The following is a 256576-nucleotide window of genomic DNA, read 5'->3' as shown; positions in this document are numbered from 1 at the left end:
TACACGTGTTTAGTTTGGCGTGCGTCTCTCGATGTTAACTGGCGAGAAAGAAAGTCTATTGTCGTAGAGAGAGAGAGAGAGAGAGAGAGAGAGAGAGAGAGAGAGAGAGAGAGAGTCTGTGTGTGTATGAGTGTTTCGTCCAAACGCATCCATTTCATTTTAGAATAAAGGGGTCACCATCGTTTGTTGAGGACTAGGATATATAAATCCTAATCCCGTTACAAAAGAAAATAATGAAACGAATGGAATTGAAGGAAACAAACACTCAATTGATGGATAAGATAAACGTCGTTTATTTACTGTTGAAAGAATGAATGTTTTAGATATAACACGTGTTCATGTCCGCCCTCGAGTGTAACCATCGTTTGTTGCGGGACTGGTGGTGTATAAAGAAAAAGGAAATGTGTGTTTTCATCTCACATTCGGGTCACTATCGTTTGTTCGTGCGTGGGAAGAGAAGTGAGTAATGTAGTGGAGATGGGAATGATAGTCCAGCGTGTAGACAAAGACATGTTAGCAGTCAGCTACGCGGAGGTATTCTCAGGGACAAGTTGTATATATATATATATATATATATAGAGAGAGAGAGAGAGAAAGAGTGAGAATGTCAATCCAGTTCATGGAGAGAGAAAGCGTATACAGTGTACGTACTGTTTGTTAGCTTTTTGTCCCACATAGTAGCAAGTGGCGTGAGGCACGCGCGTGCGCGCGCCTGCCGAAACAGCGGCGGTTGGTGCGCCGACCACTCACCTAGGAAAGTGAGTTGGAAAAGGAAGATGCTGCTTATTGCTCTTGCTTTTATAATTGTTTCCAGTGGTCTTTTGCGCATGTGTGGATTTTCTTTGACAGTGGAAGTGACGTTGTCTATGTGTGCGTACATGTGCGTACGTTAGCGTGTGTGTGTGTGTATACATGTGAATGTGAGTGTATATACGCGAATGTGAATATATGTACGCGTGTGGACGTGCGTGCGTATGTTTGTGTGCGCGTATGTATATGACAAGTAATATGGCTTGAAATGTGAACGCATGTTTTTGTGTGAGACTAGAAAAGGCAAGTTATAATAACCATTCACCTTTATTTATTTCTTCTTTTAATATAAAAAGATCGTTCGATAGTTCGTGACAACGTAGGCTATTTTTCTTTTTTGAAATTACATTAAAAAATTAGTAGCCCGCATGGGGACCCGAACCCCAGACCCTCAGATTTCTTCAATGAATAGATTTCTTAAAAGTCTGATGCTCTACCGACTGAGCTATGAGGGCTGACATATTTGAAAGATCCAGCCACATTATTTTTCCGTTATAACGTCTGTAACACTATGTGTGTCTGTGTGTCGGTAAAGTGTTCTCTTTCTCTGCTCTCTCTCTCTTTTCTTTTACACACACACACACACACACACACACACACACACACACACACACACACACACTTCTTTTTTTTCCTTATTTCTCTCTCGCTTTGCCTCTGTGTGTCTTTGTTTTATTTTTATTTTTATCATAACTAAGCGTCGTCGTAAGTCGGATACATCATAACTTTATGATTTGGGGTATTAAAAACAAATAACCTTTTTGTTTGTCTTTACACGCTGGTGGTGTTATTGGAAAATCTAATGAACTCTTATTTATGTAACTGAAATCATTTAGGTTAAAACGGTTGTTACTTTCAACTTACTCATTGTTTGCGGTTGGCTTCCAAAATAGCTGTCAGATTTTAGGAGTTTGTTTTACAATCCACAGAGCTACGGAAAAGTTGTCAAAAAACAAATATGCAACAAGTAAATGTTATCAAAGGCAAAATAAGTTACTTTTATATCTATCTGGATAAGTTTTTATTTAATGTAAAATCTTTATTCGCTTTGAAAAACACGCCGTAGCTGAGTAGCTCAGCTACGTGCAAACAATAAAAAAAATGGTAATCGTGAAGAAAGAGAGAGCCTGTTTTCTCCGTTTGTCTATAGGTGGCGTTAATGTCTGTCCACCCAGTTACGGAAGCACAAAATGTATATAATGGCACCGTTGAAATAAAAATAAATGTTTAATTTTAAACATGTTTTTTTTTGTTTGTTTGTTTTTTGCAAACATATTTAAGTTTGTTTTTGTTTTTTTTTTCAAACATATTTACGTTTGTTTTTTTGTTGTTGTTTTTGCAAACATATTTAAGTTTTATTTTTCCAAACATTTACGTTTTGTTGCTAGTTTATTTTCAAACATTTACGTTTTTTTTTGTTTTTACGTTTTTTTTGTTGTTTTTTTTTTGCAGGCATAAACTAAATATTTTTGAAATATTTTTCTTTTAGAAAAGTTTGCTTATGCACTTATTGTACCGCGCTATTTTTTTTTTTTTTTTTTTATAGTAGTTTCAAGTAATATTCAGGTTTTACAATATCCCTTTTCAAACATATATATATATAAATACTCGCGGAAAAAGTAAAATAAGTCCAGAAAAATTAAGAAAAAAGAGGGGGGGGTCAATAAAAAAAAGATAAAAGAAAAAACGTTGACTTTTTTTATTATAAGAACGTAAAAAATACTCGCGGAAAAACGGTTGTACCCATAAATATGTTTAAAAGAAAAATATAGCAAAAACATTTAATTTATGCTTGCAAAAAAAAAAAAAAAATTAAAATTAAAACAAAAATAATGTAAATGTTTGAAAATAAGCCAGCAACAAAACGTAAATGTTTGGAAAATAAAACTTAAATATGTTTGCGAAAACAAAACAAAATTAAACTTAAATATGTTTGCAAAAAAAAAAAAAAAAAAAAAAAAAAAAAAAAACATGTTTAAAATTAAAACATTTATTTTTATTTCAACGGTGCCATTATATACATTTTGTGCTTCCGTAACTGGGTGGACAGACATTAACGCCACCTATAGGCAAACGGAGGATACAGGCTCTCTCTTTCTTCATGATTACCAAAAAAATTCTGCGATACCTTTTAATCTGTGAAGTTTTGACAAATATTTAAAAATAAAAAATAAAGCAAAATGATGATAGAAACCCTCCCAATAAATGTCACAGTAACACTTATTGAGTGGGTTTCTACCACCATTTTTTATTTGTAAGTATTTGTCGAAACTTCAAATACATTGCGGCCATTTTTTTCTTGTTCGCACGTAGCTCTTAACATGACGTGTTTCTTCCAACCGAATAAACATTTTACATTAAATAAAAACACTAAAAACTTATTCAGTTAGGTAGAAAAGTAACTTATTTTGCCTTTGATAACATTTATTTGTTACATATTTGTTTTTAACAATTTTTTCGAACCTCTGTGGATTGTAAATCAAACCCGATTTTAGTAACTAGTTTTATTTTCAAAACGGTACTGTTTTTTCAGCATTTCTGTCATGGTCGACCAATAGGTGTATCTGAAATTTGGCAGAAATTTTGACACCCCTAACAGAAAAATGCGGATAAAATATTTTTAAAAAACTCGTAATTTCTCTTTTTAAAGTGAGTTTTTATTTTCTGTATGGAATATACTTCCAAAATAAACTATTAAACTTATTTGAAAAATAATAGAAATATTGGGTTTTTTTATTTAAAAAAAAAACAGTGTTTGCAAAATGTTTACAAAATGCCGGCGTGCCTTCAGGCAGCCATTTTTTTACGTAATAAAATCAATAGAAGTTTCCGAGTTAAATATTTTTCAATTTTTAAACATTAAAAATCTATCTAAATTTTTCTATTGGTTCAAATTTTACAATATTTTCAGGGTCAATGTGAAATTTATTCCTATTTCCAATAAACCAAATATAATATTTTAGAGAAACGTTTTTTTTTTTCAAATTCGCCCCCCTTATTTTGCAATGTCTATTAAAATTTTAATAATTAATTTATGTGCCAAAGTTTTATATATCACAAATTTAAGATAAAAGATCAATAAAGAAAATATTCCAATTAAAAAAAAAAAGAAGTTTTTTTGAAAATTTACCTGTAAAGGCCAAAGTGTAAAAAATCTGAATCTGTTTTTTTAAAGCACTTTGATTTTCTTTTTTTTCTTTAAATGAAAGCTCATGTTATGCTTACATCGTCTAGTCAATACCAGACGCTAACGGCAAATATTTCTATTTCATTGAATGTTTTCTTTTTTTAGATATTAAAAAAAAAAAAAATAGTCAATAAAGAAGCATTAAAATATATCAATCAAAATCTCATGTATTTTATTAAAAGAATTAAAAAAAAAAATCGACGGAGCGGATTTTTTGTTCTAGGGGAAAACTTGTAAGTGAATGTGCGTTTCCTTTCTAAATACGGAGGATGAAAAATACTAATTTGGTTAACACACGCAATAAAAAAGAGACATTATTTATATCCCTTGGACTCATCTGTATTTCATAAATTTCATTTTAGCAGATCTCCAGCTACGGTATAGCAGGAAATGTCTTCTCAATTATTGAATTATTTCTCTCTGGTAGGTTCATAAGAGTAATGGTTAATCGGCAGAAATCAGAAGCTCTTAGTATTAATGCTGGAGTCCCTCAGGGGTCCATCCTGGGCCCAACTCTCTTCATGATCTATATTAATGATCTTCCAAATCATCATTTGTAGACATTTATGCTGATGACACTAATATCTATGGTCGCACATCTAAGACTGTAAACGATCAAGTTCTCTCTGATTCTCTTTCCTCTGATCTTGAGCAAGTGGTACAATGGGGAAAGAGGTGGCTTGTTACTTTTAATGCATCTAAAACCAAGCTTTTATCTTTACATCATCAACGCTCTGATCCCTATCTGGCATTAATTGAAATGAATAGTTCTCGTTTTGGGGGAGGCCTCATGTTTTGACAAGCTTCTTGACTGTTACTCCTGATCTTAAATGGAACACATACATTAAATCCGTTGCCAAGGCCACTGGAAAAATGGTGGGATCCTTCTATCGATCCAGTAGATATCTCACTGCTGATGCAATTCTCTATCTATATAAGGGCCAGGTACGTCCAAGGATGGAGTAATGTTGCCACATCTGGGCAGGAGCTGCTAGAAAGGACTTATCCTGACTTGATATAGTTCAAAATAGACTTCGTAGCCTTGTGGGGGATGTCCTTTTCTCTTCCCTGCAACCTCTTTCTCACAGAAGAGATGTTGCGAGTTTGTCTCTACTTTATCGTTATTTACATGGCAAGTGCTCGGCTGAGCTCCATTCTATAGTCCCCCCTCGCCCAACTTTTACAAGAAACACCCGTCTAGCAGAAAACACTATCACTAATTTCCCCCAGTCTTTATCTGTGCTTAAACCTAAACGTAGATTCCATGAGCAAAGCTTCTTTCTTAGAACTGCACGCCTATGGAATTATCTTCCATTTTTCTGCTTTCCAGCTGACTACAATATGGTTGTTTTCAAGTTTAATGTAAACAAGTTTTTGATGAGCCGTTCCATATAAGTTAACAAATTTACTGAATCTCCATTACTAACGGTTACTATATTGTCCAATTTCTACTGTACACTTTTTAACCCTTATCCTCGAGTGGCCTCTTGTCCTTGATAAGTGATGATGCCTATGTAAAAAAAAAAGCAGCTTCGCACAAAACACGTTTCGAAAATGCGATTTTCTACGACCCTCGATTTAAAAAATCCTTTTATTTAAAAAATACGTGGAATTTAAAATATAAATATGGATAAATTCTCAACAATTAAGGATAGGACTACCCATTTAATAGTATATTTTTTAAGTGATTTTTTTGACATTTATATATATACATATATTTATAAGCAAGTCAAAAGGTGTTGATTTTCTTTATATTTTTTTTAAAAGAAAACCGCTTTAAAAAAACATATTGCATAATAACTGTTATTTTTTTTAAATTTGGTCTTTTCTCCTTCAATTGAAAAAAAATTAGGGTTTGAATTACATTTTTCAAGTAGTTATAAGCTTCGAAAATACTAAGTTGAATTATTAAAGTTCTGATCTTCATTTTTAATGGCCACTTTCTGATACACCTACTCCACCAAATGAAGACTTACAATTAATAAGTGTTGGAATTCATTCTTGCTTAATCTTTCTTTCTTTTCTTTTCCTCTTTTTCTGTTTTTTTTTTTTCTTTATTTCTTATGATAATGACTGTTGTATCACGTGACTGAATAGTACTTGCAGATTGGCTCGGGAAGTTCCCACTTGTATTTTGAAGGTTGCAACATTTTCGTTCAGTTGAGAATTCGCAGTCCACCTTATACGGACGTGTGAGCTTTGTCTCCGTCAATAAAGACGTAAAAATTAGAAGATCAAGAAGAGAGTTGGGCCCAGATTAGATCCCTGATGTACACCGACATTAATACTATGAACTTCGAATTTCTGCCCATAAAGGACTATTGGATAGGCATTTCAGAGAGAAAGGATTTGATGGTTGAGAGGACATTCCCAGCTATTCTGTAGCTGGAAATCTAATGAAGAAGACCTTTGTGCTAGACCCTATTAATTGCCTTATATAGGCCAATAGCTTTTGCTTCAGAAATAAAGATAGATTTACCAATCCCGCGAAACATTACCGCCAGCACATCGGCAATTGATCTCTCCGAACAAAAACCGTATTGCCTGTCGCTGAATAGGTTGCTTTTGTGGAGGTTGTTGACAACTTCTCTATTTATCACAGATTCAGGCAATTTACTCATGACACACAGGAGGCTGATTATTCTTTACTGAGATGTAAAAGACCAATCCTCCATATTTGTAAATACTGGGCAGACTGTCGAGGTTTTCCAAGGTGTTGGACTGTTGGGGTAGCATTTTTCTTTAAGGCAGTGATTGAATAACTTTGTTAATATTGGAGCTAGTTCAGCTTGTAGCAGTTCTAATATTGCAGGATATGGTTTAGGCGAAAGTTATTTCCTCCGCACGGCGCACAGGTGTTTTCTTACTGAACAACGTATTAATCACTCTGAGAAAAAGAACAAGTAAGCACAAAAAGAAAATAGATCGAAATTATGTAATGGATACAGATGTTTTGATTTTAGCGTTTGTACAAGTAATTGGCCAATTATTGCATTCATTCATTTAGATGTTAAATAATGATTGTAGTTATTAATTTCACAATTTATTTATTTCTTGTTTACTATAAAAAGGTCGTCTGCTGGCTCATGAATTAAGTATTTTTCTTTTTCTGAAATTACATTAAAAAATTAGTAGCCCGCATGGGGACTCGAACCCCAGACCCTCAGATTTCTTCAATGAATAGATTTCTTAAAAGTCTGATGCTCTACCGACTGAGCTATGAGGGCTGACATATTCAATTGATTCAGCCACATTATTTTTGCGTTATAATGTCTGTGTGTCGGTAAAGTGTTCTCTTTCTCTGCTCTCTCTTTTCTTTTACTTTCTCTCTCTCTCTCTCTCTCTCTCTCTCTCTCTCTCTCTCTCTCTCTCTCTCACACACACACACACACTTCTTTTTTTGTCCTTTTTTTCTCTCTCGCTTTGCCTCTGTGTGTCTTTGTTTTATTTTTCTCATAACTAAGCGTCGTTGTAAGTCGGATACGTCATAACTTTATGATTTGGGGTATTAAAAACAAATAAACTTTTTGTTTGTCTGTACACGCTGCCCCTGCCGTTATTGGAAAATGTAACGAACTCTTATTTCTGTTGTTGAAATCATTTTGATTAAAACCATTGTTACTTTCAAGCAACTCATTGTTATATTGAAGCGGTTGGCTTCCAAAAATAGCTGTCAGATTTTAGTAGTTTGTTTACGAAAAAGCTGTCAAAAAACAATATATAACAAGTAAATATTACCGTGGTGACATAGGCTGGCATACTGAGTGAGTTTCTAAAAGTATTTTGTATTATTTTTAGTTTTAACTCATTTTCCCAAACTTAACGTATTCAACAAAGACTTTGTCGCCTTTGTCTGTTTCAAATATATCAATAAACACTGTATGATTTTCGAGCCGAATAAACATTTTGCTTTGAATAAAAACACTAAACACTTATCTAGTTAGGTAGAAAAGTAACTCATCAGGCCTTTGATAGAATTTATTTGTTGTATATTTGTTTTTTTTTAACAACTTTTTCGAATCTATGTGTATATTAAAATAAACCCGAATAACACTGAAGATGAGAACAGTTGTCTTAATAATTCAAATGAACCAAAATTATAAATCCTTTATTAAAAAAATAACAGAAACATATATTATTTCATATATATATATATATATATATATATATATATATATATATATATATATATATATATATATATATATATATATATATATATATATATATATATATATATATATTAGTCTAAAGAAGTTTTGAATAAAAAAATGCAAAAATAGAAATAAAGAATGCAGTTTAGATTCCCGGAAGGAAGAAAAAAAAAAAAAAAAAATTAATTTTAACCTATAGCACCTACATAATCCGATTTCTAAAAAGTTTATAATGACGAAAGAGAATTCATTTATATATGGATGAAAAAAGCTATATATATATATATATATATATATATATATATATATATATATATATATATATATATATATATATATATATATATATAGTAAAACTATATATATATAGTAAAACTAGTAATTAGTAAAAACCTGAAGAGAGTACTCAATACTATTGCAGAGCAAATATATGTTTTATTTTTTATTACCGTTTTATCTGTTTGATTACATATGTTTCGGATGTTAAACCATGTTACGATCCAACAGCCTCGTGAAACCTTACAGAAATGGTTGTTTATATTTGGAAGAAGTGTTTTCCAAATATTCTTCCAAATATTAACAACCATTTCTGTAAGATCTGACGAGATTGTTGGATCGCAAACATGGTCCAACATCCGAAACATATGTAAGCAAACAGATAAAACGGTAATAAGAAAATGAAACATATATAGAAATATATATATATATATATATATATATATATATATATATATATATATGTATGTATGTACATATATATACATATATATATGTACATATATATATATACATATATGTACATATATATGTATATAAAAATAAAAAAATAAAAGTTACAATAAGTTTACTAAGGTAATCAAAATGGTAAACTTAAAATATATTATAAATATTAAAGAGTTAATATTTACAAGTAAAAGAAACTCAGCCAGATATAAAAAGCTCAATAAAACCGAAAAGGAAATAGAGCTTAATAAAATATGTTAAAAGACATCTTGAAAAAGAGTTAAAAACATATTTAATTTTAAAATTTGGAGTTTACCATTTTTGGATTTTTACCCTTCACCGGACTATCCATTCATGTGAAATCTTTTTATTATTTTTCTTTTGCCTCCTGTTCCCCTTACCTCACCCTTTTCTTAATCAAGTAAGACCTTTGACTTACTTGTAGTTTCATTAAATACTTTTATATGCAAAATCCGATCCTGCATTTTGCTAATTCCTGCCCTCTGATGAGAAGGAGAGTATTTCTTCGAAACTCCGCGGATTAAGGACTATCCACTTATCTTGTGCTTCCTTTTTTAAAATTAAATATGTTTTTAACTCTTTTTCAAGATGTCTTTTAACATATTTTATTAATCATTTGTTCATATATATGTATATATGTACAAATATATGTATATATGTACATATATATATATATATATATATATATATATATATATATATATATATGTACATCTATATATATGTGTATATGTACATATATATATATATATGTACATAGACGGAAGTGTTTTTGTTGAGATAAGTGATTTCAATATTAATCGTACTTTTTATTTTTAGATTCAAATATTAATAACTGCATTTTATTTCAGTATTTAATGTATGTATTTCTGTTTTATTAAATGCTAGCTTTTTTCTCGTCCATAAATGTTTATTTATCTACCGAGTTGATCTTAAATATTGTATAGACTCAAATCCATTATATTATCCTTTTCAGTCCCCACCCCTTAATTCCGGCTTCCATCTTATCTTGCAATTACTTATAACGTCACCAACTAATTTTATGAAGAACCCCCCCCTCATCCGCTTTTCTTTTATATCGTAAGTTTCTTAAAACGTGACTAGCTAAAGTTCAGAATAAAATCACGCTTTTCTTTTAACGGTTAATTTAAAAAAAAATCTTTTGAATGCTGTTAAAACTTAAATTCTTCACTACAGTTTGCATTTTGGAGACGGAAGTGTTTTTGTTGAGATAAGTGATTTCAATATTAATCGTACTTTTTATTTTTAGATTCAAATATTAATAACTACGTTTTATTTCAGTATTTAATGTATGTATTTCTGTTTTATTAAATGCTAGCTTTTTTCTCGTCCATAAATGTGTATTTATCTTCCGAGTTGATTGCTAAAATAGATTACGAAATTGTACTCATTTTTAGTTCATGAGAGGGGAATCTATCACCATACTTTCCCTTAAACACGTCTGTTGGACTTTTATAAGTAGAATACTTAATAATTTTTTTGTTTTTGTTTAATGGAGAGCAGAAAACGCATTGTGGATGCGTTTTCGGCAGCTCCTGTTACTCTCGCTTCTTCTTATTTGTCCCTCAGTCCTCATTTTTTAATGAGTTATTTTTCTGACAAAAGGAGAAGAAAAAGCTGTTTTCTAGGTTGGCAGTATTTTGCGCGAACAGTTGGCAGTGATGGCGGAAATTATCTGTTTCTATGTCTATCCTTGTAGCCATGTCACTAGTAAGGGTGCTGGAGGTAAACGTTTTGTCTGGGCTGACGTTATCCGCCTGATAGTCAGGGACCCGAACATTGGATTAACCACTAAGGAGGCTGTCCTATTAGCAGGTGCAAAGTACTGGGGCTGCTGTATTGCTATTTGGTGAATGGATTCTGGACCATGCAGTAACTTCTAGTGGGGCCTCTCGATGCCATACTAGTGGGTAATTGTTACGGCTTTACCTTATCATTAGCTACAAATAAAAAAAAAATTCTTCATTTCTTTTTCTCTCTTAGTTTCCCCTCTCTGTCCTGCTCTAAGTAAATCTGATGACCTAGTCCACAAATTCCAAAATTTCATCATGACAAGTTTCAAGAAAAATACACGATAAAACCCGGTTCTCCAACTTCCAACGTAGACCTCTACTACCATGTCTCCTTCTCCAACATCAGGGGTCTACGTTCTAACCTTCCAGAGGTTGAAACCCAATTACAGGAGACTAAACCAGACCTTTTATTTTTAAGTGAAACTGGCATTGGACAGGCTATTTCCCTAGAAGAGTTCGCAATTAAAGGATACTCTAACTTAACTTCTAAATCTGACCTCCAAGATCGCCATGGGCATGGAATATGTGCCTATATGAAAGATAGCTTTCCATGTGGTAGGGACATCTGCAGGGAAGATCTTAACTTACCCTATATGTGCTTCCGGGTTGCTTTACCTCACACTACTGCATTTATATTTACTCTCTATCGCCCCCACAACAGCGGAGTTACTATCTTTAAAAGCATATCTGAGAAAATTGACCAAGTCCTATCTGCTTATCCTTCAGCTAACATTCACGTATGTGGAGACTTCAATGTTCACAACGTCGAATGGTTGACCCACTCAAACAAGACCGATGATGAGGGGAGATTCTGTCATGATTTCTCCATTGCCTATGACCTCACTCAGATTGTTCAGGAACCCACCCGTATGCCCGACAATGACGGCCAGTATGCGAGCCTACTAGACCTTTTTCTCACAACTTGCCCTGAACTATGTTCAGTTTCTGTTCTGCCGCCTCTTGGATCTTCCGACCACTCTGTTGTATCAATTAAGATAAAAATGAAATGTAATAAGTCCCCAGACGTACCTCTCCATCGTACAGTATATCGATACACTAAGGCTGACTGGGATAGCTTCCGTACATTTATATCTGATCTACCTCTGCATTCCATGTTTAAAAAGGATGTGTCCTCTATAGTATCAGACCTGACGGAATGGTTAATTGTAGGTATAGACCGTTTCATACTCTTGAAAAAGTTTCAGCAAAAACCTAACAGCCAGCCATGGTTCTCTCCAGAATGTGCTGCTGCCATTGCGCACAGAAATCACTTTTTCCACTGCTTCCAACGTAATAGATGTATGGAAACTAAAGCCGCTTTCAGGACTGCCAGCAACCATTGTAAGAAAGTAATAAAGAACGCAAGAGAGTTGTATGCTCAATCCGTTAAGTCCAAAGTAGCTGAGCAACAGCTTGGTTCCCACCAGTTTTGGCAAATAGCAAACAGAATCCTGAACAGAAGCATGTGCTCCATCCCAACTATTATCAATGGACCTGAGGTAATCTCGTCAGCATCAGACAAAGCCAAACTCTTTGTTAAGAACTTTGCAGCTAATTCTACCCTTTGCGACCAAGGCCGCCAACCCCCAATATTTCCTACTGTATCAGAAAACACGCTATGTGATATACGTATATCTGTACGTGATGTTGCCAAGCTAATCAAAACCTTGATTCCAGTAAAGCAACTGGCCCTAACGGTATTCCAATTATAGTACTCAAAAAACTTCAACCTAAACTAGCGCCCATACTTACAAAACTGTTTAAACGTTGTCTAAGGAGAATAGTTTCCCATCTCCCTGGAAACTTTCATCAGTATGCCCTGTATTTAAGAATTCAGGTGATCGCTCATCCCCCTCTCAGTACAGGCCAATAAGTCTCCTGTGCGTCATGAGTAAGTTGCTGGAATCTGTGTTAAATACAGAAGTAATCAACCATCTCAACAAAAATAACCTTCTTAGTGACACTCAATATGGTTTCCGTTCTGCTAGATCTACAGCAGATGTGCTTACAGTTATATCTCATAGGATTAGCAAATCTCTCGACGGAGGCAACCTTTCTAGGGCTATTGCTCTTGACATATCTAAGGCCTTTGATAGGGTATGGCATAAAGGTTTACTTCATAAGATCTCTAGCTATGGTATAGCTGGAAATGTCTTCTCAATTATTAAATCATTTCTTTCTGATAGGTTCATAAGAGTAGCAGTTGATGGGAAAAAATCAGAAGCTCACAGTATTAATGCTGGTGTCCCTCAGGGGTCCATCCTGGGCCCAACTCTTTTCCTGATCTACATTAATGATCTTCCAAATCACATCCTTACATCATTTGTAGACATCTATGCTGACGACACTACCATTTATGGGAGCACATCTAAGACAGTAAACGACCAAGTTCTCTCCAATTCTCTCTCCTCTGATCTTGAGCACGTAGTACAATGGGGAAAGGAGTGGCTGGTTACTTTTAATGCATCTAAAACCAAGCTTCTCTCTTTACATCATCAACATTCTGATCCACATCTGGCATCAATTGAAATGAATGCCTCTCGTCTTCAGGAGGTCTCAAATTTTGACAAGCTTCTAGGCTTGACCATTACTCCTGATCTTAAATGGAACACGTACATCAAATCTGTTGCCAAGGCCGCTGGAAAAATGGTGGGATCTTTCTATCGATCCGGTAGATATCTCACTGCTGATGCAATTCTCTATTTATATAAGAGCCAGATACGTCCAAGGATGGAGTACTGTTGCCACATCTGGGCAGGAGCTGCTAGAAAGGACTTGTCCTGCCTTGATAGAGTTCAAAATAGACTTCGTAGCCTCGTAGGAGATGTCCTTTTCTCTTCCCTGCAACCTCTATCTCACAGAAGAGATGTTGCAAGTTTGTCTCTGATGTATCGTTATTTTCATGGAAAGTGTTCGACTGAGCCTCAGTCTATGGTCCCCCCTCGCCTAACTTTCACAAGAAACACTCGTCTAGCTGTAAACACTATCAATAATTCCCCCCACTCTTTATCTGTGCCTAAACCTAAACGTAGATTCCATGAACAAAGCTTCTTTCTTAGAACTTCACGCCTGTGGAATTGTCTTCCATTTTCCTGCTTTCCGGCTGACTACAATATGGTTGTGTTCAAGTCTAACGTAAATAAGTTCTTGATAAGCCGTTCCATATAAGTTATCAAATTTACCAAATTTTCATTACTAATGATTATTATATTGTACAATTTCTACTGCACACTCTTTAACCCTTATCCTTGAGTGGCCTCTTGGCCTTGATAATGTGGTGATGCCTATGTAAAAAAAAATATATATATATATGTCCACATATATATGTACATATATATATATGTACATATATATATATGTATGTATATATATATGTATATATATGTATATATATATATGTATATATATATATGTATATATATATGCATATCTATATATATACATATATATACACGTACATATATATACATATATATATATATGTATATTTATGTACATATATATGTACATATATATACATATATATATGCATATATATATGTACATATATATATGCATATATATATGTACATATATATACATATATATATGTACATATATATACATATATATATGTACATATATATATATATACATATGTATATATATATGTACATATACATATATACATATGTACATATACATATATACATATGTATATATATATATGTACATATACATATATACATATGCATATATATATGTACATATACATATATACATATGCATATAGATATGTACATATACATATATACATATGTATATATATACATATACGTATATACATATATATATACATATACGTATATACATATATATATACATATACGTATATACATATATATATACACATATACGTATATACATATATATATACATATACGTATGTACATATATATATATACATATACGTATATACATATATATATACATATACGTATATACATATATATACATATACGTATATGCATATATATATACATATAAGTATATACATATACACATATATATATATATACATATATACATATATATATAAATATACATATATATACATATACATATATATATACATATACATATATATATACATATACATATACATATATATACATATACATATATATATACATATACATATATATATATATATATATATATATATATATATATATATACATATATATATATATATATATATAATACAATTAAAAATACTAATTTTAAGCAAATTTCGTTTAACATTTTTTTTTTTAATTTACTAGCGGGGGTGTAGGGGTTCCCGTGCGTAAAATACGTTTAAATATGATATTTTTATTTTTCCAGATTCCATATATAATGTCATAGAGTCGTGATCCCAAAAGTAAAAAAAAAAAAGTATTTGAGTGCCATCAGCTATTCAGACCGTAGCATCCAAAACTGGTGACGCTATCACTGTACAAAAGTGACACGTATACAGATTTATTAAAAATTAAAAATAAACTAAGATGAATGTACAAAATGTATAACGATTTTTTAAATTTTGACCCATTTTTTTACGCCTTAAAAACTATTTTAACCAGCTAAAGACCCATAAAAGAACGGTCAGTAAATGTTCCAATCATTTGAGACCCCTTGTGTCACTCTGCGACTTTTAGTTTCAGGGGAGATACAGTTTGAAAATATGGACACTCAGACAGATATTATATTTATTTATTTATATATTAGATTTCTTAACAGGGGTTTAAAAGTAGCTTGTGTTTCGATATTAGAAATTCTATTTGAGAGATACTTGAAATAATTTTAACGTTAAGTTTAAAATACTTCTTAGGCCTGCATGGAGACTGAAACCCCGCATTTCTTCGTTAGAGTCTGATGCTCTACCGACTGAGCTACGAGGGCTGGCGTTTAGAGCATCAGCAATATCCAATATTTGTCTTGTGTTTGCGTGTTCGTGATGTATTTTTATGTAATAGATAATTGTTAAATTTTTAAGTTATATCTTGCTTTGTGCGTGCGCGCGCGCGCGCGCGCGTGTGTGTGTGGCTACGATTGCTTTGTCCATTCCAAGCCACTTCGACTTTACTTCTTTGTTCAAGTGTTTCTATGAATAATAATTTCGTCAAAATACAGAGCGCCTTTTAGCAATTTAATATTTTTTTATATACAAAGTGGTTTCAAAAGTCTTTTGACATTGAATATCTCGAGAACTATTAAGGATATGGAAACGCATCTGGTATATTCGGAAAGCTTGGAATCTCAAGTTTTTTATGGAATGTTAAAAAATGTTCAATGTTAGCGCCATTGTATACACGACACACATCAAGCCGATAGTACACCAATTCTTGCCAAACGCATTCGCATTACAGCATTGCGTTGTCAATAGTTGTAACAGATTCTGTTATTCGGGTCTTCAACTCAACCACATCTCTTGGAATGGGAGGCACATAGACCAGTCCTTTCACTCCCCCCCCCCAAAAAAAAATCGCAAGATTTGAAGATCTGGGAGGCCAGGGTATGAGATCGTGATTATCTTGTCCAGCTCGTCCAATCCATCTGTCAGGCAGTGTTGTGTTCAGAAACCGTTTAACCCTATCTCCAATGTCTGCCTCATGCTGTTGAAAAATGAAGTCGTCAGACTCTTTCTCACTCAATTTATCCATTAACTTGAAATGTGCTCAGTTTTATATTGAAAGTTCGAACCTTCGTGTGGCGACTGAATGTGACGTCAGAACTTTCAGGCCGGTGTTAGTCTGGAAATAGTATTGAGCTTACAAAGGCTAAAAAATCGTACTTTTGTTTGTTTGTTTTCTTAATAAAATAACCCAAAACAATTAGTGGCGCGTTTGCAATCGTCGTCATTATACTGAGAAGGATAACTTCATTTTACTACTAGATTCGTTCAGTTTTTCTTCATACGAGAATTTAGGACGCTAATTGTTATTTTTTCGACTACTTCTTTGAGGTTTGTTTTACAATTCCCAGAAGTACGGAATATATACAAAATACTGTTAGAACTGCACATACGATATCGTGACACATAATATGTGGATTTCTAACAGTAATTTGTATAATTTGTTATTTGTAAGTCATTATCAAACTTCTACATACCTAGGTGTCAGTTCGCGGCCATTTTTCTTGTTCTCACCTAACGCTCGACACTATGTGTTTCGAACTGAATAAACGTTTTAAAGTGAGTAAAAAAACTACTAAAAATTTTCAAATAGATAGAAGAGTAACTTATCTTTCCTTTGATCACATTTTTTTGTTATATATTTGCATTTAATGTTGACCGAGTTTTTATCATGGGATGTGATTTGGCCCAACGAAATAGTTCGTCTTAAAGTTGAATTAAGACAGCAAAATATCGAACCGGAAATGAAAATATGAAACGAAATGAAACATACTTTCTCTTTTTTTTTTTTTTCATTTTTGTTTCAGCGAATTATTATCGAAATGAAAGGAAACATAGCTTTATTTGTTTTTCTTTTTTCTTTTTTTGTGGACCTGTATGTTGATATCAAGGATTAAAAAGAAAGTTCATTATTAAAATAAATAATGGTTCTTTGTGATAATTGGGGCACCTCCGAACAGTTTACAGGATCACAAACTGATTTTATACTGTTTTGTAACGAATGCTATTTTCAAATGTTTAGCAGTAAAAAATGAAGAACAACCACAAAAACAAAAGTTATCGTTTAATAGATTAGCAGAAATAAAGCAAAAGTGAAAGAAGTTGAAAATTGGCGGTATTCATATGAGAGAGAGAGAGAGAGAGAGAGAGAGAGAGAGAGAGAGAGAGAGAGAGAGAGGGGGAGAGGGGGACGAACACACAGACACAGAAACATAAGTTAAGACTTAATAAAATTAATATAACATGTGATGCAGCTTGGGGTGGAAATGTCAGCCCTCATAGCTCAGTCGGTAGAGCATCAGACTTTTAAGAATAATTGTTTCTAATAAAGAAATCTGAGGGTCTGGGGTTCGAGTCCCCATGCGGGCTAAAGACTTTTTATAAAATCTGTAAATTTATAAGTTGCTCAATTCCGGTTTATATCAAAATATTGCATTCGCAAACTCGGTGGCTTTAGTCTGTAGTCTGGCAGAGAAAATTAAATAAATAGATGATAAAAATTCCACTAACAATGTTATAATGTAAGTCTTCTTTCCTTTTAAACTAGAAACGCGAACACACACATACACACACACATAATATTAGTGGCCTGGCAAGACCAGAGGGGATACAGCTGAAGCAGCAAAACTGAAACTAGCCTGCAGGAAACTATATATATAAATGTAGGCAAATTCGAGCATAATTTATTGGTTTTAAAATATACCTTCTTTATTATCAATTGTCATAAAATTTTAACCATAGAATAGTATTATAATCTTCAAAAAGCTCACAAATTTTCATCTAGTTCCATAGAACCAAAGATAGGAGCATTTCAATATTCAATTTGCCTACAAGTATAAATATATCTGTAGATATACCACCTCTTTTGGCAATTTTATAGGTTCGAACTCTCAGCGACTATTGATCAGAATTTAATAAATGAAGGCTCGTTGGTTTGTTACCTGAATTGTGTAGTGGGTTATGTGCCATTTGCCCTTAAGGTCGCACATTAAGTGGATCATCCATCATCCAGAGCCTATTTTTGGCACTTTTTTACAACCATAAAATGTTTCAATCATAGTCATTTGTTTTCCTAGTTTTGCATATAAATTACAAAATATCTGATATTTCTCAAAAACCTCTGGTGTTATGGAGGGGAGACTGAAACATGCAGCTATGGCTTCAACTGATCTGAAATAACAGCAAGGGGAGACTTGATTCCAAATATTTCTCATATGTTATATCTCTCCTCTCTGGTTTTCAAACATAAAGTAAATTTCACAGTGTATAAAAATTATTTGATACTGGAGATATCCATAATCGTACCCTATTTCCAAAAGAGGGGAGAAATATTTGGAATCAAGTCTCCCTTTGCTGTTATTTCAGCTAATTTCAAACCATAGCAACAAGTTTTAGTCTTCCCTTCATCAAGTCCAGAGGTTTTGGGAATATATATATATATATATATATATATATATATATATATATATATATATATATATATATATATATGAGCAAACAGTTAATGAAATATGTTAAAAAACACTTTGAAATGAGTTAAAAACGTATTTAATCTGAAAAGGAAACACTAGATAAATGGATAGTCCTTAATCCGCGGAGTTTCGAAGAAATACTCTCCTTCTCATCAGAGGGTAGGAATTAGCAAAATGCGGGATCGGATTTTGCATGCAGATCTATTTGATGAAACAACAAATAAGTCAAAGATCTTACTTGAAAACAAAATAAGTTAAGCAGAGGGAATATGGTAAAGAAAAAGGTGATTACACATTAATGGATAGTCTGGTGGAAGATAAAAAATCCAGTGACGGTAAAATCCAAATGTAAAACTTCAAGAAAGTTAAAAGAATTTCTATTTGTACAAGTAAAATCCAAGGAAATCCCGTAATTGGAAGAAGATGGTCCAAAGGCAGAAATTCATGGAATAATTCACAAAAATGTGTACAAGAAAAAAATATATATGTTATTGATTTGTTTTTGTTCCTAATATTTTTTGAAGGAATTCAATTATTTATATGAAAGTGCATTTTTACCTAAATGCGAGTTGGAAATAATTTTTCCATTTGACAAATTTGGCACCCCCAAATGGAGAGCGGCATATGCATTGTTTAAAATATAATTATCCACTGACACGTGTTTCGTCATCTACAACTCATCAGAGTCGCTAGATTCAACCACTCTAATGAGTTGTAGGCGACGAAACACATGCCAATGGATAATTATATTTTATGTATATATATATATATATATATATATTAGTACAAAGTTTTGATGAAATTCAAAGACTTACATTTTTTTCTTTAATATAACCCTTGTTTATTTCATCTTAGATCTCTTCATTACAGCCGTTTCGTTAATGAGATGACAATTTTCATAAAAATTTTCTTTCTCACCAACTCATCAGATGTGATTTTCATCCGATATTACGAACAAAAAGTTAATTTTGTACATGATTTTTATATATATATATATATATATATATATATATATATATATATATATATATATATATATATATACTCGGGTTTTTTTTATATTCAAAAGTAATGGACTAATGAATTCAACGAGGTTGTTAGATAGTGCTCAATAAAAAGAGCTGATAATACTTGTTTATTGTTATATAAACATGCTCACATCCCGCTGCTACAAACAGCCACTTGTTTCAATCAAACAACAGATATCATCAGGCAGCGACTTGACTATTCAAAAGTTCAATGAATAAACTATTATAAAAGATTATTCATTGAACTTTTGAATAGTCAAGTCGCTGCCTGATGATATCTGTTGTTTGATTGAAACAAGTGGCTGTTTGTAGCAGCGGGATGTGAGCATGTTTATATAACAATAAACAAGTATATATATATATATATATATATATATATATATATATATATATACACGGTTATCCAAAAAAAAACAAAAGCTAAATGGAGGCCATCTAGTACATATGCTGTAGAACGGAGAAAAAAAGGCCAAAGACCCTAGTGTTTTAATGTGATGTTTGGAATATGATAAACTAGTTATGACCAAAGTTTAATTTCATTTGGACAAAACACTAAGAATTGGGGCCTAATTAGATTTAGGGCCCGTTTTTTTTTGGGGGGGGGGTCACCCTGTATATATATATATATATATATATATATATATATATATATATATATTACAAATTAGTTAAATGGGTAAAAAGTGGTTTACTTTCTTTTGAGGTAGCTAGTGAGATTAGACCCTCGGGCTCTATCCGTCCAAGATTATATGGCCTACCCAAAACACCCAAAGCGGATATTCCCTTAAGACCCATTCTATCTATGGTAGGATCCTCACAACAGAAGGTTGCAAAATGGATCTTCAATATTCTTCAGCCAGTATCAAATTATTATAGTAAATACTGTCTGAAAGATTCATTTCATTTCGCTGACTACATGCAAAAATCAACAAGTTTCGTTTTAATGATGTAATGTACAGGCAAATTTATGGTGTGTCGATAAGCTCCATGTATACACGCTGGGATTCATTCTACCCTAACAAGCGCAAATATAATTTAATTTGGACATTAACACATCGTGCCCTAATGATCTGCTCGCCAGAAAAATTGGATGAGGAATTAAATACAATTACAGATGCTTTGTCTAATAATGGGTATCCTTTAGATGTAATTGAAACCACCATTAAAAAGAAAAGAGCAGATTTTTTACGAACAAAACCCAATATGGTGGATAAATGTCGATTGCCGTGGTTGGGGAAAGTAAGTGAAAAATTTACCAAACAAATTAGTTCAACTGTTGAAGGATGTTATTTTGCTTCAAATGTTCATGTTGTGTATAATACAAAACCATTAATGGCTTCCAATAAAAAAGATGTTCCACCCCTTCATCATATTAGTAATGTCATTTATTTATTTAAATGTGGTTGCGGTGCTGACTACGTAGATCAAACATCTTTTAAATTGGTAAGTCGCATACAACAACAGGTACCGAGCAAAATCAGGAATGGAACATTCCTACCTACCGACGCTGTAAACAACACATATGGATCCGCTATAACGGACCACTTTATTAAATACCGGGATTGTGCAACGAACTTCAGCATCGACTCTTTCTCCGTATTGAGTCGAGCTCACTCTGTATATCATCTAAAAGTCTTGGAGACTGTTCACGTTCGCTTTAGGAAGCCTTCCCTTTGTAAGCAAAAGGACTGCTTGTTGGGTTTGAACGTGATCAGCCTCTAAAATTCATCCCCATACTATTGCTTTTGCTACCATCTCTTTTTTTAGATTTTATCATTAAGGAAAACAAATTACTAAAAAATAAATCCCTCGATTCCAATTTTCATGAGTGAGGGCGAAACATGTCAATTGACTCGTTTTGATTTTTTTTTTATTTCCCTACTTTTATTTTTTAGTCACTATCCATTTTCCTTTTCTCCTAAGTCTTTTTTTTTTTTTAATATAAAATGAATTCCGAAGGAATACGTCTTCCCTTTATGATTGCCTTAATAAAGTTTTGTACCCCCAAGAAAATCATGAAATATACATATATATATATATATATATATATATATATATATGTATAGAAAATCAATACGAAAAATATATAAATGTTTATATCTTTTCTGTATTTATTTCCTAGTTGCTGACATGTAGGAATACAAAAGTCTTTCGAAAAACAAAAACGTTTTGTTTTGAGAGCACAAAATTCTTATCAATCCTTTGGTCTTCTTCAGTGTGAATCGAAACACAAGTGCAGGGCGAGCAAAGCGAACGGCAGGAGAAGAATGGGTATAGCCAATGAGGTTAAGATGCATCTGAATATGATCATCCCAATATTTTTGATTTGGAATGGTGTGTGTGTGTGTGTGTGTGTGTGTGTGTGTGTGTGTGTGTGTGTGTGTGTGTGTGAGTTTCTGTTTTAAACAATTAAGATTTACATTAAAACATTGTTATAGCCTGCATAGCTCAGTCGGTAGCACATCAGACTTTTATATACGGTATAATCACGTTTGACACACCGGTTCCAATCAGATCACTGAAGTTAAACAACAATGAGCCTGGCCAGTACCAGATGGGTGACCATTTGGCACTTCCAGGTGCTGTATGTGCTCTCCGTTTATATCGGTATTGTTTCCAGTCATCCTGAACTTCTCCTTGCCACAGGACTCAAGCAGTGCCGATTAAGGAGAGGTGTGGTTGGGATTACGCAATCCTTGGCACATAATTAAATGTACAGCTGCCCCTACAGGAGGTATCTATTGTCTTTTGAAAATGAATGGAGACTTTGATTGTTATAGGAATTTTATCATCTATCTAGTTTTTACTAGATAAAGGCAAAATACTTTTGATAGGGCTATCAAGTTTGAAAATTTAGATATAAATCGAAGTTTAGCAACTTATAAATTTACAGGGTTTAAAAAATATCTAGTCTGCATGGGGACTCAAACTCCAGACTCTCAGATTTCTTTACCACATATAATCATAACATTAAATATAACGACTGGTGTCAGGCATTCAGCAAGATCAAGTCAGACAGTTTAGGACTTAAATATAAGAACTGGTGTCAGTTAAACCCGAATAGGATTAGTACCGACCGACACGCATTAAGCTTGTACCCATCCTTCCACTAGAATATCCAGTTTATTATAGCAAAGAATTATTGGGCAAAACAACAAAATAGCTACACTAAGAGAGAGAAGACCAGAAAAATTTTGACAGATGAGATACGAAAATATGTAATAAAATATTTGTAAAATGACTACAAGTAACAAACAAACGTGAACTCCGGGAAACAAACATTCCCTCACAAGGCTAATTGTGACATTGCAACATAATGACGACAAAATATTACCCCAACTACATCCGCACGCACAGTATATAAGGGTTTGCTTCATCTGTCACCAGCAGTTGGTAGCGGAGATTTTCAGGATGACTCATAAGAATTACTCTTTCTCTTTCTAACAGCAACAACTAACTGAACATCTTCGCTCTTTCTTTCTCAAAGCAGCAGAAGCCGTTTGCTCAATGTTGGCAACAACAAATCTTAATGACAAAGACTTCGTAATTCTCCTCTTCTCGGAAACCTCTTGTCAACAAAAGACGTTTTCATTCATTTAGTTTCTTCAATAAATATTTAATTTAATACTCTGTCTGTCTTTCTTGCTATCATACACCATATTTGTTATTGTGGCAGTCATTATCAGGTATTGAGATACAATAGATTGTAACACCAACTATAACAAACATATACATTAAAACTAGGTACAGGTAAAAATGTTGGAAAAAAGATAGGGAATATAGTTTTGAAAACCGGTTTATCATAATTTTGGGTTTTTTTTTTTTTTACTATACACATAGATTCGAAAACTTTGTCAAAAAAAAAAAAAAAAATCAAATGACTTGATATTCACTTCACAATAAGAAATCAAACAAAACGGTGTTAGAAATCCACCCAATAAATGCGACAGTGACATTTATTGGGTGGGTTTTTACCACCATTTTGTTTTATTTCATAGTTTGAAGTGAATATCAAGTCTTCAAATACCTCGCAGCCATCTTTACTTGTTCGCTGGCAGCCTTCAATATTACCCGTTTTCAAACCGAATAAACATTTTACATTAAATAAAAACTTATCCGGTTAGGTAGAAGACTAATTTATCTTGCCTTTGGTAACATTTATTTGTTATATATTTGTTTTTGACAACTTTTTCGAATCTATGTGCATAGTAAAACAAACCCTCTAGGGTTTATTTTTCGTAATGTTCCTGAAAAATTTTGGCAGACATTGTCGAGATTGCCCCCACCCCCCTTCTAAGTTCCACAAGTTTCACTCTTTTTTTACTTTACTTTTTTCCTCTTAATATAATCGATTACAGACTTAAGTTTCAGATTATAAAAAAAAAATGAAATTTTTTATAACTTTTCACGTGGGGGTTCAGTTTTCAATTATAACGTTGTACTAAATTGAACACGAAATTTGTGGCCACGATGAAAAGATAGATAGATGCATACATAGATGAGAGAGAGGGTGGGGTAAAGAAACCTTCCTTTCATTAACCCCTTCGTTCTAAGTCCTAATTTCCGGTCACATCAGAGAGAGAGAGTTGCCATTTTTTTTATCCATCGTGGTCACAAAGTTCGTGTTCAATTTAGTACCATGTAATAATTGAAAACTGAACATCCACGTGAAAAGTTATAAAAAATTATTTTTTAATTTTTTTATAATCTGAGTCTGTAATTGGTGATAATAACAGGAAAAAAGTTTTTTTAAAAAAGTGAAAATTGTGGAATTTAGAGGGGGGGCAATCTCGACAACGTACGCCAAAATATTTTCCTTTTATTCATTGTTACAATTTACGATGCTTTATTTCCGTAAAAAAAAGCAAAAATAAATTCATTTCGTTTTTTTTACTATTGAAAACCATAACTTTAGTAAATGTGTTTTTTGTTTAAACAAAATAATACATTTTCACTAAGATTCAAATAAAAATAATGGTTTCATTTATATTCCAGGATCATTATTCGATAAACACTGGAAATTTCATTAAAATTGGTTAATTTCCTGATTTTTGGTGACTTTTCAAAATTTTGAGTATCGGCTATTCACGTACCTATAAGACAGAAAGAAAGAAAACATGGAAGCAGTTGGGAGTTGAAAATTGGCGCCATTGCCCATTCATTAGAGAGAGAAAAACATATGACGAACACACAGACACATAATAGAATTGAAATAAGATGTGATGAAGCTTATTTGTAAAATGTCAGCCCTCATAGCTCAGTCGGTAGAGCATCAGACTTTTAAGAATGGTTGTTTCTAATAGAGAAATCTGAGGGTCTGGGGTTCGAGTCCCCATGCGGGCTAGAGACCTTTTAAACTCTGCTGAATTACAATTTATATCCAAAAATTACATCCATATACTTCATGAAGCTACCTGGTAAAAAAATTAGAAAATTATAAACATTCCTATATGTACTAGCAGAGAGACCCGTCGGTGCATGGATTAAATGAGAATCAACGAATGGTCAATGACTTCCGTCACTTTTATTGCCATTGAAATCGATGAAAATGTAAATTTTCCAATTAAATCAATTAATTACCTGATCTAGACGGAGACTCACCATGGTGCATCAGAAGTAAGCTCTGCATGCCCCCTTGTCGTCCAAAATGCATTGTAATTTACATTGCACTGTAGAGAACCTACTCTTTATTTTATAAAATTATTTTTTTAAAGTTTGAAATGCAAAAGTCAAGTAATGTGGTTTCATAGTGCTCTAAGCAAAAACATTCATTTTGAATGCGCCCCAGTCTCATCAAAGAACCTACTGTTGATTTTACACGTTGGGCTCTTCTGCTTGTGCGATGATAAAACTTCTTAAATGCACTTTTGATGTTAGGCTGGTCAAAATCGAACTGTGCCTTCTTTAATCAGATTTTTTCGATTATCGATTTTCAATAATTATTGGAAGCTTTCCGATATAAAAAAAAATCTCATCTAAGAATACTCCCAGACACATTAAGTACATTTGTATAAAAAAAAAATTTATATATCGGCCCAGCCGTTTCAGAGTCCATAGGGAAAGAACACACACGCATGCTTGCACGCACATACACACACCTTATATATATACTAGCAAAGATACCCGTGCTTCGCACGGAGCTTTGTTGCGCACTCGGGTACCAAAATCTGTGGGCACCTTTCCAGTAAGTTGATGTTGTAAGAGCAACGATTGCATAAGGTGATTAACATTTTAACTACCTCTTGTAGTGACTGAAATTCAATCAGGAACTTCACAAAACATTTTCATCAAAAAGGAAGGTTACTTGATGTTACATAGTAAATTTTTCATTGAAGTCATTTTCAACTCTTGCTTAAATTTTATCTTGCACATTCAATACTAAAAACTTACCACAATCAGATCATGTCAGTTTTTCCTCATATCCATTTCTCGAACTTTTCACTAAAGAGCCTCAGGGTAAACTACATTTCTGCTGCTTTGATTTGGAGCCAGAATGTAGAGTTTTTCTGAACTTCCTGTCCGGCTGATGGAGACGTAGAACATACCGTGACTGAAGCAGTCTGATGTCAAGTCTACGCCAATGATGTTAAATGTCTGACCTTGACTTTTGTTTATGCTCATTGCAAAACACACCTTCACAGGAAATTGGAGTCTCCGGAATTTAAATGGAAGTACTGAGTCCGATGGAACTAAGGGGATCCTTGGCAGTAGAACGGTTTCGCCTTTGTAGGGACCACAGGAAATGGTGGCCTCAAGTACATTGGTGTGCAATCTGGTGATAACACATCTGGTTCCGTTTGTTATTTTTGGCGGTTCCAAGGATCGAAGAATCATGATTGGCGATCCAATTTTGAGATTTAAAATGTGTGGAGGCATTCCAGATATCTCCAAAGAGTTTAAAAACTCCACAGGGTAGTGAACAGCTTCATATTCATTAGTAGCTGAATCAACTGACTTGTATTGCTTTGTGTCTCCTGGAAATTTATCCATTATTGAATTGTTCAAATGATTCACATTGCTGTTTAATGGCGAAATAATAGCCCTCTCAGCAAGCCAATCCGGTGATTTTCCATTGTTTTGCAGGTCTGGGTACACTTTGTCTTTCAGTTGCTTCTGATTACCGACACATTTACCAAGCGCAGTTGGAATCTTAATTGTGTCAGGTGAAGAAGTGATAGGAAACTGACCATTACCGATTTGGAGAAGCAATTTTGAGAAGTCTGCTGCAGCTGTGTTATCAGAGATATAGGCTCTCATATTAGTAGTCAGTCTCTTCACTATAACGTGCCTCCAGAGATAGGATTGTTTCAAACTTGCATTGACAATGTTAGCCCTTGTGCCATTTTTAACCACTGGGAAGATTTGACGGAAATCACCGCAAAATAAGGTTGGAATGCCACCCATGGGATTCTTGTTTCCTGTGATGTCTTGCAGTGTTCGGTCAATTGCTTCATAAGCACTCTTGTGCGTCATTGGGGCTTCGTCTACAATGATTGCAGAGGTGTCTCTAATTACATTTGCCAAGGCTGAGTTACCAGTAATTTTGCAAACTGGCTGATCCATTCGATGAGTATCCAAGGGTACTTTAAAAGTGCTGTGAAGAGTGCGGCCACCTTGTAGTAGAGTAGCAGCAATGCCACTGAATGCTGTTGCAAGCATTATCTTTCTCATGGATCTAATCTTTGCAAGGATCAAATTGATTACAAAAGTCTTGCCCGTACCACCTGGAGCATCAAGAAACATCATGTTTTTGTTCATTTCACCTTGTGCTTCCAACATTGCCATGAATGAATTGTAAACTTCTCTTTGAGAATCGGTCAGTTTTTCTTGCATATTTTCTGCTTGTAGGGAAGTTCTTCAAGATTATAAGTAACTTCACGTTGATACTCTCTCGCGAGTCTTTCATCTCTCCCTTGCATTGGTGCAGGTAATCCATAGCTTGCCAATGGTTGACCGCACATAAGGAGAACTTTTTCTTCAATTAGACAAAGAGTTTTATTGTAGATGTCCTCATTAAAATCTGCTTCTGGATTGTTAACTTCTTGCCTGTATCTGTGAAGAATGTCTTCAGATATTACATCACGAAAAGCCATCCAGATCTCAAGAGGATTTCTTGGCTCACAGGCTGTTAAAATTATCACAAATAGGCTTCGCAAATTTGAAGGTGATTGAGTGGCACTTGCCTCTCCTACTGCTTGATGCAAGTGATGGTCATTTTCTAGAAGACCTCGAGCAAGGCACGCTGCTCTGTATGTTTCAAACACCTGACCATTGTATGCTCGCAAATTTTGAAATGAAGTTGGACCAGCAACCTCATTGAGCAACAGGCGTAAGAAATAACACTCCCCTGCTTTTGGACTAATCGTGTAGATTCTCCCAATGCATGGTGCCTTCCATACATCATCATTTTCAGTACCTTCAACTTGTACCCCACGCATTCTTCTCATCCATTTCTTTGTCGATTTGTTCCAAGTGTAAAACTCAGGGACTTCTACGTATTTGAGACCCCTTGCAAAGTCATCCTCATGGCAGAGTTGAAAAAATGCTGTCAAAGTTGTGGCAGGCGGTGGACCTTGGGCTCGTTCCAGAGCAGTATCAGCTGAGAACATGACACGCTGCCCATTTTCAAGATGAACAGAAAGTTGTACAATTGGGGGGAAATGTTCATGGATGGGATGTTCCAATATCCTCCAGGCTGCCTCTGAACTGCCGACATACCTTGCATTCTGGAACTGCTGGATCTCATCCACAATGTGACTTTGTACTTGGCCTTGTTGGTTAGCTGCTCCATCAGTTCTTTGTAGTTCAAACACTGCTTGATCACATCCTTTATTCACGTATTTGAGGACATATTTGATGCTTTGGATCGAGCTGCAAATTTCTACGTTAATGTGAGCATTGAACTGCTGAAGGAGGACCTTGTTGTACGGAACAATCCACTGGTTTGTTATTTCTTGATTAACATACCGACCATTTCTCTTCATCCTTATTGTACCAGCCTGGCCTCCATCTTCTGGTTTTCTTCGCCTGTACTTGGGGTAAGAGTCTTGGCCTTGCTTGGTACACTGAAGAAATTCTTTTGGGTATTTTTTGGAACATTTGTTGTCAATCATACATGGACAATTTGGATCAAATGGTCCACAAGGTCCATGCACCATATGTGCCATCACTTTAGCATGAAGATCAGGATCTTCCTCTTTGTCAGGGATCTCTGCAGATATGCAGAGATCCATTTTTTCTGGTAGAAGTTTGTCCTCTGGGGCCTGCCAGGTGAGGATGTGTGCATGCGGCAGTCCTCTTTTTTGATATTCAATACTGTACAGGAAAGCCCTCAACCTGCCAAATCCTCCCTTTTTAATAAATTCAAGTAACTTTTTTAGCTTCTGCCTGAAAACCCTGGCAACAATATCTGGACGATCCTGAGGGTCTTGCCCTTGAAGACAATTTTCTGTAATTTCTGTCCACTTTGGATTTGTTGTGAACATGATGAAGAGGTCGGCTCGGCCCATTCGCCGAACATATGCCATGGCATCACTTTGACGCTCAAACATGTATCGAGGGCCTCCTGTATAAGTTGCCGGAAGTACAACTCGTTGACCAAACTGTTCTGGATTCCCATCCTCCCTAAGAATTGAATCTCTCAAGTTGCTATAATTGTCAGCTCTCAGGGTCTGTTGCTCACGCCTCAGGAACTGTAAACGTTCTGTTTCAATCTTGCAGTACACATCCACCAGCCATTGTTGAAATAGCCTTCGGTACCAGAGAAAATAGTTTCCAGGCCGAGTCATTAAATGGTACGAATAAAATTGCTGTTGGGTAACTTTTCGCCCATTGGATGCCTTCATGTAGATGTTGTAAGATGGAGAACCATAGGGGTACATTAACGGGTACATTAAAGTATCGTAGAGGGGATGTAGTTCGGAGATCCATTTTAATGTATCATTTCTAAAACGCAAGACAATATCCCGGTTAGCTGTTGGTTCATTCTCCATTAATATTCCAATCTCATACGTTGTTGTTGGAGCATTGAATCGCCGTGGATGCTCTTCTTGCGGCCTTCGGTCTTCCCTTATGACAACTTTATGTTCTACCAAGTGTTCTTCTTCAATCCTCTCCTTTGTTGTTTTCAGCTGACAAATAAAGCTGTTGTTCTCATGTAAAAATTCAGTCAGACTTTGGAGAATGTCTCTATTGAGTCTACTGTCACGTCCCCGATTATGTAGTTCCTCTTCCAGACTATCCAAGAAGTAGACTTGAATAAACTTTGCTGTTTCATCTTCAGGTGGTAAAAGACTCCCAATCTGGTGGCAAACCTGGCCTCGAATTCTAAAAGAAGGATTCCACCCATGTACTGCCGCAATTTTGTGACCAAATGATGTCATTGCAAAACAATTGTTATAACTGCGTAGATTTTGCAGAAAATCTTTAGAGATGGGACCATTGCCGGAGAGCAAATCTTGAAGCAACTGAGGCAGTGGTGGAAAGCTATCAAGCACAACTTTGCCAGAAGAACAACAACAACCAGGGGTTTCTCCTTTAAATTTTACAGCTGAGCAATGTTGACATACTTTGTCCATTTTTCCTATATCAGCTGTAGTGAGAGAGTCATTTTTGTTGTAGAGCAATCCTTTTCTATTGCAGTGTTCTATTTCATGGTGTCTCAAAGCAGTCATTCGTTGTCTAGCTGCCTCGTTTTCTGTCAATTGCTGGGGCAAAGTCATACTCTCTCTCCATGCAGCCTCTCGTTGTTGCCCTTGGTATAGGCGAAAGCTTCGTTGGGTTTCCGATTCATTCTGATGTCGTTGAGCCACTCTCAACTCACCTTGTGTACGTCTACTTACCTCATATAATTCATTCGATCGTAATATTGCTTCTCTTTCCAGTGCATATCTTTGCCTTTCTTGAATTTCATCTTGTGATGAATTTAACCGCCTTACAGCATGTCTAGTTCTGTCAGCTTCACGTTGGGTTTCTCTTTCCAAATCTGACAGTCTTGCTCTCCTTTCTCTTTGACGTATCCTGTTAAGTTCTAGACGTCTTTCTCTATCTGAATTGTTTTCATTGGAGCGAATTGCAGCAACTCTTAGTCTATTAGCTTCCAATCTTTCCATTCTTTCTTCCTCACTTTCGTTTCTACTTCGTTTGGGTGGCATAATTTCGGTTTTAAACGGAATTGTTTAACGATATTAATGATTGTAAATTAATTAAGCGTAAAGGAAATGTATACTAACTGAAATGGACGAACTATAAATAATATTTCTGAATAGTACAATTATAAACAATTATATTGTACCTATTTACTATGCCTCCCCACGGGACAGAGTTAGACACCAGGGTCGTTTTTTAACGTGGAGAAAAGGTACAAAAATAAAAATTGTCTCAGTCGTGAAGGATTTCTCCTCCACCGAAAGAGAACAAGAAAATGAAGTGCAGCATCTGAAGAACAGATGGTGTTTATTTGCTCCCCCACTGAGCAAATTAGGCACAAGGCCGTTTTTAATGTGAGGTAAAAACCAGCTCCCCTAAAAGAAAGGGGGCACTCTGGTTACCAAAAATAATAATTGTCCCAGTATAGAGGGTTTCCCCTCCATTGACTGGTACAAATTATCTTAAGTGCAGCATCTGAAGAACAGATACTACACTTTGATCTTGACCAAAAGGAATGAATAAAAGCGACCTACGTGTGACTCATTACTTCCGGGTGTAAACGTCACAGTCTAAAAGTAATAATTAAAAAAAAAAGTAAATGTAAAATAAATGTAATACCAACTTAGGTTAACTAAGTAAACAGTACAATTAAAACAGTTCTATTAAAACAAATAATTACTAAGATCTAGGTAATTGTTAGTCTCATTGTTATGGTTTTAAAGAAAAAAATGTGTAAAAAAAGTTCTGCTTTTGTGAGTACGTGTATTTCTTTTAAATTACATAACCTTTTTATTTTATTATTTATATCTCTTTTAAATTTATATATTTTGTTAGTAAACTGGAAGAAATTCAGTTGAATAAAACCTTGTTCGTGTTCTTTACGTTAAACTCATATTTTTATAAAAGGTTCATCCGGTTTAAAGAAAGCACTAAGTTTAAATAAGACTGGAAATAACTAATTCAATATATAAATAGAAAAATGAAATAAATATAAGCTTTAAGTCTTAAGATAGTAATAATCAAAATGTAATAAATTATTTGTAGTTCAAATCTATGATAAACAGGCTTTCGAAATAGGCTCGACCAGAAAGATTAAATTGGAACGAAATTATAATCTCCGTGCCATTTTCAAAACAACCCCACAAAAGTAACGATATCCTGCAGTTGGTTAAATGACAATGGTTGTAAGAAAAATGTAAAAGAAAATGCGCTTATCTGTTTATTTTGACCTGTTTTATTTAATTAAAAAAAAAAATTGGCTATAACTGGAAGAGAGCGTTATGTTTTGGGGGTTGTTTAAAAAATAGAATGGAAATAAAGTTAGTTCCGTTTTAATTGTGTTTAATTGCGGCAAGCGCTAACAAAATCGAAAAATCACTGTTTACATTCGAAATGTTAACTTTTATAGGTTTACAGGTTTGCTGACAAGGCTGGGGGTGTTTAATACAATTATTTTACTAAATTGATTTTTTTCATTTAAAAATAAAATTATTTATTTTTTAATAAAGTTTTATTTTAAAATATTTGTTTTTGTTTATTTATATAAAATTACGATAGTTGAATTGTATTCTTTCAATTATATTGGCAAGTAAAATATAAAAGATTAAAACGGAACGAAATTGAAATTTCCATTACATTTTCAATACAATCCCAAAACATAAAGCTTTGCTCGCCAATGAATTGTTTTGATAATATACGTAAAGTGAAATAAATCGAATATAAAATTAAATGAAAATATATTAAATAATTAAATGTTAAATAGATTTTGTAAATAGTACAGTTGAAATGATTAGAATATTTCCAATATGTAATAAGGTCGAGGTAATTAGTTAAAGAGATTTAATATAATGTAATATGCAAATGAGCATAAGTCATTCGATATGGGGGTGGTTTGTAGACTAGTATATAAAGAAATTAGGCATATATTCTTATGTCTCCTATAACAGAAACATCCTAAAATGGGTTCTAATGTTTCTCTACCAGGAGAGATCTACCCTCTTACCTCCTTTATATTTCGTTGATGATGGAGAGCTGTACAAACAGACAGAAACACACGAACCCTATTACTTTATAAAAATATATATATATATATATATATATATATATATTTCATAATGTTTTTAGGGATACAAAATTTAAATATTGCAATTAGGAAGGGAAGACTATTATGATTGATGATTAAAAGTAAATTTGTATATATATAAATATATATATATTCCTTTAATCTTCTCTCCAAAAAAGGGGGAGGAACAGGAGAGGAAAGAAAGAGAAATGGGGAGCCAGCTGACCGGTTTCAACTCTCGCTTCTCAAAGCTGTATCGAGGGAATTTTTAAAACAAAGAATGAAAAAGTGATTAAAATTGCGTTTTATTCAATTTACGGGGAGAAAAAAAAAGTGGAAAAACGATTAAAATAAAACAACGTTATGGTCGAATACCCTCGAGATTAATCAAGTTCAAACCCAGGAGGCATTCCCTTTGCTTGCAAAGGGAAGGTTTTCTAAGTCGAACATGAATAGTCTCCAAGATCTTAAGGTGATGTAATGAATGAGCACGACTAAGAATAGAAAAAGAGTTTGTGCTAAAGTTCGTTGCACAAGACGGGTTTTTAAGTAAATGATCAGTGATTGAGGACCCGTATGTGTTAGTAACAACATCAGTTGCCCGGTAGGTTCAATTCCTAATTTTACTGGGTATATATTGCTGGATTCTTCCATCTAATCTTAATGCCGTTTGACCCAAGTAGTTGGCACCGCAACCACATTCAAAATTGTAAATAACGTTACTATTATGGTGGGGGGGGGAGTAGACCGTCTTTTCGAGAAGATGGTAATAAAGTTCTTGTAGAGAACACAACATGCACATTGCACATTGGCAGCAAAATAACATCCATGAACTGCTGAACTTATTTGTTTGGCAAATTTCTCACTTACTGTACCCAACCAAGGCAAACGAAGATAAATTGGACATTTGATCACTATATTCTCTTTAATTCGAGAGAATTCAGCCAATTTCTTTTGAACAACTGACCTAATCACATCTAGTGGGTACCCATTTTTGGATAAAGTATCCGTAATTGTTTCCAATTCCTCATCTAATTTTAACTTGGAACAAATCATAAGGACACGATGTGTTAGGGTCCAAATTAGATTTATCTTACGTTTTTTAGGGCAAAATGAATCCCAACGAGTGTACAAACCTGTAAATGTTGGTTTGCGGTATATAGATGTATGATAACTAGATGGCGTTTTTGTTACTAATGCATCAAGGAAAGCTATGGATGAATTGCACTCTCCCTCATAGGTGTACTTTAACGTGGGATGCATTCCACTAAGTAAGGAGAAAAAGGTGTTTGCTTCCGTTTGGTTATTAAATAAACAGAATGTGTCATCAACATATCGAAAGTACACCAATGGTTTTATGGGTCCAGATAATAAGCGTTCTTCATAGAACCTCACAAAAATATTCGCCATGGTCGGTCCAAGTACTGACCCCATGGCCACGCCATATTTTTGCCGATACATAATATTGTTGAAACTAAATTTCACAGATGTCATGGCAAATTTCATAAGTTCAATAAAGATGTTTTCAGGAATAGGAGGAGGTGATATCCAGCCCCGATATAAAAAATCTGCACAGATATCTATAGTTTCCAAAACAGAGACACAAGTAAAAAGATTGCTAATGTCATAAGAGCACATAAACTTATTAACAATTTTAGACTTTTTAATAAAATCAGCAAAATAAAATGAATCTTTAAGACAATATTTACTATAATGTTGTAAAACAGGTTGTAAAATGTCAAAGATCCATTTTGAGACCCTTTGTTGCGATGACCCTACCATGGAGAGAATGGGCCTTAATGGGATATTCGCTTTGAGTTTTAGGGAGACCATATAACCTTGGGTGGATAGATCCAGAGGGTCTTATCTCACTAGCTACGTTCATCGGAAGTACACCGTTTTTGACCCACTTGACCAGTTTCTTTTGAAATTTGGTTGCGACAGGGCCCAATTTTTCAATTGGCGGTGGCAAAAGAGGGATAATCTTCAAGGCTTGCTGTCCAGTATTACGAGTGGGATGGCAGCTGTGTGGCGACTGTGGAAGCGTAGTAATTTTAATAGCTGTTGTCGCTGGTGAGGGATTAATAGCTTCTGGTTGGTGATGGAACGAGGTTCACAGCTTGACATACTGACCGATCTGCCTGCTTGTCGAAAAAGCTGTTGTATTTATACTCATGTTGCGGACGTAGTTGTAGACAAAGGTGGCTTTTATCACTGGTTGTTGTTTTCGCTTTTTATTTGTGTTTGTTTTTTGTGTTTTAATGTACTGTAGGGAGTCGTCCATATGATTTTTGTATACATGCGTCATATCAATTTAAAGCTAAGAAAGTTGTGAATGAGTTCTAGTAGGTGTTGTACTGTTGCAGTGTTTTATTAGATAATTATTCGCATTTATATGTTGCTGGAGTTGCATCTGTTGTGATGTTTGTGTTTTGTATTTTGATTTTTCTTTCGATGTACAGCTTCCTCTGATGGTTTTCTTTGTTGAGGTGAGTTGCGAGTTAATCTGTTGATGTGTGTATATAAAGAAATGATGTTGTGGTGTGCGTTTAGTGTAATCATTTATCTTGTATCGACGAACAGGGCTCGTCTTAGCATCGCCTTTATTGTCACCATCACTGCTCCTGCTGGTTTCTGGTTTATTCATGTAAATATGGAGGGATATGCAATATAACAATGCCCCCACCCAGATCTCGATCATATTTATATGATAAAGTCTATTAAACGCATGGGGAGTTGTCCCCTTGTCGTTCTTGCTGGGATTTTTGGTAGAAAGGTGAAGTAGGCGTGGAGCTATACGTCGGATATGGTGTGTCTACGTTGTGGTGCCTGTTGCTGCAGATATAACGGTTGCTGTTGCATCGGTAACGATTGTAACTGTTGTTGCGGTGACTTTGGTCATATGATGCTGGCTGTGTCCGTCAAACTTCCTTGGGCGGTTGTTTGTATCTGCGTCTGTATTTGAAGAATAGAGGGTCTTTGAGGTATCTCTGGCATACGGGGAAACTTTGTACCTGTTGACGAGCTTCTTGGTGTTGCTGTTCATGGGGATGGCTTTGTTTGTTAGTGCTTGTACAGTTAGGGCAAGGGTGTCTCTTGGGTCAGTAATGTCGGTTCGTTGTGTTTCTCTGAATCGGGTGTTGTTCTTGGGAATGAAATGCGGTGTCTTGTGGGGTATCAACGTCAGATTTACACCGCGATCCAAGTACCTTTGAACTTCAGACGCTATGCCAGTTGCAGTATAGTGGCTGTTCATCCTCTTGACAAGGTGGGGGTAAATGATAGAGTTCCACACTTTGACTTTTTTGCGTTTATGATCGAAATAAGCCCGTCGACAGATAGCTCAAAGTTCCTATCCTTCTTGAATTTGCTCTTAATGTGGACGGCTGTGTCTCTAAGTGCATTTTCAAGTTGGCCTTCAAAATCCGTCAGTTTATTGTCCTCTCACTGTTCTAGGTACCAGGCTCAGCTTAAGTGCTGAAAGGTAGTCATCTGGCTGCCATGGGTTGTTAGGAGAATGAAGGTGGCTGTGTCTTGTTCATAGTCGAGCATCTGTTGGAATATGCCTTGGTCCAACAAGTCTTTTGTGGACTTGACAAATTCACCTTCCAGGCTGGGGTGAGTTGCTAGCTCTGGTGTGACGTGAATCGTATATAATTTTGTTTAATGCTGTGATAAATTGACTCACGTCGTTTCCTGGGCGGAAGGCCTTTTAGTGTCTCATGGCATCTTGAATCGTTTGTTGACACATGAGTAATTTATAATCGCCGTTAGCCTGAGCGGTAGTGGTTGTAATTGCAGCTGATTTTAAGGCAGTTGTCATGACATCTATATCGAATCGAATTTCCCGAAGTGCGTCTTCGGATAGCTGTGTGGGTCTGGTCATTAGGTTGAAAAGAAGCTGTTTTTGCTCCCTGATTAGCATAAGCAGTTTGGATCGTTAGATCAAATTCTGGTGAAAATGAACAAACGGTGCAGTTTTAGGCCTTACCATATGTAAATTTGACTTCTGCACCATGCTAAAAAAGAAATGACTAGTCCATTATTTGTCCCCCTTTTCCCATTTAGCCCCAAAGTTTCCAAGGCCGTAATATATTTACGAGGGTGCAATAAGTAATGCCCCTGACCCACTTCCCATAGCAGTAGAGCAACGAAACTTGGCACAGTTATTAGTCTTTCTCTAGATAGGAACCACCCAGAGTTATGCATTTCTCCCATCGCTTGATGCAGCTCTGGAGGCCGTTTTTGTAGAAAACCCCAGGTTGGTCCTCCAACCACGACATGACTTCAGAAATCAAGGCTGCATCATCTGGGAAACACTTTCCTTTCAAAAACAACTTCATGGCTGGGAAGAGGGTGCAAGGTCAGAAGAGTAGGGAGGATGGGGGAGGATTTCATAACCACATGCCCGTGCTTCTGATCTGGCGACATGCGAGTTGTGGACCAGAGCGTTGTCCTGCAAGAGGAGGGTACCTTTGCTGATCTTGCCCCGCCTCTTGATTTTGATAGCTTCCCTTAATTTCCTCAAAAGTGAAGCATAATAGGCTCCTGTAATTGTGGTACCCTTTGCCAGGAAATCTGTCATCACTACTCTGTCCTGGTCCCAGAAGACTGTGAGCATGACCTTGCCAGCGGAGGGCTGCACCCTTGCCTTCTTTGGAGGTGGTGAGTCCAAGTGCTTCCACTGTATTGACTGGGCTTTGGTCTCTGGATCATAGTGATGGACCCAGATTTCATCCTGTGTAATCAGTCTTTTGAAAAACTTTGACTCATCTTCTTGGCACATCTCCAAATTAATTTTCTTTACCCTGCAACCTCTCTCCCACAGAAGAGATGTTGCGAGCCTATCCTTGTTTTATCGTTATTTCCATGGCAGGTGCTCGTCTGAACTCCAATCTCTGGTCCCCCCTCGCCAATCTTTCACAAAAAACACCCGTCTAGCTGAATCCACTGTGAAAATTTCCCCCCACTCTATATCTGTGCCTAAATCAAAACGTGGATTCCATGAACAAAGCTTCTTTCTTAGAACTGCATGCCTGTGGAACTCTGTTCCGTCTGCCTGCTTCCCACCGGACTACAACTTGGATGTCTTCAAGTCCAACGTTAACAAATTCCTAATGAACCGCCCCCTTAAGTAAACACTTCATCAAATCTCCACACTAACGTAATGTACTTGCAATAACCCTTATCCCTGAGTGGCTTCCGGGCCTTGATAAGTGGTGATCACTGTGTAGAAAAAAAAAAAAAAATCCTCGAGCACTCGACGCGTTCTTGCTTCTGGAATGGTGTGAGCAACCTGTGAATCCATCTGGCAGACACCTTATGCATATTCAAATGGTCATGAATGATAGTTTCCACAGACCCTGTACTAATTTTGACATCTTGGGCTATTTGGCGAATAGTAATGCGCCGATCTTCCAAAATGGCAGCCTCAACTTGACGGACAGATGCCTCATCAATGGCAGAAGAGGGAGATGGGGGGGGGGGGCGACCAGGTCTGGGAACTGTTTCCACAGACTTCCGGCCATGTTTGAATTCACGATGCCAGCGTTTTACAAGGCCATATGATGGGGCATTATCACCGTAAGTTTCTTTCATTTCATCAAAAGTCTCCTGTGGTGTGCGTCCTTTCAAATACAAAAACGGATCACTGCTCGACATTCAACAGGCTCCATTTCACACCTGACTCAGTTCAAACACCTGTAAAACAGAAACCACAATTAGTTCAGAGCTGTAATTTACCACATAACCTGTAGAAATATATATCATTGCACGTGCAAAATTTCAGCTAGATCAGACAACTGGAAGTGGGTCAGGGGCATTATTTATTGCACGCCCTTCGTAAATATAAGTTTAGCACCATGCAAAACTACTAAATAGACATACACAGGAAATTTTGGACAAATATGGTAAAATAGTCCCCAAAATGGAGTGTTTTTATTAACCCAAAAAGAGCCCTTGGGATACACCCAAGAGTTATCGCGAAGTATAGACAAACAAAATTATATAGAAATCAGTTAGTTACAAATTTACAGAAAGTTTTATAAAAATCCAAGGCATCAATTTTTTTTAATAAGCACAAAAGTATCAATTTTAGTCATTTTAACCTGAAAAGAATCCCTAGAGAGGTGTGCGAGCCTTTCCTAGTCTCACACAAAAACACGCGTTCACATTTCAAGCTATATTACTGGTCACATACATACGCGCACACAAACATACGCGCCCACATCCACACACGTACATATATTCACGTTCGCGTACATACACTCACATTCACGTGTATATACACACACGCTAACGCACACACATGTACTCACACACGCGCACACGAACGCACACATGGACGACGTCACTTCCGCTTTCAAAGGAAATCCACACATGCACAAAGACCACTGGAAACAAGTATAAACCAAAGAGCAATAACCGGCTTCTTCCTTTTTTAGGCCCAGCTTTCGAGCTGGTCGGTTCGTAGACCGACCGCTCGTACCTCACACCACTTGCTATTATGTGGGACAAAAAGCTAACAGACCGTACGTACACATTCTCACTCTTTCTCTCTCTATCTACTACTGGTCCCTGAGAACACCACCGCGTAGCTGACTTCTAACATGGTGCGCAGTTTAACTGATGTCAACTCTCTATCCTCTTCTTTGTCTACACGCTGGACTATCATTCCAATTTCCACTACATCACTCACTTCTTTTCCTATGTATGAACAAACGATAGTGACCCGAACTTGAGATTAAAACACATTTCCTTTTTCCTTCTATAATACCAATCCCTCTACAAACGATGGTTACACCCGCGCGGACATGAACACATGTTATATCTAAAACATTCATTCTTTCAACAGTAAATAAACAACGTTTATCTTATCCATCAATTGAGTTTTTGTTTCTTTCAATTCCATTCGTTTCATTATTTTCTTGTGGCGAGTTAGGGTATTTTATATCCTGGTCTGCAACAGAGGTAACCGGAGTTTTCCTGGAAAATCCGTTCTGTTGCTTTTTTTACTCATATCATGTTTAACGTTTGTGTAAAATTAAAAAAAATTACAAGGTGTAATTATTGAGAAAAGTGTGGACAGACGAACGGAACAACGGACAAGAGTGAATTTTCAGTATTAGTGGTGTTGGCTGACGTACACGAATGAGGAAAGACCCTTTAACGAAATACGCATTGGCTCCGATGTTGTAGGCATCACGTTCAGGGGAGCCCGGGAGCGCTTATTATTTTGCGTGTGTGGTCTTGTTTGTTCTTGTTTATTTTGGCTTTAACTTTGCGCTGTTCAGATTATTTTGTTATGTGTTTTGGCAAATGCGTATTGCAGCAGCGTAAATTATTTGACAGACAAAAAATTATAAAAATTATTTATTTTTATATAAAACACATTACACTAAGGCTGAAATAAAAAAAAAAAATTAATTTTTATTATTTTTTCAACATTTTTTATTATACTAAATGTACAACAATCGAGGCCGCCATCTTCTTGTGAAAATTTTGGCCTTTCTAAGGCTTGCCAAATTGGCATATTTTTTAGGCCAAATTTGGCTTTTGGTACTGGTCGCGATTAGAGTTCCCTGCCGAACACCCTAAAAAAACACTGACTTCTCCCCACGCATGAGCAAAGGACATGTTTTAGTTGCCATAGTAACTAAACGATCATGAATTTTTATCGACTTTGTTTTACTGTTTATGAATATTGAAATAAAAGACATTACTACACATTTATTAATAATATCTCACTTTTAATCACTTTTATCGACTTTTTTTTTTACTGTTTTACTGTTTATGTGTCACTTTTATCGACTTTTTCTTTTCTTTTTTAAAAGCATTTTCTTAAAATGAATATTAAAATAATTTCCCAACTTTTTTCATTTCTATGTGTTTTAGTTTTTAGTTTTGTGTGTTGAATGAAACTTTTTTTTTTTTCATTACAACAATAGTTATCGACCCCGGTCCTTTGGCTGACAAACATCTGTCGGCGGTTCTTGAAACTAAATTACATGCATTCGCTTACGCTCCTCCTGCATGGACCATGGAAAACCAGTGAAGGAAAGAATTTGTGTGTGTGTGGGCCTTTTTTTTTTTTTTTTTTTTTTTGACTTATTGATCCGCGCTACTTTTTAAATAGTTTGTTAAATCGGTGGTTAAATCCGGCTAAAAAAAAAAAAAAAAAAAAAAAACTTCGCAAAGTTCAAGCAAAAATGAAATTTTTCCGTGCTGAAATAATGACGTTATTATTTAGAAAGGCATTTTTAACATGGAGACGAGAGGGTGTTGTGTTGTGATGTTTTTCGATATGGGAAAAATCATCGAGAACAATTCGTGATTAGTAGGTTTTTGTTTATCGCCGCAAGTGTTAATCTGGACCAATTTTCCTGTTAATAATTACCTATAACTATAATCTCCGGCAAAAAAAAAAAATATCCACCCCCCCCAAAAAAAAAAATAATAAAATAAAATAATCCGAACAGCGCAAAGTAAAGAAACAAAAACAAGCAAGGCCACACACGCAAAATAATAAGTGCTCCCTCGAACGTGATGCGTCGGAGCTGATGCGTATTTCGCTAAGGGACCTCACTCGTCCACCAAGGTGTTTTTTGTTTAAACAAAATAATACATTTCCACTAAGATCCAAATAAAAAGAATGGGTTCGTTTATATTCCGGAATCATTGTCTAATAAATACTGAAAATTTGATTAAAATTGATTAATTCTCTAATTTTTGGTGAATTTTCAAAATATATATACATTTTGAGTATTCACCTATTAGACAGAAAGAAAGAAAGAAAACATGGAAGCAGTTATATGTTGAAAATTGGCGCCATTCATTTGAAAGAGAGAAAGAGAAAAACATAGGACGAACACACAGACACAGAAACATAAGTTAAGACTTAATAAAATTAATATAAGATGTGATGCAGCTTAGGGTGGAAATGTCAGCCCTCATAGCTCAGTCGGTAGAGCATCAGACTTTTAAGAATAATTATTTCTAATGGAGAAATCTGAGGGTCTGGGGTTCGAGTCCCCATGCGGGCTAAAGACTTTTTAAACTCTGAATTAGATATATATGTAAAAATTACGGTCACATACATATTAATAAAAGTACAGAAATAAAAATATTATAAAAGTTCCGGTATGTACTAGTAGAGAGACCCGGAGTTGCCATGGATTAAATGAAAATCAACGCATAGTCGAGGAGGATTTCCGTTAATTTTATTGCCATTGAAATCGATTAACAAAGTCAATTTTTCAATTAAATCAATTGATTGCTTGATCTAGACGGAGACTAACCATAGTGCATCAGGAGAAAGCTCTGCATGCCTCCTTGCTGTCCAAAATGCATTATAGTCTACATTGCACTGTAGAGAACCTACTGTTTATTGATGGACTTTTAGGGTCGTCATCAAAATCCGTTTTTTTTTTCTTTTTGTTTCTTTTTTGTTTTTGTTCTTTTTGCGTGATGACTTGAAAGAGAAAAAAAAAAATAAACATATAAAGGAAATTTTCCGGAAATGGGAAACTAAAGAAATGAGCAGATGAAGTAGATCCAAAATGTGACTAAAATGATCCGAATTTTATTAAAAGTAAATAAAATGTTATTGTTGGTTTTATTTTCCAAAGCTCGGGTTTAAAAAACCCCATAAGAAAAAAAAAAAAAAAAAAAGGAAAAAAAAAAGGAAGAAAAAAAAAAAGCCTTATGAAATAAAAAAACAAATACAAGAAAACAACAATTCTAATTGAAGGAAAGGCTGAACGGAAAATAACATACAAAAAACAGAAAATAGTTCTTTTAAGTCTTTAAATTCAGTCTTTCAACAAAAAAGCTTGTTTTTTCAGAAAAAAAACATGCAAGGCTGAGAAACAGAAAAGAAACATTTGTAATGCGTACACTGCTTTATTTTCTCATATAACCTTAATACGTTTTGAAAGGATTTCGTCCATTTCCACTAAGATTCAAATAAAAATAATGGGTTAATTCATTAATATTTCGGTATCATTATTCGATAAATAGTGAAAATTTCATTAAAATTGGTTAATTCTCTAATTTTTGGTGAATTTTCAAAATATTTATACATTTGGAGTTCACGTATCTATTAGACAGAAAAAAATAAATAAATAATAACCCTTATCCCCAAGTGGCCCTTGGGCCTTGATAAGTGGTGAACTCCATGTAAAAAAAACATGGAAGCATTATAAGCACTATAAGTTGAAAATTGGTGCTATTCATGAGAGAGAGAGAGAGAGAGAGAGAGAGAGAGAGAGAGAGAGAGAGAGAGAGAGAGAGAGAGAGAGAGAGAGAGAAACATAGGACGAACACACAGACACAGAAACATAAGTTAAGGCTTAATAAAATTAAAATAACATGTGATGCAGCTCTATGTGTGATTGTCGGCCCTCATAGCTCAGTCGGTAGAGCATCAGACTTTTAAGAATAATTATTTCTAATGAAGAAATCTGAGGGTCTGGGGTTCGAGTCCCCATGCGGGCTAAGACTTTTTGAACTCTGCTGAATTGCAATTTATATCTAAAAAAAGTACATCCACGTACTTGATGAAGCTATCTGGTAAAAAAAATTAATCTATATCGATATATATAATTATAAAACTCAACTGACATTTTAACCGGTGTTTAACTCAACATCCGGTTTACGACTTCCGGTTGCACATGCGTGCATAAACAAATAATCAATGTGACAATAAAACGTATTGTTTTACTGTGTACGTTTTCAGCGTCCTAATTGTGTTTTTTTTTTCGCGTTTAAATTATCCAAATAAAAATTGTTAATACTTTCTGCATTTTTTTTTTTTTACACCGTTCATTTCTGTATAACGTTTGAGTTATTTTAACGCAATTTTCTTACAAATAAATCTACTTTAACCTGCTGACAAGCATACAAGCATTTTACAACGACGATTTACCCACTGCCTTCCTTTTTTTTTAAATTTATTCTCCATTTTTTAATGCACCTTTCTTAAAAAAACATTCATACATTTTCTTCTACACTACCAACATAAATAAATAACCCCGAAAATGTTTTTTTTTTTAATTTGCGTTACAAATAAATAAGCAACGCGGCAATAAAACATATTGTTTTACTTCGTACATTTTCAGCGTCCCAATTGTTTCTTTTTTTCGTGTTTAAATTAAAAGATATATCAAAATTTAAATTTAACTGTAAGTATTATGGTATCTGTTCAGTGCACATTTACCTAGAAGTATGGCAAACCATTTATAATTCAATGGCTGTAAGTTTTTTTTTTTTCAAAAATAAACAATTATAAACAGAACGACTCATAGAAATTTATCTATATTCTTTTTTCATTTTAATATACTTTCACCGAAATGTTTCTGTTATGTCACAAAAAACTATTTTCTTTGCATCACAAGTGTCACGCTTATACATTATTTCCATAGCTAATATAACATACTGACCCAACGGGTCACGGGTAGTCTAGTAGATGATAAAAATTCTTATATTTACTAGCAGGGACACCCGTTGTTGCCTGGATTAAATGAGAATCAGCGAATAGTTGATGACTTCCATTACTTTTATTGCCATTAAAATCGATGAAAAAGTCAATTTTTCAATTAAATCAATTGATTGCCTGATCTAGACGGAGACTCACCATGGTGCACCAGGAGAAAGCTCTGCATGCCTCCTTGCTGTCCAAAATGCATTGTAGTCAACATTGCACTGTAGAGAACGTACTGTTTATTTTTATGAAAGTATTTCATATAATAGCTTGAATTAAAGTTTAAAATGCAAGTCAAGTAATGTGGTTTAACTGTGCTCCAAGCAAAAACATTCATTTTGAATGCGCCTCTGTCTTATCAAAGAACATACTGTTGATTTTACACATTTAAATGTCATTTGATTGGCTACTAAAATTGACGTAATTATTTCAACAGAATTAAAAAAAAAAAAATTATTGTTAAGGAATTTAATTATTTTATAATTATCAATCAAAAAATATAATTATATCCAATTTACATTTGTTGGAATTTGTGTGTCGGAGAAGAAAACCAAATCCGGTATTTTCTCGTATATTATTATTATGTATCCGAGAACAATATCATTTGTAATTACGTTCATTTGTTTGTTTGAGTATTTAATAAAAATCATCTATTAAAAAATTTCTGCATTCAATAAAAATCATTTAATAAAAAATCTTCTGTTTTCTAATATTGCTTCAATTTAATTTTATTTCGTCAATTTCAATATTGTTTCATTTTAATTTCGAAATTCTGTTACAATAATTGCATCATTTTCAATAGTCAATCAAATAATATTCTTACAGACGATGTAACCCCAAATATTGGTTTATCTAAACTGCAATAGGGCCTATATATATATATATATATATAACTACTTCATTTATTCGCATAAATTTAATATACTAAAGTATAGATTTATGCGTAAACTTTTTTACTTCAAAAGTGCTCAATACGTAGGTAGAGCTAGTTAGTAATTTATAAAATATATATGGCGATTAAGCTACACTGAATATTCTGCGTTTCATCCAACTATAGGATTTGTCAGGCTTATGCGCGAATTCTGTCGTTGCTTCTTGTTTTTATATATGTTGAGGATTTCTAGTCGGCCAATCAGCTTTCTAGTATCCACCGCGCCCCTTCCTACCAGCCAATGGGCATGCATTTTATCAAACAAAGGATCTGTTTTAGGTTAGTGGTTTTAGGTGGTCGTTCTCCTTTTTTTTTTTTTTTATACATATAAATATACCTATGTGCACACAACAATGCACATACGTATACATATATACACATACATATATATATATATATATACATATATATACATATATGTATGTGATCGTTTATGTATATTCATGTTTATTTAATTTATTTATTTGTTTTTTTTTTCCTATTGTTATTGTTAGTTTTAAAGCTATTTTGTATCGCTATCCTAGAGTAAGTTTTATTTTGTGAACACAGTTGTTTGCTGGAAAGGCGGGAAAAGCAAACAACTGTGTTCACAAAATAAAACTTACTCTAGGATAGCGATACAAAATAGCTTTAAAACTAACAATAACAATAGGAAAAAAAAACAAATAAATAAATTAAATAAACATGAATATACATAAACGATCACATACATATATGTATATATATGTATATATATATATATATATATATGTATATGTATATATGTATATGTATGTGCATTGTTGTGTGCACATAGGTATATTTATATGTATAAAAAAAAAAAAAAGGAGAACGACCACCTAAAACCACTAACCTAGTTCTAAAACAGATCTTTTGTTTGATAAAATGCATGCCCATTGGCTGGTAGGAAGGGGCGCGGTGGATACTAGAAAGCTGATTGGCCGACTAGAAATCCTTAACATATATAAAAACAAGAAGCAACGACAGAATTCGCGCATAAGCCTGACGAATCCTATAGTTGGATGAAACGCAGAATATTCAGTGTAGCTTAATCGCCATATATATTTTATAAATTACTATATATATATATATATATATATATATATATAATTAGTTTTTTTGGAAAAAGAAATCCAGCAGAGTGCTCAATTAAAAGGAAAATCCGAAATCGAAATATAAGCGCGTATTTATATTTTGTGTACAGAAAGTTTTTAGATGAGACAAGTCATTGGTACCGTCGGTTTCAAGCCCGATAGTTAGGACCGTTTAAGATATACATATTAATTTTTACTCTCTTTAGCCAATACTCGTCTATTTTTAACCGGAAGTGTGAAATATATATATACCTCACTAGTTCACGTTTAACTCTCGTTTAGTTAAATCCCTGCCCCGTTTATTTATCGGATGATGATAATTTCATTAACTTTAACATTTGAATTATTTTAATTTTAAAATCTAATTTCGATTGAAAACTTATTTTATAAAAAAAAAAAAATTTTAATATATGATATGGATATCTTAAACGGTCCTAACTATCGGGCTTGAAACCGACGGTACCAATGACTTGTATCATCTAACAACTTTCTGTACACAAATATATATATATATGTATGTATGTATGTGTGTGTGGCTTCCTTCAGTCTTGACAGACTATGGATACCCACTGTAAGGGTGCCTGCGCATGAAATTTATGTGGCAAGAGTTGCGCACTCTCCAACCACGCCTCTTCTGCGTCAACATTGTTCCATGCCAGTAGCAAGTTGAGGTACAGGACGACTGGAAACAATACCGAGATAAACGGAGAGCACATACAGCACCTAGAATTCCCAAATGGTCACCCATCTGGTACTAGTCAGGCTCAACATTGCTTAACTTTGGTGATCTGGTGAGAACCAGTGTGTCGACGTGATTATGCCGTATCATAACGATACGGCATGCATATATATATATATATATATATATATATATATATATATATATACATACACACACACACACACACACACACACAAGCGATGTTTCTTACAAGGAGAAGAATTGCTGCTTTCTGGCTTGGGATTGTTATATTAGGTTGGTGCAAAAATAATGTTTTTTGACGTTTAACTTCAAAAGATCATAACTCCTTTCATAATAAACTTTATTAATCGAAATAAGAACCATTAAAATCGACACATTTTTGCCAACGAGAAACAAGTTTATTCCAGAGTTCTGGAACCGATGAAGTCATTGAAAGCCGATTCAGCATCATCTTGGCTTTTGATGCATTTTTGATGCAGGAAGTTGTCGAGACGCTAAAAAAAGTGATAATCAGTGGGTGAGAGGTCCGGTGAATATGGCGGATGAGAGAGTCTCGTAGCCCAATTCGTTCAGCTTCTGCAGGGACAGTTGAGCAACATGCAGGCAAGCGTTGTCATGGAGGAGAATTGGTCCCTTTTTATTGATTAATCTTGGGCGCATACGTTGGAGCTTCTGGTGCATTTCATCAATTTGTTGTCAGTACTTCTCTGCCGTAATCGTTTCGCCCAGATTTAAAAAGTTGAGATAGATAAGACCGGCCACAGACCACCAAACAGTCACCATAACCTTTTTTTGGTGCAATTTCGGCTTCTGGAAGTGTTGTAGAGCTTCGCCGGCATCCAACTACTGTGCTGAATGTCACCAGTTGTCATAGAGGATCCATTTCTCATCACACGTCACACTCCACTCGAGAAATGGGCCGTTATTGTTGTGTAGAAGACACCTCAAAATAACGATTTTTTTTTTATTATTTACTTCGTGCAGCACCCGTTTATCCAACTTATTTGACTTCTCTATTTGCTTCAAATGGCGAACGACTGTTGAGTGGTCAACTTTACGTTCAACAGCAATTTCTCATATGGTTTTGCGAGGATAGGATTCAATTAAGGCTTTCAAATGTTCGTTATCAATTGCAGTCGGCCGATCTCTACCATCATCTTCGAGGCTCTCATCACCATTGCGAAATTTCTCAAACCAGCATTGTGCCAAACATTGGTTAGTTGTTTCTGGGCCAAACGCATCATTGATATCACAAGCTCTCTCGGCAGCTTTTCGGCCTAAATTGAACTGGAACAAGAAAATCGTGCAGATTCGAATTTTGTCCATGCTGTCAAAAAGCCTGCAAAAAAAAAAAAAAAAAAAAAAAAAAAAAATAGATGAAGAGTTTGAGAAGAGAAACATGATTTGATAGAGTGAAAAATGCGCCTCTAAATGATATATGTCTATATATATATATATATATATCAATGAATCAATCCAAATGATATATGTCTATATTTATATATATTGATGAATCAATTCAAATGATATATGTCTATATTTATATATATCGATGAATCAATTCAAATGATATATGTCTATATTTATATTTATATATATATATATATTATATATATCAATGAATCAATTCAAATGATATATGTCTATATTTATATATATCGATGAATCAATTCAAATGATATATGTCTATATATATATATATATATATATATATATATCAATGAATCAATCCAAATGATATGTCTATATTTATATATATATATATATATCAATGAATCAATCCAAATGATATGTCTATATTTATATATATATATATATATATATATATATATATCAATGAATCAATTCAAATGATATATGTCTATATTTATTTATATATATATATATATATATATATCAATGAATCAATTCAAATGATATGTCTATATTTATATATATATATCAATGAATCAATTCAGAAATCTATAATATAAATCTCACCTGTCTGTATAAATGTATGTATGTATGCCTAAAACTTGACAAAGGCGATGGATTTTCACAAGATCGGTATCGTTTTGAAGCTCGACCCTTTGCATGACAAATATCGAAAAATTGGCTTAAAAAATGTATTCCTTCACCTTTAACTGGGCACGTTTCTACAAAGAGAGGTCGCTTTTTTTTTTAAAAGTCATCGCCTCTTGATTGACTAGCCTTAATTTAGACCTTCACCATTTTTGGTTTGGTGATGGACGCTACGGTAAAGACATCACATTTTTTTTTCACTTTCTTTTCCTCCTTCGTGGTACGGGTTCGAGCTAATGCTGGGTACTCAGGCTAGTCATATATAAAAGTAATATCTATATATAAAAGTGAACGTGTGTGTGTGTGTGTATACATTTCCCTATGCAATAACTGTCAATTTTCAGTCTACAGACTCGAAATTTGATATACAGGGTATTGAGATTTGGGAAAATCTTAGTAATCCGTTTTTGGCCAGAAATTTAGCCATTAAGGGTCAAAGTTCAACGATTTAACTTTTGAGAACTCTATCAAACTCCTCCACCAATTTTGGGTCTAAACACTTGAAATTTTAGATATAGGTTCCTTGGACATGGATCTAACTTAATAACTTGATTTGAGTCCAAAGCAATAAATGTTTTGGGGTCATAATAGGGGTCAAAGTTAAAAATTTGACAGCTTTTTTTTTTTTGCTCAACATACACCTCTAAACACCCGGCTGAAATGCTAGTACGTGAGAAAACAATAGTTTTTGCACCAACCTAATGTCATAAAAAGGCGTATGGTGATAAGAAAGAAGTAGACAAACACAGGATGGACTTTTAACTGATTTTTATTCAATCATTATATTTCAGGAATAAATTTGGAGAAAAGAAGGATTTGTCAGTTCAATGACAAAGATTCAATTAAAGAGAGTTATCCCGGCTGACGTCTTTTTGTGCTAATATAGGTATGCTTTAATCGCAATGTACAGAGAAATATTTTTGTTTAGCAGGAGGCCTTGTGGTAATATTGAACAGGTTGTAATTGTGAGATTTGTCTTTTATCTGCTGAGAAAATAAAATATTGGTTTTGTTGGGGTTATCGATTCATTGTGATGATGATACCGCTTTTGTGTAAATTCAAATGTTTGGTTGCTGCGTGTCAAAGTTTAGAGGAAATTATATTGGTTAGAATTATGGGTTCTGTAGCAGACGAAATTGCAAGGAACACAAGCAGGAACGAATCGTCACGGCTGGAGATTTTGAATATACTTCTTTCTAGCTTATCCAATAAGAAACTAGCTCTCAGTCACGTGACTAAGTTTATAAAAGGTTAAACTGGCAACACACACTCTCTTTCTTCCAAGATCTGGAAAGAGAGAGTGTGTGTGTACTCAAAATTTTGATTTTCTTACCTAAAAATAAAACTACTTGATCAGTCTACATGGTTTTGGGAAAATTTTGTTTCAACGAAGATAAGTACATCATACAGATTTTTCTTTATTTTTATTTTACTTTACTTGCAAGACTCAAACCTACTTTGTTGAAAAAAATAAATAAATAAAAAAATTAAAAAATGGGCTGAAGGGCGACACTCCAAGGCGAGCAGGCAAACATCAGGGTTGCAAAAAAGAAATACTCTATTATCGTTGGTCGGAGTATAACTCACCAAGTAAAGAAAGTAGAAAGTAGAGAAAACAAACTTGATCTTGAAGTTGTATGCTTTTAGGGAAAGATAGTTTGCTTGAAGCATTGCTGGTAAATAAATATGGAGGAGTATAAAGCTATAGCAATGCGGTACTTGCATTGCTATAGCCTTCATATACTTCACCATATTAGTATTTTTATTTTTAGCTCTTTACATTAAGTGGCTTCATAACTTGTATGTAATAATTTCCATAAAAAATAAAAAAGGAAATTGTGAAATAAAATTTAAAAAAAAAATTCGAGAATTTAAAAAAAAAAACATCAGCAACAAAAATGGTAAATTACTTGAAGATTATTTTATTGCGAAAATGAAATTTCATTTTTTCCTTTTCTCGTCCAGATGTAAATACATGTTTATTCTCTAAAGAAAATAACTGCATGCATGCGAGCTTTCCTGGTTAAGCGGTTGGTGAAAGGGAAACAGGACATGCTCCATCGGAAAAAATAAGCTCCAGGTGCGTAATGTTAGATAGTTTATCAGTCCCACATATCCAAACCAGTGAAATGTGGTGTCGAACCATTATAGTCAAGAGCTGCAGGGTAGGTGGGAGTTAATTGAAGACAACATAAAGAATTTTTAAAAGGTTGGCCGCCTGCATTAAGTAGAGCAACAGTTTTGTCTTCATTCTTTTTCGGGTTAGCAGGGTATGACATACTCCCAACTTCAAAATTTTTTTGTTTTAATTCTAAATTTTGAGATTACATTTTTTTTTCTTTTGTTTGTTTTTTTTTTTAAATTACCTGTCCAATTTTAGAAGGGGAGGTTCAGGTTGATATTTAACATAAAATAAAACTCTGCCCTTCAGTTTCTCACTGCCCTTATTTTGTCCTTTAGTCTTCACAAAATTAGCAATGTTTCTGACAAACGGGGAAGAATTGCTGTTTTATGGATAAGGGTGTAACACTTATTGTTGATTAATTTTTAACCTTGAAGTATTTTATTTGAATTAGCTCTTTACATCAGGTGGCTTCATGACTTGTCTGGTACAATTTCTCTTTAGAGTAAAAAAAAAAAATAAAAATAAAAAAATAATCAGGATTTTTTTCAACTAATATTTAGCCAAATAAATCCATAATATGCTCTCACTTCTTTATATAGTCATTTTGATTATAGTCAGCTAACGTACTTCCTATTAGGTTGATGCAAAAATGTCATTTTGTTTTATATATATAGTTGAACATCAACCCTAACCCTAATAATTTCCGGCGTAGCGCTACAGGGGGTGGTAGGTATCTATTTGCTTCTCCACGTAAGCAAAATATGACACAAGGTCGGTTTTTATGTGGAGTGAAGGGGGGGGATATAGGGTTGCCCCTACATGGACCACTAACCAATTGCCACAAGGGCAATGGTCTCAAAGTGCAGCATCTGCCGGAACAGATATTACACCACTTTGATCTTAGCTAAAAGGCCGAGTATCAGTTCTTTTACTTTTATTAATTTTCAGTATTCTTAAAAAAATAAAAAAAATTTTAAAAAGTGTTTTCAATAATTCTTAACAAAAAAAAAAAAAAAAAAAATCGAAATAAAAAAAAAAATAAAAATAATTTCAATAATCCTTAATAAAAATAAGACCGAAAAAACTTTTCAATGATGATTAAATGAAAAAAAGAAAGATCAGAAAAATGTAATATAAAATGAGTATATGGGCAGATGCTTTTCGGACTGATATGCTCTCACGCACACACAAACGTATCTCAATTATGCACCGTTATCTACCCTTGTCATGATTTCCGATTTGTCCCACAGGTGCCGTTCTCTACTTTCTGTTACATTCTCTATACCTCTCTCTTTCATTCGAATCGGCAATATGAACATTCGCACATTATGCACACGCCTCGACAGGGCGTTTTCCTTTTCAAGGTAAGAAAGAATGCACGTGTATACCTTAACAAACTCTTGCATACACAATGAAGATTCAACGTATACTTTAATGAAACCTTGTGATCACATGCAAACATGCATTTCTCAACAAGTGACGACTTTCGACTATCAATGTAACAGCCTTTACGAAATATTGAACATGCTTGCTACAGATCAATAATCCCAACCTCCACAAATAGTGACCCGTCGACGTTCATACACCATCTAGAGATTCTTGATCACCCCACATGCACAGGGAAGAAATGTGAGACGTGTGGGGAAAAAAAAAGCAAAGGAAATGATTTGCCATGTCACTGTTTCTGGTAGCGCTCCGCGGAAAATTAGGGAAGACATTAGTTGACTGTAACCAAAAGTTTTGTTTCAAGTATTTCAACAAAAGTATTTTGCGAAGCCATCTTGCGTTTTTAAATATTCTGAGGATTTAACTATAGTGATTCTTTTTTTTTTTTTTTTAAATTTAGGTACTTGTACATTCAAAAATGAAAATATCGAAAAAAGGTTATATTGCACGTATCCGTTATGGATAAAAAAAAAAAAAATTTCACTTAATTTCATCAAATAGTTTTGTTTTTTTTACAGCGAAAAAAAAAAACAATTTGTTGTGATACCGAGCAAAAGGTTCGATTTTTAGGAAGAAAAGCTAGTATTAAAGATGGGGAGGGAGTGTCGGCGCTTTGCATTGAGTTATCTCCCTGTGGCATGTTCTTAAAATTCCATAATGGCTGACTTCAATGCACTCTCATAAAAACGTGTTTTTCCGCTGTAAAAAAAAAACTACTCAATCAAAATTAAGTGAAATTTTTTTTTGAGATCTTCAGTTGAAAACAGATACGTACAATATAACCCTTTTTCGATATTTTACTTTTTGAATATCTTTATTAAACTGTACAAGTACCAAAATTTAAATAACGGTTGAAAAAATCCTCTAGAGTGATGCTAAATGTTAAACTCCCACAGCATACTGAATTCCCTGCTAAAAACTGAACAAATGAATTTTTATTTTTGGTGCTTGTTAAGCTATAGTCGACAAATCAATTTTTTAAATATGTTGTTTTCAACAAAACAGTACTTACTTGTGATGTCGAAAATAGTAATATATCCAAAAATTACAAAAATTATCGAGTAAAAGAACTTATTGTGTTTTCAGCATTAAAAGGTCTATTGCTATGGTCTTGAAAAAAAGTCCATTAAAGTGTTTAAAAGGGAGATAAGTATGTTTCCTGTATTCACAATCCTCAAGGTGTTTATATCTAGAGAAAATGCAATTCCCCTCAATTTTCCGTAAAAATTACCTTTAACTATAAAATAATTTTCAACTCAATGGATATTTCTAATTTTTGGATATATTACTATTTTCGACATGGCAATTATATAATTACTGTTGTTTTTGGTTAAAACAACATTTAAAAAAAATCAATTTCTCGACTCAAACCTTTCTTTTTTTTTTTTTAAAATAATCTGAACGCTGAACTGCTAGAATAAAAAACAAAACAAAAAAATTTAACCTAATCAAAAAAAAAAAAAAAAAAAAATGCTGAAAAATCTTTATAATGAATGTATCCATCACAAAACGAAAATGTCACATTCCAAAAATCACGTAAATTGATCAAGTAGTTTGATTTTTTTAGCGAGAAAATCAAATTTTACAATTTGTAGCGATTAATACTTCATAGCCATTACAAGGCTAATTAAAACAAATCTCAGTAGTTGAATTGAGTTATCTCCCTTGATTTCAAAAACATGACAGATTTAAACACAATGTCTCCCTTTCTCATAAAATTTAATTTTATTAGTCAAAAAAAAAAAAAAAAACTATGTGACCAAATTAAATGATTTTTGGAATATGATATTTTCGTTTTGTGAGAGGCACATAGATCATAAATATTTTTTCTGCACTTTTGTTTAATTAGGTTCAATTCTGGAGGAGCACCAAAGAATTAAGTAATTAAAGAGGAAAGGGCAGGATGTAGCAGACACGCCCGTCTTTTTTGTGTGTTTGGGGTTCATGACTCTGGTCTAAGCAGGCGGTTTCTCTGCAACTGGTTCGTCTGGATTTGTTTTCGGACGTTTCTTCTTTTTGCCACCATCTTGACTCGGATCGACTTTCTTTTTCTTAGTCTCTTCTTCCTAGAAAGAGAAAAATAAAAAACAAAATGTCAGTCAAAATATATGTAATGGTCTCTGCAATGGTTAACTATTACTCCATACATGGACAGTTTTAAATCAATTTGAAAATCTATTAAAAAGATGCGATCAAAATGAAGAAACAGATTTTGGAAAAGGAGGAAAAAAATAATACATAAATTAAAAATATTTAGGACCAGTGAGGGAGGAGGGGGTGGCCTTGCTCGATCGTAAAATATGCTTAAACATATTTTAATTCATACGGATTTCATATTTATTATTACAGAGCCAATACTCTATTGAATATTATATTGTACCTAATATATAATGCTGATTTCAAAAGATATATATAAAAAAAAAGATGGCTTGAATGCTATCAGTTAAAATTGAAATCAAAATATTTAGCACTTCAGTCACGTTCCCTGCTCTTTGAGCTATCAACAGAAAAATAAGATTTAAAATTAAACCATTTCAAGCTATGAATGAATTTGCATATGTGCAAAAGTAATAGAAATAATATTTTTATTATTGGAATTCTTTTGAGACAAGCAGTTTTTTACATTTATTTATTTGTGAACTATTATCTTCATCGTTTAGTTGTTAGGTCACAACGTTTCGACCAACTATTCCTCTGGCCTTCGTCAGGTGGTAAACCACGACGGGATAAGAATGTCGAGTCTCTTAACTGTATCCTCAGCAATTACTGCCTTCCATAGTTGTTGTCTTTACTCTAGATTGTGAGTGGAACAGTCGCATTTGTGAGTGATTTTTCAAAGTGAAATAATGAAACGCTTATTTATTTCTTCCACTGACAATCTTCCAAAGCTCACTACAGAGTGAAAAATATCTTTTCAACTTTTTTTTTTTTTAATAAAAGAAAGTTAAATTATTTAAACAATAAAAGTTTAATAGAACAATATACTTTTTTTTTGCAACGAAGGCTGTTTAAAAAAAAACATCTGAAGAAATCAGAATGCTTATACCTTCAAGCATCAACATAAAATTTGTTGTATATTTAGAATTACACTTAAAAAAAAAAAAAAACTCTTTCCGACTTACATAATCATCACAGAACTAAAATGTCATATTCTAAATGTCATCTGAGTTTGGCTAGTAAACGAAAATCTTTAGTTGTCAAGGTCAACTAAAGATAAACTTGTCCATAGAACCCTGAATTTATCCAATAATTTTTTTTTTTTTTTAATTATTTGCAGACTATTATCCTCATCTTTTCTTAGTTGTTGTTTCACGTTTCGGCCAACTATTCCTCTGGGCTTCTGTTATATTATAAACCCTTTTTAAGAATTCAAAACACAACAACCATTGGTGTAAGCAACAGTCTGTTTTTTTTATTTCTCCTGTTGTTCTTGCTTATGGTAGATAGAGAGAGAGTGGGAGAGCAACAGAGAGAATTATCGTGGCGTCCACTCGGTTGACAATCAAATCTCCAACTGCTATCTTTTTCCTTCTGTCACTTTCTGTTAATCTTTTCAAAACATCCACGTAACCAGATTCCTTTCTGTTACATTTTTCATAATAACAAGGTTTGTTTATATTTGTGAGAAATATTGAAACAATTCCCGTTTAGCTTGTCAATTTCTGACATTTCATCCAGGGATGCGTGCCACATTTTAATTCATGACCATACCAATATGTATATACACCTATACACATATATATATACTAGCATGTCAACCCGGCTTAGACCGGGGCATTCGTATAACACTTCTTCAGGTGGTAAACGGCAACGGGATAGGAATGCTGAGTCTTTACTGTATCCTCAGTAATTACTGCCTTCCATAGTTGTTGTCGTATCACCACATTTTGGCCAACTAAGCCCCTGGCTGGTTTTGGGTACGATTGAAAATGCTATCTTCAGACAATGTTCACGTGGAGCCATAGAGATTCAACGTTTCTATCCACTGCATCACAGACCTCGAAGGGCAATAAAGATTGGATTTTTTAGTTTTATATCCAAGTTTTTTTTAATTCTTATCTGGTTTTCCATCACAGTTTATCACCGAATGAAGGCCAGAGAAATAGTTAACTGAAACGTAAGACAACAACTAGAAAATGAGGATAATAGTTGCAAATTGAACAAGTTGAGAGTGAGAGAGGATGAGAGAATAAGAGAGTGAGAGAATGCGAGAGAGAATGAGAGAAAGCGAGAAAAAAACGAGAGAGGGCGAAAAAAAAAGATAAAGAGGATGAGAGAACAAGAGAGAGAGAGAGAGAGAGAGGTAGTCAGAGGGAAAAGTAGGAAGAGAAGTTTTAAAAGATGTTACACTTTTTTTTGAAAGCTTTTCCATGTTTTCAGGCAATGCCAGACAGCTCTGCTGATATTAAAATAAGCAATCTTTTAGTAAAGATGAAACTCATGGGCATTTTACCAATAGTTAAATGGAAAATATTAGGACACAAAAATATCACGAGTGAAGAACCTATGTCTAGAAAGAATGGCGGAAGGGTGCAGAAACAAAACAACTCACAGGCATGATAACATATGTTCCAGAACTTGCAGATCAATTAGCTAAATAAAGTCATTTGAGATAGGAGGTTGTGGAGAAAGTTGATAATAGATGATGTTCTATGTTATGTTTAAAAGGAAAGGTGGAAGGGTGCAAAAAACAAGTAATCCCAAAGAAAATGCTGATATAACGTGTATCAATGGACTTTCAGATTGATCATCCAGCTAAACAAGGTTTCTCAAACTTTTTCAGGCTGGCACCCCCTTGCCTTCTAGAATAGACTGTTAGCACCCCCCTACCCCATAAACACATGGAAGTTTTTTTTCCAAAGTGAAAACAACAATATTATAAACAAAATATGTATTTAAAAAAAAAAAACAGGTCAGTTCTAGTTGAATGTAATTAAAATGTCAGAATTACACGATTAAGAACGAGCGCAGGAACTCATTATCAAAAGAAGCTACAATAGGAGTGCTGACTCTTGAAGTTCACTGACACCATGCAAACATAAATTTTGTGTACTTATTATATATAGATATAAATGTGTGTGTGTATATATATATATATTTATATATATATATATATATATATATATATGGAAATCCTTTTAACTTTCTTGAAGTTTTACATTTGGATTTTACCGCCACTGGATTTTTTATCTTCCACCAGACTATCCATTAATGTGTAATCACCTTTTTCTTTACCATATTCCCTCTGCTTAACTTATTTTGTTTTCAAGTAACATCTTTGACTTATTTGTTGTTTCATCAAATACTTCTGCATGCAAAATCCGATCCCGCATTTTGCTAATTCCTACCCTCTGATGAGAAGGAGAGTATTTCTTCGAAACTCCGCGGATTAAGGACTATCCATTTATCTAGTGTTTCCTTTTCAGATTAAATATGTTTTTAACTCATTTCAAAGTGTTTTTTAACATATTTCATTAACTGTTTGCTCATATATATACATATATATATGTGCACACACACACACACGTTGCATTCTTACAAAACACACAATTTTATGTATATATATGCTTGCGCATAAAAATGTTCACTTCTTTTTTCTATATATATATGTGTGTGTATATTTTTAGTTAGCATTCCTGATATCAAAGCATCTCTGTCTCTCTTTAGGAAACATTGGTTTATTAAGTCAGTTTAGTCACATAAATTAATATATGAAAGTATAAATTTATGCGTAAACTTTAAGTATTTACTTCAACAGTGCTCAATACGTAGGTAGAGCTAGGTAGTAAGTTATATATAGTAAGTATTGCAATATATATTTTATAACTTACTATATATATATATATATATATATATATATATATATATATAAAAATGAAAGGTTATCTTGGAATACTCTGTAAATCATGACTGGTGTGGTGCGTATGTATATATATATATATATATATACACACACACAAATATAGAATGCAATTGAGTGTGTATGTAAATATATATATACACACACTTAATTGCATCATTGCATTCTTACAAAATGCACACCCAATATAACCTACATACACACTTTCATATGTGTGTATTCTTTAGCATAAAAAGGTTTGCCTATTTTTTCTCTCTCTCTCTCTATATATATATATATATATGTGTGTGTGTGTTTATTTTTTAGTTACTATCCCCAACCACCAGTTTTTGCATTACTGCCCACCCCCTCTGATCAAAACATACAAATTAAGACAAATTGTATTCAATATGAAAGTCTGGATTTATCAGGCGATCCTTCAAATGATCGTTCTCTACAGCTGCAAGACGTGGCTGATAAGAATGTCAGATCTCAAAAGATTAGTAATGTTCGACCTATATTGCCTCTACTGAATTCTGCGGGTCCACCGACACAATATTGTCTTCAACACAAAAATCTAGACACAATGCAGGATCATCTGCTTCAAACAATCTCTTTTAAAGAGGAGACTTTGTTAGTTCGACCATGTTGCATGACACAATCCAGGAGAGTTCATCCACAAAGCAATAGTTCCAGAACCCCTCTAAGATTGGCGAAAATGCCTGGATGGTCAGCTGAAAGCGTAGTTACACACCATCAAAGTCAACATTGAACCTCTGGTCCACCAGTCTATAGTGTTTGCTGCTGGTCCCAGGGTTTACTGCCTGTCACTATCTTAGCCACTGCTGACCATTATGTGTGGCCTGCATTTGTCCAGGACGTTGTGTGTTCTATGGGAGGAACCAGCTCTACCTATTCTGGGTGAAATCAAGATTGTTTTGTGCAGTATGTCTAGAAGGTATAGTAGAAGGTTGCAGAAAAGGAGGCAAACCACAAGAAGATGGTGTAGTAGTGTATGACATTGAACTTCAAGATCACCCAGTCAACTAAACAAAGTAGAGATAAACTAAAGGTTTTGGGAATATATTCTGCAGTATGTCATGAAGGAATAGTGAAAGGGTGCAGAAAAAAAAGGTAGACTATAGACAAAATAGGACACATATGAAAATTGCATTCTAAATAAAAATTGTTCGATATAATTGTGTATCAGGTAACAAATAAATATCCACAATAAAAAATAGGAAAAATTATCGAATAAAATTTTAATATATATAAAAAGCAAAACTGCCAAGAAAGGCATTTTTTCACTGGGCTTCTCAACAAGGTTACTATTTTGGAGACCTTTCCTTATACTTTCTAGATTGTAATATCTCTATTTGCGAACGGGAGTCGTCTCTATCTTTATTTTGACCAACTTTTAAAAAATTCCTGCCATCCCATCCTTTCCAGTGTTTGTTTGTCTTTTTCATATAAATAAAGTGAAGTAAACGCACTCACCTGGCCTTGCCGGCCGGCACGTCTAGAAAGCAATCAGCTTTGATCAATGTGGGGGAAAGCCTTCATATCAGACAATTGCTATTCATTTCAACACTGCCAGAGTTCCCCCTTTTTGACGAGGAGCTGATTTTCCCCAACAAAACGTCAGAAAGCCAGACGTTCATTTCTACACCTGCGTGAACTCATTCACTTAGCAAGTCAACTTTTTGATTGACATTGTTAAATTTGAATGCTTTTCACTTCCTGCTGCGTCATGGCCTAGCAGTAAGATGTCAGTTTCCCTTTCACTTTCTTTTTCGCCTTCGCATCACAGGCTCGAGCCTGCTTGCCTACCTGCTACCACTTTTTTCTTTTTTTTTCACACACCTACAAACACCCCCTGGGCACCCCAGCTAGTTAAAAATAAAATAATTTTCGTATTTTGCTGATCCACCATTCAGAATTTACTTGATTGAATGACAGACTTACTTACCTCCCCTTGATTTATGATATTTTTGCTATTATCAATGGCAGATCAGCAAAATATGAAAAATGATTTTTTTCTTTTAACTAGCGTGACTACCCAGCATTGCCCGGGTGGAGAGAGGTGGTATACTTAAGATATTGAGCAACCCAGCTCCAAAAAAATAAAAAATGTTTTGATCAAAATAGCAGCGAGTGCCCGTGTGAGTGCAAAAAAAAATTACTCGCAGTAGGCAGGCAGGCTAGAACCTGTAACGCGAAAATGGAAAAGGAGGTGAAAAAAGCTAACGCACTAGCTGTCTTGACCACCACAACTTATGGCATCACAGGCCTTCGAAATAACGTTTTATAAACGTACATTGAGATTGGTAGGGATATGACTTGCAAAAATGTTGACACATAAACTGACCCCTCCTTGAAAAAAAAAAAAAAAAAAAAAAAAAGAGGCCAAAATTAATCTTTTTGGCTAATTTTTACATATTTTTCATCAGAGAGATTGATCTTTCTAATGATACAGATTTTGTCATGGTCCAATACTTCTGTCAAAAGATTTTGGCAAACATACAAACTAACACACATTTTCCCTTTTATATAGTAGGTTAAAATTCTATTTGATAATTTTCCTAATTTATTATTTTTACCTCATATGTAAGTGTATTGAAAAATTTTTATTTGCAATTTTCATACACAACCTATCCTGCATAACCAGTGAAAACAGTAATAAAACATAACTGATTACATTACAAAGAATGGTGGAAGTATGCCGAAAAATGTTTGATGATGAACATTACCTTTTCATTGGTTTCATTCCTTCGGGATGGACGCAACATTTTCACCTCCGTTTGAACCATCAATTGTGTACTTACAAATTGCTAGAAAAAGAGAAAGAGAAGAAAAGCAAAAAAAATTTTAATTAAAGCAATTATTCACAAATGTAACAATGAAAATTACAATTATATTAGATATCCTAAACCAACTTATTTTATGTGAAATTTCTTTGGACTTCAACTTGTGATTACTCGTTTATTTTTGAGGGGTTATTTGGATAAAACTTAGAAAATAAAAAAAAAGAAAATAATTCAGCAGGGTATTGTCATTGCAGTCTAAAAAAAATCAAGCCCTTTATGAAGATGATAGGATGTACAAGCATAAGTTACGTTGGTTGAAAGCGTGTAAATAACACTCAAGATGAGAACAGTCGTGCAAATAATGCAAATTATCCTCATTCCCAAAATTAAAAAACATGAGTTGATGAATCTTGATCAAAAAAATAAAAATAATAATTAAAATAAAAAATTATAAGAAAAGTTTTTAAATAAGTAAAAAAAAAAAAGATACAAATGATAAAAAATTAAAATAAATTTGAAATTTTTGAAAACTGAATACAATTTTTTTATACAATTTTTAAAATGATTAAAATAATTTTTTTTTGTTTATTCTAAAATATTTGTTAAAACAATTTATTCATAAACAACTTGGTATTTTTTAGTTTTTTTTTCTCTTATTTAAATAAGTTTAAAACTTGAAATAAAATATAAAAATTATAATAAATGTAAGAAAAAAACCATTTTAAATATAAAACAATTTTTAAATTTTTTTTTTAAATTAAAAAACAAATTATAAAAATATTGTAATTTACAAACACAAAAATTTTAACATGAAAAAGAATATATAAATTTAAAAAAATTTTTTTAAATAAAAACAAAAATTTTTAAAATTAATTAAAATATTAAACAATAAAACAATATAAAAAGTAATAAAAAAAATTTTTTTATTAAAAAATAAAAAGTTATTAAAATTAATTAAAAAATAAAACAAAAATATAACAAACAATAAAAAAAATATTAATAAAATTAAAAAGAAAAATTTTTTACCTCGATGTGCTGCATGACATCATCGTACATCTCGCGGGCCATTGAGTAAACGTTGTGGTCAGAACTGTTGTACATTATGGCATTCGTAAACATCAGCATCATATCTCGCTGGAATTCTGTGGTCGATCGGATCACGCCCGTTTCAATGTTCTTTTTGATGGCACTTAGATCCATTGGCCTAATAAAGATCAAACAGGGAGGTTTAAAAAAAAAAATGTCGATATGGGAATTTTGATAATTTCTTTTTTATTTTATTTATAGACTAGCATGGATACTCAGTGTTTCCCGGGTGGATAAAGCTGCTATACTAATGATATTGAGCATGTTTATCAATACCCCTCCCCCCATAAGAATTAAAAAAAACAAAAAAAAACGGAATCACCCAAAAAGAAGAAATACATGACAATTTCCCTACGAGAAGAGGTACTGAGCAGACTAAACATTGCTCAACTTTGGTGAGAAAACGAGAAACGGTTTATCAATGTGATCATGCCATATTAATTTAATATAAGATGGCGATACTTGTACAGTTTAATCAAGACATTAAAAAATGAAAATATCGAAAAAAGGTTATATTGTATGTATCCATTTTGGACTGAAGATCTCTGAAAAGAAAAAATTCGCTTAATTTGATCATGGGGAGGGGAGGGTGTTTTGTACCTATTCTATACTTTAACCTTACAATTAAATAAAAAAAAACATAAAACTTTAATTAAACTTGGAAATACGATTTAAAAAATAGCGCGGATCAGTAAGTGCACTAGCACTGAAAATAGTTCAGACAGGTAGATGTCATCAAGTATTTGTACCTGTGTACGATACTGTGATAGCCTGGTGCAATTTCTTCTTTCACAGGATGCAGGAAGACATTTGCATATCTGAAAAAAGAAAAAAAAAAAATTTTTTTTTAAAACAATTATTTAAGATGAGGAAATTTTATAATTTGTTATTAACTTTGTATGCTTAACTTAATACTTAATAATTTTTAATTTTAGTATTTTTATCACGATTGCTCCAATCCACACAAGGAAATTATTTTTTTTAGAAGCGCGGGGGGGGGGGGGGGTCATTTTTATTCATAGCAGCTGCCACTACTCCCTGCTTTTGGTGCTCCCAATGAAATTATAAATGAAAGCAAAAATAGAGGCAGATCTGCTCCTCCCCCAAGTGAAAATAAAAAATTGTTATAATTAAACACTAGGCCGAAAAAAAATGGAGTTACATCCCTTTATCACAAAACTACCAAAAGTAGTTTTGTGATAAAAGGACATAACTCTTGTATCCACAATACTACTATGCAATTTCAGAACAACGTATTTCGATTTTATTTTCAATATTTTAAAAAATATTTTAATTGTATTTTTATTAATACTTAAAAATAATTTAATAGTATTTATTTCTATTTTTAATATTTCAACACAAATAATAACTGAGCATAAAGAATGCAATTTTCAAGACATTTTCTATATTTGAAAGGATTTTTTAAGGTAATGATAAAAACAAGCTCTTTAGAAGGCAAAAGTCAAAATTCAAGGACTTTTTTCAAGTCTGTGCGAACCCTGTAATACTTAATACTATTAACTCTAGTATATATACTTAATACTTAATTGATATTATTAACTTTCGTATATATACTTAATCAATAATTATAATAGGCTTTGTAATGTTTGGCAAACAAGAATCCCAAAAACAAACTTCACATTAGACGGTCAGATTTGGTTTCTGATATTAAATTTTATCCATTCCAATTTTTCAAATAATATTTTTATTTTTAAATATTTTGCCTTGACAAAATCAAATCACTCATTTTACAATCTGACAGTACTATGCCTGATAGAAAAATATTCATTTCTTTTTTTTTTTTTTTTTTAAATATTTTTCCCCCAGAAGAGCAAATGAAATATTTGATTAGTTTTCCAAATTAATTTATTTAAAATTCAAAACAAAAAACATCTATACTATATTTCTCTTAATTTGCTGTCTGCCCATTCCAATTTTTCTTGGAAAGTACTGGGCTGATCTGGTTGAAATTTTGTATGGATCTTTGTTATGAAGATGCAGTGAACTAAGTATTATGGTATCTGCTATGCACTATTAGGGATTAATAGCGATTAGTATTTAATGCAAAAATGAGCACAAATTTAACTATATTCAATGATCAATTTGGCATACAGCACTCATTCTCAGTCATCAACTATAAGCCCCCCTCCCCCCGTTTGGAATGGGATAAAAAGTCTAATTTTATTATATAATCAAAGAAATTGTTTTTTTAACAACCTATTTGAATAATTATTTTTGTAAAAAAAAATTATTTAGAAGAAAAAATTATTTAAAAAAAAATTATTTAAAAGAAAAATCTGTACAAAAGTTTTCATAATTTTCTTTAACACTTATTTAATTATTTGTTTTTTTTTTTAACCAAAACACGAACCGATTTTAACCCAACACCATTTACTGCGGACTTTGAGCCAAATATTCTAGTTTACCTAATGTTTGGTGAAAAAAAGTCAAGGGAAAAAATTATGGAAAGGAAGAAAAAAGAAATATGTAGAGTGAAAAAAGAAATATGGACTGATGCAAAGATTTACAACAGGTGTTAATTATTTCTTCCTTCAAATCAATATTTTAAAACCCATTTGATTAATAACAGACATGTTAAGAATAAAAAAAAGGAAAAATCTTTTTACATTAATATATTTTTTTTGAACTTTTACCTGCAATGCAAATAAATGTAATTTAAAAAAAATGTTTTTGTCCACAATTTCCCTTATATTAAAAACAAAAATTAAGAAAAATCTGTAGATATTCCAAAAATCATGTAAACTGATCAAATAGTTTAATTTTTAATTAAGAAAATCAAATTTAATGAAGATCTGAAGAGTGACTGTCTCGCCCACCATTCTGAAAAATAGCTCAAGAAACAAGGGAAGATAACTCAATAAGTTATACTTATCAGATTTATGTTCTAATGCTAAAGAATTGAAAATAATTTTTTTTATAAAAATAAAACTATTTAATCAATTTACATGATTTGGGGGATTTTCGTTTTGCCACAGCTACATACACAATACAGATTTTTCTTTAATTTTTTTTAATATAGGGAGAATTCTAGACAAGAACAAAAAAAAAAAAAAAAAAAAATGGTGCTTATTCAGATTGGCACTTAAGAATGACAAAAAACTTTTGTTGTACCTACTTGTCACGGAATGAAGATTATATATTCCAAAATCACAAAAATTGATAAAGTAGTTTTTTTTATTCACAAAAACAAATTTTCTGTTTTTACCGATAAGTGACAGATGAGGCCATGTTTATCTAGAGAAGATAAAGGGAAGTAATCAGTGATCATTTTGACAGTTTCCATATGCATTTGGGTTGTCTGCCCTTGTTTATTGATTCATTGATCTCATATTTTTCATCCTCATTGAAACAGTTAAATTTGATTTTCTTGAATAAAAAAAAAAACAAACTACTTAATAAAATTATATGATTTTTGGAATTTTTCACCTTAGTCCCATGACTGGTACATACATCATACAGACATTTCTATATTTTCTTTAATTTTAAATGCCACCAATTTGGACAAGAAAAAAAAAAAAAAAAAGTTAAATGAATTTGAAATGTTGATTGTGTTTTGATTTTCTTTGACTTAATTCTGGTGGATAAAAATATATACTGATGAAACCTTTTTGAAAATTCCTTGATTTTAGTTACATCTCAATTTTCAAAATTGCCACAATCTAAAAGTATTTTTTTTCTTTTGACTGAAGACAGAACAGATACTACAGTTTGATCCTAGCCTTTGAGTAGAAATGACTTACTTGTGAGTGGCTGCTTCTCGATAGACCAACATGATTGACTTTTTCCAAGTTCTGTACGCCTTCTCGTCCTCCGTGTCACTGCTGGGAGAGGGTCAAAATGTTAAATCAAGAAACAAACAAACTCTAAAGAAATTACAAAAATTCAATGTTTACTGATCTCGCCTCTTTGGTATATCATTTATTTTCATTTCAGCTTTTAACAAGAAAAAATATATGGTGCTTGTCAGAATTTAACCTAAAAAAAAAAACACACACACACACAGAAAAATCTTTATGTACGTACCTGTCATGGAACAAAACTGCCACACTCCAACAATCAGATAAATTGATCAAGTAGTTTTTTTTAAATTTTTAACTAAGAAAATCAAATATTTTTTAGGAAGCTAGACAGATCTGCCATGTTTTATAATGTTTTAGAAGTCAAGTAAGACAACTCAATTAAACTACTGAGATTTTTTTTGTTTGTTTTAAGCAACCTTTTAATGGCTGCAAAATATTAAAAACTAACAATAAAATTTTTTAATTTTCTTAGTTAAAAACAAACTACTTGATCAATTTACATAATTTTTGGAATATGATATTTTCGTTCTGCAATGGGTATATACATCATGAAAATTCTGCATTTTTGTTTGTTTTAATCAGGTTAAATTCATTAATTCCATTTCTTTTTTTTTTTTTCATAGTCATCACCACTTATTAAGGCCTGGAGGCTACTCAAGGATAAGGGTTAAAGAGTGTACAGTAGTCAATGGGGCAATATCGTAGTAATCGTTAGTAGTGGAAATTTGGTAAATTGGATTACTTAAGGGGAACAGCTCATCAAGAACTTGTTTACGTTGGACTTGAAGATGACCATATTGTAGTCAGCTGGAAAGCAGGCAAACGAAAGACAGTTCCACGTGTAGTTCTAAGAAAGTAGCTTTTTTCATAGAATCTACGTTTAGGTTTAGGCACAGATAAAGAGTGGGGGGGGGAATTATTGATAGTGTTCTCAGCTAGACAAGTGTTTCTCGTGAATGTTTGGTGGGGGGGGGGACCATTTCTGTTAGGCGTTTAACATGGTTGAGAAAACTCATGAATGTGAACTCAGATATGGAGAAAGTATATCTGGATGGCAAAGCAATGGCGGTTGTTTACAAGTTTTATTACCTGGGTGATATTGTAACGTTATTATTTAAATAAATTATATTTCAATATGTGTACGTATTTAAATGACGAAGCACACAACTATGTTTCAATACCATTGGAATAGGTGCTAGTGTGATTGCAAGAGTCAGAAGTGGATGGCGTATGTTCCGGGAACTTTTGTCATTACTAACTAGCAGAGCATTGCCATTATTGACTAAAGGAAGTATCTATGTGTATGCATATGCAATGTGATGATGTATGGAAATGAACCTGGTCAGTGAAGGTTGAAAACATGTTGCATGAATAAAAAATTATCTTCTTTTTCTTTCTGTGTCTTTGAAGTATGTTGTCATACAACAGTTTCTACACATTTTATGCAGTCTTTCGTATTATTGTTGTATTCGGTAAGATCTTTCACACTGCACCAGTTGGGTAGTAGACAACCTGAGCTTCAATCTATGGTCCCCCCCCCTCACCAAATTTTCACGAGAAACACTCGTCTAGCTGAAAACACTATTAATAAATTCCCCTACTCTTTATCTGTGCCTAAACCTAAACGTAGATTCCATGAACAAAGTTTCTTCCTTAGAACTGCATGCCTGATTTCCAGAACAAGGGGAAATGTTAAAAACGGTTTTAATAAAGTCATATCTCATGTTTCTCTAATCTAATACCTCTTTAAAAAAAAAAACATTTAAAGGAGGGGTAGAGTGAAAGGGGACCAGTTTCTATAATTTTCATTTCTCCCTAAAACAAAAAATATACTCACTAATGAGAAAAAGACGCTGGACTGTTAGGGATGGAATCTGATAGTACAGATGAGGAGAGGCCAGACAGCGCCAACATATTCATCATATTGGCAGGGTCATCACTTTCTCGGGCGGAGTCATCCTCTGTCAGTTCGGCTTCACTGTGTTTCGAGCTACCACCATCTTCCTTTTTGTCATCTTCCTGAACAAGAACGAAAAAATTAAAAGGAAAGAAAAAAAAATATTAAACACGAATGAACACAAAGGTGAGAGAAAACCCCATTAAACCTCAGAACAGGTCATTAAAACTTAATGAAAAATTTGAGAAATATAATTAAACATCAATGAAAAAGAAAAAACTTAAGGATGCGTTCATTAAATCTTTAAAATTAGTAACGAAAAGTTTATTTTAAGCTTAATCTTGACAGACTAAAAAAAAAAAACAAGAATTCAAAACTTGAGTCATTCCAAAGAATGATCTATTTGCGGGTCATATTTTCTTTTCAAACTGAAAGTGTAACTGATATGTTTTAAAAAGTCATTCACCAATGAGACAATTCTTTTACCTTTCTTACTTATGATTTTTTTCAAATATCACAACATATTGGTTATAGTCAGCTAACGTACTTAATTTTCTGCGGAGCGCTACTGTTAGCGGTGACAAGGCAAATCAATTCCTTCACTTTTATTGTTCTTCAGCATTTCTATTGTGAAGCGATTTATTGAAATAAAATATAAAAAGACATTATCTAAAAGTATACAATAAAAATTAACAAAATTATAAAGATAAAAATAACACAATTAGTCTTTAAGATTTAATGGTTAAAAAAACCAGACGAGTGTAAAATTGTTTCTAATAAAAATTGCTATTTATTAAAAATAAATTTGAAGTTTTTTTCTTTCAAATTTTTGAATAGTAAAATATCGTCAGGAAACTGGACCGTTGTTCTTTTGTCGTTTTTCTTCTTTTTCTTCCTCTTATATGCCTGGTGGTGATAAGTCCTGGCATGATTTGAGGTGCTTGGAATTAAGTCAAAATGACATTTATAAGTCCGATTACAGTTTTTGATGTTTGTCGGACGCATGTGAAATAAAAGGAAATTCACTGTTTGAAACCCTCAATAATAATTTAAAATTTAATGATTAGAAAGGTCAGATAATTAGTCTTTATTCACACTTTTAATAACAAAATTAAAGAAATAAGTTTTTATTTTATTTGAAATTTCATAAAAAAATGTATGTTTATGGAATTATAAAAATAAAGGTTTTCTTTTAAATTTTAAAAATAAGTTTTTTGATTTGAATTTATATAATAAATATACGTTTATGAAAGTATGAAAATAAAATTATTGAAATCCAAATAAATGAAATTATTGAAATCCAAATAACAAATGAAATTATTGAAATACAAATAACAAATGAAATTATTGAAATCAAAATAACAAATGAAATTACTAAAATCAAAATAACAAAATTTCAAACATCATAACAAAAAAGTATCCAATACATAATATTCTCAACATAGTTGGATTTGATTCACCACCGTCACAGGAATTTTTGCAGCAGACTATCAAAAAAGACTAATTGTGTTATTTTTATCTTTATAATTTTGTTAATTTTTATTGTATATTTTTCCAATAATATCCTTTTGTATTTTATTTCAATAAATTGCTTCACAATAGAAATACTAAAAGAAGAATAAAAGTGAAGCAACTTATTTGCCTTTAAATGTTTCGAGTAGCGCTACACCGGAAGTTAGGAAGTACATTTTTTTTGTTTTTTTTTATTATTCAATTTTCACCCCAAACAAGGAACAGTGCCACTTTGAAGTAGGGGGCTACTATCGAGTACATAAGTTGCAGGAACATTATGAAGGGAGATGAGTAGCAAGATGTCTGTTCACATTACACTTGAACTTCTGCGTGTCAGTACAGTTGGGAAAGCAGAATCTCGGAAAGGAGTTCCAAAGTCTAGCAGTTCTGGGGAAGAAACTATTGGTGTAGAAGGCTTTCTTACACCTAGGGATCTCTACTGTGAAGGGGTGAGATTTAGCTGCTTGTCGGGTTTGTCGGGGGTATTCATGTCGAAGGGGTACAAGTGCTTGTAGTTCTTCAGAGCATTCAGCATTAAAATACTTGTAGAACAGGCAGAGGGATGTAACATTTCGTTAGTTATGTTTAGTTGACAATAACCCTAAAGTTGAGATTTTCAGAGAAAGAGGCAAAGCAAGGAAAGACAAGTCTAGATGGAGAGAGGAAGAAAGAAAAGAGAAACATAATCAGGAAAAGTGAAAGAAAGATCAAGCGAGAAAAATAGAGGACGAAAGAGAAATAAAATTAAGCCAAATAGCAAAAAATAAGGTAAAACTCTAGCGATTTGATCATTTCTTAACTAGTATGTGTGTGTAAGAAAATATTTAACCGATAAACGCTTAAATTACTCGTCACATGATACTGAAATTAACAGAAAATAGTAATCCTACACCAAGGATACTTCATAACAAATAAAATCTTTGTTTGGATGGATGAATAACGTGTACAAAAATATGTTGGCAATTTTTTTTTTTTTTTTTTTTTTACATGGGAGTCACCACTTATCAAGGCCCAGAGGCCACTCGAGGATAAGAATTAAAGAGTGTATAGTAGTCAATGGAACAATCATAGTAATCGTTAGTAGTGGAATTTTGGTAAATTGGATTACTTAATGGGAACGACTCCTCAAGAACTTGAAATGCAAAAATGTTCATTTCAACTTGCTGACATTTCTATTAAAATATATTACTTTTGTGCATGCACAAATTTAATCACAACTACAATTGGTTTATTTTAAATCTTTCTTATCTGTCTATCGGATTAGCTCAAATAGTCAGGAATGCGGTTGAAGTGCTAAATGTTTTGGTTTCGATTCTAGCTGATGGCACTTATGTCTTTTTTTTTTTTTATCACTTTTGAAATCAATTCTATAGCGAATTGACTCTGTAATAATAAACACAAAATCTGCATGAATTAAAATATATTTAAGCATATTTTACGACTGGACAATGCCGGGTGCCCCTCGCTAGTTAGTGCTTTACAAACAGTGGATTTCCTATTATTATTTAACCTATACATATGACTAACGTTTCACACTGTTATCAGACTTTTACACCTCATTCAGCTCCAATTTCCAACCTCTGAGGACGTGCCAGGCTTTATCTCCAGCATGACTCAAAATCAAAAAAAAAGAAAACTGTCTGTATTTTAATTTTTATAATTAGATATGTTTATTAAATTAAATTTTGTACTTGTCTGGTCTTTTCAAACATTCATACATGCATATGCATATATAGCCATCCACACACTGTTTCGTTGTATCACAACTCATCAGTGTGGCTAGACTAGCAACTCTCCCTAGCTGAGGATATATACATGTGTGTGTGTGTGTGTGTGTGTGCATGAATTCAAACATATTTAAGTACTAATTTTTAAAGATTTCTGGATTTTGATCTAAGGTGGATTTCTTTCTTATCTATCTGTTGATAGCTAAATGTTTTGGTTTCGATTTGAGCTGATAGCACTCAAATTATTATTATTTTTTTTAACTTTTGAAATCAAGGCTATATATTAGGTACAATATAATATTCAATTGAGAATTGGCACTGTAATAATAAACAGAAAATCTGCATTAATTAAAATATATTGAAGCGTATTTTACAACCAGGCAATGTTGAGCATCTCTCGCAGGTTAACAAAAAACACAAAAAAAAAATGTAATTCTGCTGTTTTTCTAAATTACAAAAAACAGAATTCCACTAAAAAAGCAAAGATGCTCCTGTAACTGTATTTATATTGAAATATGGCAGTTCAAAACAAATTAAGAGGAAAACTTATGGATATGCTTACTTGTTAGTGAAAAGTATTGATCTATACCAAAAATTACAGAAAATTATCAAGTACAATTTTAATAAAAAAAAAATAAAATGAATTTACAAGGTGCCTTCAATAAGTTTCCAGACTTTTTTTTTCATACGGCCCTTTTTATTGATAGTACACACACGAAACTCCTCTTCAAAAGTAATCTCCTCTGGCTACAATGCACTTGTACCATTCCAACCACTTCTGGAAGGCCCCATGGAAATCCTCTTGTGTCAGCATGCCAATGACTCTCACTACAGCCTCTTTCATCTCAATTGTTTCATAACAACAGTCTCTAAGGTTTTCCTTGAGCTTAGGGAATAAGAAAAAGTCACAGGGAGCAAGGTCTGAACTATAGGGAAGGTGAGGGACTGTCTTGATGCCCATCTTGATCAAATAGTCTGTGACAAGGATGGAGTTGTGGATTGTACCCTTGGAACAGACATCCTGCAATTCTTCTGCATCTTCAGTTCCTCATGAATAATTGTGTATACAGTTCCCACACTGACATCAAACTGTGCACTTATTGTCTTTATTGACACATGGTAATATCCATGAAATTCTTTATTTGGCCAATCAACTCTGGTGTTCTGACTTCTTTACTCCTCCCACACCTCTCATAATCTCTCACAGACTCCCTGCCTTGCTTGAATCTCTTATGCCACTCAAAAACTGATGTTTGATTCATGCAAAATTGTCCAAAAGCAGTCTGAAGCATTCTATACGTTTTTGTGAAATTTTTCCAAGTTTAAAACAAAATTTTATTGCATATCGTTCTTCTAAAGTGTCCTCATATTCAGATTGCATTTTTGAAATTCACCAGTTGTGGCAATCGGGTTTTTATTCCATATCCTGCTATAGCTGTTTATTTGAACCTCAAATCATAAATTAGTCATCTCATAAGATGTATAGCAATAACATACTAAATTTTCAAGAGTCTACGACAATTTTAAATGCATGTACAAAAAAGTCTGAAAACTTATTGAAGGCACCTCATACGATTCCAAGTCAACAAACTCAGAACTACAAGACTTCATAGGATTTTTAGGGAGATAATCTTCTACAATGCACTGATTTAATTGGAATGTCATTCAGAGTTAACCAACACTAGAATCCTGACACGGCCAATAAAAAAAAAAATAAAGATGACGAAGAAAAACTACAGCATGTGTTTAAGTGTGGAGGCATGAATATAACTTTACAATGATGTCCAAATAAGGTTATTTAGTTTCAGACCTCTGAAATTCGAGTTTATTGGAAAAAAAAAAAAAATTTCACTTCAAGCTAACCCTCGACTATTCTCAGGTGATAATTTTTAATCAAAATTAATTATTTTTTCATTTTCTGCAATAATCAGCACAATTCAGAGACTCTTATGCAAATGTGTAAATGCATTTAAAGATGCATTTTTAGATGAAGAAATGAAATAAGATAAAGAAAAATGTTTCTTTTATAAACGTGAAGAACAGAAAAAGATATGCTTTAGTAGGGCAGGTTATCTCAATATTCCATAAGAATCTTTCATTTAGTGATACAAGCACCAAAATAAGTACAAATGATGTTCAGAACATACATTTTAAGAAAAGAACATTAGCCATCAGAAAATTCAAGATGGCTGCAGAAGAAAACTCGACAAATTTCAATTTTGGTGCTTGTATCACTCAAGTGAACGACTGTTTTAGCAATCTGCCCCACTATTTAGCTGTGCGAACATATTTAAAATAAAATGTGTCAATTATAATCTGTGTGATTAATGATGGAAAAACTATTTTACAATTAATGCATGACAGACAACAAAAATACTATTTCAGGCTGAAAACTGTTCCCATTAAAAATAAACAGAAACAAAAAAAGAAACAAGGAAAAAGTCACAATTTAACAGCAAAAATTTTAACAAAAATTTTAAGAAAATGTAATTTAAAAATTTTTTTAAATTTAAATTAAAATTAATAAAAATTAATAAAATTTTAAATTAAAAAGGAAAAAATAAATGTAATCAAAAAATTTTTAAAAAACGAAAAAAAAAAAAGGAAAAAAAAATGGAGAAAAATAGAGATAAAATGCTATTGAAAATATTTTAAAAGAAAACAAAAAAACAGAAAAATAAAAGGTGCTTATTCAGATTGGTACTTATGGCGATAAACAAAAATGAAGAAAAACTTTCATCTAATTTTCATGGAATGAAGATGGTATATTCCAAAAATCACAAAAATTGATCAAGTAGTTTTTTTTATTTTTATTTTCAAAAAAACAAAGTTGCCATATCTTTTAGTGATAAGTGAAGGTCAAAACCATTTTAATATTCTTCAAATTTTGTTTTTAAAATATATAAAATGACCCTTCTAAAACAAATTGTTTTCATAATTTGCAAAATTTTATTTTCTGAAAAAATAAAAATAAAAGTATGTTAATAAATTATTTGGTTTTAAATTTTACATTTCAGTTGTTTTTTATCAACATCATCCAACAAACAAAAAAAAAATAAATAAAAACTAATAGTTTCACATGAAAATTGGTTGTCTAACTTTGATTTTACTTTCGCGGTTACTTTTTTCACCTTCATTGGCACAGAGAAACATTTGATTTCCTTAAAAAAAATATAAATATATATATATATATATATATATTTGTAGTCATCGACATACAGTCCTGTTTCGTTGTATCACAACTCATCAGTGCCGCTAGACTAGCATCTCTCCCAAGCCAAGGATTGAACCTAGAACCGTAGTGTTGACAGTCGGCGATTCTCCCACTCGACCACAGAAGCAATGCCCGCAAATAACTCGTCGGAATGTCTATTTAAATAGACATGCGGCACCACATTATATATATATATATATATACACGTGATGAAATTATGTGATTTTTTTAAATATTTTATCTTTGTTCCGTGACTGATACATACAGACTTTTGTGTATTTTCTTTATTTTTAATTGCCATCATAAGTGCCAATCTGAATAGGCACCAAATAAAAAATAAAAAATACAATTTCAAAAAATTTTTGAAGGCAAAATGAAATTTAACTTACAATAATTTTTCTTTTTACTGACCGTCGATTTATTCCACCTTTTTTCCGACCTAAAAATTAACAAAAAATTATACAGTAAACAATTGCATAAAAAAAATGACATTATTTCAGATATTTTTGAAGAGTGAAAAGATTTGACTTTTTTTGAAGAAAAGTTTCAATATACTAGCAGGATGACCCGATGTTGCCCAGGATTGAATGCTAATCAACGAATGTTTCAAACTCCCATATTTGATTGTCATTAAAATCAATGGAAATAAAACTTCAACACAAGAAAATTTGTTGTAAGTTTAAATATATGAAAGAATTTTTTTTTTTAAGAAAAGTATATCAGGACTCTACGGACAAATTTATCTTTACAACTAATATTTAATAACTTTGACAACTAAATATTTCTGTTTACTAGCCAAATAGAAAAGTTACTTGCAAAACCTACGTGATTCTTGGAATATGACATCTTCGTTCCATGATGAATAAGTACAAAGATTTTTCTGTATTTTTTTTAAATAAATAAGTCTAAATATTCACAAAATTTTGTTAAGACTCGAAAGTATAAACTTGAAAATTTCTTCAGATGTTTTTTTTTTGAACAGCCCTCATTAAAAAAAGTGCATTGTTTTATTAAATCTTTTATTGTTTAAGCAATTTGACTGTTCATTTTATTAAAAAAAAAAAAGAAAAGAAATAAAAAAGGTTGGAAAAACATTTTTCACTCAGCAATAAGTTTCGGGAGATTATTGGTGGAAAAAAAAAAAAAAAAATCGACAAAGATAAGCATTTTGTTATTTCTAGTCGACGCTTGAAAAAATCTCTCGCAAATGTAACTGTTTCACTCGCAACGTAAAGCCCTGTTTAAGAAAAACGCGAACAAAAATACAGCAAGTGGCATCACGATTTGTCTGGAGCAATTTCCATAAAAACGGAATGAAAAAAAGAATAAAAAGATTTGATTAGTCCCTCATAAAGAAAAGAGAATATCACCACAATTAGTAATTCAGTTTAAACTGTAACTAAAGAGAGAGAGAAGAGAGGAAGAAATAGAGAGAAATGGTGGGAGTGACAAATGCGAGAGTGATAGATATACCCTATATATTAAGTTTCATGTCTGTACACCAAAAACTGCCAAAGGAGTTTGTCATGAAAATTTTTTTAAACGAATATATATATATATATATATATATATATATATAGGAAGAGATTTGTGTTTACTATAACTATTTTACGCAAATATTACGCAAGTGTAGAATATCTGCATGAATATAATTATACATAATAGTTAATTAAAGATGATCATCCCATAAGAAAACTGAAAAAACTAATAGAGAATTAATTAAAATGAATGTTTAATAGAATATACAAATTAGCTAGATCGTTTGCAGATGAATGCAATTCCACAACTCATATATAACAAATCAATAAATTTGATTGGTTACTTAGCTGAACACTTATATATAGACTCCTTCAGTCTTTAACAGACTATGGATACCCACGAAAGGGTGCCTGCGCGTGGAATTTTTGTGGCAGGAGGTGCGCAATCTCCAAGCACACCTCTCCTGAGTCGACATTGTTAAATACCAGTGGCAAGTTAAGTGTACGTACAGGACGACTGGAAACAAATGCCGAGATAAACGGAGAGCTCATACAGTGCCTAGAATTCCCAAATTCTCACTATTTGGAATAAAAGCAGCAAGTTTTAGTCTCCCCTCCATCAAGGCCATAAGGTTTGGGGAAATCTATATATATAAAAGGCAAAAGTGGTGTGTGCGTTTTTGTATGCCCATGAAAGGTTTTTTTCGGGGGGGGGGGGTCTCGAGAGGGTTACGATTTTCTAGAACTTTTTATATATACTCCCTAGATGATAATATTTACGATTTTCTAGAACTTTTTATATATACTCCCTAGATGATAATATCTACGATTTGCGGACGGACACCGTCTCTACATTTATTTTGATCGACTTTCATAAAATTCCCTCTATTCCGTCCTTTCGCGTGTTTGTTTTTCTTTTTCGTATTATAAATAAAGCGAAACTAATCAAAGCGAAGTAGGTCGCCTGGCTTTCCTGCCAAGAACGTCTTGAAAGCAATTAGCTTTGATCTGTGTTGGGAAAACTCTTCATATCAGACAACTGCTATTCATTTGAGAGCTCCCCCTTTTTGGGGGAGCCGGTTTTCCCCAACAACATGAGAAAACAAATACGGCGAGAAGCTTGACTGGCCTCATTTCTGCACCTACGTGAACTCATTTCTGCAAGTCAACTTTTTAATCGTTAAATTTGAACATTTTTCACTTCCTCTCACGTCTTAGCGTAGCGGTAAGATCTCAGCTTTTCTTTCATTCTCTTTTCCGCCTTCGCATCATGGGTTCGAGCCTACCTGCCCCCCCCAACAAAAACAAACACCTGGGCAGTGCCAGGCACCTGCGCTAGTATATATATATATATATATATATATTACGTACATATATTTTCAGTATGTACTTTAACAGTACCCAATAGAGGAGTAGAGCTTAGTAGTTGTAATAGTAGTATATATGTTTATGGCAAGTAAGCTATGCAGTTGTTTCACTCTCAAAGGAAATCATCGAGCTAATTGTGTGGATGCATGGTTTTTGGTTGCTTTTAAATCAAAATAGTGTTATATACAGCATAACACTTGCATTTGGAAAAAAACTCCCTGCTTCCCCAACCGTATCAAAATGCAAAAATTTAAATGCAATGTAAGCAAACGTCTTGCTGCTCATCCAGGTTGACCACTTATAAATCTGACCCCTATCACAGTTACCCTTTATTTTATTTAGCTCCATTTTCAGGAGGTTAGGCACAAGGTCAAGTGAAAGTGTTTTCGTGAAATGAACTGGATTCGAACCAGCACACACTGGTTTTCAGTCCGTGTTTTTAGCCACATTCATCTTCCCCCTCCGTCTTTCTGCTTTGTAATATGAACAAATATCTTGCCACCAAACTCCCCACCTAGGTTGGCTACTTATAAATCTGGCTCCTATCATGGTCACCTATTGTCCTCCAGTGTCAATATGTCTTGTTTTAGTGTGAACAAAAGTTTAAAAAATAAAAAATAAATAAAAAAAACGGGCTTTAATATTTACCTCTGCCACGTCCCCTGGGGCGACCTACACTGGATGTCGGCTCACTAAGCTTGGAGGAGATACTGCTTGATGGTGAAGACGGTTCATCTTTTATCGATATTGAAATCTCATCATCGACACAGATGAACTTATTCCCCAACGTGCAAACGGGGGAATCGGCCTCATCAGCTTCGGGCTGTAACGTTTCATCCAAGCTGTGTTTACTGGATTCCTGGACATTAAAAAAAAAGAAACAAGACAGTGTGTCACAGTTTGCTTGAAGCATTGTGTGGAATATATAAAGTAGGAGATGTTCCCATCCTTACAAAACAACTCTCAGGGACTTTAACATGATTAATTTATATATAGACTAGCAGGCTGCCCGGCATTGCCTGGTCATAAAATATGCTTAGATATTATATTTTAATTTATGCAGATTTATTATTATAGAGCCAATTCTCTTTTGATGATTATATTGTACCTAATATATTGTAGTGATTTCAATAAGTAAAAAAAAAAAAAAATGACTTGTTTGCCATCAGCTAGAATTGAAACCAAAACATAGATTTCCAGCTTTATCTGTTAATGTATGCCCTAAATCCATATGCATACAAAACCACAAAAACTAACGCTGTTTAACCTATAACTTTTAATTAATGCAAACGCAGAAAAAAAAAATGGGTGTACTTGACTTACACTAAGCCATGGTCAATGTTTTTTTTTTTTTTTTCAATTTTTCTCCCTTAGCAGCTATTTTACCGGCTAAAATACAAATTGAAAATGTGTTACACGTACAAATACCCTATATATCAAATTTCAACTCTGTAACCAAATATTGAGAGAGGTGTTTGATAGATTTTTCGCAAACATACCGACAAGGTCACTTTTTAACATACATATATAAATTTCTGTGTGCTAGAACATTTTCATCTTAAATTCTATGCAATTATGCAGAATGTAGAAACTATGCATAAATAGAATTAAGTGTAAAAGTAAAATGAAACCAATCATCTAATAAGGAACCGTAAACAACGAATAAGTGATTAAAGCCCACTTTTCTAAGGAATATGCAAATTAGTTAACCTTTATGTAATTGCTCGTATATCCATGACTGAGTATATTAAAAAGTTTGTTTTAATAATTTTTAGATAGAAAAAGAATAGGCTTTTAATATCAATGTCAAAGTGAGAAAACAAATGTATCGATATATAGATATGTAATTGGCAGAAATAGAAACTAGTTTTTTTTTCTTTTTGTTTTTTTTTTTTTGAGGAGGACGTGTAACATTAGGTAATCATCAAGGCCATCCCTATAAAAGGCCCAGAGATCTAACATTTAAAGTCTCTTATTGGATGCAAGATTTACAATCAGCTAACATATCTTTTCAGTTGTTAACACTACCCTTATTGCCTGATATGGGTCCTGAACTGTCAACCTCTGTCCCATCGACGAAATGTTGCATCCCTCTGCCTGTTTTACAAGTATTTTAATGGTGGATGCTCCGACGAACTGTAAGCCCTTGTACCCCCTCGACGTAAATATCCTCGACAAACAACAAAGTTCCACCCCTACACAGTGTAGATCCCTAGATGTAAGAAAGCCTTCTACTCTAATAGTTTCTTCCCCAGAACTGCTAGACTTTGGAATTACCTTCTGCTTCCCCAACTGTACTGACATGCAGAAGTTCAAGTGCAATGTGAACAAACATCTTGCTGCTCAACTCCCTACATAGTATCCCTTCAACTTATGTCTCTGATAGTAGCCTCCTACATCAAAGTACACTGTTCCTTGTTTGGAGTGAAAATGTAATAAATAAAAAAATAAATTGCTCCTAGAGAATTTCATTCTGGAAAAGAATTTAACAGGTTAAAAAGTCTAGCGGATTAATAGTGAATAAGTCACGTAGAGGCGAGAAGCACAAACACGAGAAGTGGCCACACAATTTTATTAATATTATAATTGATATTATATAAATAAGTAGGTTTTTCTTTGTTATTGACGCAAAATTCAAAAATTGAAATATTGAATTTCACGTAAAACTGATGATATCTACTAAATTGTCATGTCACAGTAATGAAAATATCCAAAAATTACGAAAAAATGATAAGGTAGAAATTATTAATGTAAATTGAGTTTTGTGATATTGGCCAAAGATTTTAAGTTTTCAGAAAATATTTACCTTCCCTTTTATAATTCGAAGTTTGATTTCTTTTTTGAGCAAAACTCAATTTTTGGCAACTGTCTTCAGAAACTGTTTTCATCAATAACTATTTTTTTACCTTATCGTTTTTCGTAATTTTTGGATATGTTCATTACTACGACATGACAATTAAGTAAATACTAATGGTTTTACTTGAAATTCAATATTTCGAGTTTCAAAATTCACAACAATAACGAAGAAGCACCAAGGATTCTAACCATGGCACGGATTAAACTTAGGTTATCTTAAAAAAAAAAAAAAAAAAAAAAAAAAAAAAGAATTCATGCATTGAAATATACATATTTGCCTTCGTTTATTTTGTATCTTTGTTTATAGGAATTTGTCAGTGTGTTTGCAAGAAATCTATCAAACTCCTCTCTGAATATTTAGTCTTCAGAGTTGAAGTTTGATGTTTAGGATATTTGGACCTATAACACACTTTCGATTTGTATTTTAGCGAGTAAAATACCTGCTAAGGGAGCAAAATTGAAAAAAAAAAAAAAAATTAACCTTGGCCTGGCATAAGTTGAGTACGTTCGTTTTGTTTTTGTTTTTTTTCTGCGCATGCGTTAATTAAAAGTTATAGGTTAGATAACATTTTCGTTTTTGCAATTTTGTATGCATATGGATATAGGTCATACGCTAATGGATAAGGCTGGAGATAAAGAGTTTTAGTTTCAATTCTAGCTGATGGCACACATTATTTACCTGTATCTTTGTTTATAGGAATTTGTCGATTGTTAAATTTACCGATTAGCATAATGCATTTTTTTTATTATTTGGTATATTAAACATATAAAAGCATCAAGCTAATCTTGCAGGAGAATTTTCCCAGTTTTTAACTGCTACCTTGATTAGCTTAGAAAAAAACAGCTTTCAGTAAAAGTTCCCAGTTGCATGATTGTCTGACTCGTCATAAGAATGACCATGGTTAGCACTCATTAAGGTCAAGAGTCACTCAAGGATAAAAGTTAATTTCAAGAGATAAGGGTACCTATGCATCTTTTGAACCAGATGTAACTTAGCGTTTGCTTGACTTTCTCTAGAGCATGACGTTAACAGACGGATAATGCTGAGCATTGCTGATGAAATCATGGTCATTTAAGGCCAAATAAGTGTTTTTTTTGTATTGGGGTTTGTTTTAGTAGAGTAGGTATTCTTTATTTTCCAGTATGTCGAGGTGAGTTTGGAGGAAGTTTAATGAGGAATTTGGGTTGAACATTTTTTTTTTTAGGTAGATTTATATTTTGGAGAACAGATTTACTTCTTTCAAGTAATATTGAAGTTTTTTTTTTTTTTTTTCATTTATATTTCCAAACGAGATCTATAATGTTGTTAGTGTTGTAATGTTTGTGGTGTAAGGGAGCTAGGTCGATGCAGTTTATTAGAAAATGTTTAACAGTGTAGTTTTCTTGGCAAAGTAAGCATTCAGGTGGGTTTTCTCCTTTCAATAGGTTGTTTGGTTGTTTTTGTTTTACGGCATATCAACCCTTTTCGGGTTATTTAATGCCGAATCCAAAGATTTTGAAGAAAAAATTTTTAATAGAATATATTTGTTGTTTTCAAGTCGGTTTCTATTTAACCCATAGTTGGAACTCTAACAGGTACTACCACTCTGGGTCAGAGTGTACCTGGGAGCAATGGCAATTAAAGGGTGGTTCCACACTCCCTAAAGCCCACAAGCTGGGGCCTTACCATTGGATATAGTTTAAGGTCATATCCAGGACCCCCATTGAGGGACTTCTACCCTCTGCAGGGGGACAGTCGGTGTATTCTAATACCCCACCGACAGGGCCATCCTTTCAATAGGAATGAATGAGTGATATTTGTGTGCCCTGTTCTTAATCTTGTAATGATCACCTCTTCTTTCCGATTTAGTTTGGATTAGGAACTCCATTCCCCAAGTGTGGGTTTGATTTCTTGTAGCTTGTTTTTTGTATAAGTGCTCCATTGTTGCTGCCATTTTGTTTTGATGTATGGGTTTATGGTTGGTTTTAAGTCAGTGTAAGGGATTTTTATGTTGGATATTTCCAGGTTTAGTGACTCTTTAGCAGCTAGGTCAGCTTTTGTGTTTCCTAACTGCTATCTTGATTAGCTTAGAAAAAACAGCTTCCAGTAAAAGTTCCCAGTTACATGATTGTCTGACTCGTCGTAGGAATGGCCATAGTTAGCACTTATCAAGGTTAAGAGCCACTCAAGGATAAAAGTTAATGTCAAGAGATGAGGAAAACTATGAGAGTGCCAACATCCATCAGAGGTATTCTTGAATTGAAAGCCATATTTAATATCAGAAAAGTTTTTCGTTGGGTAGCTATTCTGTACAAATCTCAGACTTTAAAATTTTGCATGCAAAAAGCAAAAGATTTTTCTTGTGTTGACATGACAAATTATGTACTAAAATGCTAAAAGATTCAATATTTTAATGGAGTAATTCTGGTTTCTGATTGGTTGTGTGCACCCTCGACACATGACATTGTCCCAATTCATTGCAGGATTTTTCATTTGAGAAAATGTCTAAAAATTAAAGCTTAATCTTAAGGGGTCTTAAGAAGAAACTGAAACGCAAGGAATCTTGCTTGATTGATGTCTAACGGCTATGCAAATCTGAAAGAGGTAATGATGGGGTAAGCGAAGGATTGATATGATTTTAGAGTTTTGCTTCTCGTACTTACATCTGTTTTTATCTGTATTATTGGTGTCGGAATGCCAGATGAAGATTCCGGAATGCTTGCAGCAGGTGAGGACGACGTTTCAAGGAATGCGGCTGCTGCACAGGCTTCATCCAATTCAGTCTTTGGGGAGAGCATCGGCGCCTGCTGCTGTGTTTCTTCATCCTCTGTTTCAATCTTCGATGATATGGCAGCGGCAACTGAAGCCAGCTTCTCATCGTCCACATCGAGAAGGTCTTTGGCCTGGTAACCCATCGATGATGTGTCTTCGTCTTGGATGTTACCAAGAGGAGTCGGCTTTTCTTCAGGACATTCTGTACGGAAGAAAAACGAAAAAGTTAATGAGAGTAATGTCATCAATACTGCCTCTGACAAGATTTCAGCATGAGAATTTACTTTTTAGTACAAGGGTTTCCAAATTACAGCCCATGAGCCTGATCCAGCCTACCAAAGTCTTTAATCTGGCCCATGGAGCTCTCATAGAAAACATAAAAATATTCAGGAAAAAGTAAAATATTAGTCTTCAGGAAATTGGACAGTTGGTTTTTTCATTTTTTTTTTTTTTGGCATATAAGAAAAAGAAAAAGAAAAAGAAAAGAAAGAGAAAAAAACTACAAAGAACAAACTGTCCAATTTCCTAAAGATGAATATTTTATTTGAAAATTTGAAAGAAAAAAAAATTTTTTTTTTTTTTTTTACTCACATTCATCCCCTAACAATGCATATTGCCACTTGGACATTAGGAGCTACTATTTGAGACAATGCCTAGGAAAGATTAATAAGATGTTGGTTTACATTACATTTAAACTTCTGCATATCAGTACAGTCACTCTTTTACAATGATTTGTAGCATCTATGAATTTTTGCCTATTTGTATTTGACTTATGACATACAAACCGGTGGAATGCATGCTGTCTTAGTGTAACTGCGGCTGCATAATTTGTAGTGAACCATGGGGATGAGTAGGGCTTGCTATAATACTTTCGTGTGGGAACGTGCTTCAATGTCCGCTTTGCACCATTCAGTTGTCTCCTTGGCATACTGTTGAGCAGGAAGAGAGAAGATATTGGTCCACCAGGCATCTCTGATGTGTTTTCTAATGGCTTCCCTGTCAGCCCAGTAGTACCTTGTGGTTTTGAGCAATAGTTCCTCACCTTGGGGTTGGGATTCAAGTGTGATGTTAACTGATACCACTAGGTGGTCTGCGTTTCCAAATAGACTGTGGGCATTAGTCACACAATCCTTGGATACTGTGGTGAGGAATAGGTCTAGAAGTGAAGCCTGCTGGGTTTCATGATCTGGTAAGTGGGTTGGGAGCATTACTGTCTGTGTGAGGGAATGGGCTAAAGAGAAGCTATAAGTAGAGCATCCAGCTGCATCTGTGTAACCTGAGAAACCAAGCCAATTTTTATGGTGGGCATTAAAGTCACCAAATACATGTATTTGGGCGTTACTATTTAAGAAGTGCTACATCTATACTATCAGAGACATGATCGATTAGGGTACAGTCCTGACTTGAGGGAGAACGATAGAGAAAATATAAGTAATTAACGCAGTGATGAAAGGCTAGTCGAAAGCACATAAAAGCCTGGTCATCCAATTCAAGACGATCTCTAGTTAAAGGGCGGATGCTACAAATATAGACTCCAAGCTTGTGCCTATAACTATCCAAGTTCTTATGGCAGAGAAGGAAGTATCCTGTCATGTTAAAATAGTTAGGGGGAATTGAGGAGTGTAACTTTGTTTCACTTAATGCTAAGATATCTGGGCAGTTTACTAAGAGGTAAGACTATACATCATCTAGATTACTTCTAAACCCATGGATATTTGTGAAAGCAAGCCTTAAGCGAGGGAGCGAATTAGTTTTGTTTGGGTGGTTGTCTAGTTTAATTGTGATATTTGTTTGGGTTGTCATTTCATTACGTTTTGTTTAATTTCAGGTTAAGGAAAGAGTGTTGAGCAAAGTGGGCCATTTTTGACGCCAAGTATACACACACACACACACACACACAGTCCTGCCTAGAAAGTTGTGGCCTCGTGAAAGCCCACCAGAGTTATAGCAGAGTCCTTTTCCATGCGCAACATGGCACTACAACTATTCCGATATCATACAACTGATGATAGAGCAGCCACTCAAAGTGCTACCAAAGAATTAGGGCACCTGTACTATCAGTTGGAAACAGCAACCAGACAAACTGTCAATCATGTACCCTCAACCTCTCAGACAAGACCAGCGCAAACCAGCCGAGAGAGCACAAGTGGCATGCAAGCAAACTCAATTTGCTTAGTTTCTGAAAGAAAGAGAAATTTAAAATAGGGAATAGGGGAACGGTGTTCAATGTTCTAGTTAGGAAATAAGGCCAAGCATAGGGTAGCTCAGGGGAGTCCCTGGTATTGTACCTCTGTGCCTAGCTAATAGACAAAAAAGGAGTGTCTGGTCTTTCTAACCATCAAATCTTAATTTATTATCAAGTGTTTCCAACAGTGAATTTCTTTTTATTCAGGAAAAAAATTTTAAAATGTGTGAAAATAGTGCATTGGTTTTTCTTTTTGTTTAAAAAGACAATTAAAAGAATAAGGTTTTGGAGAACCAGTTTCACTAAAAAAGCAAAACTAAGAAGAAAAAAAAGTATAAAATGTGTCCAGGTCACTTTTTCTTTTTTTTTGCTACCGTAGCTCTAAAAAAATCAACCATATGCCAGACTGTTTAAGACATGAAGGGGATCAGTTAATAACGACTTGATTATGGGACAAGATGAAAAGTTTATCATCATCAAGGGCGACCCAAAGGCTCCCTTTTAGTTAGCTGCTACACCGAGATATAGGGGAGGGTGCCATTTGATTTCCAGGATGACTATACTTGTCCTTGAGCCTCCCTTTATAATGCTGAGTGTTTAGCAAGGGGGGGGAGGGGGTATCAACTTTCATTTTCTAAGTCTTTAGTATGATTGAACCCTGGGCTTCCGGCCCATTAGCAAATACTCTTACAATTATACAGTTAAAAACGAAAATGATGATAAAATAAAAATAAAAAAATAATAAATAAGTGAAGAATTACCTTGAGGTGTCGATAGGTTTTCTGTGGTTTGCGTATTAACACTCTCCGTAGACTCTTCTCTTACGGAAATGAGATCTTCTATTTTTAACTCTGTCTTGTCTTGGGTTAATTCCGGAATGGATGCAATTTCTAAGAGACTCCGAGGATCCACCACATGAATCTTACTCTGCGCAGGAGTTCCTAGCAACTTTGACAATGTCGGAGCAGCTAAACAGGGGGAAAAAAATATATATTTAGGAAAACATCTGACAAATTCTGAAGATGCGTACAGAGTGGAAAAATACTGTTCTTGTTCAGAATTTCCCCTATATTAAAATACAAAAATAAAGAAAAATCTGCATGATATAAAAATCCATGTTGAAAAAAAATGATATTCCAAAAATCACGTAAATTGATCAAGTAGTTTTCTTTTTAAATAAAGGAAATCATTGTTAAGTGATTAATACAAATTTGTAAACATTACAACATAAATCTTGCAAGTTTGAATTTTTTTTGAGTTGTCTCTTTGTTTATTGATTTTTTAAATTGCTTTCAAAATGGTCGACAAGATAGAAGCTCTTCTGTTACTTATAAAATTTTATTTTCTTATTTAAAAATAAAACTATCAATTTGTGATTTTTGGAATATGATATTTTCGTTTCTTCACGAATATGTACACCATACAGATTTTTCGTTACTTTTGTTTTTTAATATAGGGGGAATTCTGGATAAGAACCAAAAACTCTTCTACATTTGGAATGGGCAAAGCATGTATTGTTGAAGAATGAGTTAGGTCTCACTTGGAAGGCTAGGCTTTATCATTTCCGCATTGATTTTAATAACGATTTTTCTATCATCAAACAAAATGCGACCAATCTATATATTATTTTTGTCCCTTCCTTAGTTAGTCTGTACATTACACTTTGAAAAAAGGCTGAATACAATTTTTGAAGGCCAAAACTGCTTAAAAAAAAGGCCACATTTGGCTTTGAAAAGGTCAATCTGGCAACCCTGAACAAGAATATGAGAGTGACCTCTTTTGATGTAGCCTCGTTTTCGAATATCATAATAATATATGATCATTTTTGTGATGAGGGGTGAGAAAGGAACTCAGAGTAATCTCGATGTGCAATGGTTAAAAAGGGAACATTCAAAAGAAACAGAGTAAAAACAAAAAAGAACATTGTCTGCCAAAAGGTTATAGACTGAAGGAGTAAATTGTAGATTCTCTTTTATAATGTGATTTTATTATCTGTATTGAACTATGTAGCACAATATTACTTTCTGAATATTTATTAGTACATATTAATTTACCTCATTTGGTCAGTTCTATGTTTAAAATACAATGGCCATTATTTTCATAAAAATGTTAAACTCATATTTGCTGTGTGTCATTGGTTTTTCTGTTTAAAAAACGATTTCTTTGCCCTATCCAGAAAAATATCAGCTTTATCAAAACATATTTGTCAATAAGACATATTTCTCGTTTTCTGGAATCTCAACGGATCCTACTACTTTGGATTATTTGGATAACCTTGTTAGTAATTTGGAAAGGCCAAGTCAGAGCAATCAAGAAATGATTTTCTGACAAACAATCATATATTTTGTTAATCTATGTGAGTAAAAATATCCCTAAATAAAATTGTAGATCTATCCAAGTACTTCAGAATGATATATGAATGAACTTTGTAGGTCCATAAACAACAGAGATATCGTCTTTTATAGTTGGTCACTTCTTCATAAAAATTCACATTTTTGCAAAAAAGGTCAAGGTCATATCTTAGGAACCCTCTTGACCTTGAGATGTGTAACATGTGCCACTCAATTCCTTTCATGGAGATCTATAAGTGTAGCAAATTTGAAAAAAAATCCGTGTTGGGCATGGTATTTGCGCCACCAAAATTTATTGATTCGACCCAGAAGGAACCCATTATATATTTTGTTAATTCGTGCGAGTAATCTTCCCTGAAGACTCACCCAGCCGGTGTGAAACAGCTTCCGTCCAGAAGTTGTATGGTCACCATTACTGTAAATAGATATAGCTAGAAGGAGCAAGAATAAAGATATTCTCTCCGTATCAATTGTTCATTGTTTTACGTGATTTCTTTAACAGTTCTTGCTTTTCTATTAACATATTTTTTTATATTTTTGGAATCCTTTGAGAGGTGGTTTCATAATTTGTGTATTCATTCCTTTTGCATACTTTTATCCTTTATCTTTTTTTTTTTTTTTTTTACATAGGCGTCACCACTTATCAAGGCCGAGAGGCCACTCAAGGATAAGGGTAAAAGAGTATACAGTAGTCAAAAGGACAATATTGTAATCGATAGTAATGGAAGTTCGGTAAATTTGTTAACTTAAGTGTAACGGCTCATCAGAAACTTGTTCACGTTGGACTTGAAGAAAACCATATTATAGACAGCTGGAAAGCAGGAAAACGGAAGACAATTCCACAGGCATGCAGTTCTAAGAAAAAAAGCTTTGATCATGGAATCTATGTTTAGGTTTAGGCACAGATAAAGAGTGGGGGGAACTATTGATAGTGTTTTCAACTAGATGAGTGTTTCTTGTGAAAGTTTGGTGAGGGGGGACAATAGATTGAAGCTCAGTCGAAAACTTTCCATGAAAATAACGATAAAGCAAAGACAAACTCGCAACATCTCTTCTGTGAGAAAGAGGTTGCAGTGAAGAGAAAAGGACATCTCCCACGAGGACACAAAGTCTATTTTGACCCCTATCAAGGCAGGACAAGTCCTTTCTAGCAGCTCCTGCCCAGATGTGGCAACAGTATTCCATCCTTGGACGTACCTGGCTCTTATATAGATAGGGAATTGCATCAGCAGTGAGATATCTACTGGATCGATAGAAGGATCCGACCATTTTTCCAGCGGCCTTGGCAACAGATTTGATGTACGTATTCCATTTAAGATCAGGAGTAAAGGTCAAGCTCAGAAGCTTGTCAAAACTTGAGACCTCCCCAAGATGAGAGCCATTCATTTTAATTGATGCCATCTTCCTAGTTGTTGTTGTTTCACCATATTCTGGCCAACTCATCCTCTGACCTTCTTCAGGTGATTAACTGTGACAGGATAGGAATGCTGAGGCTTGTAGCTGTATCCCCGTAGTGCAGTGGATAGAGGCGTTAAATCTCTACGGTTCCAGGTTAGCATTGTTTGAAGAGAACAGTTTCAATCCTACCCAAGCAGACCAGGGGTTTAGCTGGCCAAAACTTGGTGAGACAACAACAACTATGGAAGGCAGTAATTACTGGGGATACAGTTACAAGACTCAGCATTCTTATTCTATTGCGGTTAATCACCTGAGAAAGCCAGAGGATGAGTTGGCCGGAACTAAAATGGAAAATGTACATCAAATCTGTTGCCAAGGTCACTGGAAAAATGGTGAGCTCCTATCGATCCAGAAAATATCTATTTGCTGATGCAATTATCTACCTATATAAGAACCAGGTATGTCCAAGGATGGAGTATTGTTGCCACATCTGGGCAGGAGCTGCTAGAAGAACCTTATTCTGCCTTGACAGAATTCAAGACAGACTTCGTAGCCTAGTGGGGGATACCCTTTTCTCTTCCCTACAACCTCTTTCTCACAGAAGAGACGTTGCGAGCCTGTCTCTGCATTATCGTTATTTTCATGGCAAGTGCTCGTCTGAGCTCTACTCTATAGTCCCTCCTCGCCAAACATTCAGGAGAAACACTCATATAGCTGAAAACACTATTAATAATTTCTCCCACTCTTTATTTGTGCCTAAACCTAAACGGAGATTCCATGAACAAAGCTTCTTTCTTAGAACTGGACGACTGTGGAACTCTCGACTGTTTGCCTTCTTTCTAGCTGACTACAATATGGTTATCTTCAAGTCCAATGTAAGCAAGTTCTTGATGAGCCGTTCCCCTTAAGTAATCCAATTTACCAAATTTACACTTCTAACGATTACTATGATATTGTCCCTTTGACTACTGTGCACTCTTCAACCTTTATCCTTGAGTGGCTTCTGGGCCTTGATAAGTGGCGATTCCTTTGTAAAAAAAAGAAAAAAAAGAAAACTTGGTGAAACAATAAGAACTATAAAGATGAGGATAACAGAATGAATTTTATGTTGTTAAATTAAAACGATCGCAAGAACACACTTTCATATCTAACACATATAATTACCTCTCAATTGATAGTAAGGTTTGCTAATTTTTAAACGACCCAATATTTGGGGGCTCAGAATTAAGGTCAATCTTTTTTTTTTTTGTAAAATAATGGTTTATCCACAGGGACACGTGGTGTAGTGGATAAAGTACTTGATAAAAATTCAGTTACACTCTTATGGGGGTTGAAAATTCAATCCTCAGTACGAGCCACACTTAAAATACAATTGAAATGAATGGTTCTTGTCTTGGGGAGGCTCCATGTTTTGACAAGCTTCTAGATCTGACCTTTACTCCTGATCTGAGATGGAACACATTCATCAAATCCATTGCTGCTAGAAAAATGGAGGGATTGTTCTACCGCTCCAGTAAATATCTCACTGCTGATGCAATTCTCTATAAGAGCCAAGTATGTCCAAGGATGGAGAACTGTTGCCTTGGCAGAGTTCAAAATAGACTTTGTAGCCGAGTGGGTGACGCCCTTTTCTCTTCCCTGCAACCTCTTCCCCACAGAAAAGAAATGAGCTTGTCTCTACTTTATTGTTATTTTCATGGCAAGTGCTTGTTTGCGCTCCAATCTATGGAACCCCGGCCTAAATTTCACGAAAAACACTTGTCTAGCTAAAACCACTATAAATAATTTCTCCTACTCTTTATCTGTGCCTAAACCTAAACGTAGATTCCATGAACAAAGCTTCTTTCTTAGAACTGCATGCCTGTGGAACTCTGTTCTATTTTCCTGCTTTCCAACTGACTACAATATGGTCGTCTTTAAGTCCAACACTAACAAGTTCTTGATGAGCCGTCCCCTTAAGTAATCCAATTTACCAAATTTCCACTAACGATTACTACATTTTCCCATTGACTACTGCACACTCATTAACCCTTATACTCGAGTGGCTTCAGGGCCTTGATAAATGGTGACTCCTTTGGAAAAAAAAAAAAAAAATATTGTGAATTACGTAGGACTTCTATAAAGTTATGGCTGATGGAACGAGAGCATGCTACCCCTGTGGATTATATAAAGGATTCTTCTCAGAATTCTGTGCAAATTTCCAAATTTGACAAGATATACCTTAAGAAGGTTGGAGGAGGTTACATCGTCCGAAATATTGTGAAAATAACACTCAAGACGAGAATATGCCGAAGAATTTAAATAGCACGCATTAAAAATTTGCCACTGCTCAACCAATCATAAGAAAGCAGAAAACGCAACATGAATTATGAATTGGTAGCAAATCACACACCTCATCTCAAGTTAATGTTCCGAATAAAAAACATACATTTGGAGAATTCGCCTAAAGACCATTGGTCAGCTCAGCGAGACGAGCAGACAGATGACAGCTGATCGAGGAGAGAAATTTAAAAGAGGAGAAAGAATTCTTTTATAAATTCATCCTCCTCTAAAGATGGTAAATCATCATCATAATCATCTTTGGTTTAATGTCTGTTGTACATGATGGCAGATGTTGGACAGCTTTAAGAAATGAACTCGCAAACTAACTTGTCTCTGGATAGATTTTTATTTCTCCTTCAGCTCAATTTTCATCTCTTCCTCCCACATTTTCCTCGGACTTCTAAGAACTGGACCTGTCACCTCAACTGTTCTACATCTATGAATTTAAAAACTCTCATCCATTCTTCCAACATTCAGTTTAACATTGTTTTTGTTTTTTATAAACTGACTTCTAAATTAATCTATCTCTGGCCAAATCTTTATTTATCCTTTTTGCAATCTGGTCCATTCTATCATTTCCTCCTATATTTTCCTTGGTGTTTCCCTGTGAACAGAACCTGCTACCTCAACTGTTCTTCATCTACTAACCCAAGAACTCTCATCAATTCTTTCGATGTGACCATACCATCAAAGTATATTCTTAAAAGAAATTGTATTACCCAAGAGGATGGCTCAACAAATATTTGTTCCTCTTGTCTTCTTCGGCCTTCCTTTGTGAACCGGACCTTCTACCTCAACTGTTCTACAGCAATTAATTTCTCAACTAACTTATCTCTGGCCAGGTCTTTATTAACCCCTTCTTTCACTCAAATCTATCATCCGTTTTTTAGAAACAGACTTCTAAATTAATCTATCTCTGGCCAGGTCTTTATCCCTTTTGCAACCTGGTCCATTCTATTTTTTCCTCCCATATTTTTCTTGGCCTTCCCTGTGAACTGAACCTGTTATTTTAATTGTTCTTCATTTACTAGCCCAAGAACACTTATACATTTTTTCAAGGTGACCATATCATCAAAGTCTCCTGTTCTGCACACAGCTCTCTAACTCAACTATTCTACATCCAACTAAAGAACTCCCATCTATTCTTTCACCATCATATTCAGTTTAACATCTGTTTTTTTAGAAACTGACCTTCAAAATTTTCTGGATTAGGATCTATTTGATCTAACACTTTTCGTTGGCAAGTTTTCCGGAGCAGTTTTCATAAAAAAAAAAAAAAGAAGAGAGACTTGCATTACATATGTATCGTATCATTCTCATATCATTTCTCTTCATGCAACACATGTCCTCAACTCTCACTGGCCAGGTTTCACTCTCGTAATTCTTACTTCATGCACACATGCCTGATAGACTCTTCCATTGGTTAACAATGGTAACGCTTTGCTGGTTAGCAATGACAGAAGTTCTCTGGATTTATAGCAAGCGATCATATTAGCACCTGCTTCATACCGTGCTCCAAGAAAATTGTAAAATCCTTTAGCACCAGTCAAATTTCTCAACTTGTGTTTTTCCCAAACAAGAAAAGCAACAGAACTTCTCTTCTTTATTATCGTAACACACCTGTGTTCTAATATTTGTTATAGTTCGTAGTGAGCTTTTCCTGTTGGATTATCGAAAGAACTGACCACTTACACCAAATACCCAACAAAACTGCACCAACACCAAAGTTTTGAAGACCTTCAAACACAGCGTGGGCATAGAATTATTGACACAGTAACTAGTTGGTTGTTTGGTTTTGTTTTACGGCATATCAACCTTTTTCAGGTTATTTAATGCCGAATCTAGTTATTTTGAGGAACGATTTTTAATGGAGTATATTTTTTTTTAAGTCAGATTCTATTTAACCCATAGTTGGGACCCTAATCGGTACTACCACTCCGGGTCAGAGTGGACCTGGGAGCAATGGCAATTAAAGAGTGGTGGGGCTTCACCATCGGATATAGTTTTAGGTCATATCCAGGACCCAGTAATTAGTTGGGACACATGCAACCCTTATGGCATTGTAATAGGTTTACTGTCAAGTCACATCGAACAGAACACAGGTTGGCTCTCTGGGTCGCGCTCGTACGACAATATGTTTATTTCCTTTATTGATCATCATGAGTGTTAATGGACGTCTTTTCCAGCAGTTTAATCTCTTTAGGGAGAGATCTAGGTTAGCCACCACCATCATCATATAAGGAATAAATTTTCACTCCAAAAGTAGATTATATAAGAAGGAAATATTCAATTTAAAATTAAGGTAATGTGTCAAGGGAAGTGACGTAAGAAAACAGAAAGGAGGTATGTGGTGGCAGGAGAGATTTTGAGTAGATGAAAATATTTGTAAAAAAAAAAAAAATAAAAAAATAAAAATTGAAAAAGCAAAAAGTGTAATGGAAAGTGCTAAGAAATAAAAGCGAAAAGTGCTATGTTATGGAGGAAAAAAAAAATCTACTTATCGTTTAAAAATTTGCGTGTTTCTTTGCAAGCAATAAAAAGTATGAAATCTCGACAATCATTAACGGACAAATATATTTATCATTCATGAATTGCACACAGTAGAGTAATAGTAAATTCTAAATCATGTCCCCTTGTAATAGTTAGTTATAAGTAATCCTTACTTCTCCTTTCATGTACAGTTATAAGTCTTCTTCCCAATAATAGTTACAGTAATTTTCCTCTATAATCATTGTTAATAAGTCGTCTTCCCTTGTAATGGTCGGTTACAAGTCGTCTTCCCTTGTAATGGTCGGTTACAAGTCGTCTTCCCTTGTAATGGTCCGTTACAAGTCGTCTTCCCTTGTAATGGTCCGTTACAAGTCGTCTTCCCTTGTAATGGTCCGTTACAAGTCGTCTTCCCTTGTAATGGTCCGTTACAAGTCGTCTTCCCTTGTAATGGTCCGTTACAAGTCGTCTTCCCTTGTAATGGTCCGTTACAAGTCGTCTTCCCTTGTAATGGTCCGTTACAAGTCGTCTTCCCTTGTAATGGTCCGTTACAAGTCGTCTTCCCTTGTAATGGTCCGTTACAAGTCGTCTTCCCTTGTAATGGTCCGTTAAAAGTCGTCTTCCCTTGTAATGGTCCGTTAAAAGTCGTCTTCCCTTGTAATGGTCCGTTAAAAGTCGTCTTCCCTTGTAATGGTCAGTTAAAAGTCGTCTTCCCTTGTAATGGTCAGTTAAAAGTCGTCTTCCCTTGTAATGGTCAGTTAAAAGTCATCTTCCCTTGTAATGGTCAGTTAAAAGTCGTCTTCCCTTGTAATGGTCAGTTACAAGTCGTCTTCCCTTGTAATGGTCAGTTACAAGTCGTCTTCCCTTGTAATGGTCAGTTATAAGTCGTCTTCCCTTGTAATGATCAGTTAAAAGTCGTCTTCTCTTGTAATGGTCAGTTACAAGTCGTCTTCCCTTGTAATGGTCAGTTAAAAGTCGTCTTCCCTTGTAATGGTCAGTTACAAGTCGCCTTCCCTTGTAATGGTCAGTTACAAATCATCTTCCTTTCTAATTACAAACTTTTAAAAAGTTTTCTTATTAAAAGCGCATATAAAGTCTAATTACATTATTTTTATCTGCATAATTTTATTAATTTTTATTGCATTTTTGTCAATGATGTCCTTTTCTTCTATTTTATTTCAATAATTCACATCACATTAGAAAAACTGAAGAACAATAAAAGCGAAGGAACTGATTTGCCTTGTTACCGCTTCCGGTACTACTACGCTGGAACTTAGAAAATATGTTAACTTACTATAACCGATTTTTTTTTCTGCAATGTTTTTAAGAATAAGCGGGTCAAGGAAGTGCAACTTACAGGTCGAAGGTGAGGTGATGTCTTGTGCAAGTCTGTTGACCCCTGCGGATAGCTCTGGTGAAATAGTGCTCACTATGGCGGGCGTGGCAAGCGTTTTAGGTATGGTCAGAGAAACCACGGCAGGTAACTGTGCCGGCAAAGTTACTGGTGAGGGTAGAGTTTGCAGTGGAGGGGCACTGCTGCTTAGTGTGGCGATATTAGGGAGTGCAGTAGGCATGTACTGCAGATGATGCTGCTGCGGATGATGCTGCTGCGGTTGCTGTTGTGGTGGAGGAGGAGGTGGAGGTATGGATGTAGGCTTACTGGGCAATGATATGGTCAGTCCTGTTGAACCAGTCGTCATGGTTATGGGAAGATCAACTGAAGCCAGCACTGATGTGGCAGAAGACGAAGATGACGATGATGATGATGATGTGGTGGATGATAGGGATAATAACGATGGCGTTGAATGGATGCTGGCTGCATCGGTCACCTGCAGATGTTGATATGCTTGGAGGGCCGCAGAATGTTCTAGTTCAGCCTCCTGGAATTGAAAAAGAACACATAAAAATATGTTTAAAAGTTAGAGTTTTTCTTTTTTTTAAGTGCTTCTGTAGATTGGTTATCCTTTAAATCAACACATTTCAAGTGAAAATATTATATACAAGGTGCCTTCAATCAGTTTTCAGACTTTTTTGTACAGGCATTTAAAATTCTCATAGACTCTTGAAAATTCATTATGTTATTACTATACATCTTAATGGGATGACTGACCAATTTTTATGATTTCAGGTTCAAATGAACAGCTACAGCAGGAATTGGAATACACCCTACTAAAGCCTGATTGTCACAGCTGGTGAATTTCAAAAATGCAATCTGGACGTGAGGACACTTTAGAAAAACGATATGCAATAAAATTTTGTTTTAAACTTGGAAAAAATGCCACAGAAACATATGGAATGCTTCAATTTGCTTTTGAACCATCTTGCATAAATCAAGCATCAGTTTTTGAGTGGCATAAGAGATTCAAGGAAGGCAGGAAATCTGTGAGGGATAATGAGAGGTGTGGGAGGAGTAAGGAAGTCGGAACACCAGAGTTGATTGGCTAAATAATGAATTTAATCTTTTTTTTTTTTTTTTTTTTCTTCGTTTGAAGATTGTAATGCTGGGTATGAGGCAGCCAAACCAGCTGCCAACATTTCCCTGCTTTTTATTGAAACCAACCAAGAGCTCTTTTTAGTATCCTCATTGTTCCCTTAAGTGTAATTGTCTGGATCTCTTTTGCACTTGGTTCACCAGGAATATTAGTTAGGTAGGACTTCAGGTTCTTCTTCATAAGCCCTGTGGCACCTATAATAACTGGAACGATTGATATCTCTTTAAGATTCCAGTTTCTTTTCATATCATACATGAGACCTTGATATTTGGTCTGTTTCTCCCTTTCAGCTCTGTTCAGACCTCCATCAGTAGGCACACTCACTTCAACCAAGGTTGCAACTCTCTTTGAATAGATAAGGATCGTCATGTGTCTAAAAAGACAAGACCATACATTTCTGTGGCATTTTTTCCAAGTTTAAAACAAAATTTTATTGCATATGCTTCTAAAGTGTCCTTACGTTGCATTTTTGAAACTCACCAGCTGTGACAATCAGGCATTAGTAGGATGTATTCCAATTCCTGCTGTAGCTGTTCATTTTAACTTGAAAATCATAAAAATTGGCCAGTCATCTCATAAGATGTATAGCAATAACATACTGAATTTTCAAGAGTCTACGACAATTTTAAATGCCTGTATAAAAAAAGTCTGGAAACTTATTGAAGGTAAATCATATTACCGATTTAAAATTTTTTAATTTGCATGTTTTTTTTTGCTAAGATGTGACACACACATTTATAAACGGATAACAGAATGCCTGTGGTTTACATAGATGTGTGAAAAAAAAAAAAAAAATTGAAAAGATTACCTATTGAAAATAAACAAAAAAAAAGAAAAAACTGCAGGAAACAAAAAAAATACCTTTTTAAGTTGTTGTAAACCATCTGCACTCTTAAGCTTACTTTGAAGGAGCGAAGAAAGCAGTGGTGAGGATGGAAGTGTCGACTTAGGCTTCTGCTGCTGCTGTTGTTGTTGTTGTTGCTGCTGCTGCTGCTGTTGCTGCCGTAACTGTTGTTGCAAAAACAAATGTTGAAACTGCTGTTGGACTTGTTGCGCCTGCGGGAGTTTCAACTGCTGCTGCTGTAACGGGGCTTGAACCTGCGCATGCTGCTGCTGCTGGGGTGGTGGTGGTGGCGGAAGAGTAGTAAGAGGTTCCGGAGTGGTGACAGTAGTAATCGGAGCTGCTACTTCCACAGACGGTATCACTGAGGTTACCATCGCTGGGGTGGTGGCTGTAGTAGTCGCTATTGGTAAGCTGCTCACAGCACTTGAATTGTCCAACTCAAATGGCTAAAATACAAGTAAAAAATAAGAGAATGCTATAGTTTGCTTGAAGCATTGTGTGTATTGTATAGATAGATTTTAGAAGGATATGATCCTGTAAAATTATGAATCGTAATAGACTGAAAGAATGGTTGAGAAATAAATCTAATATATATAAAGCTGAACAACCACATGCTTCCTCGTTCAACAACAATCACAGACACCAATGCTGTGTACAATGGCTTTCTTCTTTTTAATCTTCTCTTTTGGCCATATCGATGTCTTTCCAATTGGTGACTGCCAAGGGGGCAAGCAGAGTGGCTCACAAGTATAGAAATACAAAATTCAAAACAAACTCAAAAGAAATTAAAGAAAACAGACGCCAACATATTCTCTAGATATTAGTTGGACTTTGGGCTTTGTGGGAAACGACCCTCTATATGCTGACGTCTATATCTTGTCATCTGCAGATGCCTTTTTGCTGTCGGTTAACATTGGCTCATCTTGGCTTCCTAAATTTTCATAAACTAACCTAAGCCATAACTTGCCATCGACTACCAAACTGAAAACTGTCTTCAACTGCCACAAGCTGAAGACTGTCTATAAACTGTCTATTATTTTTATTGGAATCTTTTGAGGAGTAATTTGTGTATTTATTTTATATTTTTATTTTTTCACGGACTGTTATCTTCATAGTTTTTGTTTCACCATGTTGCGCAGTGGATAGAGGAGTTGAGTCTCTATGGCTCCAGGTGAGCATTGTCTGAATATAGCAACTTCAATCCTACCCAAAGCAGGCCAGAGGATTAGTCGGCCAAAACATAGTGAGACAACAACTATGGAAGGCAGTAATTACTGGGGATACAGTTACAAGATTCAGCATTCTTATCCCGTCGCAGTTAATAACCTGAAGAAGGCCAGAGGATGAGTTGACCAAAATGTAGTGAAACAACAACTATGAAGATGAGGATAACAGTCCACAAAAAATAAATAAATAAAAAAAATACAGTCTGTAAACTGTTCCAAAACTCACTCTCACCTCCTAAAACTATCCGTAAACTAACTCTAAATATATTGAACTCTGTCAGGTCTTAAAATTTTGCACAACATCGTTCCAGAGCTGACATATAGATGGCGCCACTAATAAAAAAGAATTTTTTTTTAAAAGAAAGGAACATCCATATGACGTACATTACCCATGACGAAACGAAAATATATTCCAAAAATCACATCAAAGTAGTTTTATTTTTAAATAAGACAATCAAATTTTATAAGCAACCTAAGAGCAGCTGTCTTGTCCGCCATTTTGAAAAACAATCTAAAACAAATGAGATAAACTAACAATAATTCAAACTTGTGGAATTTATGTTGTAATGTATGTGAATTCCCAGTAATCACTTAAAAATGATTTTCTTTCATAAAAATAAAATTGCTTGATCAATTTAAGTGATTTTTGGAAAATTTCCGTAAGATATTTCATAAAGATATTTTCTATAGTTTTGATTTTTAATTAGGTTAAATTCTGGACCCCTGATATTTCTTGTAGGACACCACCTTGTACATAAAAGCTTTTAAAAGTGAGCAAAGAAAAAAACTTACAGATGGAATTTCCATTGTATGGCTTGTTGAATCGTTGCTTTTTTCATCGGAGGTTTCTGAACCAGAAGTGCGGCTTTGTTTTACAGGAATTTGTTTGATTTTGAGAATTCCTTGGAGAAAAAAAAACATCAAATTATATTAAATTAAATGCATAGAAATATCCAGTGTTTCTGAAATATGTGTAATTTAGGTGCTTGTTTTAAACTAATGCATTTCAGGTGAAAACATTATTACGTACTTCTGTATCCTGGTGAAATTAGTATGAATTTCAAAAATTACAGAAATATAATCCAGTAGAAATTAATTACTAGTAAAAATAAATTTATTAAATTATTGAGGTTTACAATATGTTTTAATGCGGAAAAGTTACGCAACTAATTCAATGCGACAAACAAGGGAGATAATCCTCAACTTAAATTAAGGGTCCGTCGTTTTAAATTGTGGATGATTTTTTTGTTAACAAATCTTCTATTGGATCATTTTTTTGTAATTTTGAGAATGCCTTCATTCAGTCTCAAAAGACAAAGGATACCCTTTGTACGGGCAGCTGCATGTGTAATTGTGAAGCAAGGGTTGTACAATTCCCAACCACATCTCTCCTGAATCGGCACTGCTCGAGTCCAGTGGCAAGGAGAAGTTCAGGAAGATTGGAAACAATGCCAAGATAAGCAGAGAGCAAGCCTCAAATGGTCACTCATTTAGTACTGAACAGGTTCAACATTGCTTAACTTCGGTGATCTAGTGAGAACTGGTGTATTAACGTGATTATGCCATATCTATATATATATATATATATGTGTGTTTCAAAGTTCCAAAAATCAAGTTTTTTCAGTTGGTAGTTTACTATATTTCAAAATGAAAATTATTGCAATATCGTTTCATTTGTAACTAACAAGTAAACAAAATTATGTCTTTGTCGCATTTTCAGTGGTTTACTCAGATATATTCCTTAAAAAACATAGGAAAAAAAAAAACAACATTATTTTGAACAACTTTCTAGCGTGTGTCAGTTATATGAACCATGTAAGTTGTTCAAAATAATGTTTTTTTTTTCCTATGTTTTTTTAACATCAATCCAGAGAAGCTGTGAATTTTCAAAGCTAAGACGAAGATAAATAGGGTTTCCAATTGAATAGATAATCTGGACAAGTCTTGAATATAAAAATTTGCAGACAAAGAGCAAACTTCCTTCTCACATGAACACAAAAAATGATGTGTGGGAATTCTAAGATATCTAGTATGTTTTATTGAGTGATGCCGGTTTCTGAGTGATTTTTGGCAAAACATGGTTCAATTTGACTAGTCAGTTCCTATCACCTCTATCGATAAATAGAACCTTCCAATATTTTTTAATCATATCCTCTTAGTTAATATTGCAACAAAGTACATTTGGAATGGCAACATCTATAAATATAAAAGCGAAAATGTGTGTGTGAATGTATGTATGTTCGCTTTTTGTGTATGTCCGCAAAAGGCTTTTTTCGCTGGGCTTAAAACTTTTTATATGCTGTCTAAATGATAATATCTATAAGTTACAAACGGGGGTCGCGTGTGTATTTAATTTTCCCGACTTTCACGCGCTATTTTTTCCAGATTTTTAGACCGCCGCGTGTTTCTTTCGCTTTTCAATATAAAAAAGTGAAACTGGATCCGAATAGGCAGTTCCCTGGCCCACGGTCGGGTGGTCTCCGGAAAGCAATGTAAACGTTTGGTCAATGTCGGCTTTTCACCATCATACCAGACAATTGCTTTTATCTGGACACTCCCCTAATAAACAAGGAAGCTGGTTTTCCCCAAAGTTGGGTAAAAACAAATAAACCGGATTTTGACCTCATTAAAAACTGTCCCGCAGAAAATATTCTGCGACCTCATTATTTGACCTCATTAACTCATTAAGTGCAGGCACCAGTCAATTCTCTTCCTACTTAAATAAATGCAAACGTTTTTCAGTAACTCTTTCTTGCTGGCCGAGCGGTTAACGTGTCATGTTATTTTCACATTTTATTTTATAACTTCGCCTCAGGGCTTCGGGTTCAATCCTACTTACGTACCAAAACTTGTTTTTACCCCAACCCCCCTCTGTTTCTTCTTGATTTAAGAGCACACACACCTCGAAACACTCAGGCAACGCCAAGTACCCCTGCTAATCAATAATAAGCACAGCTCTTTCAGGCTTGTTTCATTTTACATGACAGTGTGTAGAAAAACAAAAAAAAAAAGGAAAAGAAAAAGGTACTTGTGCAGTTTAATGAAGACATTAAAAAATGAAAATATTGAAAAAAAAAAAAAAAAAAAAAAAGTTATATTGTATGTACCCATTATGAAATTAAGTTCTCCGAAAAAAAAAATTTCACTTAATTTGATCAACTAGTCTTTTTTTTTTTTTTTTTTAGAGCGGAAAAATAATTTTTCGTTGACAGCAAGCTGAAGACAGCCAGGTTTTAGGGGGGGGGGCGCCACGGGAGATAACTCAGTCTAAAGCACCGACATCCCTCCTCCACATGTTAAATAATAGCTTCTCTTCCTTCTTCATGGTCTAAAAATTGAAACATGGCTACCTTTTGCTCGGTGTCATAATTGTTTTTCCGCTGTAAAAAAAAAAAAAAAAAAAGAAAAAAAAACTACTCGATCAAATTAAATGAAATTTTTTTTTCAGTGAACTCCATTTCATGACGGGTACGTACAATAATATAACTTTTTTTTCAATATTTTCATTTTTTAATGTCATTATTAAACTGTACAAGTACCAAATAAAGCATTTGCTTACCTGGTGTAACTGGGGTTTTGTTGGCAGCTTCGGACATTTCATACCTCCTCTCACAAGCAGCTGCAACTGCTTCCTCTTTAGCACGAGTTTCCCTAATTAAAAAAAATTTTTTTTTTTTTTAAATAATTATCTACCTAATATTTTATCTTAAAACTTAAACTAACAATCTCAGTTATTGTCCAGAATTCATTCTATTTTAAACATCAAAAATAAAGAAACATGATGTACATCCCCATGACAAAATGAAAATACCATCTTCCAAAAATCAGTTTTAAAAGAGAGAGAGAGAGAGAGAGAAACGGGTAAAAAGGAGAGAGAGAGAAACGGGTAAAAAGGAGGGAGGGAGAGAGGGAAGGGTAAAAAGGAGGGAGAGAGGGGTAAAAATGAGAGAGAGAGAGAGAGAGAGGGAGGTAAAACTGAGAGAGAGAGAGAGAGAGGGGTAAAAATGAGAGCGAGAGAGAGGGGTAAAAATGAGAGCGAGAGAGAGGGGTAAAAATGAGAGCGAGAGAGAGGGGTAAAAATGAAAGCGAGAGAGAGGGGTAAAAATGAGAGCGAGAGAGAGAGGGGTAAAAATGAGAGCGAGAGAGAGAGGGGTAAAAATGAGAGAGAGGGGTAAAAGAGAGAGAGAGAGAGAGAGAGAGAGAGGGGTAAAAATGAGAGAGAGAGAGAGAGGGGTAAAAATGAGAGAGAGAGAGAGAGGGGTAAAAATGAGAGAGAGAGAGAGAGAGGTAAAAATGAGAGAGAGAGAGAGAGGGGCAAAAATGAGAGAGAGAGAGAGAGGGGCAAAAATGAGAGAGAGAGAGAGAGGGGCAAAAATGAGAGAGAGAGGGGCAAAAATGAGAGAGAGAGGGGCAAAAATGAGAGAGAGGGGCAAAAATGAGAGAGAGAGGGGTAAAAATGAGAGAGAGAGGGGTAAAAATGAGAGAGAGAGGGGTAAAAATGAGAGAAAGAGAGAGAGAGAGAGAGAGAGAGAGAGAGGGGTAAAAATGAGGAAAGGAGAGAGAGGGGTAAAAATGAGGAAAGGAGAGAGAGGGGTAAAAATGAGGAAAGGAGAGAGAGGGGTAAAAATGAGGAAAGGAGAGAGAGGGGTAAAAATGAGGAAAGGAGAGAGAGGGGTAAAAATGAGGAAAGGAGAGAGAGGGGTAAAAATGAGGAAAGGAGAGAGAGGGGTAAAAATGAGGAAAGGAGAGAGAGGGGTAAAAATGAGGAAAGGAGAGAGAGGGGTAAAAATGAGGAAAGGAGAGAGAGGGGTAAAAATGAGGAAAGGAGAGAGAGGAAAAGTGAGAGAAGTTAGAGATATGGAGAGAGAGATAAAGTGAGAGAATGAGAGATAAAGTGAGAGAAATAAAGTGAGACAGAGATAAAGTGAGAAGTGAGAGAGAGAGATAGAGAAGCGAGAGAGAAAGAGAAAAAAAAAGGAGAAAGAAGAAAAAAAAGAAAACAGAGATATATAATGTAAAAAAAAAAAAAAAAAAAAAAAAAAAGGGGGGAAAAAGAGAACCGTTTCACATACCTAACAATATTCTCCCACATTTCCGGCAAACGATCATCAAATTGACCACTTTGGATGCATTCAATTTCATGCTTTAATTTTCTAAGAAAAATAAAATAATTTAATAAAATATTTCCAAATGATTATCAGCATCAATCACTTAAAAATGCAACAAGTGTTATCGATTATGATAACTAGAGATGATGAGGAGAATAAAAATTTAAACCACACATTTAAGACAGAAATTTTTAAAAACATTCAAGTTTTAAAAAATTAAACAAAAATTAGATTAGATTTGTTTAAATAAATAAATAAATAAAATGAAAAAAAAATTACATTAGGAAATTTACTTGTGAAAATTAAACACGTTTTAGCTGACAACTATTGAAGCTTATGCGATAATTTGAATTTTAGGCCAGAAAAGTAATTTGTCGAAAAGAATAATAAAATGCAATTGTATTAAAGGTATGTTTGTGCCATAAAATATAAACATTTGGAGATAAAAAATTAAGGACAAAATAAAAGGACCCCAGTCAACTTCACTAAGAAAAGGACAGATTTCGGTCGACACCAGTTTAATCTTCACCTTGGCACGTTAGAGCAGATTTTTGTGACCAAGAGTGCTTTTTTTTATATATTTGTACTCCTTGATATTTTTTATTAAAAAAAAAAATTAATTAAATAATAACGAGTTATATTATTTATTTGCGACAAGGATTGATTGTTTTTATGGAGAGTGCATTTATATGTTTACATTTATATTAGACTAGCAAGCCGCCAGTCGTAAAATATGCTTAAAAATGATATTTTGATTAATGCAGATTTCGCATTTATTATATTACTAGCAGTGGGTACCCAGCATTGCCCGGGTTTTTAGATGTGTGTGTGATTGGGGGTGGGAGTAAAATGAAAAAAAAAGCGAAGTAATAACCTTGTTTAAATATTATAAAAACAAATAATGTTAAAACTATCAAGGGGGGGGGGGCTCGAACTCGAATCATTGAGGCGAAAGCGCAAAAAAAAAAAAAAAAAAAAAAAAGTGATGAATTAACTAAAAAGTGAATTGGGTCAAATATCAATTCCACAGTGAAGTTTGTTTTGGCTTAGTTTCAGTAGTCCCGCATCATACTCGATTTCTAAATGAATTATTTTGTTTTCTGAAATTCTAAATGAATTTATTTGTTTTAATTTTAATTTAAGTGTAATGCAAGTGGATTCACGATATCGTTGCGTTGTAATAATCAAACAGTAAAGAATGAATTCTTTGTGTAAAAATAAATGTTTAGTTGCAAGCAATAATAAATAAAAGGTAGAGTTATATTTCAAAGTTAGAGTCGTTAAAACTGGAAGTAAGAACTGGTTAGTCCCGCAGGTTGCGTCTAACATTAACTAAAAAAAAGCAAAAAGAAAACAATAATATTAATCGCGTTTTCTTTTTATATTTTTTTAATTTTTATTTTATTTGGGGTAAAGACAGAAAGCATAAATCAGGGAAAGAAGATACAAAAAAAAAAAAAAAAATGACATAAATAGCCTTATATGATTCCAAACCGGTGTTTCCTTGTACTGTTCCTTGTGAACGCATTCAATGTAAATAGGGAGCGGGGAAAAGAGGAATCTAATAGAGAGAAAAGATGTTGCAACTTCCATTGAATCTAACCGATTTTGGCAGTGGACTTTCACCAGAAAAAATATAGGAATGTACCATTGTCGAGGAACTGGTAATAGGCCTAGGTAATAGGCCTATAGCACACCTCAGATAATATGCTACAGTTTGTGCGCATTACATTTGCATATAATGTCATTATTTTTAATCCTATTAAGGTCAAAGTTGGAGGGGAGAAAATGAGTTGATTTTATTTATATAGAGAAGAGAAGAAGAGAAGATATTGGACCCAATATATAGTAATGATTTAAAAAGTTAAAAAAAAAAAATAAATAAATAAATATATGACTTCTGCGCCACAACCGAGAATCAAAATCAAAACATTTAGCTTACAATTTACTTTTTCCTTTGATGTTAATGCCTGAGTTATGAAGACATGTTTGCTGCAAGTTAAAACATGAACCAATACCTATTATGTTACGCATGCATATTTGTAACGCCATCATTTGACCTTCACCTGGCAAATTAAAAAAATTTTTTTTTTTTTAAATTTTCACACTTTTTCACTGACTTTCCCAGGCTAAAACCCAAATATAAAGTTTTGCATGAGTTCAAATACCCTATATATTAAGTTTCATGCCTGTAGACCAAAAACTGAATGAGGAGTTTGGTAGGCAAAATTTTTTAAACAAATATATCAATATATGCATACATAAATATATATATATAAAAAAAGTTTGTGTTTACTATAACCTTTCACACAAATATTACACAAGTATAAATCATGTAGAATATCTGCATGAATTACACGTAATAGTTAACTAAAGATGATCATGACATAAGAAAACCGAAAAAAACTAATAGAGAATTAATTAAAATGAATGTTTAAAAGAATATGAAAATTAGTTTGATCTTTTTGCAGATGAATGCAATTCCATGACCCATATATAACAAAGTTGTATTTTCTTTTTAAATAAATAAAAAAAAAAAATGGTTCTGGAACTTGTACAGTTTAGTCAAGACATTAAAAAATGAAAATATCGAAAAAAGGTTATATTGCACGTATCCGTTACGGAACAAAGTTCTCTGAAAAAAAATTTCACTTAATTTCATCAAGTAGAAATTATTTTTATAGCGGAAAAACAATTTGTTATGATACCGAGCAAGAGGTTTGATTTTTAGGAAGAAAAGCTAGAATTAAAGATGGGGAGGGAGTATCGGCGCTTTACATGGAATTATCTCCTTGTGGCGTGTTAAGCAAATTTCACAATGGCTGACTTCAACGGGCTCTCATAAGAACGTGTTTTTCTGCTGTAAAAAAAAAACAAAAAAACTACTCGATCAAATGAAGTGAATTTTTTTTTCGGAGATCTTCAGTCCAAAACAGATATGTACAATATAACCTTTTTTTTTTTTCGATATTTTCATTTTTTAATGTCTTGACTAAACTGTACAAGTACCATGGTTTTAATATGAATATCAATACACAAAAAGAAACCAATTTATAGAAGTATAGATTTGGGTTTGTTTTGAATGCATATCGTATTTAAAATTGTCGCCAACAAGTAGTTGTTTACAAGTAAAAACAATAAGTTAATCCGGCCTTGTTTTCAAAAACAAATGAACTTAGTTGTTTTCAGTTTCCGATATTGGAGAGTACCGACCGCACAAAGATTTTTTTATATTTTAGCTGGACAGGTGGGGGGGGGGAGGGGGGTCAAATCTGATTTTTTCCCCTCTCATTTATAGGGGGGGGGGCAAAGGAGGGGAATGGCGACCCCCCCCCAAAAAAAAAAAAAAACTTTCCTTGCACAGACGGTGGTAATTTCTCTTCTAAAATAAAAGTTTGGAAAATCGAAAACGAGGCCAGATTAACTTGTTTTTTACTTGCAAACAACTATTTGCTGGTGACAATTTTAAATGCGATATTCGTTCAAAACAGACCCACATACTCCTAAAAATCAACTTTATAATTCTAAGTCTTCATTCCGTCTACCAGGCAAAAATACTTAATATAATCCCTTTCTTTTTGTTTTTTTCATTTTATTGTTTGTTTGTTTTTTCTTGTAAAAATATCAATCCAAATTTTAGTTTAAATAGTTTTATTAAAAAAATATTTTGTAAATATATAGACGCACTCTCCATAGAAAATCAGTCTTGGTTGTGAATAAATAATATAACTCATTAATATCATTATTATTTATTTATTTTTAATAAAAATATCAATCCAAAGATTAATTAAAGTTGTGCAAATATATAATAAACGCACTGTTAGTCACAAAACTCTGCTCAAACATGTCAAGGTGAAGGTGAAACCAGTGTTAAGAGAAATCTGTCCTTTTCTTAGTGAAGTCAGTTGGGGTACTTATTCTATACTTCGTCCAAAGTAATTTTTATTAGTCAACCATGGTAACACTCTGCTGTTTAGTACTAGAAGTTGCCGGAACTTATTCTATTCACTTTTTGCAATCACAGTAGAACTTCTCCACCTTGTGCTGGAATGATATCCCTAAGGTAACAAGACTTCTCGATAACCTCAATCCAGGGTGTAGCCAGGAAGGACCAGGAGGGTTGTTCGTTTTTTTTTTTATAATTTGGCAACTTAAAAATTGCAATTAATGCTCATTCAATGTTATTATAATGTGAAATTTAAATATTTTGATTTATGAAAATTTTTTATATCATTACTTTGTCAAATTGCTCCACCTGATTAATAAATGCAATTTTTGGGTTGCCCTAATTATGACTTTTCAGGTTTCATATTTTTTTTTAAAGCCTTAGTACTTTTTGCCACATTCTGGTTGTAATTAAATGTTTATAGATGTACGAAGGAAAACAAAAAAAATAATGAAACAAAATAATATGGAAAGTTTTGTTTTGTTTTCATACAAAAAAAAAGGAAAATAAATTAGTAAATATTTTGAACAAAACAAAACGAATCCAATCCTGCAAAATGTATATGTAGGTAAACTTTGAGATGTAAACCAACATTTTGTTAATCTTTCCTAGGCATGGTCCCAAATGATAGCCGCTTACGTCCAAGTGGCGAATATGCCTTTGTTAGGGGGTGAACGTGAGTAAAAAAAAAAAAAAAATTTTTTTTCAGTGACTCCAGCTTACTCCTGCAGTGAAGATCTGACCAGGTTTCACTTCTATACACCATCACATTGCATACACATACCTGATAGACTTTTCTCTTGATTTACAGTAGTGACGCTCTGCTGGTTAGTAATGGCAGAAATTCTCTGAACCTACCCCATCCACTCCTAATTCTTGCAATCACACTGGCACCTGCTCCACCCTGTGTTCCAATGTTATCATCAACGTAAACAAAACTTCTTGACAACCTGAATAGTTTCACCATCCAGATATACTTTTCTCCACATCCGAGTTCTCATCCATCATCTTGGTTATCCTCTCTCAACCTACAAATGCCACAAAAACTTGAGCTGCACCTTTCCGCAAACTGAACCAGGGGAAAGTTTCTCTTTAACCCTGCATTAGTCCCATAGGATGTTTTGTCATCCCAATTTTTCTTAAGTGCTCATAATTCCTAGTTGGCAACTTATTTCTTTTTCTCCCGCTCAGTACTCTCCTGACTCAGTGAGGGTATAGTACACATGGTATGGCACAATTGTATCTGAGTTTTCCTTGGAGGTAGACGTCACTTTGTCCTCTTGGGGAGTCTAGTCACCCCATTGGACTAATGTAGGTATGATTTTATGATTTATATATTTTTATGTTTTTCCAGTGGGAATGAAAATTTGTAGATATAAGCGCATATTATGTCTCATTAGGCTACTCTTTAATAATTAATATGGAATTAATGTGTTTTCGTATTTTCTTTATCATAAGTTTTGATTGGATTATTATTTTATTTACAATTTATTACTCTTTCAGTCTTGTAACTATGAACTTGGCCTTCGAGTCGAGATCAAAGTGTAGTATCTGTTCCGGCAGATACTGCAAGCAAAGACCATATGTGGGGGAAACCCCACATATAAGACCTTTGTCAATGTAGGGGCAACCCTTCATACCAATTGTCACTATCCAGCTCCCCTACTCCCTGGGGAGTTGGTCCCCATTTCCCCATCACTCCTCACTTTAAAAATCAGCCTTGTGCCTAATTTGCTCAGTGGGGGAGCAAATAAATACCTCAAAGTGTAGTATCTGTTCTCCAGATGCTACACTTCAATTTCTGGTTCTCTGTCAGTGGAGGAGAAATCCTTCATGACTGAGACAATTTTTATTTTTGTTCCTTTTCTCCACATTAAAAAAAGACCCTGGTGTCTAATTCTGTCCCGTGGGGAGGCAATGTAAATAGGAACTATGAGCTTAGCTAATGTAATACCTTAATTTTTAATAAGTTTTATAACTTCTTAACGTGAATAGTTTCACCATCCAGATAGACTTTTCTCCACATCCGAGTTCTCATCTAACCCCATTGTTTTACAATTCTTTTACACAAATTAAAGCTGCTACCAACACGTTATGTAGTATAAAAAATGAAAATGTATTAGTACAACCATTTATCTATATATATAAAAGCGAAAATGTATGTATGTATGTTCGCTTTTTGTGTATGTCTGCAAAAGGCTTTTTTTCGTCTGCCTTCTTGCTCGGCTCGCTTCTTCTTAAAACTTTATATCACATCTAAATGATATCTACGACTTAAGAACGGGGGTCACATGCGTATTTAATTTGCCTGACTTTCACGCGCTATTTTTTACCAAATATTTTGATCGCCACGTGTTTCTTTCGCTTTTCAGTATAAAACAAGCGAAAACTGGCTTGCAGCTGCGTCATATTTCAAGGTCAAACATCACACGACTTAAGTTTCTCACACCTGTTAATTTCATTTTATAAACATTAAATTAAAATGCTTTTCATTCCTCTTCTCTCGTGGCCGAGACGGTTAGGTCCCAGGGTTTTTTTCCATTTCGTTTCCACCTCCAGGGTTCAAGTCTACTTTCCTACTAAAACTTTTTTTTTTCTTTTACACATCCAAACACCCAGCCAACATTTTTTTTTTAAAACAGGGTTGTTTTGATCACCCCCTCCCCCAACACACACCTACAAACACCCAGGCCACGCCAGGTACCCTGCGCTAGTTACTATTAATGGAATTTTCTGCTGATAGTAAATATGGCTTCAAATTACATTTGCTGCTGAAAAGAAAGATGGTCTCTGTGTGAAAAATATTTTGAGCAATTTAAATGTAATGTAAACCAACATCTTGTTAATCTTTCCTAGCCCCTTACGACCAAGTGGCAATATGCCTTGTTTAAGGGTGAACGGGAGTAAAAAAAAAAAAAAAAAAAAAAAAAATTCTTTCAGGGACTCCAACTTACTCCTGCAGCGAAGATCTGACCAGGTTTCATTTCCATACACCATCATACACATGCCTGATAGACTCTTCTCTTGATTGACAGTAGTGATGCTCTGCTGGTTAATAATGACAAAAGTTCCCTGAACCTACTCCATCCAATCCTAATTCTTGTACTCATGATTCCTAGTTGGCAACTTAATTCTTTTCCTCCCTCCCAGTACTCTCCCGACTCTGTAAGGGTACAGTACACATGGTATAACACATTGTATCTCAGTTTTCCTTGAAGGTAGATGTCGCTTTGTCCTTCTGGGGTGTCCAGTCACCTCAGCTGACGAACATAGGTATGATTTTATGATTTATATATTTTTGTATTCTTCCAGTGGGAATGAAAATTTGTAGATATAAGCGCATATTATGTCTCATTAGGCTACTCTGTAATAATTAATATGGAATTAATAGGTTTTCATATTTTCTTTATCATAAGTTTTGATTGGATTATTATTTTATTTACAATTTATTACTCTTTCAGTCTTGTAACTATGAGCTTAGCTAATGTAATACCTTAATTTTTAATAAGTTTTATAACTTCTTAACAACTTGAACAGTTTCACCATCCAGATAGACTTTTCTCCACATCTGAGTTTCATCCATCTCCATTGTTTTACAATTCTTGTGCACAAATCAAAGCTCTCACCAACACGTTATGTAGTATAAAAAAATGAAAGAACGTATTAGTACAACCATTAATTACTATAAATGGAATTTGCTGCTGATGGTTTCCATTTACATTTGCTGCTGAAAAGAAAGATGGCTGCCACGTGAAAAATATTTTGAGCAGAATAACAAAAATAAAGCGAAACATTCTTCGGTCAACACCAAGTAGGTATTACTAGTAAGACAGAAAAAAGTTTTTACTAACTTGTATTTAATTTCTTCTTCCGCAATTATCATCTTTAACTCCTCCAACCTCTCTATCGTCAACTTCCTGACGATTTGTTCCCCCGGGGTTTCGTTAATATCTTTATCGCCACGCTTCCTTCTGAAATAATGAAATGCGAAAAGGAAATTATTCTGAAAAGTTTGGTGCATATGAAAACACAGGGTGATCCGAAAACAATACTAATACTTCAAGTTAGCTGTTGCTTACACTTGGAAAAAGATACCCCTTTCCCACTCCCTAAAATAAATTACAGACATTAATCATATTTTTGAATGTTTGAGATAAGGATTGATAATTTGTATTATTTGGACTACTGCTCTCATCTTGAGTGTTATTCTCACATTTCAGCCTAGGAACCTCCGACCTTCTTCAGGTGTACCTTGTTTAATCCTTTAACAGAGCATGTATAAGTGCGTGTGAAAATAGCAGCAGCCGAAGGATAGATGGCTAGCGAAGGTATTAGCAGCAGCAGTCGTTTGAGCATGTATGCAAATTAGCAAGTGTGCGCAGGCTTGCATGACAAGAAAAAAAAGGACAACACATATCAAAGAGAGTAAAATGCTTGCCAGTAAAGATGGACATGTAAAGTCGAAGGCGAGAAATGGCTGGCTATGGTTAGTGTGAGGTCAAAAGAAGTATGAGCTGAGCAAGATGGACATGTGAGCCCATCATGGTGGTAGTGAGAAACTTTTAAGCTGGTATCAAGATGGCGGGGTTTTGTTAATATCATGGCAGTGAAGAGTAAAAATAAATTAAAAAAAAAAAAAACAAGAAGCAAACATTGTTTGGAAAGTAACGGCAATAAATGCCTTTTGCTAAAACAGAAAAACAGCCGAGTTAGATTTATTTATTTTTGTTCATTCATTCTTTTGCGATGGTACCAGACGGCGTGGGGGGTCCGAGGGAGGTTTGAAGTGTAACGAGCACAGTCTGAGTGTAACAGCTACATTACAACTCTTGAATCTTTCTGTTGAACTCATGAATTTGCATGTAATTTTGAACAGAGCTGTTTATTTAATCATATGACAGTAGCATGCTCTTGTTCTGTCAGCCATCTTAAATAATTTGCAATTCTGTTCTTAGTATCGCCTGCACTGAGGACTGAACTTTCAACCTCCTGAAGGATGTTACTTAGAATTGATTTTTATTTTGTGTTTATCTGTATAATGGCTGAAAGTTATATGGAAATCTGCCCTTTCGGATTAGATAAAGAAAAACTTTTTTAGAAGTGAAAACGAAGTTGCTTTATGGTTCATCAGCATGGCCTCTCAGTAAAAAAACTTGAAATTAAGTTAGATGGAACTTACACTAGAATGCTCCAGGCAGTGTTAACCTTGAACCGGAAAACACACCCAACCATGTATGGTATGGTCAGTTGCCCAAAATCTCTTTAGTAATGGGAGAAAGAAAAACACGATATGCCGGATATTGCTACAGAAGAAAAGATAAGGTTGTCAAGAATGTGGTACTGTAGGATTCTAAACACAGAACCACTAAAGTCGGAAGACCTGTTAAAACATACACAAAATTATTGATAGAAGACGCTGGCTTACAACTTGAAAATCTTCCTTAGACCGTGGAGGATAGAGACCTCGGGAGGGAAAGAGTCAATCTGTTACAGAGAAGGTGTCCTAGGAATCACCAAAACACAGTGAGTTAATCCCAAGAATAAGGTGATCTGTAATTCATGGTCCCGGGAGTGAGCTGGGACAGTCAGGGGAAAATGCATCATGATGACGTCAATCCCAGGAATAAAGTGACCTATATTCATGGGGCCTGATACCTGGGATCATCGGAAAAGGAATTTGTCAAGATGACGTCAATCGGCCAGGAAAGCTAACTGATATTAAAATGGGTTAGACCAAAACCAGCAAAAGAACAATAAACAAAGCTGGCGAAAATAATCGACATGGGAACTCTTACGCAGAGAGTTTGGGAAACAATAAACAAAGTTGGCGAGAAAAAGGTTATCAGGTCAATCGTTACAAATAAAAAGGAAAGAGAGGGCAGAGACACAGAGCGATAAATACAGGTCGACAGAGTTCTGAAAACCCATCCTACTCCACTAACCTCCACCATGCTCTGATGTTAATTGTCAATTTTATTTTGATGTATAAATAAATCTATATTGAAATCATAAAAAGTGTCTCATATTCATTTTAACACAAAAATAACTTTTTGTTTATACGGCCTGAATACAGTTTATACTGGCTGAAACTACTGTCAATAATTTTCCCCACTCTCTATCTGTGCCTAAATCCAAACGTAGATTCCATGAGCAAAGCTTCTTTCTTAGAAACTGCACGCCAGTGGAACTCTCTGCCGCTTGCCTATTTCCCACCTGACTACAACTTGGACGTCTTCAAGTCCAACATAAACAAACTCCTGACAAACTGCCCCCTTAAGTAAGACACTATCAAAACCCCCAATACTAATGATTGCTACAATACTATCTCATTGATTACTGTACACACAATAACCCTTATCCATGAGTGGCCTTCGGGCCTTGATAAGTGGTGACCCCCCCCCATGTAAAAAAAAAAAAAAAAACGTCCGAGAGAATCTTGTTGATCACAGCACATTCATGTATGTAACAAATTTGGTTCAGGCAACCTGTTCAATGCAATGATTTTATCTGTTATGGGTTCTTGTGTATAAGGTAGTCTTCTAAACTAATAAGTGCATCATTATAAATTGGAGAAGTTATATATTTTTTTTTTTTTTAATGTTAATATTTAGGGAGTACATACATATAAAGTTTTTATTCTTAAGTTTGTTTCCTTTCTTTCTCCTCCTCTCTTTTTGCCCCTCTTTCTCTCTCTCTCATATATATATATATATATATATATATATATATATATATATATATATATATATCCTCATCTCTCTATTTCTCTCCCCTTGTCTCTCAGTCTTTTCCACATTTCTCGTTCTACCCCCCCCCCCTTTTTTTTTCTTCATAAAAGCAATCATAATGAATTTTGGAATATATATTCTCAGAAACATGCTCAGTAAAATGGGTACATTATTTTTTTTTTTGGAAACTTTACCATTTAGAAAGTGCACCCACCTGAACTTGCATGCTCTCCTAAAAAACTTTTAAAATAAGTTAGATATAAAATATTTAATAAAGAAAAGTAATATATTTTTTTTAAAAATGCTTGTATGAATATCAACAATATGCGTTTGGCAAAATCCTAAGGTATTGAACATTGTGAATTATGAAATATGTATTATAAGCAACAGGGTAAGTAACTTGGACACATTAACACTCACTTCAACCAAGGTTGCAACTCTCTCTGCCTTATTCCATATAACTATGTCAGGTTTGACAGCAGCATTTTCAAGTAGGGATTACATGATTGTAATGTATGGTATATAAGTCATTTGCAACTGTTCTTTCAAGTTGACTAGCGAGGGATACCCACATTGCCCGGGTGTTTGGAGGTGTGTGTGGTTTTGGATAAATCAAAACTCCAGGTGGGGTGGGAGTGAGGGGCGGGGTTAAAATAAAAAAAAAAATGTTTTGGTAGGTAAGTATGAGGATCGAACCCGAACCCTTGAGGCAAAGTTGGAAATTAAAGTGTGAAAAAAAAAAAAGAGTATGACGTTAATCATTGTGCCACCATGAGATGCTAACGGAAACACGTTTGAATTTATTTAACTTTACTTAGATTTTGCAGGTGCACGTTTTAATGACTTAATGAGGTCAAGTTTGACTGCGGGATAGTATTTCATTTATTGCGGGAACGCCGTTTTTATTTTTATTTTACCGAGATGTTGGTGGGAGGGGGGGGGGGGGCAGCTCCCCTTGTCCAAATTGAATAGCAATTGTTTGATATATGGAAAATATTTCCACATTGATCAAAGCTGATTGCTTTCGGACATTTCGGCTGATAGACGGAAAATACCGCCAGAATTAGTGTCGCTTTTATTATAGGAAAAAGACTAATCTACATGCGGCGAGCGACAAATGTTGAATATTTATCTTCCCGAAGTCAAGCAAATTAAATAGAAAGGCAAGCTCCATTGTTAACTCTGAGATATTATGATTTAGATGTGATATAAAAAGTTTTAAAAAGTTGTGAAGCGACCGACCACTTCTCTGAAAAAAGCCTTTTGTAGACATACAGAAAAAGCAAACACATATACACACATACATACATACATACATACATTTTCGCTTTTATATTTATAGATGTCCCTAGGATTTGCTGCTACATTGGATGTTTAATTTTTACAGATGATCCAGTGGATGTACTTACATACTCCATCATGTCTCGCTGTGTAGTAGCCATCCCCTAAAAGAACCTTGCAACTTGATACTCGAGGACTCATACTTTCCAATTCCGTGTGGCAGAATTTACATTTGTTGTCATTAGTGAGACCTGCCACCTTCTTGAATGCATTGGTCATCAATCCCTGGTCTTGAGCAGCCATTATAACCATCTCCTTATCGTAGTAAAGGGATCCCCTTTTGAGCCAGTCCAACGAACCGTCTTTGATTAAATACATTTATTGCTAATTTTAGATGGCGGCATACTGAATCTAAGCAATGGACAGTTGCAATCTGGAGATGCCTGGCATCTACCCAGATACTGAACTAATATATACAAGGCGTATTTGAATCAATTCCCACTTTATTTATACAGTTATATTAATTTATTTACGACTGAACAAATTATTTCAACCAAGTCATAAAGGGTAATTGTTTTTGTAAACGTTACCATTTAAGGGAGTACCATCAAAACCATACTATATCCCACCAAAGAAAGAAAAAGAAAACATTAAAATATAGAACTAATGCAATATTTATTGTTTACTCTGATTCTGGAACGGGTTTTCTGCTAGTTAATTAAGTATAAAGATAAAATCTTACTTTGGAGTTTCAACTTTTTCCAATAAGTCCGCATACTGCAAGGCACAATTCTGGAAAGAAAAAGAAAAATGTGTAAACGTGAAAAAAAAAAAAAAAAAAAAAAAAAAAAAGAGAATCTCATTTCCCACATTGCTAACCCTAACTGGTTGTTAGAGTCAGCTAACGTACTTCCTAACTTCCGGCGCAGCGCTACCAGAAGCAGTCACAAATCGCGTCCTTTGCTTTTGTTTTTTAGTATTTCTATTGTGAAGCGATTTATTGAAATAAAATAGAAGAATAAGACAAGAATTCCTGCGGTGGTAGAAAATCAAAGTCAACTATTTTGGGAATATTATGTATTGGATATGGGTTTGTTTTTTTTTTGATATTTGGAATTTTGTTATTTTGATTTCAATATTTTCATAACATATATTTATTATATAAATTAAAATAACTAATTTTTATTATTTCATAAACATTATATAAATTAAAATAATTTTTATTATTTCATAAAAGTATATTTTTTATAAGATTTCAAATAAAATAAAAACATTTCTTCTTTTAATTTTGTTATCAAAAGTATAAATAAAGAACAGTTATTTTTATCTGTATAATTTTATTAATTTTTTATTGTATAGTTTTATTAATTTTTTATTGTATAATTTTATTAATTTTTTATTGTATAGTTTTATTAATTTTTTATTGTATAGTTTTATTAATTTTTTATTGTATAGTTTTATTAATTTTTTATTGTATAGTTTTATTAATTTTTTATTGTATATTTTTTATTGTATAATTTTATTAATTTTTTATTGTATAATTTTATTAATTTTTTATTGCATAGTTTTATGAATTTTTTATTGCATAGTTTTATTAATTTTTTATTGTATATTTTTTATTGTATAGTTTTATTAATTTTTTATTGTATAATTTTATTAATTTTTTTATTGTATAGTTTTATTAATTTTTTATTGTATAATTTTATTAATTTTTTATTGTATAGTTTTATTAATTTTTTATTGTATAATTTTATCAATTTTTTATTGCATAGTTTTATTATTTTTTTATTGCATAGTTTTATTATTTTTTTATTGCATAGTTTTATTATTTTTTTATTGCATAGTTTTATTATTTTTTTATTGCATAGTTTTATAATTTTTTATTGCATAGTTTTATTAATTTTTTATTGTATAGTTTTATTAATTTTTTATTGTATAGTTTTATTAATTTTTTATTGTATAGTTTTATTAATTTTTTATTGTATAGTTTTATTAATTTTTTATTGTATAATTTTATTAATTTTTTATTGCATAGTTTTATTAATTTTTTATTGTATAGTTTTATAATTTTTTATTGCATAGTTTTATTAATTTTTTATTTCATAGTTTTATTAATTTTTTATTGTATATTTTTTAATAAAGTCCTTTTCTAATATTTTATTTCAATAAATCGCTTCACAATAGAAATACTGAAGAACAATAAAAGTGAAGGAACTGATTTGCCTTGTCACCGCTTCCGGTAGCAGCAATGCTGGAAGAAGTATGTTAGCTGACTATAACACTTCCTAACCTCTATCCTTATTTCCATGGAAGGTGTGCTCCAATGTCTGGTTCCTCTATGTAAAAAAAAAAAAAAAAAAAAAAAAAAAAAAAGGATAGGAAAAAGTTGATCTTGGGTTTATTTTCAGCAGCTGCATAACTCTCACTTCCATTATTTTGTCCTTTAGTCCTCACATTCCATGAGTGAAGTTTCTGACATTCTGCTGTTTTCTAGGTCAGAATCTATTCTATCTTATCTTTGTCTTACACGTGTTGCACGCAAATTAGTTATCCTCTCTCAATCTACGACTAATTTCACTGCAGTTCTTGTGTTCTTACAGGTACTACCACAAAAAATTGAAGCCCATATTCTTTTATCTTATATTCTATTCTTACCTTTGGCAAGTTTTTGACCTTGAAGTAGTATTTTTTTTTTTTGAGCTTCTTACTTCAAGTGGCTTCATGTCTTGTCTGGAGCGATTTCCATAAAAAAAAAAAAAACATTCATAGCTAGAACTCGTTTTCTACCATTTCAAAGAAATTTGTTTTCTTCAGAAAGTACCAAATCAACTCTGCAATTTTACGAAAGATGATCTCATCTTTTCCTTGCATTACCTATTTCTATGCTGTGTGCTTGACTGAGCTCCAATCTTTGGTTCCTCCGTGTAAAACATTCATAGCAAGAACTTGTCTTAGTTACTACAACTTAAATAAATAAATAAATAAGCAACATTCTTTTCTCCTCCATGTGACTAGTGCCAGGCAGAGTTTTCATGGATAAGACTTCTTTGCAAGGGCTTCTCAACTGTGATACACATTCCCACCTGACTTATTTTTTTCTTTTTTACAAGGGAGTTTCCATTTATCAAAGTCCAAAGAGCACGTATGGATGAGTGACAAAATCAGCAGCAGCTGAAGGATAGCTGGCTAGTGAAAATATTAGCAGCAGCAGCACTTAAAGCAGGTATGCAAATTAGCAAGTGTATCACAAGGAAAGGAGAGAAAAATACACCACATGGTCGAGAAGAGAAGCAAAGTGCGCACTGGGAAAGATGGACATGTGAATATGTGGGTGAAGAAAGTGCTGGCTAGCACCAGTATCAGGTGGCAGGGACAGACACTTTTAAAAAGCATATGTGTGTGTGTAAAGACTTTGAAAAGATAATGAAATGAGTGTTTTTGGAAGAACTACTAATAAATGTATTTCTATTTGCACATAAAGAAATGCTGAGTCAGATTTTTTATTTCTTTCCCTTTTTTTGTTATTTGTTTGGAACTTTGTGACGGTACCAGACAGTGTGTAGGTCTGAGAGGTTTGAAGTGTAACGACACAATTAAAAAGTAATGGCCACGTTATACTCGGGGATAAGGGTTAATGGATATAAGGTGGTAGTCTGGTAATCATTAATGGTGTAGATTGAATGCAATTTGATTAAGGGAAGGGCTCAACAAGAACTTGTTTACATTAGATCATATTGTAGTCAGCTAGGAAGTAGACCAATGGAACTGTGTTCCACAGGCAGGCAGTTCTAGGAAAGAAGCTTTGTTCATGGAATCTGCATTTAGATTTAAGGACAGATAGAGAGTGAGGAGGGAGGGAACTGTTGATGGTTTTTGTAGCTAGTTGAGTGGGTTTTGTGAAAGTTTGGCAAGGAGAGGGATCATGAAAATAATAATAGAGCAGAAAAAGGCCAGCGACATCACTTCGGCGGGAAAGAGGCTGCAGGACCTTTGAAGGTTATCCTCAAATGGTTTGAGCCTTGATAAACGATGACTTGGTAAAAAAGAAGAAAAAAAAGAAAGGAAATATACAAAAGTCTGAAACTAAAAACAAGTGTTGCAAAAATAGTGGGAAAAGAGGAAGAAAAAGAGAAAGGGAAGGAGAGAATGAGAGAGGGGAAATAAAATAAGATGGAAAAAAGTAAGAGATGGAGAAAAAAGAGAATGGGAGATAGATATAGAAAGAGAGAGAGAGAGAGAGAGAGAGAAAAAGAAAGAGAGACAAAAATGAGAAAACCTGTAACAGATTTATTTATCAGGAGCTTACTAAAGTTTTAGATTTAAAAACATTGTATTTTCTCATCCGGGGATCTAATCCAGCGTGTGTAACAAGGTTGGGTGTCGGTGTGTAAAAATAATGTTAAAAATGGAATTTTTCACACAAGGTTAGAATACGTAGAAATGTGGAAAATTCAACTGGATGTTAAAGATTAGAATGAGAGCTTCATGTACAAGAAATTGCATCATGGCAGGAAGTCAACAGAGCACAGAACAAGATAGATTTAGTTTCTTAAATGTTCCATGTCGAAGCGAATGGACAGCTTTTATTAAGTTATTCTTCCATCACTTCAACAGGTGATGAAAATCAACATAAATTTTCCAACCTGAGGGAGGGGAGGGGGAGGTGTGCGTGCGTGTGTGTGTGTGTGTGCGTGCGTGCGTGTGCGTGCGTGTGTGTGTGTGCGTGTGTGCATGTGTGGAGATAGGGCAGCACAAAAAACAATGTGTTTCCAAAAATAACTAGGATCAGTTTTAACTAATAGAGTCAAAGTTAAGAGAAAGACACAGAGTGCATATAGTACGGCACAATCACGTTGACACACCGATTCTTGCCAGATCACCAAAGTTAAGCAATGTTGAGTCTGGCCAGTACCAGATGGGTGAGTATTTGGGAAGGCTAGGCAATTTATGTACCTTCTGGGAAGATTGGGTGTGGGGCTAGCACCCTCACCCCCCAAAAAAGAACTCCTCGCTACAAAAGCATCTACTAAGTTGTGGATGGCTTATGCCCCTTTAGGGGCTCAAGGCTATGGATGGATAGACAGAGTGCATATGAGGAAAGAAACAGGAAGTCATTCTTTGATCTAATAACATCTAACATATAACTCCCTTTCCCTTTTTATGAATTGATTGAAGTCTTAGTCTTCATTGAAAAATTAGCATTTTCAAAGAGAACCGTCATAAGACTAAAAATCAGGTTTTTCTTAAAAAAAAACAGACAGATTTTGGTCCAAATGCTGAGAACTCACAAATATGAGGTTTGAGCGATTCAAATGGAAATCCACTTTTTTTGGATAAAAAAAGAAAAAAAAAAAAAAAGAAAAAAAAAAAAAAGAAAAAGAAAAAAAAAAAAAGAAAAAGAAAAAAAAAAAGAAAAAGAAAAAGAAAAAAAAAAAGAAAAAAAAAAAGAAAAAGAAAAAAAAAAAAAAAAAAAAAAATTCTGCTAAAAATCAGTGTGAGCCATGTGCTCCCTCTCAACCATAACAATGTTTACTATCAGTTTCTTCTTCATCTCATCGTTCCCGTTCTGGCAGTGTCGTTGTCTCTCAGATTGGCGACTGCTGAAGAAGCAAGCACTGGTTCACAAGTAAAAACAAAATATAAAACAAGAGAAAACACAGACTGACACATTCTTTAGATATCAGTTGTACTCTGTGTGTGTGTGTGTGTGTGTGTGTGTGTGTGTGACACCACTACAGAAAATGGTCTTTCAAATGCTAACACCCACATCTTAGTTGTCTGTCAAGTTATTTTGGGTTTGTCAAAGCTGTCCTGATCTACTCCAAGCCACAACCTGTTCTTAACAGCTGCCAACTGCAAACTGTCGTCAACTCAAGACTGGCCATAAAACTCGCTCTCACTGCTAAAGTGTCTGTAAACTCTGAAATATCTAGACCTTTAATATCCAATCTTTTTGTCCCAGTCACTACCACACTTTGATTAACCATCTTATTTCTGGTCGCCTTTGTGTGCCTTGGTGACTAAATTCACTTCCTTTACTTTTGCCCTGCTGATCAACTATTTCCTCTTTTTGTTATACGTTTTTACTGTTTTGAATCACTTCCTAACACTTTGGGAAGGTATGTCTATAGAATCACAGTGGAACATTTACATCCCTGGTACAAAAAGAAAAAAAAAAGATCAACATTTCTGTGACTGACACTACTTTCTAAGCTGATTACCTACAACGTTTCGATGAGACTCCAGTGTTATGGAGGTCATGACATGGTTAGCACGGTATTGAGCGAACACAACTTGTGCCAGGGAGTAAAAAGGGATTAACAAAGGTTACCAATGACATACATCAAATTCAGGGACTTCCGTTGACAGTGTGCACCTGGTGTTATGAGACAGGTCAGTGAGTGCATGTTGGGTGTGAGTGGTTAACAGGAATTACAGCCTCACACACACACACCCATATAAATCACACACACACACACACACCCATATGAATCACACACACACACCCATATAAATCACACACACCCATATAAATCACACACACCCATATAAATCACACACACACACCCACATAAATCATACACACACACACCCACATAAATCATACACACACACACACACCCACATAAATCATACACACACACACACCCACATAAATCATACACACACACCCACATAAATCACACACACACACACACCCACATAAATCATACACACACATACACTCATATAAATCACACACACATACACCCATATAAATCACACACACACACACCCATATAAATCACACACCCACCCACACATATAAATCACACCCACACACCCATATAAATCACACACACACACACACACAAATCACACACACACACACACAAATCACACCCATACAAATCACACACACACACACATCCATATAAATAGAAATGCAAGTAGAGAGTTCAGTTCGAGTTTGTCAGTTCGTTAGTCTAGAGTTAACAGGATAATCTTGATTCAAGATGAGAAAACGAAAAAAGAACTGAATCGATTCAGCGATGCAAGGCTACTCGTCAGCGATGAAATCCGAATAAAAACTTCTACAAACAATAAAATCAAGTCGTGTTTTTTGAAATCCTCATGAGGTGACACCAACCAAGAACCAAAAAAGGTACGTGCCTCGAGATCCTATTTATGACACACACAAAAGAATAGCACGCATAAAGAGACATACGTACATAAACAAGTTATATAGACCCCAGTAAATAACAGGTAATCTGGTCACATTGAAAGAATTGCCTAGGGAACGATACAAAATGGCCTATTCACACCACATGACGTTACAAGGGATCTGTTCCCAGACAGCATTCCATCCTAATATCTAGGGCATGATGTGACTGGCTGATTGATTGATCTCTGATCTTTCATTTAGCCAAAAAAGAATCAAAGTGGAAGAATAGCTTAGCCACCAGGTTACCATCGTAAGGCACATAGGTCACTATCCAGTCTATGAATGAATGGCAGTCGATGAATTCATATCTCTAACAACCGGATGAAAAAAAAAAAAATTTTAAGCAAAAAAGAAAGCATATATAACGCTAAAAATTTTTTTTTACCTTTTGTGAGAACCAATCGGGTGGCCTATTACCCCCTTCAGCAAATGGTTTGATTGCACGACTGACGGACACCCTACAAACAGAAATAGAAATTATTAATGAGATTGAAAGCAGGAAAAAGGAAAAGAAAAGAAAGAAAAAGGAAAGAAAAAGGAAAGAAAAAGGTAAAAAGGAAAGAAAAAGAAAAGAAACAAAAAGGAAAAAGAAAGAAAAAAGTAAAAAGGAAAGAAAAAAGAAAAAAGTAAAAAGGAAAGAAAAAAGAAAAAAGTAAAAAGGAAAGAAAAAAGAAAAAAGTAAAAAGGAAAGAAAAAAGAAAAAAGGAAAGAAAAAAGAAAAAAGTAAAAAGGAAAGAAAAAAGAAAAAAGGAAAGAAAAAAGAAAAAAGTAAAAAGGAAAGAAAAAAGTAAAAAGGAAAGAAAAAAGTAAAAAGGAAAGAAAAAAGTAAAAAGTAAAAAGGAAAGAAAAAAGTAAAAAAGAAAAAAGAAAAAAGTAAAAAAGAAAAAAGTAAAAAAGAAAAAAGTAAAAAGGAAAGAAAAAAGAAAAAAGTAAAAAGGAAAGAAAAAAAGAAAAAAGAAAAAGGAAAGAAAAAAGAAAAAGGAAAGAAAAAAGGAAAGAAAAAAGAAAAAAGGAAAGAAAAAAGAAAGAAAAAAGAAAAAAGGAAAGAAAAAAGAAAAAAGGAAAAAAGAAAAAAGAAAAAAGGGAAAGAAAAGAAAAAAGGAAAAAAGAAAAAAGGGAAAGAAAAGAAAAAAAGGGAAAGAAAAGAAAAAAAGGGAAAGAAAAGAAAAAAGGGAAAGAAAAGAAAAAAGGGAAAGAAAAGAAAAAAAGGGAAAGAAAAGAAAAAAAGGGAAAGAAAAGAAAAAAAGGGAAAGAAAAGAAAAACAGAAAAGGAGAGAAAAGAAAAGAAAAAGAAAAAAGAAAAGGAAAGAAAAAGAAAAGAAAAGGAAAGAAAAAGGAAAAGAAAAGGAAAGAAAAAGGAAAAGAAAAGGAAAGAAAAAGGAAAAGAAAAGGAAAGAAAAAGGAAAAGAAAAGGAAAGAAAAAGGAAAAGAAAAGGAAAGAAAAAGGAAAAAAGGAAAGAAAAAGAAAAAAAGAAAAAGAACAAAGGGAAAAAGAAAAAAAGAAAAAGAACAAAGGGAAAAAGAAAAAAAGAAAAAGAACAAAGGGAAAAAGAAAAGGGAAAAAGAAAAGGGATAAAGAAAAGGGATAAAGAAAAGGGAAAAAGGAAAAGGAGAGAAAAAGAAAGAAAATTAAAAAGTTTGCTTTTTCAAATATACCGATAAACACTGTATGATTTTCGAATGGATTACATGTTTTAAAGTGAGTAAAACCACTAAAAACTTTTGCAGTTAGGTAGAAGAGTAACTTATCTTGCCTTTGGTAACATTTACTTGTATATATTTGATTTTTGACCACTTTTTCAAATCTGTATATAGTAAAACAAACCCAAGGGTTCTGTTCGATATTCTGTGAGAATAGTAGTCTAAATAATACAACAATAATTTTTTTTTTCTCCAAAAATTTTCCAGGAGAATCTGACTTTTTGCAGGCGGGGAGACGTCCTTAATGTTGGCAATAGTAAAAATACAATTGTAAATTGCTTTAACTTTCTACCAGGTCATGGTTGATGGAACAAGAGCCTGCTACACCTGTGGATTAAATAAAGGGTTCCATTTGAAATTGTGTGCAGATTCCCAAGTTCAACAAGCTACACCTGAAGAAAATCAGAGGTTACATTGACCACAGCATTCTGAAATTAAGGTTATAGTCAGCTAATGTACTTCCTAATTTTCTGAAGAGCGCTACCAGAAGCACTGACATGGCAAATCAATTCCTTCACTTTTATTGTTCTTCAGTATTTCTATTGTGAAGCGATTTATTGAAATAAAATAGAAAAGGACATTATTGAAAAGTATACAATAAAGATTAACAAAATTATACAGATAAAAATAGCACAATTAATCTTGTTTTACTTTTAATAACAAAATTAAAAAAAAAAAATTTTTATTTGTAATTTTATAAGAAATATATGTCTATAAAATTATAAAAAATAAGTTGTTTTTTTTAATTTTCAAAATAATTTTTTTAATTTGCAAGGCTCTATGGACAAATTTATCTTTAGTTTACCTTTGATAACTAAACATTTTCGTTTACTAGCCAAATAGAAGAGTTACTAGCCAAACCAACGTGATTTTTGGAATACGACATCTTCGTTCTGTGATGATTATGTACATATTAAAAAAATATGGAAAAAACTTTATTAAGTATAATTCTACATATACAACAAATTTTATATTGATACTTGAAGGTATAAACATTCTAATTTCCTCAGATGTTTTTTTTAAACAGCCTTCGTTAAAAAAATTTTTAGAAAAGAGTATACTGTTCTATCAACTTTTATTGTTTAAATAATTTAACTCTGTTCGTTTTGTTAAAAAAAAAGTTGAAAAAATATTTTTCGCTCAGTAGTGAGCTTTGGAAGATTGTCAGTGAAAGAAATACAATTGCCAAAAGATAAGAGTTTCATTATTTCTAGTCACCACTTTGAAAACTCACTCGCAAATGCGACTGTTTCACTCACAATGTAGAGCCCCGATTTGAATTTTATATAAATTCAAACAAATAAATATATAAATACGTTTATGAAATTATAAAATAAAATTATTAAAATCAAAATAACAAAATTTCAAACATCATAAAAAAAAACATATCCAATACATAATATAATAAAAGTGACGGAAATGATTTGTCCAGTAGCACTCCGCAGAAAATTAGAAAATACGTTAGTTGACTATAACTGAAAATTACACTCAAGATGAGAACAGTAGTCAAAATAATCCGAATAATCTGGATATTCTTACCAGTTTTGGTCTCCGTTTTTCACGACCGAACATGCTAACGAGAGCTTCTCGCGAGACGACCAATCATCCAGATGAACTGGTTTTAGCTTGTGTTCTGGAAAAAAAGAAAAAAAAGAGGAGTTATCAGGAATCACAAGCTCAAATTTAAAAAGTGGGAAGGGGAGTACGAAAGGGGGAGTACAAGAGGACACACAAAATATAGGTCAATAAGAGTTAACCACATCCCTTAAAAGCATAACTTTGTAGGATTAAAAAGAAAACTTTTGAAAACACTAGAATTTTTTTTTATTAAAATTTTTGAATGGCATAAGAGATTCAAGGAAGACGGGGTCTGTGTGGGATTGTGAGAGGTGTGAGAGGAATAAGGAAGTCAGAGCACCAGAGTTGATTGGCCAAATAAAGAATTTCATGGATAAGGACCGTCGTGTATCTATAGAGACTAAGTGTAGTTTGATGTCAGTGTGGGAACTGTACACACAATTATGCGTGTCGAATTGAAGATGTGGAAAATTTGCACAAAGATTATACCAACAGCGCAGTCCACAACTCCATCCTTGTCGCAAACTATTTGACCAAGATGGGAATCAAGACAGTCCCTCACCCTCCATTATAGTCCAGACTGTTAAGTGTTGAGACATTATGTTGAACAAAGATGGCAGTGAAGATTCAGTGCAGTTCTGATCTTGATTGTTAAGTAATTCTTAGTAACAAAGATGGCGACGAAAAATCAAATGCAGTTTCGTGACGGCGAACTGATTGAATCCAAAATTCGACAATTTTTATAGTACCTTTGGAAGCTTCTCATCGGTTGTTTATTATACCTTGTGGTTATAAAAACGATTGTCGAAATCATTGGTGTCATACCCCCGTTAGGAGTCAAAAATATTTAACACAGATCTTGCTCTTTTTGACTTTTGGTTATTCCCTAAGCTCAAGGAAAACCTTAGAGGCTGTCGTTATGAGACAATGAGATGAAAGCGGGCTATGGCAAGGGTCATTTACATGCTCACACAAGAAAACTTCCATAGAACCTTCCATAAGTTATTGGAGCGGTACAAGAAATGTATTGTTATTACTTCGAAGGGGACTAGAGTTTCATGTGTGTACTATCAATAAAAGTGTCCATACGAAAAAGTCTGGAAACTTATTGAAGGCATCTCGTAAGTTTCATGAATAAATATTTATCTTTTTGAATAACAAACAGAAAAATATTGGGGGGGATTTTTTGTTCTTCTTATGATTTGTTTTGTTCAAATGAAGATAAATATTTAGGTTCTTTGGTTCTTCTTCAGTATTAGGAAAAAAGTCCAAAAAATTGAATTTTCATTAAAAAAAAAAAAAAAAAAAAAAAAAATCATATCTACTTATTTTTTTTATGTCAATTTCAACTAAAAGCAATGTTATCTACCTAATTGTCATGCTGCAATTAGTTAAATATTATTGTATCTCTATCTTTACTATATATATATATATATATATATATATATATATATATATATATAAATAAAGTAGTGTTCATGTGTGTGTGTCTGTGTGTACAACTCTCCTACAGCCCACAACACTGGACCAATCATGACTAAACCTGACTAAACCTAGGAATGGTGCACACCATTTTTCAAGGTCAAGATCAAAGGCTAAGGTCATATTTAGTACGGCTCTTAAATTCTCCAACCTGGCAATGGTGTGGTTTGTGACCGTCCCAGGGCGCTGGCCAACTTCTTTGTGAATTTTAATCCGATCACTCTCCTCCTCCCCCATCACCTCAACCAATTAAACAAATGTTAACCATTGTGATTCTTTGTAATTATTTCAATTTTTATGTGTAACAATATAAGTGTCGACTTTGATATAACCTATTTGTTTTAAAGTTCATAGTTGAATTTCAGTCACTTTAGAAGGTATTAGGTTCTGCAAAAACAATATCGTTTTCTTACCTATGTTCATTTTTATATATGATTTCTGAATTAATTCATTGAGACAGATATATATATATATATATATATATATATAGTAATTTATAAAATATATATATATGGCGATTAAGCTACACTGGATATTCGGCGTTTCATCCTAGGAAGGATCCTAGAGTGGAAGAAATGCCGAATTAATCGCCATATATATTTTATAAATTACTAACTAGCTCTACCTACGTATTGAGCACTTTTGAAGTAAATACTTCAAGTTTACGCATAAATCTATACTTTCGTATATTAATTTTATGTGATTAAATTAAGTAGTTATATATATATATATATATATATATATATATAGCCATGTTATATATAATTTTGAAGCAGTTGATAACGAACATTTGAAAGCCTTAATTGAAGCCGATCCTCACAAAACCACACGAGAAGTTGCTGCAAAATTAAAATCCACACGATTTTCTTGTTCCAGTTCAAACTAGGTCGAAAAGCTGCAGAGACAGCTTGTGATATCAATGATGCATTTGGCCCATGAACAACTAACGAGCATGTGGTGCAACAGTGGTTCAAGAAATTTTGCAATGGTGATGAGAGCCTTGAAGATGAAGACAGTTGTGGCCGGCCAACTGCAGTTGATAACGAACATTTGAAAGCCTTATTTGAAGCCGATCCTCACAAAACCACACGAGAAGTTGCTGTTGAACTCTAGGTCGACCAGTCAAAAATACAGCAATTTTAAACTGTCATATGAGATGTTCACAAACGGAGTTGTATCTCTTTCTTCCAGTTGAGAAATACGAAGGCCGAAAACTGCCATAGTTAATTATTTCAAAAACGTAAAAACAACACATTAGACCAAATATATTTCCCGGTAGTAAATATATAAAGAAAACATTTGAAGTACTGATATGTGTCTTATCTCCTCTTTGAATTTCTGGCATTTGTTTGCTGTCAACAATCAAGTTAGTCAATTATAGGTCACCGTATTTGAAAAATGATCAAATTTCACTCTCAGTTGAATAATTAAGTTTACTTAAAAAAAAAAAAAAAAAAAAAAAAAAAAAAACGCCAACAAATTTTTCCATTTTTTTTTTCTTCTCTTAAAGAATTACATGAGTTTTTGATTGAAAATATTTTATTTCTTCTTTATACAATTAATTTTTTTTCTCAAAAATCTATTTAAAAAAAAAAAAAAAAAATACAACATTGAATGAAATAGAAAAAATTGATGTAGGTGTCCAATTTTTACAGGATAATATTTTCAAAATATGAGGTTTCACTTAAAAAAAAAAAAAAAAAAAAAAATCAACGTGGTTTTTTTAAAAAAGGTTTTAAACTTTTGACTTTAAAGGTAAATTTGCACATCACTATTTTTTTGTTTTAAATTAGATTTTTTTATTTATTGATATTTTATCTTCAATTTGTGATATATAAACCTTAGGTGAGAAAATTAATTATTTACTTTTTAATGGACATTTCAAAATGGGGGGGGAGGGGGGTTAAAAAAAAAGAATATTATATTCGATTTATTGAAAAAAGCATAAAATTTCACATTAAACCTGAAAATATCTTAAAAATTGAACGAATAGAATAATTTTGATAGATTTTTTTTAAATTGAAAAAGCTGAAAAAACTTTTACTCGTAAAATTCAATTCATTTCATTACGTAGAAAAAAAAAATGGCTGCATGAGCGCGCGCATGCGCTTTGTAAACACTTTTTTTAAAAATAAAAAATATTTCTATTATTTTTTAAAAAACTTTAATAGTTTATTTTGGAAGTATATTCGATAAAGAAATTAAACAACCCACTTTAAAAAAAGAAACTACAAATTTTGTATATTTTATTCGCAGTTTTGTGTTAAAGATGTCAAAAATTCCCAAAAACTTCTGACTCACTTACATCAGCAATGTCAGAAATCGCCATTAAAAATTTGTGGTAAACACTGGAATATTTAGACTTGCTGTCTTTCGAAGCTTATAACTTCTTGAAAAATATAATTCAAACCCTAATTATTTTTTTAATTAAAGGAGCAAAGACCAAAATTTAAAAAAAATAACAGGTCTATTAGCAAATTATGCAATATTTGTTTTTTTTTTTAAATCAGTTTTCTTTAAAAAAGATTTAAAGAAAATCAACAAAATTTTACTTCAATTATAAAAAATATATATAAATTCCAAAAAATTCACTTACCTATAAAAATACTATTCAATGAGTACTTCCATTGTTAAGAATTTATCCATATTTATACTTATATTCCATGTCCTTTTTAAATAAAATACTTTTTTAAACAAGGATTACAAAAAAACGCGAACTCAGATTTTTTTCACTGTTCAAATAAAGGAAGACAAATATCTGATGTTCTCCGCGTTTATCTTCCGGTGGCTTCTAAGGGCAATAATTAATGTCTCTTTCTATTGCGTGCTGTAAACCAAAATTAGTATTTTTGGGCCTCCTTAGTTGAAAAATTAACACATTCACTTTTTTTTTTGCCGTTAAACAATAAAAAAAAAAAAAAAAAAAAACACTCTACCAATTTTTTTTTTTTATTCTTTTAATGAAATACATGAGCTTTTGATTAATATATTTTAACACTTCTTTATTGAGTGAATTTTTTTTTTAAATATCTAAAAAAAGAAAACATTGAATGAAATAGAAAAAATTGCTGTAAGCGTCCGATATTTACTTGACAATCTAAACATAACATAAGCTTCCATTAAAAAAAAAAAAAAAAAAAAAAAAGGTTTTACACTTTGGGCTTTACAGGTAAATCTAAAAAAAAAAACACTTTTTTTGTTTTAAATTAGAATATTTTATTTATTGATCTTTTATCTTCAGTTTGTGATATATAAAACATTGGTGAGTAAATTAATTATTTAAATTTTTATAGACATTTCAAAATATTTGGTTTATTGGAAAGAGCATAAAACTTCATATTGACCCTGAAAATATTGTAAAAATCGAATAGGCCATGTGCGCACGCTTGTGCGTACAAAAATGGCCATTCATGATAACATAGAATTACATGGTTTAATATTTGGAAAACTACTTGTTTTTCGTCTAATTTTAATTTTTCGCCAATACTACACTGTGACAAGGCAGTTTGGTACACGAGTGCACATTTAACAGCCTTCATTTATGCTCACACATCACGTTAGCAGTATCAGAAACCGATTTTAAGAATGCATGAAAAGAAATTTGAATAAATCGACTTCCTATTTTCACAAGCTTATAACTACTTGAAAAATGTAATTCAAACCCTAATTTTTTTTTTCAATTAAAGGAGCAAAGACCAAATTTTTTTAAAAATAACAGGTTTAATAGACAGTTATGTAATATTTGTTTTTTTTTATATATCAGCTTTTTTTAAAAAAGATTTGAAGAAAACCAACGAAATTTTTCTTCCTTCGAGTATAAAAAAAAAAAAAAATCGATATAAATTCCAAAAAATCACTTACCTAAAAAAAATTTTTTAAAAAAACAAAAAAAAAAAACAATTCAATGTGTAGTTACATTCTTCATTGTTAAGAATTTATCCATATTTATATTTTAAATTCCATTTATTTTTTAAATAAAAGAATTTTTTAAACGACCATTTGAAGAACACGCTATCATGGAAGCATTTTTCGCTTTTTTCGAAAACCCAGAAGTAATCTTTCTCCTTGTTTTGAACTACGGATGAACAAAAGGACATAAAAACCACACGTTCGCGTTAGGCGTGTAGACTTGTACCTCAAGAAATATGTGTTCCCATAGTTTAAAAATAGTCAAATTTTACTCATAAGCTTATTCCTTAAAATAAAAAAAAAAAATTAAAAAAAAAAAAAAAAAAACACTCCAGGAATTTTTTTTTCTTTTCTCAAAGAAATACATAAATTTTTGATTTATTATATTTTCATTCTTTTTTGTCTAGTGAAATTTTTTCTTTAAATATCTAAAAACAAAAAAAAAAGAAAATATTGAATGAAATAGAAAAAAATTGTTATTGTCCATTACTTACTTGACAATATAAGCAGAACATAGGTATCCAATTAAAAAAAAAAAAATGGTTTAAACAAAACAAAACAAAAAAAGTTTTACACTTTAGACTTTACAAGTACATTACCACAAAACATTTTTTGTTTGTTTTAATTTACAATATATTATTTATTGATCTTTTATCTTCAATTTGTGATATATTAAACTTTGGTACATCAATTATTTAAATTTAAATAGACATTTCAAAATGGGGAGGGGGGATTTAAAAAAAAAAACGTTTGTATATTCGGTTTATTGGAAAGAGCATAAAATTTCACATTGACCCTGAAAATATCGTAAAAATTGAATCAATAGAAAAATTTTGATAGATTTTTAAAGTTTAAAAATTGAAAAATATTTAACTCGTAAAATTCAATTGATTTCATTACGTAAAAAAAAAAAAAAAAAAAAAATAGCTGCATGGAAGCGTGCCAGCATTTTGTAAACACTTTTTTTTTAAATAAAAAATAATATTTCTATTATTTTTTTTATACAACTTTAATAGTTTATTTTGGAAGTATATTCCATAAAGAAAATAAACAACCCACTTTTAAAAGAGAAATTACGAGTTTTTTTATATTTTATTCGCAGTTTCGTGTTAGGGGTGTCAACCCCCCCCCCCCAACAAAAAAATTCTGATACACCTAGCGTAGCGTAAACGAAGGATAGACTGTGAAATGGAAAATAGTCCCAGAGTTCAGGGGTTAATACCGTCGCGCGCTTGCGCGTACAAAAATGGCCAGCCGTGATAACATAGGCTTGTATGGCTTAATATTTGGAAAACTACTTGTTTTTCATCTAATTTTAAATTTTCGCCAATACTACACTGTGACAAGGCAGTTTGGTACGCGAGTGCACATTTAACAGCCTTCGTTTATGCTCGCGCGTAGCGTAAACGAAGGCTAGGGTGGCTAGGCTGTGAAATGGAAAATAGTCCCAGAGCTAAGGGGTTAATACCATACAAACGGTAAATTTTATTTTTTAATTTCCTTATGTCTTTATTGAAAGATAAAAACAAAAAATCGAAACTTTTTTTCGCTAATAAACACTAAATTGCCCCCTGGCCCCTCTCTCAGGTGGCCAGAAAGTGGGTGCTCATTTTAAGTTAAATTTACATGGAAAAGTGATCACCAACATTTCGAAAAAGTAATTCCTTCATCTCATGAAAACTATTTTTTTGCGACGAAACGGTTTTCAGATTCGTTTTTTGCACACCAAAATCTACACAAAAAAAAAAAATTTCGTTATATACGAACGAGACGGGCCTTAATGTAAAATTTTACCACAGTATTTTGTCTAGTTTTTATTTTTTTGCAGGGTGAATAAGAACCAATGCATATTGACCCACCCCCTTCCTTTTTTTTAAAGTATTTTGAGGCGCTTCGGCGCGCTTCTATTTCCATAACGATGCCTTCTCAGTAACTTAAAACCACCAGCTTAAAAATGGCACCGTGAGTTAGTTAGTCGAAGTGAAATCTAAACGACTAAAAAAAAAAAAAAAATCGAAATTTAAACAAAAGTGAAGATAAAAAAAAATATACAGATTGGTTGAAAATTACATTTTTGACCGAATTGTGACGGTATTAGCTGTATTTTTGTTTTTATCAGAACCATTAATTACAATATGGTGCTTCTACATAATTTGAACTGAAATAAACCGGCGTTTTGCGGAGTTAAATCTAAAACGTAGATTATAAGGGTTAGTTTAGGGTTTAAAAAAGAAAAAAGAAAAAAAGGGTCTAAATTTTGTAGAAATAGCTTGAGTAGATTTATTATTATTTTTTTTTAGGGACCATTAAAAAGTCAACTTCATCCTAAAACTCGGGTATTATTACAATAATACACAAAAGGGGGGGGGGTGAAAAAATACAAATGCATAACAAAATAAATGTTACCAAAGGCAAGAAGTTACTCTGCTACCTACTTTGAAAGCTTTTTTTTTTTTTTCAATTTATTTTAAAGTGTCTTTTGTTTAATTATTAAACTTTAATACAAAAGTTAGAGTCCATTCTAATAGTTATGTCGTGTTTGTGCGCAAGACATTTTTCTACGCGCCCCTGTCATATCAAAGAACATAAATCGTCTATAAATAGAACAATAAATAAATAAACAATAATAAACAACGACTAAAACTAGACGGTTTAACTTACTTGCTGGATTCGCCATGCTTCAATCTCGATGATTTTCCTAACAATGGTAAAAATGTATTGTTTTTGTTTTTACAAAATCATTCATCGAGTTCTGCGATTGCGTTTCAATCTGCTCATACTCCTTAGTTCTTTGTGGAATACAAATCTGCAATGCGCAATTCCTTAACTAATCATAATAATTTAGATCCATAACGGATAACACAAAGAACAGGAGTACAATTATTCCCAGTATTATTATTAATAATAATAAAAATAATAATGACCAAAAAAGAAGAGAAAGGAAATACCACGTGAGCGCCACTTTCAAAATGGCGACAATTGCATAAACGGATTTTATTGACAATTTTGGAGATTACTGCAGTTTAGTTTGATATTGAAAAGAATTATGGGCTAATAAATATACTTTACGGTTTAATCACTGCTTTTTAATATTGATGAAACATTATAACTTAAATCTTAAGATATTAAAAAAAATCATATAAATTTACGAAACTACGTTTCAAAAATGAAAACTTTAATATCTTTTGTATATAAACTTAGTTTCGTAAATATGTTTTTATTCTTATTTCGCAAACGTAGAGAAAGTCATCGTAACCACATTTAATTTATTTCAGTAAATATTTAATGTATTTCTGCGTTTTGTGAAAAAAGTTAATCGATTACGAAAATTACAAAAACATCGTATGAAATTATGATTGTTAAAAAAAATCCAATTATGAACTTTTTAAATATTTCATTATAAAACTATAATTTCCTAATATAAAAATATTTTTTTATTTACGAAACTAGGTTTCAAAAATAAAGAACTATAAACATTTTTTAATGTTGACTACAAAACATTTTATTTTTAATCGTATTCATTTTAGTTGGAGAACACATTTCTTTATTTAATATTCGATGTTTTTCTGTGACTATTTTTTATAAATAAAATAAATTTATTGAAAAATAATTTTCTCCATATTAAATTATATTACAAAGTATTAGATTTGATTACTAAATATTTTAAAAGAAATGTATATGATTATAAATAATAGATTTTTTTTTAAAATCATTACTTTGCGACATTTATTTAAAAAAAAAAAATGACATTTATATTTACGAAAATCCGTTTCCAAAATGTAAACTATAAAATGTTTTTATAGCCCACAATATTTAAAAACATAGTTTCGTAAATATGGATTTCTTTTTTTTCGTTTATAGTGACTTTTTTGTGAATTATATGATGAAAATAAATTTATTAATGAAGAAAGAACGAGTTTCCAAATTAATTAGATTATAATTCTAAAATTATTTTCAATCCTCTCCTAATATTTAACCACATATCCATCTCATCAACCCTTATCCTTGAGTGGTTTCTACTTTTGATAATAAAATGTATAAATAAAAAATGTTGTTGAATGAACAAATTAAACACAAACTCATTCAAAAGTGTGGGGATAATGAGTGTCGTTGGTCATCTGTAGCAGTCATAGAGAATTATATTCTCTGGTGAATTAATGCCCCCCCCCCTCTGAGTTATTCGGACACAGACTGACCTATCAGCTAACAGGGCGCATTGATTCATCTGCTTCATAAAAAGTCTTGAGGGAACATCAGTCAATCAGAACCAGACCGCCAGCCTAGCAACATGTATCCTCTTTCGTGTCCTATCCACCGGACATCTCGCTATAGCATTGACGGTCTTCATTTGAGACAACTGCTATCCAGCCGGGGATGACACGGTACTAACCGACCTTCGACGACCTTAAAAGAACTTTCTTTTACTTCTTCCCTTTTAGCAGCCTGACCTGCCAGTTCCTGCTACAAATAAAATACTCTTCATTGTTATTGTTTAAAAAGAAGTTTGTGTTTCTTTTGTGGTTGGTTGGTTGATTGTTTTTGTTTTACGGCATATCAACCTTTTTCAGGTTATTTAATGCCGAATCTAGTTATTTTGAGGAACGATTTTAATGGACTATATATATATATTTTTTTTTTAAGTCAGATTCTATTTAACCCATAGTTGGGACCCTAACAGGTACTACCACTCCGAGTCAGAGGGGACCTGGGAGCAATAGCAATTAAAGGGTGGCTCAACACTCCCAAGGCCCGCAAGGTGGGGCCTCACCATCGGATATAGTTTTAGGTCATATTCAGGACCGTTTCTTTTGTGCCTTGTTCTTTGCTTTAATTTATTAGGAAGGTAAACCAATTACCTTCTTCGAAACATCCTTTGTCTTAAATGCTTAAAATTTTCTATCCTACTATAGAATAACACACAAAACAGAATGAGGTTTCATTCTATATTAATAAACAACTTTGTTTGTCATTTTCGTTAGTAGCGTGTAGATGCGAACAGGAGAGAAATGGGTTAGAAGGTTGAAGTATTCTTGCGTGAAGATAGATTTAATATCATGGTGGTGGTTGAAGAAGAGAACAGCTCAGTTCCATTCACACGTGTTTATAGCTAGTAGCAGTCGGTACAAAGGAAGTCGGTTAAAAGAGAAAGAAAGGGCAAAGTCTTCAGTGTGTTTATGTGTTATCGTGCGTGAATGTTAGTTGTATCGATGAGAGTAGTCCTGTAGAATGATAAATAAAGTTCATGTGGATACAGCACGTGGAAATAAAGGTGAGTTTGAAGGAAGCCATAGCTAGCTTGTTGTACTCACGTTCTGCCTGGGGCTGAAGCCTCAGGCAAAGTCTGCTTCCAGTCAGGGTCAGGATCAAAGAGGGTTAATGGTTTCAGATTTTGCCTTTTATGTACTCAGTCACGTGATTAAGAGCTGGTTTCTGATTGGACAAGCCAGGAGGAAATGGATTTCAAATCTTGAAGTCGTGAGAAGTAGCTCCTGCCTGTGTTTGTAGCGAGCGTCGGCTGCTACACTACTTTTAACTAGAAATATCTCAGTCACCAGAATACCACATTCACTTCAGAGGCTGTCCTACTTAAGATAAACCCAAATTTGAAAAAGTTTTATTGAATTATTTACAGTAATAACATTTCATTGGCGAGGGAATGGCCAATAAACAAGAAAGAACAGCAACTGATTAGTAAGACCTGTGGGACTCCTAGGGAGGAATCACCAATTTGTAAGGCTGTGAGTCGATATCAAGATATGGATTATCTCATCTCATGTTTTGTATTTTTAACTGTACAAGTTACGTCTGTAGCAGCCAAAACTTGCTACAATCACAGGTAGAAGCTAATTCTCGCAACTCAAGATTTGAAATCCATTTTCTCCCTGGCTTGCCCAATCACAAGCCAGCTCTTAACCATGTGACCAAGTACATAAAAGGCAAAATCTGAAACTCTTAACCCTTTTTTCTTCCTGGATTCAGCTGGTAGCAGACATTAGCCTGGGGCTTTGGCCCCAAGCGGAACATGAGTACAACAATCATAACATGGCGGCCTTCTAACTCAATTTAGGAATGCAGTGATTGTTCATTCTTTTAGAAATAACTGGATATTAAATATGTCAGTTAAAAGAATGGACGACACGAGTTTAGAAATAACAATTAACAAAACAGGTTAAAAACGATACAATTCAATTTAGGAATTTCTTTGTTTACCAAAGGCGTGTAGATGCATGTGCAAAGCGCACGTGTAATTTAGAACATGAGAGAATCACATTGTCCACCAATTCATAATCAGGATCTATCAACTTTTAGGACTGAGGTTACCATACCATAGCCCTTGAACCCCTGGAGGAGCATAGGTCATCTACAACTTTTTGTAGATGTTTTTGTAGTGAGGAGTTCTTTTACAGGGTGAGGGTGCTGGCCCCACTCCCAACCTTCCCAGAAGGTACATACAGCACCTAGCTTTCCCAAATTGTCACCCATCTGGTACTGGCCAGGCTCAACGTTGCTTAACTTCGGTGATCTGGCGAGAACCGGTGTGTCAACGTGATCGTGCCGTATAGGACTATAAAAATATAAAAATAACTCCGGAAAATAACAACAAATGACAAAGAACTCAAAATCACTGTATTAACATGAAATAAGCAATATTTATTTATGTGTCAAGAATATTAGTTTAAATTGTTCCAACATAAGTGCTTTCTTGTGTGGAGTGTTCGTAATGCAGGGTTAACAAGGTGCGGATTTTGTGAGAATAGCACAAGGTTTGAAATTACTGATTTTTAAGTCCAGAGTGTCATGCATGGCTTTGAATTAATGTGATTATTTTTTAAAGTCCATAATCATAAGTGTAAAAGTGTTTAAAAAAAAAATTAAATTCTTGTTCAATGTGATAATTTTCCATGATGAGAATTAAGGTTCATGTGCTTGGTGCGTAAATTCAAGACAGGGGATTTTGACGTCTTCCTTGTGACGAGGTTCAATCTGGACATCCAGTTCTTGAGAAAAGAAGAGAAAAACCGATTTGATTTTTCTTGGCAAATATAGCGATGTTCTCGAATGTTCCAGCTAGTTTGCCATATCTCTACATGATGAAATGTAACATAGTTCCTTTTTTCCATGTGTGCAGGTGGTCACATCATATGCATGGGTGTTAAAAACGGTGATTGCTATGAAAATGTTCCTGTCAGAGATTTGTTCCGGCTGTATATAGCTATCACTACAGCCCCTCCCAACCAACATTCCCAAGCCTCCCTCATACGAACATTGAATACAGATCTGTCTGCGAACCCAATGCCTCTTCCTGTCCCAGAGAAGTGAGGACAGAAGCCTCTCGAGGGCATTAAGGTTTTAAACTTTCATATATATAAAAATAATTTTATAAAATCAACAGTAGTTTCTCTATAGTGCAATAAGGACTATAATATATTTTGGACTAAATCACTGCAGAGAGGCATGTGAAACTTCTTCCTCATGATGCACCCCCAACTATAGCAGGCAATCAAGTGATTTGATGGGCGATTTTACTGGTTTCGATAACAATAAAAATATAGGAGGGTGAAACATTTGTTGATTATAATTCAGTCCCAGGCAACGTCAGGCCTCCCTGCTAGATATTATTATTTCATCTACACACTTACAATTTTCTAAGGAGATATAATATTCTATTAATCCATTTTCTTAAATAAATTAAAAAAAACAAAAAAACACTCTTACCCTAATCTGAAATGAAAAAACAAACAAATTGGCCGCCATCTTGGATTCAGAGTGATCAATCTATTATCTAATTAGAACACTTTACATAAAAGGTGACTCTAAATAGCGATGTTTGATGAACAAGTATTAATATTTGAGTTGAGTGACAGTGTTGTATTTCATTGCATTCATATATATATATCAACAATTCTGGAGTTTATAAAAATGTCTGGTATTTATACAGATTAGCGAAGATATTAAAAAAAGCACGAAAAATCTCTATCATGTAAGTGCCCGTTATGGAATAATGTTCTCTTAAAAGAAAAATCACTTAATTTGATCAAATAGCTTATTTTTTTTACAGAGGAAATTAATCAATTAATCTGATCATCATCTGGCATCAATTGAAATGAATGGCTCTTGTCTTGAGGAGGCTCCATGTTTTGACAAGCTTCTGGGCTTAACCTTTACTTCTGATCTGAAATGAAGCATGTACATCAAATTTGTTGCCAAGGTCGCCGGAAAAATGGTGGAATCCTTCTATCGATCCAGAAAATATCTATCTGCTGATGCAATTGTCTACCTATATAAGAGCCAAGTACGTCCCAAGGATGGAGTATTGTTGCCACATCTGGGCAGGAGCTGCTAGAAAGAACTTATCCTGCCTTAGCCTTGTAAGGGATGCCCTTTTTTCTTCATTGCAACCTCTTTCTCACAGAAGAGACATTGCGAGCCTGTCTCTGCTTTATCGTTATTTTCATGGTAAGTGCTCATCTAAGCTCCAATCTACAGTCCCCCTCCCCAAACATTCATGAGAAACACTCGTCTAGCTGAAAAGACTATCAATAATTTCCCCTATTTTTTATCTGTGCCTAAACCTAAACATAGATTCCATGAACAAAGCTTCTTTCTTCAAACTGCACACCTGTGGAACTGTCTTCCATTTGCCTGCTTTCCAGCTGACTACAATATGGTCATCTTCAAGTCCAACGTAAACAAGTTCTTGATTAGCCGTTTCCCTTAAGTAGTCCAATTTACACTACTAACAATTACTATGACATTGTCCCATTGACTACTGTTCACTCTTTAGCCCCTATCCTCGAGTGGCCTCTGGGTCTTGATAAGTGGTGATTCCTATGTAAAAAAAAAAAATATCACTTAATAAAAAAGATAAAGAAAAAATAGAACTCTAACCACTTCCTAGCTTTTTAGAAATAATTCTAACTAGAAAGATGGAGAAACCAATGCCAACCCAACAATAGAATCATCTGATTCATTTAAAATGAATGAAGGAGGGAAGAAGGGCAGTGTAGTGTCTGTTCTGTTTTAATGAAGTCATCCTCCCATGGATTACCTCCTTCTTTGAAGGGAAGCAGTATACTATGTGTCTGTTTTGCTAGTATATACGACGAACAAAGTAACATGTAAATATAATAAATAAAATAATAAATACTAGCAGAATCCGTGGAAATTCTGTAGTAATTTGAACATTTTTTTAAAATTTTCAACTACCATGAAATTTAAAATGAATAAAAAATAAAATAAAACAAATAACGAATTTAAAAAAATGTCTTAGTAAATTCTTTTTTTTTTTAACCTTTTAAAAGCTAAAAAAAAAAAAAGAATTGATTCTAAAAATTTAGACTTTTTTCAATTAAATTTCAACACACAATATATTGTTTTGTTTTTTTCTGAATAACTTTTTTCTATAAATTATAAAGGAACAGATGTCAATTCACTTGCACATTTTTTTTTTTAATTTAAAAAAGAAATTATAATAAAAAATAAAATTATAGAGTCTCCTTTCAACATGACATTTTTTTTTTTTAATTATAAAATAAAATAGACAATTTGAAACCGTAAGCAGACAACCATGTTTTTTTTTTTTAATTTTTGGAGAGAAAATGGTTTTAATGATTTTCAACTGATAAAGAACGATTATAACGGGAGGTAATTTATTTCTCATCAATTAATGTTTGCAATGATGTTTTTTTTTGTGAAATTTGAACGTATGGACAAGAAAATTAATATTTAAATAATAAACTAATCAATAAAAAATAAATATCCGTATAATAAACATGTGCTTATGAGAAATAAATATATTTCTTCAATATAATTTGAAAACTAAAATAGAATTATAAATAAATAAATAAATAAAATAACAATTTGTCACTTATGTTAATTTTAATGAATAATTAAAAGGACGTTTTTGATTGGTTAAAATTAAAAGCTGTCTTTTGTGCTTATATTAATAAAGTAAGCGTTTTTTGTTTTTTTTGAGTCTAATCTAAAAAAATACTTTCACCAAAATAAGTCAATAAAACTTTTTCTAAAAGAAAAGACAGTACTTTAAAAAGGCATCGTTATTACTAGGGCTGTGACAACAGCATATTCTTTTCATTGTTTTGACTCTTGAGTATATATCCGTTAATATCTTACATGTTTTTATATAGATGGATGTGGTCCTCGGTTGATTAAGTGTGTCTGTGTCGGATATATACTGGAGAGTCAAATGGCTGAAAAGAATATTCTAGAATCACAGCACTAGTTATTACCAACGACTTTGAAAATGAAGAACTTACTTTGAAAAAAATTTACTTACGGAAGAAAAAATAAGAGAAGACCAAAGCTAAGTGTTGATTTAATTGTACTTTATTTGAGTGTGTGTGTGTGTGTGTGTGTGTGTGTGTGTGTGTGTGTGTGTGTGTGTATATATAATTGCTGTAAATACGTGCAATGATTTGACATGGCTATGAGTTCCTTTTTCTTACGAAAAAAAAGTAGGTGCTAAAGTTGAAGATATTCTTACTTAAAATAATTTTCCTTGTCTGGCTCACTTCTGGATATTTAATTTTGTGAGCAAAGAAGGAAAGCTTAATCTTAAAAATAACTGATAATAATGATAAAAAAGAATAATCACGTATGCAAATAAAATATTAGTTTTGTCTTATTTTTTCACATAAATAAGTTTTGTCTCATTTTTCTCATTTAATTATTTTTGTCTCATTTTTCTTATTAATTAGTTTTTGTCATTTTTCTTTTCAATTAGATTTGTCTCATTTTTCTTATTAATTAGTTTTGTCTCATTTTTCTTTTCAATTAGATTTGTCTCATTTTTCTTTTCAATTAGTTTCATTAGATTTTAAATAGAAACGGGAAGTTTAATTGCAAGTCATTAAAACCAGCTTGTAATAACAAATTAAAAACAAAATTGCATAAACATTTCTGCTCAAAACTTTAATTAAAAAAAAAAAAAAATACATAATCTCATGAATCGATTGTGAACTGTTCCGGATTATTTCAAACGTTTTTTTAAGAGACAGGATATTCCTATACACAACAGGACATACAAGTCCGTTCAACAGACCATTCTAAAAAAACAAAAAAAAAAAATGGTCACTACGTTCTCAATGCATATATTCATTTTTTAAACATCTAGCAATGGTGTTCAGTTGGATATTAGAAGTGCCTTCATAAATAGTTCCTGCAAAGAGACAAAAGAAAAAGAAAGAAAATTAAATCATCTAAAACAATCTTAAAAAAAAAAAAATCAATAATCATGACAATATTTATATATATATACAAACACATACTATTATTGTTATATCCTTACCTTAAATAAGAATACAGCAAGAAACACAGGGTTATGGGCGAAAGACAAAGGGGTTTATTAACAAAGGAATACATGTGACATAAGAGTTACTCGATATATTTTCTTATTCTCTTCCTGTCTTTTTTCCTTCTCCCTTAGTCACGTGAGAGGGTCAATATATCCATAGTTCATTTCATCTATGAAGAGATGCTAGGTTATTCCATTACATCAATTATATAAAAGGAACTTCATCTGTGTGCGTGCGTGTATGTGCAAGTTCATTCCCTACGGATGCGAAAACGGTTGGACCGATTTTTATAAAATTTCAAACAAAGATACTTTATGTGCCTGGCAGTGATATTAGATTGGTTTTGTATGGGAATGTCTTCGATAAGTATCGATAATCCAAATAATCCAATGAAAGAAGGAACAGGCGATTTTGATCAAAGTTAACACCTTACACAGCCTAACATCACAAATATATTGGAGAAGTTTTATTACCACACAAGCAGAAAGGCCTAACATATAAAATCAAAGGTAGGTTCTTTGATATGATAGGGGCGTGTTTGAAATTAATGTTTTTGTTTGAATCACAGTTGAACCATATTTGATTTTTTTCATTTTAAACTTTTATTCAAGCCATTATATATAAACAATAATTTTATAAAATTCAACAGTAGGTTCTCTACAGTGCAATGTAGACTACAATGTATTGTGTACAAAGTCACTGTGGGGAGGCATGTGAAGCTTCCTCCTGGTGGCACCATGATTGGTCCCGAACTAGAGTAAGCAATCAGCTGATTTGATTGAAAAATGGTCGATTTCACCGATTTTGATAACAATAAAAATATGGGAGTGTGAAATATTTGTTGATCATCATTCAATCCCAAGCAATGTCGGGTCTCCTTACTAGTATATATATATATATATATTTATACACACAATGGAAAAAATAACTCGTTGATTCTTCTGTTAAACTTAGGTTAGACTGTTAGATGTTAGATTTAGGGTAAAAATATTAAAATATTGTACAGGGTGGAACGATAAAATTGTTGTCCTAGAAAAGACAACAGGATTCCATTTCCATTTGATGAAAACTGTTTTGCTTTTTTTTTATTGCAGACCATCTAATTAGCCAGGAGCGATAGGAGCCTTTTATCATGTCTGAAAGTGACACAATGTTTAACAAGCAAGATTGGAGATGCACCACTGTACAACTCATGTTCTCTACCGATCCAAGTTATGACAACAGGACCATTGCCAGCACCCTCAAAATGCAAATCCGAATGAAGGCCACATCATGCTACCTCACATTTTCAAACTCAGCTTAAAAGTCAACACCAAAGTGTACCTGGATGTGCTAAAGATGATCTCCTGGTGCAATCACGTGGCCGCTGGCAGATCCTAGGCATGGCAGCAGGACTTGGCACCAGCCTACAAGTCCAAAGCAATCCAGGCTTGGCTTCAGGAGTGCTACAAAATCTTTCTCTCACTGCCCTTCCTCCCTGACATGAACCTTCAGGACTACTTCGTTTGGTCATACGTAGAGAACATCACCAACATGACCCCCCACAACACCAAAGCCAGTTTCATTGCCGCCATCCACCGAGTATTCACCGAGCTCCTGCCGGCCCTTGTGGAAAAGGCATGCTCCCAGTTCCAGACCCATATTGAGGTGGTGATTAAGGCTGAAGGCGGCTACATTAAATAGAGGTCAGTCTTTTACATAATCAAGTTACCGGAATTTATTTTTTTCAATAAAAGTTTTAAAATAAAGATGTAGAGTTGTTTTGTTTAGGGCGACAATTTTATCATTCTTTCCTGTAGTGGTGAGACAAATATGCAGAAATAAAAAAAATGGATGAAAAGAATTCTATGTAGATACACAATAACAAATTATTTAACTAATTTATAATTAAAAGAATTACTATGAAATAAGGAATTGTTTGTCACTAAGAGGAAAAATGGGGAAGATAAAGGGTGGGGAGGTTGATTGTATATGCAGGATATGAAGAGAAACTGTTCTTTTGTAGACTTTTTATAATAGCCAAGTATTTCAATTCACACCAAGATCAGCCAGCAATAAGAAAAAGACCAAACGAAAGCAAAAGGGGGGGCAGAAAGGAAGGGGAGGGGGAGATAAAAAATAAAATGAAACAAAAAGATGGAATTAAATGATAAGAAAAAAGATTGAAAAGAAAAAAAAAGGAAAAGACTAAAGGACCAGAAAAAATAAATTACAAATAAAATATAACGAATAAAATATAACGAACAGAATAAATTGAAGAAAATAAAAAAGTATGTCACAAAATAAAAAAATATGTCACAAAATGAAAAAATATGTTACAAAATGAAAAAATATGTTACAAAATGAAAAAATATGTTACAAAATGAAAAAATATGTTACAAAATAAAAAAATATGTTACAAAATAAAAAAATATGTTACAAAATGAAAAAGGGAAAACAGAATGATAAAAAAAAACAAAAAAAAATATGAAACAAAAATTAATAAAATGAAAAAAAAAAAAAAAAAAAACCCCTACAAATTAACAACAGCTGATAGAGGCTGAAGGCGGCCACATTGAATAGATGTCAGCTCTTCTACATAATCAAGTTACCTGAATTGATATTTTTCAATAAAAGTTTTAAAATAAAGCTGGAGTGTTGTTTTCTTTAGAACGACAATTTTATAATTTTTTCCTGTAGCGAAGTGGTCAAACACAAATATGCAGAAATAAAATGGATGAAAAGAATTCGATGTAGATAAACAATAACAAATTATTTAACTAATTTACAATTGGAAGAATTACTATGAAATAAGGAATTGTTTGTCGCTAACGCTGATGTCAGTAAGCATCCGCCTGTATGTTGTCGTTTGATCAAATCAGGGACAAATAATTTATGCTTCAAAATGTCTTTTGGTAAGACACAAAAATTAAAAAGGAAATGCCGGATTCCAAAAATTCACAAATCTTAACTACTGCTCGGTAATTCTTAAATACTTACAGTTTGCACAAAGTACTGCATCCTGTGAACATGTTTACCAGAAGAAACAGTTAGAAATAAGTCATACACCATGCACTATGATTATGCAATTTCTACAGCTATGCACCTAGAAAACAGAGCTATCAAACCTCACATAGTAGTATAGAACAAGGAGAAAGAAGCAACCTTAGGAGAAGTTAGTGTCCATTATGATGCTTGGTCAAACAGAGCGGAGAGGGAAAAGATAACAAATAACAAAGTGTCATGTACAACATGAAAAGAAATTGGAATCTTAGGAAGATCTCCATCATTTCAGTAATTATAAGAGCAACTGCACTTATAAAAAAAGAAGTTTGAAAACTACCTGGCAAATATACCCGGTAAATCAAGTGCAAGAGAAACACACAAAAAAAGAAAATGTACTTAAAGGGGCGGTTAGAATCTTAAAAAGATCTCTCAGTTGGAATGCATGAGATAGAGAGTTAATGTCTGGCCTCCTGTAGGATGCCCCATTCCCAACTAGAACAAAATGATAAATGAAAACAAAAAGTGAAAACCAAGTTTTGCAAACTGTGATGGCCTTTGAGTTTGCTTAATTTTTTTTTTTTTTTTGTGGGCAATAAACAGTAGACGAAGACGACTGAGGATTTTTAATGTTTATTTTTTGGAGAAAATTATTTAACACAGGAGTAAGAAAGACTGGTATTCTCTCACCTAATTAACTTATTAACGATAAATAAGTGGACACAGGAAAAGGGCAACATTTCGCTCTTAGTGACTATAAAAATTTTCTTTTCAGCGATTACAGCAATTATGATTATTGCCAATTTGCCTTGGGTACATCTTATAGGCGAACAGATTGAAACTTTACTTTCTTTGTCAACTGTGATACCAGTAATGTCATGCATCATCGACTGACATCTTAGTGTTTTTTTTTATTTTACTTTAACCTATTTGACCTTGTCTAACCTTACACAACATCTCCTTCCTGTTCATCTTCTGTGGGAAGTGGTTTACTCTGTAAACTTTGTGTCACTTCAATTTGCACTTAGTTCGACACTTGTCAAGATCAACACTGGCTGATGTAATCGCTATATTATTATTATATAACAAAATGCTAGATAGAAACGGTGACTTAAAAGAAGGCCCAGAAGTTGCTCTCTGAGAACTTCCACAACTTTAACAGTTCCAATATCTGGCACCCAATTCTCTTGACAGCAACTTTATGAACATTTAAAAAAAAAAAAAATTTTTTTTTAAATCTTATTCATTCAAAAGAAGGCACATTACCACTTGAATGTAAAGGGTTACTATTTGAGACCATATCTACAAAAACATTATGTAGGGATTTGAGCAGCAAGAAGTCTGGTCAGTTTACATTTAAATTTCTGCAGGTTAGCACAGTCAGGGAAACGAGAGGCCGAGAAGGAATTTCAAAGTCTAGCAGTTGAGAGGGGGAGGGGGTAAAGAAACTAAGTAGGAGGATTTTTGACATCAAGGGACCTTTACAGTAAAGGGATAGGATTCTGCTGCTTGTCGTTAGTCGGGAGTATTTACGTCAAGGAGGCATAAGTGCTATGAGTTCATCAAAGCACTTGTAAAACAGACATAAGGTTGTGACATTGAGGTGATGGGACAGAGGTTGGGGCTTGATTGACAGTACAGGACTTTTTGTGATTCTAACAGCAAGAAATTGATGGTAGATGCACCAGCTCAAATGTGGCAACAATACTCCATGCATGGGCGAATGGTGACTTTGTAGAGGTACAGAACACTGTCAGGTGTGACTAATTTTCTAGTATGGTAGAGGGAGCCAACCTTCTTTGCCTTGTCAATGTCTTCAATGTATTTGTTGTATCAGATTGTTAAGAAAACTCTTGTGGTTTTTAACTTTTAAATTCAGATGAACGTATCTCGGCATAAGCAAAAATTTATTGATTGAAATAAGCAACAGCAGGATTAACACACTTTTGCCAATTTGTGAGGTACCCCTTTATGAAGTTCTTTTGTCTTTCCAATCTCTCTCAAGTGGTTGGAAATCATTGTATGCATTACATTTAATTTAAAAGCAATTCCTCAAACAATTGTGCGTGGATTGGCTTCAACCAAGGATCTTAATTAATCTGTCAACATCCTATGGCCAACCATTGCACTCATCATCTTCAAGACTGTTGTCGCCACCACAAAATTTCTTAAACCACCATTGTGCTGTGCGTGCAGTAGTGGATCCTGGGCAAATGCCTTGTTGATATTACGAGCTGTTTCAGCAGCTTTTCAGCCTAGCTTGAATTGAAATAAGAAAATTGTGAGAATTTGCTTTTTTTTTCCATCTTGTATTCAACATTTTGAAAAGAAGACATAATTGTTTTAAAATGATTGTAATTTAAATGATTAGATCGAGCGAAAAATACTCTTTAAAATGATATATAAAGTAAAGGTTTTATAACGAAAACTTATTTGAAAATACATCGTTTGAAATGAAAATGAAAAATTCCGCAAGCACTTTCTTCTCAACCTAATGATTCATATTGCCTGTGAATGTTAAGCCAAGTAGTTTGAACGATGAACTTTATGTATACGGTTGCTGCAATACCAAGGACAAACTGACTGTTATAATCTAAATATTGTGTATCCCAGGTTCAGGTCTCACTTAGAAGCTATTAATGAAACTCAGGATTGATTCTTCTTGTTATCTGCATTTGACCAAAAATAATTTCTAAGAGATGTACCTAAATTTGCAGAATACAAATGGCAAGTGCTCGTCTGAGCTCCAATCTGTGGTTCCCCCATGCCAAACTTTCACGAAAAACACTTGTCTAACTGAAATCACTGTCAATTTCCCCCACTCTTTATCTGTGCCTAAACCAAAACGTAGATTCTATGAACAAAGCTTCTTTCTTAGAACTACACACTTGTGGAACTCTCTTCTGTTTGCCTGTTTCCAATCTGACTACAATTTGGTTGTCTTCAAGTCCGACGTAAACAAATTCTTGATGAACCATCCCCTTAAGTAATCCAATTTACCAAATTTCCACTACTAACGATTACTATATTATCCTACTGACTACTGTACACTCGGTAACCCTTATCCTCGAGTGGCCCCCGGACCTTGATAAGTGGTGACCCCTATGCAAAAAAAAAAAAAAAAAAAATACATCAATTACTGATCAAGATTATCACAAAGACAGGAGATGCCTATTGGCTTTAGTCTTGAAATGACGAAAGCGATAGTTAGGAGAAAAGCAGTCAGCAGGAAGTGAGTTCCACAAGCCTTTGTTTTCCTTTCCAAAAAGTGTCAAATTTATCCATATAATAAATAGATATTCTACAAAGAAAAAAAAACTTACCAATTTTACAATCTCTGAAATATTTTTCTATAGGGAAATCTTTGGTGAAACCGACACCACCCATCCATTCTAGACATTTAGACGTGGTTTCAGTTGCAACCTGAATAAAAAGAATAAATAAATAAATAGGAGAATCTTCCACAGTATAATAAAGAGTAAAGTGTTTTTATTTGTATATGAATAAATTAATCACGCGTAGGGCTAGGACAACTGCATATTCTTTTCATTGTTTTGACTCTCAAGTGTATATCCGTTGATATCTTATATGCTTTTATATAGAATGATGTGTTTCTCGGTTGATTAACCGTGTCGGATATATACTCAAGAGTCAAAACAATGAAAAGAATATGCTGTTGTCATAGCCCTAATGATGAGACAATACCAATACAATTACCAATTCTGTATATAATGTGACACGGGTACAGGGTTCAAATCATGTGATTAGCTGAACAGTTATCTCCCCACTGACAATGCCGCAAAGATGAAACATATGTATATAGATAAGTATTTTAAATATTTCTTATTAAATGATATATATATTAGTGATGGGACGATTCTAATATTTTTCTTCGATTCTGATACAATTACTGATTCCGTACTAAATTACTGATTCTTTATAAATCTGTAAATATTTAACAATAATGGTTATTTATCCAGATTACTGTAAAAATACATGTAATTTTCTCAAAAGTAAAAAAAAAAACACACACTTGTTAGGATGTGATCCACAGATTTTAGCTTTATTGGAAGATTAACATCAATAAATATTTATTATTTGATTATTACTACCAGAGGCGGGAGATTTTTTTTTTAAAAAACCAAAATCAAATAAAAAGAGATAATTTAAAGAATCGTTTTAAGTATTGGAAAACATACAAATTTTGCAAATTTTGATACAGATTCCAATACTCCAAAAAGTTTAGATTTTTCTGATTCTGATTAATCATCCCACACACTCAAAAAAACAATATATATCTCGTCACACAAACGATAATGAAAACAAAAAAGAAATTTGCTGAAAAAAAAGGGGGGGGGTTCTTGGCCTTCGGGCCAGGATCAGGGTGTGGTATCTGTTCTAATACTGCACTTCACTTTTTTCATCTTGGTTGGTGGAGGAGAGGTCCTTCATGACTGATACATTTTTTATTTTTGTTAACAACCAGAGTGCCCCTTTTTGGGGAGCTGGCTTCCTCCCACATTGAAAGCCGACCTTGTATTTGGCTCTGCCCTTGTGGGAAGGAAAATAAACAAAAACAAAAACAAAAAAAAAAGAGCAGAAAGCAAATCAGACTTAAATGAATTAAATCCTGCACTCTATTCCCATAATGACACTTTGTTTCTTCTTTTTATACTGATTGATAAATATTTTCTTCTTTTATTCGTTTTTTAAACTACAAAGTTCGTAAAAGTTTCTTTCTTTCTTATTTCTGTAGTGATTGGCATGAAAATTAAATACGAGTAACACTAAAAATAAATGAGGGGAAAAAAATTGAAAAAAAAAAAAATAAATAAAAAATAAATAAATAAAGTCTTCTTTGATTTGAGCGGATGTCACCGAAAGTTCCAGAAAAAAAAAGAAGAAAAAAAAAGAAAGAGACTTAACGACACATACGCACATACACCCATTACCAACAACTTATATACACAATGTATCTGAGTTTTTTCGTTTTTTTTTTGGGGGGGGGGTTGCTTTACTTTTTTATAATAGGTTGGTGCAAAAATAATGTTTTTATCGGATACATATACGTCAAAAAAAAAACAACATTATTTTTGCACCAACCTAATATAACTTATAAAATTTTGGGGTTGAGAAATTATGAAGTGGCTTCAATAAGTTTCCAAACTTTTTCGTATAGGCATTTTTATTGATAGTACACACATGAAACTCTAATCCTCTTTGAAGTAATCTCCTCCGGCTGCAATGCCCTCATTGTACTGTTTCAACAACTCATGGAAGTTCTCTTGTGTGAACATGTCAATGACCTTCATCTTCTCAATTGTTTTATAATGACAGCTTCTAAGGTTTTCCTTGAACTTATGGAATAACTAAAAGTCACAGGGAGAACGGTCTGAACAATAAGGAGGGTGAGAAACTGTTTTGATGCTCATCTTGGTCAAATCGTCTAATCTTCTCTGAGCACCCTTAGGACAAACTTTGTACAAATCTCTCGCATCTTCAGTTCCTCACAAATAATTATGTGTACAGTTCACACACTGACATCGAACTGTGCACTTATTGTCTCTATAGACACACAATGGTCCTTATTCATGAAATTCTTTATTTGGCCAATCAACTCTGGTATTCTGACTTCCTTACTTCTCTCACACCTCATCATTCCTCACAGACTGCCTGCATTCCTTGCAATCTCTTATGCCACTCAAAAAAAGATGGTCGATTCATGCAAGATGGCCCAAAAGCAGTCTGCACTATTCCATACGTTTCTGTGGTATATTTTCCAAGTTTAAAACCGAATTTTATTGCATATCGTTTTTCTGAAGTGTCTCCTTACATCCAGATTGCATTCTTGAAATTCACCAGCTGTGACAATCAGGCTTTAGTAGGATGTATTCTAATTCCTGCTGTAGCTGATCATTTGAACCTGAAATTATAAGATGTATAACAATAATATACTGAATTTTCAAGAGTCTATGACAATTTTAAATGCCTGTACAAAAAAAATCTGGAAACTTATTGAAGGCACCTCCGAAGTTGACGTGTTCGGGGAAGTGACATCATGAAGTTAAAAAAAAATATGAAAATGAAGTTTCTTTTGTTAATGATTAATTAAACCATTTCTTTTTGCTTTACCTCAGAGCTGAATAATTTTGCCATTGCAGCTTCCTTAATAATTGGCAAACCAGCTTCCTTCATCCTGGCCGCATTATAAACGAGTAAGCGAGCTGCTTCAATCTGCATAGCGACACGTGCAATTTGATGCTGCATACTCTGAAAAGAGAAAAGATTTTAGTCTTTAATGGTTTCGTTCAGATTGAGAACAGAAACAGCGTAAAATATTAAAACACAGAATTAGATTTGCTCCAAATATCCAAAATATTTAACAAAGTGTGCTAATCTACAATACCAATGATATGTTTTAACTTCATCTTTGCTTTTTAATTTGTTAAATTCTATTAAAATTATTTTTTTAAACACAGAATTAGATTTGCTCCAAATATCCAAAATATTTAACAAAGTGTGCTAATCTACAATACCAATGATATGTTTTAACTTCATCTTTGCTTTTTAATTTGTTAAATTCTATTAAAATTATTTTTTTAAACACAGAATTAGATTTGCTCCAAATATCCAAAATATTTAACAAAGTATGCTAGTCTACAATACCAATGATATGTTTTAACTTCATCTTTGCTTTTTAATTTGTTAAATTCTATTAAAATTATTTTTTTAAACACAGAATTAGATTTGCTCCAAATATCCAAAATATTTAACAAAGTGTGCTAGTCTACAATACCAATGATATGTTTTAACTTCATCTTTGCTTTTTAATTTGTTAAATTCTATTAAAATTATTTTTTTAAACACAGAATTAGATTTGCTCCAAATATCCAAAATATTTAACAAAGTGTGCTAGTCTACAATACCAATGATATGTTTTAACTTCATCTTTGCTTTTTAATTTGTTAAATTCTATTAAAATTAATTTTTAAACACAGAATTAGATTTGCTCCAAATATCCAAAATATTTAACCAAGTGTGCTAATCTACAATACCAATGATATGTTTTAACTTCATCTTTGCTTTTTAATTTGTTAAATTCTATTAAAATTATTTTTTTCGTAAGGTTTATTGCTAATCAAAGAGTTTAAACCATTAAAAATATTCATGTGGCTGCTGCCAAGGTCATCTTTTCATAGGGTAGATTTGGTTTTAGTATTCTGGCCCTTTGCAAATCACAATGCTGAAATATCAAGCTAAATGCGTCACCATAAATTATGTTGGTTAATTAATAACCTTTGTTAGTTAATTATGAAGTAAATAAAGAAAACGTACCCTTCTTCCTAAAATGACTTCATATGGGAAGTTATATCAACGAATGACAAAAGAAAATAAATTAATTAGCACTTAACATTTTCTTAGCCTTTCACACACAGAGACATAAAAAGACATCTTTTTATTTACATGACCACAAACGAAGAGAAAGGCACACACCATACAGCAGATAACTCCAAGTTACCCAACGCTAAAAACCACACATGATCAAGGCAGGCAACTCCTCACATAGTTCAAGGGACACAATTTCAACAGATAGCTGATATTAATACTCCTTGATCTGAAAGAAGATTACTGTGTTGGTTTTATGATATTAAATAGATCTCTGAGTTTCGTCAAATTTGAGCTCTCAAGCCCTTTTGTTAGCTATCATGTTGCTGCTTTAACAGTATTCTAGTTTGATAGTTTTGCTTTCCACTTGTTCTTGGATGTAGTGATACTTGATATCAGTATGTTTTGCTCTTCCATGATATTGTGGATTTTTTGCCATACATATCGTTGACTGATTGTCCTCATAAATGAGTGTTGGTTTGACTGCAGCTCCTTTTAAGTCATCTTGAAGGCGATGCATCGATACTGTCTCCTATGCCGCACTTGCCAATACCATGTATTCTGCTTCAGCTGTTGATAACGCAACACACGTTTGTTTCTTTCTTCTCCAGCTGAGAGCCGCTCCACATAATTCGAATACATACGTTCTACTTCCTGTTCCGTCTCTTTCTATATTTTTCTCTTTCCATTCAAACCATCCATGTAGTTTAAAAAATTTTTTTATTTTTTTATTTATTTAATTATTTGGACTATTATCCTAATCTTCTAGTTATGGCTTTCACAACGTTTCATCTAATTATTCCTCTGGCCTTCGAGATGGGATAAGAATGTCAAATTTTCCAACTACATCCACAGCAATTGCTGCCTTCAATAGCTGTTGTCATCTCACCACGGTTTGGTCAATTAATCCTCTGACCGGCTTTTGATGGGATTGAATCCGCTACCTCTAGACAATGCTCACCCGGAATCGTAGATATTCTGCATCTCTATCTACTGGGCCCCGAAGGGCAATCAAGGTTGGATTTTTTATTCTTATAAATCCAATTGTTTTTCCAAATGTTAGGCACGCTTTTTGTACACGCCTCGATAAGACAACACCTTCGTTTCATACATCCTTTCCCAAGGTAAGAAAGAATATGTGTATACTTAACGTACTCTGGCATACACAATGAAGTTAAATATTTTCTCACACACACACTATTTTATTTATATAGATAGATTAGCGGGAGATAGGCGCCTGGTTTTGCCGAGCGTAAAATACACTTAAATATAATATTTAAACTTTTCCAGATTTTGCATATATTATTATAGAGTCATGATTTCAAAAGTAAAAAAAAAAAGTATTTAGGTGCCATCAGCTAGAATCGAAACCAAAAGCAAAATTGTAGCATTCAAAGCTGGTGATGTTACCACTATACCAACGTGACACGCATATGAACTGATTAAAAATTTAAAATAAACTAAGATGAATGTACAAAATGTACAACGATTTTTTGCAATTTTAACCCCTTAAAAACTATTTTAATCGGCTAAAGACCCATAAAAGAACGGTCTGTAAAAAATCCAATTATTTGAAGCCCTTAGCATTGCTCTGCGACTTCTAGTTTCGGAGGAGATAGAGTTTGAAAATATGGAGATAGACAGACAGACAGACATTTATACATTAGATTATATCATTTTTTTTTTTTTGTACATTTTGTATTGCATTTATTAATTATTTTCATTACAGTTTTCACAGCTGCATATGTACACGAATAAAATTATTCTAAACATAATTCAAGCAGGTGTTAGTACTCTCAAGCATATCGGGAGGCTAAAGGCTTGGTTTAGTTGCTTTGTTTTATGGCATCTCAACACTTTTCAGGTATTTAATGTCGAATCCATTTATTTTGGAAACAGTTTTTATGCTTCAAGTTCTTTATAACTTTAAATATTTATTTGTAGAGTTTGGTTTGGTTGTTTTGTTTTACAGCATATCAACCCTTTTTGGATTATTTAATGCCAAATCCAGTTATTTTGGAAATAGTATTCATGTTGCATCCAGTTATTTTGTAGTAGGGTTTTTATTCTTCAAGCTCTTTGTATTTTCAATCGCTAGTTTGTAGTGTTTGGTTTGGTTGTTTTATAGTGGATTTTATCGTTTTTGTCCTGCAGAACATGAATGAGTTTTGTCAATGGGAGAGGGAAAAAGGGTTATGGTATTAATGTTTGATACATTTTAAGTTAGGAAACCAGTCAGGGAGTGGGGGAAATAGAAAGAGGAAATGGGAAGAAGGAAAAGGTGGTTTGTTGTCTTTGTTTTTGCAGAACCTAATAAAGTTTTGCAAAAGGAAATAGAAAAACAAAAAGCATCAATGTTAAGTGCATTTCATCTCAGGAAACCAATATCTTCAGACAGTCTGATCTGGTAGCACCAGAGGAGTTTAAAGAAATCACAATTCATATTATTTGGATTCTTCAGATTACTGTTCTCATCTTGAGTCCTATTTGCACAATGTTTCGGTTGATGTAAGCTCCGAACTTCTTCAGGTGTTCCTTGTCGAACTCTGGAATTACTTACGACTTTTACCCAGTTATGGCTGACAGAACGAGAGCATGCTACCCTTGTCAAGGGTTCCATTTGATATTACGTGCACATTCCTGAATTCTACATATAGATTTTAGAGTTCAGGAAAATGCATGTGAAGGTCGGAGGTTACATCGACCGAAATGTTATGCAAATAATGCTCAAGTAGAACAGTAGTCGGAAGAATCAAAAAAATATAAATAATCAATTCTCGTTGCAAAAATTCAGAACAGTAAAAAAATGTTCTATCCAAAAAATAATAATAATAACTTACCTGAAAGTCCCATATACTTTGTCCAAATTGTTTTCTTTCCATCACATATTTGATAGTATGTTCCAGACAACCACTTGCCAAACCAATCATCTGGTTTAAAAAAAAAAAAAAAAAAAAAAAAATCCAAACTTTTTAATTAAAAAATTAATTTTTAAAATTACAAAACTTTTTAAAAATTGGAAAATTATGAAAGACTAAAAAATAGATGGCGCTTCTGCATTTACTGAATCACGATTTCCACAAGGTTGGCTCAGGCTTGCTCGGCAGCTGATGGAAATAACCGGAAAAGCCAAGCTTTCTTCAGTTTTTAATGAATGCGCTGTATGTTTTTAGTCAATACGGATTTATGGAAGCTACTTTTATAAATTGAAAGAAATAATAGATTAATTTTAATCATGCAGATTAGAGTTAGATTAGGTACATGTTTGTAATTTTATTTGTTTTTCCTGTTTATCATTATAATTTCCTCGTAGTTGTTTAATGTTTCATGATCAGCCGCTTTCGGTTATTCCTGTCAGCAGACAAGCACACCCGAGAAACTTTGTGGAAGCCACAGGTTAGTAAATGAAGAAGTACCAAAAAGATATTCATAAAGAATTAAATAGACAAATTGCGTTATCTGTCAATGTGCAATATTCTACAGGTAATGTGTATATTTTCATTTTAACTTTAAAGTTAAAGATACTAAACACCTATGTTTTTAATTTTTTGAGATAAGGACTGATAATTTGAAATTGTCAGACTGTTGTTTTCACCTTGAATGTTATTCTTACAATGTTTCGGGCAAATATAACCTCCGACCTTCTTCATGTGTATCTTTCTGAACTTGAGAATCTTTCTCCATGTCAGAGTTTTTTAGTATCTCTTTTTGGCTTTTAGTGTCGCTTTTTGGCTTTGTTTCTGATTTTTTGAGATGAGGATTGGTAATTTGTATTATATTATTCAGACTACTGGTCTCATCTCTAGTGTTATTCTTACAACATTTTCGGACAATGTAATAATCGACCTTAAGGTGTATTTTGTCAAATCCGGAAATCTTTGAACTCAAGGGATTTGCATGAAAATTTAACAGAACCTTTTATTTAATCCACAGGCTTATGTATTTTAATTTAATCCACAGGCTTATGTATTTTAATCCATAATAATCTTATGTATTTTAATTTAATCCTATTTATTTCAATTTTATTTTTTAATATGTATGCGATAAATCAAGAGGAGGTAATTCATTCAGACTCGAGTAATAGTAATAGTACAGCTTTTTTGTATGCATAAACAATAAGATAAGGAAATTGGATAAAAGACTAGACCTGACCTGACACATAAAGGTATACTGACTTTGAAAAAGAAGCAACCAAAATGACAACAACTCTTAAACTTGCATATATGAATTATAAAACTAAGATCATAGAATACATGAAAAGCAAATGGCAAACAATATATTCTCAAACAACAAATTATTACAGTTGGAAAAGAAAATGTTGAAATGTTATCCGGTCAAGAACAAGACATAGTATTAAATAGGCAGAATTTGAAAACATACTCAAAATGGAAGCTAAATGGACATAAAGAATACGATTTACAAGATGTTTACAAAACATTTTCCATACTTTCAAGTTATTTTCAAGATTTTTTTCAAGGCAAAAACCAAAATTCAAAGACTTTTCAAGCCTGCATTAATACCGTCGTACCTTTAACGTACGTACGTGTGCCACGGTTTCCAGATTATAAATTATTTGATCGGAAGATCCTATTTATTAAAAAGGAGGATAGAAAGTGATAATATACTGCAAACATTAAATTAGTATATGGATATGATAATTTAATGTTCGTAGTATGTTATCACCTTCTATCCTCGTTTTTAAACAAATACCTTCTGATTACCAAAGATGAAATGTAAAAAAAAAAAATTAAAAAAATTAAAATAAAAAAACATGATGTCTCTTTTAGGCCATACGTGAAACTAAAATATACCTTCTTCGTCTCCTGGGTAGGATCCCAGGGTAGTATTTCTTCTGTCTAAAAATGGTATAATCATATCGTGGGGTTTTATCAGTGCCTAAATCTAAACACTCATTCCAAGAACAAAGCTCCTTTCCCAGAACTGCCCGTCTGTGGCCTGCTTCCTGGTTGAACACAACATGGTGGCCTTCAAATCCAATGTAAACAAGTTCTTGTTGAGCCATCCCCATAAATAATCAAATTCTACCCAATTTACACCATTAATGATTAAACTACTACCTTACATCCATTAACTCTTATCCTCAAGTGGCCTTCAGGCCTTGATAAAAAAAACATTATTTCAAAAGGAATATATATATTTATTGTCATCGAAACAACCTAAAATCAGGAAAAAAAAGTGTTCCTTAAAAACAAAAAACTTCAGTAAGAAATTTTTTTTGTTGGTCTACTTGCTGATGCAATTCTCTACCTATATAAGAGTCAGGTACGTCCAAGGATGGAATATTGCTGTCCCATCTGGACAGGAGCTACTAGGAAGACCTTATCCTGCCTTGACAAGAGTACAAAATAGACTTCATAGCTTAGTGGGAAATGTCCTTTTCTCTTCCCTGCAACTTCTTTCTCATAGAAAAGACGTGAGCCTGTCTCTGTTTTATCGTCATTTTCATGGCAAGTGCTTGTCTGAGCACCAATCTATGGTCCCCCCTTGTCAAAAATTCACAAAAAACACTCATCTATCTGAAACCACTATCAATAATTTCCCCCACTCTTTATCTGTGCCTAAACCTAAACGTAGATTCCATGAACAAAGCTTCTTTCTTAGAACTGCACACCTGTGGAACTCTTTTCCATTTTCCTGCTTTCCAGCTGACTACAATATGGCCGTCTTCAAGTCCAACGTAAACAAGTTCTTGATGAGCCATTCTCATAAGCAATCCAATTTACCAAATTTACACTTCTAATGATTACTATGATATTGTCCTTTTGACCACTGTACACTCTTTAACCTTTATCCTCAAGTGGCCTCTGGGTCTTGATAAGTGGCGATTCCCTTGTAAAAAAAAAAAAAAAAAAAAAAAAAATATATGCATATTGCTACACGTATATATGAATTCAGATGTTTTTATAGAAATTCTAAGGATTTCAGATTAGAAATTTTTTTTTCAAATATTTTAATTAAAATTATTTCTGAAGAATATTTTCTTTCATTTGACGGGAGAAATTCATATTAAAAGACACAAGTCCACTCACCTGAGATCCAATACCGATTCTGCCTTCATTGAGAATGCTAATTGCATATTTATAGCCGTGACCAAATGTCCCAAGAATATTTTCTTCTGGAACCTAAAATAAATTGAGGAAATCAGTCAAATATCGATGAACACACTATATATATATATATATATATATATATATATATGAGTACAAAATAGACGTCATAGCTTAGTGGGAGAGTACAAAATAGACTTCATAGCTTAGTGGAAGAGATATATATATATATATATATATATATATACACACACACATATATACTAAACATATCATATATAAACATATATTGCTAATATACACATATACTAAACATATCAGCTAATATTATATATATATATATATATATATATATATATATATATATATATATTAAACATATTGTGTGTGTGTGTGTATCATGCACTAAACAAACATTCATTTCGAATGCATGTTGCCAACCTACTGTTGACTTTATATGCTTAGCCTTACTGCTTGTGTGATAATAAAACTTCTCAAATGCACTTGTGATGTTAGGCTGTGAGAGGTGTTAACTTTGGTCAAAATCGCCTGTTCTTTCTCCCATTATTTCAATTATCAGTACTTGTACAGTTTAATCAAGACATTAAAAAATGAAAATATCGAAAAAAGGTTATATTGTACATATCCATTTTGGACTGAAGATCTCCGAAAAAAAAATCATTTAATTTGATAGAGTAGTTTTTTTTTTACAGCAGAAAAACACGTTTTTATGAGAGTTTGTTGAAGTCAAACATTATGGAAATTTTTAACACACGAGGGGGAGATAACTATGTAAAGCGCCGAGACTCACTCCCCATCATTATTACTAGCTTTTTCTTCCTAAAAATCGAACCTTGTGCTCGGTATCATAACAAATTGTTTTTTCACTGGCAAAAAAAAAACTACTTGATGAAATTAAGTGAAATTAAGTGAAATTAATTTTTGGAGAACTTTGTTCCATAACAGATCTGTACAATATAAACTTTTTTTTTGATATTTTCAATTTTTAATGTCTTGATTAAACTGTACAAGTACCCAATTATCGATACTTATTAAAGACATTCCAATACAAAACCTATCTAAGAACACTGCTAGGCACATAAAATACATTTGTGTGAAATTTCATAAAAATCGGATCAGTTGTTTTCAATTTCATAGGGAACAAACTAACACACACAGAAACACAAAGTTCTTTTTATATGATAGTAGAGATAGAATACTGTCAGGTATGAATATTTTTCTAGCATGATAGAGGGAGCCCACCTTTATTTTGCAGCAGCGTTGGTAATGTCTTCTATGTATTTGTTCTAATTCATATTACCTGTGAATGTTAGGCCAAGGAGTTTGGATGATGAAGTAGAGTATTATTCTCCATGGCAACCGATGACTGGAAAGATTTTTTGTAATTGTTGAACGAAAAGATCTTTTTTGTTAAAGAGCACAGAACTCTCATCGCTGGATGTCTATGAGAGAGAAGAGGATATAAACTACTATTACACGTCACGTATGCAACCAGATTCCATCTGCGTGAGAAACCCTCATCTGGATAACTGCAGGAATCGAAGAATCGGTTGTTATCATGCTAGCACAGTTAACTTACCTTGACGTTATCAAAATGGACCATGCAGGTACTGGAAGCACGGATACCAAGTTTGTCTTCTTTTTTCGCAACAGTCAAACCTTCCGACTCGCGTTCAACAATAAAACAAGTGATTCCACGGTAACCCTGAAATCAGAATATATAAATATACTAGTGATAGGATATTCTAATGTACACTCCTATAATTAAAAAAAAAAAAAAAATTTTTTATTACTATTCATATTAAAAACCTTTTTTTCTATTTATTTAGCTATTTATTTGCTTCCGCACTAAGCAAATTAGGCACAAGGCCATTTTTAAATGTGGAGAGTAGGGGAGGGGGATCAGTTCCGCCGAGAGGAAACTGGATAGTGACAATTGGTATGAAGGGTTTACCCTACATTGACCAAAACTCAAGAGCAATGATCTGATATGTGGAGTTGCCCCCACACATAACTTTGATTGCAGCATCTGCTGGAACAGATACTACACTTTGATAACAAAAAAAAGATCTTGCCCTGAAGGCCAAGAAGAAAAAAGGCAAACCTTTTTTCTATTTATTTAAAAAGAAAATACCACTTTTTCTCTTTTTATATATATATATATATATATATATATATATATAGGTCGTAGAATTGCATTCATCTACAAAAGATCTAGCTAATTTGCATATTCTTTTAAACATTCATTTTAATTACTTCCCTTTTAGTTTTTTCAGTTTTCTTATGGGATGATCATCTTTAGTTAACTATTACATGTAATTATATTCATGCAAATATTCTATATGATTTATACTTGCATAATATTTGTATAAAAAGACTATAGTAAACACAAACCTCTTTCTATAAATATATATATTTGTTTAAAAAGATTTTGCCTACCAAATTCCTGTCAGTTTTTGGTATACAGGCATGAAACTTAATATATAGGGTATTCAAACCCATGTAAAACTTTATATTTGGGTTTTAGCTGGGGAAAAATCAGTGCAAAAGTGTGAAAATTAAAAAAAAAAATGGGATTTGCCAAGTGAAGATCGAACGACAGCGTTAAGAATATGCATGCGTAACATAATAGCGATTGGTTCATGTTTTAAGTTTTAGCCTTGCAGCAAACATGTCTTGATAATACGTCAAAGGAAAAAGTAAATTGTAAGCTAAACGTTTCGGTTTTGATTCTCGGTGGTGGTGCACGATTCAGGAGAGGTATGGGTGGAGATTGCGCAACCCTTGCGTCATAATTACACTCGGAGCTATCCTTACAGGGGTTATCCATTGTATTTAGAGACTGAACAGAGGCTTAGTATACCTGTAAATTTGGTCCCAAATAGAAGCCCTTTATATCAAAGTGGCACTGTGCCTTTTTTTACGTGAAATAACAAAAAAAAGATGTTGATAGCCTATGATCATCCACCTATCAGTATAAAATCGGCAATAACAACAACCAGACAGAAAATGTGAATAATAATAATATCTAGCAGAACCTGTGGAAATTCTACGGTAGTTGACAATTTTTAAAACACATTATAAATAATATGAATAAAAAATAAAATGAAACAAATAACGACGAATTCAAAATAATTTTTTAGCAATTTCTTTTTTAACCTTTTAAAGCTAAAAAGAATGAGTTAAAAAAAATTAGATTAGGTTTCTGTAACGTTTTCGATTTCTCTGCCGTTATTGTCATATTTTCAACATTCACATAACTGCAGATGTAACGTGACATAACTACAGATGTAACATAATCATTATGCTTGAACTGTGTTTGTTACAGTTCAAAATTCTCTTGGAACCCCATGCCGTTCGGTATCATCGAATAAGAACAAACAACAACAAAAAATAAATCCGACCCAGTTTTTCTTTCTTTTTTAACACAAATCGTTTATCACTATTTTTCTTTCGCCGAGTCTCGACACCAGCTTAGAAGTCTCTCGCTTCTGTCTCCACTACTGTCAAGTTCTACATGTTAAGAACGGCTTTCTAAATAATATTATTTCAGCATGGTAACATAAGTGTATAAGTACCTTAATTTCTATTTCGGCAGACCTGAATGAGAATCACTGCCCCTTCCTCTCTAAGAAATATAAACCTTCCTCCCTCATCTTCCCATGTTAAGAACAGCTTTCGTTTTTTTGTTTTCAATGGATTATAATAGATTGGTGATTAATATATGGGGAGAGGGGAATTCTCATTCAGGTCTGCCTCTATTTCTAAATTTAAATTAATTTAATATTTTAATCTTGAAAAAAAACACTTTATTTTTAAATGATACCAACCTCTTTTCGTTTATATAATTATCAATTTATGTAATTTAATATTAAAGCGATAAATATATACCTTTTTTAGTTCGTAAGATTATATTGTTTTAATTATCAAAAGTAACGCCCTCTATGGAAGCTTACATTGCCATTTATTTAACTATATTATTTTACAGTTATTTAAGTCATATATCTAATTAACTATAACGTTCTTATATTATTTTTATTATAACATAGGAAACTAAGGTTGATTTTATACGACTTTAAAGTGGGGGATCAGTTTTATATATGAACACTTAATAATAGTGATCCCTCTCTTTGTAGTCAAGTTTTACATGTAAGAGGGTGTGTCGAAAAAAAAATGTCTATATTTCTCGCACTTGACATTTTTGAAAAAACTAACATTCCTGGATTTGTTATTTAATGGCTTGAGTGCATTTATAAAATACTTTGTCATGTCTTGTTTTCTTTCGTGTTTAAATATTACACACGTACATAACAAATGAGTTTTATGTGTGTATATATATATATATATATATATATATATATATATATATATATGGATTATAATAGATTGAAGATTAATATATGGGGAGAGGGGAATTCTCGTTCAGATCTGCCTTTATTTCTAAATCGTCAGTAAATTTAGTATTTTAATCTTAAAAAAAAACACTTTATTTTTAAATGATACCAACCTCTTTTCGTTTATATAATTATCAATTTATGTAATTTAATATTAAAGCGATAAATATATACCTTTTTTAGTTCGTAAGATTATATTGTTTTAATTATCAAAAGTAACGCCCTCTATGGAAGCTTACATTGCCATTTATTTAACTATATTATTTTACAGTCATTTAAGTCATATATCTAATTAACTATACCGTTCTTACATTATTTTTATTATAACATAGGAAACTAAGGTTGATTTTGTACGACTTCAAAGTGGGGGATCAGTTTTATATATGAACACTTAATAATAGCGATCCCTCTCTTTGTAGTCAAGTTTTACATGTAAGAGGGTGTGTCGAAAAAAAAATGTCTATATTTCTCGCACTTGACATTTTTAAAAATCTAACATTCCTCGATTTGTTATTTAATGGCTTGAGTGCATTTATAAAATACTTTGTCATGTCTTGTTTTCTTTCGTGTTTAAATATTACACACCAAAACAAACAAATGAGTTTATGTGTGCATATATATATATTTTTTTCTTACAGCTTCTGCTGCTATTTTCCACTGCGCTCATATGCGCTCTGTAATACAATTCCTCTAAGTTGCATTGATTTTGGAAATCCAAATTTTCTCCAGAAAAAAAAAAAAAGAAAAAAGAAAGTTGTTAGTAAGCAAGAGTTATTTCCCTTGCATTTCTTTTTTTTCCCCCATTTTTCTTAAACTTTTTCTTCTAGGGGATGGGACATCCAACCAGATGTCTGACATTTACCCCTATTTTAGTGAGTCCAACCAAGAGATCTTTTCAGGATTCTAGCCGTCCCTTTCAGTGCAATCGTTTGTATTTCACTTGCACTTGGTTCACCGGGTATGCTTGCTATGTACTTTTTAAAGCTCTTTTTCATAAGCCCAGTTGCTCCTATGATGACTGGTATAATTGAAATGTCTTTTAATTTCCAATTTCGTTTCATATCATACATAAGTCCTTGATACTTTGTTATCTTTTCCCTCTCAACTCTGTTAAGCCCTGTATCATTGGGTACACTGACCTCTATTACGGTCGCTTTTTTGTTTGCTCTGTCCCAAATCACTATATCTGGTTTAACAGCTGCGTTTTCAAGATATGTAGCAGTAGGGATTATGTAGTCATAGTGAATAGTGTAGTTGTCATAAGTATCATACATGAGCACTCAAATGGCAAGCAAAAAAAACAATGTAAACAATAAAGTGACTCACATCTTCAGGTTTGGCGTTGGCCATAACCAGAAATATTCCCGCATGTTCCGCATTTGTGATCCACATTTTGCTACCATTGATGATGTAATGATTGCCTTGTTTGATGGCAGACGTTTTCAGAGCAAATGCATCCGAGCCTGCACTTGCTTCAGACAAGCAGAAACTTCCAACCTAAAGTAAAAAAAAAAGTAAAAAAAAAAATAAATACAAAAAGAAAGTAAAAAAAAATAAATACAAAAAGAAAAAGAAAGTAAAAAAAAATTAATACAAAAAGAAAAAGTAAAAAAAATAAATACAAAAAGAAAAAGTAAAAAAAAATAAATACAAAAAGAAAAAGTAAAAAAAATAAATACAAAAAGAAAAAGTAAAAAAAATAAATACAAAAAGAAAAAGTAAAAAAAATAAATACAAAAAGTAAAAAAAATAAATACAAAAAGAAAAAGTAAAAAAAAATAAATACAAAAAGAAAAAGTTAAAAAAATAAATACAAAAAGTAAAAAAAAAATAAATACAAAAAGTAAAAAAAAAATAAATACAAAAAGTAAAAAAAAAATAAATACAAAAAGAAAAATAAAGTAAAAAAATAAATAAATAAAAAAAGAATAAGAAAGTAAAAAGAAGAATAAATTTTCATTTTAGGAAACAAAAATAATTTTTTAATCAATTGAAAATATGTTTCTGTCTTTGGACAAGTCATCCAGTTAATATCTACTAGACAAAATTAAACCAGTTGGATTTTCTGGCACTTTTACACTATCAGAACAAAATTTTGGAAATCATAAAACTGAATTTCACATCAAAACAATGGTATCTATGTATTCCTCGTATTTTTAAGATGATTATATCCTAAAATTACAAAAATCGATAAGGTAGAAAATTATTTATAATAGAAAATAGAATTTCAAGAAAACGATCGTATTTGCTTATGGAAGACACAGGAGAGTTCAAAAGGGAGGTAATTTTCCGTTTTGATTTATTTTATTAAAACAAGATGTCCGCAATTTTTTACCTGCTAACACGATTAAAGTTTTTTTTTAATAATTCAGTAATGTTCAGGTAATTTCGACTGCATAATTTGGAAGCTAACATTGTAATTTATTAGAATTGACTAAAAAAATCTGTTGAAACCATTGTTTTTTTATCTGAAAACTTTATTTATCGACTACAATATTTCGTCCCATAGTGTAGAAGGGCCAATTTTCCATATCAGACCTAGATAGCAATAAACCCGACAAATCAATGCTTGATTTTAAATAGCCAATTATTTATAAAAATTTTCAGTCTGTGTACATAACAAAGAAATTTGATTTCAGCAATTACATATTCTTTCCAACTTGATAAATATTTCAGTAACAACTAGAGATCAGTTTTCATATATATCATGATAAAGGTCCATACAAAGTTTTAGCTAGACTGGTTCAGTAGTTTCCAAGACGGAGACAGATAGACAGACCAAGATATATATATATATATATATATATATATATATATATATATATCTTGCTGAAATCGATTGGAATTCTTTTTTATGTACAGGCTGAAAATTTTTGTAAATAAGTGACTATTTAAATATATTGATTTGTCAGGTGCATTGCTATCTAGATCTGATATGGTAAATTCAACTGATTTAATTTATGTAATAGACACACGCATATATTCATTGGATTACTGTTCTCATCTTAAGCGTGATTTTCACAATGTTTCAGTTGATGTAACCGCTGACCTTCTTCAGGTGTATCTAGTCAAACTCGGGGAATCTGGATGGAATTTTCAATGGAACCGTTTATTTATTTCATGAAGACAGCGTGCTCTTGTTCCGTCAGCTATGGCTGAATAGAGGGCCTAAGTAATTCACAATTGTATTTTTCAGTCGCCCACACTGAGGATTGAACCTTCAACCTTCAGGAGAGACAAGGTCTGCAAGGACCCGTGGCGCAGTGGTTAGACTACTTGGAAAAATCAATTGTAAAAAGTGATATTCTCCTGAATAATGTAGGTGACCAAAAAATACAATTGCAAATTACTTAGGACCTTTACCCAGTCATGGCTGACAGAAAAAGAGCATGCTACCTCCATGAAGTAAATAAACAGTTTCGCTCAAAATTTCATTCAAATTCCTGAATTTGACAAGATCCACCTGAAGAAGGTTGGAGGTTACATCGACCGAAACGTTGTGAAAAATCACACTCAAGGTGAGAACAGTAATTCAATGAATCCAAATAATACGAATAACCAATCCTCATCTAAAAAATTCAGAAACATCATATGTATATATATATATATATATATATATATATATATATATATGTGTGTGTGTGTGTGTGTGTGTGTGTGTGTATCAGTCGGTTTGTCTGTCTCAGAAAACACTTGGCTAATCTAGCTGAAATTTTGTATGAACCTTTTTTGTGATAATTATGCTTTTAACGGGCGAAAAGATAGAATACACATGTGGAAGTTCATTTTGGTAACCTGGTTGAGAAATGAAAAATTAAAAGAAAAAATCCTTGTGATATTGTCCAATTTACCGTATCAGTCGTTAATCGAGAGAGGAATTTCTGTTTGTGTTCGTCCGATGCAAAGCTGCGAAATACTGCGTTGACGACGGTGTTATGCACGTCAACCATTGCACTGACTGCTGGGTCCACTTTTGCCAATTCTTCGATGACAAGGTTTGCCACAAAGAACGTTGAATTGGTTCCGTTATATTCAGCCTCTATATCAATTCCCATCAACTGCAGAAAAGAAAAAAAACAAAACAAATGTCAAACATTTTATAAAGATGAACAACTTATATTCTTAAGCTGTCCGTGTAAATCTACACATTTGGTAATCTTAATGTTTTTCCCATTTTTTTTCCATAAAAATAGAAGACAAATGGGAAGAAAGAGCAGGGGTACCCAGCATTGCTTGGGGTTATATAAATTTAAATAGAAGTGAAATTATGTGTAATATCGTTATATTAAAACTAGCAGGCCGCCTGGCATTGCTCGGTCGTAAAATACGCTTAAATATGATATTTTGATTAATGCAGATTTCGGATTTATTATTAGATTATATTGAACCCGATATGATTTAAAACGTTTTTAAAAAATGACTCGTGTGCCAGAATCAAAACCAAAACGTTTAGCTTACGATTTCCTTTTTCCTTTAATGTTAATATCTGAGCTATGGACACATGTTTGCTGCATGGCTAAAAATTAAAACTTGAACCAATAGCTATTACGTTATGCATGCATATTCATAATGCCATTGTTTGACCTTCACCCGGCAAATTCTATTTTTTTTTTATTTTCACACTTTTACACTGATTTTTCCTGGCTAAAACCCAAATATAAAGTTTCACAGGGGTTCGAATATCTGATATATAAAGTCTTGCATGGTTTGAATAACCTATAAATTTTCATATCTGTAGACCAAAAACTGACAGAGGAGTTTGGTAGGCAAATTTTTTCAAACAAATGTATATATATATATATATATATGCATACATAATTTTTTTTTTTTTTAACATGGAGGTCACCACTTATCAAGGCCCGGAGGCCACTCAGGGATAAGGGTTATTGTGCGTACAGTAATCAATGAGATAGTATTGTAGTAATCATTAGTATTGGAGATTTGATAGAGTGTCTTACTTAAGGGGGCGGTTTGTCAGGAATTTGTTTATGTTGGACTTGAAGAAATCCAAGTTGTAGTCCGGTGGGAAACAGGCAAACAGAAGAGAGTTCCACAGTTGTGAACTTCTGAGAAAGAAGCTCTGCTCATGGAATCTACATCTGGATTTAGGCACAGATAAACAGTTGGGAAAATTATTGACAGTAGTTTCAGCCAGACGGGTGTTTCTCATGAAAGATTGGCAAGGGGGGGGGGAGATTGGAGCTCAGACGAGCACTTGCCATGGAAATAACGATAAAACAAAGACAGGCTCACAACATCTCTTCTGTGGGAGAGAGGCTGCAAGGAAGAGAAAAGGGCATCCCCCACTAAGCTACAAAGTTTATTTTGTACTCTGTCAAGGCAGGATAGGCTGTTTTTAGCAGCTCCTGCTCAGATGTGGCAGCAGTACTCAATCCTTGAACGTACTGGGCTTTTATACAGATAGAGAATTGCATCAGTAGTGAGATATCTTCTGGAGCAGTAGAAGGATCCCACCATTTTCCCAGCGTCCTTGGCAACAGACCTGATGTACGTGTTCCATTTCCGATCAAGAGTAAAGGTCAAACCCAGAAGCTTGTCAAAACATGGAGCCTCCCCAAAACGAGAGCCATCCATTTCAATTGATGCCAGATGGGGATCAGAGTGTTGATGATGTAAAGATAGAAGCTTGGTTTTTAATGCATTAAAAGTGACCAGCCACCTCTTCCCCCACTGTACCACGCGCTCAAGATCAGAGGAGAGAGAACTTTGTCATTTACGGCCTTTAATGTGTTGCCATAGATGGTCGTATCACCAGCATAGATGTCAACGAATGATTTAAGTATGTGTTTTGGGAGATCATTGATGTAGATCAGGAAGAGAGTTGGGCCCAGGATGGACCCCTGAGGGACTCCAGCATTAATACTGTGGGCCTCTGATTTCTGCCCATCATTTAATGATTGAGACAAAATTTCCAGTGAACCGTAGCTGGAAATCTTGTGAAGTAGGCTCTTATGCCATACCTTATCGAAGGCTTCGATATGTCAAGAGCAATTGCCCTGGAAAGGAAGCCTCTGTTAAGAGATTCACTAATCCTATGAGATATAACCATTAGCACATCTGCTGTAGAAACCATATTACATGTCACTAAGAAGGTTGTTTCTGCTGAGGTGGTTGACTACTTCTTTATTTAATATGGATTCCAACAACTTACTCATGACACACAGGAGACTTATTGGTCTGTACTGAGAGCGAGATGACTTTTCACCTGAATTCTTAAATACAGGGCATACTGATGAGGTTTTCCAGGGTGTTGGAAAGCACCTCTCCTTAAGACAACGCTTAAACAGTTTTGTAAGTATGGGGCAAGTTCTGGTTGGAGCCTTTTCAGCATTATAACTAGAATGCCGTCAGAAAAAGAGGTTTATGTTTACTATAACCTTTTACCCAAATATTACACAAGCATAAATCATGTAGAATATATGGATGAATATAATTACACGTATTAGTTAACTAAAGATGATCCTCCAATAAGAATTTTAATCTATCTTCAGCAAATTAAAAAAAATTTTTTTTTTTTTAAATTTTTAATGCTTTTCCTTGTTTTGAGTTGATAAATAAATCTATATGCAACCTTTTTCTATTGTCAATATCTTTTCCTTTTGCATATATATATATATATATATATATATATATATATATATATTATAAAATTTGAGAAGGCTAGGTGCTGTATATACCGCGCAGAGTCAAAAATTTCCAGGTTGGTACTGGGGGAACATTAATTCACTGGGAGAGGTGCACCCGCAGTCTTTGCTAAGACATTCATCTAGGAGAAGGAAACTCTGATGTAAAAACCTACTGTATACTCTGTCCTGTGGCCGTCATCTGCACCAACAAAGGTTAGCAGTAATACCAAACAGTGTGATTGGTTCTCATACAAAGCCTTCACTACTATAAACAAATCATCTGTGTGGATTTCCAAGCAACTTGGTTTTTGCAGTGAAAGCTCATACGTCGAAATCAACGGATGGGGGTGGGGCGCATCATATATTATGCAAGCATTGCTTAAGAAGCTATACCTGAAGACACAATAAAGCATTGAACATGTTGTCTGACTGGCAATAAAACTCAAAATGTCACAAGTAGAGCAATTCATTTTGGTAAAGAAGGAAATGGTTCCAAATCTTTATGCAAAAATAGGCAGAGATTGTCATTGTTTGATGGCTGCACGGACTGACACATTGCATTTAACTTAGGACACCGGCTCATGTGTATAAATGTAACATTACCCATGTTTACCCATATGTTTTGTTACACAGAACATAAGATATCTCACTGCTGATGCAATTCTCTATCCATATAAAAGCCAAGTACGTCCAAGGATGGAGCACTGCTGCCACATCTGGACAGGAGCTGCTAAAAACAGCCTATCCTGCCTTAACAGAGTACAAAATAGACTTTGTAGCCTAGTGGAGGATGCCCTTTTCTCTTCCCTGTAACCTCTCTCCCACAGAAGAGATGTTGTGAGCCTGTCTTTGTTTTATCGTTATTTCCATGGCAAGTGCACGTCCGAGCTCCAATCCCTGCCCCCCCCCAATCTTTCACGAAAAACACCCATCTAGCTGAAACCACAGTCAATAATTTTCCCCATTCTTTATCTGTGCCTAAATCAAGACGTAGATTCCATGAACAAAGCTTCTTTTTTAGAAGTGCACGCCTGTGGAACTCTCTTCTGTTTGCCTGTTTCCCACCAGACTACAACTTGGATATCTTCAAGTCCAACATAAACAAATTTCTGATAACCCGCCCTCTTAAGTAAGACACTCTATCAAATCTCCATTACTAACGATTACTATGATATTATCCCATTGATTACTGTACATGCAATAACCCTTATCCTGGAGTGGCTTCCAGGCCTTGATAGGTGGTGACTTCCATGTCAAAAAAAAAAATCGACTCACTTAGTGAAACGACCAACATTTATTTACAGTTCTTTTCCTGTTGCCCTCGAACACTGTACGTAACACGTCTATCTCTGTCCTTCTATGACGTGATCCAGCTTACGGATCATGTGTTTCGAACATGTCTTGAATATCGCTCCCTTCTCTGACACGATTCTTGGTCTGTGCACATGTTCTTCTTTTTATATTCTTTTTTTCTCGTTTCTTGGTGTGACATCACCTCGTACATGGCTCGGTCATTTGCATAAAGCTGCCATGCGTGTGCACGCACTCTTGTTCATGAAGTGCAATGATGTATGGAAGTGAAGTCTGGGCAGTGAGAATTTGAGCACATGTGTAGCACGGAGAGAAATGATACGGGAATGATACAATGGATGCACAATTTAAGCCTTAAAAGCCGGTTTAGATCTGATGACCTCAGAGGAAGATTAAATCTAAACAGTATAGGAGGATGTGTGCAGAACAGGAGACTTTGTTAATATGGTCACAGTAAAAGAATGGGTTAAAGTTCTTACGTTAATAGATGTAGCACAGTTGAAATAGCAGGGTTAGTTGGCAGGGATAGGCCAAGAAATATATGTGATAGGGATGGAGTTAAGTAGAAGAGGTCTAAACACAGATAATTGAGTAGTAAATTTCGAAAATCCGTCCAAGACATGTCAGCATGGAAAACACACGCTAAACTGACGATGATGATGATGGGCAACTTACCCCATTTTCAAACATGGCATCGATGACAGACTGATCCATTTTGCTGTTTGCATCCATCTCTTTAACGAGCGGCTGGATTTTTTCAATCGCTAGTCGTGATACTAGAAGGAAAGAAAGAATGAGCGACACAAAGATAAATCAAAATTGGGTGCATTTGACATTATGTGTATATATATATATATATATATATATATAGGACAATAAAATTACAAATGAATAACATCAACCATTACTCTATATAATAATATGCCAAGCAACTACATGTTTGTACATATGTTATCACTTTTCACACACAAGTAAAAAAAAAATTTTTTTAGATTGAAAAATTGGTGTTCATGACATAAAATAGGCACTTATGGAGTTTGGAACATTTATGTAAGGGAGATAACTAGCATCAACTAAGCAAAAATGAAAAAAATTATCATTTCTTGCAAGGGATAAAATAATTGATCGAATAATGAAACAATTTCAAGCAGAAAAAGACCTTGTATAGACAAGAGTATAGTCCCAGAACTAAAAACGAAGAATACCAAAGCAGTTTACGAAAAAAATTTTTTTAAAAATAGGGGGCAAAGGGAATCTACTTTTTTAAGATGTGAAAAGGAAAGTCAAAATCAAGGGAAATACGCCAAGTGCACATATAAGGGAGGTAATAGGTGTGACAAAGCAACCGATATGTATGCAAATGACCAAACAGTGGCACAAGCATGATATCACGGACTCCTATAAACAGAATTCATACAGAGTTTCAAGCCCTTTTTAAAACCTTCCCCAGACAAAATTCAAGTTTTATAAACAAAATTTGATACGTAGAGAATGATATAATAAACCCCCCCAAAATAATATTTTAATATTTAAAAACAATTGTTAGGTAATCGCCGGGCAACGCCAAGTATAAAGCAGTTATTCAGTTATCAGTTTATCTATCTGTCTATCTAATTATCTATTTATCTAGTGAAGTAAATTGAATCGCGGGAAACACTAAGTTGAGCGAGCGTGCAGAGGAGGTCAAGGGTCATGCTGTGACATGAATCAAACTCTGTGACTGATCAAGTTGCACCGGAAGTTATGCGAACAGGGACTGGATCTGACGTATCAAGGGTTCCGATTTGAATAAGCTGAATTAATTTTAGTGAGTTGGGTTTTGAGATGCCAAAGAGACAAAATGGGTTAAAACAAGTCTCTCCATGAGGGGGGGGGGCGGTTTCCAAATGGATTAGAGAAACCACAAGCCAAAGGTTGTCATTCACTCCAGTTCTGCTGTGAGGAAATGCCTGGGAGTGAGTAAAGAATATATATATATAAAAACATACAGCGTCTTGTGTCCGTCTTGCATGCGACTTGTCATAACATAACCCAGCACCCCAAGGCGTTGGCAAATCCCTTAGGAGGAGCACCAGAAGACAGGTATGTCGTCATGTTTCATACATTATAAATGTACTGTGAATTATATGTTCTGACAAACGCACCCACAGTCAGAGACTAGACGGGTCACAGCCCATTAAAAAGAGTTAAATAACCGTTTCTTTGAACAAATGTTTTTTTCTATTTTTTTTTTTTGTATGAAAAGTTATTTTTCTTTGAATTTATGAAAAAATATTTTTGTTTTGTTTTAAGGAACAAGAAACAATTTTTTTTTATTTTTGATATATATATATATATATATATATATATATATATATATATATATATTATAAAACTTTTGTTTTTAAAGAAAAGTTTTTTTTTGTATTTTTTTTAACAATTTTTATGAAATATCATATAACACAGATATCCCATCAGACCGGCTTACCCAGGTAATCACGGTACAAACATAAATATAATATGTATATTAAATGTATGAATGTGTACACATGTATTTGTAATTTGTATTAATAAAACTTTTTCACCTGCTTCAGTTTGTGTCTTTCCGTTACCTCTGCATTGTACTGCCTTCTGCATATTACATTTAATTGTATACTATACAATGCTTTAAGCAAACTACATCCCACTTTTTTTTTGTATATATATTGTACATTTATTGTGGGGAGTTAGGGTTACACTTTGGGAAGCGCAACATGTGTTTTCCTGATGATGGGCTATTTCCTTAGGAATAGTAGTTTCTGCCGGTTAAAGGAAAGCATTGTATTTTCCTTTCTTGTCACAAGAATCAGAAGGAAATGCTTTCGTTTTCTTTCTTTTTTTTCTTCCAATTTGGTGTCATCTGCTCGCTCGCGTCTCTTTTTGCCAATCGGTTTCTCAATCAATAAGCTCACTTGGCATTTTCTGGGCTAGTCTTTGTCGTCTGCCAAGTGTTGCCGAGTAAGATTCGCAAAAAAAATGAGATTTAAACTGTAGAATTACCAAAAAGACGCAAACTGACATTTCTGATCACAGAAAAAACTTGTTTTATAAAACCAGTTTCAAGCTTCTGTTTTAACTCGGATCGAAGTTTGTCAAATTTTATTACAGCAACAACAAACACAAATCAAAAAAGCAAATCATTTCAAACCTGTTTCTCGCATCATTTCCTCGTCTTCCGACAGCATGTTGAGGGGTAAGTGTTTCTCCTCACCCAAATCGGATGTGCTGTATGCAGTGGCTGTAGATTCTGGCCGACGAAACTGGCCCAGCTGAGAACGGAAGGATGCATGAGGCTTAGGAGGATGCCCGCCTGATAGAGAACGCTGTACCATTCGCCAGGTGCACGGACGCTGCAAGAGCTGAAAACAAAAATAAAACAAAAATTCTTAATCAATACATCATCATATTCAGTTTCATGTCCATTATGGTAGACTGAGGCCCAAGATGGCAAGCAAGCAGAAATTAGCTAGTATATATAGATTTAAAAACATGTTGCATTTTAGTGACAAATTTTTTAAGTTCAAAACTTGCCACCTTTGTTCCTCAAGTAAACTTGAACGTGAATTGAATACTGTTGAAAACATTTTCCTTCGTAATGATTATCCAGAGAATTTGATTAATTATATCAAGGTTTCCCCAAGTGGGCTCCATGGAGCTCTGGAAGTGAGGTTGAGGGGCTCCGGAAGCCCTTTTTAATGAGGACCAAATGCTTTATATGGAAAAATTAAATGGCTGCAGACATTTAATTATTGATCTTTTTTTACTGGAAAGAAATATGATACATAATTACAGATGTAAAGAGTTTCGGGATGGTTCATGAAAAAGAAAATAAAACAAAAAATGCAAGAACCTTTGATTAATCGCAAATAAACAAGCCATGCGTCAGTGGTCCCCCTCTGGTGCTGCATATGAAATGACGCCACGAAAAATAGTGAAGAAATGATGAATGATAGAAGTGTGAAGGGCCAACGTTGCCTTCATATTTTTGCCAAGTTTCAGAAAAATCTAATAGATGGGACAAAGGTTATGGGGTAAAAAGTGTCATTTTTTGCAATTTGGGGGCATTTGTGACCCCTTTTGAGCTCCTGGGAATGCCAAATCCCAGTGAAAATGAACAAACGGTGCAGTTTCACGCCTTAAGGCATGTATATTTTAATTCAGCACCATGGAAAACAACTATATAGACATACATATCAAGTTTTTGAGTAATATGAAAAAAGAGCTTCAAAAAGGCATGTTTTTTTAGCTCTAAAAAGTCCCAGAGTGATGCAAACCAGAATTTTGCTAGGGTCACCCATACTATATATATTTATAAGAAGAACAATGGCCTCCACATTTTGGCCATGTTTCAGGAAAATCTAATGGATGGATCAAACACTATGGGTCAAAAAGTGTAATTTTGGGCCATTTTTGACCTCTTTTGAGCTCCTGGGGACGCTGAATCCCATTGTTTCAGGCCTTAACACATGTATATTTGAGTTGACCACCATGAAAAACCACTATATAGTCAGACATATCATGTTTTTGTTGAGAATTATGAAAAGAGCCACAAAAAAGGGGCGTTTTTAGCAATGAAAATCCCCAGGGACGCGAACCAGAATTTTGCCAGGGTCACCCGTACTGGATTTATATTAAAAACAATAGGCTCCACATTTTGGCCAAGTTTCAGAAAAATCTAATGGATGAATCAAAAGTTATGGGGCAAAACGTGTCATTTTTGGCCATTTTGGGGAATTTTTGACTTCTTTTGAGCCCCTGGGGACGCAACGAGAATTTTCACAAAAAATTTTTTTTTTTACTGTGCACATCTATTCAATGAAATACAATTTGTGGCAAAATTTCAGGAAAAACTAATGCACGGTTATCTGGCAATCGTCCGGACTAACGGATATACAGAAGAACGGACGCCACTGAAAACATAGGTCCCTCTCCGATAAATCAGGGGACCAAAAATGGTTGTAAACATTATCATTAGTTAGTGTTAAAATTTGAAATCAATGTGTTTCATATTTATTTTAGAAATTATTTTGTTAGTACTCTGTGTAAAATTCATGCCCTGCTCAGGGACTCCATGGTGTCCTGAAGTTTGAGAAACCCTGAATTATATTATTAATTGTTGTTGTTAGCATCCGTCAGTCTAGAAGACTATGAGGTTGCACCTGTAGAGGTGGTCGAACACCGTCTTCTGTGGCTGAATAAGCTTATCTTTGATCTAAATTGTCGGTTGCAGACGTAGCAAGTGAAGGTCAGTACGTAAAGTTGGTGATCTGTTGAATTTTGTTGATTTGGCCTTCCTGAATAGTCTTTTGATCTCCGCCCATTCTGCAATGGACCTTTCCCCAGTGGTCAGGCCTTTGGTTACCATTTGTCTCCAGATGTTGCAAACTTTAGCTTTAGCTGGTAGGGTCAATATCACATGCTTTCATGTAGTATTTGCACACGTCAACATAGCGGAAGTAAGGATGACACAATTTTCCTTTTGCCAGTAATGAGTTCACCATAGAGAATGCCTTTTCGGATTCACCCATTGTCCATGCGGTGCACATGGCCTATCCAGTAAAGGCGTCTTTGGCGAAGGAGGGTGATTACAGAAGGGATATTAATGATAAAGTTAAAAATTTATATAATTATCCCATTGCCTTTGGTCCAAGTGTCCCATTAATTTAAAAATTCCATATCTGCATTTCCCTTAGTCACGAACATGGAGACTGGAATTACCAGCTGATGGACAACACATAACAGAAATTAACATACAAAGAGACATCTTCCAAAGAGACTCACTATCACCATCGCTGTTCATCATAGCCATGATGCCCCTGACCAATATACAGAGACAGTGCCAAGCTGGGTGCAAGTTCTCTAATACAGAGGAAAAAATGAAGCACCTCATGTACATAGACGACCTGAAAGTTTTTGCAAGGACCAAAAAGGAACTAGAGACATTAATAAACACTACCAGGATCTTCAGCCAGGATATCCAAATGGAGTTTGGCATGGAAAAGTGTGCACTACTAGTTATAAGAAAGGGAAAACTGGAGACAACAGAAGGTATGGAACTACCCAACCAAACGGAGATGAGGGCACTAGGGGAATACGACGCCTATAAATACTTGGGAATTCTGGAAGCAGACACCATCAAAACCACAGAAATGAAAAGAGAGAATTGGAAAGAAATACCTCAGAAGAACAAGAAACCTTCTGGAAACGAAATTATATAGCAGAAATCTAATAAAAGATATAAATACATGGGCAGTATCACTAGTAAGATACTCTGGACCGTTCATAGGGTGGACTAAATAAGAACTGAGACAACTCGATCAGAACACCAGGAAATTCATGACCATGCACAATGCATTACACTCAAAGGACAATGTTGACCGACTCTACGTGAAAAGGAAAGAAGGCGGGAGAGGATTAGTTTGTATAGAAGACTGTGTGCATGACACAAAAAAAAAAAGAATTATAAAAATACATAATGCAAAACACCGAAAGGATAATCATGGCAGCGAGAGACTGAAAAAAAAAAAAAATTGGCAAAACAGAAAACGGAGAGATAAAGGATAAAACAAGAAAAGAAAAATGGGAAGAGAAACAACTACATGGAAGATTCCTAAGGATGACAAAGATGAGAATAACAAAAACACTTGGACATGGATGCAAAAAGGACACATAAAACAAAGTACTGAATTCCTAATAATCGCAGCACAAAATAACTTGATAAAAACCAACCACATCAAAGCAAAGATCAACAAAACACAACAAAACAGTAAATGCAGACTCTGTGGACAAAAAGAAGAAACAATAAACCATATAGTAAGTGAATGGCTCAAAAGGAATACAAGAACATACATGACAAAGTGGGAAGGGCAGTACACTGGGAATTATGCAAATTATCAAATCGTAAACTTTACTGTTCCAGCTGACCACAGGGTGAATATCAAAGAAAAGGAGAAACAGAGCAAATACACAGAGCTAACCAGAGAGCTGAAAGGGATATGGAAGATGAAGAAAATCAAAATAATACCTATAATAGCAAGAGCACTAAGAAAAACTTTAAAAAAGAATGGGAAAAATTGGAATCAGAGGAATGACTGGAAAGATACAATGAATAAACTTTGTGGCTTAGTGGGGGATGCCCTTTTCTCTTCCCTGTAACCTCTTTCCCACAGAAGAGACGTAGCAAGCCTATCTTTGTTCTAGCATTATTTCCATGGCAAGTGCTCGTCTGAGCTCCATTCTCTGGTCCCCCCTTGTCAATCTTTTTAAAAACCACCCGACTAGCTGAAACCACCGTCAATAATTTTCCCCACTCCTTATCTGCACCTAAATCAAAATGTAGATTTCACGAACAAAGCTTCTTTCTTAGAACTGCACGCCTGTGGAACTCTGTTCCGCTTGCCTGTTTCCCTCCTGACTTCAACCTGGATATCTTCAAGTCCAACACAAACAAATTCCTGATGAACCGCCCCCCCCAAGTAATGACACCTTATCAATTCTCCAATACTATTGCTACACTATCCCTTTGATTACTGTACACACAATAACCCTTATCCCTGAGTGGCCATAGGGCCTTGATAAGTGGTGAACTCCATGTAAAAAAAAAAAAAAAATCTCTTAGTAAAAGTGAGCTGTCTTCCTCAGAACAATGACAAATTGTAAAACAGCTCCGCAGAAATCGAGTGTCAACAAAGATGGACGAAATTTGACGTTAACCATAAACAAACTAAATGACCTTTTAAAGCAGACTCGAGAACTATTATTATTTTTGACGCACATGTGCTTCTGCTTCGATCTTTTTAGCATTTACTAATATTTATCGGCCATATTATTTACTTTTTGTTATGACTATCTTGAAGTGGTTGGCTCCCAAAGAGGATGCTACATTTTATTGATTAGTTTTATCTGTTTTCACAGCGGTGGCAAGTCAAATTAGTTCACCGTGCAAATTATCCATGAGCACTCAGTTTATCACGCGTCTTTTTTTCTTAATGTTTTTGTCTCATGCCCACATGGTAAGAAACAGAATCAATAAATGCTTTATTATTGCAATGTAGACAACAAAACAAATGTGGTAAAAAAAAAAAAAAAAAAAAAAAATTTTTTTACAAGGGAGTCACCACTTATCAAGGCCGAAGGTCATTTGAGGATAAGGGTTAATCGGTAATTCGGAAGAAAGAGAGAGCCTGTTTCCTCCGTTTGCCTATAGGTGGCATTAATGTCTGTCCACCCAGTTACGGAAGCACAAAATGTATATAATGGCACCCTTGAAATAAAAATAAATGTTTTTGTTATATTTTAATTTTAAACATGTTTTTTTTTTGTCTTTTTGCAAACATATTTAAGTTTTATTTTTTTTCAAACATATTTACGTTTTTTTTTTTTGTTTTTGCAAACATATTTAAGTTTTATTTTTCCAAACATTTACGTTTTTTTTTTTTTTTTTCAATTCTTAGATGAAAGTGCAGAATACTTAACGGTACCTACGTACTTATCGTACCGCGCTATTTTTAATTCAAGTTAAATTCAAGTTTTTATTTCTCTTACCTTGAAGTTGGACAAAAAATCAATATTATGTTTAAAACAAAATCAACGATTTTTTCACCCCCCCCCATAAAAAGTAGATAAAAGTACGTCAACTTTTTTTCATCAATTATTTATTTTTTATATCGCATATTTTTTCACATAAATTATTAAAACAAATGTGCCGTATCTTTACACCCTAAAAAATCCTTTAAAATTATCACTTGTGTAGGTGTGCTGAAAACGAAAATGAATAAATTTTAGTTAAAAAAAGCTAAGGGATCACTTTTCTATATTTATCGTAAAGTGAGCACCCACTTTATAGCCACTTTTTTTTTTTTTTATTGAGGTCGGGGTTGACTAATGAAAATGAACAATACGTTCAGGCCATTTTTAAGGGGAGGGGAGATTATCTTTGCTTTTTTACCATATTCCGTATTGTTTTCATTGGTTGCCATGTTTTGTGAGTGAGTGCGTGCATTCAATTTTTGTGCGATGCACGCACACACGCACAAAAACATGGCGACCAGTGAAAACAATACCGAATACACTGGATAATAAAGGTATTAATATGAGGAAAACTACTTGTCGCGAACAATTTTAAGTGTGATATTCCTTCAAAACAGACCCAATTACCCCTAAAAATCAACTGTTTTTTTACTTAAAGATTAAAGGCAAAAAAAAAAAATTAAAGTATTTTGGAGGGTGGAAAGATACCGCACATTTACCGGCAAACTTTAAAAGTCAAACAACATAATAATGACGGAGCCAATAAATTATATTGCCAAAGTGGTTCTTTTTAAATCTCCGCTGCCACAGGAATTCATGTATGTGGCTGTGAAAATTTTCAGAACTAGTGCCTCTCATCGCTCTGAATTTAACCTTAAACTCAAAGTTCCCTCAACAGTGTTGGTATATACTGTTGGATCATTCGGGTCCACAAAATGATATTTGTGATTGACCACAAAGTGGTTTGCTAGAGCATTATATGCTTGCCACCCATCAGTAATAATCCGTGATCCTGGTTGAACATATTGCTGAATGATTGGTAAAAGAGTTTCTGCATCCCTTTTTTCAACTGGTACGTTGTCATATTTGTTTCTCTCTCCACCATACCAAGAACCCATTGTCCGTCTTTATATCATCCACAGTGGTATTTGCGATGCATAAATTTACTGTCATCAATTTCTATAGTTCGACCAGGACCACCCATTTCCACAGGATTGTCAATTAGGCACATACCACAAATCTCGCGTAAAAAACTATACCAATCAAGGGTACTCCTTTTACTGACACCTGTTTGTTCTGCTGCTTTGACTTGCGGCTCTTTCATTGACCACCAATAAATCAACTCAATGATTTCGTTTAGCGTTATATGCGCGTGATCAAAAAAAACGTAAATATGTTTGCAAAATAAAAACAAAAAACGTAAATATGTTTGAAAAAAAAAAACAAAAGAAAAACAAACTTAAAACTTAAACATGTTTGCAAAAAAACAAACAAACAAACAAAAAACATGTTTAAAATTAAAATATAACAAAAACATTTATTTTTATTTCAAGGGTGCCATTATATACATTTTGTGCTTCCGTAACTGGGTGGACAGACATTAACGCCACCTATAGGCAAACGGAGGAAACAGGCTCTCTCTTTCTTCGGGATTACCGGTTAATGAATGTAAGGTGGTAGTTTAGTAATCGTTAATGGTGTAAATTTGGGTAGAATTTGATTATTTGTGGAGACAGCTGAACAAGAACTTGTTTACATTGGATTTGAAGGCTACCATGTTGTATTCAACCGCGTACGTCCGCCGACTGATTAATTAAAATAAAGAAAACAAATGGTATTTGTACAGTTTAATTAAGACATTAAAAAACGAAAATGTCGAAAAAAGGTTATATTGTATGTATCCGTTTTGAACTGAAGATCTCCGAAAAAGAAATTTCACTTAATTTGATCGAGTAGTTTTTTTTTTTTTTTTTTTTTTTTTTTTAAGCGGAAAAACACGTTTTTATGAGAGCGCGTTGAAGGCAGACATCTTGGATTTGTTCTTAATTTTTGTTTGGAGTTTAGAAGCGTCACGGGGAGATAACTCCAGTTAAAGCGCCGACACTTAAAAATCGAACCTTTTGCTCGGTATCATAACAAATTGTTTTTTTTTTCGCTGTAAAAAAAAAAAAAATAAAATAAAATAAAAAATAATATTTGATAAAATTAAGTGAAATTTTTTTTCAGAGAACTTCGTTCCATAACGAATACGTACAATTTAAATTTTTCGATATTTTCATTTTTTTTAATGCCTTGATTAAACTGTACAAGTACCAAACAAATTTCTTATTTTTAAATTTTTTATTTTCGTTAATTAATAAGTTTATCTAATTTTTGTTTTTGATTAATTAACGTCATTTCATTGTAACAGTTTGTTTACTTTTGTTTTGTGTACGTGTAAGCGTAATTAATTATACCTTGGAAAATATGCTTATTTTTGCTATGTCTATGCTGGTTATCTCCCTTAGATCGAAGTTGACATAAGGGCCCCTTAAATTGTCATATGTTGTGACACATGGCTACCGAGAGAAGGTGATCATGGTCACAGTCGATTAGTTTTGTTCGCATTTCGCGTAAGCGATTAAAAATTGCTATAACTTAACGTTTTTAATTTGCTCTTGTCCTTTTAACTAAAATATGGGGTTTAAATGACCATTAAGGTCATCGTGACAGAGGACCGACCAAATGAAGACTTACCTTTAAAAAGTAGGTTCTTAAAGGTACGGTATTAACGTAAGGGTACGGTATTAACGAATATCGCAGTTAAATTTGTCGCCGACAAGTAATTTTTATGATATTAAAACCTTCATATTCCCATGTTTTATCTAATACTTTAAAGTGGCCGCCATTATTTTTGTTACATAACACACTTGGCGTATACTTCAAGTTATACAAAACACCCCCTCCATGTTAAGAATGGTGACAGTGAAAACAATAGGAAATACATTGGATAATTGGTGCTTCTGCTTGTTAAGATATAGTCGACAGATCGATATTTTTAAATATGTTGTCTTAAGCAAAAATAACAGTACGTACTTGTTATGTCGAAAATATTTTTAAAAAAATTACGAAAATTCATCGAGTATAAAATTATAGTTAAATGTCATTTTGGTGCTTCCGCGCTATTTTTTTAAATCGTATTTCCAAGTTTAATTAAAGTTTTATGATATGTTGTTTTTTTTTTTTATTCAATTGTAAGGTTAAAGGTACAAAAAAAAAACCCTCCCCATGTTAAGAATGGCTTGTAAAATAATAACGTTATTATTTCAGCACGGATCAATAAGTGCAGTACCGTCATTTTTACAGAAAATTGGGGGAAATTGCATTTTCCCCTAGATGTAAACACCTTGAAGATAGCGAATACATGGGACATAGTTATCTCCCTTTTAGCTAATGTATGGCTCACGATTTGTTTTAGCTGATAGCGATAGATTTTTTTTTACTACTAAGAACAATAGCAGTTGTTCTATTCGATGAATTTTTGGATATATTACTATTTTCGACACGACAATTAAGTAAGTACTTTGGCTTAAAAATCGCAAAATAAAAAAAAGAAGAAACGATCCGTCGACTATCTTAACAAGCACCAATTTAGTTAAACAATAAACTGTAAAAACTACTTTAGGTAAATTTATTAAAATTTGAATAATTTCCCATTCTGTTTTCGTAAATTTATATCAAAAATATATTTTTTTTAATATAAAAAAAGAGTAATTTAATAAGCAAAAATGAAAAGCAATCTAAAATAAGCAATCTGAGTTATGTACCCTGTTTCTGCAATCTTATGTAAAAAAAAAAAAATCTTTCACCTTTCTTTGTATAAGCACAAAGAAAAAAACGGCCAAATATAATTGAAGGTTTTTTTTTTATTAACATCGATTCACAATTTTTGATATGGCGGACACGGACATGATAAACTGGATACTTTCTATATAATAAATAAATAGCATAACATAATGACCAAGATCAGAGTGTAGTATTTGTTCCGATGCTACACTTCGCCTTTTCTATCCTCAGTCAGTGGAGGAGAAATCCTTCATGACTGAGACAATTTAAATTTTTGTTCCTCTTCAGAGTGCTCCTTTTAGGGACCTGGATTTTTCCCCACATTAAAAACTGACCTTGTGTCTAACTCTGCCCTCGTGGGGAGACAATTAAATAAGAACATAATATAATGTATCAAAGGTTACCTGTCCAATAACAAACGTGCAAAATAATAGTTCTTTTTATCAAAGGTAAATAAGTATATCGCAATCGTTGTTTTCAAAACGACAGGGAAAGAAAAATACGTCAATATGTGAATTAAAACATTTATAATCATTTCTGACCAAAAATGCCATTAATTATTTCACCTGGACAAACAAATAAATAAATTTATAACTTACCTTGGCCATTCCACGCACGACAGCAGCCATTTTGTTTTTACGTATAATTCCAGAATAACAGAATAAGCTATTCTATTCGCTATACTGTTATTCCGGCTTTATGCGTTTATGAAAAGAAAAAGTAAAATTGGCGCTGTTTTACAATTTGTCACTGTGCAGAGGGAGACAACTCTCGCTTACTAAGAGATTCGTTCGTTTTTTTCATCTCATAATTTAGGACGCGATTTTTTTTTAAAACGAAAGCCGCGATGGATTTTTGTAATGTGACAAAGGTGATAACATTAATAATACAAAAAGGGGTTTGTATTACTGTACACATAGATTCGAAAAAGTTGTCAAAAAACAAATATATAACAAATAAATGTTATCAAAGGCAAGATAAGTTACTTTTCTACCAAACTGGATATATTTTTCGTGTTTTTATTCAATGTAACATGTTTATTCAGCTCGAAAAGCATACAGTGTTTACCGATGTATTGGAAAATTCAAGATGGCGTCTGACTCTCTCTTTAACACGGTAAGTTTGGGGAAAGGTGTTATAAATAAAAAAAAACTGGATAAAATACTGTTAAAACTCGCTCAACATATGTTACCGTGACATAGGTTGACATATATTCGGCGGGTTTTTAATAGTATGTTGTCTAGTTTTTTATTTATAACACCTTTTCCCAAACTTACCATGTTTTTTTTGCATTTCGTCTTCGGTGATCGAGCGATCCTTTTTTTTTTTTTTTTTTAAAAAGAGGATAGAAAGTGATAATATACTACAAACATTAAATTAATGTGTCTATATACTAATTCGTAGTATATGATCACCTTCTATCCTCCTTTTTAATAAATAAGATCGCCCAATCGAATAATTTATAATCTGGAAACTGTGACGCACATACATACGTATGTTAAAGGTACTACAGTATTAATATATAAGTACTGGCCAGCCATTATCTCAAGTGGCCTTTTTTTGGGGTGGTCTCTGTAATATCTACATAGATTCTTTATTATGAACAGATTTATTCAATCAGATGATTGTTTCATAGCTGAAAGGTTAAAATAGCTAGAGAGAAAGAGAGTTAATTATGTTTTAAGCACATTGCTTAATTATATAGCTACGATTAATACTAAATTTTCTACACAAAACTCAGAGATTTGTGGTTAAGTTTTACAGTTTTCATTGACTTCTTTTGTTCTTTAAATTAACCCTTTACCACCAGAATATTTTCATACAATAAATTTTTTCATCATGAAACTCACATGTGACGAAAGTTAGCGTGCAACTGGCGCATGAACAAACCCCTTATTCACTTGTTGAACTGTGCATAGAATTGTACTTTGAAGACCAGCCATAAGAGTAAGAAATATTTCCTATACGGGTGTTTTTTTGTTTTTTTTGAAAGGTGACATAAAAGTACAGTTTGGCACTAAAGGGTAAATCTGCAATTTAAGAACTTTTAAAAAGACAATATGGCTTATTTTTTTAATGTGTTTTTTTTTTTTTAACTTTCTTTTTTTTTTACTGTCTTTTTAAACTTCCTTTTTTTTAACTTTCTTTTTTTTTAACTTCTCTTTTAACTTTTTTTTTTTTTTAATTTAACTTTCTATTTTTTAAACATTCTATTTTTTAAGACTTTCTGTTTTTAACACTTTTTTTAAAAACTTTAACTTTTTTTAAAACTTCTTTAACTTTTTTAAACCTTATTTTTTTAAAACTTTCTTTTTTTTAAACTTTCCTTTTTTTTAAACAGTTTTTAAAACTTTCTTTGTTTAATTTTAAAAAAAAAAAATTCTTTTTTTTTTAAAACTTTTTCTTCCTTTTTTACATCATCTAGTTACCACGCTTCAAGAGCCGGAGATTACTCAAGGACAAAGGTTAATGGGTTCCATAATGGAAACTTAAGTTAATTTATTTTAGAAAACAGCTCTTCAAGAACCTGTTTATGTTGAACTTGAAAACTACCATGTTATGGTCAGTCGGAAAGCAGAATATAATTAAAAAAAATTTTCATGCAATAAATTTTTAAACCATGAAACTCACATGTGACGGAAGTGAGCATGCAACTGACGCGCAAACATAAACAAACCCTCATTCACTTGCTGAACCACGCATAGAAGACCAGTTATAAGAGTAAGAAATATTTCCTATTTTTAAAAGGTGGCTTGAAAGTAGTTTGTCGATAAAGGGTTAAAACAAAAGGTCATCTAAGAATAATTATTCAATTAATTTATCAGGTTGTTGCATAAGTTCCAGCCGTTTCATACAAAAATTTTTATTCAAAAACATGTTTTGATATTTGGCAAAGTGTTATATATCATTAGAAAGCACGTATTCTGTTCTACAAGATAAGTCATCGTTTTTTTACTCATAATTTTTTCTCGTTTTTCACAACGATCAAATGGATTATCAAGTAGATAAAAAAATCACATTTTTCGACCGCTCCTTCTCTCCACGAGTGAGGTGACCAAGGATATTTGTGGCGTATATGGAGAAAGCACTATAGCTGAGAGAACTGTTCGAAATTGGTTTAGCCGATTCAAACACTAATTTTGATCTCAGTGATGCTTCTCATTCCGGAGATGGATGAAGACCAACTCGGGATTCTTTTGAAGGAAAATGGTCATCAGATATGTTGAGAATTGGGTGAAAAAATGATGTGTGATTTTGCGACAATTTCACGCCATGGTCAGTCAATGGGATTCACACAAAAACTTGGAGCTTAGGTGCCACACAAACTTACTTTTACTGTTAAAATTCTTTGATTTTCTTTAAAAAAAACAAAAAAAAAAACGGCGGGAACTTATACAACAACCTAATACGCAACCCACTTTTTGAGAATGAAAATGAATGGATGAAAAGATTAATGTTATGCTTCATTACCAAAATTTTTTTGATATGTGACGTTTTATTGTCCTTGTCTGACCCAAAATCTTTGCTAGTGTGTGTATAATGTACCTTAATTTTCTGTCTTTCCGCTTCTCTTACAATGTTGACTGACACTGTTGTTTGTCTTTGGTTGTCACTGAGTGGCTGTCGATCATTTCATGTTTAGCTAGACCAATAAAAATCCTTTTCATGAAAAGAGAAAAGTAGACGTCTGCTGAGAGTTTCTTAAAAGTTCATTTTTGGATAGAATTAACTCACACGAGAGAGAGAGAGAGACTAATGATTTACTGAACTATTTAACTTAAATGATCACATGCATATAGATGTTAGGTTGGTTATTTCATTCTTAGTGAGATTCAATGATGCATCTTTGCTTCTGCTGCACGTCCATAACAGGGGTTGCATTTTTAGAGCCTCACACTATCAGTATCTGCAACAGAAAGATGAAACTTTTGAGTTATGAATGTAAAAGTTCAGTCATCATAATAATGCAATTAAAAATTCCTTTTGATGCATAAAGCATAATTGGCAAAGTTTTTATCCCAATCCATAAAAGCAAAATACAGGCTGTTCTTACCAAGGTACTTCGCTTGCATTTTTATAAGAATAAATATTGCACCAGTGATATCTTGCCCCAGCATAAAACTAAACTGCATTTCATCACTTCTTATTTATTGCTCAATTATTCTCTCAATCAATTTTAGAACTTAATCCATTATTTCCAATCCATTATTTATTGACCTTTACTCCTAATCTTAAATGGAATACGTACATCAATCTGTTGCCAAGGCCGCTGGAAAAATGGTCGGATCCTTCTATCGATCCAGTAGATATCTCACTGCTGATGCAATTCTCTATCTATATAAGAGCCAGATACGTCCAAGGATGGAATACTGTTGCCACATCTGGGCAGGAGCTGCTAGAAAAGACTTGTCCTGCCTTGATAGGGTTCAAAATAGACTTCGTGGCCTGGTGGGAGATTTCCTTTTCTCTTCGCTGCAACCTCTATCTCACAGAAGAGATGTTGCGAGTTTGTCTCTGCTTTATCGTTATTTTCATGGAAAGTGTTCGACTGAGCTTCAATCTATGGTCCCCCCTCGCCTAACTTTCACAAGAAACACTCGTCTAGCTGTAAACACTATCAATAATTCCCCACACTCTTTATCTGTGCCTAAACCTAAACATAGATTCCATGATCAAAGCTTCTTTCTTAGAACTGCACGCCTGTGGAATTGTCTTCCGTTTTCCTGCTTTCCAGCTGTCTATAATATGGTTGTCTTCAAGTCCAACGTGAACAAGTTTCTGATGAGCTGTTCCACTTAAGTTAACAAATTTACCGAACTTCCATTACTATCGATTGCTATATTGTCCTTTTGACTACTTTACACTCTTTAACCCTTATCCTTGAGTGGCCGATCGGCCTTGATAAGTGGTGACGCCTATGTAAAAAAAAAAAAAATCTATAATATAAATCTCACCGGTCTGTTTACATGTATGTATGTATGTTTGTATGTCTGCCTAAAACTTTCAACAACAGGTGACGGATTTTCACGAGATTGGCATCGTTTTGAAACTCAACGCTTTGGACGACAAATATCGAAAATTGGCCAAAAACATTAATTCCTTCACCCTCAACTGGGTACTTTTCTACAGGTAGGGGTCGCTTTTTCCGCTATATTTTTGAAAGTCTTCCCTTCTTTTCCATTGTCTAGCCTTAATTTAAACTTATGTCACTTCCAGTTTGGTGATGGAAGCAATGGCAATGATGTTACATTTTTTTTTTTGCATTCTTTTCCTCCTTTGAGCCTGCCTGCCTACAACCACTTTTTTTTTTTTTGCTCAACACACACTTCCAAACGCCCAGGCAATGATGAGCACCCAGGCTAGTAAACTATAAACCTCTGTAATCTATATATATAAAAGGCAAAATGTGTGTGATCATTTCGTGTATGTCTTCAAAAGGCTTCTTTCGCACGCGCTCCCAGGATCGTTACTATTGCTTAAAACTGTGTATATAGGTCCTATATCATAATATCTAGGAATTAGGAAAGCGCGTAGCGTATAGATTTATTTACGTCGATTTTTATAAAATTATTGTTATTTTGGCTTCTCGCGTGTTGATTTGGCTTTTTAGTATAAATAAAATTAAACTAAACTCAAACGGACGTGTTCGCGGCAATGCGCCGGGAACAGACGCTTACGCTGCGTGACTTGTATTTGACCTTCTTAATTAGGTCAAATGGAAGCAGCAAAGTTAACTTTTATTATGCACGCCTGTTTTTATAGTTATAGTTACATAAATAAATTCAAACACGTCTACGCTGTATGTCGCGGTGGCCCGATGGTAACGTCGCACGTTTTTCTTTTTCACACATTAATTTCCAACTCAAGGGTACGGGTTCGATTCTCATACTCACCTACCAAAACATTTTTTTATTATTATTTAACCCCCCCCCCCCCCGGAGTTTTGATTTACCTCAAGACACCCGGGCATCGCCGGGTACCCCCCCGCTAGACTATATATATAAAAGCGAAAATGTATGTATGTATGTGTGTATGTATGTTTGTGTGTATGTTTGGATGTCTGCTAAAAACTTTTGACAGACGCGACGAAAATTCACAAACTCGGCATCACATCGAAGCTCCATCCTTTGCTCGAAAAATATCGAAAAACTGGCCAAAAACGTTAACTTTTTCACCCCGAAATCGACAATTTTCAACAGGGGGGGGGTCAACAAAAACGGTCCTCTCGTGACAATGACCGATTCTACGCATGCGTCAGATGACGTCATGACCTGATTTACTTTAAATAGTTGAAAAACCGAACAAATTTCATGTACGTTGCGTTAGCTCAGTTGCTTAAGGCCTTGGTTCATTATTTAAATGTTTTGGGTTCGAATCGTGGTGTGAGATGTTTTTTCGTTTTTTTTTTTCGATTTTTTAAATTTAAATATTGAACCAGTGTTTCGTTTTTCTGCTTTTTTTTTTTTTTTTTTTTTACTTCGCTTATTATTAGCGACACCCAAAAACATCAGGGTACCCACCGATTTTTTAAAATTTAATATCGAAACAGGCTTATTGAACCCATTTTTCACGTGTTCGTTTTTCTGTTTTCATTGTTCATTTGCTTTACGTTAGTTTTTTTGTGTTGTTTTTCTCGCTTAAGTGCTAACGCTGTTTTCTTTTTTTACTTCGCTTATAACAAACAAACCTACGTCGTCGTCATCGTCGTAACGCTTGACGACTTCCGGCCGCGCACCTGTCAATTTCGTTCTTAAATAAATTCAAACATCTTTCACTAACTCATTCTGAAACTTCGCCTCAAGGCTTCGGGTTCGATCCTGACCCCCCCCCCCCCCCCGAGTTCTTTTTATTTAACTCTACACACACCTACAAACACCTGGGCAATGCCGGGTACCCCCGCTAGTTTAATATCTAAAAGACATTTTCTGAGTGTGCGAGAGAGTTCATTCCCTACGAACTCCAAAAAGACTAGGCTGATTTTTATGAAATTTCACACAGATGTACTTTATGTATCTGGCAGTGTTCTAAAAATAGGTTTTATATCGAAATATCTTTGATAAATATCAATAATCGAAAAAATCTGATGAGAGAAGGAACAGGCGATTTTGATCAAAGTTAACACCTTATACAGCCTAACATAACAAAGTGCATTTGAGAAAAGGCCCGGAATAAAACATCAACAGTAGATTCTTTAATATGACAGGGACGCATTCGAAATGAAGGTTTCTGTTTAAAGCACAATTGAAGCATAATGCTTGACATTTTCATTTGAAAAAACTTAAATTCAAGCCATAAGCAGTAAGGCCAGGCATATAAAATCAACAGTAGGTTCTCTACAATGCAATGTAGACTACAATGTATTGTGGACTAAGTCACTGCAAGGAGGAATGTGAAGCTTTTTCCTGGTGCACTGTGGTGGGTCCCCGACTAGAGTTGGAAATTAATTGATTTGATATAAAAACGGACAATTTCACCGATTTCGATGAAAATAAGAATATGCAAGTGTGAAGCAGTTGTTCATCATCTATATATAAATCTCATCTGTCTGTTTAAATGTATGTATGTATGTTTGTTTGTATGTCTGCCTAAAACTTTTCTCAGCGGCATCGGACTGTGTCGAAACTGGTACTGTCTGAAAGGGCGATGTCTTGATCGAATAATATGTGAAAATTAGAAAAAAAAAACGGCCAATTATTTCGTATAGAAATTGACGTTCACAATGAGGGAGGGTAGCAAGAAATCGTTTCTTCATGATAATTTAGCCAAACACGCATGTGCAAAAAACGTTCTTTCTTGAATTAGTTTAAATAGTAAAATAAAAGCAACGTTACTTCGCTGACGTGATCGTAGAGTAATGGTTATAGTGACAGCATTGTTGTCTTGGGGCTGCACTTCGCGCCAACATGTCGGACATTTTGTTTTTTGATTTCTACTTTTAATATTTAAACAGGGTAATTTATGCCATTTTTCGTTTGTTTATTCTTTATTTTCCCTTCATGTTCGCTGTTTTTTTGTTGTTGTTTTTGTTTTTCCAATTTTTTAAAGACGTTTTAACATTTTAACAGCATTATTTTGTTCGCTTATTCTTTATTTCCCATTTTATTATTGTTTTAATATTGTTTGATTTTCAAAACCTTCTTTTCATCTCTAATCGAGGTCAAAAAGTGAGTGAGGTGACCAGGGATATTTGTGCCGTATATGGAGAAAATGTTATAGCTGCCGGGTGTGGAGAGGTGGTATAGTAAGGCTATTGAGCACCCGCCCCCCCCCAAAAAAATGAAAATAGCAGTAAGAATCCATGCGAGCGCAAAAAAAAAAAAAGAAAAAAGGTCGCAGTAACCAGGCTCGAACCTGTAACGCGAAAGAGGAAAAGGAGGTGAAAAAAAAGCAAATGCTTTAGTCGTCTTGTGACGTCACATGCCTTCGAAATTTTTTAATGTTTTTGACCAATTTTTGGATATTTGTTGTCCGAAAAATTGATCTTTCTAATGATACCGATTTTGTCAGTGTTTGTTGCATGTGTCCAAAATTTTTGGGAGACATACAAAAACGCACATTTTGCCTTTTTTATATTAGACCAGCGGGTGTCGCCAGCATTGCCCGGGTGTGTGTAGGTGGTATAGTAAAATAGTGGTAGTAGTGGGGAGGGGGGGTCAATCCAAATAACAGTAGGTAGCCCGGGTGGAGAGAGGTGCTATTAAAAAAAAAAAAAAAAAAAAAAAAAAACGGTAGTAGGCAGGCAGGCAGGCTCGAACCTGTAATGCTAAGGGGGAAAAAAAACAAAACGTAACGTCTTGGCCGATGCGTCCATGGCACAACTGGAAGTCGAGAGCTTTTAAATTAAGCGTAGTCAATTCAACAGAGACAATGTCGGCAAAAAAAGCTATCCCTCCTTGTACAAAACTGCCCAGTTGAGGGTGAAGGAATGCATGTTTTGGGGCAATTTTTCGATATTTGTCATCCGAGACATTGAGCTTCAAAACGATAACAATCTTATGAGGATCCATCACGTGTCAAAAGTTTTTGGCAGACATATACACACGCACATTTTGCCTTTTATATATTAGACTAGTAGAGGTGCTCGGCACTGCTCGGGTGTTTTTAGGTGGTGTAATAAGCCCCCCCCAAAAAAAAGTAGTAACGGGGGGGGGGGGTCAAAAATGGTAGTAGGCAGGCAGGCAGACTCGAACCTGTAATGTGAAAGAGGAGAAAAAAAACATGATGTCTTAACCGATGTCTCCAGTACGCAACTGGAAGTCAAAAGGATTGAAATTAAGTTTAGGATGAAGGAATTAATGTTTTTGACCAATTTTTCAATATTTGTCATCCGAAGGCTCGAGCTTGAAAACAATACCGATCTCGTCAGGATGCGTCACCTCTGTCAAAAGTTTTTGCAAGTCATACAAACACACACACATTTTGCCTTTTATATATTAAACTATTAAACTAGTGGGGGTACCCGGCGTTGCCCGGGTGTTTTGAGGTGTAAAAGAAAAAAAAAAGTTTTGGTAGATAGTTAGTCTCAAACCCAAACCTTTGAGGTTAATAGGTAGAGGACTTACCTCAACACTTCGATGGCAGAGAACTAAGAATGCGTGAAATAAAATCATTAAAAAGTGGTGTGACATGTGCGTGTTTAATAAGGTTGAACATCACACCACAGGGAATGAAATGTGTGTTAAAAAAAAAACGTTGGCATGGAACTTGGAGGTGTAAAAGAAAAAAATAGTTTGAGTAGGAAGGTAGGATTGAACCCCCGAAGAAAAAAAGCCAACCACCTAACCATCTCGGCCACGAGGGGAGAGGAATTGATAAGCGTGTTAAGTTAAGGGTTATAAAGTGAAATATACAGGTGCGAGGAAGTGGCGTGATGTTTGACCTAGTTTTGCGCTGCAAGCCAGTTACTATTTTCCCCGCTCCATCATTCGCTTTTCGAAGATGCGGCGAGCTGGTAAAAGTCAGGCAAATTAAATACACACGCGACCCCCATTCTTAAGTCGTAGATATTATCATTTAAACGTAATATAAAAAGTTTTAAGGAACGATCCCCTTCCTGAGAAGGCTGATGAAAAAAGCCTTTTGCAGGCATACACAAAAAACAAACATATATACACACACGCACATTTTGCCTTTTATATACATATAGATGTAATGTGAAGGAGAAAAAAAAACACGATGTCTTAACCAATGTCTCCATCATGCGACTGGAAGTCAAAAGCGTTGAAATTAAGTTTAGGTGAAGGAATTAATGTTTTTGACCAATTTTTCAATATTTGTCGTCCGAAGGCTCCAGCTTGAAAACAATACCGATCTTGTCAGGATCCGTCGCCTTTGTCAAAAGTTTTTGCAAGACATACAAACACACACACATTTTGCCTTTTATATGTTAAACTAGCAAGGGGTACCCGGCGTTGCCCGGATGTTTGGAGGCGTGTGTGGTTTTGGGTAAATCAAAACTCCAGGGAGAGGGGTTAAAATAAAATAAAAAAAGCTTTGGTAGGTAAGTATGAGGATTGAACCCGAACCCTTGAGGCAAAGTTGGAAATTAAAGTGTGAAAAACAAAAACGCGCGACGTTAACCATTGCGCTACCGCGACATACTGACATGTTTGAATTTATTTAATTACTTAAATTGGCAGGTGCACGTTTTAATGACTTAATGAGGACAACTTTTGACTGTGGGGTAGCATTTCATTTAGTGCGGGAATGCTTTTTTTTTTTTCCCCCTCCCAAGACGTTGGGGGTAGGGGGAAACATTATAGGAAAAGGCCTAACCTACACGCGGTGAGCGAAAACTGTTGAATATTTGTCTTCCCGAAGTCGAGCAAATTAAATAGACAGGCGAGCTCCGTTATTAAATCTCAGATATTACGATTTACATGTGATGTAAAAAGTTTTAAAAAGTTGTTAGGTGACCAACTGCTTCTCTGAAAAAAGCCTTTCTTGGACATACACAAAAAGCGAACATACAGTTTCGCTTTTATATTTATAGACTAGCGAGGGGTACCCGGCGTTTCCCGGGTGTTTGTGGTGTTAAATAAAAAAGAAAACGGGGGGGGGGGGAGTTAGGATCGAAGCCGAAGCCCTGAGGCGAAGTTTGAAAATAAAATCGGTCAGCCAGAATGAAGCATTGTTATAAGCGAATAAGTGAAAAATGTTTGAAAGTCATCGAGTGTTACAACGATGACGATGTAAGCATTGTTATAAGCGAAGTAAGAAAAGAAAACAACGTTTTAATTAAGCGGGGGGGGGGGGGTAATCAAAACATCGAAAAAAAAACACAAAAAAAAACTAACGTAAGGCAAATGAACGATGAAAACAGAAAAACGAACACGTGAAAAATGGCTTAAATAAGCCTGTTTCGATATTAAAATTTAAAAAATCGGTGGGTACCCGGGTGTTTTGGGGTGTCGCTAAGAAAAAGCGAAGTAAAAAAAAAAAAAACAGGAAAACGAACGTTACGTGAAAAATGGCTTAAATAATACAGGGTTCAATATTTAAATTTAAAAAATCGAAAAAAAAAACAAAACATCTCACACCACAATTCGAACCTAAAATGTTTAGATAATGAACCAAGGTCTTAACTACCTGAGCTAAACCGCCGTATATGAAATTTGTTCGGTTTTTCAACTATTTAAAGTAAATCAGGTCACGACGCCATGACGTCATCTGACGCATGCGTTGCTGACCCCCCCCCCCTGTCGAAAATCGTCGATTTCGGGGTGAAAAAGTTAACGTTTTTCTTTCTCTCTCTCTCTCACTTCATCTTCCTTACTCTAAAGAGTGTTACTAAAAAAGAAAATGGCGTCTGGGTTTGTTTTTTTGTAAAAACTTCGATCATTAATATTTTTTGTAAGCTTTTTTTTTTTACTTCACATTTTTGGCTTGTTATTTTTCGTTTAACTATCATATCTAACTATTTTTAACGTGCTAATAACTTTAGTAACGTTGTCATAGCGTAGAAGTTCATAGTTTAGCTTATATGAGGGTTAAATTTTTTTTTACCGATAACGTTTTTTAAATTCAGACTGCCATTCCAGCTTGCTGACGTCAAGATCACGTGACATGACTCAGCGGGTTTTAAATACAAGTTGACCCAAAATAAATGGCCCCGTGTATACTTTATGTAGAAGAGTTGGCGCCCGTATTTTTTGGAGCAGTTATAAATTGATTTAAAAATATGTAATGTTTAACATTAAAATGTCACTTTTTTGGGGGGCCCCCTCTGCAGAAAATTGATCAGTTGATACACTTCTGATGGTCCTTTTGGGCCAATTTTTCGATATTTGTCGTCCGGAGGGTGGGGCTTTCATATGAAACCAAGTTTGTGAATTTTTGTTCCGTCGGTCAAAAGTTTTTAGCAGACACACAAACATACATACATACATTTTCGCTTTTATTACATATATAGATTATAGAGACGTGATAAACCAATTGCCACAAAAGCTGAAATCAAGATAGATTTTCCAAGCTCTCCTCCTCCTCTCCTGCAGAGAAAGCAGCAAAAAAAAAAAAATAAATAAATAAACTTTATGATGTATTAGTGATAAGTAGTAAAAAAATATATATATATATATATATATCTAAAATATTTTTTACAAAGAAGTCATCACTTATCAAGGCTTGGAGGCTACTCGAGGAAAAGTGGTGACTACTTTTCTATTTAACACAGATTCCAGCAGCTTACTCATGATGTACAATAGACCGATTGATCTATACTGAGAGAGAGATGACTGATCATTTGAATTTTTAAATATGGGGCATACTGATGAGGTTTTCCAGGGTATTGGGAAGCATTTCTTCTTAAAACATTTAAACAGCTTTGTAAGTATAGGAGCTAGTTCTGGTTGAAGCTTTTTCAGCACTATAATTGGAATGTTGTCAGGGCCAGTTGCTATACTGGAATCAAGGTTTTTGATTAGTTTGACGACATCATGCAAAGATATTTGTGTATCGCATAGCATGCTTTCAGACACAGGAGGATATATAAGGGATGATCGCATAGGGTAGAATTAGCTGCAAAGTCTTCGGCTTTGTTAATGCTGACGAAATTACCTCAGGTCCATTGATGATGGTTGGAATAGAGTGCACACTTCTCTTCAGGACCCGATTTTATTCTTCGCCTAAACTGGTAGGAACAAAGCTGCTGCTCAGCTACTTTGGACTTAACTGAGCATGCAACTCTCTCATGTTCTTTATTACTCTTTCACAATGGTTGGCAGTCCTGAAAGTGGCTGTAGTACAAAGTGGACTGATAAAATTGTCGCCCTAGAAAAGATGACATGATTCCATTTCCATTTGATGAAAACTGATTTTCTTTTTTTTGTTGCAGATCATCTACAAGTTGGCCAGTTGTGTACAAATCCCAAGAGCGATAGGAGCCTTCTTTCATGTTTGAAAATGATACAATGTTCAACAAGCAAGATCGGAGATGGGCTGCTGTCCAACTGATGCGCTCTACTGATCCAAGTTATGACAACAGGACCATTGCCAGCACCCTCAAAATGTATTGCTAGATTGCCATGAATAGCAAGGACGTGCTCAGGGTGATGAAAACAAAGTTCTCAGCTACTGTTATGGTCTTTGGTGTGGTTGCAAGTGAGGGCCACAGCATGCCACCTCATATCTTCGAAGTCGGCTTGAAAGTCAACACCAAACTATCTGGATGTGCTGAAGAGTGTGGTGATCCCCTGGTGCAATCAAGTGGCCACTAACAGACTCTGGGTGTGGCAGCAGGACTCTGCGCTGGCCCACAAGTCCAAAAAGACCCAGGCTTGACTTCCGAAGGAGTTCTACGATTTTGTATGCTTCTCTCACTGACCCCCCTCCTTCTCCAATCTGAACCTGCTGGACTACTTCGCTTGATCACATGACCAAAGCCAGCCTGATCGCCGCCATCTGTCAAGTATTTGTTGAACTCCTGTCGGCGCTTGTGGAAAAGGCATGCTCCTAGTTTCAGACCTGTATCGAGGCAATGATTGAGGCTGCATTGAACAGATGTCAGCTTCACTACATAATCAAGTTACCTGAATTGATATTTGTTAATACAAGTTTTAAAATAAAGCTGTAGTGTCGTTTTCTTTAGGGTGACACTTATATCGCTCCACTCTGCATCCACCTACACCAATGATTGTGCACTTTAAAAATACAAAAGAAACAGAAAATATTTGGTCCTTATTCCAAATACTGAAAATCAAACCATTGAATTTCAACTAAAAGCAAGGTTATTTACTTAATTGTCATGTCGAAATTAGTAACATATCCAAAAATTACAAAACGTTTTAAATTATTTATTAATGAAAATTGCTTTAAAAAAAATTGTCTTTTAATTCTAAGTTTTACTCAAATAATAAACAGATTCCAAACTATGAGTTACTTTCCTTGTTTAAGTTACATTTCAAAATAACAATGGCAGAATGCTGCATTATGAAAGTAAATGTTCGGTGTAATAACTAGCAGGGTGGGCACCCGACCTTGCTAATCATAAAATATGCTTAAATATATTTTAATTCATGACGATTTTATATTTATTATTACAGAGTCGATTCTTTTTTGAATATATATTAGTGGTCAGTGGATAATTATATTTTAAAAACGATACATATGCTGCTCCCCATTTGGGGGTACCAAACTAGTCAAAGGGAAAATTATTCCCAACTTGCATTTAGGTAAAAATGTACTTTTGTATAAATAATTAAATTCGTTCAAAAAGTATCGCAAAACAAAAACAAATAAATAACATCTACGTAAATCGTGATATATAACAGGAGTCATGCGAGGTAGCCTAGTGGTAGAGGTTTACGCTTCTTACCATAGGGTCCCGATTTCGAATCTCGCTAGATTCAGCCACTCTGATGAGTCATAGACGACGAAACACATGTTAGTGGATAATTATATTTTAAAAACAATATATATATATATATATAGAGAGAGAGAGTAGAGTCAAAATTTTAAAACCTATTTGTTAGAAATAACAACTGTGAAAAGCTGAAATCTTGACAACTGGAACGCCTAAAAGTAAGGGACAAAATTGAAAAAACAATGTAAACAGTATGCTATATTTAAATTTTTTTATTTCCTCTAAAGAATAAGTCTTACTTAGTCATTTGTAAACGTTCCATCAGCCAGCACCATGGCGAAACGGCCAAAACTTGATTACTCTGTAAGACAAGCTTTTGTGAAGCTACACAAGGAAAAGCACACCATTAGAGAGATTTCAGAGAAAGTGAAACATTCCAAGAGTGTTGTAGGCAGAGTACTTAAATCCTACAATGATACTGACAAAATAGTGCTTTTAAAACCGGTTGACCATGCAAAACGTTGGCAAGAGAAGATCGAATAATGCAGCGTATGTCATTAAAGGACCGTTTTAAGTCTTGCACAGAAATTAAAGGGGTTATGAATAGTCTCTCATGTGTTAATGTGTCAAGACAGACTGTTTCCAGACGACTGCAAGAAATGGGACTGTTTAATCCAACCCCAGGGAAGAAACCACTTGTTAGTTCGAAGAATAAGAAGAGATTAGAGTTTGCAAACAGGTATGTAATTTGGACATATGAAAATTGGGCAAAAGTATTTTTCAGTGATGAAAGCAAGTTTCATTTATTTGGAAATGATGGAAAAAACAATGTAAAGAGACATATTGGTGAAAGATTAAGTGCAAAGTGTACTAAGAAAACTGTCAAGTTTGGGAGCGGAAGCGTTGTGGTATTTGGAACGTTTTCTAGCTAAGATACGCCTTGTTCGGTTACAAACTTGTGTAAATGCGCAGATCTATAAAAACATTGTTCAAGATCACGTGCCAATCATACAGAATTCAGGTTTTGATAGGGCTACCTTTATGCAAGATAATGCCCCATCTCACAAGGCAATGAGTTACCTTAGCAAGCAAGATTTCGAAATTATGGATTGGCCACCACAAAGTCCTGACTTAAATCCAATAGAAAATCTTTCCATAACTTTCACTCCCAGGGAGTGAAAGTTATGGAAGAAATCCCACTAACACGGAGGATTTGTGGGTGAAGCTTCAAGAAGAATGGTCTAAAATTAGTATCAAGGATTGTCAAGAACTGATTCATTCTTGTAATCGAAGATGTGCAGCTGTCATTGAGAGCAATGGCTCATTTACTAAATATTGATTGTACACATTTTTATTGTTTTTTGCTGTTTACATTGTTTTTCGCAATTTTGTCCCTTACTTTTGGACGTTCCTATTTTGAAAATAAATGTTATGATTCTTTTTCTATCTATTGCAAGTGATTTAAATTTTAGTATGTTATGGATGATAACGACTACCAGTTTTCAAAATTTCAGCTTTTCACAGTTGTTATTTCTAACAAGTATTAGGTTTTAGATTTTGTCCCTTAGTTTTGGACATTACTCTATATATAGGGTGGTCGCTAGAAAAGCGATTTATTTTTACAAAGTTTTTCAAAGACAAATGTTATATTATACTCATAGATACTCAAAATGTTGTCTGTGCACTTCAGTGCAGCGTCTTAACCTAGAAAACCAACAAAAGTACCAATAAAAAAAATAACATCACGCATTTTTTCCATGATCTTAGCTGACCTTTAAATTTGTTCTAGTGACCACCCCGTGTATATATATATAGATATTATCCATGATCTAAGCTGACCTTTAAATTTGTTCTAGCGACCACCCCGTGTATATATGTATATATATATAAAGTACTGATTTCAAAAGTTAAAAAAAAAAAAAAAATAAAAAAAAAATGACTTAGGTGCCATCAGCTAGAATTGAAACCAAAACATTTAGCGCTGATGCTGTGTTCTCTACCATTTGAGCAATCGACAGATAGATAAGAAAGATATAAAATTAAATCATTTGATTGACTTTGTGCATGCGTAAAACTAATAAAAATATGTCAGCAAGTTGAAATGAACATTTTGCATTTCAACTTGCCAACGTATTTTTGTATGCATAATACGTTCAAACCAAGATTTTACTCATTATAAACCATCCTTGGTGTATAGTTACTTTCCTGTTAATTTCAATGTTATGTGATGAGTAGTTTAAGAGTTTATCGGTTAAATGTTCACACACACACATACATACATCTGTTTTATTTTATATATAGATATAGTGATATGTTACTGATTCCGACATGACAATTACGTAGATAACATTTTTACGATCTTCATTGTTATTCCAAAGAAGCAACATATATACATATACATAGTTACGTACTTGTACAGTTCAATCAAAACATTAAAAAATGAAAATATTGAGAAAAATTATATTGTACATACTTTTTATGGAATGAAGTTTTCATACAAAAAAAAAAAAAAATCACTTAATTTGATCAAGTAGTTTAATAGGATTGATCATATAGCGGCCATCTTGATTTTTGCGGATGATGGGGGTGGAGGGAGATAACTACAATCACAGCTTAAAGTTTATCAAATTTGACAAGATTATTTTGAAACCTGTGCAGAAAAAAATACTTAGATAAATATTTTAGTTTTTTTCATTTATTTTACAAAATTTGTCCTTTTTAATCCCCTTTTCATTTTGTCTTTTGTCTTTTTCGTTTAAAGGCACCCCCCTCCTCCTCATTCCTGGACATAGGCAAATGGCGACAATACAATCGATCTCATTAAAATTTGATTTTCTTCTGTAAAAAACAAAAACAAAAAAACTACTTGATCAAATTTTCATTTTTTAATGTCTTGATTAAGCTGTATAAGTACCCATAGTTAAAGTGCATACATTTTGGAAATTAATAAAACCAAACGTTGATTTTGAGAAAACTCTTCAAAGCAGAAAATTTAATAATTAAAAAATAAAATTAAAAAAAGTCCTAATTTTTTTTCTTTGTTTTGTTCCTTTTTTTTTTGTGAATGGTTTGTCAATCTTTTTCTCGACACTCATTCTCTGTCATAAATTCCAACATCTCTCGCCGCCTTTACAAAAATACGCCTGAGATGTCAGCCAACGACAGAAGAGTGGGATTGACAAAACAGACTGGTCTGAATAAACACCACTTGACCAATTATTACAACTAATTGGTCAGGCGGTTAAATGTCATCTCGTTGGACTTTTGCCAGCACCCTTCCTATCCTCATCACCGCAGCTGATGGATTGAAAGGATGTGGGCATGTTGTGTGGGTCGTAACTGACCACAGTGTTTATGGTGGTGCTTATTTGCAATGTTGATGTTATTTTTATTTTTCATGTTGGCAGATTGTTGTTAGACTAAACAGACGTGCAGCAGTGATGTCCTCAAGTCCTCGATTAATAGATCCATGAAAACAAAAAAAATTTTTTTTTTTTTTTTTTTTTACAGGTCTGGTTGTCAAATATTTTTTTTTTTTTTTTGGTAAACTCATGCCTGTACTCTGTCTCCCTTCATCAACACTGTTGATGGAACAAAAAAAAAAAAAAAAAAAAAAAAAAAAAAAAAAAAAAAAAAGTGAGCACGTTGTATAGGTTGCATTCGTTATTACAATATTGTTAAATATTTTTTTTTTATTGGAATCCTTTTGTGATGAGTAATTTACCTATTTATTTATTTATTTGCAGACTATTATCCTTATCTTCATAGTTGTTGTGGATAGTGGCGTCGAATCTTTGTGGTTCCAGATAAGCATTGTCTGAATATAGCGGTTTCAATCCTACTTAAGGCCAAAGGATTAGTTGGCCAAAAACTTGGTGATACAACAACTATGGAAGGCAGTACTTACTCAGGATACAGTTGAGAGACTCAGCATTCCTATCCCATCACGGTTAACAACCACCCGAAGAATACCAGAGGAATAGTCGGCCGAAACGTGGTGAAACAACAACAACTATGAAGATGAGGATAACAGTCTGCAAATCAATAAATAAACAACGTTGTTGTTGGTAATTTTCAAGAGATGTTTTTTGTCTTATTTTTATGTTATGTTGGGAGGTTTTTGTCAGATTAAATAGAGGTGCAGCAGTGATGCCGAACAGACCTTGAGTAAAGGATCTATGAAAAAAAAAAAAATTTTTTTGTTTTTTTATTTGGATCAGGTGGTCAAATATTTTTTTCCTGTCAGACTCATACCTACGCTCTGTCTTCATTCATCAACACTGCTGACTGATTAAAATAGATGTGAGTATGTTGTGTGGGTCATATCCGTTACAAAAATGTTAATGGCGGTGGTAATTCATAACGGAGATGTTTATGTTATTTTCTTAACGTTGTCAGGTTTTTTGCTGTCAGACTAAGTTTTGATGCTGAACAGATCGTAACTGATTTGGAGGGGAGGTGGGGGTGGAGGATGCGATTGAAACTGCTTGTCTAGAATTCCCCCTATATTAAAAAACAAAAATAAAGAAAACTCTGTATGATATACATACTTGTGATGGAAAAAAAAAAAAAATCACATAAATTAATCAAGTAGTTTTATTTTCCAATAAGAAAATCAAATTTTGTGATTAAAGCAAATAGCGACGCTATCTGCGATGACATCTTAAAAATAAGCTGAAGGAGTAAGGGAGAAAACTCTAGACAATTCAAACTTGTGAGGTTTTAGAAAACTATTCTTAACATGAGAAGGGGGGGGGAACATTAGAAAAAAAAAAAAAAAAAAAAATCAAATTTGCTTAAAGATGATTTCCTTTATAAAGATAAAAATATTTGATCAATTTACATAATTTTTGGAATTCGATATTTTCTTTCCATCGCAGCTCCATACATCAATACAGATTTTTCTTTATTGTTGATTTTAGGGAAATTCTGAGCAAACACTAAAAAAACCTTCAAGCAATCAACTATTTTTTTTCATTGAACCCACATCTGCGTCTAATCTCCTCTCATCAGGTAGACTGCCGACTGATTAAAATAGATAAAAGTGGGTCATAACTGTTACAGCAATGTTAATGGTGGCGGTGGTAATTTGTAACAGATGTTATGTTTTTTTTTTTTTTTTTATTGGACTGTTTCGACAATTTTTTTTTTTTTTTTCTCGGAAGGGTAGTTTTTGTCAAAGACTAAGTAGGAAGTTACAGCAAAGATGTTGAACAGTTCTTGAGTAACTCGTGTTTGAAAAAAAAAAAAAATCTTTTTTTTTTACTTTTTGTTTTTTAAAAGTTAAAAAGAAAAGAACAACTACTACGGCCGTCAGGAACATTGTGAATAGAGACAGCTTTCAATGAGAAGGTTGACCACACCCTGCGTTAAAAAAAAAATAAAAACAAAAATTAGCAAATATCCAAAAATATTAATGCACACAATGAACTTTTTTTTTTTTTTTTTTTTTTTTTTTAAACATGTTACTAGGTCGGTGCAAAAGTTTTTGCCGATTTATAATTTCACCTTTAAAGTGAAAAAAAAATGACATGCTTTTGAGATTCTTTATTCATAACAATAACAACCTTTGCTCTCTATAACTTGATTCAATCTCTCAATGAGTTTATAAATGCTTTAAGTTTTGATGTGAAATATGACTAACTTATGTTCAATCTCCTTTCATGATGTTAACCTAGGGCCAAATGTTCTTTTTTTTTTTTTTTTTTTTTACACAGTGATCACCACTTATCAAGGCCCGGAAGCCACTCAGGGATAAGGGTTATTGCAAGTACATTATGTTAGTGTGGAGATTTGATGAAGTGTTTACTTAAGGGAGCGGTTCATTAGGAATTTGTTAATGTTGGACTTGAACACATCCAAGTTGTAGTCCGGTGGGAAGCAGGCAGACGGAACAGAGTTCCGCAGGCATGCAGTTCTAAGAAAGAAGCTTTGTTCATGGAATCCACGTTTTGATTTAGGCACAGATAAAGAGTGGGGGAAATTTTTCAGTGGATTCAGCTAGACGGGTGTTTTTCGTGAAAGATTGGCGAGGGGGGATCAGAGATTGGAGTTCAGACGAGCACCTGCCATGGAAATAACGATAAAACAAGGATAGGCTCGCAACGTCTCTTCTGTGGGAGAGAGGTTGCAGGGTAGAGAAAAGGGCATCCCCCACTAAGCCACGAAGTCTATTTTGTACTCTGTCAAGGCAGGATAGGCTGTTTTTAGCAGCTCCTGCCCAGATATGGCAACAGTATTCCTCCTTGGACGTACTTGGCTTTTATATAGATAGAGAATTGCATCAGTAGTGAGATATCTTCTGGAACGGTAGAAGGATCCCACTATCTTTCCAGCGACCTTGGCAACAGACTTGATGTACGTGTTCCATTTCAGATCAGGAGTAAAGGTAATCTATAATGTAAAGGGCAAAAATCTGTTTAAATGTATGTATGTATGTATGTATGTCGGCCTAAAACTTTAGACAGAGGCAACAGATTTTCACGAGATCGGTATCAATTTGAAGCTCAACCCTTCGGATGACAAATATTGCAAATTGGCCCAAAACTTTAATTCTTTCACTCTCAAATAGGCACTTTTGTACAGGAGGGTCGGGTTTTTTCACTGACATTTTTTGCAAGTCATTCAACCCTTGCTTCCATGACGTCGCATAAAAGGCGTTATTTTGACCGGCTGTAATGTCACAACCACAGTGAGCACACTTGGTAAGACAGTTTTTTTTTTTTCGCCTCTTTTTCTTCTGGCAGGATACGGATATGAGCCTACTTACTACTCTTATTTAAAAAACATTTTTTTTTTTTTTTTTTTTTTTTTACGCTCGCAATTTTCCTCCTTTTTTTTCTCAACTAACACCTTTACACACACCACCACTTTCTTTTCCGCCTTAGTGTCATGGGTTCGAGCCTGCTTGTCTGCTACAACTGTTTTTTTTTGCTCAACACACCTCCAAATACCCAGGCAACGCCAGGCACCCAAGCTAGTCTATAATATAAATCTCACCTGTCTGTTTAAATTAGGTATCCCAAACTAGCCTAGTTTAGGATGCGAAAACTGGTAAATAAAGTTAATTTCCCTTAACATCAACTTGAAATATCTCGTTTGAGTTATTTTGATAAAGTTTGGATTTAAATAAAATTTAATCTTTTTGATTAATAGATATATAATTCTTTTTCTTGTGTCTTTAATAGTTTTTTTTCCAGGTTACTTCAAGTTATGTCACTAATTTTGGTGAATGCAGCTTTATTTTTTTTACACAAAAAAAAATGTTGGTGTTTTTCAAATTTGGTGAGCGCGATATTGTGAGTCTCTACGTATAAAAAAATAGTACCATTTTAAAGAAAAAAGGTCACTTATCAATAGGGTGAGGTTAAAAAAGGGTTTTAACTTGTTTTTTATAAAAAAAAATCCTGTTTTAAAACTTCAGTGAAAGAAATATGAAAGAAATTCAATTGAAAAAATTCCGAAAATGGCACCATTTTGTAGAGAAATATCTCCTCTTTAATAATCTGTTGGTGTCATATTACTACGCTCATAAATCAAGGAGCGCCACTAAAAAAAGTGAGTGTACCTACATATCGAAATTTACAACTTAATGCCAAGTGACCGAAGTAAAAAGTATCATTACGAAAATCAACTGTCAGCATGATCGAGCCACATGACTAAACAAAAACATAAACAAACTTGTTTCACTAATATCACAGTTCTTAGGCAAGTTTTTGTTTATTTAAAAGTTATAGAAAGTTATACTCTCGGTAGCCATGATAAACTTCAATATTGTTAAGTTATCTTTTAAAAATTAAACTGGGTACATTTTAAACCAAAAAAAAAAACATTTATTTGCGCGTGACTGACGGAAATTTTTTTTTTTTTTCATTTTAAAAAATGTGCCTCATTTTTTTGTTTACTTATTTAATTCTCTTATGTTCTGTCGGGCGTTTTTGATAGATCTAACATTTTTTTAAATTATTTTTTATTAGACTGTACATTTACATTACTTTAAAAATAAATCAACAAAATATAGCTAAGTTTAAAGTTACGTGCAACAAGTCATGTGTAAATAAAAAAATTAATTTCACATAAAAATGTACATTTTTTTTGTTTATGTTCTATCGGGCAATTTTTATAAATTTGAAGATTTTGTTAAATTATTTTTTATTTACACTGTATATTACTTAAAAAATAAGAACTGAAAATATAGTTGAGTTATGTGCACGTGGCGCGTAAATGAAAAAATTAATTTCACTGTAAAAATCATATTTTTGTTTATTTAATAATTCCCGAGACGGTACTTGTACAGTTATTCGCCGAAAATGGAGACGCCATTTTTTTTTCGCGCACCTGTCGTTAAAATCCGAGGGAGAAATTAGTATTTTAAACTATGGTCGAAGTTAGAAATAAATAACAAAAAAAAATTAAACTAGATATTAATTACTTCCGGAAATAACTATGAAAAAATGTAAATAAAAAAAGTGAAAGAAAACATATATCTGGGTACTTGTTTAATTGAAAATGTTTCGATTTAATCACTGAAAACAGAAAAGCTTTTCATGAAACGTATATATATTTTTATTTTAAAAAACAGAAAATGACATATTCACAATTGTCTAAACTGGGCGAGCGCCATTCAAAAACCAAAACATTTACTGTATCAAAATGTAATTGTAAAAACATTTATTGAAAAGTTTGCGTAAGAAAATATAATTTTAATAAAACAATTTTGTAATGAAAGCAACATTGGACTTTTATAAAATAGTTTTTTTTTTTTTTTGAACAAATAAATAATTTTAATGAAACATTTTTTTAATTAAAGCAACTTTAAAGGGCCAACAACAAGTTAAAATGAAACCGAAAAATCATTATCTAGTTTAATTTTTTTGTTTTTTATTTCATGCTTCAGTCATAGTTTAAAATACTGATTTCTCCCTCGGATTTTAATGACAGGTGCACGAAAAAAAAAATGGCATCTCCATTTTCGGCAATAAACTGTAGAAGTACCCCTGAGACCTATATGTTCTATCAAGTGTTTTTGATAAACTTGAACGGAGATATCTCAAGGTTGTGTTAGGTGTCAAAATCAACACTAGTGGAAATAAAGTTCAACTGGAAGCTGCTTTCTCTGACTACTTGAGAAGAAATCCAGTTGATTTATTTTCACCCCCAAAGCAATAAAAAAAAGTTCCTTAGTGAATCTGCTGAACATTCAGATAATTTCTGCAGTTGTGATGAAGAACCATCTCAGGATATCTTCAGTTATGAGCATCAAGGACAATGGGTTGCTGTCTACTATGACACCAACTTTTACGATTGACCAAGTCATGGAGGTTATATCTGCATCCAGTGCTGTAATAAAATTTTTATCGCAAACCATAGAAAAGATTTTTTTTCATGGCCTTTGTCAGATGACATTGCACAGGTAGAGTCAGCATTTGTTTACAGATGGGGTTTTGAGGTAATGCCAGTTTCAAGTGATCGTAGGATTTGGAGTGTTCTTGATATATCTACCATAGCAGAAGCTTATGAAAGAATTCTGAGAGAAAATCAATAAAGAAAGGAATTGTAGTAAGACCTCTGCCTATAAAATATCTTGTTTACTTGTCTTTTAAGTTGAAAGTTTTTCAATGCTTGAAAAAAATGACTTGTGACTTTTTGTATAACAAATTTCTAAATCTTATTGTTGTCAGCCTTTTATTGGCGAGTTTAAATTCCCCAAAGTAAAAATATTTCTGTGGCAAAAAGTTTTGTTATTAGAAACAAGGCAAACATTTTTTTTTAATTCCTCACCCAAAAATTAGTAAAGTTGCAAAGTTTTAAGCTTCTACCTCCAATAGTTACATTTTTACAGCAATTTCAGTAACATATGCTTTTGAATCATTTTTTTTAACCCTCTTTTGCCCTTTTTACCAAATTGTCTGTTTGACTGCTTTTACATGGTCCATAATTGAGTGGTTTTATCACTTTATAATTAAAAGAAAAATTATCTTGATCTCTAATGTGCTTTGAATTATAAGAAGATTCAATACATTAGCTATTGAAATGAAATTGATATGAACAAAGTTGCATTTCCGTGTCATATTTGCACTTTTTTCTTGTTGGTAGTGGGATTTTGCCTAGTGTTTAGGTTGGCTTCATCTAATTACTGCTTTCATTAATATTAATTTTCATTTCCTACAAGATGACATTACATTTATAAGGATTTTTCACTTGTTAGTAGCTTACATTTTTAGTTATATACTATGAAATTTGGCGTCTGCACCATGATAGCAAATTTTCAACTTTCCGACAAACTTTGAATGATCATAACTTGATGGCTAATTGAGCTACCAAAATAAATTTGGTACTTTTGTTTATGGTTTACAAAAATCGATATGACCACATTAATTTTTTTTTAGATATAATGAAAATAAAATTTTGGTTTGGGATACCTATTTAAATGTATGTATGTCTGCCTAAAACTTTCGACAGATGAGAGTGGTATCATTTTGAAGTTCGACCCTTTGGACGACAAATATCGAAAAATTAGCTAAAAACATTAATTCCTTCACCCTCAACTGGGCACTTTTCTACAAGGAGGGAGTGCTGCGCTTCTCGCTGATATTTTCAAAAGTCACCCCCTCTTTTCGATTGACTAGCCTTAATTTAAACCTTCGCCACTTTTCTACAAGGAGGGAGTGCTGCGCTTCTCGCCGATATTTTCGAAAGTCATTCCCTCTTTTCGATTGACTAGCCTTAATTTAAACCTTCGCCACTTCCGGTTTGGTGATGGACGCAATGGCAAATGGCATTATCATGATGGAAGATGATTCTTTTTGTTAACAAAAGAAGTTTTTGAATCGACATGGGTGAGAATATTGCAGAAAAATATGAATGATTCTTTAATAATCTGAAAGAAAAAGTTATAAATTAATCATGGCGATATGTTTAAGTAATAACAATATACAGAAAATAAATTATAATGGTTGGAAATGCCCCATCTACAAACCGGCAAAAACTTTTGCACCGACCTGATATAATTTTTTTCCATTTTTTTTTTTTTTTCTTGTCAGGCAGCTTTCTGGAAAATCAACTACCCCTCCAAGCATACAAATCCAACTCTTCCTCCCACTCTTCGAGGGAGGGAGGACTAGCTCTCCCTTCCATTCTCCTGGGATCTCTTCACTCTTGACTGGTTCTGCCCCTTTGTTAGTGGTTACGATTCATCCGCCCAGAGGTGGACTGCTCCAGACAGTTACTGAAAATAATATCTAGGACTGTCTCTATTCATAGGGATTTTAACTGGAACCCATCTATGAAAACCTCTTTTCCACCAAATGAGGCAGTTTTTCAAACAAAGAGGATATCTCGGATGGTCTGACTCTGGCCAAAGATATTTTCAGCTGTCTGTGCCCTCCCCTCTCTCTTGGTTAAGTATCTAACAACCTCACGCCTGCCATCCACATGCACTAGCAAAACATACTGTGCCACACATGTTCACACACACATATATATAGACACACATTCATATACACAGGTTTAGACATTATCCTCGAGTGTCTAAGGTCTCTCTGTACAGGGGTTTGTCAGAACAACCTGGCATGAGGATACTTTTTCCACAGAAGTAAACCCCGACCAAATATTCAAAATCACATAGTATTCGCTGCCCAAATAAGATCTCCTCACTATGGCTAACCCATATTAGCTTTTACGAGGAATGGTGCACCTTCTCCAAGTGATATTACCTCAAGTAATAGCACAAAGCTGGATACCCCACCAGACTAGATAATTTCTTGTCCTGGAATCCAGTAAGACCAAGAAACCAAAATGAAAGATATACTACAACATATGAAAATGGTTAATTGGGGAGAGGAAATTTATGTTATCAACTTCTTTACTAGCTCAGTGTTTGAGAGATAAAGAACTTTAATGGCACATTCGAATATCTATGTATCTCATATAGATTTCAAGTGTTAGCCTCAGGTTGTGGGCCCCTTGATTTCTGAGAACTTCGACTGAAGTAAAATAAAACAGTTTATATAAACACCTATATACACATGTGTGCACGTTCATGTACACAGATTTATATATACACACACACATATATAGAATGCCTACTAGACACTATTCTTGAGAGTCTAAGGTATCTCTGTTCAGGTTATTGTCAGGGTAACCTTGCATGAGAATACTTTTCCCTATAAGTAAAACCCTGACTAAATACTCAAAATCACATAGTATTAACGGCCCAAATAAGATCTCCTAAGATAACCCACAAGGAATGGTGCACCTTCTCCAAGTGATGCTAACTCAAGATGTCAGTGTGGGAACTGTAAACACAATTATTCGCAAGGAACTGAAGATGCGGAAGATGTGCATGAATGCACCAGTCCACAACTTCATTCTTGTCACAGACTATTTGACCAAGATGGGCATATAAACAGTTCCTCACCCTCCTTATTGTGCAGACCTTGCTCCTTATGACTTTTGGTTATTCCCTAATCTCACGGAAAACTTCAGAGGCTGTCGTTGTGAGGAGATAAAAGAGGCTGTAACGAGGGCCTTGATATGCTCACACGAGAGGACTTCCAGAAGTTGTTGGAATGATACAAGTGCATTGCAGCCAGAGGAGATTACTTCGAAGGAGACTAGAGTTTCATGTGTGTACTATCAATAAAAGTGCCCATACGAAAAAAGTCTGGAAACTTATTGAAGGCACCTCGTCTATACACTTCTTATACAATTTTTTTGGCTTACATCAACAAGTCGTGGTTTCTTTCTTTACAACTAACTGGGAATCGTACAATGATTCTGACATGGTTACATAAACTGACTCGTCGATGTAAGCAAACAAAGAGAAAACATATGCACAAACTAAAAATAACTTAATTTAATATTCATGTTACATTTTATTAATTGAAGGAGAAAAAGATGCTGAATAGTGTGTCACTTTGTGAAATGTTTTGTACAATGTCAAGCATTTGTCGGTCAACCATTAATAATGAGATGATTTTTTTACAAAAAAAAAGAAAAAAAAAGAAAAGAAAATGAGGCAAAATAAAAATTGGTAATCATGCAGTATAATTAACAGCTGAAAAATAAAAAAAATAATAAAAAAGACATCAAATAACATTTAACTAAATCTATTAAAATTGAATTTTCCACTGATCTGTATACTTGTAATATACTAAAACTGTTTTTAATTTTTTATTTTTTTTATTTAAATATTACTTTTTTGTTTGTCTATAACAGAGCTGCTGATGCGAACAGCAGCAGCTAACATATGCAAATGACCAAGCTGACTGCAATGTCATGTCACAGCAGAGACAATAAAAGACAAACGTGACGAGGACTAAGACTAGTGTTTGCAATGTGACAAGAGAAGCATGTGTTTGAGTCACGTGGGTGACGTCACAACAGGGACAAAAAGTTACATACAGCCAGAGAAAGAGAAATAAATTATTTAAATATTTTTTTAAAAAATAGCTTAATCGCCATATATATTTTATAAATTACTATATTATATATGTATATATATATATATATATATATACTAGCGGGATTACTTGATGTTACCCAAAATTTAATAATGATAGACAAATGTTTTATCGAAATCACCCATTTTTTAAAAATCAAATCAACTAATTGCCTGCTCTAGTTGGGGACTTATCGCGGTGCACTAGGAGCAAGCATTTTTCTCTCCTGCATAATTCATTGAATGGCAGGGATAATTCCTGTTTGTTTCTCTTGCGATCGGTTTTCTTTTTTTTCATTTGGCAGTTCTTGATGAACCGTCCCCCTAAGTAATCCAATTTACAAAATTCCACTACTTATGTTTACTACGCTAAAATCACATTGACTAATGTATACCCATTAACTTTTATCCTCGAGTGGCCTCTTTGATAAGTGGTAATTCTTGTTAAAAAAAAAAAGAAAAAAAAAAGGTTATTGTTCGAACGTTCTGTTCAAGTGCAAAAAGAAATTCTGTGTAATTGTGAACATTTTCGACTTCTATGAGTCATCTTCATGCGAGTGATGAATTAAAAAGTTAAAATTGGGTTTAGCAAATTTATTGGAAAAAAAAAAAAAAAAAAAAAAAAAAAAAAAATCACCCAAGCATATCCTTTCCCTCATATTTCTAGAGGTGGAATCAAAACCAAGACGCACAGTTACAAGACTGGAATGGTCTTGGCGTCACCCCCCCCCATAGAAGTAGATTCACCCGCTTGCATGAGAGGCGAGAGCAGGCTACTTAAACAAGACGGATGAGCAATGGGTGTGCTTTCAAATATATGTCGTTTTGCCGACACTTTACATGGCGTCGCCGATATAGAAAACCTGCTACAAACAATGTTGGAATATGGACGAACAAACACAGCAGACATTACTTCAACGGATCCTTGCAAGAGAACATCACCCTGCAAAGAGACGGAGGACAGTCCAGCAAGCCACTTACAAGGAGACCCAACAGACCTACCATAGAACCAAACTCAAGTAATGGTGACTGGGTAATATTCATTGACTTCTGGAATAGATACTGGGGCACAGACATGATCTACCAGACCAGAAATTCAAAAGATTTTTAAGTTTCCAGACAAATATCTAGTACCGACTAGTCACCGAATTCGGGGAATCACAGAAAACCTACTAAACATAAAAGGCGTGATATTTGTTAAAATCAGAGTAGTATCGCGGAAAACATGTCACGAAACATCACACGATCGCCGAAGATGCAAGAAAACAAACAAGAGTTTTATAATTATACAGATTAATAATTTTGTAAATCTAAAATCTTATTTAAAAAATTATTGGAACAGTGTTTCAAAATTTAAGTTTACTTTATCGTAGGTTTGTTTGATCATTGAATTATTGTCTGAAATTAATGATTATAAAACTATTATTGCTGTTAAGGTAATGTTTTAATTTTTTTTTTTTTCCATAGGCATCACCACTTATCAAGGCCAAGAGGCCACTCGAGGATAAGGGTTAAAGAGTGTACAATAGAAATTGGACAATATAGTAATCGTTAGTAATGGAAATTTGGAAAATTTGTTAACAAGTGGAACGGCTCAAGAACTTGTTTACGTTAGACTTGAAGACAACCATATTGTAGTAAGCTGGAAAGCAGGCAAGCGGAAGACAATTCCACAGGCGTACAGTTCTAAGAAAGAAGCTTTGTTCATGGAATCTACATTAAGGTTTAGGAACAGATAACGAGTCGGGGTGGGGGAGTGATTATTGATAGTGTTTTCAGCTAAACGAGTGTTTCTTGTGAAAGTTTGGCAAGGGGGTACCATAGACTGAAGCTCAGTCGAACACTTTTCATGAAAATGACACAGCAGAGATAAACTTGCAACATCTCTTCTGTGAGATAGAGGTTGCAGGGAAGAGAAAAGGATATCTCCTACGAGGCTACGAAGTCTATTTTGAACTCTATCAATCTATTTCTATTTATAATATTATTGGGTCAATATAAACTGCAAAACGTTTAATGACTTTCTTATTTGGCAGTTTAAATGCTTCGAAATTCCTTTAAAATTTTCAAGCAATTTTTTTATCTTGAAAAATAATAATTTGGTTCATTAGAAAACAAAATATAATTAAAAAAAAAAATGGTGGCAGTCCAGAATTCAGCCTAATTAAAAAACAAAAAATCTTTATGGCATGCATACCTGTCACAGAATGAGAATGTCACATTCCAAAAATCACATAAATTGATCAAATAGTATTTTTTACTAAGAAAATCAAATTTTATAATGAAGTGAAACGTGTTTTGATATGAAATATTCAATAACAGGAGACAACTCAATTCGAACCACCGAGATTTTAAAATCAGTTTTATGATGGATATGATATGCTAAAAATTGTTAAAAAAATGATTTTCTTTATATTAAAAAAAAATTACTTGATCAATTTATGTTTTTTGGAGTATGACAAGTATGTACATCAAAGATTTTGCTGTATTTCTGCTTTTTAATATAGGAGACATTCTGAATAATAAAATAAATTATAAGTAAAAGAAATAAAAATAAAATAAAATTTTTAAAATGATAAATTATGAATGGAAATACACACCAAAGAACGCACCTCGTGACAGAGAGACAGACATGCTGGTCATGTCACACAGTCGAGTCACAGTCGTGTTACAGAGGGAGTCGTAGTAGTAGCAAACAGTATCAGAGGGTTGGCAGTCACATCTACTTACTTGGGATCTCTTCTTCACTGCGGCGTTTGCGACTGGAGTCTGAGCTACAACGAGGCAGAAATGAAAATTATAAATGTTGCATGAAAACGTTTCTTGAAACAAAACCAATTTAATTTTATCTGTACTAGAATTTTATCTAGAATTTTATTCAGCGATACGAGTAACAAAAAAAAAAAAAAAAAAGTCAATATTACGTAGAGAACCAAACGAAAACTCACCATTAAAATGTTGATTTCTAGAGGTATTCATGTCTGGTACAGTTAAATTTGTCACTGGCAAATAATTCTTATGATATGAAAACCATCATCATCCAATGTATTCCTTATTGTTTTAACTGGTCGCCATTCTTAGCGTTACGGCACAATCATATTGACACACTGGTTCTCACAAGATCACCGAAGTTAAGCAACATTGAACCTGGCCAGTACCAGATGAGTGACGATTTGAGAAGGCTAGGCACTGTATGTACTGCAAGGTAAAATACCAGGTTCAGAAACTGCCGCGGTGTGTCCTTCTCTCAAGGGAAGATGGGACTCTCTTAAGCCCTGGTAGGCACCCCATCTAGTGATGGCGTCACGATAAAAAAAATACCCTTGATAGCCCTGGCGAAGCATCAAGTATTCAGCTACCGACAAGATTCGAATTACACTACAAACTCGTGTGGTGATTTCAATCTTGGCTACAGCCGTGCTGGATGGATGGATGAATTCTTAGCATGGGGAGGGTGTTGTATTGCTTGGAGCACGTGTTAAGGGTCTTATATAACAAATGAAAAAAAAAAATAAAAATAATGGTAGCCACCTTTAATTTGATAAAACATGGGTATACGAAGATCTTAATATCGTACAAATTACTTGCTGATGACAAATTTAACTTTGATATTTGTTCACACAAGACACAAATATCTCTAAAAATCAACTTTTTTTGAAAGGTAAGTCTTCATTTGGTCCTCTAGGCGACATTGACCAAAACAATAATTAAGATGAATTTCCGAATCAGGGGGCTTGGGGGTGGGGGGATGGATGTCATCATCCTATGTGCATGTGGAATGCAAGAGAATATTTTTTTTTCTAACCAACTCCAATCAGTTTCCACTAAGAAAATTAAAATTAAAAAAAATGTACAAGGTGACCCCTACTCCCAATGTCATCCATGGATTCTTTAATAAAATTCACAATTCTTTCTGGTATTCCTCACTTCTAGACCTATTCCTTATCACAGTGCCCGAAGATTGTGTGACTAATGCCCACAGTCCACTTGAAAAATGCAGACCACCTAGTGGTATCAGCAGACGTCGCACTTATCTCCCAACCACAAGGTAAGGAGTCATTGCTCAAAATGACAAGGTACTACAAAAAAGCTGACTGGGAAGCAATTAGAAAACACATCAAAGATTCCCCATAGACTAATATTTTCTCTCTTCCTGTTGAACAGTGTGTCAATGAGACAACTGAATGGTGTAAGGCAAGCATCAAATCACATGCCCCCACACGGAAGTATTATAGCAAGCCCCACTCGCCCCCATAGTTGACTACAGATTGTGCAGCTGCCATTGCACAAAGACAGTATTCATTCCGCCGATTCGTATATCATAAGTCAAATACAAATAGGCAAAAATCTATAGATGCAAGAAATCATTGTAAGCGAGAAATAGCCCCCCCCCTTTTTACACAGGCATCACCACATTATCAAGGCCAAGAGGCCACTCAAGGATAAGGGTTAAAGAGTGTACAGTAGAAATTGGACAATATAATAATCATTAGTAATGAAAATTCGGTAAATTTGATAACTTATATGGAATGGCTCATCAAGAACTTATTTACGTTAGACTTAAAGACAACCATATTGTAGTCAGCTAGAAAGCAGGAAAACGGAAGGCAATTCCACAGGCGTGCATTTCTAAGAAAAAAGCTCTGTTCATGGAATCTACGATTAGGTTTAGGCACAGATAAAGAGTGGGGGCAATTATTGATAGTGTTTTCAGCTAGACGAGTGTTTCTTGTGAAAGTTTGGCAAGGGGGGACCATAGACTGAAGCTCAGTCAAACACTTTCCATGAAAATAACGATAAAGCAGAGACAAGCTCGCAACATCTCTTCTGTGAGATAGAGGTTGCAGGGAAGAGAAAAGGACATCTCCTACGAGGCTACGAAGTCTATTTTGAACTCTATCAAGGCAGGACAAGTCCTTTCTAGGGCTCCTGCCCAAATGTGGCAACAGTATTCCATCCTTGGACGTACCTGGCTCTTATATAGATAGAGAATTGCATTAGCAGTGAGATATCTACCGGATCGATAGAAAGATCCCACCATTTTTCCTCAGCCAAAAGAAAACATGCTGAAATAACCAGTGAACGCAGAAGATAGAAATTTGTGATTTCTGGAAAATCTATAATAATGTAATGAATAAAGGGCAATCAATAATTCCTCCACTATCTAACAGCCAGAAGATTGCATGCATGGCAACCAAGAAGGTGGAACTGCTTGCCCAGTGATTTGCCTTAAACTCCACCTTAGAGCCAACAAACAACTCCCCCCCAAATTTCCCTATGCGGACTGAAACCACACTTGATGCGAAAATCACCCCCTCACACCCACGATATCATAAAAAACTTAGACATCTCCAAGGCATGTGGACATGACCTCATCCCTGCCATACTAATTAAATGCTCAGCTGAGCTAACATCCATACTTTCCAAGCTCTACAATAAATACCTTGCTGAATCTTGCTTCCCTAATACTTGAAATATGGCCTCTGTGGTACCGGTATACAAGAATTCTGGTGAAAGGTCTGACTCTCCTAATTATCGTCCTCTCCCTCTTCGCTAAAATCTTTGAGACCTTAATCAATCAAGCACTAGTTCAGCATCTTGCAAAAGCTAATCTTTTCTCTGACAAACAGTATGGATTTAAGCAATGTCGTTCTACTGCAGATATTTTAACAGTCATTTCTGAACGCATATACCATGCACTGGATAAAATGGACGAAGCCAGGATTGTAGCCTTTGATATAGCGAAGACCTTTGACAAAGTCTGGTATGAAGGGCTGCAAATGAAAAATAAATCGTATGGTATAACTGGACGAATACTAAATATAATTAGATCCTTCTCAGACAATAGGTCTATCCAGGTTGTCATTGATGAATGTTCATCCAAGCAGCATAATATTAATGTGGGAGTGCCTCAGGGGTTGATCCTAGTACTATTATTGCTGGTATTCATTTACAACCTTCCTGATAATATTGTGTCTGAGATGGATATATTTGCTGATGATACAATGCTCTATAACATGCACAAAGGAAGAACGGATAGCTGTATGCTTAGAGGATAACTGCCAGACTGCAGTGAAATGGGACCGTAAATGGATGGTAACATTTAATGCTAGTAAGACTAAGCTGCTCTCCTTTAACAATTACAAGATGCCTCTCCAACCACCGATATCCATGACAAATAACACCCTAACTGAGAATTCTTCCTTTAAACTCTTTCGGTTTAACATTCACAGGAAATATGAACTGGAACAAATACATTAAGGATAGTGCAAAGGCTGCTGCAAGGAAGGTGGGCTCCCTCTATCGTGCTAGAAGACTACTCACACCTGAGAGTATTCTGTACCTCTACAAAACCACCATTCACCCATGCATGGAGTATTGTTGCCACATCTGGGATGGTGCAGCTACCACCAGTCTTTCCTTCTTGGATAGGGTCAAGAAAAGAGTCTCCAATCTAATAGATCTCGCTTTGTCAACTATGCTCCAAGCCCTGTCCCATCGCCACAATGTTGTATCCCTGAACCTGTTTTACAAGTATTTTAATGCTCTGATGAACTCATTACACTTGTGCCCCTTGACATACATATCCCTGACAAACCCGCTTAGCAACAAAATCACACCCCTTCACTGTTGAGGTCCCTAAATGCCAGAAGGCTTTCTACTCTAATAGCTTCTTCCCTCGAACAGCTAGACTTTGGAATTCCCTTCCTGCTACCTGCTTCCCTAACTGTATTAATATGCAGAAGTTCAAATGTAATGTAAACCAACACCTTGTTAATCTTTCTTAGGCATCGTCCCAATTAGTAGCTCCTTTACGTCCAAGTGGTGATATGCCTTGTTTGGGGTGAAGGTCAGTATAAAAATAAAAAATGGTCACCCATCTGATAGTGACCAGGCTCTTGACGTAACTTGACTTCAAGCAACATTCACCGAGGAAACAAAAATTAAAATGAGTTTCCCAACCTTGGGGGTCGTGATCCCCTTTGTATGTGTGTGGAAAGAGAGTGGGGAAAATTTTTTTTTTTTTTCTAAACAACTCCAATCAGTTTCCAGAAAATAAAAATTAAGAGAAAAACAAGTTTTTTTTTTCAAATTTTTATTTTACATCTTCTTTAAGTATCCCGTCGCAGACATCAATGATCATGGCTCACCAGTCACCTCTGTATTCAGACTGTTTTTCACCATCAGGTTCTTTACAGTATAGTCATAGTAGGTTGCAATCACTTGCTATAGGGGCGGTGCTCATGCAGAGCTGATAGTCTTAGCCATCGTACCTCAATCAGTATCATTTGCATAACACAATGAAGAGTTGACCAATTCCAAAAGAAACCATCAACTGCTCAACAGTTCATCCATCACCTACCTGTCATGACTTCATGTACCCTGATCAGGGGGCTAAGAGAGTATTCAACCTTGCTCAAGGGTCTCCCACTGGATAATGGAGGGAAGCAGGCGCCTTACTGCTCCTGATAGTGGAAGATCTTCCATCCCACCATCCTATACTTATACAGCACCTAGTATTTCCAAATGGTCACCCGTCTGGTACTGGCCAGGCTTATTGTTGCTAAACTTTGATGCTTTGAGATGAAAACTGGTGTGTCAACCTGATTATGCAGTCTACAATATACCTACATAATATACTGTGGGCCTTCCCTCAACCCATTCCACATAGGAAAAGAGATCATTGTCCCAAAGATGTGCATGAGAAGCAGGTTTTTTGGGTTCTTTTTTCAAACAAACCATAACAATTAGATTTCAAAATGTATAGTGCATTGATGAAATGTAATGACTTTTTTTTTGCTTGTTTGTTTTTGGTTTTGTTTTTTTTTTTAGTATTCTTGTCACATCATAATTGCATAGCATTTTTTTTTTATTTTAATGACTGTTTTTGTTTGAAAAAAAAATTTTTTTTTTCATGTCACAAACGCACCAAATATTTTCAAATATTTTACCTGTATGTTACTTCTTCAAATCAATCATCTTGAGAAAGTCTTGAAATAAAGATGAAACCATGATGAATATATAAATAACTTTGTTTTTTCTTTTTTCATTTACCGTTATGTTGGAATATTATTTCAATAATTTATATTATATATATATATATATTTAAATAATATAGAAATGTTAATACTATCAATTAGATCCTATCTTGATAAAAATGCTCAATATTCTAGATAGAGCATTAAAAGATGAAGAATAAAAAGTTATATTTATTAAATCATAAACTGTTCAAACAAAGGGAATATAATTAATTTTTTTACCTTATTTCACGGAGTTTCGAAAATGTATACTTTTCTCTTCAGATGAAATGAACAGAGTAAAGTAAAAGAACTTACTAGTTAACACATACACACACATATAGTAAGTTATAAAATGTATATGGCGATAACTTATTTTATAACTTACTAACTAGCTCTACCTACGTATTGAGCACTTTTGAAGTAAATACTTAAAGTTTGCGCATAAATCTATACTTTCGTATATTAATTTTATGTGAGTAAATTAAGTAGTTATATATATGTATATATATATATATATATATATATATATATATATGTATATATATATATAAGGATTGTGGGAGAAAACCGCAACAAAGTGCTCGATTATAAAGATAAATCAATATAAGAATGTAATATTTATTTATATGTGTGTTACAGAAGAGTAGAAAAACATCAGTACCACTGGTTTCAATCCAACACAAACGGGACCGGGCTCTGGTGACTTATGCTGGACTCTCTTCCCTTTTGTGCTGGATTGAAAACTGATGGTACTGATATTTTTTCTCATCTCCTATGTTTTCAGTTGACTACAATATGATCGTCTTCAAGTCCAATGTAAACAAGTTCTTGTTTATCTGCATATATCTATCTCTATTATTATATAGAAGGAACTTTGTCTGCATCTGTGGTTGGTTGTTTTTGTTTTACGGCATATCAACACTTTTCGGGTTATTTAATGCCGAATCCAAAGATTTAAGAAAATTTTTAATAGAATATATTTGTTGTTTTTAAGTCGTTTTCTATTTAACCCATAGTTGGAACCCTAACAGGTATTACCACTCTGGGTCAGAGTGGACCTGGGAGCAATGGTAATTAAAGGGTGGCTCCACACTCCCCAAAGCCCACAAGCTGGGGCCTCACCACTGGATATAGTTTAAGGTCATATCCAGGACCGCGTCTCTGTGAGTTAGTTCCCTGTGGACTTGAAAACGGCTGGGTAAATTATGAAATTTCACACAAAGGTACTTTATGTGCCTGGCGATGTTCTTAGATAGGTTTTGTGTCAGAATCTCTTTGACACATATCGATAATTGAAATAATCCAATAAAAGAAGGAACAGGCGATTTTGACCAAAGTTAACATCTTACACAGCCTAACATCACAAGTGCATTTGAGAAGTTTTATTATCACACAAGCCGAAAAGTCCAACATACAAAATCAGCAGTGGGGTTTTTGATATGACAGGAGCATGTTCGAAATGAATGTTTCTGTTTAAAGCACAATTTCACAATGATACTTAACTTTTTCATTTTAAACTTAAATTCAAGCAATTATCACCACACAAGCAGAAAGGCCTAGGCATATAAAATCAACAGTAGGTTCTTTGATATGACAGAGGCTCATTCAAAATGAATGTTTCTGTCTAGAGCACAACTGAAGAATGATACTTAACTTTTGCATTTGAAACTTTAATGCAAGCCATTATATATGAAAAATAATTTAATAAAATAAAGAGTAGGCTCTCTACAGTGCAATGTAGACTACAATGTATTGTGAACTAAGTCACTGATTTGATTAAAAATGAGCTATTTCACAGATTTTGATGACAATAAAAATATCGGTCTCCATATTTCCGAACTCTGTCTCCTCCGAAACTAAAAGTCACAGAGCGGCACTCAGGGCCTAAAATGATTGGATTTTTTACGAACCGTTCTTTTATGGATCTTCAGCCGGTTAAAATTTTTTTAAGAGGTCAAAAATGGGTCAGAATTTTAAAAAATCGTTAAACATTTTGGGCATTCATCTTAGTTTATTTTTAATCAGTTTATTTGCGTGTCAAATTGGCACAGTGGTAACATCACCAGCTTTGAATGCTACAGTTTCTGTTTCGAATCCAGCTGATGGCACCCAAATAGTTTGTTTTTTTTTTCACTTTAGAAATCATGACTCTATACTAATATATACGAAATCTGGACTAATTGAAATATGATATTTAAGCATATTTTATGCGCAGGTAACCCCCCCCCCATGCTAGTATATATATATATATATATATATATATATATATACACACAGCATTTTTTATAATTAAATAAAAACAAAAATTAAAAATGCTTACCAGTTGAATTCTGGATTATGAAGCATCTCCCGCTGCATTTGTCTGGCTTCAGCTTTGTATTCTTCGAGTCCCATCATGGAAGTCGGTGGACGAATGTTGGGAATATATCGTGCAAACACTTCCGGATTCATCTGAGCATATTCTGGAAAGAAATTTTCTTGAAGTTTAACATCGTTTTTTTTTTTTTAAAAATATTTAAACGAAGTTATTACTTCCCTTATTCTTTACCCCCCCCCCTACACACACACACACCTTCAAACAACCGGGCAACGCCAAGTACCCCCTCTAGTTGGTTATAAAGATTAATAATTATAAATCCGTTTCAACAGGCAAAACAAACAACTTAATGAATCTCAATAAGGTATTAAAAAAAAAATTTACTTTTCTAATTTTTCTTTTTAATTTTATCCTAATTTTCTATCTTCATTATCATCATAAAATTCACAACTTCTTTCTTATGTTTTATATATTTTCAGGACCATCCACCTAACCCTAACCTAACTTACTACAAAATGCTAGTTTTACTTTGGTGTCTTAACCCTCTCCCCCTTTTGTGCTGATGCAGAGATGAATATTCAAATACAATTATTCTCAATGATTATTGCTAATTGTAAATAAAATGAATGTTGTTTCCGAAACGATCGTACACTCAAGTTGATTTGTTTGTTTTTCCTGTTGAAACTACTTCATAACTTATCTGGCCTTCGGGACAAGATCAAAGTGTAGTATCTGTTCTTCAGATGCTGCACTTCCATTTCTTGTTCTCTTTCAGTGGAGGAGAAATCCTTCACGACTGAGACAATTTTTATTTTTGTACCTTTTCTCCACGTTAAAAAACGACCCTGGTGTCTAACTCTGTCCCGTGGGGAGGCATAGTAAATAGGTACTTCATAACTTATAATTATTAATCTTTATAATCAATATATATATATATATATATATATATATATATATATTCCAGCAGAGAAACGGAGGCAGTAAGTTGTTTTTCTTTAGATCTTATAGGAAGATGGCCTTTGAGCCCTAAGCTGAAGAACTGGGTTATATATAATTTTTTGATACAATATCTGTAAATCATAAAATTTCATACATTCCATAACCATTTTAGAAGATAAAAAAATACATACATATTTCCATTGTTTAACCAGCATATCGACCATCTTTGGGTCATTTAATGTTGTACATAAAATTTAAATTTTTAGATGCTTTTGGAGTTGATTTTTGCTGGGTTATATTTGAGTAATGTTTTGGTATAGTTTATTATTATTCTTTTAAGTTTGTGGTCGTATAGTAGAGTTTGTGTTTCCATTGCGTATGTTGGACAGTATTCAATACTAAATCCTCTTTTAGGATATCAAAACAGAATGTGGGCGCGCGTATGCAAATGCATGCAAAATGACGTCCCTGTAAGGAAAATAAAAGACCATAAAAAAGAAGGAGAGCATATTAGAGAAGACGATCACGTGAGAGATGTCGCAGTCATAACGAGAAGTCACGTGTGACAGGAGAATGAGAAAATAAATATTGTTGCACGAAAAAGTGAGTTTGAGTTATTCTTTGTCTTGGGTCTTCTTTGCGACGTGAACTGCCACATGTTGGGTCTACATGTGTAAACGAGTGTACAACGCTACAATGAGAGTTTCCAAAGAAAAAAAAAGAAAGACGATCAGATGAGAGACGTCACAGTTGTAACAAAAAGTCACGCCTGTTGAAAGAATGAGTAAATAAATGCTGTTGTTTGACATACTTACCCCCTTTAAGCACACGCCGAATGTTTCAACCATTCAAAGTTTGTATAAACCTTTGTATAGTGTAAAATCTAACGACTTAATGAAGTTGGTTATTTCCAAACAAAGCCGACATTGCTTTCTCACAGTATAACTCATTGTGTCACATTATTAATTTTTATTTTTTTTCTATTTTTTAAATTATGAAACCGTTTTTGATAAAAAGTAATTTTAAGAAATGTGAATTGCAGATTAATATTTTGAAATTTTATCTTATACTGTTACGGGGAAGGTTCGGGCAATCACTAGAACACAATGAGACAATCCTGGAAATAAAGTGACCTGTATTCATGGTGCCTGGAAGGTGTCAATATTACATCAATCGTCCAGGAAAGCTAACCGATATTAAAATGGGTTAAACCAAAACCAGCAAAAGTACAATAAACAAAAGCTGGTGAAAATAAGGTAATCAGGTCGATCGGAACAGGAACTCTGACCCAGAGAGTTGCGAAACAATAAACAAAGCTGGCGAAAGGTCATCAGGTCAATCGATATAAATAAAAAAGAAGAGAGGAAAGACAGGGGAGACACAAAAGCGAAAATACAGGTCAACACAGAGTTCTGCAACCCACCTTCTCCACTAACCTCCACCGTGCTCCGATGTTAGTTGTCAGTTTTATTTTGATGTGCAAATAAACAAATCTGTATTGAAAACATAAAAAGTGTCTCTTATTCATTTTAACACAAAATAACTTTTCATTTATACGGCCATAGAGAAACTTGATGCTCACAGCATGTTCTTACATGTAACAATACTTTATCTGGTGTTATCGGATCAGGCTGTCTGAAGATACTGGCTTCTTGACCTAGAATGGACCAAACATTAATGTTGTTGGCTTTTTTTCTTTTCCCTTTGCAAATCTCAATAATGTTCTGCAAAGCCCAAAAACAATTTTTCTCTACAAAGCAACCAAACCAAACACCATCAACAAATACTTGAAGACATAAAGGATTTGAAATATTAAAACTTATCAAAATTACTGAATTTGTCATTAAATAACTCGAAAAGGGTTGATATGCCATAAAAGAAAACAACCAATGAAAAAAAAAAAAAAAAAAGAGGATACTTTACCTGGGTTTAAAGAATACAGATTTTTAATTATGCTTGCCATCACAGGGGGTGAGATTGTAAATGGAACAGAGAGGGCTTCCTCTAAGAGAGCTGAAACAAAAACAAAAAAAAAAAAAAAATTAAAATTTACTATTACATACTGAAAGAGTTTAAAGATATTTTTTATGTACCAAGAAATCGCTGCTTATCAAGGCACAAATGTCACTCAAGGATAAGGGTTAAAGAATTTGTTGGGTGGACGGTGACACAACACCATGAGAAACAAAGTTAAACAAAATGTAGTCTTTACGTGACCATTAAGAGAATCGCTCCTGCTTTCAAATTATAATTTACGATGCTAAAACCAAATCATTTTTTAAATTCAATTTATAACATTACATAATCAATTCTTAATGGCGCAATATTTTAAGTTATAAATTTATCATTTTTTACTAGAATATCTTGTCCTTTTCTTTTCCAGTTTTAACAACTAGTTCTTTACTTTTCCATGTTTAAGCTTAACCATATTACTTTTCATGTTCACATTTTTCTTATTGTAATACACATGTATATTACCATGTTTTTGGTAGACAATATTCAAGCAAGTGCACATGGTCCACAAAGTTTTATAATTATATAAACATCTGTGTGTATATATATATTAGTATTCATATGTGTGTGTATATATATATTAGTATTCATATGTGTGTGTATGTGTACGACACTCCTACGGCCAACACCACTGGACTGATCATGACCAAACCTGGAATGATGATATTCCCACCCCCTCCCTACAGATGGTGCACACATTTTTCAAGATAAAAGTCAAAGGTCAATGTCATAACCTATGTATATATACTCTCCTACAGCCCATACCACAAGACCGATCATGACCAAACCTGACATGATGATGGTCTCCGACCTAGGGATGGTGCACACCATTTTCAAGTCAAGATCAAAAGTTAAATTCATATTTGGTACGGTTCTTAAAACATCCAATTACTGCAAGGGTGCCCAAAAAGCAGGTACTAGAGGATACAGCAAAGTCCAACAAGAAGCATGAGTAGCGTTCGTGTGTGTGTATATGTGCATACAACTCTCCTACAGCCCACACCATGTGACCGATCATGTCCGACACTGGTATTATGATAGTCTCCCACCTAGGGATGGTGCACACCATTTTTCAAGGTAAAAGTCATAGCCTATGTATATATACTCTCTTATAGACAACACTACTGGATCGATCATGACCCCCCCCTCCCCTACCCATTTCATGAATAATCAGAATTTTTATCTATGACTAAAACAATCAAGTGTCTGGTTCTATTCTTTGGTTCCAAGTAAAAAAATTCCGGGGTTAAATTGGGCACACTGCTCTCAAAATATACGACTCAAGATTTGACACTGCTGCCAAAATATACGACTCAAGATTTGACACTGCTGCCAAAATATACGACTCAAGATTTGACACTGCTGCCAAAATATACGACTCAAGATTTGACACTGCTGCCAAAATATACGACTCAAGATTTGACACTGCTGCCAAAATATACGACTCAAGATTTGACACTGCTGCCAAAATATACGACTCAAGATTTGACACTGCTGCCAAAATATACGACTCAAGATTTGACACTGCTGCCAAAATATACGACTCAAGATTTGACACTGCTGCCAAAATATACGACTCAAGATTTGACACTGCTGTCAAAAACTCATTACTTTACAATTTGCTGCTCTGCTGTCAAAAATTCTGAACTCCAAAACAATGCATTGCTGACAAAACTTACTACCTCAACATCCCTCCCCCCACCGTCTCTGAAAATTCCCATTTGCATATCAGGTGACAATATCACAAGTACATAAATAGAAAAGACGGCCACTTTTTCTTAACTTTTTTTTTTACAGTATGGGACCCTACCAGCTGCAAAAAAAAAACAGGTTTATATCAATTTTTAAGGCATTTAATCACAAAAGAGCAACTTCAGAGAAAATTCCATGAGGAAAAAAAAAAAGTGAGACAGGATGGATGGAGGATGAAAGAAAAAAAGCAAAGGAAGAAAGTGGGAGTTGCCAGGTAAAAAGCAGTAAAACTTACTTAATAAAGTAGAAATATGTTGTTTGACGACAATTTCACTAAAAAGTTTCCGAAGTTCATCATTTAGATCTGTCTTCAGCTTTGTTTCCACATAAAATCTATTCTGCAATGGAAAAAATAAATAATGACCATCACATTTTGATTGACCATTACATGGATGGGTAGACAATTCAAGATGTTAAACAAATAGGAAGGTAGGAGAGGAGCCTGGGTATAGAACAGTAGAGAGGTACGTGGATATGAGCCGGTACAGAGGCATGTTGGGATGGGAAGGTAGAGAGGCATGTTGGGATGCGAAGGTAGAGAAATATGTGAGAATGGTAACATGGCTATGAGACGGTAGAGGTACGTGGGTAATGGGACGGTGCAGAGGTACGTGGGTAATGGGACGGTGCAGAGGTACGTGGGTAATGGGACGGTGCAGAGGTACGTGGGTAATGGGACGGTGCAGAGGTACGTGGGTAATGAGACGGTGCAGAGGTACGTGGGTAATGAGACGGTGCAGAGGTACGTGGGTAATGAGACGGTGCAGAGGTACGTGGGTAATGGGACGGTGAAGAGGTACGTGGGTAATGGGACGGTGAAGAGGTACGTGGGTAATGGGACGGTGCAGAGGTACGTGGGTAATGGGACGGTGCAGAGGTACGTGGGTAATGGGACGGTGCAGAGGTACGTGGGTAATGGGATGGTGCAGAGGTACGTGGGTATGGGAGGTTGAGAGGTACGTGGGTATGGGAGGTTGAGAGCTACGTGGGTTTGGGACAGTACAGAGATATGTTGGTTTGGGACAGTAGAGAGGTATGTGGTTATGGTACGTTGAGAGGTACATGGGTTTGGGACAGTAGAGATATGTGGGTTTGGGAAGGTAGAGAGGTACATGGGTTTGGGAAGGTAGAGGATGAGAAGTTAGGGCGATACATGGGTATAGGATGGTAGAGAGGTATGTGGGTATGGGACGGTAGAAAGGTATGTGGGTATGAGACTGTAAACAGGTACGTGGATATAGGAAGGTAGAGAGGTACATTGGTATGGGAGGTACGTAGAGATGGAAGAACCTGCTATTGATTGTATATCCCTTCTGTTTTGGTAATAAAGTTCTCAAATGCAGTTGTAATGCAAGGTTGAATTAGAGTATTAACTTTGATCAAAATTGAGCTATTCCTTCTTTAATTGGATTTTTTTTGATTCTCGATACTTATTGGAGGCACTCTGATACAAAACCTATCTAAGAACATTACCAAACACAAAAAGTACATTTGTGTACAATTTTTAAAAATCAGCCTAGCCATTTTGAAGTCGATAGGAAATGAACTCACAGGCACCCACAAAGTCCCTTATATATACTTTTGGTAAAATATGTTTTTCAATGATATTTCACTCTTTGAGTATACAAATCCTTTTAGCTGTTTACTTGATCTGTATTAGCTAATAGACTTTCTTGTGTGTGGCGCGGTTGCTCAAGTGGCAGTGTACTTGACTAGCATGCAAGAGATTTGGGTTTTGAATCTTGAGTTTGGAGGTGTTCAACTGATAAGCCGAAACGAGTGTGAAACTCTAGGCTTGGACTTCTGGTTCGTTGGCTGTCATGGCTCATGTGAGCTGCGACATTGTTTGACTGTAGAAATAATTATATCATCTCTCACATTCTGAAAACTCATATATATATATATATATATATATATATATATATATATAGTTTTTAAAATATAATTATTCACAGACACGTGTTTCGCTGTCTACGACTCATCAGAGTGACTGAATCTAGCGAGATTCGAAATCTGGACCCCATGGTAAGAAGCCTAAACCTCTTCCACTGAGCTATCTCGCACGCCTACTAATGTATCGAATTTTTACATAGATGTTTGTTTTTGTTAGCTATACTTTTTGGATGAATTCAATTATTTATACAAAAGTGCATTTTTATCTAAATGCAAGCTGGGAATAATTTTGCCTTTGACCAATTTGATACCCCCAAATGGGGAGCGGCATATGTATTGTTTTTAAAATATAATTATCCACTGACACGTGTTTCGTCATCTACGACTCATCAGAGTGAAAACTGAAAGTAATGTATTTAGTACGACACTGGTGCAGAAGTGATTTGGTTTTCTCTAGTCAATTACTAAATGGCCATTTTCAAGATAATTATTTAAGAAAAACTATTTTGGAGAAACATAAAAACATGGGTCACACTCACCATGTAATTGAATATGGGCACGATTCCAGTCAAAGCTTGTAAATATTGGTTCATTAAAATAGAAAATTTCTCTACAAAAACGGTAGAATCATTTCGCTGACAAGAAAAAAAAAAAGATTTTAAAATATTAATCAGATTTCCAAAATTTTTTTTAAAAAGCCTCAAAAAATTAAAAATGGAAAAAAAAAAGATAAAGACAAATAAAAAAGGCAAGCAGAAATAATATAAAAGAGAAAAAGAAAGAGAAAAAATAATAGAAAACAAAAATATAAAAAGGAAAAAAAGTCAGAATGAAAACTTATTAATCAGATTAAAAAGAAAAAGGTAAATAAAAAGGAAAAGAAAAAGACAAGTAGAAAAAGAAAAAAGAGAAAAAAGAGAGATAAGAGAAAAAGAAAAAGAGAGATAAGAGAAAAAGAAAGATAAGAGAAAAAGAAAAAGATAGGAGAAAAAGAAAAGATAGGAGAAAAAGAAAAAATAAAAGAAAAAGAAATGGAAAAAGCAAGTAAGAACGAAAAAATTTATCAGATTAAAAAGAAAAAGGGAAACTAAAAAGAAAAGTAAAAGACAAATAGAAAAAAGAAAAAGAAAAAGAGGAAAAAGAAAAAGAGGAAAAAGAAAAAACAAAATAGAAAACAAAGAAAAAGGAAAAAAATGAAAAAAAAAAGCAATTTAGAATGAAAACTTATCTTTATTCAAGTGGTTTAGCCACACAAGAAAATAAAATACCAGACAAAATTTTGATAGGCAAAATTAAATTTACAAGAAAAACAAGAACATTTCAAACAGGAAATATATTCTGATATAACAGCCCCGTTTTGTGCCAAACTTAAGTTGCAAAATAAACCATCAAAATTAGAAGCAACTGGAATGAAGAACACGCAGATTAAACATGATGTGTAAGAATGTTACTTGTAAAAAGTGGTCAAAAGTTTGTTTTTTTTTAAAGTCATGTTCACCCCAAACAAGTCATATTACTACTTTGACATAAAGGGCTACTATTTGAAACCACATTTTGAGGAGATGAGCAAGATGTTGGTTTAAACTTCTGCATGTCAGTACAGTCAGAAAGCAGGTAACAGGGAAGGAATTTCCAAGTCTAGCAGTTCAAAGGGAGAAGCTAATAGAGTAGAAGACTTTCCAGCATCTAGTTACTTCTAACAGTGAAGGAGCGAAATTTTGCTGCTTGTCAAGAGCATGCACGTCAAGGGGGTACAAAGTGCAATGAGTTTATGAGAGCACAATACTTGTAAAACAGGCACAGAGATGCAACATTTTGACAATGAGATAGGCATTGGAGCTTAGTTAACCATGCGTGATCTATTAGATTTGAGAGTGCTTATGCAGTTTAGCAAAGATATTAAAAAACGAAAATAAAGAAAAATCTTGATGATGAATAAAATTACCATTTAAAAAAAAAAAAAAAAAAAATCACTTAATTTGATCAAGTAGTTTGTTATTTTTTACAGAGAAAAATCAAATTTTACTGAGAGTGATTGCGATGGAGCCATCTTGGCAATTCCAGCTACGAGGCGCCAGAGGAGATAATTCCATCTAATACTTGAAGTTTGCCAAAACGTACATAAAGTTCTAATAATTTTATTAATAAATTTTGAAACACATTTTTTAAAGAAAACAGAAAGAAAAAAAAAAGAATACTTAAAATTATTCAAAACTGTAAAAATAATCTTTGCAAGTTTTGGCAAACTTTAAGAATAAGATGGAGTTATCTCCCCTGCTCCCTTCTTTGTAGCTGGAATTGCCAAGATGGCTGCATCGCGATAGGTCTCACTAAAATATGATTTTCCTCTAAAACAAACAAAAAAAAACCCTACTTAATCAGATGCATACTGTTTATCAAAAACGATTTTTGGCATGCATGGCCCAAATATCCAACAGAAAACAGAAAATACCCAAGAGATATAGATATAACATATGTGACAATTCCTGTCAAAGTTTATAAACATGGGTTCGTTAAAATAAAAAAAATTCTCTACAAAACTATAGAAACATTATGCAAACAAAAGAAAAAAAAAAGTATTATTCGGACTACAGTTCTCATTTTAAGTGTTATTTTCACAGAGTTTTGGCCTATGTAACCTCCGACCTTCAGATGTATCTTGTCAATTTTAAGAATCTTTCTATCGACCAGGAATCTGTACAGAATTTTAAACCTAACTCTTTATTTAATCCATTGGGGTAGCATAATCTTGTTTTGTCAGTCATGACTGAGTAGAAGTCCTCAGTCCACAATGACCCGTGACATAATGGATAAAAAATTTGGTAAAATTCAGTTGTAAGTTACACTCTTGTAGAGGTTGAAGGTTCAATCCTTAGTGCAGGTGACACTCAGAATATAATTGCGAATTATCAAGGACTTCTACTCCGTAATGGCTGATGTAACAAGAGAATGCTGACCATGTGGATTCAATAAAAAGGTTCCGTTTGAGATTCTGTGCAGATTCCAGAGTTCGACAGAAAGATTTGCTAGTTTGACAAGATACACCTGAAGAAGGTCAGCATTTACATCAGCAACGAAGAAGGTTGCAGGTACAGTGACCGAAACGTTGTGCTAATAACACCCAAGCTGAGAATAATTGTCCGATTAATCAAAATAATACAAACATTCACAATTCATCTCAAAATTCAGAATTGAATTTAAAATGTTTTCTAACATTCAAGGGAGATAACAAAGCTGCATACTTACACACTCTTGTAAATAAGAATCTATTTGCGATAGATGTGAACGAATGTGATTAATCAGGTCTGTGTACAGCCGCTCCGAGAATTGCTTGCACACGCATTTGTAGACACAACTGAAATATGAAAAAAATTATGTTATTCTTTTTTAATTCAATTTAGGTAAACAAGAAGGTGTTGCAAGCCTGTCTCTGCTCTATCATTATTTTCATGGCAAGTGCTCGTCTGAGCTCCAATCTATGCCCCAGCCATTGCCAAACTTCCATGAGAAACACTTATCTATAATATATGTGTCTCTTTATATGTGTCTAAACCTAAATGTAGATTCCATGAACAAAGCTGCTTTCTTAGAACAGCACACCTGTGGAACTGTCTTCCGTTTGCCTGCTTTCCAGCTGACTACAATATGATCGTCTTCAAGTCCAATGTAAACAAGTTCTTAATAAGCCGTTCCCTTAAGTAATCCAATTTACCAAATTTACACTTCTAACGATTACTATGAAATTGTCCCATTGACTACTGTAAACTTTTTTACCCTTATCCTCGAGTGGCCTCTGGGCCTTGATAAGTTGTGACTCCCATGTAAAAAAAAAAAAAAAAAAAAAATTATTAGCAACAATAAATCTGTTTTTCAGTCTAAAAAGATCATGCTTCAACTAAGACCAGAGACTGTTTTTGTCGCCTGATGAAGTCTTGAAACAGTAAATTTATTGTTGCGACTTATGGTAATTTTGTTTACCTAAATTGAACAAAATAATATCTTGCTCTTTTTATTGAGCACTATCAACAACCTTGTGAAATTTAATGGTTTTTACTTCTGGATATTTTTAACCTTGAACATATATATTTGAAAATAAGCGGAAATCTCTCAAGAGCCCTTTCGGCCATCATCTCATCAGGAGAAATCGATAGCATTTAAATAATATTAATGACAAAAAAAAAAGAGCAACGGGGGATCTTTTATAAATTAAAGGTGCCAAAAAAAGGACAACTAAAACAATAATTAAATTTAATAAAGCATGTAAAAGCCATTATTTATACTGCAACCTATATATATATACAAAAAAAATTAAAAGGATAAAGAATTAAGTTACATGGCAACTTTATTATATTACCAAGTCAATAAGGATTACAGGAAGGGGAATAGGGGTGAAACCTCTTTAGGCCATGGCATTTCAAAGCTAAATGCTTCTTATCAGAAGAGGAGAAAAAACTGGCATTATACAAATATGAGGGTAAAAAGACAACACCGACTTTAAAAACATTTAAATTAAAAATAGGAAAAAATATAATATAATAATAGATAATATGATGGAGACCAAAAAGAGAAGATCAAAAAAGAAATAAAACAAAAAAAAAATTTTTTTTTAAATTTTTTTAACGAAAATTTTCCAAAATAAAATTTAAAAGTTTAGAAAAAATTATTCAATTTTAGAGAATTTAAAGAATTGAAAAAAAAATTCTTTAAAAATTCAAAGCAAATTCTTAAAAAAAAAAAAAAAAAAAAAAAAAAAAAAAAAAAAAATACAGTATGTTATAGAATATAAATAAAATAGGACAAATTAAGTATGGAAAAAAACAATAAGTAACAATAAGAAAAGTTATTGTGTAAAACAACTTAAATTCCTGGAGGATAATAAAATGGAAATTAGGTGTTCACCAAAAGAAAATAAAATGTTATGAAACGAAAGTTAATATTTAGTAGAATGGCATGTAGAATAATCCAGAAAGTAGTTTTCAAAGGGGAGGCTCTGAAAAAGTAATCCGATACAAGGTTCTTCAACAAGGGAATTCTCACAAAGAAATCACATATCAACTCTCCTGATAGGTACATGATTGAAAGAAACATTGGCTTCTTTTCAATTATTAGTGCTACTCGGCATTGTCTGAGACCACAAAAAAACAAAAGATTAAAAAGTATGTATAACATCTTTATATTAAAACTTCTATTTCTCTACCTCTCAATTTGTTTTTCCTTTTCCTTATTTTTCCACATCTGTGTCCCCCCCCACTTCTTTTTTACTTCTGCCCAACTGAGTCCTCTCTCTTGTTTTAATGTATTGAAAATAATGATTCACCTTTCCTTTATATAATAGATAGAACGAATAATCAATTTTTTAATTTTAGATATTAAGTATTCTGGGCAACGCCGATCAAGAATATACAAAATTTGTGGGTGTTTGTTATGTAGTTTTTTTCATGATTTTTGGTGTAAGATATTTTCTGTGTGTGTGTGTGTGTGTGTGTGTGTGAAACAGCACTAACCCTATTTGGATTTAACTGGTTTCCTCCAAAGGAGAAAGTTTCATGTGAGTATGAAATTCACAAGCGATCCCCAGTCGCATGTATATTTATTTCCGTAAGGGGAGATAACAACGTTAGGTTTTTGCAACTCTTGCAGGGAGGTGTCGACGTCCTCCTACATACAGCACCTGGAATTTCCAAATTGGTCACCCATTTTAGTAATGACCAGGCTCAACGTTGCTTAACTTCAGTGATCTGATGGGAACTAGTGTCAACGTGATTATGCTGTATATAGATATTTTCTTTCCGTCACAGGTAAGTTAACCATAAAGATGTTAAAGAACAGCTGCTTGTTCTTGTGAATAAATAAGAGATAGGATAGTCGAGAATTCGAACTTGCGAAGCTAGATTTGGAATTGAGAATTCCGATCATAAGTTAAAATAAATACAGAATACATAATGTTATTGAAATACAGAATGTTATTAAAAATGGAATGTAGAATTACCCATTGTTTAGTTCACATAAAATAGTTAGATATCTGTTTATAGAGTAAGGAATGTAATGAAATGAAATTAAAATAAGGAATCTAGATCAGAACAATAGAAAATATTAAACCTATTTGTGAAGTAGGTTAGAGAAATCGGGTTGAAACATGTGAGTAACAATGCATGCTTAAACTCTGAGGCATGTCAGGCCATGTGTTTGATATGCACGTGTTGGTCATGCAATGACGTCATGGGTCTCAATATAGAGAGCTTTGGTTAGTCAGTCAGGGGAGAAGAGAGGAGTCAGAGACAGAGCTGACATGGAACCTTGGAAACGAAGGTTAGAAGAAAAAAGAATCATGTAAAGACTTGAATTCCTTAATGCAAAGCCAATTACCGGTCGTAATGGAATAAACAACATCACCATCTTTTTGTATCTGAGTCTTCGTGTTATGTATTCAACAGAAAAGGTATTGTCAATTTATATTATACTAGCGAGGGGTACCCGGCGTTGCTCGGGTGTTTGGAAGTGTGTGTGGTTTTGGGTAAATAAAAAGAAAAACCGTTGGTTGTTAAAGAAAAAGCAAAAAAAAAATGAAGCCTTGACGCGCAGTTGGAAAATAGTAAAGTGTGAAAAAAAAACAAAAAAACAGGTGCCCGTTTTTGACGAGTTATTGACGTGAACTTTGAGTGCGGGACAGTGTTTTATTTAACGCAAGTCTGTTTTTTTATATGAAAAAGCTTAATGCACATGCGGCGATGGTACGCAATAGCTATTCAGCAGTTAACATTTTCTGCGGGACAGTTTTTAATGAGGTCAATAAACCGGTTTGTTTGTTTTTAACTAACTTTGGAATAAAACAGCTCCCTGTTTATTAGGGGGAGTGTCTTGTCTCGAAATGAAAGCAACCGTCTGATATGACGAAGCTGACATTGACCAAACGTTACATAGCTTTCTAGAGACCACTGGCCGTGGGCCAGTATTTCGAATCGAGTTTCGCTTTTTTTTATATACCGAAAAACGAATGCAACACGTGCAGATCCCAAAATGTTGAATAATTAACGTTTCAAAATCGGGCAAATTAAATAGAGAGGCGACCACCGTTGTTAAGTCATAGATATTATCATTTAGACGTGATATGAAAAGTTTTAAAAATGAGCGACGGCCTCGAGAATCCGCCAGAAAAAAGCCTTTTGAAGACATACACAAAAAGCGAACACACATACACACATACATTTTCGCTTTTATATATATAGAAGAACTTTGTGAAAATCATCATCTCAAAAATAGGTAAAATATGTGTCAATGTTTATAGAAACACTCCCATTCACAGAACTGTCAAAAGTATAAATGTCAAACGCACTATCTATCAATCTATCTATATATATATATATATATAAAATCTCCTCTCATTGTGTATTACATGTCATCAGCTCTCCTGTATTAACATGTACTCTGTCTCCTTATATATAAGACCTGTCTATCTCCACAACATGAACACTCTAACACACAACAACAATATATATATGACATCCCTTCTAAAATACAACACCTATTATGCAACAAAGATATTTCTTCATTTTTGTTTTTGCTTTTCCATATGGGAGGGATGAAGTTATGGACTTGCTCCAAAAGCAGCAAAGAAAATGAGGCAAGTTGTGGTGCATACCTGTACATCTGCTCATAGGAAATAGGGATGTAGGTGCCAGGTGTGATTGTTAGAAGCTGATTTATAGCATCCATCAACTGCGGCAAATATTGCGTTTCATAGTCCTCTTGGGTTATTGTCATCATCACTGAAATGAAAAAAAAAAAAAGACAACCACGTACAGTTTTAAAAAATACAAGTTGGCTTGTGTGACATTTTATTGCTATTTGTGCTTTTGCTGGTTTAGGAGAAGCCGTTACATAATTGGGCGGACCTGAACGAGCTTCCACCTTACCGTGAAATTATTATTGTCGATAACAGACTTAACTTTCATATTAGAAAGAAAAATTATTTTTTTAAAAAGTTTATTTAATGACTTTTAACATTGGGGATCACTTAAATTATAATGTTCTATAAAATTTTTCTTTTACACCATAAAAATAGATTAATAAGGAGAGTTTTGCTGATTCACTGAAAAATGGCGTATCAATTTAATAGAACGTTATAATTTGAAAGTGATCCCCACGTTAAAAGTCATTGAATAAACTTAAAAAAATTTTTTTCCTGATAATATGAAAGTCTGTTATCGACGCTAATCTGCAGAAAAAAATTTTAAAAACGTGAAAAGGAATTAATTTTACGGCAGGAGCGAAAGCTCGTTCAGGTCCGCCCATAATTGTAAACATATCAGTACTGGTGTGCATTGTGGACCAAACATATCTTAGCATTCACTCAGCTTTGGCCGGAACATGACGTCAACAGCTGGATTATGCCGGGCGTCACTGATAAATCATAACGCTACATAAAAGAAAATAGCAAAATGAATAAATGTAAAAAGTACAAACTAAAAATTAAAAAAAAAAAAAAAAAACAACCTACCATAATTTGGTGCTTTAGTAATAATTTTTTAAAAATAATAACTATCAAGAAAAAGGTTAGAAGAAACAAAAATTAAACTGGGGGGGGGAGTCAAGTAATTTTAAGGAAATGTTTTCAAAAACGTTCAAAGAAACAATTTTTTTTTTTTAAAGTATTTTTTGTAAAAAAAGTTTCAACCAAATATAATGTTGCTCGGCATAATCCAGTTGTTGACGTCATGTTCCAGCCCAAACCGAGTGAACACTGAGATACACAATATGCACCAGTACCAACATATCTATTTGTTAAGTTAAAGTCTTAGAGGAATGCTGTGGGAAACAAACAGACATCACTATCCACTGAGTCAACTACTTACATATTAATGACAAAAAAAAAAAAGAAAAAAAAAAGCCGTTTTCAAATTTCAGTAAACATTTGCTAACTACTCAATAAAGTCAAAGAGTTTGGATTTATTAAGAGAACGGTTTGACAATATTTATCAACATTGGATTTGAAGGCAGGGCTTTACATTGCCAAGTGGCAACTGGAAATAATAAAATGTTTATCTTTTGGCGATTGTGTTTTTTTTCCACCAACAATCTTCCACAAGCTCATTACTAAGTGGACACTGTCTATTCAACATTTATTTATTTTTATAAAACGAGAAAAGTCAATTTATTCAAACAATAAAAGGTTTAATAGAACAACATAAAAACATAAACATAAAATTTGGTGCATATTTAGAATTACACTTGTTTTAAAAACAATACAAAAAATCTGTACGATGTATGTACTAGTCACGAAACGAAGATGTCATATTCCAAAAATCATATGGGTTTGGTTAGTAACTTTTCTGTTTGGCTAGTAAAAAAAAATATTTCGTTGTCAAAGGTCAACTCAAGATAAATTGACTGCATAGCCCGGAACAGCTTTTTTCAAAATTTTTTTTTTTTTTTACATGGAGGTTACCACTTATCAAGGCACAGAGGCCACTCGAGGATAAGGGTTAATGGGTACACATTAGTCATTGTGATTTTAGTGTAGTAAACATTAGTGGGAATTTTGTAACCTGGATTACTTAGGGGGACGGTTCAATAAGAACTTGTTCACGTTGAACTTGAAGACAATCAGACTGTAGTCAGCTGGAAAGTAGGCAAACGGAATAGCATTCCACAGGCAAGCATTTCTAAGAAAGAAGCCGTGTTCATGGAATCTACGTTTGGGTGTAGGCACAGATAAAGAGTGTGGGAAATTGTTGGTAGTGGTTCTGGCTAGACGAGTGTTCTTTGCAAAAGTCTGGCGAGGGGGTGGACCAGAGATTGAAGTTCAGACGAGCATCTGCCATGAAAATAACGATAAAGCAGGGACAGGCTCACTACGTCACTTAAAGTTTATTGCAGTTTCACAGAATCACCTATTATTAAATCTGTATGTGACGAGTATCAATTGCTCTCAATCGAATACACTTCTTATGATAGGAAATTCTAAGTGCAGTAAAGTGTTAAACCAGGTAGATTTTATCATTATTAATATGGCCCTATCTGGCAAGATATTGAGCACATAGTTTGTCTAAGATATGCTATCTTCTATTTGATTTCGATTAAGAGGTCAATTTTCATGTTACATAAAGTCTGTTTACAATGTTCAGTTATTTGTTAAAATAAATATTTCTAGTCGGACAAATTTGATCTTTTTGCATGTAATCAATATTCTCATTAAAAAAAAGTTTGCATAAATATTATTAGGTTGGTGCAAAAATAATATCGTTTTTTGACATACATATATCTGATAAAAAACGACATTATTTTTACACCAACCTAATATTATAAAGATATTATCTGTAGAAAACAGTTGAAAGGTGTGCAAGCGTACGTCATGAAGGTTCTTTGATTTTCTTTTTAACCATTTGGTGATATTAACAAGACGTAACTTCTAAATATTTTGGTGCCATAACTGTCATCAATTCGATCTTACAGCCAAAAAGTTTTTAAATAAGTTTTAAAATTTTGAAAAATAAAAGCTGACCATATTATAGTCAACAGGAAAGCAGTACTGCAACAATGTGTTCTACATATAGGTTCCTGGGGGGGGGGAATAGTACTGGTCTGGTTTTAGAGGAAGAAAGTAAAGTATTTTTTTATCACAGTAGGGAGTTCGTGCTGTGCTGTGCATGCTTTCTAGGGGGCAACCAGAGATTGACTTATAATGGAAATAGTTATAGAGTAGAGAAAGACTAGTAACAGACTGAAAAAAAAATAGCGGTACTTGTACAGTTTAGTCAAGACATTAAAAAAATGAAAATATCGAAAAAAAGTTTAAAGTGTATGTATCCGTTATGGGACGAAGTTCTCTGAAAAACATTTTTCACTTAATTTCATCATTTTTTTTTTTTTTTTCTTTACAGCAAAAAAACAAAAAAAAAACAATGTTATGATATCGCGCAAAGTGTTCGATTTTTAGGAAGAAAAGCTAGTATTTAGAGATGGGGAGGTGTGTCAGCGCTTTAACTGGAGTTATCTCCCTTTGTCATTTCTAAAATTCAAACAATTTTTTTTTTTTTTTTTTTAAATCCAACATGACCGCCTTTAACGCGCTCTCATAAAAACGTGTTTTTCCGCTGTAAAAAAACAAAAAAAAAAAAAACTACTTGATGAAATTAAGTGAAATTTTTTTTCGGAGAACTTCGTTCTATAACGTATACATACAATTTAAACTTTTTTCGATATTTTCATTTTTTTATGTCTTGACTAAACTGTACAAGTACCGCTATTTTTTTCATAGTATTTTCAAATTAAATTCAGTTTTTACGATATTTTTGTTTATTAAATTGTTAATTAATTTGCTCGAATAACTTTTTAAATTTAGTAATCAAGTAAAAAAAAAAAAAAAAAAAAATATGGAAATACTTGATTAAATAATTCGGAATAAGAAAAATGGGCGCTTGTGCACTTTTGCCACTGCGCTATTTTTAAATAATTTTTTCAGGCTAAATTCAAGCTTCACGATGTCTTTTTTTATTCTTATTAAATTGTTAGGTAGAAGCACAGAATAGTTAGAAAACTCCCTCCCCATGTTAAGAATGGCTTTCAAAATAACATTATTTCAGCAGAGTGGCAAAAATGCACTAGTACCGAAAAATGATTTTTTTTTTTTTTTAATTTAATTACTTTTACTGTGCAATAATTTATATCAGTTTGAAACATGTTATAAACTAAAAAAAAAAAAACAGTTAATGATCGTTTTGGTAGACCCCCCCCCCCAAAAAAAAAGTCCACTGAATGTCAGCTCACTGCTACGAATTCGGAATAGAGGCAGGTGAGCGAGAAAAGGCGAAAGTAAAAACTAGGGAGACATTTGTTACAGGAGATCTTAAATAACTTCTAACTACAATTTAAGTTTAGACAAAAATGGAAAACTAGAAGAGTATTTTGACTCCAAGTCAGCAAAAAAAAAAAAAAAAAGTAGCCATTCTTAAAATGGGAAGAGAGGCAAGGCAGGCACTGTCAACTATTCTGTACTTTCACGTAATCAATTAATAAATTTGAGTAACCGAAACTCTTGTATGAAGTTTAATATCAAGAACTAAATCTGATCGACCTAAGAGTTTGGTACTATTCTTTTTGTTTGCCACACAAGTCAAGTATTATAGTTCATTTGTGCTTTTAAAAAGAAATAAAAATAATTTCAGCACTTTTGCAGTTTACGAACCCGGGACCTTTCGTGAAGAAATAATGACATTATCTTCACCTAGCGATTTAAGAAATTAAAGCAAATCTATCTTTAAAATTAAAAAAAAAAAAAAAAAGAAAGAAAGAAAAGAAACCATAGATAGGAAAGAAAAGAATTAGCACAGTACGTAAACTGCAGAAGCACAAAAATTTCTAGGAAGTTTCACTAATATTATAAAAACTAAAAGAATTAACAAAGAAACCTTATTCTTCTGTTATAGAAGAAAAGAGTTTCATAAACATGGCAAAATTAACAATTAAATTTTTTTTTTTTTTTACCTTCAATGTTTTCTTGCGTTTGTTATAAATTTTTCACTTTAACTAAATTCTTAAATATTTAATCGGATTAAATTTCCTTCACTTTTTTTTTTTTAACTAGATATTTAAAAGTTGAAGATTAGCGATAAACAAAGAAAGCGAAAAACTTTCCTGTCTTGACAGAAAGAATGAAATGAATTCTTGTTTTCAGTTTTGGGATCCGAAAATTTGGACAAGTTTTTTTATTAATATTATTTATTTTATTTTATTTTATTATTATTATTTTTTTTTTCATTATTATTTTGTTATAAAATGTATAATAAAAACAAAATAATAATTAAATCGTTTTTTTTTTTATTAATGTCTTATTCCATTTAAAATAAAATAAAGTTTTTATTTATACCAAAAATCTAATAAAAAAAATAGCTAAAAAATGTTTCGTACTTTTTAAATTTGTTATTAAACAAATAATAAAATTTAAAGAATAAAATTAGTTCTTTTTTGGGGGAGGGGTGTGCTTATGCAGTATGCACTTATGTGACCGTGCTATTTTTTGTAAAAAAAAAAGAAAAAAAAAAGTACTTTCAAGTTTTACGATATCTTTTTTTTATTATTAAATTGTTAGGTGAAAGTACAGAATAGTTACACCACACCCTCCCCACCCCATATTAAGAATGGATTTTAAAATAATGACGCTATTATTTCAGCACGGTAACATAAATTATTTCCAATCTGTCTTAATTTATTAAAGAAACTGTCTTTAATTGTGCCATAAATATATATATTTAATCTATTATTAAGATGATATTATATATCCCCTCCCCACCCTCCCAAAAAAACTTCAGTACTTTTTAAATATTTTGTTCAATGCTTAATTTCAAACTTTTCTCATCTTGATTTCCGTGAAGTTCGATTGCCAATTAAGTTTTTTTACCCCCTGAAAGACGATATGCACTCGTGCATGTGGGTATGTTTTACAATAGACTGAGGCACGAAAAAGTAAAAAAAAAAAAAAAAAAAAAAATGATGCTTCTTAAGATAGAGTCGACAGATCGATTTTTAAAAATACAGTAGAACCTCGAGATACGGTGACCCCAGGATACGTTTTTCCAGGTTACAACGTGAAATACGATGTTTTTTCCTGCCCCTGGTTACGGTATTTGCCCCGCTTTACGGTGTTATTTATAATGCTATTTGATTATATACATGTGTATTATATATCGTACTGTATTTTGTTACTAATGTTTAATGCCGTATCATGGTGTTGAGCCAAAACAACAGTACTTACTTGTCATGTCGAAATTAGTAATATATCTAAAAAAAATTACGAAAATTAATCGAGTAAAACAACTGCTATTGTGTTTTTAGTAAAAAAAAAAAAAAGTCTATGGCTATAGGCTATAAATGTCGGAAGCCATTGCAGTGGCGAAAAGGGAGATAAGTATGTCACCTGTATTCGCAATCTTGAATGTGTTCATGCAGTGAAAATGCAATTTCCACCAATTTTCCGTAAAAATTACTTTTAACTAAGTCAGAGTTGTGTTTTTCGTGATAGAAGCGTTGTTTGAATTTTAAAGCAAAGTACGTTTATAAGCAAAATTACAACGCAATATTACGAAAATAAACGGTACCAGTGCAATAGTGCATTTATTGACCAGTGTTGAAATAATAACGTTATTATTTGCAAAACCATTCTTATCACGGGGAGGGTGATTTGTACCTATTCTATACGTTAACCTTACAATCTAATAAAAACATATAATAAAACTTTAATTAAACTTGAAAATACTATTTAAAAAATAGCGTGGACCAATAAATGCATTAGCACCAAATAAACAAATATTTATTTGTTTAAAATTAATATTTCGGTGATAGACGCCATCTTCAGAATTTTACACATTTTTTCTTTTTTGTGTGTGTGTTAGGATACAGCGCCGAGTCGCTCTTTTAAGCCACATTTCCAAAAACATTACCTAAGTCGACCCTCCAAAAAATTAACCTTAAAATCGTCTCCCAGAAATTTGACTTATACACAAGTAGATGCTTCTACACTTTATCGCCGAAACTGGAGACGCCATTTTATTTCGAGCACCTGTCGATTAGAATTAGAGGGAGAAATCAGTATTTAAACTATGGCTGAGGCTGAACTTAGAAATAAATAACAAAAAAAAAAAAATTAAACTAGATAAACTTCCGGAAAGAACTATGAAAAAAAAGTAAATAAAGTGAAAGAGAACATATATCCATAATTGTTTAATTGGAAATGTTTCGATTTAATTAATGAAAACGGGAAAGTTTTTCATTTAACTTTAGATTCATTTATTCTTTCCGGAAGCAATCGTTCTCCAGTTTAATTCTTTTGTTATTTATTTCATACTTCGGCCATAGTTTAAAATACTGATTTCTCCCTTGAATTTTATCAGCAGGTGCGCGAAATAAAATGGCGTCTCCAGTTTCGGCGATAAAGTGTAGAAATACACACAAGTATATCCGGTAATTGTTTCAGATTTCTGTTAGTTTTTAATAATGTTTGCATTAACGAAAAAAAGAAGAAAAAAAAAAAATGCTGTGTAAATACGCAATAAAAATGGCTTGCGGTTTCCACTAACTTTATTTGTGTTTTTACTATCTTTTAAGCCTGAAATTAAAGATCACTAGGTACCTCCAATACATTTATTCCCCCAATATGTAAAACGCTGTAACTTTAATATAAGTTAATTTTATCATCTTAACTTTTTTTTACCTTTTAAAAGGAGAAGCCTAAAATAAACTGGTCAAGTCTAAAAATTCAGCACACAAAGTTAAAACGCCGGAAGTGGACTCGGTTTAGCTAAAATATGGAACAGAAATCATTAAACATGAAACGGAATACGAAATCATATGGAAATAATTTATTTCAAAAAATTATTTTAATTTTTACACTTTCTGTGCTATGATCAAACAATAAAAAAAATAAACTTCAGTTTCGTAATTCAATTGAAAGTAGCTACTTTGTTTTCTGATGCATTATTTATGACAATATATATATATATATATATATATATATATATATATATATAAATTCGTATTCCTGTTTGTTTTTTTCTTTGTTCACAATTTGATTAATATATACAAAACATTCTCTCTCATTTATTTCTATATATAGTAACATTCTTGCAAACTAGATACAATAAAGAGATCATCTCATTTGCATATTACATTAAGAAAAATCGATTTTATTAAATAGCGGTATCTTAGTTAATGTTTCTAGCGAGAGAATTGTTATGAGTGTTCTATTTAAAATCGTTATTTAATAGATTTTAAACAATAATTATATTGATAACATATTTAATTAAATTTATTTGGAATTATTATTCCAACATCGATTTTTTTTTTTAATCTTTTTTTTAGAGTTATTAAAAATAAAAACTATCACCTAATAAAATAGTTTGGTAATCTCAATAATTTCTAGCTTGAAAAAATAATTCCGAGTAGATAGAAAAATGTTTGGCTTGTATTTTTTTTTTAAACATTCAAAAAAAAAAAAAAAAACACTTACGAAAAACTGAAGAAAAGATTTGATGTGTTTTTTATTATTCTATAAACGGCTATACAAAAATCGGTAAATTTTTTACTAATGTGACCCACCTAAAAAGAAAATAAATATCTACTTTTTGGGCCTAATACGTTTAAATAGCCTTTATAAATAATATGAAAGAAATTTTGAAAAGAAAGAAAATTAACATTTTAGAGTGGGGGATCACTTTTCCATATTAATTTAACGTAAAATGAGCACCCACATTTTGGCCACCAAGCGTTCAACGAGACATGTCACCTCTAGCATTTTTTTCAAGTTTGACGATCGAGGGATGGGGACAAACATGAAAAATACAATTTGTTTTTTGGGGTATTTTTTTTTTTGGTGGTGGTGGTGGTGGGCGGGGCGGGAATTACATTTAAAACATAAAATGATAAATTTAATTAATTTTTATGAGACCACTCTGTACTTTCACCTAACAATTTCATAAACAAAAAGAACCCCAAAATATAACAAATTACATTGGGGGGGGGGCATTACAATGACGAAAAATTTAATTTAATTGTTTTTGGAATTAATTCTTGGTAGATCATTTTTTTTTTTAGGGGTTCTGCCTAATTGGCTGATTTTTTTTTTTTTTTTTTTTTTTGCAATCGCACGGGCATTCGCTACTATTTTTATTGAGATAAAAGTTGTAAAGATTTATTTTTAATTATTTTTTTTTGGGGGGGGGAAGTTTTCTTTCCAGTGCTCAATATCCGTTTCTTCTCTTTGTATCACTTCTGCCAAAATATCTAGTGGAGAGGGTATCACATAGTTCTTTTTTGGGGCGATTACATGTTTTTATCCGTTCTTTTATTTTTGGAATTGTTGTGGGGGTATCCACGTTGCCCATGATGAAAATGATTAGTATAGCAGGTGTGTTCCAAACGGAACTTCATGTCAACCCAGGCAACGCCGGGTACCCATGCTAGTTATGTGATAAAATTTGTGAAAATTTTGAATTATTTCCATATGAATATATTTTAAATATTTCGAAAATGATTTCTAGAAATGTAAACTATGAAAGTTTAAATTACTTTTTTGAAATAAAATATTTCCATATGAATATAAATATTAAAAAAAAAATATTTATAGAAATAAAAAACAAGTGAAGCATGCATGGTCCCCTGTGAGTGCACAGTGAATGACGCCTAAAAAAATGACTAAGTTCAGCATTGCCCCCCTCCTACATTTAGCCCTAAACGTCCCCAAAGGACGTCAAATCCTGGTGAAAATGAACAAATGGTGCAGTTTTAGGCCTTAATATGTGTAAATTTGGGTTCTACACCAAGCAAAAAAAAGAAATAACTAAGTCCATCATTTGTGCCCCACCTCACCTCCATTTAGCTCCAAAAGGTCCCCCAAGGCTTTAACATATTTAAATTTAAATTCAGCACCATGCAAAACTGCTAAATAGACATACACAGAAAATTTTGGACAAATATGGTAAAATAGTCCCCAAAATGGAGTGTTTTTATTAGTCCTAAAACAGCCCCCGGAGGCACACCCAAGAGTTATCCGCGAAGTATAGACGAACAAAATTATATAGAAATCAGTTAGTTACAACTTTTCAAAAAGTTTTATAAAAATCCAAGGCATCAATTTTTTTTCAATAAGCACAAAATTGTCAATTTTAACCATTTTAACCCGAAAGACACAGCTAGGGGGGGCAACCAGAGTTTTCCCGGAAAATCCGTTCAGTTACTTTTTTTACTCATATCATGTTTAATGTTTGTGCAAAATTTCAAAAAATTCTAAGGCGTAGTTATTGAGAAAAGTGCGTACAGACAAACGGATGAACGGATAAGTGTAAATTTACAGGTCCACCATCCTTTTGTCAGTTGACCAAAAAGTTTATTTTTATTTTATTTTTTTTCATAATAAAACAAGAAATGGTTTCATACGGTTTTGTTTTTCGTTTCATGCATAGTGACTTCCATTCCATATTTAGCTAAAACCAAATCCACTTCCAGCATTTTAACTTTGGTGTCCTGAATTTTTGGATTTGTCCAATAAACTAATAATAATTTAAGTATTTATACATTTATGTTACCGTGCTGAAATAATAACGTTATTATTTTGAAAGCCATTCTTAACATGGGGAAGGGAGAGTGTTTTGTAACTATTCTGTACTTCCACCTAACAATTGAATAAAAAAAATATCGTGAAACTTGAATTTAACTTGAAAATAATATTAAAAAAATTGCACAGTAACATTTTTTTCAAATTGTTTACAGCATACAAAAATAATGAAAATGCGAGACTAAAATTGTGTTTATATCATCAATGCCTTAAAACAAGGTTCCTATGTAGTAGAAAATTCTAACGTGTAGACATATCCGCGTTTAACAAATCTAGAAAAAAATCAACTAATCGTCAGATTTTCATGAAATTTTCTATTCTTATTCAATTTTGAATTGATTTATATTAAAAATGCAATTTTCGTAAAATATATGAGAAATATTTTTTTTTGTTATGAGTTGAACCTCCCCCACTCCCATTTCATTTTATGAAATTTGAACAAAATATGTTAGAATATGGCAAAATTTCAATCTATCTATATATCTATGAAAGTAAAAATATGTGTGTGCGTGCGTGTGTGTGTGTGTATATTTCCCTACCAAATAAGTCTGTCAATTTTTGGTCTAGAGACTCGAGATTTGACATAAAGAGTATTGAGATTTGGGAAAATCTTTTTAATCAGTTTTCAGCCAGAAATTTGGCTATCAAGGGGTTAATGATTTGACCTTTGAAAACTTTACCAAACCCCTCCGTCAATTTTGGGTCTAAACACTTGAAATTTTAAATATAGGTTACTTGGACATGGATTAAACTTTTTAATTCGATTTGAGCCCCCAAAAATAAATGTTAAGGTGTCAAAATTGGGGTCAAAGTTAAAAAAAATTGACCTCTGTTTTCTCTACCAAATTACTCAACTAATTTCTGGTCTAAACATTTTAAATTTTACGTAAAGGGTACTCAGAGATAGGGCAAGCTTTTTAATCAGTTTGAGTTGAAAATTTGAGCTCCCAAGGGGTCAAAGTTCAAAAGATTTGACTTTTGCGGTGTCTAGCAAACTACTCAGCCAATTTTGGGTCTAAACATTTAAAATTTATACATAACGGGTATTCAGATATGTGGCAAGGGTTTTAATCAGTTTTAGGGCAAAAATTTGGCTGCGAAAAGGTTAAAGTTGAAAGAGTTGACCTTTGCAGATTCTACCAAATTCCTCCGCCAATTTTGGATCTAAACACTTGAAATTTTAGATGTAGGTAACTTGGACATGGATAAAACTTTTTATTTTGATTTGAGACCAAAATAATAAATGTTAAGGGGTAAAAATTATGGTCCAAGTTATAAAAAGTTTACCTTTACGGCCTCTACAAAATTACTCAGACAATTTTTGATCTAAACATTTGAAATCTTACATAAAGTGTATTCACACGTAGGGCAAGTTATGAACAGTACATAGGGCCCGAGCAAAGCCGGACTGAACTGCTAATATATATATATATATATATATATATATATATATATATATATAAATATATACACACGAGGGGCATGCAATAAGTAATGCCCCTGACCCACTTCCAGTTGTCTGATCTAGCTGAAATTTTGCATGTGCAATGATTTATATCTCTACGGGTTATGTGGCAAATTACAGCTCTGAACTAATTGTGGTTTCTGTTTTACAGGTGTTTGAACTGAGTCAGGTGTGAAATGGAGCCTGTTGAATGTCGAGCAGTGATCCCGTTTTTATATTTGAAAGGACGCACACCACAGGAGACTTTTGATGAAATGAAAGAAACTTATGGTGATAATGCCCCATCATATGACCTTGTAAAACGCTGGCATCATGAATTCAAACATGGCCGGAAGTCTGTGGAAACAGCTCCCAGACCTGGTCGCCCCCCCACCTTCTGCTATTGATGAGGCATCTGTCCATCAAGTTGAGGTTGCCATTTTGGAAGATTGGTGCATTACTATTCGCCAAATAGCCCAAGATGTCAAGATTAGTACAGGGTCTGTGGAAGCTATCATTCATGACCATTTGCATATGCATAAGGTGTCTGTCAGATGGATTCCCAGGTTGCTCACACCATTCCAGAAGCGAGAACACGTTGAGTGCTCGAGAATGAATTTGGAGATGTGCCAAGAAGATGAGTCAAAGTTTTTCAAAAGACTGATTACACAGGATGAAACCTAGGTCCATCACTATGATCCAGAGACCAAAGCCCAGTCAATGCAGTGGAAGCACTTGAACTCACCACCTACAAAGAAGGTAAGGGTGTAGCCCTCTGCTGGCAAGGTCACGCTCACAGTCTTCTGGGACCAGGACGGAGTAGTGATGACAGATTTCCTGGCAAAGGGTACCACAATTACAGGAGCCTATTATGTTTCCCTTTTGAGGAAATTAAGAGAAGCTATCAAACTCAAGAGGTGGGGCAAGATCAGCAAAGGTACCCTCCTCCTGCAGGACAACGCTCCGGTCCACAACTTGCATGTCACCAGATCAGAAGCACGGACATGTGGTTATGAAATCCTTCCCCACCCTCCCTACTCTCCTGATCTTGCACCTTCTGACTTTCACCTCTTCCCAGCCATGAAGTTGTTTGTGAAAGGAAAGCGTTTTCCAGATGATGCAGCCTTAATTTCTGAAGTCACGTCATGGTCGGAGGACCAACCTGGGGTGTTCTACAAAAATGGTCTCCATAGCTGCATCAAACGATGGGAGAAATGCATAACTCTGGGTGGTTCCTATGTAGAGAAAGACTAATAAGTGTGCCAAGTTTCGTTGCTCTACTGCTATGGGAAGTGAGTCAGGGGCATTACTTATTGCACGCCCTCGTATAGAGTAGTGGAAAATGAATTCACAAACACTATATATTTGAAAATATAGAATGAGTCATTTATTTAATAAGGATATACATACATTTATTTGGGGGATAAAGGGGACTCTTTATACCGCGGACCGGTGTATATATATATTTTCCAATATATAGTGTTTGTGAATTCACTTTTTACTCCTATTGTCTCCTATATAAACTCCATTGAAATTTGTAGAGCTTTGTATTATCCCGATAAGTCTACTCTTATAGAATTGGATTTACTCTCTTCTGTCTACCCTCGTTATATATATATATTGAGACGCTCATACGTTGAAATTGACAGGAGAGTCCATCATATATATATATATATATATATATATATATATATATATAAATGTATATATATATATTTATTTGTTTTTACATAAGCAGTAATATGTTACTACACAATCATGAGCATGTTTCGATCAGTTAGCTACTAGTAACTTCTTCAAACAATACAGTTTATATGAAAACAAAGTTTAAAGCTATATTGCCTGAAGAGGTCTCTAGTTACTAGAAGCTAACTGACGGAAACATGCTCATGACTGTGTAGCAAGATAGTGTTGTTTATGTAAAAATAAATAACGGGTGTACCCTGCTCTACTTCGGTATTGAGCACTCTTGTATTAACCTCGTTACACTTCATTGGTTACTTAACCTCTGGAAAACAATAACCTCAGATTATATATATATATATATATATATATATATATATTGTTACAAATATGTGAAAAAATATATAATTTGAGACAATAATTACTTTTAATATTATAAAAAAAAAAAAAGAGTCGAGAGAGAAAATTCTGTTTTTATCGCGTTTTATATTATCGTCTGCTCTCAGTGAATTTGTAAACATCCGGAAAAAGAAAAAGAGAGAGAGAGAGAGAGAACATACGAAAATACAGCGAGGGGACACCTATAAACTGTAAAGAAAGAGAGAGGGGGAGAGAGAAGATATGAAACTAGAGAGAGGGAAAGCCGCAGGCATCCGCCTCGCGTATTATTGAGCGAGTGACGCAAGAGAGATGCAGGTACATACAGTGAGAGAGGGGACGCCAAAGAGAGAGAGAAAGGTATACCATTAGAGAGAGGGAAAGGAGCGGCGCAGGGTGGCGAGTCAGTGACGATATAGCAGTCGAAGAGGTAGGTTAGGAAAGCGACAGTGTTAGCGATGGTGACGACAGTTATAAATGCTAACGGCGGCGAAGAAATGAACGATACATTTTGACGACAGAGAAAACGAAAAAAAGGTGATAATTAGAAAGGATAATGTATCCAATGGACGAAGGAATGAAATTGTTTAAAAAATAAGGAATGCGATAGAAATATTTATAACCCGATGCTGAGTGAGTCTATTGTTTATTTTTCTCTCTATATCTCTCTCTCATATATGAAAACAATAACAAAAACAAAAACACAAAAAGGCTGTCCTTCCATTTTGGAGTTACAAGCAGACGACAGGATATGAACTGTTTATTTCTTTTATGCGGAAATTCTCTCTCGAATCTATTTCAAGTTTGTTTGTTCATCCAGTTACACATTCTCTTTTACTTTCGTTACAATATATATTTTTATATATGTAAATAAAATTGTGTTAATTTTTCCATTGGCCTCGGTATTATTACTTGTATGTGTTTTTCCTGTCTTGTGTTTATAAATGTCTTTCGAGAAAATGGATATATCCCTCCCGTATCTAAAAACCCGGGAAAACTAATTTCTTTTAAATAATTTTTTTTATATTTTGTGTTACGACTTTTACCCCTAGACATTCCAGGTCGTAACAATATATATATATATATATATATATATATATATATATATATATATATATATATATATATATATATATATGTGTGTGTGTGTGTGTGTGTTTTATTTGTAGTATTCTGAATTATACTGGGTTTATATAATTCAGTAATTGTTCATATACCAATAAATTTTAAGCCAAAAAGAGATGACTTAAACTGTAAGCTCCAAAATTATCATATTTCATAATTGAGCATTCATATACTGTTTTAATAAAAACCAAGACTTCAAAGAATGGGTTGATAGCAACAAAAAGTGTATTTCATTGTTAGTTACAATTGTTTCAAGACCATTTGGACAAATTCAAACATTACATCGTTTGAAAATTTTCACAGGAACAGCCTTTCTTCAGACTTATTGAATAAAAAACACTTTAACAATAAAACATTATGGAAAAACATTTCCTTTATAAGGTAAAGAAAACAAGTGAAACTATTTTACCTCTATCGCATCCTTGCAAAGTATTTTTCAAAAATTTATATATCTACCTATTTTTCGTATCTCTATTTAAAAAAAAAATGAATTTCGAACTAAATATCATACAATGTTACCACAAATTACCTATGTCCATTTAATATGTTTTATTAATACTATTCATTGATTTCTTAAATTAGATTTCTATATTTCTTTATTTCACTTATTTTAAAAAATTATTTTTTAATCTGGACTAATCAACTAAGTTAATATATATATATATATATATATATATATATATATATAAAATGAATAAATGACAAAAATCTATACTCCAAATTTCATGTTCATCATATAATTTATTCCTTTAATTCAGTTGACACTTACAATTCTTGACGGTATCTGTTTCGTAGCACAAAATCAATCTTAATTATTATATCAATCAGTGAATCTATTTTTCCCTTAATTCATATATATATAACTTAAATCATATATATATAAAACTCTAGGGACTGTCCGGCTGTGCTTGCTAGAATCTTGTCTTCAATTATGAAGCGATTCCATTTTTTAAAAGAGATGACAGGTGAATTTATCTATATATTAATATGATAACATGTGTGTTATTTTCTGTATCACGCTTATATTTTTTTCTTCCGAGTAACTGTGGTTTAATTGTTATGACCTTCTATTTCTTGTGATAAATAATTTTACTAAGCATTTTTCTTTTCATAAGTTTTAGTTTCAGTTTCTATTATAGCTGAAGGAACTCAAGTAATATATATATACACAAATTTTTTTTAATAAGTTTTGGTTTCGGTTTCGATTCAAGCTGATGCACCCAAGTCATATGGATATATTTTTTTATTTTTAAATCACAACTTTATAATATATAAAAATCAATAGAAATTTGACTATAATAAGATATACAAAATCTGAATGAATTAAAATATGATATTTAAGTGTATTTTACAATCGGGCTACGCGGGGCGTCCCTACTAGCTTAGCTAAATACTTTTGCAGTTTTAACAAAAGAGCTACAATAATATCAGGGTGTCTCCATTTACGCTGAACATCCCCAGAATGCCAACATCAATATATTACATATGAAATAGTCCACTGTGCAATTTCCACAGGTCCTGCTAGTATATATTATCTATATCAATAGACTTCGTGGTTTGATAGGGGATGTCCTTTTCTCTTCCCTGCAGCCTCTCTCCCACAGAAGAGACGTTGCGAGCCTGTCTTTGTTTTATTGTTATTTCCATGGCAAGTGCTCGTCTGAGCTCCAATCTCTCGCCCCCCCCTCTCCAATCTTTCATGAGAAACACCCGTCTGGCTGAAACTACTGTCAATAATTTTCCCCACTCTTTATCTGTGCCTAAATCCAAACATAGATTCCATGAGCAAAGCTTCTTTCTCAGAAGTGCATGATTTTGGAACTCTCTTCCGTTTGCCTGTTTCCCACCTGACTACAACTTGGATGTCTTCAAACCGAACATAAACAAATTCCTGACAAACCGCCCCCTTAAGTAAGACACTCTATCAAATCTCCAATACTAATGATTACTACAATACTATCTCATTGATTACTGTACACGCAATAACCCTTATCCTTGAGTGGTCTCTGGGCCTTGATAAGTGATGACCCCCATGTAAAAAAAAAAAAAAAAAAAAAATATTAATACGATAGCGTGTGTGTATTTTTGTGTGCCACGCTTTCTGACAAATTTCATTGGTTGAGATTTAAGGACACACAAGCTATCATATTAATATATAGATTATACTAAATGTGAGTTTATGGATTTGTTGAGTGTTTAATGAGATCCCAGGCATAATCTCCACCTTCATTTCAAGTAGGAAGGGATGATAGTTTGACGTGTTTACTTCCAGTGATGAAGTTATTATCTTTTAAGAAGATGTATATAATATATTTATGAGGTACTACATTGACATAATATGTCATATTCCAAAAATCACATGGATGTACTGCTGATTCCAAAAATCAGGTAATTGGATCAGTGCACGCTAGAGGCTTATTTGTCACATTCCAAAAATTATGTAAATATATCAAGTAATCCTGAGTTTATATTATCGTCCTTAATATCCTCATGGCAGTAATTGCAAAAACTCTTCTTAAGGAGGGAGGAATTAAAGTCACAGGAATGCTAAGACTGATACTGCAATCAGAAATTCATGTTGAAGTAATGGTTGCCTAATCCCTAACCGTGTTAATGTTTTTATGTATTAATTTTGAAAAGCTGCTGAAACAGTTTATGATTTAAAAATTACTTTTTTTCAAGTATATTTTTAACAGTGGAGTGGGGAATATGAAATCAGTCCCAGGAATGGTCAAAACTGTTTACGATTTAAACATTACTTTATTTTAGGTATATTTTTAACAGTAGGGTGGGGGGATATGAAGTTAGTCCCAGAAATGACTGAAACCGTTTACGATTTAAACATTACTTTATTTCATATATATTTTTAACAGTGGGGTAGCGGACATGAAGTCAATCTCAGGATTGGATGAGATAAGTGCAAATATATACTAGCAGAATACCCAGCATCGCCCAGGATTTAATGAGATAGGTGGAAAACATAGAGTAGCAGAATACCCAGCGTCGTGCGGGATCGAATGAGACAGGTGGAAGATATATACTAGCAGAATATGCGGCGTAACCCGAGATTGGATAAGATAGGTGGAACATATATACTATAAGAATACCCGGAATTGATTAATGTGTTTGTAATTAAACAATCAACCCAGACAATATATCAAAGTTATTATTTTAGTAAGGATGGGGTGATAATGTGGGTTTAAAGTATGAAAAATGATTGTTGAAATTAGTAACATAGCCAAGAATTATGAAAAATGATGAAACGTGAGTTAATTTATTGATGTGTTTGTAATGAAATAATCAGCCCAGACAATATATCAAAGCTAAGGGTGGGGGACGATTCAGGTTTAACAAAAGGGCTAGAATAATATGATGGTGTCTTCATTCATACTGAACGCCCACAGGATGCCCAGCAGCAATATATTACATATGGAAGATGCCGCCGTGGAATTTCCACTGGTCCCGCTTATTATTATTACTATAATTATTTTTATTTTTAATACCTACAGACACTAGTGTTTCATCCTTTCGGAAATCATCAGTGTAGGGAGTCACGATTACTACCGGTCGGGAGATTCGAACCCGGCCACGAAGCCATCTCTGACTTCATTAGCAAAGAACAAACCGCTCGGCCAACATTAACCACAGCGAGAAATATAGTTGAAATTAACATTTATATAAAGTGTAAATGTCATTCAAGAAGACCAAACGTGATTTTATGATTTTATTTTTAACATCACAATCTGCGCACTTGGGCTTAAGTGATCAACTTATTTCATTTCAATGTAAAGTGCCTGACAATAAGAACCGATATATATATATATATATATATATATATATATATATATATATATATATTTACCAGTGGTGAAAAAAACCGGACTAGAGTGCTCAATGTGTAGCCAGAGTAGTAGGAAATTTATTACTGTGAGTCCAGAAAGAGTTTACATATTGTTTCAGCTAAGGGGAAATCCTCAAAAAGAAGAGGAAATATCCGACTAGTTTCAACGAAGCTAGTCGGATATTTCCTCCCTCTCTCTCTCTCTCTCTATATATATATATATATATATATATATAAAATAAGAATTACAGTTAAGTTTACCAAAATAATCCAAGATGGTAAAACTAAAGTATATTATAAATATTGAAGAGTAAATATTTATAAAGTAATCTCAACCAGATGTAAAAGCTCAATAAAACCAAATAAGAAATAGAGCTTATAATAATAAGTAATAACTTATATATTTCAGTTGACCCCTTTTTTTGCTTTAAAGTTGGCAAAAAAAAATATAATAAAAAATTTCTTCAAAACTCCGCGGATTAAGGACTATCAACTTATTTTGTGCTTCCTTTTTAAAATTAAATATGCTTCTTAACTCTTTTTTAAAGTGTTTTTTAACATATTTTATTAACTACTTGTTCTTATATATATATATATGTGCGTATGAGCATGGCTCAGCGACTAAAGAATGAGGGTGGAGAGTTGTATGTTTTGGTTTCGATTCTAGCTGATGGCACCCAAGTCATATTTTTTTAGTTTAGTTTACTATATATTAGGTTCAATATAATAATCAATAGAAAATTGTTTCTTTCGTAATAAATATGTAATCTGCATGAATGAAAAAACCCTATTTAAGCGTATCTTATGACTGGCCAACGCGG

The 256576-nt window shown here is 33.6% G+C and overlaps 3 protein-coding genes, 6 non-coding genes and 2 pseudogenes across 15 annotated transcripts in view; 4 read left to right on the top strand and 7 right to left on the bottom strand.

Annotated features, from left to right (window-relative positions):
- Nucleotides 1-1171: 1171 nt before the first annotated feature.
- On the bottom strand, nucleotides 1172-1265 carry Trnak-uuu (transfer RNA lysine (anticodon UUU)). The gene is made up of 2 exons: nucleotides 1229-1265; nucleotides 1172-1207 (listed from the first exon to the last, which is right to left on the bottom strand). It is a non-coding gene; the product is annotated as a tRNA-Lys (tRNA).
- A 5865-nt stretch (nucleotides 1266-7130) lies between these two features.
- Trnak-uuu (transfer RNA lysine (anticodon UUU)) lies at nucleotides 7131-7224 on the bottom strand. Its single transcript has 2 exons — nucleotides 7188-7224; nucleotides 7131-7166 (listed from the first exon to the last, which is right to left on the bottom strand). It is a non-coding gene; the product is annotated as a tRNA-Lys (tRNA).
- Nucleotides 7225-17633: 10409 nt separating this feature from the next.
- Trnak-uuu (transfer RNA lysine (anticodon UUU)) lies at nucleotides 17634-17730 on the top strand. The gene is made up of 2 exons: nucleotides 17634-17670; nucleotides 17695-17730. It is a non-coding gene; the product is annotated as a tRNA-Lys (tRNA).
- Nucleotides 17731-25107: 7377 nt separating this feature from the next.
- On the top strand, nucleotides 25108-25204 carry Trnak-uuu (transfer RNA lysine (anticodon UUU)). The gene is made up of 2 exons: nucleotides 25108-25144; nucleotides 25169-25204. It is a non-coding gene; the product is annotated as a tRNA-Lys (tRNA).
- Nucleotides 25205-42015: 16811 nt separating this feature from the next.
- Nucleotides 42016-42112, top strand: Trnak-uuu (transfer RNA lysine (anticodon UUU)). Its single transcript has 2 exons — nucleotides 42016-42052; nucleotides 42077-42112. It is a non-coding gene; the product is annotated as a tRNA-Lys (tRNA).
- Nucleotides 42113-43468: 1356 nt separating this feature from the next.
- Trnak-uuu (transfer RNA lysine (anticodon UUU)) lies at nucleotides 43469-43565 on the top strand. Its single transcript has 2 exons — nucleotides 43469-43505; nucleotides 43530-43565. It is a non-coding gene; the product is annotated as a tRNA-Lys (tRNA).
- Nucleotides 43566-47286: 3721 nt separating this feature from the next.
- On the bottom strand, nucleotides 47287-47403 carry LOC145267232 (5S ribosomal RNA; annotated as a pseudogene).
- Nucleotides 47404-53283: 5880 nt separating this feature from the next.
- LOC145267077 (bromodomain-containing protein 8-like) lies at nucleotides 53284-134466 on the bottom strand. 4 transcript variants are annotated; one of them, XM_080123043.1, is made up of 20 exons: nucleotides 134171-134466; nucleotides 126080-126173; nucleotides 123225-123297; nucleotides 116378-116427; nucleotides 111478-111597; nucleotides 103645-103725; nucleotides 102132-102223; nucleotides 99365-99474; nucleotides 97364-97792; nucleotides 95368-95890; nucleotides 86214-86420; nucleotides 83159-83469; nucleotides 78308-78518; nucleotides 75203-75252; nucleotides 68301-68482; nucleotides 66404-66484; nucleotides 63392-63460; nucleotides 62583-62760; nucleotides 61500-61580; nucleotides 53284-54976 (listed from the first exon to the last, which is right to left on the bottom strand). In XM_080123043.1, exons 1-20 carry the CDS (start codon nucleotides 134184-134186, stop codon nucleotides 54866-54868), a joined length of 3069 nt encoding a protein of 1022 aa, XP_079979169.1. In that variant the 5' UTR covers nucleotides 134187-134466; the 3' UTR covers nucleotides 53284-54865. The 4 variants fall into 4 exon arrangements, with proteins under 4 accessions (XP_079979169.1, XP_079979171.1, XP_079979170.1 ...); XM_080123045.1 differs by having other exon boundaries at nucleotides 95671-95890; XM_080123044.1 differs by having other exon boundaries at nucleotides 54283-54976; nucleotides 66404-66481.
- Nucleotides 134467-142422: 7956 nt separating this feature from the next.
- LOC145267076 (short/branched chain specific acyl-CoA dehydrogenase, mitochondrial-like) lies at nucleotides 142423-184754 on the bottom strand. The gene is made up of 11 exons (XM_080123042.1): nucleotides 184605-184754; nucleotides 174800-175010; nucleotides 172309-172409; nucleotides 167527-167733; nucleotides 165002-165172; nucleotides 160861-160986; nucleotides 159243-159335; nucleotides 156033-156122; nucleotides 151939-152076; nucleotides 149130-149229; nucleotides 142423-142688 (listed from the first exon to the last, which is right to left on the bottom strand). The coding sequence occupies exons 1-11, from the start codon at nucleotides 184632-184634 to the stop codon at nucleotides 142612-142614; spliced, it is 1344 nt and encodes a 447-aa protein (XP_079979168.1). The 5' UTR covers nucleotides 184635-184754; the 3' UTR covers nucleotides 142423-142611.
- A 19152-nt stretch (nucleotides 184755-203906) lies between these two features.
- Nucleotides 203907-256576, bottom strand: part of LOC145267075 (CDK2-associated and cullin domain-containing protein 1-like) — a 56858-nt gene continuing 4188 nt past the window's right edge. The window contains exons 2-9 of one of the 4 annotated variants that reach the window (XR_013864815.1): nucleotides 236821-236947; nucleotides 232428-232536; nucleotides 229721-229816; nucleotides 227524-227626; nucleotides 225447-225536; nucleotides 222588-222729; nucleotides 214847-215020; nucleotides 203907-204169 (exon numbers count right to left, since the gene is read on the bottom strand). Coding sequence is in view for 2 of the 4 variants with exons in the window: in XM_080123039.1 (XP_079979165.1) it covers nucleotides 204147-204169; nucleotides 214977-215020; nucleotides 222588-222729; nucleotides 225447-225536; nucleotides 227524-227626; nucleotides 229721-229816; nucleotides 232428-232536; nucleotides 236821-236947 (734 nt within the window). In the remaining 2 variants the exon portion in view is untranslated. Of the gene's footprint in view, nucleotides 204170-214846; nucleotides 215021-222587; nucleotides 222730-223801; nucleotides 223992-225446; nucleotides 225537-227523; nucleotides 227627-229720; nucleotides 229817-232427; nucleotides 232537-236820; nucleotides 236948-256576 lie in introns of those variants that run through there. The other 3 variants (XR_013864816.1, XM_080123039.1, XM_080123040.1) reach the window with 3 other exon arrangements.
- On the bottom strand, nucleotides 234841-234957 carry LOC145267376 (5S ribosomal RNA; annotated as a pseudogene).

The sequence above is a fragment of the Euprymna scolopes genome, chromosome 42 (genome assembly GCF_053919585.1).
Source record: "Euprymna scolopes isolate OS-2025 chromosome 42, ASM5391958v1, whole genome shotgun sequence".
In the NCBI taxonomy this organism is placed as follows: Eukaryota; Metazoa; Mollusca; class Cephalopoda; order Sepiida; family Sepiolidae; genus Euprymna; species Euprymna scolopes.
This window is presented reverse-complemented; position numbering and strand designations above follow the sequence as displayed.

Coding starts and splice junctions, on each gene's coding strand:
- LOC145267077 (XM_080123043.1), bottom strand. Junction 86,421..95,367: donor CATCACCTCACCTTCGACCT/GTAAGTTGCACT, acceptor CCCCCTGTTTAG/CTGCTCCGACATTGTCAAAG. Junction 68,483..75,202: donor CAGTAAAAAGAAAAATTATT/GTAAGTTAAATT, acceptor GTTCTTGTTCAG/GAAGATGACAAAAAGGAAGA.
- LOC145267076 (XM_080123042.1), bottom strand. CDS start 184,634: ATGGCTGCTGTCGTGCGTGGAATGGCCAAG. Junction 160,987..165,001: donor CCAACGCCAAACCTGAAGAT/GTGAGTCACTTT, acceptor TTCTGATTTCAG/GGTTACCGTGGAATCACTTG. Junction 152,077..156,032: donor AAAGTATATGGGACTTTCAG/GTAAGTTATTAT, acceptor TTCTCTTTTCAG/AGTATGCAGCATCAAATTGC.